Here is a 288,358-nt window from a genome sequence, read left to right as displayed (position 1 = left end):
GTCGGTCCAATGGCCCATGTCACAGATGAGCCCAGAGAACGGGAGGGAAGGTCCCGGGTGGGGGCTTGATCCCTGGGGGAGGAAGGTCTGTTACAGAAGGAAATTGAGCCACTTCCAATGTTAGTGTGTGGGGAAGGGAAGCTCTGTGTTTAATGGGGGTGTCCTGGAGCTTCTCAGGGTCTTTCTGGCCTGGCTCTACCATTAACCAGTTGTGTGCCCTTGGGCAAGCCCCCTTCCCTCTTTCTACAGTTTCCCCGTGTAAGACAGGTGGGGTGGATAGATGATCTTTGAGATCCTTCCAGACTCCTGCATCTCCCGGCAGCCCAGCCCCATCCTCTCACACCTGTTTCCAGGCTCCTGCCCTGGCCCAGGGCTGCCTCATAACCTGCTGAGGTTGCTCCAGTGTTCTCTGGCTTCCGCTGTCTTCTCTGCTGATAAACCACCCACACATTGCCCAGGTAACTCCTGAGGCTTGGGAACCGAACCTTCCATGGCTCCCGCAGCCTCCCCCAGAATGGTCCACCTCAGCACGCGGCATTTAGCACATGTCTGGGCCCTGGGCTCAATTTCCTCATCTGCCACACAGCAGTAACAACCTCTCACGTGGAGGCTCTGTGGTGTGGACACACGGTGGGGCACACTCCATACCCGAGAGGCCTGGGAAAACGCGGATGGCTTGACCAGCATTCCCAGCTTCTCCCTGATGGAAGGAAAGGCTGCCCATCCCACCCTCGCTCCCCTTCATCCAAAGTGGCCAGGTTCCCCAGGGTGTGGTTCCAGTCCTACTCCCTCTTGGAGAGGCCAGTTCCCCTCTGTGGTCCTCCGAGAGGTACCCTGCCCCTCCTGGAGCCCCTGAAGGGGTGGAGTTGTGCCTGTCTGCCACCCTCTGCAGCTCCCACCATCCTGTGGGAACGTGGCGCTGGGGACTCCTGGAGAACCAGCTGGCAGGACACTTGCTGGGGGAATGGCTGGGTCTTGTGGGCTCAGTTCCACAGAGGCTATTCCCCCTTCCTTCTCCCAGGGCTGTTTTTGACATGGGATTATCTTTGACCTTCAAAAACATCCTCACTGCCAACTCTAAAAAAACTCGGAGTTGGGCCTCAGGGCAGACTCTCGGCTGGAGGTCGTAGACCCTGTCCTGCCCAGTTTCAGTGACTGACCAAATGGACTCTCAGATACCTTCCCCAAGGGCCCAGGAAGGAATGGCTGGCAGGAGATACAAGTGATTAGAAGAGACTGCTAAGGGAAAGAAGCCAGAACCTACAAATTTGGAGACTTCCCACCCAGGATTTTGAGCTGCTTCAGTCACCTACTAATTATAGCACCTTTGGGAGTCATCTAATATCTTCCAGCCTCAGTTTCCTCATCAGTAAAATGGGGATGATACCTATTTCATCCTATGATGTGAGAATAAAATGACGTATGCAAGGTGCTTAGCTCAAGGCCTGGCACTTTGTAAATGCACAAAATATGGTAGCTGTAGTTCTTATCAAAGATGGGTCAAGGCCCCCAGCTGAGGTGGGGGTTGAGAAGTACAGAGGCACCAAGGCACAGGGTGCTTAGTCTGAGGGAGCCAAGTGGTCAGGAGCTAGAGTAAAAACACAAAATTCCAAGTATGTGCTCAGCAGTCTACATTTAAATCTCACTTTCTCTCTCTGTCAAAAGTAGAGATTTGCAACAGAAGCTTCCCAAATCCTTTCCAGTTCAGTGAGTGCTTACAGAATGTTTTAAATTTACAAAGTACTTTTCACTTTATGGAGCCAACCTCTGTTTAGTCCTGTGAGTATTCTAATAGTTGCCATTGGCCATACAAGTGGACCTGGAACTGGAACGAGGCAGGATGTCTCTCCCCAGTGGCAGACGGCTCTGAGGTGGGCGGGCAAGACCTGAAGGCCAACCAAGGGGCAAGGGCGGGGCATATCCCTTGTAGGCAACACGTCATGGAAGCTTGACTCTGGCTTCCGGCCAGTATCCGGTTCTATCAGGCTGTGCTGGGGCCCAGAAGCCTGGATCTGGAACTCATCAGCCCCACCTGTCAGCCCTCCCCTGGCCAGCACGGAGGGGCTTTCGGTTATCACTAAGAAAGAGTGTGGTGGAGGGTGAGCCGATTGTGGCCTCAGCGCAGAGGCCCAATATCCCTTCTCGGCTGGGGACCTCGGAGCAGGAAGTTGTGTTCCAGTCAGCCAGGAACCCCCAATATGACTGAGCTCCTTTACGTGACAGGCACCATGAAGTATGCAAAGACCTCATTTATCCATTTATTCATTTATTCATTCAATAAATATTTATCGAACACCTACAGTGTGCCTGGCCCTGAGCTGTCTCCAGGGAATCAGACAAAAATTCCTTCCGCATTCTAGTAGAAGAAGCTGTAAAGAAAAGCAGAAACGTGATGGGAAAGAAAAGGGAGAGTGATTCACTTTAAATAGAATAGTCAGAGAAGGCCTCTTTGAGCTGAAGGAGGAAGTACAGCTAAAAAGAACATTCTAGACAAAGGAAAGAGCTCATGCAAAGGCCCGGAGACAGGAAAAGTTGGAGTGTTTGGAGAGTTGCACCAGTGTAAGGAGGGTACATAGCAAGCTCTCCCTCAAGCCAGCTGAACAAATTAACAAAAGATCATAAGGATTTCTGCTTCCAGCCAAGATGACTTATGTTCCTACCTAAAACAACTAAAACACCCCCCAAAATATATGAAACAATAGTTCTCAAGACACTGAAGCCCAGACAACGAAAAACAGTCATCTCTGAGTCATCTCAGTAATCCCTGAGAGTCGGAAAATAAATGAAGTGAACCTTGTAAGTATCCCACCCTACTGCCTAAAGAAAGCTTCCAGACTGGAGCACAGGGAGAAGGAAACCAGTTGGAGTCCAGCAGTCTTCCTGACTCAAAAGGTGAAGGCGGAGGCCAGGCATGGTGGCTCATGCCTATAATCCTAGCACTTTGGGAGGCCGAGGCAGGAGGATTGCTTGAAGCCAGGAGTCTGAGACCAGCCTGGGCAACATAGCAAGACCCCTAAAAAAATAATAAGAAGAAAAAGGTAGCTGGGTTCAGTGGTACATGCCTCTAGTCCCAGCTACTTGGGAGGCTGAGGAGGGAAGATCAATTGAGCTGAGGAGTTCAAGGTTGCAGTGAGCTACAATGATGCCACTGCACTCTAGCCCGGGCAATGGAGCGAGACCCTTTCTCAAAAAAAAAAAAGGTGGAGCTGGGAAACTAGGAAAGAAATGTCTAGAGTTCTCAAGGCACAGAACCAGAAAGGAGAGAGCTACACAGAGAACTCTGGAGCTCTACAGATGGTACCTCTTCAGTAGTGATTCTGCTCAGCGCACACATGTGATGAAACTACCAGAAAGCAGGGTAAGAACCACTGAAAAGGATTAGAGAGAACAATCCTTGGAGCTCACATAAGGCTGGGAATAGTGGTGATTCCTACCACCAGAATGGAAACCTCACAATTAATGGGGCACTGAGTAAAGCACTCAAGAGTTTTTGGCTCAGCAGTGGGTAAAAACTAAACACTGTTCTGGCCCCATCTAACAAAAGCCAAATCTAAAGGGATGGAACTGTTTCCAAGTAACTTTTGTACTCCAGAACAAAGCTCAAGAATATAAGAATAAAAAAATCCAGCACCCAACAAAGTAAATAAAATGCACAATGTCTGGCATCCAATAGAAATTAGCATGTATACAAAGAAACAGGAAAATATGACCCAAAAATAAAAACAAATCAATTTTAATCTACCCAGAAAGTATACAGATGATAGAACTAGAGACACAGATGTTAAAATAATTATTATAACTATATTCCAAATGTGCAGGAAGATAGAGGAGAGGCTGACCCATGTTAAGTAAAGATGTAGAAGATATATCTTTTAAAAGACCCAGGCAGGGCGCGGTGGCTCACGCCTGTAATCCTAGCACTCTGGGAGGCCGAGGCAGGTGGATCGCTCGAGGTCAGGAGTTCAAGACCAGCCTGAGCAAGAGCGAGACCCTGTCTTTACTAAAAATAGAAAGAAATTATATGGACAGCTAAAAATACATATATAGAAAAATTAGCCGGGCATAGTGGTGCATGCCTGTAGTCCCAGCTACTTGGGAGGCTGAGGCAGGAGGATTGCTTGACCCCAGGAGTTTGAGGTTGCTGTGAGCTAGGCTGACCCCATGGCATTCTAGCCCGGGCAACAGAGTGAGGCTCTGTCTCAAAAAAAAAAAAAACAAAGACCCAAATTAGCTATCTTCTACTCTTCTGCCATTGTGAGGACACAGAATTCCTCTCTCTCATCCTTCTGCCTTTCGCCATGTGAGGACGCAGTAAGAAGACCTATACCCAATGCCAGTGCCTTGATCTTGGACTTCCCAGCTTTTAGAACTGTGAGAGAGTATGGGCCGGGTGCGGTGGCTCATACCTGTAATCCTAGCACTCTGGGAGGCTGAGGTGGGAACATTGCTTCAGTTTAGGATTTTGAGATCAGCCTGAGCAAGAGTGAGACCCCGTCTCTACTAAAAATAGAAAAAAACTTAGCTGGGTGTCATGGCACACGCCTGTAGTCCCAGTTACTCAGGAGGCTGAGGCAGGAGGATCGCTTGAGCCCAGGAATTTGAGGTTGCTGTGAGCTAGGCTGATGCCACAGCACTATAACCCGGGCAATACAGCAAAACTCTGTCTCAGAAAAAAAAAGGAACTGTGAGAGAATAAATTTTTGTTCTTTATAAATTAAAGAAAAGAGCCATATTAAATTTCTAGAGATGAAAACTATTATGTCTGAGATGAAAAATATACTAGATGGATTAACGAAACATTAGACAGGGCTGAATATTAGTGAACATGAACATATAGTAATAGAAAGTATCCAAAATGAAACACAAAGAGAAAAAAAGCTAAAAAAAAAATAATATGGCATCAGTGAACTGTGAGACAACTTCAAGTGGCCTAATATATATGTGTAATTGCAGACCCCAAAGGAGGGAAAGAGACTGGAAAAAGTATTTGAAGAAAAAAAAAAAACAGGAAAATTTCCAAATTTGGTGAAAACTATAAACCCACATACCAAAGATACTCAATGTACCCCAAGCACAATAAGCGTAAAGAAAACTCTACCAAGTTATATCATAAATCAAATTGGTTTTAAAAAATGATAAAGAGAAATACCTAAAAAGAAGTCAGAGGACAGACACATAACAGACAAACAAAAATAAGATGACAGCAGATTTTTTGTCGGAAACAATGCAAGTGAGAAGACAGTGGAATCATGTCTTTAAAATGCAAAAAACCTCACAAAAAACAAAAAACAAATTCTCAGCCTGGCCCAGTAGCTCAAGCCTGTAATCCTAGCACTTTGGGAGGCCTAGGCAGGAAGATCACTAGGGCAACTGGGAAAGAAATAGAAATAAAAAGTATCGGTATTGGAAATGAAGAAGTAAAACTATCTCTATTTGCAGATGACATGATCTTATATATAGAAAGTCCTTGGGAATCCAAAAACAAAAAATGCTATTAGAACTAATAAAGGAGTTCAGCAGGGTTATGTAATACAAGATCAATATGCAAAAATCAATTTTATTTCTGTATCCAAATGAACAATCTGAAAATAAAATTAGGAAAACAATTTCATTTATAATAGCACCAAAAAGAATTAAATACTTAGGAATAAATGTAACAAAGGAAGATGGAATAATAATGTACTAGAAATGATATACTTTCAAAAAGTCTGGCAATTCTTCAGAGTGTTAAAGACAGCATTATCATATGACCCAGCAATTTCATTCTTAGGTATATACTCAAGAGAACTGAAAACAAATGTCCACATAAAACCCTGTAAAACTATCCCTCTGGGAGGATTGTTTGAGCTCAGGAGTTTGAGACCAGTCTGAGTAAGAGCAAGACCCCATCTTAAAAAACAAAAAGGTTTCCTTCTGTCCAACTCTTTCCTTACCCTCACTGCAGGCAAACACTGAATTGCTTTCAGTCACTAGGTTAGTTTGCATTTTCTAAAATTTTATATAAATGAAATTATAATATGTACTCTTTTTTTGTCTTCTTTCAGTCAACATAATCACTTTGAGATTCATCCATGTTGCTGTATATCTTAATAGAGTATTCCTTTTTTTGTTGCTCAGTAGTAATCAATTACATGATGTGCTACAATTTGTTTACCATTCACCTGTTGATGAACATTTGGGTTGTTTCCAGGTTTTGGCTATTACAAATAGGCTGCTATGAACATTCATGTATAAATTTCTATGTGGACATATGCTTTTATTTCTCTTGGATAAATTCCTAAGAGTAGCATGGTTGGGTTGTATGGTACATATATGCTACGCTTAACTTCTTAAAAAACTGCCAAGCTGTTTTCCAAAGTGGTTATACTGTTTTATATTCCTACCAGCAGTGTATGTAAGTTCTAGCTGCTTACCATTCATACCAGACCTCACTTAATTTGGTGTCAGTCTTTTTAATTTCAGAAATTCTAATAAATGTCCATAGTTTTACAGTTTCACATTTAGGTCTATCATCTATTTTTTATTTTCATTTTTTTATAGACAGGGTCTTACCCTATCGCCTAGGCTGGAGCGCAGTGGTATGATCATAGCTCACTCCAGCCTCGAACCCCTGGGCTTAAGTGATCCTCCTGCCTCAGCCTCTCAAGTAGCTGAGACTACAGGTGCATGCCACCACACCCGCTCTTTTTTCTTTTTTTTGTAGAGACGTTGCCCAGGCTGGTCTTGAACTCCTGGCCTCAAGAGATCCTCCCACCTTGGCAGGGCAAGATGTGAACTCAAGTGTTTTGACTCCAGAGCCCTGACTTATTCCCTATCCAAGGCTAAAGCTAAGAGGGGAAGGTCGGTTGGTGGGTGTCCAGCAGGGATGGGGAAGGGAGAGAAGGCACTGAGGTGGATCTCTGAGCTTCTCTGCACACTGCAGCCTCCAGCGGAAGTCTGCCCTCAACCCTGGCTCCACATGCCCAGAGACCACTTCAGAGCAGTGCCACAGACCTCTCTCCTGACCTCTAGGCCTGCAGCTCCAACAGCTTGTGGGATCTCAGAGTCAAAACGTGAACTCACCAGAGTCCTGCAGAATGTCAAAGAAACCTCAGGACTCATGTTGACCACCTGAAGATAACAACACTAATAAAAAGCATGTGTACGGCTGCTACTATATACAGTACGGCACCGAGGCCCTGAGCTGAGCGTGGACCACACGGTACTGCGCTCCATCCTCACACACACTGTGAGGTAGATACTATTAACATCCTCACCTTATGATTTTGGGAAACTGGGGCTCAGATGTTCGTTTATGGCCCAAAGGCACATAGCTGATAAGCACAGACCCATGTCTACCTGATGACAAATGAACCATAACCATTTTGAAAAATTATTTCCTTCTCTCAACCTGCCTGTTTCTACCAGGGGCACCACCAGGCCCCCAGGCCTGGGACCCTGCCATTTCCCGACTTCATTGTGTCGGGACAAACAGCAGCCCTGAGAGGGCTGGAGGGCAGCTGGCAGGGCAGTGCACACTGAGGTGGCAGGAGGAAAAGGGAACTTGCCTGCTTCTCCTGCCAACCAAGAATTTAATGTTGCCAAATCCTCAATTTTAATCCTGACTTTTTAGAGTCAAACTCAATTGCCAGGTCCTATGCCATGGAGGTTAAGAACAAGAAGCTGAGGTCAGAGACACTCAGGTTCCAGGCCTGGCCTCCCTACTTTCTCGCTCTGTGATCCTGGAGCAACTTCTGAACCTCTGTGAACCACAGATTCCTCATGGGGAAAACAGAGATGATAATGCCAACCTGTGAGTCTTCAGAGTCTTCCCCGAGGCCCACAGGGACTTAACAGGACTAACTGAAGCAGCCTCCTTGGAGCAAAGTTTGTGCCTAAGTAAGATGGGGAACAGCGTGTGGAAGAGAGCTAAACAGGCCTCTTTCTCCCAGGTTCTTTCTGAGCCTTTCACATGCTAATTGTGAACTTCCCGGAGTACAGGGTGGGGGAGGAGAGAAGGAATGCAGCCTCCGAAATTTATTTCCTGTAGAACCTACTGCATCTCCCCTCTGAGAAGAGTCACTGTCTGCCATTCACTTGAGCGGCCTCTCTGCCCTAATCTCTCCCCAGCTCCAGCTCCCATTTCCATCTGCCTGAGACTTCCTACCACATCTGGTCACCTGGCAAGTCCAAATGACCACATCTACTTTCTGCCCAGCCCTGCCCCCAGTGCCCTCTGTCCAGGCCCCTCCCACTGCCCCCTCCATAGCTCTGCCAGGCCATCTGCGACAGGAAGAGTCTAATGCAACTCCCTCATTTCACAGTGGAGGCACAGAGGTGAAGGGGTGTGCCTGATCCACCACCACCAGCCAGGAGACAGGGTCTAGGCTTTTCTGCCATTCACTTTGGGAAGGAAGTCCTCCAGGGGGAAGAGAGGTCGGGTGGTGGCCTCCTGTCAGCCAGCCCTTTGGCCTTTGTCCCAGAGCAACCAACTATTCTGGGAAGTCCCTGATTCCCACTCTATCTCTCAGAGCCTTCCTGCCAGCCATCCCACAATTCCTAGCACCTCCACCACCTGGTCACTCTCTGAGGGATTATCCAACCAGGGAGTTCACAAAGTCCTCAGTTTTTAAACCCCACCCCCAAGATGTGCTCATAAGTCTTACAGATGTGTCCCTGTGTGTGCAGATTTCTGGAGCCAGCAATGGAGAGACACACCCTAAGTCTCAATGGGGGTCCAAGACCTAAAGGAGATAAAGAACAACTTATCTGTCCAGCCCTTCATTATAAAGGTGTTAATACATATAAGGCTCTTACATCTGTAACTGGCACATTTTAAGTGCATTGTAAGGCATGGGTTGGTCCACAACCTGGTTTTGTAATAAAATTTTATTGGAACGCTGCCACGCCCACTTGTTTTTGTATTGTCTGTGGCTGCTTTCCTACCACAGCTACAGGGGCAGTGTTGAACAGTTGCAACACAGATTCAACTGTGGGGCTCACAAACTCCTTGCAGGGCTGGCTGCCATTATGATGATCATACAGATTGCTCAAGGATTTTGGAACTCTTCTCTGCCTCTCTTCTTCGCTCACCCTTAACACACAGTGTTCATTCATTGGTTCAACAAGGGCACAGGGAGCCCACTGCATCCTCTAGGCTGGAACTACTTGGGAGAAAGAGAGGCTGACTTTATGGCTTTGCAGCAAGATCTCACCCTGCCTTCAGGACCCTAAGTGATCTGTGCACTTTTGTAACCTCATCTCCCTCATCCGCTCCAGTCACACTGACCTTCTTTGTTTGTCAAATACAAATTTTCTTCCAACCTCAGGACCTTTGCATATGCTGGGTTTCGCTGGCTCTTTCCAAGTCATTCAGATCCCAGCTCAGATATTGACCCATTAAGACTACTGAGCCCTGGCTGGGCGTGATGGCTCACGCCTGTAACCCTAGCCCTCTGGGGGCCGAGGTGGGTGGATCGCTCGAGGTCAGGAGTTCGAGACCAGCCTGACTAAGAGCGAGACCCTATCTCTACTAAAAATAGAAATAAATTATCTGGACAACTAAAAATATATATAGAAAAAAATTAGCCGGGCATGGTGGTGCATGCCTGTAGTCCCAGCTACTCGGGAGGCTGAGGCAGTAGGATGGGTTAAGCCCAGGAGTTTGAGGTTGCTGTGAGCTAGGCTGACGCCACGGCACTCACTCTAGCCCGGGCAACAAAGTGGGACTCTGTCTCAAAAAAAAAAAACTACTGAGCCTAACTCACCCCTGGGCCCAAGTGCTTTACATGGCACTTACCAACACATGAAACATTTTATTTCTTCACTTGTTTTTTGCTGGTCTCCCTCAATACAATGTGGGACAGGAGCTTCTGTCTCATTCATTGCTGGAGACCAGTGCCTAGAAGAGTGTCTAGTGTAGTGGGCATTCATGGCCCCCAATAACCAAATATCAAATAAATGAAATGACCCCTGGACAGAGTGTCAGGCGATATGTCTTCTCCTTCTGGCCCTGCTAGCCCACTCACTCAGCCACACTTCCCTTCTCTGGGCCTCATTTGCCGCCAAGCCTCATTCGCCGCCCATGTAAAATGGAGTGTGAGTTAGATGAGACGCCCCCAACCTTTTGGTTTGAACACTCTGTTTGGAAAGCACTTGCTGGGGCCTGCCACTGCTAGGTCTGGTGCTAACTGTTTATATTCGACTGTGAGCCTCAGTCCCAGCCCAGGCCCTGGGCACAGATGGGAAGAGGAATGAGGGAAGGAATGGGTGGAGAAGCAGGGGGAGGGGAGACCCGGAATCCTCCTCAGTGCTGGGCAGGAAAGGCACTGGAGATGTGAGAGCTGCAGGCCTGCACAGGAGGGAGGAAACACCCCTCTGAGGAGTGGGATTGGGGTGGTGGGGAGGGCTCTTTCACTTTTAGCCTGTGAGCTTCAGAGTTGTTTGAAATTTATATAAGAAGGATATATTTTTGCAACTGGAAAAATTAAAATGCATACATATACCCTTTAACCCAGCAATTACACTTCTAGGAATTTTCCCACAGATAGACGCATGTGTAAAATGACCCAGGTACAGGGCTATTCAGGGCAGGCTTGTTTAAAATAGCAAAAAGACTGAAAGCACTCTAAGCGTCCATCAGCAGGGGCAGGCTGGATGAAGCAAGACACATGCACAAAACACAACAGCACGAGATGTTAGAAGAACGTAGCAAGTCTGTAAATGCAGGTGTAGAACAATCTCCAAGATCTTTGCTAAGTAAAAGAAACAATGTATATGGGATGCTACCATTTCTATGAAAAACTATACCCACAAATGTTTATAATGCTTAGAATATCTCTGGAACTTGTACCAGTTGCTGGGGGACAGTGTCGGGAGGTGAGGGAGACCTAACGGTCAATATTCTTTTTTTTTTTAATTGTAAAATTCACATAACATGAAATTATTCATTTTAAAGTGTACAATTCAGTAATTCACAGTGTTGCTCAATCACCACCTCTATCTAGTTCCAGAACATTGTCATCTCCCCAAAAAGAAATGTCTGTACCTATTAGCAGTCACTCCCCATCCCCTGTCCCCCCATCCCCTAGCCAGCACTAAACTGCTTTGTCTCTATGGATTTGCCTATTCTGGACATTTCATAGAAACGGAATCATACAACATGCGACTTTTGTTTTCCGGCTTTTTTCGGTTAGCATGCTTTTGAGTTTCATCCATGTTGATCCTCTTTATGGCTTGCTATACATGTCATTGCATAGCTATACAACACCTCATTTATCTATTTATCAGCTGATGGACAGTTGTTGTGTTTCTACCTTCTGGCTATTGTGACTAGTGCTACTATGACATTCGGGTTTTTGTTTGAATACCTGTTTTCAATACTTTTGGGGAGGTACCTAGGAATAAATTGTTGGGTCATACAGTAATTCTATGCTTAACTCTTTAAGGAACTGCAAATTGTTTCCAATATTCTTTTGTACTTCATGAATTTTATACCATAAGCAAATATTAACTCCTCTCAAAAAAAGAAAATCAGGCCAGGTATGGTGGCTCACACCTATAATCCCAACACTTTGGGAGGCTGAGGTCTGAGGTCAGGAGTTTGAGACTAGCCTGGGCAACATAGCAAGACCCTGTCTCTACAAAAAATGAAAAAGTTAGCTGGGTGTGGTGGCTCATGCCTATAATTCCGGCAGTCTGGGAGGCTGAGGCAGGAGTATGGCTTGAGCCCAGGAGTTTGAGTGTTACAGCAGGCTATGATGATGCCACTGCACTCTAGACCAGGTGACACAGCAAGACCTTGTCTCAAAAAAAAAAAAAGAAAGAAAGAAAGAAATTAGCAAATATTTACCTAGATGATTCCTGGAAGAAAATTGCATTTTGGACTTTAAACCTCAATTCAGATCCAACTCCTTTGTTACACTCTAGTTCCAGGAGTCGGGTATGTGGAGTCCTGGGTTCAAATCTCAGTCCTGTCAGTTACAGCTGTGCATCATCATGCAGGTTACTTAACCTCTCTATGCCCCAAATGTAAAATAAGAAAAAAATCATCTCATGGATTAGCTGTAAGAGTTAAATAAGCTCAGGGATGAGATACACCTAGCTCTGTGCCCAGCACAAACTGCTTTACATTAGCAGGGTACAGGAGACATCCTCTTCTCTCTTGGGATCACTGGTTTTCACAGCCTTTCCACATACACCACTCTGCCTCCCTGTGTGCTCAAGGTGCTCCCAGAGGCCTGGCCTGCTGGGCAGATCCACCTCCCAAAATATTTCACCATTCCCAGTACAAACATCCCAGAAGAGGGGTCAGCTAGGATCTGAGGTGATAAGAACCAGGGTCAGGTGCCAGGAAAGGGTCTACTGCTAGCTAAGGGCTGCCCAAAGACAGGGAACACGGGTTTGCTCTATGGAGCTGTGGAGCTTAGGGCTGTTATGTATGGAGGAGTTGTGTGGAAGCACAGGGAGGAAGATTTGGGTTTAACTGAAGGAACAACTTATATTTTTAATTGAGAATGCCAGGCACTGTGTCAAACACTTCCTACACATCATCTCACTTGACTACACACAAACTCTATGAGAGAGAGAGAGAGAGAGAGAGAGAGAGAGAGAGAGACAGGTACTATGCCCATTTTACAGATGAGGAAACCGAGGTTCAGAGTCCTTAGTCACTTGCCCAAAGTTACAGAAACAAATACAAAATGTACCAGGGTTTGAATCCAGGCCTGTTTCAGTCCAGAACTTGGAAGCTTAACCACTGTGCTAAGAGGTCAATGGCCAAGTACTGGGTAAATGTTACTGATCACTAATCAAGATCTGATAACAATACCAGTGTAATTAGAGCTGGAGGTGTGGCAGTGGTATGAGCAATATGAGGTGGGGTATGAGTAGCATATCCTTGAGTTCAGGCAGAGGCTGGATTAGCTTTTGGTGGAGATTCAAGTGTTTGGTGCAGACAGTTAGATTCGGGCCCTAGGGTTCTAGTTGCAGGGGTACAAGGAGATTTCCAAGGCCTGCCCCCAGAGATTTGGATGTCGCTGTTCTCAGATGGGCCCCAGGAATCTGTCTTTTTAAAAAGGCAATTCTGATCTGCAGCTAAGTGTGGGATCTACTGGCTTGGATGACCTCTAGGGCATAGTTTCTATAATCTGAAGTGCTCTAACAACCACAACTGGGGAAGCTTTCTTTTGGGACAGGAATTGTTCTCTCCCCTACTGCTTCCTTAAATCCCTAAGGCCTTGGAAAGAATGAGTGCACCCTCCCTTCACGGGCACTTCCCCACTGCTCCCTTCCTCTCATGGGCAACAGGCTCTTTTGGAAGGCAAAAAAGGTAGTAAACAAGGAGGCACAGGATTGCACTGCTACCTTCAGCCTGAGGGTAGAGCCAGCTCACCTTCCTTCCTTGCCCCACCTCACCTCACTCCATGCAGAGCCTCAGTCCCCAAAGACTGTCACTTGCCCCACTGCACCCTAGTCAAGTGTAACCATTCCTATTTTAAGTCCCTTGGTCTTTCTTGGAAAGAGCCTGGTGGAGCACTTTCTTGGAAAGTCCCCACCCCCAGCATGCTGGGCAACTCTGCAGAATTTGTCTGGCCTAGGGACTCCCTCCTAGGCTCTGAGAGGCCAAGGGCTCAGGCACAAGAAGTAGGCCAGAGAGGCATTCTCAGTGACCTTTGGTTCCCTGGGAAGGACTCAAAACCAGTAAAAGTTTAGCAAGTGCCACTGAATTGTTGCCAGAACTTAAAATCAATTTTTTTTTCAAGAGACAAGGTCTCACTCTGTTGCCCAGGCTGGAATTCCTGGGCTCATGCCATCCTCCTGCATCAGCCTCCTGAGTAGCTAGGACTACAGGGGCATACCACCATACCTGGCTAAGTTTTCTATCTTTTTTTTTTTTTTTTTTTTTTGTAGAAACTGGGTCTTGCTTTGTTGCCCAGGCTGGTCTCGAACTCCTGGGCTCAAGTGATCTTTCTACCTTGGCCTCTAAAAGTGTTAGGATTACAGGCATGAGCCACCCCACCTGGCCCTTAAAACCTATTTAAAACACACACTACACACTACACACTACACACACACACACACACACACACACACACACACACACACACACAGACTTTCTGGAGGATAAACGATCACTTGAAGGCTCCATGTGAAAAGATTTTGATTTGTTTTGTTTTCTCTCAGAAAAAAATTTCCAAGCCACCTGTTTTCGAAATTAAACAGAGACTATGAACTCAGTGTGTTGCTGTATGACCTTAGGCGAGTGGATTTCAGCTGCTGAACCTCAGCTTCCCCATCTGCAAAGGCCACTGGCACCGTGGCTGCCTAGGAACTGGTTGGTGGAACAGGGCAGAGGCCCTGAGGCATGAGTAGGTAGCTCAAAGTCTGGGCCAGAAACCTTTGGCCTGCCCATACACCCCTTTGGGGCTTCTCTTTGGTGTTTTTTAATCTTCTGTACCCTTCCCATTTAGGTTCCTGGTATCCCACTCTCTCCCGTCTTGGGAGATGGAAAAAGTAGTCATTGACATGTTAGTGTAAAATACTTCTCGCAGGGATCTTTCCTTGGTAACCCCAGCCTTTCAATCATTCAATAGTCATTATTAAACCCCCTCTGCTAGGACCTGGGGTGGGCATCAAGGATTCAAAGATGAAAAAAGACACCATTCCTATTCTCAGGGGGTCTCCCACTAATTTTCAGCTATGTGGTGGGATCAGAAGAAATAACATCTTTCAGGGGAGGGGTACAGGGAGAAGACACTGCCTTTCAGGAAGGCTGAGCATGAAGTTCCCATTCTATTCCTTTTTTTTGAGACAGAGTCTTGCTCTGTTGCCTGGGCTAGAGTGAGTGCCGTGGCATCAGCCTAGCTCACAGCAACCTCAAAATCCTGGGCTCAAGCAATCCTCCTGCCTCAGCCTCCCAAGTAGATGGGATTACAGGTGCGCACCACCACGCCTGACTGATTTTTTCTCTTTTTAGTAGAGACGGGATCTCACTCTTGTTCAGGCTGGTCTCAAACTCCTGACCTGAAGGGATCCTCTTGCCTCAGCCTCCTAGAGTGCTAGGATTACAGGCATGAGCCACTGCACCTACCCACCCCCTTTTTTTAAAATAAAAAGATAGGTTTCACAAACTCCTGGGCTCAAGTGATCCTCCTGCCTCAGCTCCTGAGTAGCTGGAACAAAGGCATGTGTCACTGTGTCCTGCTCCCCATTTTATTACTTTGCTGACTTTATAATCACCCTTCCTGTTGACCTGGAGCTTTGAGGCCATCAAAGAACTTTCAGAGTCACAGTCTCATTTAATACTTATGGAAGCCTGGGTAACATTCATGAGAGCCTAAAGGTGTCTCTAGTTTTACCTTGAGAAAACAAAGACTTGGAGAGATTAAAGTACTTGCCTATGGTCACACAGGTTGCCATGGTCACCTGGATGCAAAGTCAGGTCTTCTGACACAGCTACTTTGGAAATACTGTTTGTTTTGGATTTGAACTTGAGATCCAGGTTCACAATGTGGCCCAGAGTAATGTAGCCCAGAGCAGGAGAGAGCTCAGGGACTTTGCATTGAAATGACCCAGTTTCTGACCTTGACCTGCAAATTAGCAGTAGGACCAAGGACGATAATCATAATCACCATGAGTTCTTACTTATCTTACTTAATACATCCTTGCAATTGTATGCTTATAGCCCCATTTTACAGATGAACTGATTGATACTAGCTGGCAATTTGTCCAAGGTTACAGAATCAGAATCCTATCGCAGAGCTTTCTCATGCTTTTCCAGCACTCATGCCATCCACCAGTGGCCAGTCAAGTTCCCCTAATACTGCTAGGCTGGTTTCCTAACCTATAACTAGAGACAGCAGGAGCAATGGAAGGATTATGTGAGATAGCATATTAACTATTTGGGTCAGTGACCTGCCCCCTTTCCCTTCTGAGACCTCTTGCACCCAAGTAGAGCTCAAACCTGTAAGCACCAAGAAAATATACCTTAGATACATCCCATCCTTTGAGCCTCCAGGGCAACTTTCTATCCGCCTTCTGATTGCCCAGCTTTCCTTGTGGTGGGGGAGCTGGGTCAGAATGGGGGCCGGTCCTGAAGTAGCCAGGCCACACTGTCAGGATGCCTGGCCCAGGGCAGCATTTCTTCAGTGAGGTCACCTGACTCTTTTCCCTATCCTGTGAATGAAATACCAAAGGATGATGTATGCACAGTAAGTCAAAGAGAAAGGGCTAAGGGTACCAGGTAACTCAGAAGCCCCAGGAACAGCTCAGTATCATTTCAACAAAGGTTTATTGAACACCTACGACCAGGAATGTCCACCCTCATCAAGCTCTTTGCTAGAGGCCAGGGGGCTGCAGACATTTAGGGGCTCTACTTATTCAGTAAGGTTTACAGACACTCCCTGGAATCGGAAAGCTTTCCATGTGGCAGGTGAGACTTCATAACAAGGTATCTCCAGCCTCAAAAGAACATAGAGAAGGCACTCTGAGAGCATAGAGGAAAGAGAGTGGGTGCTGGGGAAGGTCACGAATAGGGAGTGGGGGTAGGGAGTGGGATTTCAGACAAACGGAACAGCAATGTGAGAAGCTCAGCGATGACATGGAGGGACTGGGGAGGGAGGAGAGGGGCACTGAAGAGGCTGGGCTACTAGATCACAGTTGGGGGAAGCAGAGATAAAAGTTCCCACCTTCCAGGTGTCTGCCAGAGTTATACACCCCAAGATCCCCTCTCCAGCTTCCTTTGCATCAACCCTGGGTCAGCACCAATGGGTACTCACATAGGTGTGGACCAGAGCTTTGCATTTATATGATCTCCAAATCCCTTTGGAGTTGGAGATTCTGCCACTCCTGGGGCTGTGAGGGTCACAGGGAGGGATATGATAGCTGTTTCCTCCAAAGTACTTAAGGGCTGGTCACACATACAGGAAGCTTTCTAAGGCATTAAGAATCCCCATATGAAGTATTGTTTTTATGAAGGCAAAAAGAAAAAACAAGCTGGAAATAATGCAATGTCTAACAAGAGATAGGTTAAATAAATAATGGCAATCTAACAGAGGTTAAGTAATCATTAAAAATTATGACAGAAGAATTCACAAAGAAATGCTCATAAGTTTAAGCTTTGGAGACAAGAGTCTCTCTCTGTTGCCCAGGCTGGAGTGCAGTGGCACAATCGTGATCATAGCTCCCTGCAGCCTCGAACTCCTGGGCTCAAGTGATTCTCCTGCCTCAGGCTCTTGAGTAGTTGTTACTACGGGCACATGCCACCAGGATCAGCTGTTTCCTAAACTATTTTATAGTTTCCAGTATTCAACAATGAGCATGTATTGCTATTATCATCAGAAAAGTAATAAACATTATTTTTAAAAGAATCATCAGCTTCCTCTCATGAAAAATACAGCCATGGGTGTCAGTTGTGGCCTCTGGGTCATTTGTCACCTCTTTGGGGTTCAGCTTCCCGGTCTATAAAATAGAAACCAGGCCGGGTGCGGTGGCTCACGCCTGTAATCCTAGCTCTGGGAGGCCGAGGCGGGTGGATCGCTCGAGGTCAGGAGTTCGAGACCAGCCTGAGCAAGAGTGAGACCCCGTCTCTACTAAAAATAGAAAGAAATTATCTGGCCAACTAAAAATATATATACAAAAAAAATTAGCCGGGCATGGTGGCTCATGCCTGTAGTCCCAGCTACTCGGGAGGCTGAGGCAGTAGGATCGCTTAAGCCCAGGAGTTTGAGGTTGCTGTGAGCTAGGCTGATGCCACGGCACTCACTCTAGCCCGGGTAACAAAGTGAGACTCTGTCTCAAAAAAAAAAAAAAAAAAAATAGAAACCAGAATTGCAAGATGAATGCCCCTTCCCCTTTGAAAAATTCAAACTAACCATTTGGGGTTACCTGAGTTTAGAAAACTGGCCAGGCTCCTCTTCCTGAAAAAAAGCAGGGTTGAAGCAGGATCTTGAGAGAAGGAAAGATTTGGATTGATATGGGGGACGGGGAAGGGAAGAAAGGAGAGGAGGAAAAATATTTCTGCAGAAGGTGGAGACAAACCACATGGGAAGATCTATCCTGGTGTGGACTGAGTCCTGTGAAGGACGGTGGGGGTACCTGAGGATTCACAAGGATGGTTCTGGAGGTGCCAGAAGTACCAGAGGCTGGAAACACCTTGGACACTCTGGGTAAAGGCCTGATTCCTATAGGACACAGTCCCCTCATCCTAGAGCATGAGCCAAGTGCTGGTAACGGGGGTCGTAGGGAAACCAGGGTGCTCCTTGTCTTGCCAGCAGCAGAAAGTGGTTCCCCCGTCCACAGTAGGTGCTCAAATATTATTTACTAAAGGAATGACTGTGTTCTGGAGAAGATATTGCCCATCTCTAGGCCTCAATTTACTTACTGAGATGGCAGGTTAGGATGGATATTATAATTTATTGGGAGACTAAGCCCCAGCACAGCGCTCCGGTATGCTAGTGCCAGCCCTATTATTTAGCAGGTTGGCACGCTGAGGTTCTGAGCCATTAGTCCGCGGTCTGGGATCCTAACTGGTGGGTGATTGCAAATCCAGCTTTTCCGAGTTCACTGACGCTGCGCGTCGCTTCCAGCCTGAAACCCAGGTGGCTAAGTCAGGACAGAAACCAGGCGCCAGGCGGCACATCACACTCGGTGACGCCTGACCCGGGCCCGGGCCCCCGCAGTACTTTTCTCACCTCTCGGCAGTGGTTTCCCAAGGCCAGACGGCACCTCTGGCCAGGATCCCCCGTTTGCAGCACGAATTTGGTGCGGGGGCTCCCGGGCGGGACCCAATCTTCTGGCGGCTCTGCAGGTTTGCGGCGCTTCCAGCGTAACCCGAGGTGGGTGCGGGTTTTTGCAAAGTGGCGGCGGGGGCCAGCCCAGGTCCGCGCGGGTTTTCAAACACAAGAGGAAAACCCACTCGGCGGCCGAGCCCTAAAGGCCGGCCAGGCGGAGTCCAGACGACCCCGCCCGAGCCTGCTCCCCCTTCCTCGGCCCTCGGGCTCGGAACAGGGGGGTGGGAAAAGGGGTGAGGGGAGCTTAGGTGACGGGAGGGGTGAGAAGACCCAAAGCCGCGGTGTGCGCAGGGCAATGGGGCTTTCTCGGTCACTCGAAGGACTCCCTCGCGGGGTAACAGCCATTAGGGTCCCGCCCTGAGCCCTACTCTATGACGGGGAGCGGGAAGGGAGTTTGAGATCCTAAGTCCCACCCTCTGGGCCGGGAGTCTGAGGCCAGAGAGGGGAAGTGATTTCGTCAAGGTCACTCAGCACAGCAGCGCCGAGTCTGCCCAACCTCCCGCCGCCGGGCCCCCAGCACCTCTGCGTGGGGGAGGCGGAGAGAGCGGACCCGGACGGGGCGACTGAATTTGGGGGTGAAAAGAATGCGCCGGGCACCCCAAAGCCCCAGACCAGGATCCAAGGGGAAGCGACAAGCCGGGAGCCCTGCTGGGAGCACCCCGCGCGCGGGACGCCAGGGCGGGGATGCCGAGGGACCGCGGGCGCGGGGTGCCCGCACCGGCTCCACCCCCGGCGGGGGGGCTGGGACGGCGCGCGGCGCGCGGCCCCTTTAAGAAAGTTCGCTGGGCGGGTTTATCGGAGTTTAAAAACTTGTCGTGGAGAAGAGAGTGGGGGAAAGAGAGGGAGAGAGCTGCCCAAAGGCAGAGGGGAAAGGCCCAGGCGGAGGCCGGCGCGGCGCGGCCGGCCGGGGCGAGCCCGCAGTGGGCGGCGGGGATTGGCTGCGCGTTCCCCCGGAGACCGCGAGGGGGGCGGGCGAGGGGGCTGGCCGGGCCCCAGCTGAGGCCGGTTCCGGCGCCCGCCCCCTCCCCCGGCGCCCGCCCCCCGCCGCTGCCGCCGCCGCCGCCGCCGCCGCGGGCGCACTAGCCGGTCGCAGTGAAAAGGCGGAGGTGGCGGCCGCTCCGGCTCGGCTCCGGTTCCCAGTGCCTCCCCCGCCGCACCCCCTCCCCACCTCCTGCACCCGCCAAACTTGATGTGACCCCAGCCCGACGCGGCGGCTGCCCCTCTCACCGTCCCGCGGGCCCCCACCGCCACCCGCCCAGCACCCCCGGAGCGCACCACCGCTCACCGCGCCCCTTCCCACCTCCTCGCCCTCCGCGTTCCCTTCCCCTGCCACCCCCTCCCCCGCACCATGAGCAACCTGAAGCCGGACGGCGAGCACAGCACCAGCACGGGCACGGGCACCGGCACCGGCACCGGCACGGGCTCCGGCGGCGCCCTGGAGGAGGAGGTGGGTTTGTGGCCCCCGGGCTTGCCGGGTGAAGTGCACGCGGAGGTGGGCGTGGGACAAGCGAGCGAGGCCTCCCGCGCCGCTTGGGTCAGTCCGGCCATCGCTCCCGGCGCCTTCCCGCCGCTGCCCGTCGCCCGGGCAGGAGTCGCCCGTGTCCGGCCGGCTGGGGGCGTGCGGCCTGGACTGCCCCGCCGGGCGGGCATTGTCTCCCCGCCCTCCAGGGCGCGGGGCGCGCCGGCCGCCGTCCGGGCGTCCCCGCAGTGGGCGAGCGACGCCGCATCCGTCCCATGCCTGCGGCCAGCGCGTCCCTGGCTCCCCACCCGGGACCCGCCTCGCTGCCCTCCTCCGAGGCGCACCTCCCGCGTGGCCGGGACCCCGCCTCGGCTGGACGGAGCTGAGCGGGATTAGCACGGCCTGCGGGCGGCACCCTCACTCCCTTACCCTTTCCACCCTGACCCCTCCCGGTGACCTTGGAGGCCTGGGCCGGCCGCCCGACACCTTAGTTCACTCCAGCTGTAGTCGAGGGGGGTGGGCGGGCCTTCTCCACAGTCCCAGAACCTGGGCTTTGGCAGAGGTGAGCCGGCAGTTTAATTAGACTTGGGAAAAAGATGACTAAAGACACTCAGTTCCTCCTCCTCCTCTGGGTTTGCCCTGGCAGTCAAGCCAGGACCCCAGAGCTGGCCGGGGTGGGATCCTGCAAGGAAAGGCGGATCATAAGCTAAAGGGAGGGAGTGTGAGGCGGCTTCGTGGAATCACCAGCAGCTGGGCGGTTAATGGGACAGTGAGGAGGATGCGTGTGTGGGATGGGGTAGTGAATAAAAGCCCTGAAGCTCTCAGCGAATAAAGACTCGGAGATAGGCTGGCAGAGACCACAACTGGTGTGAAAAGGGACAGCTTCGCAGGGCCTCTGGCCTCTGCTGTGTCACTCCAGGGCTGAGAGACCCTTCCTGTGCAGTCCTGTTATGCTTTTGCCCAGGAAACCAAAGGCCAGTTATCCACCATGAGCGTCCTTCCCCTTGGTCTGGGGGAGAAACCGCAGAGCCCCTGGTGGGGGCTGGTGTTGCTCCCCTCCCTTGTGCTGTGGGGTTGATCCGGAATGATGGTGATGGCCCTCCGCTGGGCAGGGCTCAGCACTGCCAGCTCCCACTGTTGGCAGTGCAGAGACCTGCCGCGGCCACAGTGGTACACCGATGGCATGACATCTTGAGAATCTAGGTCTGGATCCCTGCTTTTAGGGGGAAGGGAAGAATATACAACACTGAAGTGTTGCAAGGGAGGGCCCGACATCTGTCCTCTTGTCGCTGGAGGGTGGTGGGGTTGTTTTGGCCCCTGAAAGCCTTGTCCTTTTTGGACCTTGATGCCCACAGGCCCTTGGCTTTGGGGACCTCAGCCCCATCTTGGCTCTACCTGGTTGTTCAGAACCTCCCCTGTCAGTTATGGGAGAGTGACAGGGTTGCTGTTATGTGGAGTATCTGTGGGACCCTCTGTGGGCTGAAATTGGGGGAGGGCACTGTCTCCTGTGACACTGTGTGAGGACCCAGAACCCCACTTCTACTAAAGGGTTGACTTCACGCTGCCTGAGAGTCTGGAGCTGGGCTGACCCTCAGACCCACTGCTGTCAGCTGGGGAAGGTGAGCCCTGTGGCCAGGCTAGTCTTGAAAAAAGCATTTAAGGTTTTGGCCACCCTAAGTACCTTTTCTGGGAGAGAGGACAGTATCTTCAAAGAGTGGGATCCCTGCTATTCTTTCTTGGGGGTTGAGATGGGCTGCAGTCCTGTGGTGGTTCAGAGTCAATGTGACTGGTACTTGCACAGGGGCATGGGCTCACTTTTAGCTGAGGTCCAAACCTAAGGGCCCTGGGGATCTCCTGGAGCTCAGTGTCTGTCTGCTCTGGTCTGGTAAAGGCAAGCATGGCTGCCGCTGCCACCAGCACCAGCCTTCTGAATGGTGGGCTAAGAGCTCCTCTGCTGGGGGCTCTGTTGTGAATTGGTGGTTTGAGCTGGAATTGGACTCCTTCCCTTTAGTTACAATGCCCCCTAGGCAGTCAGTTCTGCAACCCCTGAGAGCCACCATCTGGAACATCTGCATGGCTGGTGGTTTACTTCCATTGCTAACCCAGGTTGGCGCTTCCCAATGGACCCTTGGAGATTAGCTAGAGCAAGCCTACGAGGAACCCTACTGTCCACCATAAGACCTCAATTTCTAAAGGTGCTAGTTTGCTAGAGAGGAAGTGTATTTTCATGGTGCTGGGAGTTATCAGTGAGGTTGCTTGTCTTAAACTGTTTTGTATAGCCTTGACTCTCCCTGCTTGCCCACCTTACCCATAGGTTTTATCCATATATGCATTAGGTTCCTTTTCTGGACAGGGGTGGTATAGGGTAGGGATGCAGGTGAAAAGGTCTCAGCCCAGAAGGTGAGAAGAACTTGCCAGGAAGTGGTGGTATGTTAAATGCAATGGTAGATAAAATAAGGGAATATCAGCACGTGGTACTATGATGCCACTGAGAGGTTACCGGTCAGCCTTCTCTGAGATGTGGGTGAGTAGGAGGTAGTTAGACCTCAGGGGGTAGACAAGGCATTCCAAGAAGAGGGAATAGCATGTAGAAAAGTGTCTTTGGGGGTGGTTTGTAGAACCACATGGCTTGTTTGGGCAACTACCAGGCATTCACCATGTTGTAGCGATATTGGGGGCCACACGACAAACAGCCTAAGATCACATGGGGTTTGGGAGAAAATGGCGTTTTTCTGCCACTTGGGGAGATATGTTCAAAGTTTTGATACCCTTTGAAAGCTAAGGAAGGCAGCAGGAAATAAAAGGGATGAGCTGAGTGTGCCTTTCAATCTGGAGACTCTACTGTCCCCCAGGTGAGTCTTGGCTAGAGCTAGAGCAACCAGGTGAGGTAATACAGCACAACACAAGGACCTGCTGTGGCAGGCTTGAGCTGTTGAACCCCAGCCCCAAGCATGTCCTGTCTGAGTGATTATGGAGGGATGCCTAGTTACAGTGTCTCTGGGGAGGGGTAAATGTGGTTTTTTTATTTTGAAAATGGAGGCCTTATTTTTATAATGCAGTAGGTCCTCCATATCCGTGGGTTCTGCATTAATAGATTCAACCAACCGTGGATCAAATATATTGTAAAATAAAAATAAATAATATAAATTTAAAAATAGTGTAACAACTATTTACATAGTATTTACATTGTATTTGGTATTATAGGTAATCTAGAGATGATTTAAACTATGTGGGAGGATGTTTGTAGGTTATATGCAAATACTGTGCCATTTTATATCAGGGACTTGAGCATCCCTGGATTTTGATATTGGGGGATCCTGGAACCAGTCCCCATTGGATACCAAGGAATGACTGTATGAGGTAATAATACTAAATTACAGTAATTTTTTTAAATCACTTTTTTGAGGTATGATTGACGTGCATAAAGCTATACATATTTGATATGTACAATTTGATAATTTTGGGCATTAAGTTATAGTAACCTTTTTTTTTTTTGGAGACAGAGTCTTGCTTTGTAGCCCAAGCTGGAGTACAGCAGCTCAGTCATAGCTCACCGTAGCCTCAAATTCCTGGGCTCAAGCAAGCCTCCAGAGTAGCTGCGACTACAGGTGCGCACCACTATGCCTGGCTAATTTTTCTGTTTTTTGTAAAGACAGAGTCTTGCTATGTTGCTCAGGTTGATCTCAAACTCCTGACCTCAAGTGATCCTCCTGCCTTGGCCTCCCAGAGTGCTGGAATTATAGGCGTGAGCCACCATGCCCAGCCTGAGCCACTGCACCCAGCCTAAGTTTTTTAATTGGGGGATAGCCCTGGGAGGGGAAGCATAGATTATTGATTTGGGGCCATAAGTTTCTAAGAGTTAAGTTTTTGCCAGTCTAATGGTAAGCTATAGAAAGGCAGGAGTTAATGGCAGCTAAGGGGGCTACAGTTTGACCTAAAAGGCTTGGCCCCTCGCTGCCCTCCACCCCACCCCAGTGGGCTAGGACAAGGCAGTTCCTTGCAGGCCTCGTCCCTAGGGTTCATCGTGTGTCCTCAGAGGGATGTCAGGAAACAACCAGGTCCTTGGTACCACTGAGAGGTTAGCGGTCAGCTCTCCCTGAGATGTGGGGATGGAAGGTTAGGCCAGGTTAGGCACTCTAGATGAGTATAAAGGAATTCTGGGATCCAGTGTGTGACCTAGGCACTTCTCTTTTTCTTTTATTTGACATCAAAAGCATTTGAAAGAATCTAGACATCTTAATGCTCTGTCTGCAGGCTTTGAGTATGAGGGAAGGGAGGCTTCTGTGCTTCCGGGGTCTTACCTAGAAGCAGGGCCCAGACAGGTAGATCCAGGCAGATTCTGGAAGGAGGTCAGGTTCCCCTCCTCCCTAGGGGTTGTTGAAGATGTGTTTCCTCTGCTTAAATAATCTAGTGGAGAGGCTGTACTAATAATAGTAAACTGTATGTAGTATTTGTACCAGGCATTGTTCTAAGCACTTTACCATTTTAACTTTTTTTTTTTTTGAGACAGAGTCTTGCTCTGTCTTCCCACCTGGAGTGCAGTGACATCATCATAGCCCACTGCACCCTCAAGCTACAGGGCTGGAGCGATCTTCCTGCCCCAGCCTCCCAAGTACCTGGGACTACAGGCATGCACCACGATACCTGTAGAGATGGGGGTCTTGCTCTTGCTCAGGTGGCAGTCCTCCTGCCTCAGCCTCCCACAGTGCTGAGATTACAGGCATGAGCTCCCGGCCCATTTTAACTCTTAATTTAACCTTCACAATAGCACTATGAAGTACTTCTGTTAATTATCACCATTTTACAAATGAGGAAACTGAGGCACAAAGATGCTAAGTAACTTTCATGTAGCTATTAAGTGGGGAGGTTGGGATTTGAACCCTGCGTTTGCTCTTCAGCAGATAGTATTGCGGTTTTGTATTGGGGTTTTTGGTGAGACTTGGGGGTGGGGGCAGAAAAGGTGTCTGTAATCAGTTTTTGAGGGCTGAGCTTTGAGTGATGCCAGGGTCCCAAGTAGAAGCCCAGAAACTGAATCCAGCCTACTTTCCCTTGGGTTAGAGACATCCCAAGTCTAGATGATGGGAGCTGTCAGCCTTTACCAGGAGGAGCATTTTATCACAGATTCTACCTAGAATTGCCATCACATGGGGATAATTAAAACCAGACGGAGCTAGTTTTATTTTAAATGCTCTACAAACGGCATACCCCCTTATTGTCTGTCCCTGGGGCTGACCGCTTTCACATCCCTCTCACTGCGCACTGCTCTGGGCATCTCAACTAAAGAAATGGCACTTGCTCTAAAGTCGTGCCTGTCATTCTGGGGCACCGTTCCCTTGGGTCTCCTTGTCCCCTTCTTCCCCGATATGGGCAGCCCAGCTACTTCGCCCCGGAGAGAACCAGCTTCTAAATCCCACTCAGCGTTTGGACGTGCTGGCTTCCTCTCGTCCCCATTTCCTGGGTGGGGCTGGCAGCGCTGTAAGGACAGGAAGCCGTGAACTGCAGACGCTGGGCCTTTGCTTTGCTCTCCCGCTCCCAACCTGTTTATCCCAATGGGCCTCGACACAGTCCTGAGAGGTAGAGGAGGAGTTGGCCCCACCTGCCCTGAGTGCTGAGCTCCTGGTCCAAGGTTACCCATAGCTGAACCACAGCCAGCATGGCTCAGTGGCCATTAGCCTCTACTCTGGCATTGATTATGGGCAGCAGTGACATCTGGTGCTGTGTCAGTTACTCAGTCACCCCCTACCCATGGCTGCCCCAGAGGGGTCCTCATGCCCCTAGCAAAGCCATGGGGCAGTGAGGCAGAGCCTGTTGCCTGCACTTCAGAAACCATACTGCTATGCGGTAGGAGCTGTGGACAGCTCACAAGGCTTCATATGCCAGGACCCCATCCACTGCCTGTACAGGGACCATCATGGTCTTCTTGCTTTCTGCTTCTTCCCACTTTCCACCCTTGGATGGAAAGAATACAGTTACCTCTGAGATATGCCAAGGCTAGACAGGTGGCAGGATTGTGGAGCCCTCCCTTCCTGAAGAGTCCACTGGTGACTCCATCAGTGCTGGAAGCTTCTGGAATGCAGCAGGTGCTGGGTGTGGTAAGAGGGTTTGCCCACGTCCATCCGGCTTGGCCATTGGTCACTCATGGCTGATTGGGCAGAGGTTCTTGGCTGTCACAAGCCTTCAAGGCTGCATAGGACCCCCAGGGAGAAGGGGCAAGACCTGACCTGGACCAGGCCATGGTATAGGTCTGGAGTCCTTAGTCCCTCTTTGTGATTAGCCAACCTCCCTTTCCACAAATGGGTCTTGTGCTTTTACTGGGGGTGGGGAGAGGATACTGGAATAGGACCTGAGACCATTTCTGAGAATCTCTGTTGCTATGAAGGCTCTATGTGCCCTCCAGCTTTTGCCTAGACTTGTCCCTGTTATTGATGTGTAGTTGTGGCCATGTCCAGGCGCAGCTTGGGATGGAAGGATCCTACTGTGTTTGGGACAGGGGAGCTCCAAACCAGAATACAGGTCTCAGAAGCAGCTTCCACCCCTGAACAGAAACCCTCTTCCCACAGGAGCATTACATTAGGAAACATCTCTCTAGTCACTCATCATCTGCCCTCATCAAGTGATGAGACAGGGTTGGTGGGCTCCATGCTGCATGTTGGCATGGCCTCACATGGTTTAAAGGTTGCAGATGTTGATTTAGGAGCTAGGAAGAGGGGTGTAGGGATCCCCTAGCCCAGTGCCTTGGATCTAGTCCCTTCTGTGGGGTGTTTTGTGGCAGTGGTGGCAACTGCAACCCTTGCTGTGCACTCAGGCAGGCAATAGATCTGTGTTAGCTGTTAGCTGACTTCATAGCACCAGAAGGGATGGGGGAGGAGGGTGGACCTGGGAGGCCTCCATACTGCGGGGCCCAGTGAGCCTTGCCTCTGAAGGCCAAGTCCTGGCTCCTGGCTCTGTCTGGAGCCAGGTGGAAAGCAGGCCCTGCCCCCATCTCAGCCAGCCTGCATAGCAGGCTCATGCTCTGTTTGGTCTGGTTCCCTGGATGAGGTGTAGGTCAGTGCACACTGCAGGCTTTGACCAAGTGTATTCCCAAGGCATTGAGCCTTCTGTTTCTGGGGCTTAGAAGTAGCTTGGAGAATGAGGTCTGAAGCTTTCTTATTTACCACTTTATATATGCTCAGCCCTGCCCCTCCTTTAGGGAACCTTTTATTACCCCAGCTTGGTTCCCCCTACTCCTACACATAGTTGGGACTCCAGGACACATTGTAGTCTATGGCAAGAGCCCCAAACTTTCCAGGCAACTTGGACTTGACACTCAGCTTTGCCATTAGCCAGCCAGGCACCTGATACCTGAGCTGGTTTCTTCATCTGTAAAATGGGGCCCCATTCCTGTTCTACCTGTTACATCAAAGGACTGTCAGCCTCACATGTCAATGGTTTGTGTAAAGGAATGAAACTTCAAATTGCAGCCAAGCCCTGATAACGTGTGATTTGGGGCTGGAGTTAGCAGGGGTAGGCAAAGCACTAGAACCCACCCTGAGTCTCGGACTTCTCCACACTGGGTCAAGCTTTGACGCTGGTAAGCTCTGGGGTCAGGCATCGGCTAGGTGGGAGCTGCCTGGAAGGGAATGTGGGCTGTGTCCTAGCCTGGGTAGCTGAGCAGCCCCTGAGCTCCTTGCCGGAAGCATGGGAAGCGTGTCCTGAGAGCACATGGGGCTCTGGGAGCGTGTGTCTAGGTTCACATCCCCTGTCTGGCTGCGTGCTGCTTGCTCTCTTTCCCCATGTCCTTGTTCAGTGCCTTATAAGTCCCGGGTCTGCAGGCCATGTCGCTACATTCCATCCACCTCGCGTCAAGTGGCCCCACTCAGAGGGCCTACTCTTCCCCAGGAGGGGTGAGTAACCGGCCGGTGCCAAGCCCAAGCACAGGACCCAGGCAGGAACACCCCCCGTCCCACACATACACAGACACACACACAACAAGGAGAAAAACCCGGCAAGCAAGACCACGCCGAGGGGTGACTGCCCTGAGGTTTCTGCTCGGCCACCCCGGCACTGGCCCGGCAGAGACCCCCTCAAATTCCCAGGCCCAGCTAGGCCTGGGGCCCCAGGAGCTGGCTTCTGACCTCCTGTTCTCCCCTCTCTTCTCTGTCCCCTTCTTCACCATTTCCTCTGCCTTCTTGTGGGCAGAAGGAAGCATGGAAGCTCTGAGCAGATGGAGGATGGTGCCCAAGTCTTATCCTTAGAGTCTGTCATGTGAGAATATTGGAGTGTGAGGGACCCTGAGACTAGTCCTCCGGCCTCTTTATGGCTGAGGCTGAGGAGGGAAGGCCAGGAAGCCACCTGCCATGGCCGGTGACAGGGCTGGGACTTCAACCCAGGCTTCCTGACCATTGTTCGAGGCTCTTTTGCTTGTGTGTCCAAGTCTGGTCAGCAGGTGTTTTCTGGTTCTCAGTGGGGTCTCTTTCCCTTGGGGGAGCCAGATCAGATCCGGGTATGAAGATGACCGACACAAATTAAAAAAAAAAAAAACACATTCAGTGTCTTTATAATAATAAAGCCATAAACTTTATATAATGTAGACTGCAGCTCATAAACCCCCGAGGTCTGGGCTGGTGGGGGTGGCCCGGGCCCTGCTCCAGCTGCCCCACGTCCCCACAGTCAGCGGGCACAGGCTGCTCAGCTGCTGGGCGTTGGCAGTCTGGTGGGCTTTCCTTTGACCTCTCTGACTAACTGTGCAGGACTCATCACAGCATCATCCAGTGAGACATCCCCCGTGCCCACCCCAGCCTTGTGCAAGGTTCTGTGTCTGCCATTTCTGCCCAACAGCTGAAGGCCGCTTGTTCCTGGGCACCTCAGGCTGGCCACACTGGGTCTGAGTGAGTCCGTGTGAGATCAAGGTCTGCAAAAGCCCATTTACTCATGAGCCCGGGGCACTGGGGCTGCTTCTGACCTGCTTGGTGACTGCAAGCAACTCACTAGACCCTGGGTCCTGGTTTCCTCATCTAAAAATAAGGTTCTTCCAGCTCAAATATTCTGTATTTGGGTTGCTGCTGAGGGCTGGGAGTTGGGGAAGGATGTGGGAGGGGCTTATAAGAGGCTTGTTTTTCCCTTTTTGGATTTCCCTCCGCTCCCCACCCCTTTCCCAAAGTTGTGTTTTCCATCCAGATGACACCGGGAGCTCTCGCGGTAAGCAGCGAGTAGGCGGGGTCCCAAGCAAGTGCATTACTTGAACGTTTTGATGGAGTGGACGCTTGAAACAGTTCCTCCTTTCCAGATTGAATCCTAACTTTTAGAGATGCCAGAGGATTGCTGCAAATGATCGGTTTTCAAAAATCATTTTCTGTCTTGTGTAGGATATTTCTATTGCCTGGAGTAAATTTTCCTGGGTGTGGAAATTCTCAACCTTTGTGAGGCAGGGATTTACCGAGGCCCAGAGTCTGCCTTGAGGGGAGATTTGCCTGGTGGGTCGCCTGGGGGTGGGGAAGAGTAGGGAGTGGCCCTGACAATTTCCGGCCTCAGCATCCCTGTTGGAGAAGGGTTTGTCCTCTGGCTGGCGGTCCCTGGAGTCCATCCTGTCTTGGTGATTCCAGGGCAGGGGTTTGACAAAGGCTGTAATTGCCCTCCAGGGTCAAAGGGTGAGGATTTATGTCCCTGGGCATGGCACTGGTTTTGAAAGCAGTGTTCACCTTTTCCATCTCTAATAGCAGCCAGCACTTATGGGGCCTGCCCTCTTAGCCATGTTTGAGAAATTGAGTGTTAATACCTGGTACAAAGGAGGTCTTTTGTGTCAGCAAGGTTGGGAGGAGTTGGAGCCCTCAACATTGGGTCTGTCCCTCCCCTCCCTCACCTGGTGAGTTTCCAGGCCCCAGCCACGTCTCTGAGCGAGTATGGGGTCCTTTTCGATGGGAGGGAGGGCCCCATGGCCATGGCTCATGGCTGACCCCGTGTCCCAGTCCCCTTCCTCATGAGGGCCTTGCTCAGTGGCGGCTTCCCTTTGTGTAGAGCACCCCCATGTTCCCCGCCACCCCCATCCCCTGTTCCCGCAGGACCCCCGTGTGAGGTGGGCCCTGTGTGTGCCCCTGGGAGGAGGGATACCTGACCAGCCGCTGTCCAGGGCAGTGGCCTTCCTTGGGGGCAGCTAAATGACAGGTCTGTCCACGGGGGTGTCCAGGGCCAACAGAGGTATCTGCCTTGGCTGACAGAAGGTGGCTGAGTCCTGCCTGCAAGGAAGCCTTTTCCACACAAGCCTGAATTTGTGCCGTTAGGCTGATGTCTTGGGTATCACTGTCACCTTGCTTCTGGAGGCTTGTTTAGTTTAATCTTTTCTGAAAATCTTTAAAAAAATGTCAATTTGTCTGAAGGAAGAATATCACTGACTCGCAGATGTGAATGGGTTTATCAGACCCCCTTCTTCCTACTTCTCTTATGTCTAAAAAAGGACCCCTTACCTCTGGGCTGGAGAGAGCTGTGGAGGAAGAAGGAAAACCGGATGTTGGCTTGTAGCTGACACTCTCTTGAAGGAGAGGGCTGGGTGACCTCGGGAACCAGGTCCTCTGCCATGGTGGGATTCAACATTGTAACCTGCCTTTACCCAGAGGGGGACTCCCCTCCCTGCACCCCCAGTGCTAAGTTATGACCCTGGCACTGGGAGTGAGACTGAGGGGAGACAGAGAAGGTAAAGGGGTCAAGAGGTGGTTGGGAGCCCCCAGGCACTCTAGGTCCAGCACTGGCAGGAGGGAAAGAGCCCAAGAACACACAGCCTTCTCTCTGAGGGAGTCAGGCTTACAAACAATTGGCCACCAAGACCTAACAAGTCCAGGAAGCCTGCCAGCACGTGATACCTGTGGGGTGGACTTGACAGAAGGGGGCTGGACCCCTCTGTCACCTCCCCCCGCCAGTGACTCTAGAGGGAAGATAGGCAGCAGGACTCGCCTAAGAAGAGAGAGCCCCCAGAGCCTTGCTGGGCAGGGACGCAGCTGTGCCAAGAGCTGGTCAGTTCCCCTAGGCAGGCGTGGCACTGGCCGAGACCCCTCGCAAGGCTGGGTCTGCTCCTGACCTTTGTAAGGGCCACACAGCCATGTCTGATGTTCTGTATGGGGTCACAACCGTGGCCAAGTTCCTTGTCCATGTTGAACTTGGTGCGTCCAGCTGGTTCCAGCAGCAGAGTAGTTCTCAACGTGCATCTTCTTTGAGTTCTGAGGATCCTCCATCCATTCCCCACGTCTCCCCCAACTACCTGCTCCACCAACTACAAGCTTCTTCCAACTGTGCAGAGGACATGACCGTGGTCCTAGCACCGTCTGCTGTTACTTGTCATGAAGATGCTCTTCACATTTTAGGACGGGAGGGAGATAATCCCCTGGGGTGTGTGGACACTTCTGCAGCAGGCGTGAGAGTGTGGAAGGAGAGGGGCCCAAGTAAACGAGTTTGGTGCCTCCTGACAGCCTGGGGATTGTGTGAATCACCCCTTAGGCTTTCTTCAAATGCTTTAAAACATTTTTTTGTGTTGAATTCTTGTAATAAACTTGTGGGACAGGCAGGACACGGGTTCTTTGGTTGATCTTCCCTTCTTGGCATCAGCCAGCTGTTGGTACCTGAATCCTTGTCTGCATCCAGCCTCTTTCCTGAGTGACAGGTCCTGTTACCCTGAGTCTGGCACCAGAAAGTGGCATTGGAGGAGTGGTCCCCAAGGCCCACCCGAGACACGAGACTAGTTGGCCAGGCCTTGAAGAAGTAACTGCATGTGGCACTGTCCCCACCATCCGTCAGGGATCCAGGCTGTGCCATCAGCTTGCTTTGCCACCCTGATCTGAGCCTCAGTTTCCTCATCTATAAAATAAAGGGGTTGAACTGGCTGATCTCCGCGGTGCCTTCTACCCCTGACGTTACCCTCCCTGGGGAAGAGGAAAACTAAAGAATCCGGTGACCGCCTAAGGACACCTCACCACCTTCCCAGCTCCAGTCTGACCTGGACCCCACCCAGCCTCACTGCACAACCTTAATAAATAAACAGCTCGTGGTACCTGAGGGGTGAGGTCCTCGTACAGGTAAATGAAACTGAGATTCAGAAAGATGAAGCGAGTTCGTCAGGACAAGCCTAAAGCAGGGAAGCAAACGCCAGTGTCACTAACTAAAGCCTGTTGTCTTTGCCATTTATGGTGTCATTCTGCCATGCGGGGCCACATCTGGTCCCCGCCTGTGAGTTTCTTCCATGGAAGGACTGAGGTGTGTAGAGGCAGGGGAGGTCCCAAATCCTGAGGGCTGACTCCAGGCACTTTGGAAGATAGAAACGTTCCGTCTCTAAAGTTTTACACGGCCAAGGTGAGGGGCTGAGCTCAGACTGGAGGGAACAGTGTGAGGTGTGGTGGGGGGGTCCTCGGGGCCGGGAGGACTTCAGAGGGCTGAAAGAGGAGTAAGGAAACAGAGGGTCCTGAAGGGTGGGGGCCCTCTAGCTAAGGAGTGGGGGGGTGTAGGCCAGCGGGCTGCGTGGGCAGCTTGTGGGCACTTGCCAGGGACCTGGAGTGGACGGGCTGGGGTGGGCCTGCCGAAGCGGGAGGGTATGCAGGCTCTGGAACCTCTTGTCCCAAGTGTGCTGACCAGCGTGTTGAGCTCATGCACACACCCCCACCCCTGGTTTGCCAGTTTCCCCTTTTTCTGCCCTCATCACTGAGTAGATGCATGGCAGCCCTTAACCCGCCCACAGGGCTAACGCAGCTGCCCGGGTGCCACTCTCTCCGTCCTCATAGGCAGAGTCGGGTGTCTGGGTCTCACCTGACTTTCTTCCCCAGTGAGCTAAGCTGTATGCCCTTGGCAAGTTACTGAGCCTTTTTGGGCCTCAGTTTCCCTGTCTACCCAAGGACATAGGCAGGAGGGGCATCATCCACTAGAGGTAAGAACCATGGAGAATATTCAGGTCAGACTTGCTGTGACTTAGCCTCCCAGACTCCCCGCAGACAGGGACCCACCACCTAGTCCATAACTGCCTTGACACTTCCACTTGTTTCCTGAGAGGTAACCAGGGACAGGGCGGGAGCCAGAGTATACCCTTTGGACACTTCAGAACCTCAAAGATGGAAACCCAAGGAAAAGTGTCATCAGGTGGGGCTTGGGGAGGCTGGAAGCAAAAATCTGAGCTGGGGCTAAGGAATGATCCCCTCTCCTCATCCCCGTCCCCACCCCAGCAGGAAACTGTGCTGAGAACTTGCTGTGGAAGGGACCTCTGGGGAGGTCTGGGCAGAAAGGAGCCATTTGAGGAAGGGTTTAAAATTAGCCCTGGTACAATATGTGGCCCCTGGGGAGAACTGAAGCAGAGGTTTCTGTGGGGCTGCTCTGGCACTGGGTCTTTGACCCAAACCAGGTCCTGCCATCAGGGGAGGAGGGAGAAGGGAGGAGGAGCTGATCTAGGCCCCTCCCAGCAGGGCCCTGGCAGCTCGTGCTCTTCCAGCCCATCCTCTGGGGGTGTGGTGTGGGGTAGACCCTGAGCCACCCTGTGCTCAGGTCCTGCCGTGCTTTCCTGGCAGGTGTCTCCTCTGCCAGGCTGGATTGTAGGAGGGAGGCCTGGGTTTTGAGTCCCAGGTCTAGTGCCTTTAAAGAACAAGCGTGTGACCTTGGGCAAGTCACTTCTGTTTGGGGACCTACATGTACAGTTCAAGGCCCTTACATCAAAGGGCAGAAGGGCCTGTTGGGGGTTGTGGCTGTTGTGTTCTAGAGTCCAGGAGGTCGGTTTAGCCCACGCTGGAGCCTCGGCTGTCTGGTTCTCCCAGGTGCTGCCAGGAGCAGGGCACGACTTGTGTAGACAGGGGCACAGGGCTGCCGAGGGCTGTGAAATGTGAACAGCCTTCACGCCAGGCCTGGGAGCAGACGCTGGTAACTGTTGTCTGGTGAGGGGAAAGGCTGGACCAAAGCAGGGAGATGTGTCCCGAGTGGCCAGAGGTTCTGCTGGGTGTGCCTGGCAAAAACTACACGAGGGAAGAGGGAGTTGTTCTTGTGTGGGTGGGGGTGGTGACACCGGTAACCCGCAGCTATCTTGGCTGGTTTCCTTTGACAAATTCTTGGCTCTGTTGAGATCTCCGTGTGTTGCGTGTAACTTTGCCTGACACCACCCCAGATTCCTGGTACAAGCCATCGTCTCAAAAAGGCTGTTGCCTGGGTTTAACAGGCCACCACTAGAATGTGGAGCAGGTTCTCTGATAGCGCTGGAGAAGGATGGGACCCGCTGTGGGCAACTAAATGCTTTCGGGAGTGGCCGTGTGATGGAGTGAGGCTCGTGAACCTTTTCTTAAATCTGCAGTGGTGAGTTGAGACCGGTCCTTGGCTTAGCAGTATGAGTCGTGGCTGCAAACAGGAGTCTAGTGTGTAGGGAAGCTCTACTCGTTCAGATTTTTCATTATTCAGGAAGCCATGGTTTCAAGACATGTTTCTAATGGATATAAACTATGGAAAAATCTCCCCTCCCCATCACAATTATTGGCTGATCTAGGCTGGCATGGGGTGTCAGCAGCATGTAAATAGCAGCAATAAATTAGGTAAGTGGTTCTGCCGGCCCCCTCTCCTGGACCTCACCTGCAGTTCAGGAGGTCAGGTTTGGCGGGAGTCGCAGGATAGACAGCCGGTGTTTAGACCCGGCTTTGCCACCACCTTGTGACCGTGGTGAGGGCAAGGCTCATAACTCACAGCATCATCTGCCTCACGTGAAGCTGGCAAGATCTTACTTGTTCTTCAAAACCGAGCAGAAGTGTTCCATTCCTGACTCGTTACCCATTCCCTGTTCAGTAAATGGTTAGTACCGTCACCGTGCTAGGAGCTGTGCATACAGGCAAGAATATAGCACGCTCTCTGCCATCGAAGGGCCTATGTGTAGTGTAGGCGGAGGTGGAGGAGAAAGTGCTGGGCCCTCTGTTAAAATCCTGCCAGGGCATGGTGTGGCACAGCACTCGGGTTTCCTTTATGTCCTTGCTTGTCCCCAAGACCAGACAGACCCTCTCAACCAGGCATCCGTGGGCTTCATCTGAAAAAAATGTACATTTTTACACGTGCATTTTTTTTTTTTTAGGGAAAGGCACTGTAGCTTTCTTCAGATTCTCCGAGGGGTCCTTCATCTGAAGGAGCATCATGCTTGACCTGTACACTCTTGCCTCTGTTTGCCTGCGTCTGTGCGGGAGACAGCCAGCGTGATGCTTGCTGAGTGACACCTCCAGGGTGAACCTAGAGGGAGGCAGGCACACGGAGGGCTTTGGAAAGTTCAGTGCTGTGAAACTGTTGCCCATTTGCCTTGGTGTCCAAAGGAGGCCCAGGAAATACTGAATTCCTCCCTAAGCTCTAGGAGGATTCCAGTTGCCTGCCTGAAAGAAGAGCCATGAACCCTGTCCTTCCTGTCCAGCCTGGCCCTGACCACTGTGGTCTCTGTCCCCAGGTTCGGACGCTGTTCGTCAGCGGCCTCCCTGTGGACATTAAACCCAGAGAACTCTACCTGCTCTTCCGGCCATTCAAGGTGAGTCAGGACCTGGCTTCCCATGGGGCAGAGCCTAGGGCTGGAGAGAAGCAACAGGAGTGAATCTCTGACCCAGACGGGGCAGCGGAAGATGCAGGAAAGTGAACCAGAAACCACACGCATGGGCCTGGCTCTCTGTCCTGGTTGTGCTGATTCACATGCTGCCTCTGCCACCCGCTTAGCCCTCCTGGGCCTGTTTCCTCGTCTGTAAAGACAATAAAGACTCTTTAAATAGACGTGGCCATATAAGGAATCTTTGAGATTCAGTGTAGCCTTTTCAGTTTGCAGATGAGAAAACATGTAAGGTCTATGCTCCGGGATTACGACTGAGTGGAGCAAACGGGAGTTTATGCATGAAATGATGAGTGCTGCCGCGTGACGCCCAGCCAGCGTGCTGGGCCATGTGGCTGAGAACATGGGGCGCTGGAGGTCAGGGTGGGTTGACCCTGGGGGGAGGAGGGTGAGAGTAATTCAGGGGAGCACTGAGGAAAGGTAGGGCCTACGGGGGCAGTGCTGGGTTAACACAGCAAAGGCGTCTGACCATCCCATAACAGCCACCTCTCTCCACAGGGATATGAAGGGTCCCTGATCAAGCTCACCGCAAGACAGGTAATTGCTTTCCCTGGTTGTTCTGCCTCCCAGCCCGGACTGACTGCTGAGCTTGGAACTGCGGTCTGTTAACCCTTCCCTAATCGTGAGGCATCTGGCAGCAGAGACTGGCTCCCTGCTGTCCTGGGCTGAGGAACGGCCCCCACGGGACCCACTGCCTGTTTATTAGCTGCCCAAGCCCAAGTCAGCCCCTGGTCCTCCCTGTCTGGCTCGTAGGAATCTGAGAGCCACTGCCTGGCCCTGTGGCTGAGAACGGTAGAGCTGGTAGCTGAGCTCTGACTCCTGACGGAAGGAGGCCAGGGCTCACAGCCTCCGGGGCCCTTCGGGGTCTAGACGATCCTTGGCAAAATGAAGTTGGAGAAGTTTTCAACCTGCTGCTGTTTGATTGAACCCAGAGCCTTCCCGTGCCCTTGATACATGCATGTCCCTTTTCCTTTCTTGCCAGGGAAAACACTGGAACTTAATTATCTACATGCATTTAAAAAGACTTTTACTGAAAGGGCGATGTTTAATTCAGTGGATGAAAGCTCTGTTGGCATCACTTCCCACAATGTGTTACCAAGGAGGGAGACTCGACTTGGTGCATGTTAACCTGCTGCTCCAGCTGAACTAGGGAGGGTGCGGGCAAGGGTTTTTGTTGTTGTTTTTCTTTTTCCTTCTCTGTTCTCGTCAGCAGAACAAATACTACTTGCACTTCAGTGATGCTTCTTGTGTTTTGTTTTGGAGGGAAAGAGGGAATCTGGGAGAGATGCAAGGGTGTTCTCTCTTTTTCCTACTAGCCTGTTGGTTTTGTGATCTTTGACAGCCGGGCAGGAGCAGAAGTGGCCAAGAATGCGTTGAATGTGAGTAGGCGGAGAACGGTCTCCCTCTGACCCATAGACCTTAGGCAATGGGCGTCCAGATGGACCTTATTCCCTAGCCGTCCCCGGGCAGAGTCCTCGGCTGCACCGTCTGTGCCAAATGCCGTTACTCACGCGGCCCCGAGCAGCATTTCCACTGCTGGGGCAGGTCTTTTGGGCAAGCTTGTTTCTGGGGCCCTTCTATACCCACTGCAGTCTGAGTCCTACAGAGTAAGTCTTTCTCTTTCTTTCCTTCCTGTGTAGGGTATTCGCTTTGATCCTGAGAACCCGCAGACCCTGAGGCTAGAGTTTGCCAAAGCCAACACCAAGATGGCCAAGAGCAAGCTAATGGCAACACCAAATCCCAGCAACGTGCACCCCGCCCTAGGAGCACACTTCATCGCACGGGACCCCTGTGAGTGGCACTCTGAGCCGCCTTCTGCCCTTTGACTTGGCCCAGGCTGGCCGGCCCTAGTGGAGTTTCACACCAAGCAGACAGGTTCTTCTTGAGGGGCTCGGTCCTGCATATCTGCCCCTTTTCTTGCTGCTGCATCCGCAGCTGCCCATCTCAGACTTCAGGGTTCCTTCCTCCCCTGCAGCCACTTCTGAGCTCCTGAGCTGTCAGGCTGCTCAGCCTTCCTGAAGGCTTCTCTGATTTCTCTTGGTGAGATGGGCTGATGCCCACCTGAGAGCTTCTTGAAGCAGACGGGATGCTCACTGCGCCAGGCCAAGTTCACGCCATGCTTCCTTCCCTGGTTTTAGGGTCTTGGGGTGGGCGTGGAGGGGTCTTGCTTCAGTGTGAGCTGATGGCTCAACCGTAGTGCTGGGCTGCCTTCTGTGTTTGGAAGGCGAGACCAGTGTTCTGACGACAGAGGCCATTGTCTCCCCCTGCAGATGACCTGATGGGGGCTGCTCTGATCCCTGCGTCCCCGGAGGCCTGGGCCCCCTACCCTCTGTACACCACAGAGCTGACCCCAGCCATCTCCCACGCTGCATTCACCTACCCAGCCGCCACTGCCGCCACCGCCGCCCTCCACGCTCAGGTGAGCCCCTGTGGCGGGGAAGAGCGAGGGCTCCAAGCCAGCCAGACTTTCACCTGCCGGCAGGTGGGCCACTGCTGTCCCAGAGCTGCAGCAGAACTGTTGTCTTTCTGATGGTTTGGAAGCCTAGGTCCCAGGGACCTGACAGGGGAGAGGGAGCAGAAGAGCCGCAGGCCCCTTGGAGGCTGAATGCCGCGAGTGCAGGGACAGACCAGCTGTGGTTCAGCCACCCCTGAGCGCACAGCCAGGCACTGGACTGTGTTCTGTGGTGACAGAACCGTGATTCGTGTCCCAACCTGGGTATGGTCTCCAGAGCCAGACCACCTGCCTCTCTGCCTCTTTCTGTCTTCATGACTTCAAGCTTTTTAAGATTTCTGTGTCTTGATTCTTACTCATATGGAAAATGGGAAGAATAATATAATCTGCCCTAGGGTTGTGGTGAGAATTAGATGTTAAGACCTGTGAAGTGTTGTGCGAGTGCTGGAACTGTACCTGGAACATACGAAGAGCTCCTTGAGTATCTGCTCTTGTTTCTGTGAAGGCTGGACACTGCCCACCGTGAGCCTGTTCTGGGGCAGGAAGAGGGAGGGTTAGAGCGGGGCCAGGAGGGCTCCGGGCCCAGGGCCAGGCCAGGTGCTTGAGGGGCAGGCAGGTCAGAGCCCGACCCCTGGCCACACCGGTGTTTCCTCTGATCTGACTCTGCCAGAAACACAGGCCCAGGTGCTCACTGCTGAGAGCAGAGTACCCTCGTCCCACTGTGGGTGGGGGGTGGGGAGGTGCCTCACAATGGCGATGACAGGACAGTGCCCAGCATGTGGACAGGACGCCGCCAGGCAGCCACAGGAGCAGGGCTGAGGGGCAGCCTTGAGCCCTCCTCAGCCTCTGATCAGCCAAGAGGCTGAGAGCTGAGCCTGGGGAAGAGCAGCCCAGCTGGGGAGTGCTGTGCTGTTGAGAGGGAGGGAATTGAGGTTGTTGTGACCTTGCCTGGCCTGACCAATAGGAGGGGCCTGGGAGGCAAGGGAGCATTCACAGGATGCAGAAGCTAGAGATGGGAGGAGTCTCGCAGCCTGCCAAGAGTGCAGTGCACATCCATGTTCAGGCCCTGTGAGGGACTTAGTGACATCTGGGTTCACCAGTTCCGAGGTGGGACATTCAAACCCAGGGCCAACTCCCCTAGCAAAGCATTTTCCCCAGTAGGGGAATTCTCCCTGGCCACAGCAACTTCCAGTTGTACCGAGGTGCTTTGCCCCACCGGAAGACTGACAGGTGGCAAAGATCTTCCCCTGGCAGGTACTTACTGCAGAGTTCTGTGGCTGGAACAGAGCAGGGAGCAGGAAACCCCTCCGTCCTGGACCTGAGCAGTTACTCTGGGCCAAGTGGGGTGGGTCTAACTGCAGGGAAATCACAGGTTCCCGTCTCCTGTCCTCACATGTGATCCCAGTTTTGCCACAATCAGCTACATGATCTTCCCCTCTGGGCCTGGCTCTGACCTCCATCCTGCAGGGCTGGGCCCTCCTGACATCTTCCTTCCCAGTTGTCTCCCACCGTACCCAGCTCTGCAGCTATCCAAGTCCTGGTTCTGTGTTGCAACACCTGTATGACCTTGGGCAAGTTACTTAATCTCTCTGTGTCTTTGTAAAATGGTGATAATAGTACCTACCCCCAGGGCCCGATGTTAGCCTGGTAGTGCAGAGGAAGTGCCATAGAAGTGCAGATGATCGTGATTGTTATTTAATACCATTATTGTCTGGGTCCCCCTTGAGTCTTCTCTGAGGCTGCTGTTCTCCTAGTGCCTTGTTCCTACCTTGGGGCCTTCCTGGGACTGAACTGGAGTGGAGGCCACTCCAAAGGACAGTGGGCGTGTTTTGGGGGGTGGGGGTGGGGAGGCAGATTAATGGCAAGAGATTAGAACTGGCAGTCATCAGTTCTGTACTGGCTGCTCAAACTCTCTGGACATCGGTTTTCTGAACAAGTGAAATGAGCTGTTAGGGCCAAATGCAGTAATATGCATGAAAGCATTTTCCAAGGAATAACACTTTCTCTTTTCTCTCCAAGAGTCCCCTCCTTGCTCCCAACAGCGCTATCCCAGAGATGGAGGCTAAAAGCATCTAAATAAAGGAAGTGGACATTGTTGATCCTAAGTGGATTGTTCTGAACCCAAAGGACCAATAGAAAGACTTGAGTTTTTCCTGTGCCTGGGGGCAAGGGGTGAGGGGCTGAGAACCAAGACCTCCTTTGTCTACCCCAACACGTGCACCTACACTGCAGGCAGCCTCCATGGCCGTGTGGCTGCAGGGACCAAACCTGTAGGAAGGGACTTGGAGGTCGTTTGGTCCCACTCTGTCTTGGCACGAGGCCATCCTGCTCGGCCTTCCAATCCTTTTGATAGAATCTTCCCCTTTCAGAGGGTGAGGCATGAAAGCAGGAGTGGATGGCAGGGGCACAGGGGGCGTAACCCACAAGGATGGTGCCCACAAGCAAGGATTCTGTCTCTTCTTGCATCCCAGGGTCCTCCCAGACTGGATTTCATTTTCCATTTCATCCTGAGGAAATGGGCGTCTTTCCTGGCTCTTTTTCCCCTAAGCTTGTTTAGCCCCTTGCTGGTGACCTGAAGCTTACATAAACTCCCTTGCCTCTCTTTTCTTATCTGCACAGTGGAGGTGAGAATAGCATCCACTTCATACAGTTTTTGTGAGGATCCGATGAACTTGGTCTATGAAAACTACTTAGACCCGCATCTGGCATGTGGTAAGAGCTTCATAAGCATTAGCTGTTGTGGGTCTGCATTGATGGAAAAAAAGACAGGCAGGGTTTTTTCTTCCTCCTTTTGGCTTATCATCCTACTCCCCGGAAGACCACTACTTTTTATGCTCATTTGTGCTTCAGGGAAAAAAATTTAAAAAGTACTTTTAGTCCTTAGCTTTAGTAGGTAGTTCAGAGGTGTGTGAATAAATCCATAGGTATGAATCTTTTACAAAAATTGCTGTATCTATTTAATCTTTTTAAAACTTGAATATTAGGACATTTTTTCATGTCAGCGAGTATAGGCCTGCATGCTGCATGCCTGGCCAGTCCACCACTGTCCAGCTGTGGCCAGCTGCCTGTAGATGGTCAGTCAGCGGTGTCTATTATGCAACTTTTTGCTACTGATAGGCTATACCGCAGTGGATGTCCTCGTCTTTACTTCTCTGGGCACTTCTCCTGTTTTGTTTTCCTTATGATAAATTCCTAGAACTATTAAAAGGTCAAAGTATAGTCTTGCCAGTCTGAGTTAAGCAGTGTTTTAATTGGCTTTCTGAGGAGTGAGGCTCTCCTATTTGTTGTTGTTCATATCTCTTCTCGTGTAGATTCAGTCCTTTGCCTGCTTCTTAGTATACTTTCTCAATTAGTCCCCAGATCTGAGAGAGGGCTAAGTTTGTGTCCTGCCCTCTTCGTTTTGGAGCAGCCCTCTTGGAGCCTGGTCGTTGTAGCCTGTGGGATGGCCTCTCAGGAGCCCCTGCTACCCACCGGGGACAGCTGGAGGCCCTGGAAGGACACTGGCAGCTGCCCACCTGGGCCTGGAAGTCTCCTCTTCAGAGCTGGGGCAGGAAGAAGAAATCCAGGAAGAGACATGCTCCTTCTAGAGCAGCGGTCCCCAGCCTTTTGGGCACCAGGGACCAGTTTCATGGAGGACAGTTTTTCCACGAGGGTGTGTGGTGGGGGGCAGAGCTCTGTGGCCCAGACCCTAACAGGCCATGGGCGGTACCAGGCCACAGACTAGGGATTGGGGACCACAGTTCTAGAGGACTCAGGCCATGGGCCTGTGCCAGGCATCCGAGGGAAATGGAAAAGCAGCCTGTCTAAGCGCATCCTTCTGCATCAGTGGTGTAGCTATCCTGAGCCCGTAAGTGGGAGCTTGCCTCTACTCTCTCCCCAAGGAGTCATCTGACTCATCTCAGGCTGGAGGGGAAGTTGCTGCTTTGGAGGCAGCAGCCACCACAGCACCTTGTGGAGAGAGGTGGGACAGGATCTAGCAGATGCGCTGAGGTAGGCCTTAAGCAGTCTCCCAAGGCCTCGGCTTCCCTATTAGTAAAAGAGGGTAAGTTGGAGGCTTCCTGAGTCCCTCCCACTCTGTCATCCGAAGTTCTCCCCTTGTCCGGCCCTGCAGGACACACAGCCAGTCAGCTCTTCCTTGCTGTGGGGCTGCCCCGCTGGAGGCTGGGCGAAGGGCGGTGGTCAGGGCTCCCTGAGCTGGACCAAGCCGCAGGCTTCTCTGGTGGCAGGGTTGCAGGTTTCCTCGTGCATCCCTCTCATGGAATGAGTTCTAGCGTCCAGCCAAGCTTCTAGCTGAGAGGGCATCCCATGACTGGCAAAGGGCAAGAGAAGTTTCCTCCCACACAGCTGTCAGTCAGGAAGGGAAGGAACCGCTTGCAGATGTTTAGGAGGCAGGACAGGAAATACGGCCCCTGAGTTTGGACAGCTCAAAGGCCGGAGGAGGCTCCCGGCTCTTTCTCTGTGGTGTGGGGCTCAATTCAGGTGGTTCTTGGGGTCAACAGTGTCCTGATGACAGCACTGCTACATCCTTGGAGCCCAGGGAAGATGCTAGTGTTGGCTGGGTGGCCTAGGACTGGTCCTGCCAGGTACCCAATATGCTGGCATCTTAGGGTAGCCAGCCCTAACTTCCTGCCCGACTCCTGAGAGCATGTGGTAGCTGGAATTCTGCGCTGTGCAAAACGCCTAGAATTTGGAGGGGCACAGGAGCAAGTTCTTCAGAAGCCTCAATCAGCCCCTAGATGGCCTGGCATTGTTTGATATCTTCTCTGTTTACCCAGGAGGCAGAAATTCCAGGCAGCCAAGTGGGTAACTGGGTCTGCCTGCCCCGGCCTCAAGGGAGCTGTCCGCATGCCCAGCTTCTGCTCGCTTTCCACAGCGCTCTCGAGGGCTGCCCCCGCTTCCTAAGGAGACTGAGGGCCCCCCTCTCTGGCTGCTCCCTCCCCGTGTCCTGTGATGCCCTGCCAGGTGGCCGTGGGTCAGGCCAGGGCAGACGTGCTCCACTGCGTGCAATGGGCCGGCGGCCGGCCCTGCGGTCTTGGCAGCCAGTGTGGCTTGCCTTGCTGGCGACCTGCCCACGGCAGGGAGGGTGCACGTCGTTTTCTTGGCCAGTCTCTGGGAATCCAGCTTTGGAGCCACTGCTCTGTGGGGCCTTCTGGCAAGTGCCAGGGTCTTGGTAGCTGCCAGGCACTGGTGACAGTGATCCGAAGCTCTAGAGGGCTGCACCTGAGGGCTCAGCTGGTAGGTTCCAAACCTCGAGACCTACGAGGCTTGTGATGGGGGAATGGGAGGGATGGAAAGGTCCACGTGGGGAAGCATCTGGCTGGGTCTCCTCTGTGGCTTCTCTGAAGAATCCTACAGGGACCCAGGACCCCGGTCTGGGATACCACCCTGACTTGGTTTTTCAGTGTCTTTCCATCCTGTTTCTCTGCTGCTCACAACCCCCCGTGTCTTAATCATCTACCTGACACTGAGACACAGAGAAGTCGAGCAAAAGTTTGTTAGGTTCATTTTCCTACTGATGTTGGGAATTCCGTGCTCTCCCAGTGAAGGGCAGGTTGCCAGCATCAGCGCCCCCAGCTGCAAGGCCCCCCTGGCCTAGCGTGGCCCACCTGGATTGGGCTTAGTGGAGAAGAACACGTCCTCATAGCCTCTCCCTTGCACCCCTGTCCTCGCAGGAGGCAGATCAGGTGGTGCTTTCCCGTTTTCAGGATGAAGACACTGGTGCTTAGAGGTGAGTAACTGGCCCAATGTCTGCCAGCCAGTCGGTGACAGAACCAGGACTCGAGCAGGGACACTGCAGGCCATGTTACCAGGCTCCCCGTTGAGGGAAGGGACGGCACAGCTGGCTGCTGACATTGGCTTCTCTTGCAGGTGCGCTGGTACCCTTCCTCTGATACCACCCAGCAAGGATGGAAGTATCGTCAGTTCTGTTAGTTCTTCAGTAAGTGTTGGCCCTGGGGGCCCAGCTGGAAAACTGCCCTAGACTCTGACTTCCTGCAGGGCTGTGGTTCCTCCCTCGGCCCGAGTCCTGGGCACTTGCTACTGCGAGGCCGAGCCCAGAGCTCGTTCCCTGGTGCGTCCGGCTGGCGTTTTCCCTCCTCTTCCTGCCCTGTGACCACCTGCCACCCACTTGTGCAGCCTCTCCCCCAGGGAAGGCCTGCGGTCAGTCCAGTCCTACACCTCTGCTCATGGCCACCTCTCTCCCCTCCGTCCAGGTCTTGTCACCGGGGAGTTGGTTCTGGAATCTGTATGGTGGTGCCTAAGTAGGCGCCCTGAGCTTCCACTGCCCCCAGGCGGCCTGTGCAGAGCTGCTGCTGTCCTCCAGAGACTGTGAATCTGAAGCCTGACTCAGTGGACTGCTTCCTATTTCCCTTCCCTCCTCTTCCTCAGCCCGGTTCTGCGCCCCAACACCTTTCCCCCAGGCTTCCCAGGAGGATTTGGGGACCTTCCTGCTGGGGCACCCAGATCCAGCTTGGGGGCCTCACCGGGACCCAGCAAGGCCTGACCTCCCGCCCAAACTTGCTTCTGTAGCTCCACCTCAAGGAAACAAGGCGTTTAATTTTGCATGTTTTCTGGCATGAATTAAGACACTTAAACTTGTGTATATGTAAGTGTACAGTTTGTTCTCCCACTGTGTCACCATAGCAACAGGTCCTGGCCATCAGTGGTTCATCATGCCTGGTCCCTCTCCACCCACCCCTGCACCCACCCAGCCCTGTGGCTGGTCCTGCCCCGAGGGCCTGGCGCCCCCGCCACCCCCACACACTTCCAGGCTCCACCACCGCCCAGCAAACGTTTGCTTTCTCGTTGCAAATTAGGGTCCTCTGCTTCCTCCTCAGATGGGCCAATGATCCTGAGAAAACCCTTTCTCTGCCCACCTTGCTTCCCTCTCTGTCGAGTACCCCACCCGCCGTCACTCCTCGTTCTTTCTAAACCTCGAAACCAACCAAAACCGTGAAAAGTATTTTTGTACCCTGTGTAACAAAATATTTATGCATCATAAAGGATTTTTCATGTGTGTACCATTAATTATTAAAGAGACCTTGTTCGCCCTGTCAGATGAGTTTAATGTTTAGTTTGAGGCGTGAAGAAGAAAAGGGTTTCCATTCTTCAGCAAAAGGCTTTGTGTCAGGCATTCGGTTAAGAGAAATGAAATGAAGGAAAAATTGTGCAATTTTGTTTTGTTTTGTGAGCATATCAGTGCTTTACCTTTAGCTGCAGCTGTGACCGTCTTGCCATTTCAGACTTGGGAGACTAGGTGGCTGTTGTAATTGCTGATCCTGTTAGAATGTGAAACTGGATAATATATGAAATGCAAAATAAAAAAAAAGTCAAAATGACTGCGCTCAGGCCTTTGCTTCCACCTTCCACGGGACGCAGACTGCCACTCCCCGGGCAGACCAGAGACGGTGAGAGCTGTGGGGAAGGAAGCGAGGTGGGCCCAGCCCGGTGTGTCTGGGGAGGGCACATTGGCACTCAGCCTCTTCCTCCTCCCCCTCTGTGTAGTTTAAAAGAAAAAGTCCTAGAGGGGAAGTGACTTGCCCAAGGGTCCTACAGCTGTCAGCCCACTCTGCTTAATCCCTTCACTTCCTCATTTCAGCAATTCTGAGGGTGGGGACTGAGATTCCCTCTCTCATTGGCTTAACCCTTCACAGCCTGTGGTCTCTTCAAGCCCTCTAGTAGCAAAGGACTCAGGTTTGGAATGTTGAGCTCCTCGGGCGGTGTCTGGCCTTGGCGTTCATCTTGTGAGGCTGTGCTTGGCGGGAAGGACCCAGGGCTCTTGCCCGGAAAGAGTTAACCTGCTCCAGCCTGCAGGCTCTGCACCACAACTGACACTGCAGCTGATTGCTGGGGGCAGGAGCAGAGGGGTGTGAAGGTCAGAGAAGCTGCTCAGTGCCAGGAGCAGAGGCTGGCCTGGGCCAGGTGTCAGGGTTCCTGCAGCAGCCCTGATTCTTCCCTTCTGTGACTGGGGCCTCAGTTTCCCTCCTGTGAAGGGGTGGCTGAAATCCTTTCCAGTTCTTACTGGAGGGCTGGCCTGCTGACCTGGTGGTTTCACTGTTGGCGTTTTCCACACAGTCCTGGGATAGCTGCCCTGTGCCCCGCCGCCAGCCCATGCCCAAAGCCCTGCCTAGAGAGGGAGGGCAGCAGAGGCCCCAGCTCCTGCCCCGCCCCCCCAGGTTTCCTTCCAGCCCTGCCTGGAGCAAAGCTGAAGTGGCTACCTCTGGTCACGTCCTCACCTGCACCTTGGGTGACCACTCCCTGCTTCACCCCTTCTCCTGAATCCCAGCCCTGCACTGGGCGACCTGAGCCTGCGGTGGTCACTGTTGATGAGTGTGGCGGCTGTCAGAGGCTCAGGTGACACGTGCAACCCAGGTGCTATGAGGGCGGAGGAGGAGCCTCGCCAGGCATAGGCCCTGTAGGTAACTGGGTGGCAGCGGGGTGGGTTACCTGGGCCTCAGTAGAGGCTCTGGGAGCAGGGGTGTTGGTGGCTGTGTTGTGCCGGGAAGAGAAGGGGGGCTGACGCCTTTCCTGCTTGTACCCCTCCCCTCTCTGCAGTATTTGGACCAGCTGCCACTTGCCAAGCGAGCAAGGCTTGCCCAGCCTGCCGCCCCCACCCAGGACCGAGCACATGCCTGACCTACTTCAGGAACCACTGGGTCTTCCCAAGGTGGTGAATTATTTAGCTGGGGCGCCTGGGCCGCTCTTAGAGGGGCTAAGAAAAGCTGCTCCATAATTTAAAGGCCCCTGTGCCTGTGGCTTCCCTGGGGGGCCTCCTTCACGCTTGCTTTGGTGAGCAGGGCCCACGCCTGGGCCTGGGAGGAGGAGCTGCGGGGCGGGGCGTGGGGGGGGCCGCACTGGGGACTCTTCTCAGGGTGGGGCCTCTGCAGAAAGGCCTTAGTGGACGGTCACGTTTGGACCGACGTTTGGACCGAACTTGAGTTGATGGTAGTTAAAGGGCTTCCTTGCAGGGGCACACAATGGCTGGGGTCAGGAGCGGCCATGTCCTGACTCCCTGTCCCAGAAAGCACCTTACTCCTTCCCAGAGGTGTTTAGTCCTGGTCTCTGATTGCAGGTGGAAGGCGTCTTTCCTTTCTGAAAGGGATTTAGGCATCTGGGAATAGCCAGGGTTCTTTTGTTCGGGGGTCTCTTTCTTGCAGAACTAGAAAGGCTATCTTTACACGTTCTCCCTCCCCACACCGGTGAGACCTGCGCTCAACGGATGCTGGGAGGCACTGGGGGCCCCGCTGCCCCGTGCCCTGGCCAGGAGCCGACACTCCTTCTTGCAACAGAGAGGGTGCTTGCACCCGACCAGGCTATTCCTGGGCGCTGCTGCCTGGCCAGCATATTTCAGGGATGTGACTTATCTTGGGGCCTTCACAGGAGAGTAGGCTCCCAGGTTCCAGGCTGTGTGGCCTGGCATGAAGCGTCCCTGGGAATCAGCAAGGTAAAGGTGCAGGCTGCGTAGGACCCAGGGGTCTCAGGAGGGACCAGGACTCACTCATGCCCACCTCTCCCCGCTGTCCTGCCCGTCCTGCACCTGCCCTGCAGAGCTCCATTTCCTGAGGTCTTGAACAAGGCCTTTTTAATCGTGAGTTCTCTGTCAGAGTGCTAATATCCCTGAGAAACTGGCCTAAGCCCCTCCAGTAGGGTTAAGGAAAGTGCCAGAAGGGGACCATGAAAGGGAAAGGTGGAAAATTCAGAAGTCTTGGCTGGATGTGGTGGCTCACACCTGGAATCCTAGCACTCTGGGAGGCTGAGGCCGGAGGAACACTTGAGGTCAGGAGTTTGAGACCAGCCAGAGCAAGAGCAAGACCCCATCTCTACTAAAAATAGAAAATTTAGCTGAGTGTAGTGTGAACGCCTATAGTCCCAGCTACTTGGGAGGCTGAGGCAGGAGGATGGCTTGAACCCAGGAGTTTGAGGTTGCAATGAGCTATGATGACGCCATTGCACTCTAGCCTGGGCAATAGAGTGAGACCCTGTCTCAGAAAATAAATAAAATAAAGACAGACTTTCCTGCAAAGGTGTCAGGAGAAAGGAGCAAATCCCACTCTATCCTGCCACGGGCCTGCCCTGCCTCCGCGGCCCTCCAGGTGAGGCATTCCCCGACCTGTGCTCCTAGGCACAGAGGAGGAGCTATAGAAACTGAAGACCACCCTGGTGAGGGGAGAGACAGGCTGGGCAGATCACTGCCCTGGCAACGTTCCAGGGCTGACCAGAAAGGGGTGTGAGCTCCTGATGCATTTCCCCTGGCCTGCTTAACCATCACCCAGCCTTCCCACACCCTCCGGGCAGTGCAGACAACATCGATGGGCTCCCTCGCCCTTTGGCTGGGACCAGTGAGTGGGAGCCCTGCAGGAGTTTGCAGGGAGGACAGTGATTGAGGACAGGTGCCCTTGGCCATTGTCTTCGTCACTTTTGAGCAAACCCCTCAGCCTGTTTTTCTAAACAGCCCTTCAGATGACCTGAGAAAACAAGACTCAAATGTTAGTTCTGAGAGTATGTAGTGTACTCCCTGCTCCCATTTTACGGATGAGGAAGTTGAAGCACAGAGAGGGTAAGTGGTTTGCTCTAAAGCGAGCACTTCATTGTCTTGGAGACAGTGGCCAATGCATGCTGGACTCTCCTGTCTCCCAATCCAGGGCTCCAACCCCCGCCCCACAGGGCCATTTCAGACCCACACACACAGGGAGGCAACAGACGTTGGATGCCACAGGCTTGGAAGACTCTCCCTACAGTTCCAGAAGCTGGGAGCAGAGCTCAGGTCTGCTGACTGCAGTCCTCCTCCCGGAGTGCCACGCACACCGCTTTCTGCCCTGGGTATCTTGGTCTGAATGTGACCTGATCTTTCCCTGGGAAAATAAGTCCTGCTCCCTGATTAAGGGACAAAGAGATGCTCTCTGTGACCCACCTAGTTTCAGCCCAGCCCTGTGCAGTCTCTCTGGCCTTTTTACCCAGCAGTTAGGGTCAATGGGCCTTTAGGACCCATCTGGCCCTCAGCTTATGCAAGGACCAAGACAGTGTATCTCTATTTCTGCCTGTAGTAGAGAAAATGCAACACAGTCTAGTAGGAGGAGTTTAAAAGATAAGGCGTGGCTGGCTATCTGAGATAGGGAAGGGCTATCTCGTTCTGTGCAAGCCTATTGTTTTCCCTCTGAGTATATATTTCTTTGTGACTCTGTGCCCTTCCCTCACAAGGTTATTATGAGGGTTAATGATAACACGAGAACATGCCTACCACATAAGTAGGTACTCACTAAATGTTTTCTATGGTTATCTTAAAAAGGACACATTTTCATATTTCTCTTATCCTTAACAAGAAATGCAATTGAGTTGATTCCAGTTTTTGTACTCCTTGACTGTTTTTTTCATTGGATCAATAGTCATCGAAAGATTTTTAATCCCACATTCTACCTAGAGGAGAGGTGGAAGGAGGACAGGGTGGGGCCCAGGAATCTTAGAGAACATTGACAAGTCTCCAGAGCTAGCTTTGGCACCAGACCTAAGTAGCCTTTCAATCAAACCATTTAGGATTTCAGGGTTCTGACAGAAGCGTAGTAAGTAGTACTATACTGCCTTAGAGTTTATAAAACACATTCACATAGGCTATCAATGATGACCATCAAAGACTGATTTGAGATAAGCAAGAAAGGCGTAATTATCTACTTTTTACAGCTGGGGGGGAAATGTTTAAAAGATCCTACAGAAACCAGAAGGCTCAATCCCCAGGTTTTCTGGTTCACCATCCAATGTTAAATGGTCCTCTGTGATTCTTGGCCCCAGGATCCTACAAAGACCAGGGTTCCTCTAACTCTGGGAAAAACTCATGGGGACCAGAGAAGCCCAGTATGGGAAAGAGGAAGAGCCAGCGTACCCAGATCTCTAGTAGCCTGGCTAAGAAATAGGCTAAAAAGGCCAGCGCGGTGGCTCACACCTATAATCTCAGCACCCTGGGAGGCTTGAGGCCAGGAGTTTGAGGCTGCAGCAGTGAGCTATGATTGCATCCCTGCACTCCAGCTTGAGCTACAGAGTGAGACCTTGTCCCCACCCCCCCAAAAAATCTCTCTATTTAGCCTTGCTTCCTAATTTGGCCAAAAGTGGATTATACACGTGCCAGTATCAACTTCCTAATCTGTTTATCACTTTAGAGTTTGCGAGCAACTACATCTTCACAATGCTGCCTGAATGAGTACCTTTTTCTAATCAAGATGAATTACTTCAGTTTATTGTTTTCAATCACTTTAAATTATGGAACAGGATAAGAAAGAAGGAAAGAGCTAAAGCCACAGGCTGTTGCCGCAAAGCCCTCCTACCTCCGATCTTCAGGGTTGCCCTGGGAAGGTTGTCTGGGAATGATCATCTCCACTCCGTGGACAGGAAGTTCAGGTTTGCAAAGGTGCCATCACCTGTGATGAGCTGAGCCACACCTTGGGGGGAAGAGACCATACCAACTTACCCACTCATTCTCGCCCATTCGGTCTTTTCAGCAAACATTTGTTGAGTACTGGCTCTCTACTGGAGCTGTTTGTGTTGAGGTGGAGAGTAAAGCGTAGTTTCTGTTCTCAGGGGATGCACAGCCTGTGGTTTGAGGGTCTGGGATGTGGAGCTAATCAAGTTGGGGCAGTTAGGGTTTAATGGTATCAAATGCCTCAGTTTCCCTTCTTCCCCCTGGATGCTGCTCTACTGCCTTCCCTCAAAAGTCCAGTGCCCCCATGGCACTGTGTTTCTGTGCTTGGCTTCTCAGAGCAGCTACATGGGTGGTGTAAGAGGTGGGCACCTCAAGGTGACTCCTCGGCTTCCAGAGCAGGACACCCTCAGGTTGTGTCCCCTGGTGAAGGTGGTCTGCTTCTCTCTCCAGACCCAGCTTCCCAGCCCTGGAACCAGGACTGTGTGTCCTGGAAACTAGCTTGTGTCTCAGGGAAGACCTGGAGGGAGAAATAAGGGCGGATGCAAAGCCCCCTCCTTTTGGAGAAATGGTCTCGGTTGGGATTTCCCCAAAGACCGGACTCCCAGTGATTTATTTGCATATATGTTGCTTAGACTTATGTATTTAAATCTCTCCTGTCTACAGCTGCCAGATGACTCATGCCAAAGTACCACTTTCACAGTTTCAAAGAACTTCCTTCCATGGTTCTCTAGAGCATATGGTCTAATGACCAAAGTCAGGCATCCCAATTTGGCTTCTGGCCCCTCCTCCCCTGTGCATTCAAGTCAAGATATTTGCTGACCACTGTGCAGGCTCTGATGTCCTTGCAGAGAGAAGTTTTTCTGCATTAGATTGAGCACTGCCTTCATCCTCCAGTTAACGGGAAACCTCAGTGTGACCCCACCTCAGTTCTCCTTTCCTGATGTACCTGTAGGCATGCTCCGTGGCTCCAGAGTCCCTTTTATCTCTTTAGCCCCCTCCCTGTCCTATGCCCACCTTTGTTTACATCTCAGGCCCCCTGTCTTGGCCCAGTGGTGACCAAGGTGAGGTTCTGCTCCGCTGAGGCAGCACTGCGCAGGTGCCTCTGACATGGGTCCTTCCTCCCGGCGCTGGCAGGCGAGTGAGGCTGGGGCGCCCTCTCGTGGTTGAAAATACTCACAAGCCTCTCACGTATTTTCCCCTTTTGCTCTTCCAGGACTAACCTCTACCTGGGGCTACTGGAGGGTCCATTTCTTCTGGGCTGTCTGGGCACCTCTGTTTTGAGTAATGCTCTCAGCGGCAGAGGTAGGCAGTCAATCACAAACATTTATTTAGCACCTACTGATTAGGCCCCCTCAGCTCACAGATAGAGAAGCTCAGCCTTACAAAGCAGAGAAATGTACCCAAGTTAATTTGAATATGCAGAAAGGACGTAAAACTCAGGTGTCCCGACTCTGTCATCGAAGATCAAGTTAGTTTCTGATTATAACTCCTACATGTCCATAATGACCAAGCTTAGTAACCACAGTTGATATTTTCAGAACTCACGTTCCTAATTTCTTATATCTGGGAGGACTTTTACCCACAGGAATGGCAGGGATAGACCTCCTTGGGAACTCAGATTTGGGCTGTTCCCTTGCAGTGAGCTATTTCCAGGTGTCACTCTGTCAGTCAGCACTGCCGGGCGTGGATCTCATGTCTGTAAACCCTGCTGGTTCCTGCCCAGACAGGAAGTTCCTTCAGGGCATAGGTGATGCCATTGTCACCCACCAGCACAGTCCGGGGGCACTGAGTACCCAACTACATGCCTGCTAATTGGCTACTTCACTTCTGAGACATACTGCAGGCAAGTCCCTTCCCATGTCTGCACACGTGTCTTTGTGGGAACCCAGCCCCAGTGCAAGTTCCCACCCAGCAAAAGCAGTCAGAGCTGTGGGAAGGCGCAATGAGCTGCAGCTTAATTAATAGACAATGACTTTCTTGTCCCTGAAGGTCTTCAAGCATGTGCTGGATGTTGTATTGACAACTAACCAAAAACATGGAGCCGTTGCATGGGCTAAACTATGGCCCATGTGCTTGTCACTTTGCAACTTCAGGTCAAAGATTCCTTCTAGGTTTTGCTTTGTGCGGTAAGTCTAGGGACAAAAACTGCCCCCAAGTGCTCAGTTACCCCAAACCCATATGTATGGCCCCCTCCTTTCCCTCCTTTATTCTCTTCTTTTTCTACAGCCAGCAAAGAGCCAGGCACAGAGGCTAAGTTATCCGAGCATCTTCCCCTCACCCCCACTCAATCCCAATCTCCCCTTAGAAGAAACAGGGCGGGGCTTCCTTGTAACGCTGTATCTGCAGTGCCGCCAACCGCCACCAGGGGGCAGGGTCGGCATGTCGGCATTTCAAACGATTGGTTTTGGCTGGTGGAGGAGTGGGGGTTGTGATCTGTCTTGCGTCCGGGTTTGGGGGTTCAGGAAGGCAGCTGGGGTTGCTGTCTGAGGGTGCAGTGGGGCTCGCCATTCCAGGACACACCCTCCAGTGTGTGCCCGTCGCCTCACCTCTGGATCATAGGAGCAGCTTTCTGTCTGGACTTGCTGCCGTCAGCTGTCCCCTCCCCCCGCCACCATCTCCCACGCCCCCTCCACCCAGCAGTCACCGATGTCACGTTGATCTGCCCCAAACCCACTTGCCACAGACCGTTTCAAGAGCCCTCAGTGGCTCCTCGTTACAAGCAGCGTGGCCATGCCATTTTTCAGAAGCGAAGCGTCCAGACGTTGATTGATCCTCTTACGTGAAGGAGACAGAAGCTTTGACTTCTTTCATCCCGTAACTTCAGGGCAAGCCGAGATGATTGAAGCACCCAGAGAAAAGTGACCAGGGAGCTAAACGATGGGCACACACGGGCACAGAGAGATAGAAAGGGCTTTGGAAACCCAGAAGGGGGAGGGTGGGAGGGGAGGTGTGGATAAAAACTTACCTGTTGGGTACATGAACACTATTCTCGTATCAGACACACCAAATCCCCTGACTTCCATGTAACAAAAACATTTGTACCCCCTTAATATTTTGAAAAATTTTTAAGAAGTGACCAATTCACTCATCAAACAGAGCTCAAATATTTTCTGAATGTCCATGCTAGACAGTGGGGGGGGGGGTATAAAATACTTGGAGATATGGTTCCCATCCTCAAAGAGACTACAGCTTGCTAGGAAAATGTGACACACATATATAAAAAGGTAACTAACTCCTGATAGTTTTCAAGTGGATAGTACAGGCAGTAACAACAGCAAAGCCGTCAGAGACAGGTCCCTGAATCCAAGGGGTCATGGCGGCTTCAGGGAGGATGTAGTGGTTTTCAAACTGAGGCATGTGCGCCCCTAGAGGTACAAAAAGAATTTTCTAAGGGTAGGTGGGCAGGGTTATGGTTAAGAGAATCAATTTCCAGAAAGTCATCTTTATTCTTTTTTTTTTTGAGACAGGGTCTCTCTCTATTGCCCAGGCTAGAGTGCCATGGCGTCAGCCTAGCTCACAGCAACCTCAACTCCTGGGCTCAAGTGATTCTCCTGCCTCAGCCTCCCAAGTAGCTGAGACTACAGGCACACACCACAATGCCCGACTAATTTTTTCTATTTTTAGTAGAGACGGGGTCTCACTCTTGCTCAGGCTGGTCTCCAACTCCTGAGCTCAAGCGATCTTCCCACCTCGGCCTCCCAGAGTGCTAGGATTACAGGCCACCGCACCCGGCCTCCTGAGTACTAATTTATGTGAACAATATTTCTCTACATTACCATATATGAAATTGAAATGTGGAAATAAAATTGATGCTGATTACTGTCTCATTCTTACATGAATACATCTATCTCAGTATAAGTTGTATTTCCTATAAAATTTTACTTCTTATGTTCAATAATTATCAACATTTACAATACATTTGTGTTGTTTTGATAAACAGTGCAGTAATAATGATTATAATGATAAGTCAGTCCAGAAGAAAAATTTAAACTCTAGAGCCTTATGGTCACAAAAGATAAAAGAATACAATTTTAATTTATATATTTTTAATGGCAGAGAAGTATGATTTTGTCAATAAAAGACTTTCAGGCATAAACTATTTATTACATTAGGATAGCATTATGTGAGCAAAGTGGAAAGAATACAAGTTCAAGGAGATAAAGCAAAGATGTAAAATTTCCTATTTTAAAAAGAGCTTGCTTATATATTTTGCAAATTGTTAATGGTAAATATCAAATCACTGTGCTATTTAGATTCCACCGGATACATTTAATATGTCTTGTTTTATTTATTTTATCATCCTTTCTCCTTTTTTTTTTTGAGAAGGGATCTCACTGTATTTCCCAGGCTGGTCTCAAACCACTGGGCTCAAGCGATTCTCCTGCCTCAGCCTCCTGAGCAGCTGGGACTAAAGGCATGAGCCACCACATCTGGCTTGTCTTATTTTAAAATGTTAATATTTCTAATACACCAGAAATCACATTCTTTGCAACTATTTAAACCTGGTTAAAAAAAATAATCAAGTTTTAAAATTCCGAGGGAATACATCACTTTTATAAACAAGCTTTGTTGAGGGATACATAATTTTTAAAAATGTTTAGGGTATGCGTGAACTAAATTATTGAAAGACGACAGTCTTGAGGGATGGGCTGGAGGTGGCTTGGCACGGGGGAGGAGAAAGGTATTCTAGGTAGGAGGAAGAGAGAAATCAGGTATGGAGGCAGAAATAGGGCGTGTTCAGCGGGTTGTGCGTGGACCGGTTCACACAGGGAAGTAATCTGAGGTAGGCTGGAAAGGTAAGCTAGGGTCAGACTAAGAGGCACTAGGCTGAGGCATTTCTGCTCATTATCAATCTGAATTATGCAAATTATGCATGATTTCAATCTCCTTATAAAAAAATTTAAAGCTTTATGGGTAGGCCTGAGACCATCAACTTCATTTCTGGTCCTCCCTGGAGGTGACCTTGGATTTCAGTTGGTGTAAGGTCCTTTGGATGTGTTTCCGTGTGTGCACACGCACGTGCGGCAGGTCATTGCGTGAGAGAAACCTCAGCTAAGGAGTGTCAGCTTCACTGCAGGGTCAGCAGCTGTAGTCTCTTTGACCCTTCACTGCAGGGTCAGCAGCTCCCCTGGGGTGGGGATGAGCTGAGGGTTTTTTACCAGACTTATTAGTATTCCTTTATGCCCTGCAACTGGGGTTTGCTCACTGAGAAAATGAAAGTTGTGATTTGGGGTGAGGGGAGGAGTGGGGGTAATTTTGGCACAGGGCCTGTGCCATTGTATTGTCAGCAGTAAGCAGTGTGCCACCGGAAGGTGGTGGGGAGGGTGCAGGAAGGGTGGTGGGAGTACACCAAATCCCACCTTCATTTGCTCACAGACATGCCCAGCTGGGTAGAAATGCTCTATAGAAACACGTGGCCCAATTAGTTTCTTTTGTGCCCCCCACTTTTGATCGAGACAAGGGCGCAAAGAACCATGTAATGATCATGCACGTGTGAAGAGTGACAGCAACTGGTAGCCTCCACGTTGAGGACAGTGGGGGGTGGTGTGGACCGTGGCACAGCGGACAGCTCAAGCTCTTTCTAAACAGAGCAACTGTTATTCAGCCCAGTCAACTGCCGTCCTGTGGCACCATGCATCAGTGTTAGCCATGTCTTCTGACTTTTCAGAGACTGTAGAAATTGGGATTTTTGTGTGAAATTTCTCAATATTGGCTCAAAAATTTCTTTAATGCCATGTTGGCCAAGCAAGACATACATCTTGTTTGGTGCATTTGGCCTGTGAGCTGCTAGTTTGTGTTCTCTATTTTAGAGCTTCTTGCCTGAAGGCAGAGCCGTGTAATCTCGTGGCCTGCTGCTCGGCTCTGCAACCTATGTGGTCGTGAAGGATTTGGGGCTTCTTAGGTAGATGCTGTGGGAATGGCTGACTTCCCTCCCTGTGTCCAGTTTGCATTCACTTTCCAATATCCAGCTAGTAACAGAGCTTTGCCAGGAAGCCAGGAGCTTAACAGAAGGTTCCAGAAGCATCCCCATAAATCCAGGGAAGTCAGCCAATCTTGTTTCACTAGAAGCCGAGACCCCTCCAGGGAATTGGCCCTAAGGCCTCCAGAGTCCTTCTCTCAGGCATTGGGGCAGGTTCTTGTGCCTCTCCCAGGACAAAGCCCAGTGGGAACATAGACTGATGACTGTCTCTCAAAGGGCTTTGTCCTGTGACTGAAGCCAAGCAAGGCAGGCAGACACATGAAAACACCCGCATGTGCGCGCACCAACACACACACACACACACACACACACACACACACACACACACACAGCACTTCCAAGACCTTTTCCCACGCAGTCCCAGGGCAGCCGGTCATGGGAACCAGCCGACAGGCCTCCTCCCCAAGTGGAAGCTCCACCCTGCTACATTTACTCCTGGCCATGCAATCCCCAGGCCCCTCCACCGCCTTACTACCAGAGAAGGAAATAGCTGAACAATGTGGCAGATCAAAGAATGGGCACAGAGCCCAGGGCCCAGCACTGGCCCTCGCAGGCCGTGGGCTCTGACCCCTGGCTGCCCTACAGCCTCTCAGGCGGCTTCCCTGAAAGTAGCCCTCCTTGGACCTTCTCTCGGTCCCGGTGGAACTTCACACAGCTGACCACTTTCTCTCCCCTTTCCAGAAATTTCCTCTCCCCCGCTGTGTGGTGGCTGGTGTGTGCCCCACTTCCCTCTGTCCTTCCTCATCCACGCTCCTCACTCTTGTAGGTAGAGTGGGGCTGAAGCCAGGCTTGAGATAGAGATTGTGGCCAGTGGGGGCAGGTGGGCGGAGAGGGTGATTTTTTTCTTTTCTCTAGAGGTCAGGGAAAGCAAGTCCTGGGAATGGAGACAGTGTTGGAACGAGGGCACCACAGCCCTGAGGTCACATTCTCTCTTCTGGACAGAGCCATCTCTGTGGGGCCATTCTCAGAGAAACAGAAAGCAATCCCTAGTCATTTCCAGCTTCCTGGAGCTGGGAAGGTGGTGGGAACCACTACTTTTGTTTTTCCTGTTGGCCTAAAATAATGTTCTGCCTGGGACCGGAACCCTACCCCAGGCGGGACTACCCCTCACTCCCAGTTCTAGCGCCTTGGATGGCCTCACCCTCCGCCAGCACTTCCTGCCCCGGAAGCCAAGGGGCAGGGCTCCATGCTAGCCTCCGCCAGCTCTAGAAGCCAGCCACCTCCCCAGAGATCCTGACTCAGGGGTTGGTAGTAGAACCAGGCTACACTCTGTGCGGGGCTCACTGGATAGGTGATGACAGGCCAGTCCTCATACCCTCCTCCTGCCATACCCAGCGGGTTCCAGGATGTGGGGAGATGGGTCCTGAATCTCCCTCTCCCACCCCCCTGACTTTCATCCTTTCAATGATTTTTGCCCCTACAGTACACAAGTGACCACTGGAAACGTAAAATGTCTTTATAGTGGGAAGGAGCCCTTGAGCGTCTACTCCCAACCTCGAATTTTAGATGAGAAACTGAGGCACAAAGAGCACATGTGCTTTGCCTGAGATCAACTGCCAGTAAAATGGAGGGAATTGGGGCTGGGCATGGTGGTGCCTGTAGTCCCAGTACTCTGGGAGGCCAAGGCAGGAGGATCAACTAAGCCCGGAAGTTCCAGGTTATAGTGACCCATGATCAGGCCACTGCACTCCAGCCTGGGTGACAGAGCAAGGAAAAAAGGGGTTTGGGAGGGAATCGGGACTCTCAGGTCTTCTGACTCTCAGGCAATGTCTTTTTGTAACTTTGTACAGTGTTCAAAGGCAGCTTTGGCATAACCCTGTGACAAAACAGAAGAAAAATGCCAGGCTCTTGGCATCCTGATCTCCTCTCTTTTTTTGGTGCTGTGGGCTCTATTTCCATCTTGAAAAAGTAGCATTTGAATTGTCTTTGTTCTTAGCAGAGAGCTGATGCTAATTCTAAACCCCTCCTGCACCCGGCTGAGCAACCTGCTTCTGCACTAATTACGCCATCTTCATTCGCTTCCTGGTTGTTTCATACATGTACGTTATTATCTCTCCAGATGTACTGGAAGCTTTCATGTTCAAAATTATTCATTGAATTTTACCACAATAAAAAACAATATTCATTGAGGGCCTACCGTGGCTGGGGCTCTTTGCTTCTCGCCCTCCTGGAGCTTTTGGTCTAGTGGTCATGTGAGTACAGTGAACAAGGCGACAATTGGGCAGGCGCAGTGGCTCACGCCTGTACTCCCAGCTACTCGGTAGGCTGAGACAGGAGGATCACTTGAGCCCAGGAGTTCAAGGTTATGGTGAGCTATGATCGGGCCATGGCACTCTAGCTCGGGTGACAGAGTGAGACTCTGTCTCAAAAAAAATAAAAAAGAATAAAGGAAAGAAAGAAAAAAACCCCAAGGGGACAACTAGCTAATTACAGATGCCATAGTTGCTGTGAGGAAATACGCAGGGGAGAGTGACACTCCTGAAGGCTCTCTGGGGGAGGGTGGCACAGGCCACGGGAATAGTAAGAATAAATGATGCCCTGAGGCAAAACATAGCTTGTCCTGTTTGAGACCCCGCAAAGAAGCCAGAACATCTCTGGGCACAGGATGCATTCGGAGGGTAGGAGGGTCTTGTGTACAACACAGGTGGGGAATGTGGATTTTATTAAAAGTGAGATGGGAAGCCATCGGAGGGTTTAAAGTAGAATAATGACAGGATCTGTATTTTTAAAATATGACCCTGGCTTTTTAGAGGGGGATGGATTGGAAGAGGGCGAGAGAGGAGGCAAGGAGACCATCAGGAGGCTGCGGTAATCTGAGCACGAGGAGGTGTGCATGGGACCAGGGTGGAGGAGATGGAGACGACATGGACCCATTTTGGAGACAGAAATGGCAGGACTTATTATGATGGGTTGGATGGGGAGGAAGGAGAGGGGAAGGAAAGAAAATAATTAGCACAAACCCCAGGTGCCTTCCTGAGCAACTGGAAGGGATGGGGCTATTTGTGGAGATGGAGAGGATGGGAGAGCCTGGGGAGGGCCAGGTGTGAGGGGCAGGTGGAATCAAAGGTTCAAGAATGTGAGGTCAGAGGCTTTCCACAGAGACATCAGACTGGCCTTGGGATGCAGGTCTACAGCTTCAAGGAGTCATCTAGGCTGCAGACTCAAACTTGGGAGCCATCAGACTACGGATGATGTTTAAACCATGGGCATGAATGAGATCAATCAGCTAGGGATACGGAGACGAGGCTCAGATTGGGTCCTGGGAAACTCTGACATGTAGAGTTCAGGTAGAGCTGGAGACCCCGGGAAAGGACACTGAGAAGAGGAGGCCAGAAAACCACTCAGCAGAGCAGAGTCCTGGGAAAGGAGGGAGGAGAGTGTCCCCGGAGGGGAGGAGTGGTCACCTCTGTTAGACATTCCTGAAACCAAGCAGCAGGACAAAAGCCAACTCTGGATTTAGCTGCTTAGAGACCAGAGCTGACCTAGACACGAGTCAGGAGAGTGGATTGAGATTTGTTGTTGTTGTTGTTTTGTTTTTTAAATTTTTATTATGGAAAATGGCAAAAGCATGACTCAACAATCATCAACTCATAGCTACTGGTTTCATCCATACCCTCTGCCCACTTTGATTGTTTGAAAGTAACCTCAGGCATATCAATTCACCCATAAACATCTCAGTGTGTATCACTAGAAGATAAGGATTCTTTAAAAACTAATACCATTATCAGACCTAAAAATACTAATGATTATTTCTCTCTTTTTTTATTATTTCTTAATATCATTATGTCAGTGTTCGGATTTCCCGGATTGTCTCATAATTTTTTTTTTTTTTTTAACAGTTGGGTTCTTTGAATCAGCCTCCAAAAGGAGGCGCCACATGTTCCACCTTTGGTGGATGGACGTATTCAGTCTATTTAATCCTCAGATTTACCCTTCCCCGCTTTTTTGGTAAAGAAACAGATTTTTGTCCTTTAGACAATTCCTGCATTTGGGATTTTGCTGATTGCATTCCTGTGGTGACACTGAACAATTCCTTTGTCTTCTTTTATTTTCTGTAAAGGGTAGTTAGACATAAAGCTTTGCTCTGATTCAGGTTCAAGGTTTTGGCAAGAATGCTTCATACGTGGTGATGTGTCCTTTCATCAGGAGGTACACAACCTTCATGTGTCTCTCTCTCTTTGTGACATGGACAGCTACTGATGATCATTGCCTAGTTCTTTATCTCAGTAAGAGTTTGCAAAATGGTGACATTCTATTATTCCTTCTTCGTTTATTACCTAATTCATTGCCTTGAAGCACATTTGTAAAGAAAATCAGGTTGAATGGTTGTTTCTTCCTCTTTCCTGGTTTTCAGAATAGTTACCTCACATCAACTATTTTGGTACCTTAAGTACAGTTCATGTAAGGTGGTCAATAATGTTTCTTTTTTCCTGTCATGTCTTCTTTCTTCCTTCTTTTTCCTTTCTTTTTTGTGCATCAGTAAGCACACATGAATTTTATCATTATAAATTAGCTTTTATCAGATCTTTTCCACAGAGCATGTTTTTATAGAGAGACGTGGGACTGAATTTACGTTTAGGGAACATCTTCTGGACACTGGACGAGGTACTTTCACATATACTATTTCATTTGATACCCCGATATCCCCCATTTTTCACCGAGGACAAGACAGGCCCTCAGGAGCCACATGACTAGTCTGAAGTCATACAGCCAGCCAGTGGCCAAGCTCAGGTTTGTCCCCACCCCCATGTTTAACCAGATGGCTTTTTCTTTATTTATTTGAGATAGAGTCTCGCTTTGTTGCCCAGGCTAGAGTGAGTGCCGTGGCGTCAGCCTAGCTCACAGCAACCTCAAACTCCTGGGCTTCAGCGATCCTACTGCCTCAGCCTCCCCAGTAGCTGGGACCACAGGCATGTGCCACCATGCCCGGCTAATTTTTTTCTATATATATTTTAGTTGGCCAGATAATTTCTTTCTATTTTTTTAGTAGAGACAGGGTCTCGCTCTTGCTCAGGCTGGTCTCGAACTCCTGACCTCGAGCGATCCACCCGCCTCGGCCTCCCAGAGTGCTAGGATTACAGGCGTGAGCCACCACGCCCGGCCCAGATGGCTTTTTAAAATGAAATGGTACAGACACTGATTCCCTAAAGAGGGTCCATTTACCACTTACCATATAATCTCCTCATGTTTAACTGTTTTTGTTCCCTTGAAAATGTCACTCTCATACTTGCAAAAGCAGTTCCTAGGGACTAGAATACCCTGCTATCCTGTAACCTAACTCATGGTCTTTTTTGTTGTTGAATACATTTTTCTTATATTTACATATATACTTTTATCTAAATGCAAAGTTAGCACATTTGTAAAGATGAGGTCTCCTTATATTGCCCAGGCTGGTCTCAAACTCCTGGCCTCAAGTGATCCTCCCACCTCAGCCTCCCAAAGAGCTGGGATTACAGGTGTGAGCCACCGCACCTGGCCAATTTTTACTGAACGTTTTATTGAAGTAATTGTAGATCCCCAGGCAGGAAGAAATAATACAGAAAGATCCCTTATACACATTACCCAGTTTCCTCTAGTGGTAACACTCTGCAAAACTATAGCACAGTATCATAACCGGGATATCGATATTGATAAAATCCACTGATCTTATTCAGGTTTCCCCATTTTTATTTGTAATCGTGTGTGTGTGTGTGTGTGTGTGTGTGTGTGTGTGTGTGTGTGTTAGTTCCATACAGTTTTATCACATGTGGAGGCTCATGTATCCTCCACTACAGTCAAGATGCTGAGGACATTGATCCAATACCACAAGGATCCCTTGGTGCTGTCTTTTTGTAACCACACCCATCCCCTTCCCCCACCTCCCCACCCCAGGCCTCCATCCCAAACCCCTGGCAACTGCTAATTTATCCTCTGTTTCTAAAATTTTGTCATTTAAAAAATGTTATATAAATAGAATCATATGGTATAGAACTTTTTTCCAATCAGCATAATTCCTTGGAGAGGAATCCAAGCTGTTGCGTGGATTAATAGCTTTTTCCTTTTTATTGCTGAGCAGTATTTCAGGGTATGGACAGACCAGTGTGTTTGAGCCTTCACCTGTCGAAGGACATCTCAGCTAATTCCAGTTTGGGAGTGTTATGGATAAAACTGGCATGAACATATGTGTACAGGCTTTTGTGTGAATATGACTCTTCATTTCTCTGGGATAAATGCCCAGGAGTGCAATTTCGGGGTCATATGGTAGCTGTCTGTTTAGTTTTCTAAGAAACTGCCACACTGTTTTCCACAGTGACTATGTTATTATTTTTTAAGGATTAGAGAGGGGAAGACACAGATTTTAGGAGCTACATTCTTGAAAGGGGGAAGGAGTTTGGCTCTCTAGGTCCTGCGGAGGGGCTGGGTCATCTTTTGTAAGTAGGCGTCCACTTCTCGAGTAGCAGGAGGGGAGGGAAACAGGTGGGTGCAGACGCAGATGGGTTTGCAGGTGGTGGCAGGACTGAGAGGGCATTTCCTGTTGCTTCTATTTCCGCAGCAATGTAAGAGGCTGGGTCATCAGCTAAGATGAGAGGAGTAGAGGTTTTGCAGAGAGAGACTAGGGGTAAAAGTCCTAGAGGTTGGGGAAGCAAACCATGGAGAATGCATTAGGAATTGCCAGACAGTGTTGAGAGCCCGCTTGAGGTTCGGTCCTAACCATTAGGATCATGAACGTGGAGTGAGGATAACCTGTCTTGGTACTGCGCGATTTTGCTGTAGCAAAACTACTGAGAAGGCAGATGGTTGAATGTAACCAGAATAGGGGTTTTCCTAGGCAAGCACAAAAAGAGGAGACAGGGCAAGTGAATGGTTATAGTGGTGAATGATGGAAAAAAGCTAGAAAAGAAGGGACATGAGCACTGGGGCTACTATTATCAAAAAGACAAAAGACAACAAGTGTTGGCCAGGAAGTGGAGAAAAAGGAACTCTTGCACACGGTTGGTGGGAAGGTGAATTAGTACAGCCTTTATGGAGAATGGTATGGAGGTTCCTCAAAACATTAAAAATAGAACTACCATATGATCCCGCAATCCCACTACTGGGCATATATCCAAAGGAAATGAAATCAGTATGTCGAAGAGAGCTGTCTGCACTCCCATGTTTATTGCAGCACTACTCACAACAGCTGAGATATGGAAACGACTGAAGCGTCCATTAATGAATGAATGGATAAAGAAAATGTAGTATATATACACAATGGAATACTATTCAGCCTTAAAAAGAAGGAAATCCTATCATTTGCAACAACATGGGTGAACCTGGAGGACATTATGTTAAGTGAAACAAGCCAGGCACAGAAAGACAAATATTGCATTTTCTCACTTATATGTGCAGTGTAAAAAAGTCAAACGCATGGAAATAGAGAGTAAAATGGTGGTCACTGGAGGCCGAAGGGTGGGGGGACTGGTAAGGTGTTGGTTAAAGGACACAAAATTTCAGTTAGACAGGAGGATTAAGTTCAAGAGATCTATTGTACATTATGGTGACTACAGTTAATAACAATATATTACATATTTGCAAATTGTTAGAGAGAGTAGATTTTAAGTGTTCTCACCACAAAAAAAAGTATGTGAGGCAGTGCATATGTTAAATGGCTTGATTTAATCACCGATTAACCATTTCACAGTATATACAAGTGTCAACACATGTCGTATACTATAAATATATGCAATTTTTACTTGTCAATTAAAATACATTTTTAAAATATGCATAAAGAAATAGTGATTTTGGGGAAAACCTTTTAAAATAATTTTACAATTATGGTGCACAACTATTTTTTTTAAATAACCATTTTGAAGTAATACAACTATTTTTATAATAAATGCCATCTCTATTTGCAAAAAGAAATGGAGAAAAAAAATGGTATCATCAGCTGACAGTCAACTCAAATAGCAGAGTTTCAATTATTCCAAATTTCAATGGCTTATCATATAATTTAGTCCTATGTAAAAATCTGTGGCCACTAACAATTACTGAATTTGGACCCAAGTACTCGCACTAAAGCTTTGATACTTTAAACAGGTTCGTTTTCTGTCTATGTTGTGCCTAAGTGAAAAAAAACAAAACAAAACAGGTTACTTTATTTATTTATTTGGAGACAGGATCTAGCTCTGTCACCCAAGCTGGTGACAGCTCACGCAGCTCACTGCAGCCTCCAATTCCTATGCTCAAGCCATCCTCCTGCCTTGGCCTCCCAAAGCACTTGGTATTACAGGCATGAGGCATAGACAACTTACCTTCTAATCTTTCTTAACCAGTTTCTTCCTTCTTTGAAAAAAAAAAAAAAAAAAAACCAAACAAACCAGGGCTGGGCGCAGTGGCTCACACCTGTAATCCTAGCACTCTGGGAGGCCGAGGCGGGTGGATTGCTTGAGGTCAGGAGTTCGAGACCAGCTTCTGCAAGAGCGAGACCCCGTCTCTACTAAAAGTAGAAAGAAATTATCTGGCCAACTAAAAAATATATATAGAAAAATTTAGCCGGGCATGGTGGCACATGCCTGTAGTCCCAGCTACTGGGGAGGCTGAGGCAGTAGGATCACTTAAGCCCAGGAGTCTGAGGTTACTGTGAGCTAGGCTGATGCCACGGCACTCACTCTAGCCTGGGCAACACAGCGAGACTCTGTCTAAAAAAAAAAAAAAACTGGGGCTAATGAATAGTGAGAAATTAGTGAGGTGAAGAGATTGGAGCTCGGCCGGGTGCGGTGGCTCACGCCTGTAATCCTAGCACTCTGGGAGGCCGAGGCAGGTGGATTGCTTGAGGTCAAGAGTTCGAGACCAGCCTGAGTAAGAGCGAGACCCTGTCTCTACTAAAAATAGAAAGAAATTAGCTGGACAACTAAAAATATATAGAAAAAATTAACCGGGCATGGTGGCACATGCCTGTAGTCCCAGAAGGATTGCTTAAACCCAGGAGTTTGAGGTTGCTGTGAGCTAGGCTGATGCCACGGCACTCTAGCCTGGGCAACAGAGTGAGACTCTGTCTCCCAAAAAAAGAAAAAAAAAAAGAGATTGGAGCTTATGATAACGGTAGGACTTGTTGAGACGGGCTTAATTAAGGCAAAAGTTATGGTTGGAGAGCCTATGTTTTGGATGTGGTATGATTTTTGTTGAAAACAAAGTTGAGGGTGTGACTACAAGAGTAGGCAGCTGCTGTGGAGTGCAGAAAATATCACTGGTGAAGAGGAGGTCAGGGAAGTGAGAGGAGGGTGTTGAAGAGGCCACCATGTGGACCTTGAGCTCACCAAATATGTCAAAATTTGGGGTGGAGAAAGAGGCAGCAATCCAGCAGCTAAATGCTGGGCATCTGCCAGGAGGTTGATGGATGATATATTGAGAGGGTGGAGCCTGAATGCCCCAGGGGTTTTGTAGGAGGGAGGGGAAACTCTAGTTTAGAAATGACATTGGGTTTGGAGAGGAGTATACATACTTCCTGACTCTGAGGGACATGAGAATGAGAGAAAAATAGAATTTACCTAAGAAAGTAGCAGAGAAGCAGTGTCCTTGGGGGACAGCCAGGTTTTAGGTAAGGCAAGGAGGTGACAGCAGCAGCTTGAGAAAAAGCTGAGTTTGCTGATCTTCCAGGTTCAGGGGTTACAGGTTGCAGAGGGCATAGTGGAAAGGTCTGGTTGAGGGCAGGGACTTGGGAGCAGGGTTGGGCAGATTGCCAGCGTGAGGACAAGGATGCAGGTGACAATGGATGAGAGGGAGCTCGAACTTGTGGTTGTGATTGAGGTAAACAGGGATAGGGGAATGATGAATATGGTGCTGTCCAGCAGAAGTTTCTGTAATGGTGGAAGTATTCTATATCTGTATTCTGAGGCCGGGCATGGTGGCTCACGCCTAATCCTGGCACTTTGGGAGGCTGAGGCGGGAGGATAGCTTGATGCCAGGAGTTTGAAGTTGCAGTGAGCTATGAGGCCACTCCACTCCAGCCTAGGTGACAGAGCTAGACCCCATCTCAAAAAAAAAAAAAAAAAACAATCTGTACTCTGCAATACGGTAGCCACTATTAAGCACATGGAATGTGGCCAGTAGGAATGAAGAATTGAATTTTTAACTTTATTTCATTTTAATTAATTTAGATTCAAATACCCAATGTGGCTAGCGGCTATCCTATTGGATAGTACAGTTTAGAGGAAGGGGGCTCCCCATTTTTGTGAATTTTTCACTTGCTATCCAGGCAGCTGTCAGGGTGGCCACTTCTTCACACAGCAAGCTGCGGCAGAGTGCTTCTGACTCTTCTACCATGAGAATTCAGACAAAGCAAGGAGCGGGCAACCCTGGGTCCAGATTGTAACTCCACCACTTAATAGCTTTGAATTAAAGCAAGCAAATTAACTTACCTGGTATTAGATAGGCCTCAATAAATATTAGCTGACAGAATAAACCTCCCTGAGGTTGAATTCTCTTCATCTGTAAAATGGGGGTGGGGAGCTGTTGATTGCTTTAGCATGATGCTCAATAAATGACTGCTATTATTGACATAGTGAGTTTTCTAAATATTTGCTGACCAATTGGTCAGAAACTGTCCTTCAGGACAAAGGGTTACTTGTCCAGGGATGGGCCGGCAGAAATTAGCCATCCCAGCTCTTTTTGAGGGCCAGGAGGATTGCCCAGGTCTCTGGGACTATGAGATGAGGTGGATCAGGGCAGGGTTAATTGTCCAGTTCTGCTAGGTACTAATGTAAGGACATACACGGCTTGAATTTGGAAGGGTAGGTAGGAATAGCTGAGGGGACAAAGTAGAGGAGACAAGGTGAGCCAGAGCATGGGACCAGCCTTGCACAAATATCTGGTAATAATCTGGGCAGTTCTGGTATCATTTACCACTTTACTTTTTGCTAAAAAAGCCTTTGCTTGGCAACTGCAACCTTTCTTCTGTCTCTACATCCCCATCATCCAAAAAGCAAAAGCATGTTGTTCGTGAAGTAGAATAATTGTGGCTCTGATGTGGGACTTTGTGATCTGGGGCTATTATGAACTGAAAGTCAGAGACCTCTGATCTGGAGTATCATCCTTTCTCGGAATTATCATCCTTTCTGGGAAGCCGTCCCTAATCCCCTGGTTACTTTCTCTGTGGCGCCCCTCAGATTGAACACTTACTTTGTATTGTGATGGCCTCTGTGTCTCTCCCTCTGACCAGATTGTGACATCCAAGGCAGGAACCTTGTCTAGTTGATCATTGAGTATTCTTGGACTCTAACACATGCCTGAAGCACATAGTAAGTAGCTGCTCTGTAATTATTTGTTGACTAATGAAGGGATGTAATTTGAGGTGATAGCGACCCACTGTGATCTGAGATTATGTGATCTCTCTTGATTGCAATCTGGGTTGACTGTGAACAGAGAGTTGGGGGCTTTGATGATTGTATTAAAGTGCCTGTGACTGTGACCTGCAATGACTGTGCTCTGAGGGGTCTGTGCACCAGTGACTATTAGTGACTGTTAGTGCCTTCTGGCACTAGCCTGTGATGAGGACCAGGAGGGATAGACGGTGAGTGGAGGTCAGTGAACTAGTAACTTTGCATGATTGCTTGAAGTTACCCGCACTGATTGTGATCTAAAGTGACTGTGAACAAGTTGGTGATGATGCCTTCCACCTGACTGCTGTGATGGACCGTGTGTGACCACCATCTACAGAAATCTGGCTTCAATGACCATGAATGAGCTAGTGATTAGAGCCCTGACCACGGACAACACATTGAGATGTGTCTTCGGGATGCTGAGATTGTTGATCTCCGCTGACAGCTGAGGTTATTGATTTGCATTATGAGCTGAGGTAATTGAGATCTGTGGGCCTGGACTCAGACTAGGAATGGTGTTAATATGTGTATAATACTCTTGGATTTCCGATGTTTTGTTTAATAAATATCCTCCAGGGCCTATAAATGGCATAGGCCTACTCGGCCCCACGCAAACAAGTAGAGATGAGGAAAACATTGGGTCAATCCTCGGAGAAAACTCTATGCCAACAACAGCGCATCCTTGGGGCCGCGCCGCCGCAGCTGCGGCCTTGGCCACGGCCCACTCTAAAGGCTGCCCTCCACTCGGCCCCCATCCCCCACTCCGGCTACTGCCCCTGCTGCGCCTGCGCGGAGGCGGGGCGATTCTTTGCCCTTTGTTGTGGGCCCCAGTTTCCCAGGACACCGCGCGGTGCTGGGGTGGGGCTATGCAGATGAGGCACTCGGGGGCGGGGCGGTTGCGGCGGCGTCGGCGGCGGCCGGGGAGGGTCAGTTGGAGGCAGGCGCTCGCTGAGGCTGGAGGAGGGCTCTCGGCCCGCGGCCTGACAGGGACTTAGCCCGCAGAGATCGGCCCCGCGCGCGCTACCCCACACCCACCCACTCATCCACCTACCCACTCCCTGCGCCGCCTCCTCCCACCCTGAGCAGAGCCGCCGAGGATGATAAACACCCAGGACAGGTAACGGCCCGGCCCAGGCTCCCCGCCCCCATCCTCCCCTCGTCTGCTCCAGCCGGCCCCCGCCCCCTCAGCAGGGCCCCATCCGCCCCTCTCCGGGTCCCTGCCCCACTTCGGCCACCCCACGCTGAGCCCCGGCCCCTCAACTGGGCCTCCTTCCGTCCTTTAGCCACCCCCTCCTCCAGCCCGGCCCATCCCCCTCATCCGGGCCTCCTCCTCCTCTAAAGCCCCCACCAAGTGGGACCCAACCTTCCAGTCAGGTCCCGTGTTTCCCTCAGCTCTGCCGAACGGTGCCCCATTGCCCAGATTGGGCTCTCTGCCGCATCCAGATGCCCCAAACTGTTTCCCATCTTCTCCAAATCTTTCTTACTACCCCTATAAGTCACTTAACCCTTCCCTTTGAATCTCCTCCCTAATGAAAACTGCACTCCCCGCCCAGACTCCTCTCTTACCAGTGCCTCCCCCCAAGTCAGGCTCCAACCCTCGGCTCTCAGCTGGACCCATACCCCCACTCATCTCCCTCCCCCGTTCTCCTCAGGCCTAGTAGTCTACACGGATGCCCAGCCCTCCCTTGGGCCCCCACTCGAGCTTCATCTTCCCTCTGCCTTCCTCCTTCCACACCCCTCTCCCAGTTAGGCCCCATTTTCCCAGCTTCCCAACGTCATTCCTTTTATTTCTCAAATACTTTGGACTTGATTCCTGTACTCCATCCTGGTCCCCTAATGGTGTTCCCCCAACACTTTTCTAAAAGCACTTCCTCTCAACTGGAACTCATCTTTACTCTTACCCTTCCCATTTTAACTGAACCCTGTCTTTAGATGATTAGATCACAGAACTCAGGCCCCCCCACTTCCAGTGAACCCCATTCCCTGTATTTCCCGTGCCTTCAAATCAGGCTCTGTATTCTGGACACTGGGCCTTCGCAGTTTCTCCCCTCAAAACCTGACCCCTGTCTTCCCCCATTAATTAGAGAGAAAGGCTGCACATCTTTCTAAAACTGAGCACCAGTGGTTTTCTAAACTTGCATCGTATATCCTTCCCCCTGCCCAAACTAGGCAGAATTAGTTGCTCAGTTTTCCTTTCTCTACGAAACTCTTTTTCTCCAAGGCAGCTCTTTTCACCCATCTCTCCCTCAAAGATAGCCCGTATTTCTGCCCCAAACACTCTTCTCTGACGGTTCCATAATTTCCTGATTCCCCACAATTTTTAACCCCAGTTGCTCTTTATACATGAGAATGGCTTCCGTTTACAGTTTAAACCTAATTCTCTTCATTTTTCCCCTAAACTTGTTACTGTCCCCTCCAAAACATGTCTGAAGCTCATTACTTCCCCACACCAGGCCTTTTCCCCCCAGATTTAGCCCTATGGCCTCTGTCCCTCACTTGGACCTCATTATTTTACAGACCCTTTCCTTGTAAATCTTCTTTAAATTGTGTCATGGTCTGTCCAGAACTAGACTTTAGTTCCTCTTACAAACATAGCCTTCCTTATTGCTTTTCTTTACATAGGGCTGTAACTGCCACACGAGGTTCTCAAACTTGGGCTCCCTTCTCACTAAAATGATCTCTTAACTTTCCCCCTTGTTTAGCAGCACCATCCTTAAATATTCACCTTTTCTTGTATCTCAGTGTTTCTTAATCCTGGCTCCACACTTGAAAAATCAATTACCTGGGCCCCACCTTCAAAGATTGGTTTAATTGCTCTAGGTGGCCTGGTTGTTAACATATATTTTTAAAGCTCCCCAGGTAATTCTTTATAATGTTCATCCAGGCTTGAAAAACACTGCCTCCTTTCCCCAAGAAGGCCTCAGTCTTTCCCATCATATTCCGTTAGTGGGTGTCAGCTCTTTCTTCACTGACAAGGGCCTAATCATCTTCAGGGATTTCTTAGTCTTTCTCTCTCAGGTACTATCCAGAAGTTCCCAAGATCCCTACAACAGCCTCTGAAATTCTCCAGGTACTCAGTTCACAGCTATTAGCCATTTTCTTCCCTCAAGTCTCAGACTCTTGTCTAGTCTCCCATGCCCGTTTCTTCCCTGCATGCAGAAAGAAAACTCACCCCCCATTTTCTGGTTTGTTATGGTCTTACTTGACCCATTATCCCTGCCTCCCAAGCCCTCTTTATCTACAGTCCCATTCCACTGTTCGATTTTCCTTTTCTGAGACTCCATGTCTATCCCCCTTTGCATTACCTCCTTTATTCCATCTTCTCTAACTCAGCCCCTCTGGAGCTGAGGAAGTGGAGGTGGATTTGTGCTTGGATAGTGCTGGCTGCAAAAGGTGTTACTGTGGTGAAGAAGGCTGTGTGTGCTGAGGATTGGTGGCAGGCATGAGAGGGCAGGATGAAGTGCAGGGGTGGGGGAAGAAGAGGAATCTGCAACAAAACCCACTCAAGGGGTATGTGAGGTGGATTTCTGTTCTTAAGTTTGTGTCTCTGCAGTGGCTGTTGGAAGGTGGGATAGTCTCAGCATTTCTTCTCTGGAGACCTCTGGACTGAGCTGGTCTAAATGCCAAGTCTTTTTCAGGCTGAGCCCTGAGAGTTGAGCACGTGGGTTGAACATGTAAGGGTCTTCACTGTGAGATGGAAAGACCCGATTCTAGTTCTGGCTTAGCCTGTGTGCTTACATGTAAATAGAGGGGGTTGGGTTGGCTTAACTTGAAGATTCCTTCCAGCTTCCTAAGTGGCAAAACAGGCTTGCTTGTTTCCAGTGCCCTGGCTTATTGTGTTGGTAATTTGAGGGGCTCGACTGTATGAAAGGCAGGTGGAGAGAGGAGCCAACTGGCTGCCAGGGCCTGGGCAACAGCTAGGTCTTGGATCAGGCTCCTCCACTTTGGCCTGGGGGTGGGGTGGTGTGTGCAGGGTGTCTGGTTTCTTTGAGTTATGGCAATCCTGTTTCCATAGCATGTTTCCCAGCTTCCTCTGGCCTGTCCCTGACTTTCTAAAAGGAATCCTGGTAGAGCCCTAACCAAGGATTCGATAAGAGCCGGATGTTCTTCCCAGTCAGAGTTCTTGGTGTTTTGTATCCGGAGTGGGGGGGGTGGTGAGGCTGGCTGAGAGTTTAGCTCCCATTGGGTGGGGGATGGGATTTTCAGCTTCCCTGGCTCCAGTGAAAAACTCAGGAGGTGGAGGCTTGGTTTCCTGGAAGAAATAGTTGCAGAGGAGCTGGCAGTATGTTTTGAAAACAAGGCCTTTCCTTTCCAGTTTTGTTCTGATTGGTACCTCCAAAATGTCAAAATTCCTGATGGTGGGGGAGAGAAGACAACACAAGTACAAGCACCTTTATTATGTTTTTTGAACATAAGGTTTAAATCCAAGGAAAGCAAGCTTCATGGTCTTTTTCTGCCTGTGTTTGCGGGGGTAGGGAGACAGTATCTGTCTAGGGCTTGCTTCATAGCTAATAACGGTACAGTATGTAGCGAAGAGCTAGCCCAGGCTTGGTAGTCACAATCAATGTATGTGTTCATGGGTTTTAAGGAGACACATTTGGTTCCACAGGTGGGGTGTTTTTTTGGTGGGAGTGGGGGCGGGGGCAGGGCATAAGAGCAAATCAGAGCTACCCTGAGCATCTTAACCAAGTGGTTTCTTGGGTAATAGAATTTCTGTCTCTTCCTAAAGAGTTTGGTTTTGGTTATTCCTATTTATTGGAAATATGGCTTGTTGGGTGTAGGGTGGTAAGGAGAGTCAGTTTTCCTATGATGTGCCTTCAAGGTCATCCTACAGAGAGAGAAAGGGAGAGAAAGACTCCTAGTATAGTCAGGAATCCCCCCAAATTGGAGGTATGCTTCAGAAAGCAGTGTGGACTAATAATAGCAATTCCTCACTCTGCCAAGAAATCCAAATTTAGCCTCAGAGATGCTCAGAAATACAAAAAGGGGACTGAGGAGTGGGGTAGAGGGATGTTACAAATGTGCATTTCTAGAAAAAAAAAAGAGTAATTCATCCCTTTTTGAAACAGTATGCAGTGTTGATTCAAGTTGGTGTCATGATTCAGAAGGCTGTGAAGCCTAATTGAAAGCTATAGACCAGAAATGGCCTAGTAGGTGAGCAAGAATTTTGTTACTCGAAGTGAACAAAACAGGGAGTATCCTGTTAGTAGTAGTAGCTGTCGCAGCAGCAAAAAATGCTTTGTGTAAGACAAGCCTTAAGAAAATTTCCTAAGCCTTTAATACTATATAAACAATGATGTAATTCTGTCTTGGGAAGGGAGGCTGGACCTGTGTGATGAGCTTACTATACAAACTAGATTAAGGTACTCAATATGTAAAAGTGAAATCTTATTTTAAAGCTTAATTACCTAGCTATCCAGTCACCTCTGGTGGCATATGTGGTTGTGCTTACCTTTGGCAGAAGTGGTACCAGTATCAGCTGACTGATAGATAAGCAAACCTCAGAGGCACAGATATTCCAGCTACCAGCTTAAGTGTGTTTCTGTGAAAAATCAACCAAAACCCAATTTTGCTTTCAGCCTGTGATTCAGAGTGGTGATGTCATTTTCTTTATAATCGTGCTCAGCAAGAAGACACCCTTTGGAATGCCGAGCAGCCCTAGTGAAATGATTTATGCCTGGCTTCTGCCCAGGACCCTTTTCTCAGATGGAAGGGGAATTGGCAGCCGGAAATCAGCCTCTGGTCACACTAGACTGGAGGTGGCCATAACCTCCCACCTTTCTTCCTATTTCTTTTTTGCTAAGTGTGATTGTGATGGCAGCCCTGGATTGGTCTCCCTTTGTGTAGGGATTAGTCATCTGAGACATTCCTAGTCTAGAGTAAAAGCAGACCGTGTGGGGGAAGTGAGGGCACCCTGGGTGTTCTATGAGGTATGGCCTGAGACCTGAATGGGTCAGAAGAGGTTCAAAGAGGGAAATGAATGTAGAATACTGAGAATGTGGTTTTTGTGTCTTCATTTGATACCAAAAGGTAGGTAATACCGAAGCCATCTGACTGCCTCTGGCAGGTAGTAGAAACCAGAGAGAAAGGGCGCAGACTTGAATGAGCTAAGGAGGCCACTGATTCAAGTGAAACATGATCAAAAGTATATCAAGGATTCAGCAGGAAAGTAGGAGAGTAAGTGAATAGGAAAAAAAAAAAAGTATATCAAGGAGAATTTGAATTCAAGTATTTGTTAGATGTAGCTAAATGGAAGTTAGCCATACAATTACTTTTATATTAAATCTCTTCTCTGTGTAACAGAGAGCAAACTCAGTACAGTCATCCCTTGGTATCTATGGGGGATTGGTTTCAGGACTCCCCCTTACCAATATCCAAGGATGCTCAAGTCTGTTATATAAAATTGTGTAGTATGTGCACGTAACCTATGCATATCCTCCCATATACTATTTATTTATTTATTTATTTGAGACAGAGTCTCACTCTGTTGCCCTGGCTAGAGTGCCATGGCATCAGCCTTGTTCACAGCAACCTCAAACTCCTGGGCTCAAGCAATCCTACTGCCTCAGCCTCCTGAGTAGCTGGGACTACAGGCAAGCGCCACCATGCCCGGCTAATTTTCTATTTTTTTAGTAGAGATGGGGTCTCTCTCTTGCTTAGGCTGGTGCCGAACTCCTGAGCTCAAACAATCTGCCCGCCTCAGCCTCCCAGAGTGCTAGGATTATAGGCCTGAGCCACTGTCCTCGGCCCCTCCCATATACTTTAAATCATCCCTAAATTACCTGTAATACCTAATACAATGTAAATGCTATGTAAATAGTTGTTATACTATATTTTTCATTTGTTTTATTTTTTTTGTGAATATTTTTGATCCATGGTTGGTTGAATTCATGGATACGGAACCAGTGGATATGGAGGGCCAAGTATATGTAAATCAAAATTGACATAAAGTCAGTTGGAAGTGATTCTTTAACAGAAGATCCTTTACTTTATCAAGAGATTTAAGGTTAATTCTTTCAAATAATAAGTACCCTAAAGATTTAAAAATAAGATTTGAATTACAAAAATTTGATTTATGGTCAACATTTCCCAGGAATACATCTGCATATGCTGCCTGTCTGTATGTAGCCAGTGTATGAAATTATAACCTGCTAAGGGCATTTCAGACAACAGTTTCACAGACACTTTAAATTAGAGGCAGCAGGATGTGATATTCATATGTATCCTGAGGGGTGTTTCCAAGGGCATGTCCTATAACAACTGAGAAAATAAAAGACACTAACAGATCAGCTCTAATCTGCCATCTCTCTTCCGAATTGCCTTGTATGCTGGATACCTGACACCCTCATTTCCAGCATGGTATGTTTTTTTCTTCTCCAAAAGCAGGACCGGCCCAGCTGGATGTTTGGGTTCAATCTGAAACATTTGATTCTCTTTAATCAGCCTGATCTTTTCAGCCTTTGGACTGAGCTGCTTAAATCATCCTTTTAATGGTAGAGATTAAACCATGCCTGCTCCCCAGTGGAATCACCAGGATGTGGCATCAGAGCTGGTTAGAAACAAGACTAAACTGAATGTGAAACCTAACCCAGTTTGGATCTTGTATTAATAACAGGAAGACTTGTGTTTAGATGCCATTTTCTCTTGTGCTTAAATTCTTCCAGGATTCACTGTTCCTAATAAAGTTGGTGGCATATCTTGCCACAATACCATTTGAACACTAAAGCCATCATTAGAAGAGAAGGCCATGGCTGGGCAATTTCATGTCTCTTAATTTCTTTAACTACCACATATGTATCCATTCCACTTCTCTTTTCACTTCAGAAATGACAATCAGATTTTTTTAGAAGACAAGCAATTGGCCATTCACAGCAAGTAACTAATAGCAGATGCTTTATGTAAATGATGAAGATAATTATTGTGATTTGCTGTCATCTAAGCTTATCCCAGACCCTAGCTGTTTCTCGGGACCTGAAACACTCCCCCCCCCCAACGTTTCTTGAGACAGGGTTTCACTCTGTCACCCAGGGTACAGTGCAGTGGCATCATCATAGTTCACTGCAACCTGGAACTCTGGGCTCAAGCGATTGTCCTGCTTCAGCCTCCTAAGTAGCTGGGACTATAGGCATGCACTACCATGCCCAGCTACTTTTTGTATTTTTTGTAGAGATGGGTCTATTCTTGCTCAGGCTGGTCTCTAACTCTTGGCCTCAAGCAATCCTCCCGCCTCAGCCTCCCAAAGTGCTAGGATTATGGGTGTGAGCCACTGTGTCCGGGCACACACTTGCTTTCTTGTGCAGAATTTATGGGGGAGTAGCTAAGAGTCTCCAGGATCCTTGTGTGTGAGAGGGGGGAAGTAAATGATTTGTTACCATGGTGTATACTTGGATTTATTTGAAGAGGAGAGAGATCAGGAAACCAGAAATATCATAAGCCCCATTGCTAAATTTGACTTGCTTAAAGAAAGAAGTAAAAATCACTAAATAAAATATCACTAAACTCATAGATTAGTGGTGGACAAAGGGCAGGCTCCAAGGATTATTTCTAGGAAGACAAAGGGAATTCAGGTCTAACCCCGCCCCCCCCCACACTTTATTCTCATCTTTTCAGTGCCCCATTGCTTCTGCCATTTGCAAGTAAAAATAAGCTAAGAATCAAGATGGTGGTTGGAATGCAGGGCAGAGGTTGAATGTAGCTCACTCATTGAAAAGTCATTTGAGGAATAATTCTTTTGGAGTAGGATTCTGGCACCAGAAATGCAAGGGCCCTGGTGATCTGGTTATTTTGTGAACCCAGTTAGTTCTTGTATACAAGGTGACATCTCATTTGTTTATCCCAGAGGGGGTTTGCTCAATTCTTGGATAGCTCCATTGGCCAACAGAAGTAAGCCAACTTCTGCACCAGAGGTCCAGCCTGCCTGGTGCCCCTGCAGGAACCTCAACACAGGCCAGAAGTGGTCAATGGGGAATGAGAAGGGAATCATACCATGTGGGGTGTGTGTGCCTTTGCTTGGGGAAACCCTCCCACCTTTGTTTTTTCTAGTCTGGATACTATTATTTTGCCCCTTTACACATTGGAAGAGTGAATCATAATAGCTCATTGTCCGTAGCAGAAAATAACTCCTGACCTTGGAGACATTCGGTAGCATGGTCCTCTGTCATGACCTCTCTGTTAGCAGTTGTTGGTGAGGCCAAGAGTGGAGGAGATGAGGATGCCCTAAGGTTTTCCAGAGGAGGTAGGACTTGGGACTTGGGACATGTCGTTATCACTCGTAGATGTTGATGCTGCTCCTGGCCCACAGACACTTCCCTGGGGACTCCATTTCTCAGTGAAATTTCCAAGTATACTTGTAGGCCCCCAGTTGAAATCTTTGAGAGAACAGAACCTAGGAGCTGAGCAGTGATGGGTTTGGACTTGATGTCTCAGTTGGAATGCTAATACAAGTCAGCTAATAGTGAGGGTCTTTGGTTATTGTGCCATTGCCATGTTAGGTGTGAATTCAGTTCTGTTCCTTTTCACTTAGAAGAGCCCAAAATTGTCATACCATGCTATATAAAGCAAAAGACAGTGTGAAGAATAATTACCTCCTACCATTTTACAACTGGTTTTCAAGAAAAAACAAAAAACCCCAAAGCCTGATTTAAGGCATTTGCTGATTTCTGTAGTGTAAATACTCCCCACTTGGGGCTGATTCAAGCTACCAATATGACATCCTTAAACACATAGTTGGGGAGAGATGTGCACAGTGGTGTGAGCTGACTCCAGCACCCCACTGCCACCCCCTCCCTCCCCCAAGTATGTATCCACTGCATTCCAGCTGCCCTGAGGCTGGTGTGTTGTGGCTACGGGACAGGCCTCTTGCTGAGTCATGGTGTACATGCACAGACAATTTACCTCTTTCCCTGCTTCACTTGTCCTTGGCCCAGGGAATGAGCTACATTTCAGCCTAAGGAGCCACTAAATAGGATTCAAAGAAGGCAGTGGAGCATATCTGGAGCCCTGTTGGGTCCATCTGAAAATTGTGGTGGCTAGTCAGAGCACACACCTGGAGGTGACAGGTACTCTTTTAGGAGCCTTTCGCCCTCTGTAATCCATCTGATTTTTGACTGCCTTACTCGGGTCACAGCTCCCAGCCCTCCATCTGAGTGTCTGCTCCGACCACATCAGTATTACCTGAACTACCATGCTCAGGTCATGAAGGGAACAGCAAATAAGGGCGAGGAGGCCTAGTGTTTGCTGGCACACCAGGGACAAAATCAGAAACCATAATAGTCTGTGTACTATAGTGCACCTCTGCTCTGGGAGTCCAATCCTTGGATTTAGTTTCCTTCTTAACCCTAGAGGGATTTGGGTAGGTGAGTTCCAGTTCCTTTGCTTAGAAGGGGCACGGGGCCCTCATTGGGGAAGTAGCTTTAGGAATTCCTCAGGGACACCGTACCTGGTCCACATGACTTCCTGAGGCCCACATGCCTCTCCTCTGCAGCCTGACATGACTGTGTAGGCTTTGTGACTGCCACGTAGGTTGCTGAGGCACTGATGGGGTAAGGAAACAGACTGGAGGGGAGCACAGGGCTCGAGGCCTAGTGGGCAAGCCAGGTTCTGGTTCCTTCCTAGGACTGCCAGTGCCACAGAGATTTGTTTCAAGATGTTTGGTAGGTGCTACTCTGGTCACACATACCCAGCTGGACTCCCTTGGCCCTCTGGGACTCCCTATGCCTCTATAGGATGGAGGGTTTCCTTCGAGAGAGCAGTAGTTCTAGAAGCTAAAGCCTAAAGGACTGAGGCAGTGGTATAGACATAGAACACTTGTTTAGGGAGAAGCAGGGCAGGGTTTGGAGTGGGGCTGAGTTAAATCTTCAGGTCTTGGTGTTAACTGTCTCACCTTCTCTGTCTCTTGCAGTAGTATTTTGCCTTTGAGTAACTGTCCCCAGCTCCAGTGCTGCAGGCACATTGTTCCGGGGCCTCTGTGGTGCTCCTGATGCCCCTCACCCACTGTCGAAGATCCCCGGTGGGCGAGGGGGCGGCAGGGATCCTTCTCTCTCAGCTCTAATATATAAGGTAAGGAGGACACTGGAATGGAAGGCTTGGGACAGAGCCTTCTCAGACTCCACTGAGCTCCTGCTCAAGGGTAATAATCACTTTCTTTAGTCTTCTGACTCTTGGGCCAGGCCAGTAAGGGGGACTGGGAAGGACTCTTGCAACTGAGGCTGTTGTGTGGCTTTTTGGCAATATTAGAGGGAGGATATCAGCAGCATTTGCTGCCTTTTAATTGCTGTGATTGAAGCCCAGACATTGGTTTAGCTCCTCCCTAAGACTGAGATGGAAGAGTTAGCCCGGCAGCTGAGTTCTGGTCTCTTGAGATTGTGCCCAGGGGAGATAACATGGCACCTACAGTCCACCTGGAAGCAGGCTTTGATTGATCAGGGCCCCAGACAAACCCTTACACATACCCTTTTGTGAGTTGTTTTGTTGTTTTTTTGCTCTGTCACCCAGGCTGGAGTGCAGTGGTGCAATCATAGCTCGCTGCAGCCTCGAACTCCTGAGCTCAAGTGATCCCCTGCCTCAGCCTCCCAAAATGCTAGGATTACAGGCATGAGCCACTGCACCCAGCTTTCATTTGTTTTTGATGTTTCCCTTTAAGAGAGGGAAGGAAAAGAACATGGTGTTGGGGGAAAAGCATGGGTTTTTGAATCAGGGAGAGCTGGGTTTGAATCTCAGCTCTGCCATTTACTACCTTTGGAGCCTTGGGTCACTTGCTCAATTGTTCTGGGCCTTAGATCTCAGATTTAAAATGGAGATATTAATGCCCATCTCAAGTGCTTGTCATGATGATTGACAGTACCTGGCATAGTGCTTGGCACCTAGTGGACACTTGGTAAATATTTCCCTTCACATCATACTGGGTTTTCCACGATCAGCTGGTCTTAGTGCCCAGTGAGTGAGGGCTCTGTTTAACCAGCATCTTCAGCCTGCCCTCTATCCCGTGCTACCCTGAGATTGACCCAACAGGACTCCCAGGACAACCTAGATTAGAAGCCAGTGATATGGTCAGAAAAGTAGTGACCTGGTCCTCTGCCTTGCTTTCCTTCCCAGGACGAGAAGCTCACTGTGACCCAGGACCTCCCTGTGAATGATGGAAAACCTCACATTGTCCACTTCCAGTATGAGGTCACCGAGGTGAAGGTCTCTTCCTGGGATGCAGTCCTGTCCAGCCAGAGCCTGTTTGTAGAAATCCCAGATGGATTATTAGCTGATGGGAGCAAAGAAGGGTAAGGAGCCCAGGCTGGGAAAGGAAAGGAACAAATGGGGAAGGAGGTCCCATTCCAAGAGAAGAGTATACGTTTATCGGGAATAACAGAATTGCAGGAGAGTCTGTGCTTTCTCTCCTAGCTCTAGACTTCCCAAGCAGATACCGTTTTGTAACAGGTTATTTTTAGCCAGTAAAACAGGCTTGCTCTGGGTTATAATTAAAGCAGATCATTATCACATTAACCACATGCCTGCCAGTTAATCCGCCCCATGGTTCATTTTCCAGCAGATACTAAATCCCTCTTGAGCCACCGTACAATGGTGCAGTTCAAAAGGCCAGAAGCTCAGAGATAGAGGGGGATTTCATTGGATTGGGCAAGACCCTCCAAGCAGCCAGGTATATAAGAAGTCCTGAGGACAGAGTTCTCTTGAGTGGCCCCAACCTCTTGAGGAAATCCTTTCAGGCAGTGTTAGAGCCCAGAGTGTTCCTCCCAGTGGCCGGTGATCTTATCAGACTTGGCAGTCTGGGGGCCCCTGAAGAACTAAGTTCTCTTTCTCGGCCCTAAACTCTTATCTGTGAACAGCATTAGTTAAGATGGGTATTGTTACTTTCAGATGAAGAACTTCTGTTATAGGAAGAGCTAATTCACTCACATTTTTCCCAGGGGCTGTAGCTTTTTTTCCCCCTGACCCCAGGAACCTTCTCCCTGGAGCTTCTGTATTTGTACTGCTGGCTGTAAGCCTCAGAAAAGCTTCTTGGGGGGTTGGGGGAGGGGGGCTAGATGGGAGGTAGATACAGCGAGGGTGGTGATGGGCCTGAGTAGTTTCTTTGCTTCTTGCAGATTGTTAGCACTGCTAGAGTTTGCCGAAGAGAAGATGAAAGTGAACTATGTCTTCATCTGCTTCAGGAAGGGCCGGGAAGACAGAGGTGAGGGGTCAGAGCAGCCTGTGACCTTACAGCCCAGACAATGGGGGACTGGGGAGGAGAAAAGGGAGCTCCTATATGATGAGGAAGGACTCCTGAGTTTGCCTCACAAACCCTGGAAAGTCATGGGGGAGGCTGAGTGCCCAAAGGGTGAGAAAAGGACCACTGCGTGTTTGTTCCACCTTTGGGATTTTCCCTTGATTGGAGCCTACCCTTGTGTTTCTCATCACAATCTTTTTTACACTTTATCTTCTGCAGCTCCACTCCTGAAGACCTTCAGCTTCTTGGGCTTCGAGATTGTACGTCCAGGCCATCCCTGTGTCCCCTCTCGGCCAGATGTGATGTTCATGGTTTACCCCCTGGACCAGAACTTGTCCGATGAGGACTAATGGTCGTAGAGGATGCTTTGCCCAAGAGCCACAGTGGGGGAAGAGGGGGAGTTAGGCAGCCCTGGGACAGAGGAGAGGGCCCCTTGCTGTCTAGGGAAGGACGCTGAGGGGCTCAGGGTGAGGGTTGCCTATTGTGTTCTCGGAGTTGACTCGTTGAAATTGTTTTCCATAAAGAACAGTATAAACATATTATTCACATGTAATCACCAATAGTAAATGAAGATGTTTATGAACTGGCATTAGAAGCTTTTTAAACTGCGCTGTGTGATGTGCTCTATCTAGCCTAGGGGAGGACATTGCCTAGAGGGGGAGGGACTGTCTGGGTCCAGGGGCACGGCCTGGAGGGCTGGTGGGCAGCATTGTCAGGCTCAAGCTCCCCTGCTGTTGGGCTTTCTGTTTTGGTTATTAAGACTTGTGTATTTTCTTTCTTTGCTTCCTGTCACCCCAGGGGCTCCTGAGTGTAGGCTTCTCAGTCCCTGGGCAGTGTCCTTGAGTTGTTTTCTGACATTCTACCTGGGCTTCTCTGTGTGCATTTGTCTGGCCTGGAGTAAGCAGGTCTGACCCCTCCTTCTTTACAGCTTAGTGTTTGTTATTCTGGCATTTGGTTAAGCTGGCTTAATCTGTTTAATGTTGTCAGTGCATTTTAAATAGGGGCATTGAAGTTTACTCCCACCACCAGGGCTTTTTATGGGGGTGCCTGGGCCTTAAAAAACACTAGCCAAACTCTTAACTCGCAAGTCACCACCAGGAGTTCTTGGCTCCTGACTGCAGGCCCAGGCCCCAAGGTCTCCTTCCTAGGGTCGCAAAGAGGAAGAGGAGTAGCAACTCAGGGCCTGGGAACTGTGGGGGAATCTGTTCTTGGGGACTGGATGCCTCCGGCTGGCTGAGTATAGCGCTTACTGCCTCCCCTAACAGGTTCTAAGTAGTGTCTGAGACCCTGCTCCGCAGGCCTAGGGGTGGGACTACTGTCACTGAACAGCTTGTTCTAAGGGGGAGAGGAAGGGGAAGAGAGCTAGACTGGGTGAGGGGATGGGGGATATCAGGGAGGCAAGTGTGTTGTGTTACTGTGTCAATAAACTGATTTAAAGTTGTGGTTGGTCTGTTCTTTATTCCTGTATGAGGACCAACCTCCTACCACTACTGTTGTGAGTCAAGAGCCTAACCAAATAGGGCTGTGGTATATGCTGCTTAGGAAAAAAGCTGCAGCGTAGCAGGGCACATAAACTGGCCAAAGTCTCTGGGGCCGCATTACACTGTGAAATGTAGGGTTGCTAGGCGTCTCAAACACACTGCCAGAACCCCCTGGAGAGACAGGTTTGTACACATCAGCTTCATCTAGAAGACAGGCCGAACCCAGGATCCAAGCTGTTCCTGGCTCTTATATGGAAGGCTGGGTCCTGAAACTCTCTTCTGGCTTTTGCATGGAGCTGCTTGACATTTCCATTCCTGAGGGCTTTGCAGGCAGCGTACACCTTCCCTCCTTTTCTCCTTTTGGAGCCCAGTGGCCTAAGATGTGGCTTCCAGGCCCCTGCACCTGATGAATAGGCTGTCAGTGGCACCACAGGGGGCTAGAATCCTCTTTATCTCGGTTTTCTTTTTTAATTTCTCCAGGGCTTACTAGCATTTTTTTCCCCTTTTGCTTCTGTTTTTCCAATTGCAGGGCATGTTCTACTTGGTACAGCTTCACAACTGTCTACTGCTGAGCTGTGGCAGTCTAGTTTTGCTACAGGTCTTTGGCCCATTTTCACATTGTTCTTCATGGAGCTTACCTGTGTTTTTACTCTTGAGTCAAGTCATTAACCTTGGACTCCACCTGGTATTCATTAAAAGACGTGCGCCCCATACCCCCACCCCCCACAAGTGTTATTACAGCAAGTTTGGAACTAGAGACATTCAGCTGAAATCAGCAGGCCTTGACCATGTCTCCCACTGAGCAGATAACTCCTAGAGGCAGCCTAAAGGCCGTAGACAGTTTAGGATTCAGACATGAAACTCAAACCCAAGGCATCTGCAAGAGAGGGATAAAGAACCCAGGCAAAACTTAGTCCTTTACTTTCCCCCAGGCTAGCAGAGTGGGTGGGGGGGGAAACATGCCTGAGTTCTGCTGCCATCTATCGGTGGTTCCTCCTCAATACAGTCAGAGTTAGAAGGGCTGAATTGGAAACCCAGGCACCCAGTCAAGATTTCCTTTTCAAAAAAACTTTTGCTATTGAAGGCCACAGATGGGAAAGAAATAAGGTACCCGAAGACTGCACTCCAGTTAAAAAAGCAATTTAGAAAGTAGAATATGGGGGGATAGTGGAGATAGATGTGAAAGGCGAACTAAGTCTAAATTTAAGAACAGGGACATTAAAAACTTTATTCAATAAATACAACAAATAATTTAAAAATATATTTCAATTCCAAAGCCAATTAAGAAGAAGAAGTAGAGAGAAAGGGAAAAAAAGGAGGAGAAAAGGAGAAAGAGGCCAAACAATGGTTTGGTTGGGCTATTTCAGAATGTACCACCCTTTGAAATTCTGATCAAATGCTCCTGACCCATAAACCCTTAGCCCTGGTTCTGATGGGGCAGCCACAGGAGTCCAACCAGGAAGGATCCTCTGGGCTCTGGGTCGGAGCCCTCTGCAGGCTGGCATGTGGGGGCAATATTGGGGGAAGTTTCCCACTCATTCCTCAAACCATCCGTCCTAACTCCCAGGCAGGTTTAAATAGTGCAAACTCTTAGGCAGAGAGCTCCCAGCTGCATAGTTTCACAGGTGAGTGTACAGAGCACCCAAGGGTCCAAAGCCACTTCGGTGAACAGGATCTAAGGGTGAAGAGAGGAGAGGCCAGGGCGCAGGACAAAGCTCCTGGGCTAAGCCAGCGGCCAAGCCGGTAAACAGTGCTGGGCAGAAAAGGGCTACAGGGCAGGTAGTCTGGACACGGGATTCGACAGCTTGCCGCCAGCCGGGGAAGTTTGTGAAGCTGAGGATGCGTACGGAGCAGGCCTGGGAGGATCAGGAAAGCTGGGGGAGAACAGAAAAGTTGGGAAGGAGGAGGAGGCAGCTCAGCAGCAAACTCCAGGAGAAATAACCAGCAGCCCTCACAGATTTGTGATTGTCTCTTAAAAAGATTTATTTTCTCTTCTTGCCTGAATGTACAAAGGCAAAAAGAGTACAGTTTGTATATATATATATATTTATATATATATATAAAAAAACAAGGAACTTGGTAATGTACACTTTACAGAAGGGAAGAATCAGGAAGACTGAAATTAAATCCAACAGAGCAACGCCAAAGGAACAAAAGCTATGAACAGCAACACTGCCCCTCCAGCCCGGGCCTCCAGCTCGCCCCAACCTGCTCCCAATGCGGGGGGCTGAGCACCAAGGCAAGCGGGTGGGCTGGGGCAGGAGGGGCTGGGGACAGGGCCTGGGAGGGGCTTGATCCCAGGAGGGGCCTATGGTAGGGGATCACTGGAAAGCTTCCTGGGATGCCCTAGTAATAAAACAAACAACAAAGGCCCAGAATTATGGGGCCAACTAGCTGCCCAGTTGAGTCTCGGGGGCATCAGAGTAGACAACGGGATGGCGATAGGGTTTATGGGATAGTAAGTGCCATGAGTGGCCTCAAAGCCTGTATACAGTATTATTCTCTAGCCCTTCTGCAGTCTTAGATCCCAACTTCCTAAGCTAAATCCTCCCACAGCCCCTTGGAACTTGGAGAGAAGAGATTCAAGAAATCATTTCATTTTATAGGGTGCCCTCTTACCCTTCTGCGTGTGGTTCTTTGACCTTGAGATGTGTGGAAAGAGTGGGGAAAGAGAAGAAAATTTCATACATGTACACATACATGTACAAGGCAGGAAAAGGGGATAAAGGGGACTGGCACACCTTAAAATAAGGAAAAAGGAGACATGAATCCTAAAGAGAGCTCTCCATGCCCTGGCTGTCCTACCTGGGGATGAGGCTCTTCTTCCCCTTAGCCTCTGTGGGGCGCCCAGTGAGTGAGGCAGGAGCCTCAGAGACGGCTTGGTCTGGTCGTCTGGGCCCTGAGCAGCAAACGCCTCCAGCCTTTGCCTGTGGGGTGGCGAGCCTTGCTGAGGGTCTCATCCCCCCAACCAGGTTATGGGTCCCACAGGTAGTGCCCACCTATGTTTCTCCTTCCATGCAGAGGGGCTGGAGGTGGAGAGCAAATGGTTCTCAGCACTTGTCAAGGGGCTCCACTGCTGCTGCTTCATGTTATTTCAGGGAAGGAAGACTGGACCCAGCAAGGAGCGGGGACCAGGAGAAGGCAGTGCCACTCTGCCATTGCTGTGTTTGCCTGCTCTTCTGGGCAGCTCCTACTCTTCAAGGGAGATATGGATATAAGAACCAAAGAGCCAAGTGCTTTTTTGAGGAAAAAAAGAAAAAAAAAAAACGAAAAGAAAAAGCTGCACCCTCCTGCAGAACCCAGGGCTGCCCGGCTAAGACAGAAGTTCCTCCTCTCTGTTACAGAACCAAGTGCAAGGGGCAGGAATGCAGGCCGCGCCTGCCCAGTGAGAAAGAAAATTACTCCAATGGTTTCTTTACAATATGTACAGAGTACGCTGTAGGCAGCGCCACAGATACAAAACACACAACAGTATTTCAAAACAAACAGGAACAGAGGTGGGCCCTTGGCTCTACCCGACAGGAGCCCAGGAGGGCATAATCAGGCTGAAATTCAGTCACCCTCTCGGTAAGGGTGACCCAGGTTAGGTGGGGTGAAATTCACACCAGCTACTTCCATGGATGACAGGGAAGTCACTGCTCAGAGCACTGCCCATGGGGGCAGCAGGAGGCAGAGGGAAGGATGGGTATGAGGGAGGCTGCTTGCAGGGCTGCCAAGGGTCTAAAACAATGGGTTTTTAGGGAGGCCTCAAAACTCAACTTGAACAAAAACAAGGACATGGAAACTTAGGGGAAAGGTCTGTAGGTCAGAGGGGCTCCTTGTGGGCATATGACCCTAAGCCTACTTATTTGTAGGGCTCTAGGGTTCTTGGAAACCAACCTCTACTGGGCATTGTGCTTACTGTCCCTTACCTCCCATATTCCAAATTGAGTCAGAGCCAAATTCCTGCTCTTAAATTGTCACTTTTGGCACTCTGGTCACAAACACCATTCTCCATTCTAGGCTGGTATCTGTCAGTCTTTATCTCTCTCAATTCAGAGGGTCAAAGAAAGATGGGCGGGAGGAGAACAAAGAGATGATACCTCAAAAATAAAGTAAGAGCTAAAGCTCCCCACACCTTGGGGAAGAAATGACTCCAATAAAGCTACCAAATCATCATCACTTTCCCAGTGCAAAAAGCATAAAGCTTCAATTGAGAGACTGCCTGTCGAAGGAGAGCAGAGAAATGTCTGCTGCCTCAAAGCACAGCTCCCTTGAGTACACTCTCTGCTCTGACGAGTAACGGCTTGGATGTGTTAACCCAGGGTCTGAAGAACAAATAACTTCCCATGGCCAGGCGCCCCCAAAACAAAAGTGTGTTACAAAGAAACACAGCTTATATTGGCACACACAGAGGATATAGATGGAGCTATACAAAATCATGTACTTAGAGGAATTGGACTGTATATATTTATGGCCCTAAATGAGGAAGATACTCAGATGGCTGAATGGACAGGACATCTCCAAGAACTGCTGGGTGCTCCTGGGGCCTGCCTTCTGGGCCTTGCCCTAAGGTGACCTGGCAGACTCCTGGCAGGCTCCCCATGCTCGGGGAATATTATTTTATCTGCCCGAGTCTTAAGAGCCAAGCAGTGAAAAAGAGGTGAGACCAGTGTGGGGAACCCCCTGGGAAAGGCACCAAGGGGTCAGGAGGGAAGAGAAAAGGGCAAGGAGTTGGGGGGTAAGAAGCAGCAGGACTTAGTGGGATGCAGGTTCTACTTCACAGACTCCATTCATGCTCCAGCGCCAGCTGCCTCCCAGGGGCCCTGGGAGCCCCGTGCTGGTGCTGGAGCCCCTGCCCTCTGCCTGACAGGCAGCACAAGGCCACGGTGGGGCAAATGCCTTGGTCTTCCCTTTCAGGCTAGGCTCTGAGCGTTCATATGTGCTCATGTAAAAGGGGAGAAGTCTCCACGTTTGAAGACCTTGTTTTCACAATTACGTAGAAAACAGCCCCCAATTTCTTTCCTGAGATTCTAATTCCTCACGTGCTGCCAGTCCCCAGGGTGCAAACCACTGGGGAGACGCAGAGTCTGGTGACGGTGTGATGATGGTGAGAGGGGTACGGCTGCTGTGCTGTCTTCAGACCTTACCCAGTGGGGGCGCCCTCCCTGTCGGGGTGGGTTGGTACTGCTCCGGCAGCGGGCCAGGGGCTTGGGGAACAGAGCAGTGACTTCTCTGGGCTGAGGCCATGTTCCCCTAGTTTCCCCCCGTGCCTTCATCTCCACAGAAGCCACAACAGTCATGGCTGTGGCCAAGAGAATAAATATTTTTGCTAAGTGCCAGCTCTCCAGCTCCTGCGGAAGAAGGAGGGTCAGGGAGTCCAGAGGTCTGGTGGAGGCGCGACAGCTGAGGGTCTGCCTTCAGTTGTGGTGGGGACGGCAAACAGGATGATCAACACCATTTAACTGATGTCTAAATGGCACCTCCAGCACCTCCTTGGGTGAGCCAGTCTGGGCCCGTGAAGCTGACTTTGTCCGGGCACTTGGTGTTCTGCAAGGGAAACACGGACAGATAACCAGGCACTCAGCCTGCTGGTCACACAACCACAAGGTGGCGCTCCAAGAACATGAACTGCTGGGGAGGCTAGTCCTGGTCCCTAAGGGGACATTTGTGTTCCACAGGTCCTCTCAGATGCACATGGCTTCACAGGAGACTCGTACAAGAGGCTCGGCCAGGGTTCCACCATTTCCAGACCACTAACCCCACATAACTATTCCGCACCCAGGCTCCACAGGGATTCTGTGACCCCGGTAGCAACTCTCCCTACTCTGTGTGTGGCCCCAGATTAACGAAAGTTACTTACCATTCTCACCTCCTGGGGGGTGGGTAGAGGGAAGGAGTTGCGCCTTGCTGGCTGGCAACAATGGCTGTGGAAGAAAGCCCTGAGCGAGCAGGAGAGCGGTTAGTGTGGCACTCACATGCACTTCCCTTACCAGCTGGCTGGGGACAGGGGGGCGTTTCCCCTTAAATTCCTAGTTTCACTGAGTTTTGAGGTGCTGACAGAAAACAATCTGATATTCAGCCAGATTTACTGCCTGCGGATGGGTAGTAAGGCTGTATTTTTCAGCTGCTTGTTTCTCTTTGGCTGTGGGGACACCTGTTCCTTATTCTTCTGAATATCAAAGCCAATATTCTGGAAGAGTTTGAGAGTCCCTAAGCTCCAAGGGAAGAAATAAATGTCATGCTTTAATGACTGTCTGCAGGAGGCTAGGACTCTGAACAGATTACACGATCAAAAAAAAAAAAAGGATTCTCTGGGGCAAGGAGGGAGGCCCTCGCTGTGGGCATTACCACTGGGGTGGAGACAAAAGGAACGGGTGGTGTAGGAGACAGGCTTACCTGCTGCGTAGGGTAAGTTGTACTGTGCCGGGAGCAATGAGTACCCCAAGTGGTGGTGGTGGTGGTGTGTAGACATCAGGCGCTGGGAAGGGGAGGTGCGGGGCCGGTCGACACTCCGTTCACCCCCTCCTGCTCCCCCAACGCTGCTACAGCTGCCACCACCCCCAACCACCCCACAGCCTCCCCGATCTCTCTCCTGAGAAGTTTTATCACTTATCTGGAAAGGAAAGCAGACACACAAAAGCACTATAGTGAGACACACACACACACACACACACACACACACACACACACACACACACACACACACACGAGAGTGAAATGCTCAAGGCCCCACGTTATGACTCCCTAAAAATGCAGGATACCTAAGAATCAAGATGCCCTGGTGAGGCCAATGTCAAATCAGCCAAACTGTACTGCGGTCCAGACCTGACCTTGCCCGCCTTCTCCCAGACCCTGGATCTGGCCTTATTGGCCTTTGGATAACATCACTGAACTTCCCTTACCGTGGGAGACTTGCTCTTGTAGTGACTGGCATGCTGCTGCAGGATGTCCAAGGCTTTGGACTCTGAGCTGGATTTACAACTGACACTGGGGCTGGCTCGTGCCTTGTCAGCATCCTCACCACCCGAGACCTTGCTGCCATATGGGGAGAAAGAGTAGCTGGAAGGCAAGTAGGAACCTGGGGAAGGAGAAATCAAGCGCTCAGACGGGAGGGGTAGAAAAAGCTCTGCTGCAGTGAGCTTGGCATCAGCTTTCCTAGGCACAGGCTGAGATATTTTCCATCACGGTGTCTTTGGGCTGAGACTGTTGGCTTGTACTTTCTTTACTGAGCTCTACAGGAAAAATTAGCTAAGGGATATTAGGAATATGCCCCTGTTTCCTGTAGTCAATTTTCCAGATCCGCTGTGGTTTTTTGAACTAGTCTCAGAGATTCATCTTGGAGAGGTGACATGATAAAGTGGCAAGATCATGGGATTTGGAGTCAGACAGCCTTGGGCTCAAACGCCACCTCTCAGACTTACTAGCTGAGTAACCTTGAGGAAATCAACAACCTTTTTGAGCTTCAGTTTCTTCATCATCAAATGAAGATACCAATACTTATTTCATAGGATGATGGGGAAGATTAAAAAAGGTAATGTGCATAAATCACACAGGACAGTGCCTGGCCCAGAGCACTCAACAAATGGAACTATGATTTTTATATATATGGGTGTGGGTGACAGTGAGAAAGGAACACCCCAAGGGCAAGATAATTTCCTATCTCTGTTTGAAAAGCTTACTTGTCCTATTTAGAGACTAGTTCCCTCCATATAATAATGTCACCAGAATGTCAAGACTATTTAGGCTGCTATAGGAAGTTGGGAGTTCTAAGGAATGAGTTAAAGATTGCCCCTCCACTCCAGAAGCATCCCACGTGGCTCTTCGGACAACAGAAATCAGTGAGTAGAGTTGAATAAGAGCATTTTACTCTAACAAGTTTAAAAATATTTAAACTCCTACTTTGTGCCTCCCCTCCACAAATAACTCGACGGCAGTATAAAGAGCTTAAATTCCCAAGCTGAACCTAGCTAGACTTCCCCCCAATCTGAATTCAAATTGCTCTTCCCACTGATAGCCGAGCATGATCTTGCAACTGAACATATGCACTGTTCTGGTTTGACTTTATTTGTTCCACGTGTCTCCCTTGTTATAATTAAGTTGTAAGCTCCTTGAGTAGAGGGAACTAGCCTTCTCTACTTTTTTTTTTTTTCTATTAAGTTATTTTTTAAAATTTACTTATTTGTTTTTGAGACAGAGTCTCACTCTCTCACTCAGGCCGGAGTGCAGTGGCGTAATCATAGCTCACTGCAGCCTTGAACTGGGTTCAAATGATCCTCCCACCTTTGCCTCCCAGAGTGCTGGGATTACAGGTGTGAGCCACCATACATAGTTAATTTTTTATAAATTTTTTGTAGAGACAGGGTCTCACTGTGTTGCCCAAGGTGGTCTCAAACTCCTGGCCCCAAGTGATCCTCCCAAGTAGGTGGGATTACAGGTGTGAGCCGCCATGCCCACCTCTTCACTTTTTTAGTACTCTCCACAGTGCCTAGCACACTGCAAAATGTAGCATTTATGTTTTAAAAAGCTCAGCTGAGGGAAGATGGCAGTGGCAGAGAGGGAGTTTTGCCTTTAGTTATCAATGAAAACTGACTACAGAGGTAAACCTCTAGCTAGAGCAAGGGAGAGAGAAGTGATCCAACAGACTATAATTAGGGGTCATTTAAGGGGCTATGGGTTACAGTGGTCACTTCACAGAATAACACCTTTTAAAAAAGGGCTGTCATATAAGCGAGCCTCACTAAGCCTTGGGGCTGAGCGTGAAAACTCGGGATGCGCAGTCTGAGCTTCATCTCCCTTCCCAGTGAATCAGCAGCGGCTGGCGCTAGGGTGCCATACCTGGGTAGTTTTGCATCATCACAGCAGGCATGCCGCGGTAGCTGGGGTGGTTGGGGTCATAGGACTGGCTGTAGGAGTAGCCGTGCATGTAGGGGATGTAGGACTGGTGCTGGGTGAGGGGAGAGGACACAGGCACATGTACGCTTGGTCGGGGCTCCTTGCTCCCAAGACGGGACTCCTCAGATGTGGGCAGCTTGCAGTCACTACTTGTGCTTTCCTTCCCGTCTTCCTTGGGGACAGAGTCCTTACTCCGACTCCTTTCCTCCTTCAATTTGCGGTCCCGCTCCTCTTTCCACCGCTCATCCTCTGACTTGATGTCTGAGTACTTGGCAGGATAAACATACGTCCACATCCGGGGTTCTGCCTCCTACAACAGGCACAGGACAAGGACTGAGTGTTGTAGAGACGAGACAGAGATATAATTCAAGCCCAAGGTCCCAGTAGAACCACTAAAGCAGGAGTTACACTGGGCACTCTGGGCAGAGTAGGATGTTGGCCTCTATTGATCTTGTTTATAATCCAACTCTGGTCCCTTTGGCTTAAAAAGTACCCTCCCACCCCATGTCCCCCAGGGAACAAGATGTGGGGAAAGAAAAGGAAAATCCATCAGTCTATCAGTGGATGTTCTATAGGCGAGAACAAGCATTCTGGGAAAATCACTGCTAGAATAGAAGAGGCCCCCTTCCAAGATGTTTAGGTTGTTTCACTTCTTTAGAGCAACCTCAGGGGGTGGAACACACTGTAAATGCCACCCAGGTCAAAGAAGGGAGGTATAACTCTGGCACCAAGAGAGAAGGAAAGATACTCCTAAATCTCATGAGCACAAGATGTGACAATCCAAGTTCTTGGTCCTAACTCTGCCTATAAAGTTTAAGGAAACTCAGCAACTGAGTAGTGTACTTTTAACCTACTTTAAAAACTGGAGATAATACCATTAACTCATTCCATAGGAACTAAGCAGTGCAAGAAACACTGGACTAGGATCAAGATACTTGGGTTCAGGTCTCAGCTCTGCTAGTGAAGTCTCAAGCAACCCTAGACAAATTTGGCTAACTTATGTGGGCCTTTCTTTCTTTTTTTTGAGATAGGACCTCACTCTGTTGCCTGGGCTAGAGTGCTGTGATGTCATCATAGCTCCCTGCAACCTCTAACTCCCGGGCTCAACCAATCCTCCTGCCTCAGCCTCCTGAGTAGCTGGGACTACAGGCGTAAGCCACCATGCCTGGCTAATTTTTTCTATTTTTAGTAGAGACGGGGTCACACCCTTGCTTAGGCTGGTCTCTAACTCCTAACCTCAAGTGATCTTCCTGCCTCGGCCTTCCAGAGTGCTAGGATTACAGGCGTGAACCACTGCGCCCAGCCGAGGGCCTCTCTTGTCAAATGGGAAAAACACTTCTTATGGATGTAAAAATGCTTTTTAAAAAACATTAAAATAGTTTACAAAGGTAAAGAATCCCTAAAACTATACATCTCTTCTGTTAATGTCAATTCTGTTGAAACCTTACATAAGGACAGCCCTGATTTGTGAGGAAGACAAAGTTTATCAAATGGTATTTCCACTTCCTCCCAGGGCAGCAGTTACCTGGCGGTACCAGAGTATTGGATCCACCTCTGCCTGTCGGCCACACTCGGGGCCCGTCTTGGCCTCAGAGGCCTCCTTGCCTAGGTGGCTGGCCTCGCTCAGCTTCACTTTAAGGCCTTCAGGGGCCTGGCTGGGGAGTTTTGAAGAGTCATCTAACTTGGGAATGATGACTGATTTGGCAGCGTCAGCCCCTGGCTCCTTGGCTTTGCCGGGCCCTGACTTCACGAGGTCTGTCAGGCTGGGGGCTTTGGTGAGAGTTGGGGGAATTGACGGTTTTTGCTTCCATTCCTCCTTAAGTGCTGCCTCCCGCTCCTTCAGGCCCAGCTCTGCCTTCTTGTCCAGTCCCCGCGGCTGCTGCTCTAAGCTCTGCCGCTTCTGCTGCTCTTCGTACTGCTGCCGGTATGCTGTGTTGGTGCTCAGGAGGTGGGTGTGGTAACTCTGGTCGCTGTAGCCGTAGGGGGGCACGTAGGCGTACTGGTTATAGTACAGGGACTGCATGTACATGTTGGGACGCTGCTGGATGACAGAAGGCTGCTGGCTGGAACTGCTCAGCTCGGCTTTCTTCTCCTCACAGACGTCGTTCTTCGCTTTCCCCTCTATGCTCTCCAGCTCCTCATCCTTTTTTGTCTTCAGGGCCTGGCTCTCCACCCCTGCCTGGCCGCTGGGGTTCAGAGCCCCTGGGCTGGACTGTGCGTAACTTGGAGAGTAGTAACTCTCAAAGCCTTGGTAGTACGGTGAGTCTTTGCTCTGCGGCTGAGGGGGGAAAACAGTTTTCTTAGCCCCTTCCTTAACCAGCTGTTCAGGGTCCTTTGATTTGACACTGTCCACCTTGCCCTCCCCGTCCTCCCCGGCATCAGAGATGTCCGAGTATGCAGGGCTGTTGGTTTTGACTGAGCTGGCTTCAGCTCCATTCTGGGTCACTACATGTAAGGGAGTCAGGGGTTGGGTTGGGGTAGTGCTATCTAGGCGGCTACCGCCTCCAATGGAAGGGCTTGGGGCATTGTCTGTGAAGCTGTAGATCTTGTCAGCTTCAGCCTTGATGCTAGCCAGTCGGCTTTGGTGGGGGTCTGACGAGCCATTTAAGAGCCCCTCCATTTTCATCCCATCTCCTGATGATTCCCTGAATGGGCTTTTGCCTTCTTCTGCTCGACACACCTTCCCAGGGGTCAGAGGACTTTCAAGTTCCTTGGAGGATTCCTTCTTTTTTTTGTCTTTCTTTTTCTTGTCCTTGGCTGGAGTCAAGGCAGGGTTGACTGTGAAAGGTTCTCCCATAACAGTGGGCTTTGGCTGAATGGGCTTGAGCTGGGGACTGTTGGGCATGGCTTGGACCACTGTGGTGGTCAGGCCTGAGGAGGAGCCTGGGCTTGCTGCCGTGAAGGTGGCTGTCTGGAAGGTGTAGATTTGCTGTGGGGGGATGGCAGGGGCAATGGGCCGGGCTGACTTTAAGCTCTTGGAAGGAATCTTTTCAGGTTTCAAACTAGAGGGTTTTTTACATTTTTCTTTTTCCATACATTTCCTTTCCAAAGAATCAAAGGCATCATTGCTTGTTTCATCCATTACTGAGGGTCCATCATCAGAGCCATCATTGGATAAGGCCCCGAGATCTGTGTCCCCTTCCCCACTCAACTTTTTCTTACAGAGGCCTTTTGTGCTGAATTTGCTTGAAGGAGAAGGGCTATGGGGCTCTACAAGGCGAACTTTGGGGGTAGCTGAGCGGGCAGGGGACAAGGAACCTTTTTGTGCGACAGATGCACCGTTGCAGCTCCCGAGGTCTGCATGGAGGGTGGGCTCCTCTCCATACTCACTGTCTCCATCTGCTTCTGGCTTGCTGTCATCATCTGTGTGGGCATGAGCTTGGTGGTACTTAAGTCCATTGATGTGCTTGTACTTCTTGTTGCAGTTTGGGTGGGGACAGTCAATCAGGACTGGGGAGGGACAATTTCTGTCCAGAACAGTGGGTTCCACCTTGGTCCCAGGAAGGGGGCCAGTGGCTGAGCCCATAGAATTCGTACGGACACGTTTGCTCCCTTTGGAGTCCTCCGAGCTAGAATTCAGCTCCATGTCTGAAAGGGGTTTGTTTTTCCGCTTGTTAGCTGAGGAAGGGCTGGCCTTGACATCCTCAGAAGTGCTGCTGGCAGGTGGGCGATGCTCTGAAGAATTCTGGCTGCCCCGACGGCCTTTGCTATTGGCCCCTGCCCGGGTTTTGCTGCTGCTGCTGGTTCCTTTGCTGTCGGAGGCTGTGGATGTCTCGTTGACAGGTGTGTTACTGTTGGGACGCATGCGTTTGCCTCTACCCCGACCGTTACGCATTTCCAAGTCACTTGTAGGGGAGTCACAGAACCTTGGCAAAGGACAAACACAACAGGATATTATTAAGAAGAAAAAACATCTTCAAACCAGTTTAGCTGTAGTGTCCAGATGGCGACTATCATTTTTAATGAATATGATTTGTTAAAAGAACTTCTGATTGTGTGGAAACTGCACTAAGTGGTAAGCTCCTAGGATGCTATCTGCATGCTAGCTGTAAATTATTTCCCAACTTTTACCTCTAAAGCCATGCAGAGTGTGTTCCATGAGACAAAGAACAATCATGTTTGCATTTCCTATATGCAGTAATAGCCACAGTTTCAGAAAAGACTTTAGAAATCATCCAGGAAATTAAAGCCAGGCATGCTAAGTGCCCAGGGTCACAACATTGATTAATGGCAACTTATGACCAGAATCTAGCTCTACTTTTAGCCCAATGCTTTTTTCCTACACATCACACATAGACACAAAGCACTCATCCATTTAAGAGGTCTTTAACCATCAGAGATAGCCAAGAGTACATGAGTTCTTTGAATGTCTGAAGATTTGTACCTACAAGTCATTTCTGACTGGCCCTAAAGTAGCTTTTCATGGAGTTCAACACACTGTCTAGAATTAAACCCTTAGCTAAGGTTGGCTCCCTTATAGATCTAAAGACGGTTTTGACTCCCTTCCAGGTGGCAGCTGGAGCAGGTTGTTTCTAAGACAGTAGGAGCCATAGATATCACAGAAAAAAAAAGCAAATTTTGTCAAATATCTCCTTTGGGTCCTCAGAACAATCCTACTATGAAGCTACTTACTATTTCCATTATCACCTACCCACTCAGCTCCTGTGTCTCTGATTCTTACGTGCCCAAAGTAGAAATAAGTCCTTCTAAAAGTTTCTCAGAAATACAAAGGGAGGATATAAGGAACTTTACAAACTGGTTTTCGCTCATCTGCTTCTGGTTCTTATCAGGGCATCTTCTGTAATAGTGTGAGGACAGTCTTATAATACACTAAGCCTCTAGAAACCTGGTCCAGCATCTCTGAAAACTAGGAGGCATAAATAACTACATATCCCTAGGTAAAGCATAACAACACTTGAGAAAAAGAAAGCAGTATGGAATCAAGAACTTTAAAATATTTTTCCTTGCTCCTCGTTGGTATACTGGTGAAAAAAAATAGAGTATAAAAAACAAAACAAAACAAAACAAAACAAAACAACTTCTCCTTGGGACATTCCTGCTCATCTTTGTCTCATGGAAACAATGGGCAGGTGAAGGTTTAAGATAATTTTTCTAAAAGAACTGTCCAGACGATAACTACCATTTTCAATGAATATGATTTGCTAAAGGAACTTGTGAATGCATGGGAACTGGATTAAGTGGTGAACTCCTAGGATGCTATTTGCGCACTAGTTGTAAATTACTTCCAACATTTGGGTTCCCCAAGCCCTGGCAAACTGAGTACTAGTATTAGGAACAAGCTGTAAGGTGCCATTGACTGTAATGTCCATGTTAAGGTCAAATTGCAACTTGAAAAGGTCCTTGCAAAACCCATATGGTCTAGCAGAGTTTATACAACTGAAAATGTTCTTGACTTTAAATTTCTAAGAAATAGCTACCATCAAAAACCAATCAATGAATGTTTGTTCACCCACAATTAGACTTTATGGACTATAGGAAGAAGCCAGGATTTAATAATTCCAGACAAAGACTAATGTAGGATTTCCTCTCCATTCCCCCAACTCACCCACCACCACCACTTCAACACATAATTCACTTAGTCTTCTTGAAGGTCAGATGAATACAGTGCTTTCCCTTGTCTCTACACCATAATGTCCTTTAAAAGCTGGGTGTACAACTCTAGCAGGATAAAGGTATGAGGGTTCACTGATCAGAGTGGTTCAGATTAATATAAACCAAACAAATAGAAGTGCTTACCTTGGGGGTGCCCAGTCATGCCGTGTGCAGTCAAGAAGTGTACCTACATATGTCTTGTTCCTCCATGTTACATTTACCACTAACATTCCTGGAAAATAAGAACACACAGATATAGACAAGACAAACTCTGTTGGCCACTAAGAAGAGTATTCTTCATTTGAGCAGCACTCTGACTTCTACAGGAAGGTTGAGGGGATGCACTGGTTACCAATGAGAAGGATAGAATTGGGCCAGAATAGTTCCATGGGAATTGCCTACAATGTTACTAGGATAGGGAATAGTTGCAAAAACTTCATGGTGTGGTAAAGGCACATTTTCTTAATTAAAAAAAGATTAGGCAATATTTGAAACATAGTAAAAAAGTACAAAGAATAATCTAACAAAAACCTCAATGGATTTGTAAGATTTTGTGCTGTACTTGTATCAGATTTCTTTTTTAAAGAATAAAGCATCAGAGTTGAAAAGCATTGCTTACTGTATTTCCAAACTATGTATTGATGGGATCGTCATAGGGATATAACTTACCTTTCTCACTTAATATAAATTTGAAATTTATCCATGGGGACATGAAAAGCTTAATCCATTCAATTTAGTTGAGCTCAAGTATTTCATTGTATGATTTGACCACAATTTATATATTCTGTTGATGGACATTTAGGTTTTTTGTGCCTTTTTACTCTTAAGTGACCTCACAATGAATATTGTTGACATGTTCATTTTGTTTAAAAATGCTTTTGAATAGGTAATACTCCAAAATTCAAAAGTAGCAAAAAATACCAAACAAAACCTAATATAAAATGAAGTGTCCCTCCTGTCACTGTTCTTCAGATTTCCAGTTCCCCCACTCTGAAACATCTAAAAGTCTTCACAGATATTTTATACATATATAAGCAAATATGTTTATACATTCTTCCTTAAATAGTAGCAATATACACACAATGTTCTGCACATTGCTTTTTTCACATGCTCAAATACTTTGTATCATTCCATATATGTAGACAAAGAACCATACCATTCTTTCCAATGGTTGCATTTGAGTGGACACTTCGGTTACTCCATTCTTCTGCTATTACAAATAAACTGCAAAAATAACCTTGTACAAATGTTTTATCTTACCTATATGTCCATAAGATAAATTCCTCTAAGTAAAACTGCTAATCACAAGAGCATTTGTATTTGGAGTTTTGATAAATACTACCAAATTTCTTCCAAGAAGACATGCTAATTTATATATTCATCTACTAGTAGTCAATGAGACACCTCTTGCCTTTCCCTTTGGCAACATAGTGTTCTCAAACTTTGTGATCTTTGCCAATCAGACAGAAGAAAAATGATGTTATTTTATATAGTTTTAATGTTTCTTATGAGTTTGTGTATCAAGTCATTAAAATACATTGTTATAAGATGTTTGGGCCGGGCACGGTGGCTCACCCCTATAATCCTAGCATTCTGGGAGGCCGAGGTGGGCGGATTGTTTGAGCTCAGGAGTTAGAGACCAGCCTGAGCAAGAGTGAGACCCCGTCTGTACTAAAAAAATAGAAAGAAATTAGCTGGACAACTAAAAAACATTTAAAAATATATATAAATATATATATAAATAAATATAAAAATTAGCCGGGCATGGTGGCGCATGCCTGTAGTCCCAGCTACTCGGGAGGCTGAGGCAGGAGGATTGATTGAGCCCAGGACTTTGAGGTTGCTAGGAGCTAGGCTGACGCCACGGCACTCTAGCCTGGGCAATACAGTGAGACTCTGTCTCAAAAAAAAAAAAAAAAAGTTTGTATTTCCTTTCTAATGAACTGTCTGTTCCTATCCTTTGTTCCTCTTCTACTGAATTATTAGCCTTTTTCTTATTTGTGACTCTTAATACACTGGAGTAAAGGTTTTATCTGTAATATGAATCAGATATTTCCCCCTTATTTGTCATTTGCTAATGGTAGTTAATGCTATGCAGACATTATTTACTTTTATGTTGTATGGTTATGAATTTTTTAGGGCTTCTGAGTTTTTTTAGTCCTACTTCAAAAGGCTTTCCCCATTCTGTCATGTTATTACAGCTTTCTTCATGGTTTCTTCTACTACGTTTATGATTTGATTATTTATATTTAAATCTTTGATCCATCTGGATTATTTGTTCATATTTATTCATTCATTCATTCATACATACATACAGAGTCTCATTCTGTTGCCCAGGCTACAGTGCCGTGGCATCAGCCTCGCTCACAGCAACCTCAAACTCCTGGGCTCAAGCAATCCTCCTGCCTCGGCCTCCCAAGTAGCTGGAACTACAGGCATGCGCCACCATGCCCGGCTAATTTTTTCTATATATATTTTTAGTTGTGCAGCTAATTTCTTTCTATTTTTTTTTTTTTTTAGTAGAGACAGGGTCTCGCTCTTGCTCAGGCTGGTCTCTAACTCCTGGGCTCAAGCAATCCACCCACCTCGGCCTCCCAGAGTGCTAGGATTAGAGGTGTGAGCCACCGCGCCCAGCCTCATTCATTTACTTTTAAAAATAGGAGTGTCACTACGTTGCCCAGGCTGGCCTCGAACTCTTGGGCGGAAGTGACTCTCCCCTCAGCCTCCCTAGTAGCCAGGACTACAAGCATGTGCCACCACACCTGGCTTCCATCTGGGATTTAACCTGGTATAAAATGAGTGATATGGACTCAACTTTTTAATCTTTGATTTTTGTGGCTTGCCTTTTAAAGTACTTTTTGGTGAATTTGGTTGATAAGTAGTTCTACATTTTAATTAAATCAAATATATTAAGCTTTTTCTTTATAGTTTGTACTTTATCTTATCACAAGGTCATAAAACACATTGTACTATGACATCCTGGAGTTTTTTTTTTTTTTTTTTTGAGACAGAGTCTTGCTCTGTCACCCTGGGTAGAGTGCAGTGGCATCAATATAGGTCACTGCAAACTCCAACTCCTGCGCTCAAGGCCAGGCACAGAGGCTCACGCCTGTAATTCTAGCACTCTGGGAGGCCAAAGCAGGAGGATCGTTTGAGCTCAGAAGTTTGAGATCAGCCTGACCAAGAGCAAGAAGCTATCTCTACTAAAAATAGAAAAATTAGCCAGGCGTCGTGGTGCATGCCTATAGTCCCAGCTACTTGGGAAGCTGAGGCAGGAGAATCGCTTGAGTCCAGGAGTTTGAGGTTGCTGTGAGCTAGGCTGATGCCACGGCACTCTACTCAGGGCAACAGAGCAAGACTCTGTCTCTAAAACAAACAAACAAACAAACAGACAAAAAAAAAAAGAAAAAAAGCTCCTGGACTCAAGTGATCCTCCTTGGATTTGTGGGGAGGGGGAATTAAAAAAAAAAAGTGATCCTCCTGCCTCAGCCTCCCAAGCAGCTGGAACTACAGGCGCACGTTACCATGCCCAGGTGTTTTTTTTATTTTTAGTAGAGAGGGGATCTCGCTCTTGCTTAGGCTGGTCTCAAACTCCTGACTTCAAGTGATCCTCCCGCCTCGGCCTCCCAGAGTGTTGGGATTACAGGCATGAGCCACCATGCCTGTCCTCTTCTAGTTTTTATTTTCTAAAAATTTTATAATTTTATGTTTCTGTTTAAGTTCTTGATCCATTTTGAGTCAATTTTGTATGAGATACTTTCCCTCCCATAATGTCCATCTGTCTCGAAGGCTATCTTTCACCTAAAGAATTGCCTTTGCACATTTGCCAAAAATCAGTTGGGCACATTTGTATGAGTCTACTTTTGGGTTTTCTGTTCTGTTCCACTAATCTATGTATCTGTCCCTCCACAAGTACCACACAGTCTTGATTACTGTGGCTATATAATAAGTCTTGAAATTGGCTAGTCTGATTCCTCCCACTTTATTATTCTTGTTCAAAACTGTTTTAGCTATTCTAGTTCCTCTGAGTTTCCAAACAAATTGTAGAATAATCTTGTCTATATCTATAAAATATTTTGCTGGAAATTTTTTTTTTTTTTTTTGAGACAGAGTGTCACTCTGTTGCCTGGGCTAGAGTGCCATGGCGTCAGCCTAGCTCACAGCAACCTCAAACTCCTGGGCTCAAGCAATCCTCCTGCCTCTGCCTCCCGAGTAGCTGGGACTACAGGCATGTGCCACCATGCCCGGCTAATTTTTTCTATATATATTTTTAGCTGTCCATGTAATTTCTTTCTATTTTTAGTACAGACGGGGTCTTGCTCTTGCTCAGGCTGGTCTCGAACTCCTGAGCTCAAACAATCCGCCTGCCTCGGCTTCCCAGAGTGCTAGGATTACAGGTGTGAGCCACCGCGCCCGGCCTTTGCTGGAATTTTGATAGAAATTCCATTAAGCCTGTAAATCAATTTGGGGAAAACAGACATCTTTGCTATGTTCAGTATTCCACTTTGTGACCACAGCATATCTAGATCTTCTTTGATTTTTTTCCTTAGTACTGCGTAGTTTTCAGCATACAAACTCTTACAGCTGTTTTGTTAGATTTACATCCAACTATTTCATTTTGGGGGGTGGACTAATATAAATGATGCTTTTTTTTTTTAGAAAAAGGGTTGTGTTGGTTTATTGGTTTATTACCACCATGTAGCTGGTCTCACCCTTGTTTTCATGTATCAGCTGATGGAGATTTAAAGATTCACTAGAGAATTTCCTTTGCATGACTTTGAGACAGGATTCATGGTTGAAAATCTGAGGGAGCTTTCAAAACAGATTTTTCAGGCTATGACCCATCCCTGCTGGATAGCTTGTTTACAGTAAATCAAAATAACTAGACATCAATTTACTTTTAAACCATCTATTTTCTTCTTATTGGTTTTCTTGTGTGCTCATAATGAATCATTCCTTTCTGTTTCCCCTCCTTTCTCTCTTCTGTGCACGCACGCACACACACACACACACACACACACACACACACACACAAACACACACAGGTACATATTCTCCTTAACTGAATCTCGGAGGCCTGCAAATGTTTTGTTGGGTAGATGGAAGCACTGAATCAGAATATTAAAGCTTTTATGATTTATATAATTTAAAAAATATTTAAGTACTTTGGAGATACTTTTACACAATTGCATTGTGTACACAATTAAACCCAGGCTCTGGGTTTTACACACCAATTGGAGTCAGGAGAGGTCTAATGAAATGTGCAAGCTCACACAGCCAAGAAAGGACAAAGCTGGACTAAAGGACAGGTCTCCCCTCAGATACTATATTTTTAATTTCAATGTCCTTATGTTCATAGCTAGTGCACAGCAGACATACAATGATTTGTATAAATTTATTTTATATTCTGTGATTTAGTTGAACTCATTTATTAGTTCTAAGAGTTTTTTGTAGATTCATTGGGATTTTCTCTTTTTTTTTTTTTCTTTCTTTTCTTTTTTGCTTTTTTTGGAGACAGGGTCTCGCTCTGTCATCCAGGCTGGAAAGCAGTGGGCACCATCACAGCTCATTGTAGCCTTAAACTCCTGGGCTCAAGAGATGCTCCTACCTCAGCTTCCTGAGTCATTGGGACTGTAAGTGCCTGCTACCATGCCTGGCTGTTTTTTTATTTTTATTTTTTAGAGACAAGGCCTTGCTATGTTACCCAGGCTGGTCTTGAACTCCTAGTCTAAAGTGATCCTCCTGCCTCGACCTCCCAAAGTGCTGGAATTACAGGTGTGAGCCACTGTACTCAACTTCATTAGACAATCATGTAATCTGAAAATAGGAACAGTTTCATTTCTTCCTTTCGGATCTGTATGCCTTTTATTTCTTCTCACCTACCACATTGGCTAAAACTTCCAGCACTACATTAGATAACAGTAGTGAGAGCAAATATCCTTGCCTTGTCCCCCATCTTAGTGAGCGAGCATTCAGTCTTTTAATCATTAAATATAATGTGCAGTTTCATGTCCATGTCTGGGATACAGGAGTCAAAAAGAAAACCCAGGGAACTAATCACCATGTTGTTGTTGCTCCTCAGGTCCTAAGGTGCCTAGCTGGTCTGATTTCTTTTTCCCACCCTTCACAGTCTTGTTATATTTGTTTTATATACAGTGTCCAGGGTTTTTAGTTGTATTTAGTGGGAGGAATAGGGAAAAATCTGTCTACTCCATCTTCCCTGAAGTGGAAGTCCTGGTTCATTTTTATTGGTTGTCTATCTTAGCATTAGATTTCTGTTACATAAAATTTTGGCTTGCAGGCTCTTTTTGAATGGGATGTTTTATTATTAATTTCCCCCCTTTCTCTGTGTGATCATTTTGCAATTTCTTCTTTCTGGTTCCTTAAGGACTCAGTCCAACAGGTTTCCACATGGCCTGTGCCACAGGGAAATTTAGGATCTCATAGTTCTATTCTAATCACTGACGCGTCCTTCCCAACTCCTTAAAGCTTCTTTCCTTCTCCACTCAATTAACTATTTTAAGCCTCCTTTCATGAAGCTGGTTAGGGGTTAGCATCTCACTCTCCTGGTCTCACGTTCTCAATCTCTTTACTGGGTATTTTTAGTATCTATTCACCTAACCTCTCAGATCTGGAGGTCAGCAAGTCCACACCTTCAGACTCACTTGGTGACTTGTCTCTTTTGTTTTTGGTTCACAGAGATGGTCATTTTGGGTTTTAGCTCAAATATGTCCTTTGATTTTTGTCTATTTTACTTCTTGCTATGTGTTTGGAACAGAGGGGGATGTATCAAAAGTTTGAACCCAACAAGTCCTCTTGATTGGAAGTTCCAAGGCACATTTTCTATGGAATGTATCAAGAGAATAAGTCTGGGGAATCTAGAATTAGCCTTTTGTTTGTCTTTAGTCACACATTAATAAAATACTATTTGATTCAGCACTCCCAGGGCCAATCTGTAGTAACTCACTTATATCCACCTTCTTCTTCTTCTTATTATTATTATTATTTATTTATTTTTTTAGAGATAGGGTCTTACTTTGTCACCCAGGCTGATCATAGCTCCCTGCAACCTTGACTTCCTTGGGCTCAAATGATCCTCCTGCTTCAGCCTCACGAGTAGCTAGGACTACAGGTGCATACCACCATGCCTGGTTAGTTTTATTTTTTTATTTATAGAGATAGGGGTGGTGGGGTGGTGGAGTAGGGTATCATTATTTTGTCCAGGCTGGTCTCAAACTTCTAGCCTCAAGTGATTCTCCTGCCTCAGTCTCCCAAAAGTGCTGGGATTACAGGTGTGAGGCATCGTATTTGGCCTCTTGTTCTTTGACATAGAATGCTGTCTAAAGATCACTGAACTTGGAACTAGAAAACCTTACCCAAAGCTTGCTCTGTTACAGTGTAACTTTGAACAAGTCACTTAAGCCTCTATGATCTCAGATTTTTAATCAATAATATAGGATTAAAACAGAAATAAATTAGACAACTGGTCCATAGTAGGCTTTCAATAAATCAACACAAAGAGAGTGTTTAGACACAACTATGGAGTATCAGGACTTAAATCATGAACTCTTACTCATGGTTTTAAATAAGATCTTGTTTAGCCCTTGTTTTCTATGGAATCAGAATTTAGGATGCTCTAAGATAAAACCAGATCAGACAAGAAAGATGGGGGCAGAGAGGGAAGGATTACACTACCAGAAAGTCTCATTCTAATGAAATTAGGGCAGGAAAGAACTTTGGTTTAGTCAGTTAGATTCTGATGCAAACATTTATTGAACATCTATTATATGCTAGGTATTTTCATATTACCTTATTGAATATTTACAGCCTTAAATCAACTTTTAAACAAGACAGGCCATAAAGAGACAGAGAGCACAATCCTCCCAACAATCCTGCCATAGAAGGATTGTTAAAGCTACTTTGCAAATGAGGAAAGGAAAGCCTAGAAAAGACAAGTAATTTACTGAAGGTCTCAGTATTAGTGGACAGATTCAGACTAAGGCATGACACAGCCATCTCTTAGGATTCTGATCCTCTTCATGTAATTTCCTTAGAATGTCCCTTTATCTTTACCTTAGAAAAAAGACACAGTCAGGATTGCAGGGCAGGAGGATACAGAGGGGGAAAGGGACAAGATTTCTATCCCTTTCTAGTACCCTGGCACCTTAAGGGAAATGGCATTTATCTCCTAAGAAAGTAATTAGGCTAAACTCTCTGGCTATTAGCAAAGTGAATTCAAGTGAATGTCTCTCTCCAAAGATGGACTGTTCTGATTATTGCCTAACCAATTTAACAGGAACAGAGTTCATTTATTTCTAGGCAAGGTAAGACTTAGAGATAGGCACCCCATTTATAAGAGTAGGTGAGCACAGCTGCATATAGAGAACAGGCATATAATTGAAAGATGAATGTTATTCTGTTCTTGAAACAGCTGGGTGGGAACATATATTTATAAATCTAGCTTCTTCCTCTGGTATAATTTGCAAACTTTAGCAATAATGAATGATCTAAAGAGAAGACAGGTCAGACAGAGTGCTGGAAACGGGGGAGGGGAAGAGGAAAATTCTAAGATGGAAAGACAAAAGGGAGGCTTGTTTAAATGTCACAGGAAACAATTTGTTGAAGTGTAACACTCTTCCTACAAGGTTTTGAGTTGAGACAGCTGGGAGAATAAGACAGGAAGGAAAGGCAGCAAATAACACTTAACGGTTCTAGTTTCTCTATTAGGGGCTAGCTTTAGGGCAGCAAGTACGCTGAAGAGAAAGAGAAAAATTGATTTTCATCTTAGAAAGTTTCCTATTTATCGTAAGTATTCACAAAATAAGGAAAGGTTTGGCATGTTTGAAGATGGTAATACTGCGAAAAATAGTAGTAATAACTAGTGCGCTGTATTTCTCTAGGTGGTTATTTTCAGATTTACCTGCAGTCTTATGGACGTAATCTCATTAACCACTGTTTAGTTTAAGAGTGCTGACTATTCTCCCTTCTTAAAGGGAATCAATATTGGAGCAGGGTAAAGGGGAAGTGACTTCTGTATGAGGCAGTAGTCAGGTTCCCCAAGTTCTCAGGAGGAGTGTAATGCTGAGACAAACCCAATCCCAAAGCAGCACTGCTTGTTTCAGAGGACAATTTAAAACCCCAAAATGTCTATGTAGTCAAGACTAACCCAAGTATAATAGTAGAAAGAGTAAATTTGACCTCCAGGCCCCTCATTTTTACTATCTCCATCAGCAAACACTTTCTTGCAGATATCTAGTATCTTCATGCTCAGCTGCTTCATGCTCAGGATCATTCTTCTTTTTTAAATTAATTAATTATTATTTTTTAGAGCCAGGACCTAAAGTGCAGTGGTGTGATCATAGCTCAGTATAACTTTGAACCCTTGGGCTCAAGCGATCCTCCTGCCTCAGCCTCCAGACTAGTGCTGGGATTATAGGCATGAGCCACTGTGCAGGGCCTCATTCTTCCTCCTATTTCTCTGGTCACTCCTCAGCCTCTTTTGCTCTACTTCCAGTGCAGGTGAGGACTCAAACTTCTACCTTCGGCCCAAACCTTTCCCCCAAACTCCAGATTCATATATCTAATTGCAAACTTGACATTTCCACTTGATATCAGAGATCTAAAACTTAACATGACCCAAACTAAGCTCCTGATATCCATCCTCTCCTTGACACCCCCATGCCCGACAGTCACAACAAAAATAACTTGCTCTGAGTTGCCTCTGTCTCAGCTAACGGCATCTCTATCCTTCCAGTTGTTTAGGCCAGAAAACCTTGGAGTTTTACACTTGACTTCTCTCCTACTCTTATGTCGCACATCTGATAGCCAGCAAATCTTCTTGGCTCAACCTTCAAAATATATCCAGATTTTGAACATATTTCACTATCTCCACTTCTACCACTCCAAGCACTCCTTAAATTATTGCAGTAGCCTCCGTCCTTATCCCTTTCTAACCTGTTCTCAATACGGAGCCAGAGAGATCATGTTAAAACCCAACTCTTATCTCCTATCATTTCTCTGCACAAAACCTTTTCAATTTTGCATCATGTGTATGTATTACCTATTCAAAAAAAATGTAAGAATAGTTATTAGTTTTTATTTATTTATTTTTGAGACAGAATCTTGCTCTGTTACCTGGGCTAGAGTGCTGTGGCGTCAGCCCAGCTCACAGCAACCTCAAAATCCTGGGCTCAAGTGACTCTCTTGCCTGTGCCTCCCGAGTAGCTAGGACTACAGGCACTCGCCACCACCCCAGCTAAGTTTTTCCATCTGTAGTAGAGACGGGGTCTTGCTTTTGCTCAGGCTGGTCTCAAACTCCTGAGCTCAAGTGATCCTCCAGCCTTGGCCTCCCAGCGTGCTAGGATTACAGGCACGAGCCACCGCACCTGGCTTAGTTATTAGTTTTAATAGGAATATTTCAATGTCTTAGAAATGGTTTCTTTTAGGAAAGAGTAGTTTTAATAGGAATATCAAATTCTTATTAATTAGTTTTAATAGGAATATTTCAATGTTTTAGAAATGTTTCTTTTACGAAAGAGTACAGGTAATACTGGATTCAGAAAGGGCGTGCAAGTGGCAGGATGAGCACCATCTCTGAAACCCTGCCTCACTTCCTCTAATGGGCTACTTCTCTTTATTCAATTCAGAGTATCAGTGTGACCAGCGTAGTTTTAAATATGTCCACAAATTCTTTGATACGCCTCCTTTCAGAAAAGTGAGGCCTAATTCCTATCTCTTTGAGTGTCATCTGCCCTTAGCCACTTGTTCTAACAAACAGAACATGACAGAATGATGGTGCATGACTTCTGAGACTAGATGATAAAAGGTATTATTGTGGGTTCCTCCTTGCTTTCTCTCCTGGTTTCTTATCTAGGGGAAGCCAGCTGCCATGTTGTGAGGACACTCATGCAGCCCCCCGAAAAGGTACATGTGGCCAGAAACTGAGGTCTCCTGCCAATAGCCATGTGGGTGAGCCAACGTGGAAAGGATCCTCCAGGCCCAGACACACTTGTGGATGATGGCAGCCCTAGCTGACAGGTAACTACAACATCATGAAAGACCCTGAGACAGACCACCCACCTGAGCCACTGCTGAATTCTTGACCTGCAGAAACTGTGTGAGGTAATATTTATTTAGATGACTATGTTTTAGGGTAAGTTGTGACATAACAACAGAAAGCCTGGAATAGTATCTATCCTGTGTAGACAAAGAATTCATTTAATAATTTATTTATTCCTTCCTGGTGCAAATATTTACTGAGCCTCTGTTATTTGCCGGGCATTGTGCTAAGTGTTGAAGTTATAAAACACAGTTAAGAAGATGTTGAGATCTACTCCTTGGCTGGGAGCAAATATTTATTAAGAGCTGACTTTGTGGAATGTGCTAGACTAGGTACTAGAGAACAAGCATAAATAAGACCAGGTGCTTGCCCTCAACATAAGGGAATAAATGACAAAGGGGAAGGGGAAGAGGTCAAGTGTACCTGAATAGTCCAGTAGTTTTGAGTTTTCAATGGAAATATCAATATTTGCCTATATGCTGCTTTCAAATCCTATTTTAATCCTCATTTTAATTCTGATTGATGATGACAACTACACCCTAGATGACAACTACATGCTTTCATTCATTCATTAATTTATTCAACACATGAACACCTACTTTGGGTCAGACACTGTTCTAAAGTGCTGGGATATGGCAATGCACAAAACCATCCAAGTCCCTGCTCTCACATTTAAGTGTGGGGAGACAGACAACAAATAAATGAACAAATAAATATATGTCAGAGAGTGATAAGGCCTATGGAGAAAAATCAAGCAGAAGAGGAATAGAGAATGTGAGGGATGGGGATACTGCTATTTTATGAAGGGCAGTTTTAAAAAGCCTTCTTGAGAAAATGACATTCAAGCAGAGAAACCTGTGAGAGGTGAGAGAGTGAGCCACGTGGAAATTAGAAGGAAGATCATTTTAGGTGGAGGAAAATGCAGGCACAAAGGCCCTGTGGTGGCAATGTGCTTGACATGTTCAGAGGCACAGCAAAGAGGACACTGTGGTTGTAGTGGAGTAAGTGAGGGGAAGAGTGAGAAGACATGAGGTCAGAGAGACAGCATATTAGAGTGACAAAGGTGGACCAAATCTTGTAGACCAGGGGTTGGCAGACTTTTATATAAGGGATAGATATTAACAGTAAATATTTTAGGCTTTGCAAGCCAGTCTCTGTCATAACTTCTCAACTCTTATAGTAGGAAAAAAAAAAGCCCCAGATAATATGTACATGAATGGGCATAACTGTATTGCAATAAAGCTTTATTAAAAAAACAGGCAGTGGTATTGGATTTGGTAGCTGGGCCCTAGTTTGCTGATGCCCTGATATAGACCATCTGCACCTTGCAGGGCAATTGATGGAGGCCAGAGGAGAACGGTATTTATGTCCAGGCTTTGGCCTCAGAATGTACTCTCACTGAAACAAAACTATAAATGAGAGCCAGATATAAAAGAAATACTTTTATTAGGCACTCAAAGGTTGTTTATTGAACTGATAAAATGAAAAGGCAGTTTGTCTGAGACCCAAAGTAATTATTTCATGATTTCTATAGAAAAATGTTTGAGTTACAAAATTAATTTTTGAACACAGGCCATTCATAAGTTGGTGACTTCCCACATACAGATGATATTTTAATCTTTTCTTGATTACTCAGGGACATGATTCTAGATATGATTATCCTACAATGTAGTGAAGAGATGTCCCTCTAAAGATGCCTGAGGTTTTAAGAGTTAATGGCCCTTTATTAATTGAGACCAAACTACTCTGTTGAGTTTCTGTGTTTTGCTTTTTAGGCTCTTCTTTGGCTGTCAGCAGTTACTTTTTCTTGTCATTAATACGTCTACCTTTGGCAGCAGTCTTTCCCTCATCACCACCTGCTCTATCACACCCAACTGCCTTCTTCTAATCTACTCTAAGTGAGGAAACCAGAGAGTCAGTACTAACATAGCTCTATCATCCACTGTTACTCGCAACTCAAAGTCCATGGGTTAAAAACTCTATAGTCAGCAGCCAAAGGAGTTAGTCAGACAAAACTATTTTTGTTAACTCCCTACAACTATAGTTTGTAAGCTTTGAATGGAGAGAGAGAGAGAGAGAGAGAGAGAGAGAGAGAGAGAGAGAGAGAGAGAGAGAGAAGTGTGTGTGTGTTGGGGGGGGGATGTCCAATAAACAACTTTTTAAAAATTAAAGACTTGCTTTTATTCCTCTATTGAACACGTTATTTTTAAAAATGGGTAATGAGGATCTCAGTTCAGGTGCCAAGAATGCCCAGAAATGCTACAAATAAAACCTAGATCTTTAAGGCTCTCTTAGAGAAACTAAAAAACATTCCTTAAGGCAGTGGTTTTCAAAGTGTGGTTCAGGGACCCTTAGAAGTCCCAGAGGACTTTCAAGGAATCTGAAAAGTCAAAACTATTTTCATAATATTAAGACAAATCTTAATTAAGTCTTATAAGTCTTTTCAATCTCATTCTCTCATGAGTGTATATATAAAAGTTTTCCAGAAACTACATGATATTTCAACAAATTAATGTAGAAGCATATACAAGAAACCAGCTTGTTATCTATTAAGCAAGACATTAAATATATTTGTAAAAAGGTAAAACTGCCACTTTTTAATTTTAGAAAATATATTTTTCATAAAAATGTTACTTATATTAACATGTAATGGTTTCTTATTACTCATAACAAATACATATTTTGAAATTCTGAGTTTTTTTTTTTCTTTTTTGAGACAAGGTCTTGCTCTGTCACCCAGACTAGAGTACAGTGGCATCATTATAGGTCACTGCAATCTCAAACTCCTGGGCTCAAGCAATCCTCCTGCCTCAGCCTCCAGAGTAGCTGGGAGCACAGGGATATACCACCACACACCTTAATGATTTTTCTATTTTTGTTGTTGTTTTTGTAGAGACAGAGTCTTGCTCTTGCTCAGGCTGGTCTCGAACTCCCAGCCTCAAGCAATCCTTCTGCCTTGGTCTCCCAAAGTGTTAGGATAATAGGCGTGAGCCACCAGGCCTGGCCTGAATTTCTCAGTTTTAATTCTTAATGTGGTAAATACCAAAAGATATAATCTATTAAATAAATAGATAACAAAAGTTCTTTGAGGTCCTCAGTAATTTCTTTCTTTCTTTTTTTTTTTTTTAGACAGAGTCTCACTTTGTTGCCCAGGCTAGAGTGTCGTGGTGTCAGCCTAGCTCTCAGCAACCTCAAACTCCTGGGTTCAAGCGATCCTCCTGCCTCAGCCTCCCGAGTAGCTGGACTACAGGTGCCCGCAACCATGCCTGGCTAATCTTCTCTATTTTTAGTAGAGACAGGGTCTCACTCTTGCTCAGGCTGGTCTCGAACTCAAGCTCAAGTGATCCTCCCGCCTTGGCCTCTCAGACTGCTAGGATTACAGGCGTGAGCCACTGTGCCTGGCCCTCAATAATTTTTAAGGTAAGTTTAAATGGATCCAGAGACCAGAAAGTTTGAGAACTCCTAACTTAAGGCATAAAACCCAAGCATTGTTTTGCTTCTGCCACTTTACAGAGAAGTTAACTAAGCTGCTGCTATCTGCATGCTGGGAGACAGAAAGCTGGGGACCAGCCAGTTCCACCACTGCTGTCAGTTTTGACTTTTAGGGATCTGTTTGCCCAGTTGCAAATCTCCAAAGTTATAAGAATTCTGGATCCTGAAGAGGCAACTGATGATCTACAAAGGAAGCAGGAAACTTTGGGCATAACCAAGAGGGATCATAAACTGAAAAAAGGAGGAAATAGAGCTGACTTTCTGTGGCATTTGGATAAGAGCCAGCTGCCATGGCCTGTCTAGTCTGCCTTTGAAATCTCTCTGAATAAAGTCTTCCTCTTCATCCACACCACAACCACTAGAGTCTAAGCCCTCATTAACTCACCTGTGGACTATGCCAACAGCCTTTGAATTGTGCTCCCTAACTCCACTCTTTAATTCTGTCATTCAGCCAGTAAGCCATTGTCAGATTAATCTATTTCAAACACTGTTTTTATGCAATTAGTCAGCAAATATATATTATTTATTATATTCCATTATTATGCCAAGTGCTACTGTAGATTCAAATTAGAATAGATACATGGTTACTGAATGGAAAGTTTTGTTCTAATTTGTGGGGGTGGGGAAAAATATGCTACAAATTGTGGTATGGTCCTGGAATGTGACAGATTAGAGAAACAATAGAGAAGATTTTGTAAATCCTAAAGGGATTTGGGTAAATATGACACACATGAGGAAGAGTAATACCACAAGATGAAAAGCTGAGGCCATGTGTTAGAGAGCAGAAATGAGACCTTGAAGAAGCTAGTTTAATACTTGATGCTAAATAAATACTTGTTAATTGTTATTGACTGGTGGGCTAATGCATTAAAATAAGTTATAGAAAATTAGATAAAAACTTTTGATTGGTGTGCTGGACTTGCTGGGCTGCTTAATTCACCCTTTTCCAACAGCTGATGCTCAGCTGATGTTTTCTAAATTTGGTAAGAATGAAGGTTGTTTTCAGCTTCCCCCCCTTTTTTTGTCTGTTTGTTTGTTTGTTTGCTTCTGAGGCAGAGTCACACTCTGTGACCCAGGCTGGAGTACAGTGGCATCACCATAGCTCACTGTAACCTTAAACTCCTGGGCTGAAGTGATCCTCCTGTCTCAGCCTCTCAAGTAGCTGGGATTACAGGCACGAGGCCCTGTGCCCAGCCCCAATCTATTCTCATGCCTTTTACATTCCAGTTGCGACAGATAAACACACACACAACAAATAACATGCTTACTATAAGATGGTAGATAAGGACAGAGTAAAGTTTGGTTGATGACATATTTAGTAAGAAAGAATAGGAAGGATGTGATGTATGGATTTAAATGAAGTGATGTGATAAAGTTGTAAAATAGCATTTGAAACATCTATAGGGCTCTCCTCCTCTAGATCAGGGGTGGGGAACCATTTCATGTTGGAAGGCTGCATTAATTTAGCTGTAATCAAATAAGGCCGCATTCGAGAAACTTCAATTAGACACACTTAAGAATGTACCTTGTTTTGTAAAAATCTAACTACTATGTACTTTATTAAAAAAATAAAAACTATTTGTTAATTTTAAAGTTAAATAATCTTTTAATGACTTTGTTGTGTCTGCCTGTTGTTGGAAAGCATTTGAATATTTGGTTGCAGCATGGAGGTCCGCAGTTTCAGCTGATCCTTTAGATGGGTATCAGTCGTTTGTGACCTTCAGGGCCTCTTGATTTCCATTAGGTAGGAGAATGGAGATTTGCAGCAATAAGTGGTTGAAAAGCAAGAGAGCATTTTTTGGGCATGTTGGCAGAAGCGTGGGTGTTCTACTGCATTTTTCCATATTTCAATTGGATTTTTCTTAGCATAAAAACAATGACTTTAAAATGTCATCTACTGAGAGCTCAATCAATTCCACCTGTAGTTCTCTAGGGGCCTTGGTGATATCAACTAGGTGATGCTGAAATGCTAATTTGAGTGTGAGGTCATGATTCTCAAAGTCAGTGAGCCTTTCATTATGTTCTCCAATTAATAGGTCTGTAACAGCTTGAATCTTCAAATGATTTGCATATATCATCCTGCTCATCAGTGACCTTTGCTAACTGGGGAAAATGTTCATCTGAAATTTCCTTTTGAAGAAAGCATTTTTAAAAAAGATAGTTTTTTAAATAGCTGGATTTTTTTTTGCCACATATCATATATAGACTCAGTTTTACCTTGCAAAGAAATATTCAAGTCATTTTGATTTGACACGGTATCACACAGAAATGCTGCATTCCTACAGAAATCTTCTTTCAATAATTCACATTGCTGATTCTGTTCTTCATAAAATTTAACTATCTGTTCTCACAGAGATAAAATTTTAGCTAAAACCTGTTGCTGACACTTTAGAGTGATAAGATAAATCCACACTGAATACCTCATCGTTCCAACTTCAGCATGTTATGAAACTGACGATGCTGTGTTTTATTTGCAGGAATATAGGTAACAATACTTGTAACTGTAGCAAAGTGTCACTTAAAATAGTAGCTTTAATATAGAGATTCTGCTGATGCAAGATACACTGAAAAGGAATGAGAACATTTGGATCTGTGAATACTGTTTTTATCTGTGCAATAAACCCTTCATGTTTTCCTGCCATGGCAGGTACACTGTCTGTACATACACTCACTAAATTTACCAAATGTAGTCCAACTTCACAACATTTATCTTGAAAGTTATTGAAGATATCTATTCCCTATGTTCTGTTTGCAAGAGTGCCCAAAGAAAATAACTCTTCATAGCAAAGAAAATCTTCTATTATTACCAAATGAAGGCCGGGCATGGTGGCTCACGCCTGTAATCCTAGCACTCTGGAGGCCAAGGCGGGTGGATCATTTGAGCTCAGGAGTTCGAGACCAGCCTGAGCAAGAGTGAGACCCCCGTCTCTACTAAAAAAATAGAAAGAAATTAGCTGGACAACTAAAAGTATATACATACAAAATCAGCCAGGCATAGTGGCACATGCCTGTAGGCCCAGCTACTCGGGAGGCTGAGGCAGAAGGATTGCTTGAGCCCAGGAGTTTGAGGTTGCCGTGAGCTAGGCTGATGCCACGGCACTCTAGCCTGGGGAACAGAGTGAGACTCTGTCTCAAAAAAAAAAAAAAAAAATACTGTTGAGCTGTGCAACTATTCACAAACTCCACCTTAAACAGAAACACAGTGCACTGTTGTCAAAGCTAGTAACAGACTGGTGATCAAAAATTACCTCTTACTCTTGAATGTAAAAGACGATATGGTTGCTCCAGCACTGTCTAGAAGAGGGGTGGGGAACCTGTGGCCTTCTAGGTCCTTAAGTGCAACCTTCTGACCGAATCAAAATTTTACAGAACAAATTCTTTTATTTTTATTAATACATTTTTGTTTGCCTTTTATATTTTTATTTTATTTTTAAAATGAATGTATTTAAAATACCAAAGAATAAAATAAATTTCAAACAAATAATCCTCCCAGATTTGCCGGCACAATTGGAATATTAGTAAGCCATAAGGGCTAAATTGACAGCTGCTACACTCGTGATTTAGTTCTAACTTCCCCCGCCTGACTGGCGCCACTGCTGCACGAGGCTGGCGGGTTAAAGTTTATGGTTTATGACTCATTAACAACTTGATGGCTCTGCTACCAATTTTTATAGCTCTTTGGCTCCCAATCTAGCAGAGTATATTATCTTGTACATTGCTAAGAAATTAAAATCATAGATAACTCAAACCCTAGTAGCTTCTTTTTTTTTTTTTTTTTTTGAGACAGAGTGTCACTTTGTTGCCCAGGCTAGAGTGAGTGCCATGGCGTCTGCCTAGCTCACAGCAACCTCAAACTCCTGGGCTTAATGATCCTAGTGCCTCAGCCTCCCTAGTAGCTGGGACTACAGGCATGCGCCACCATGCCCGGCTAATTTTTTTTTTCTATATATATTTTTAGTTGTCCAGATAATTTCTTTCTATTTTTAGTAGAGACGGGGGTCTCGCTCAAGCTGGTCTCGAACTCCTGACCTCGAGCGATCCACCCGCCTCAGCCTCCCAGAGGGCTGGGATTACAGGCGTGAGCCACCGCGCCCGGCTGCTAGTAGCTTCTTATTCAATCTACAAAAAGTTACTAATGCAAAGCTATAATCTATATGTATGTATTTGGGGGTGGGGGAGTAGGGTTGACTAAATTTGTCTCTGCTTCCAGGAAGTTTATAATCTAGAATGAAGTAAAGAGGACAAAACTCTAATACAAAGCAGAAGACATTATCACTTGCAGTGTTTACCACTCACTACTGCTAATCCAAAAGATCACAAGGATGCATTGGGTAGGTTATGAATATTCTAACCTAGACATAATTTAGAATAACTACCCTTGGCTCTATTATATCAAGCATCTGGAGCCAGATGGAAGCCCTAGTTTCCAAATAGGGCACAGAGCTGGATGCCCTGCCTAGGAGAAGCCACAGTACATATTCTGTACAGACTTGCAGTATCTTAGGTAATATGGCATAATGATAGAAAAATGTAAACTGGGCTCTAAGATTTCATGTTATGAGGGTTTTTAAAAGATTTCTCAATAAGAACTTTTGGTACACAGAAGTTGGGGATGGTGATGACAACAGTGGTTAATGAGAGAGTAAGGTAAGAGAAATAATATATAACATGTGATTAGAAACAAAATAGCTTCTACTTCCTTTCCCAAAGGACAGCAATCTGCACAAAACTACAGTGTTGGAATCTGGAGAACACCTGTGAGAAACCTATAGCCAGGCCTTCTCCATCAGCTCACACTGACAGAGCAGCTTCCAAAGCTTTATGTCATCTTAGGTCTTTGCTGTGTCAAGAATGCTTTCTTCTTGCATAGCCCTCTTGACAGCTCCTGTCAGTCTTGCCCCTCCAATACTAGTGATGGACGGGTGGGAAACCCCCACACTGAACAATAGCTGAGTGATGATGGCTCACTGCTCTTGTCTAATCCTTCACAGCAGCAGGCACTTGGTTTCCCAGGTAAAAATAACCAGGCTGAAGAAAAGCTGCTGTGGTCTGCTCAGCTGCCTTTCACCTAGAGTCACCTTTTCAGGAGAAGCTGAAAATGAACTGAGCTCTGTGATTTACCCAAAAGTAATCTCAATTGTATGTCACCTGCTGATTGTACCATTAATAGGGCTCTTATGACATGCCATTTGGTGGTATTATTTGCATATATTTATTTGAAGATACCTTGGTTATAAAATTTTCTGAAAATGAGCTTCCATATACAAAGCATATATAAAAAACTACCCCCAAATCTTAGGAAGCAAAGTTGCATATTTGGCATTATGTGGCAAAAATGCAGCAGGGTACGATTTCTTTTCATTCCAGGCCATTTCAAAGTAAACAGGACTAGGCTTAGGCAAAGTTAACATGTTCTTTGACCTACTAAAGGTTTACAGTTCTATTGTAACCACATCCATCAACTTTTTTCTTTGTAATTTCTTCTATTACTTTTATGCTTATATAGGTTTTTCTCATCTATAAATTAGAATATTTATTTATACATTATTTTAATTGAGTGGCCTTTAAAAAACAAGCATGTATCTCTTTAAATCTTGAATTCATATGCATATATTTATATTTATATACATATTCATAGATAATTTGAGAATGGTCTTTAAATAAACATTTTTTACCTCACAGAGGGTTTTCCCAATACCACTACTAAAAATATCCTTCCCATTTCCACTGCTTTGCTTATAGATTAGGACCAGTTTCTGGACTGCCAAATTAGTTTACTGGGCTAGTACCAAACCGTATTTTTATACTAGTTTTAAATAAATGACAAATAATTCTCCCCTTACCTCCTAACACACATATTATACACTAACTAAATATTCCATTTCACCATCATATTAGCTAGTCTCAGTCTTAGGTGAAGATGTAAAGTTATCTCTGCAAGGTTTTTCTCAAAGTTCTATGTCCTCCTTTTCCTTCCTTTCTTTTTTTTTTTGGCGGGGGGGGGGGGTGGGGGGGGGTGGGGGGTGGGCTAGCTCTGTTGCCTGGGTTACAGTGCAGTGGCATCATCGTAGCTCACTGCAACCTCAAACTCCTGGGCTCAAGGGATGCTCCTGTCTCAGCCTCCGAAGTAGCTGGGACTACAGACACATGCCGCCATGTCTGGCTGATTTTTTTCTATTTCTTGGTAGAGATGGGGTCTTGTGCTCCTGACCTCAAGCATTTCTCCCTCCTTGTGTTCCAGTGTTTTGGTTTTTTTTTTGAGACAGAGTATCACTCTGTTGCCTGGGCTAGAGTGCTGTGGCATCAGCCTAGCTCACAGCAACCTCAAACTCCTGGGCTTAAGCAATCCTTCTGCCTCAGCCTCCCATGTAGCTGGGACTACAGGCATGTGCCACCATGCCCGACTAATTTTTTTCTATATATATTTTTAGCTGTCCAGCTAATTTATTTCTATTTTTAGTAAAGACGGGGTCTCGCTCTTGCTCAGGCTGGTCTTGAACTCCTGACCTCGAGCGATCCTCCCGCCTCGGCCTCCCAGAGTGCTAGGATTATAGGAGTGAGCCACCGCACCCAGCCGTGTTCCAATGTTATATAGCTAAATACGGTGCAAAGTCAGGATCTGAATTCAAATCAGTCTGACCCTAAACTAAAGCCTGTATGTATTTTTAACTATGCTGCCTCACAAAATAAGAATACATTTTTTTTTGTTCTCAGAAGCTCATATTTCCAGGTGTAAAACACTAAATGGTCTATGTATTGCACTTGAGAATAAAACTGTGGACTAGAGTGAAAGACATCAACACCTGTAGGTTTATTTTGGGCTTACATTGATTTTATGTTTGACCTGTCTGTACCAGAAAAGAAACACAAGGAGCAATAAAGCTGCACACTGGTGGCAAAAGGAAAGACACATAGAGTAGAGGGGGCAAGAAGCAAAAAGGAAATGCCAAAGTGAGCACAAGGCAGCAAGAGGATAGAAAGAGGAAAAGGAGTAGGGCATAGAAACTCAAAGGTCCAAAGCAAAGCTGTTATTATGAAACGTGTTTCCTTTGTATGCGAGGTATTTTATTAATGATATAAGAAACAAAGCTCAGTTCTCAAAGAGCTGGAAAACTTAAGAAGCATCTTAATTTTCTTAAGCATTGAAAAAAAAGGATGTAATGACTAAATCATGATACACCCTTAACATGGAATATTATGTGGTAAATATTTAAAATGTTACAGGATACCATTTAACATTATAAGAAAATGTTCATGGTATATGCCTCTAAACAAGGAAGATTACAGAATACACAGAGAAGGGTCTCAGTTTGTTAAAACAACAAAAACATCTGTATGATATAAAAATTATAACAGTGGTTTATCCCTGGGTGATTTATGATTTCTTCTTTTTCTTTGTTTCCTAAATTTTCAACAACAAAAAGCCATTACTTTTTCTTTTGAAACATCGCCACTATTTCCAAAACTTTTTCATTACCTTAAATAGAACTCTGTAACCATTAAGCAATAACTCCCCATTCCCTCTGCTCTCTTATCCCCTAATATTCTACTTTCTATCTATATAAATTTACCCATTCTAGATACCACATATAAGTGGAATCATACAATATTTGTCTTTTTGTGGCTGGCTTATTTCACTTAACATGTTTTCAAGGTTCATCCAGATCATAGCATGTATCAGAATTTCATTCTGTTTTTATTGTTGAATAATATTCCATTGTATGGATATACCATATTTTGTTTAATCATTCATCTGCTGATGGACAGTTGGGTTATTTCCACCTTCTGGCTATTGTTAATAATGCTGCTACTTATTCATGTACAAATTTTTGTTTGAATATGTTCTCAATTCTTTTGGGTATATACCCAGGAGCAGAATTGCTGGATCATATGTTAAACTTTCTGAGGAACTGTTTTCCACAATGGCTGCACCATTTTATGTTCCAACCAGCAATTTACAAGGGTTCCAATTTCTCCACATCCTCTCCAACACATTTTCCATTTTTTGATAATAGGCATCCTAGTAGGTATGAAGTGGTATCTCACTGTGGGTTTCATTTTTATTTCCCTTATGATTAATGATGCTGAGTACCTTTTCGTGTGCTTATTGGTCATTTATATATTTTCTTTGGCAAAATGTCTACAAGTCCTTTGCCCATTTTTGAATTGGGTTGTTTGGGTTTTTTGGTTGTTGATTTATAGGAGTTTTTAATATATTCTGGATATTAATCCCTTATCAGATACATGATTTGCAAACATTTTCTCCCATTCTGTGTATTGTCTTTTCACTCTCTTGATAGTGTCCTTTGATGAAGAAAAGTTATTAATTTTGATGAAATACAATTAATCTATTTATTTTGTTGCCTGTATTTTTGTTGTCATATCCAAGAAATCAGGCATTACTTTATAAATCATAAAAAAACACCAGAGGAAAAAATATTAATAGTTGCTCATTGGGGGACAGAAGATATAGGAAGACATATATGGTTCACTGTCTCTCATTTTGAAGTCAAAGCACAGCATAACTCAGTGGCTAACAAAGTCTGTTTTAAGCATCCACTTTCCTCCTCTTACTGGAATTCAACTTAGTAGAGGATTTCCTGGTCCAAAGATATGTATAATGAAAACAAAGCTACCCACTGGATCCAGAGCTCATCTATCACTTTTGCCCACCATCTACATATGGCATTGCAGGTCATTTGCACAGTATCCACTTTGGACTTAAAAGACATAGCAACAGTCCTTTGGTATCAAAGTATTTCATACATTTTATGCAATTTACAACTAACCCCTAAGAATCACATTTCAAGGCAGAAGCTCTGGTAAAGGAATTTATTCCGGGGTGTGTAAACACCAATTCCATCATCTGTTATTTCTAAAAGACCCCTGTTTCTTTTTCTTTCTAAGCCTAGTGTCCAGTGCTAATGGGAGTGGCTAGCAATAAACATTAATGGTTGTTGCAGACACATTTTACACTGGTGCCAAATTGTTGTTCAGTTTGGTCCTGTTCTCTAGAGGTTGAGTATGCCTTCAGCTGTGTTCCCCTCTTTGTTTTCCTAGTCAAGTCCTCTTTACTCTCTCCAGATCTCTTATGAGGGCCACAGGTCCTTTTAGTCACCACTAAATGATCAAAAACCTGTTAACGGTGTCTGGGTACTTCCAATTTATTTCTAAAGGAGAATGACAGAGGTGTTCGTCTACTGATTTCAGGAGTGAGGATGAGGAGGAGGAGGATGTAACTGTAACAAATACCTCAACTCCCAGCCAATACCAGTAGTTTCCGGTTTTCTAGCTCTCTTTAGAGGTAGAAGTGGAGAAAGAGATCATATGAAAGTAAGTCATAGTTTTCGGAAACCTATAAGCATAACTGCATCTTGGCCTGCAGCAAGGAATGTTGCAGGAAATTGGAAGACAGAGGGGGGGGGGAGAGTTGCAAGAAGATCCCTGTGAGAAAGGCTGGTTTGGAACTCTAGGTGCTACTACCACTGCAAAAGCCCCAACTGGGGGAATATGGGTATTATTTACTTTCCACAGCTGATCTCTGGTATGTTACTGTCTAATACTTAACCTTCACATGTGATTAGAGATTATGCAAATTTCTGAGTACTATTTCTTCCAGGACAAAAGCTTAAACCATAGATGTAGGGAGAGGGTGAATATAGTCAGAAATTCACAAGAGTAAGTAGCCTTCAGAAATGAAGAGACTAGGGAAAATTAGGGCCATCAGTGGTTCACGTACTAGCTAAGATTTTCTTTTTAAATTGGGCTCTTAGTTGTTACCTAAAAATGATTCTTTTTTTTTACGGGTTTGCCATGGGGTAATATCAGGAACTTCAGTTAAAAATTGCCATACTTAAGGGAAAACTCTAGTTCCAAGCTTGTCACAGTAATAACCATGATTAGAATGCTTTTGCCATGCTATAAATTCTTATGCCCTACCAAACCTCATGCAGGCAGAATCTCAAATCAGATTAACAGCAACATTTCCAGGTTTTTATCCTACTTATCCTGGCAATCTATTCAATCTCAAGTCATGAATCTGACTACAGAGAAGGATCGAATTATGTATGAGTCTTCTAAAACCAGAAACCTAAAGGCAGAAATGTGGTTATTATTCCTTTGGAGAGGACAGTTCCAAAGAGAATCTACACTGTTCAGGAGTTCTTTATTAACATTCTAAGTATAAATCTCTGAGGTGATCCGATAAGCAATTTGGGATAGTCTTGTGCAAAAATATTTGAAGCCTATGGAGCTATGATTTTGTTGCACAATGGAAGCACCTGAAGATCCTTAAAAAATACTGACACCTGGCTCCCCCCAGTAGACATTCTGATTTAACTGGGTGAGACCTGGCCATTTTTAAAAATCTGCACCTCCACATTCTAATGTACAGCAAAATTTGGGAACTACTGCTATAGAAAATGGTGTAGTCAAATTTTTCTGCCTTCAAGTCTGGGATTGACAGGAAACAAAAACCCTAAGCCTTTAGTTCTGAGATTTTCTGGGGCTGAATGAAGCGAAGAAAGCACAAAGATGACAAACACTCATCATCCTGGGACCATTTTCACATGACCATGGTATTTTCTCTGCACTGAATTTCAGGCAAAAGTATAATAGAGCCAGTTGAAACCATTATCAAGCAAACATCAATTTGGGAAGTGGTTAGGTAGATGTCAGATGTCGTACTGCTAAAACTGTAAGTAGGAAAAGAACTAGTACAGGGTGGAGAAGTAAGGCCAAAGTGAAACACCCACTAAATGTGAACCACTCTACCCTCAGGCTGTGGGAATGGGAAGGCCCATAGGAACCCTGTAAGATCTGATACAGTTCCTCCTCCCATCTACAGGTTCTTGCACCTTAGAAACTATGCATAAGTGCAACAAAGACTGGTTCACCACACCCTTAAATTGCACAGCCTCCTTTCCCTCTTGCTGTACTGTAGCCATGGTTGGAGGAGGCTGGCTCAGCAGAGGTCATCATGCCGTCGGCTGTCCAGCTGGAGTCACTATCTGAAAACCACTAGCAATAAGAAAGATGGTATCATCTCAATGGGACAGCTTTGAAAAAATACTTGCCTGCAATTGAGAAGGAATCACACTATCCACAGCTTTACTGCTTTATGACCTAGCACGAAAAACGAGGGTAAGAACATGGCTAGGGCTGGCTTACATGAGGCACTTATCTTTTCAGCCTTCTTCAGACAGAGGCTAGAGATGCTGTCGACTGGCTGAAACCTATTTTTCTTTCTAATAACCCCTCCACTTGGCAGTTCCAGGGTTTGTTAACAGAGTAGAACTAAACCACCCTTTGGCTCTCAGTGCCAAGGAAGAGGAAACAGTATTGAAGGAAGAGGGACTCAGTAACAGTTGGGAGTCAGAGGGTTGATGCTCTTCTCCCAGACTGGCTTTGGGAAGCAATGCCTCTCACTGTTCCAGATAATCTTCCTCTCCCCAACTTGTGACAACAATTATTCTGAAATTTTCCCTGGCCCCTGTTATGAGTTGAATTGTGTCCTCCCAAAGATGTGCTGAAGTCCTAACCCTCAGTACCTTAGAATGTGACCTTCTTTGGAAATAGGGTCTTTACAGAGGCAATCAAGATAAGGTCATTAGGATCCAACTTAATCTAATATGACTGGGATCCTTATTAAAAAAAAAAAGTCTAGGTCAGTGGCTCTCAAATAGGATGGGTGGACAACAGTGGTGATGGCTGCAAACCATAATTTCTTAGGGAACTTTTTCACAATAAACACGCCCAAGCTGTATCCTGAACCTGCTGATTCAGAATATGAGTGAGGAATAGCTAACATATATTATAAACAAGCTCCCCAAGTGACCTTAGTGACTTGCTATGATCCCCACCCCCTCCAACTCTCCCTCAGTAACTGAGTAACACTAACTTAAGTAAAAGGATAAAACTTTGGGTCTTCTCCAAATTGATCTATAGATTCAATGTAATCCCAATCAGAATCTCAGCAGGTTGTTTTTCATAAAAATTCACAAGCTAATCCTAAAATTTATACATAAATGAAAAAGGCCAAAAACAGCCAAGGCAATCTTGAAGAAGTACAACAAAGCTGGAAGACTTACACTACAAGATATCAGGATTTATAAAGCTATAGTTATTAAGACAATGTAGTATTTACACAAGAATAGACAAATTTATGAGTGGAACAGAAGAAAGCCCAGAAATAAATCCACACGTTAACTGATTTATGACAAATGTGACACTGCTGTGCAGTGGGGGAAGGATAGTCTTTTAAATAAGGTGCTGGGCCAATTATATATCCATAGGAAAAAAACAGGAATCTTGACTCCCTACTCACACCCTAAATAAAAATCAATTCTAGATAGAAAGTAGATCTAAATATGAAAGGAAAAACAATAAGGCTCTTAGAAAAAAATGTAGGAGAATATCCCCTTCTCATCTTGGGATAGGAAAAACTTTGTTAAACAGGACACAAAAAGCACTAACAATAAAAGAAAAAAAAAAAAAGATAAACTGGACTATATAAAAATGAAGACACCATTAACAGAAAAGGCAAGAAATAGAGTAGAAGGTATTTATAATACATAAATCTAACAAAGGACTCATAACCAGAATATACAAAGAATTCCTACAAACCAATAAGAAAAAGACATACAACCCAATCCAAAAATGGACAAAAGACTTGAACACTTTATAAAAGAGAATTTCCAAATGGCCAAGGAACACATGAAAAGATGTTCAATTTCATTACTCACCAGGAAAATGCAAATTAATACCACAATGAGATACCACTACACACCAACCACAATGGCTAAAATAAAAAAAAGACAAATAAGGTTAAATGTTGGCTAGAATGTAGAGCAACCAGGATTCTAATACATTGGGACTAGGAGTGTAAATTGGTTCAGACATTTTAGGACACTGGCAACAACTATTAAAGTTGATCATATGCATACCTTATGACCTAGGAATTCCAATCCTAAGTATATATGGATAGCAATGTATACATATATTTCCCAAAAGACATGTATTAATACAAGAATTTTCACTGCAGCATTTTTTTATAACAGCGTTGAACTGTAAAACAAACCAAATGCCCATCAACAGCTGAATAAATAAGTAGCAGTATAGTCACATAATGGAATACTATAAAATAATTAGAATAAACAGAGTTCAACTAGATGTAACAACATGGCTGAAATCTCATTGGCATAATGTTGAGCAGCTCAACATTTAAAAAAAAGCACACACTAGCCGGGCGTGGTGGCTGGCACCTGTAATCCTAGCACTTTGGGAGGCCAAGGCGGGCAGATCATTTGAGCTCAGGAGTTGGAGACCAGCCTGAGCAAGAGTGAGACCCCGTCTCTACTAAAAATAGAAAGAAATTAGCTGGACAACTAAAAATATATAGAAAAAATTAGCCGGGCATGGTGGCGCATGCCTGTAGTCCCAGCTACCCGGGAGGCTGAGGCAGGAGGATCGCTTAAGCCCAGGAGTTTGAGGTTGCTGTGAGCTAGGCTGACGCCACGGCACTCTAGCCTGGGCAACAGAGTGAAACTCTGTCGCCAAAAAAAAAAAAAAAAAAAGCACATACTATAATGATCTATTTATATAAAGTTCTAAATGTATAAGAGTCAGAATTGATTGGTGGGGACACTAGCATGAAAGGGGGCTTCTGGGATTTTGGAAATATTGTGTTTCTTCATGTAGGTGTTGGTACCACGTGGTGTGTTCACTTTGGAAATTCAGACATGCACACTTATGATTCATGAACATATTTATATTATTGTTCAGTAAGACCTATTCACATAAAACAAAAACAAAACCTCTGGGTCTGTGACTCCTGTAGATAAATGGCAGGGAGGATAACAAAGTAGGCCGTGCCAGGATCAGCTGAGATGCAGGCTAGTTCTACAGTTCAGTCTGCCCGCCCAACCTCCAGGGCATCACAACAGTCTAGTATCTAATGCAACAGCACCTGAGAGAAAGGGGAGGGTTCCACTTTCTTCATCCATTCTTTCTCCATATTGATACTTGATTCCAGGAGATTTTAAAAACTATTCTAAGGAGTAAGCTAAAAGCTGAAAAGCAGAGAGAAGCTTGGTAAATGGGAAGATGCACAGTATTTCAAATATATTAAATGACTGGGAAATTTTTCAAAAGGTGGGGATAATCACAGTAAAATAAAAGGAATGCAGGTTGTTTACTGAATTAGTTCAGGGTTAAAAATGTCATTTGATTATGAGTTCAATGGGGGTTGAAAATTATTTGATACCAGCCTTTTAGGCTTTTTTAACACACCCTAGAGAGAAAATAGAGTACAACTTGGGGGAGGGGAGACTGCTCAATTTCTCACCATAGCCTTTTTGTCATATAGCTTGTTGCTATGGAGAAGGCCGTGAAGGCAGCAACTAAGGAAAATAAAGGATCTGGCAGGAGTAAGCACAGGGACAGTGGATTAAACAAAAATTCCTTGAGCAATTAGCAAATGGCAGGGCCTATAAATGACACACTTTCCATGTTTTTCCTAACCCCTACATGGACCTGGTTTGCCACTATAATTTAACTCAAATACAGAGATGCCTGAATGGCCTAACAAAGCCTAAGCCTGGCAAACTAAATACAAGGCCATTTAGCAATGCTGCCTCATGCCAGGAGGAATCAGCTACCTACCCACCCTATCCTGGGGAAATTATCTCCAGCTGCCTAAATTATAAAGTTGATGCCTGTGATTTCTTTGTTCTGTAAAGCCTGAGGGAGATGGGATAATGAGGTACCAGAAGAGGTGGAGAACAGCCCTGTGTTTCATAGACTAGAGAGAGGGAGAGTGAGGAAGAGAGAGAGAGAGAAACAGAAAGAGAGAGAGAGAGGGAGAGAGAAACAGAGTTAGTTCGCACTGAAATCATTAAGAGGCTGCAGCGGACTTGGTAGCAACAGCTTGGGAGCAAAGCTCTGCCTGAACTGGTCTGAAACTACTGCCGTGGGAGAAAAGGCTGGTTGCCAAGTTTGTTAATAGCTTCTGCCTGTCATTGTTACAGCACCTTTATCAACAAGGGCAGGGCCAGGACCTGTTTTTAGCAGTGTAAGCCCTGAGACCTGAGGGTTCAACATCTTCCAGCAGATCTCATCACAACCAATGACTAACAAAGACAATTCCCTCTCCTGTCCCGCACAAATGATTACAGAATTGTAAATATCAGAGCTAGAAGGACCACAGAGATCATGTAGTCCAGCCTCCTTTTACAAATGAGGAAACTAAGACTCAAACCAGTTAAATGACCTTATGAGCAGTGCAAGAAAGCACCAATGCTCTCAAATGGGGCCTTTTCCCCTTGGAATCATACATCAAAGCTAAAAAGAGCTAGGGCTAGTGATTAATCCCAGCTTATATACCAGAATTATATTTATTGCCTAGGTATCACTCACTTGAGTTCATAAGTATCAGGAACTAAATTACTTGTTAAAGGCTTTGCTAACAAATAAGTCTGTGTTTGAGACCATCTGAGAGGGTCTTGTTACTGAAATATCAAAAGGATCTCATTTTGAAACAACAACTTTACCTATCTGGCAAGCCCACAGCCTGGCCACCTATAAACTGCCTGACTGTGCTTTGCTATGGAGAGGGAGGAGGTGGGTAAAAGTGCATAACAGGAGGACATCTCTCTCCCTTGGATATTAGTCTATTTTGCAATTTGCAAAATGACACTCAAAAAAGCTTGTGACTGAAATTTTTCCTTAGGGCTTTGGGATTTAAATATCTGACAGTGGGCAGATAACATAATCCACAAGGGTATATAAACACTTACTGCCCTAAAACATCCCCTGGGAGTAAGCTGCTAGGTGGGAAGAATGTGTTGGCTATTGTTTTTGGTGGGGGAGGGGTGGGAGAAAGTAGGTATTGATTTCCCTAATGTTTCCTTTGTGTGGCTGCTGTTGCCATGTGGTGGTCTGTTGCTATGAAGATTTGTGGTGCCAGACAATGGCTGCTAGGCTCTTTATGACTGTGCTATTGGTAGAGCTATTTCTGCAGGAGTCAGGCTAGTTGCAACTGGCTAAGCAGTGGAGAAAGCTTGGTCACTGTGCACCATCTCTCCCCAGGGCAGTGTTGCTTGGGGCAAGACGGAAGGTGAAGGGGCATTAATTATAGCCTATGAGACAAAAAAAATCTGTAGCTGAGTACCACCTTACTTTTTCAGTACAAATACCTAAAATTAGATATTTCATGGTTCACACACATACTTTCCCCTATGTCAGAATCATGCAGAATAAACCAAGGGTAACTACCAAGGTTACCATTTTCATGAAAAGGAAGATTAATGGAGAGCCCTTTCCCTTTAGGGAGAAGGATAAAGACCCACAGGCGGGATCTACAATCAGATGAGGATGAAGAATTGCTGGGACAGGTTCTCGGCAGAGCAACCACAGGCAAACTAACTTCCTGCTAAGCAAAACCACTGCCTATTGCTCTGATAATGAGAAAACTGCAGTCCACAGACCAAAGCACAGGGCTCAACCACAGAGTTTGAAGCAGAGCTGAATGTTCACCTGGGTAACAGGGACCAGAGTACACAGAAGCCACCGTGGGTCTGTTTAGATGTCAGCTACTTACCCTCCCTCTTCATCCTCCCATACAATTACACTTCTTTAGATCTTAGAGTATACACCCGTGTGTGTGTGTGTGTGTGTGTGTGTGTGTGTGTGTGTGTACTTTAAAGATCATCTAGCTCCTGTGCTGCCTACTACTGTAAGCCACTAGTTACACATGGCTATTTAAATTTAAATTAAATAAAATTAAAGATTCAGTCCCTCAGTTCTACTTGCCACACTTCAGTTGTTTAATATCACAGGTGACAAAGCCTACCATTTTGGACAGAACATTTCCATCACAAAAAGTCCTAATAGACAGTGCAGATCTAGCCCAAGTCCCTTTTATAAATTAGAAATCCAAGGACAGGAGAAATTAAAAGACTTACCCAAGATAACACAGCTAACTAAAGGTACAACATGTTCTAGAACCCAACTCTTCTAACTCTAGTTCAGAGATATTTGTACTGTATTACTATGTCTTTATGGCACTATTATTCTTTAAAACAGTTCTTCTCAAATAGTTCCAGACACTCCTAGCTGTTGGAATCAATACACACTGTATACCCCAAGGTAGAGATAGGGATGCACAACCTTCCTATGTTTCCTTGTACGTGTTTATGACAGAACCTTTAACAGGTGTAAAAATTGAAAACTTCCTTTTCCCCACCAAATCATTAAGTCAGAATTCTGTTTTAGAAGACAGGCCAAGCTTATTGCATAGATTTTCATACCGACTGACACATAAGGGAGTCACACACACTTCAGCTTCAGAAGTATGGTTTAAGGCATCACAATTTTCTTTCTGACATTCTTGTAAAAGACCAGTGATATTATAAGAGGAATTATAATTTTAGAGATGTTTATTAATAAGAAGCATTTCCACATGAGGTGGGGGGGGGTTAACCTAGATAAATGAATAGGTTAACTCTCTCACTTTATAAGTAGTCATAATAGAACTCTTTTAAAGCACCTGAATCCTTTTAAAATAAAATTTTACAAAGGGATCTAATGTAAGGCATCCAAAAGTAGAACTGCGGCCTGCCAAGTCAGTACCCTGAACTCTGTTATGACTGCCTCTGAGGTTCCTCCATGCTCAAATTTCTCAGAGTATAACTTTGAACTATTAACTCTGAAAATACCTCAAGGTTCTATCTCTGACTTTAAAAAAAAAAAAAAAAGATAGGGTCTCACTCTGTTGCCCAGGCTGCAGTGCAGTGGCACAATCATAGCTCACTGCCGCATTGAACTCCTGGCCTCAAGCAATCCTCCCACCTCAGCCTCCAGAGTAGCTGGGATTATAGGCATGAACCACCGTACTTGGCTATTTCTCACTTTCATAATTTCAAGAGATTGGTAATGAAAGCTACTATTGATTTAAAAACAAAAAAAGCCAAGCACAGTGGCATACGTTTGTAGTCCTGGCTACTTGGGAGGCTGAGGAGAGAGGCACTATTGAGCCCAGGAGTTTGAGATTAGCCTGGGCAACACAGTGAGACCCTGACTCTAAAACAAAAAACAAACAAAAAACTTAAAAAAAGGGCAAGTATAATATAAAATCTCTCATTACTTATAGTCAATACATAGCAAATGAACCAAAGAGATGTTATTTAAAAATTACCGTTTTTACCTCCAAGGCATAGTCAATTTTATTAATCAAATATTTACTGATTATTTTTTGTGTAAAGAGTGAAAGTCCTGGGAAAATAAAACGATGTATAAAACGCTATTCCTCAGCCATCTTATAGTCGAATAAAGTAGAAAAGACACATAGGAAGGAATCCTAGGTGGAAGCTAGTAAGAATTGGCATCATATTTATGACATTGCAGTCCTAGAAGTGGAGGATAAGGGAGGTGGTACAGAAAAAAATCATATGAATAAGTAATGGCTGAAGACATTCAAAATTTGAAAAAGGACATAAATTTACAGATTCAAGAAACTAAGTGACCCCAAACAAAATAAACCCAAAGAAATATATACTAGACATATGACATATCATAATCAAACTGCTGAAAATGACAAAGAAAGCCTTTAAAAGCTTGACTAACTCAAATGATTATATATTTCTTATCAGAAACCATGGAGGCTAAAAGGTTTTAAAGTGCTGAAAGAAAAGAAGTATAAGCCCAGAATTCTATATCCTTTAGGTGAAATAAATGAAGACATTCTCAGAGTATTCACAGCAACAGATCTGCTGTAAAAGAAATACTAAAAGTTCATCAAATAGAGGGAAACAATAGAGGAACTCTTGGAACATTAGGAATGAGGGAAGAGCAATAGTAATGTTAAATATCTAGGTAAATACAATAAATTATTCTCTTGAGTTCTTTATAGTAAATGATGGTTAAAAGGGAACACATTTTAAAGTTGTTTGATGGGGTTTTCGATGTATAATATTAGATATGATACAAAGGTCAGGGGTTGGCAAACGTTTTCTGTAAAAGGCCAGATAATAAATATTTTTAGCTGGTCTCTTTTACAACTACTCAGTTCTGTCACTGTAGGGCAAAAGCGGCTAAAAATACATAAAATGAATGTGGCTGTGTTCCAATAAAACTTTATTTATGGACATTGAAATTTGAATTCCATATAATTTTCATGACTCACAAATATTCTTGTTTTGATTTTTTCTTGTTTTAATTTTTCTTGATTCTTTTTATCAAGAAAAGATCTTTTTATCATTTATTTTTATCTCCTAAACCATATTAAAATAGGCAATGAACTGTAGTAAGATAACTACAACATAAAGGAGGGAGAGTAAAGGGACTTACATGGTGATAAAATTTCTATATTCCACCTGAGATGGTAAAAATACCAATTTTAAGTAGATTGTGAAACGTTAAACAGAGATCTTATAATCCCTAGAACAATCACTAAAAACTATACAAAGAGATGAAGAGTGAAGAATCAGAGATAAGGTTGGAGGTTGGAGCCTAGAAAATAGGTAGGATGATAATGATGATATAATGATGAAGGTAGGTGTAATGAAGAGAAATAAAGAAGGAAAAAGAAGCAAATTTTTGGAAAAAGATGATTACTCTTTTTTAGACATTTTGAATTTAAGAAATCAACTTCTGATGATGTGCAGGTTCAGCAGTTTGAATGATACTGGGCAAAAGGTCAAGTGTACAGATCAGTTTTGGGTATTGTTCATACCAGGGAGACAGCTGAAGCCACGAATACACAGGAGAGCACTTGCAATAAGAAGGCTGCTGCAGTGACAGCTTTTGGGAGCTGTGACATATGAAACCTATGCAGAACAGGAGAGTGGCAGAGTCTGCTAATTGCTTCCCCCTTTCCTTAATAAGAGCCCCTGTTTTGTGCGGGGGAAGCAATGTATCCAGCAAAAAAGCTACATTTCTTTGCCTTCCTTGCTTACAGGGTAGCCAATAAGATGTAAGCAGAAGTCTTAGGGTATGACTTCTGGGCAAAGTCTTGAAAGAGAACACATTCAAATGGAAGGCAAATGTTTTTTCTTTTCCTTCTTTTTCAAGTCTGGAAAGTAAATGTGATGGCTGGAGCTATAGTAGCAATTTTGCAATAATGAAGTAATTTTAAGGCTCCCAGAACATTGATTACATTGTGAAGTCACCACACCAGCCCTAGACTAACTACCTAGGTCCAGATTCTCTTATATTAAATTATTATTATAATTTCATTTTCTGTCCCTAGCAGCCAAATGCCATTCCTAACTCAACTTTCCTCAACTTTCGCCTATAGTTACACATAGTAAATGGAAAAATATATCGTGGATAAGGCTGCTTTCCTGTAGGGAAGAGATCAGGGCACGAGCTGTTATAGGCCCTATCTAGAGGCCAGTAGGACTGACCTGACCAATATTTCAGCATCCTAAAACCCACCAGAAATTTCTGATCAAATGAATATAAGGAGGAAGAGGAATTGCCACAAAATAAAAGGAATAACCAGTTAGAAAGAAATTAGATTTAGGGAAGTACAGTATGACAAAGGCAAGAGAGGAGACTTAAGAATAAAGAAATAATAAAGCTTCTAAAAGCCTAGGAAGGGCTGGGCACAGTGGTTCACGCCTGTAATCCTAGCACTCTGGGAGACCAAGGCAGGAGGATTGCTTGAGCTGAGGAGTTAGAGACCAGCCTGAGCAAGAGCAAGACCCTGTCTAAACTAAAAATAGAAAAAATTAGCCAGGCATGGTAGCACATGCCTGTAGTTCCAGCTACTTGGGAGGCTGAGGCAGTAGGATCGCTTGAACCTAGGAGTTTGAGGTTGCTGTGAGCTAGGCTGACGCCACGCACCTTTACTCAGGGCAACAGGGTGAGACTCTGTCAATAAATGAATGAATGAATGAATGAAATAAAAGCCTAGGAAGGACTGAGAGAAGACCTTCAGAAAATAATAATTGGTATGGGAAATGTTTTAGTCAAACGGTGGTAGAAGAAATCTGATGACAGGATGTTATACAATAGTGGGTGGGTAAAGAGATTGGAAACAGCAATAGAAGGTAGTGAAGAGAAGGGAGAGGTTGGTAGTTCAAAGGGGTAGCAAGGAAAATATTGTCATTGTATGAAGTGTTGCAGAGAGAAAGAGTTTAAATAGAAGGGGAAGGAAAAAGCAGATAAAATTGATGGTATAAGGTTTCAAAGAATCTTCTGAGTAAGGAGAGAAAAATTATATGATAGGGTAAGAAAATGCATATTAAGGAAGAGATGAGGGCAGCTGGGGAGATTTAAGGTGGGTGGTTTTGATCTTAGTTGTTTAAGAGCATAAAGAGAGAATGAAATAAGTGTGTTGGGGAATGGGAATACAATAGGGAGATGAAGGGACTACTAAGCAGTATTGCAGGCTCAGTTTGTGTAAGCTAACATAACTTCCATCAAAAACAGCTCAGTTGGGGAATTCTTCACTTGTCAGTGTAGGATCAGGAGTTGAAAAATGCGGGGCAGAGATTTCCTGAATTTGAGATTGGTATGGTGTCATGGTTTAAATGTATGCCCCAAAGTTTATGTGTTGGAAACTTAAGTCTCAGTGCAAGAGTGTTGAGAGGTGGGACCTTTAAGAGGAGATTAGGTCATGAGGGCTCTGCCATAACGAATGGATTAATGCTGCTATCATGGGAGTAGGTTCCTGATAAAAGGATGAGTTCCACTCTCTTCCCTCCCCCCTCTCTCACAGGTCCTCTCACCATGTAATGCCTTCTGTCATGTTGTGACACAGCAGGAAGGCCCTCACCACATGCAGTCTATTGATCTTGGACTTCTAGAACTGTGAGTCAAACAAACATCTATTGTTTATAAATTACCCAGTCTGTGGTATTCTGTTACAGCAGCACAAAATGGACTAAGACACAAGGTGAGTACTTTCATTTTAAGATGAAACAAATCTATACAACTATATAATGAAATTTCATCACTGGTATTAATATTTCTCAGTTTCAGTTGATACACGAAACTGTTCATTTTTAAGATGCCATAGTCATCTAGAACTGGATCCATGCTGATTCCATGTGGCAGAGACACAGAAGTCTCTTGATTTCATTCTAGTACTCCTTCCACTGTGCCTCAAATCTTCCATAAAGTACATTTGCCAAAGTAAACTACATCACTAGTGTTTGTCTTCACCTTAGTGCTGCTGTCCAAAAAAGAAAAACTTACAGTATCTCTTAGAATCTTATCTAAAGTCAACCTTGCTTTTCTTTAAAACACCATAGAAGCCAGTAAGCAATTTTGCCTCAGCAAAAGTATGTGGTTTCTTATACACTGTCTCTAGGACTCTGGGTTAAGGTTAAACCTTGTGAACCTGGAATAGACCTGGTACCTGCTATTTTGATTTGAGATGAGGCGGGACAAAGTAAAATCAGATGGAATTAGACCCTTGCATAGTGCTAAGAATAAGTGTCAAAAAAACAAGGAAAACATTCCAGGTGGGTTACACTTGGGTCTTAACAGTCCCAAGGTTGAATGTAGTCATGAAGGACCCCTTGGCCAGGTGTGGAGGCTCATGCCTATAATCCTAGCACTCCGGGAGGCTAAGGCAGGAGGATTGCTTGAGGTCAGGAGTTCAAGATCAGCCGGAGCAAAAGCAAGACCCCGTCTCAACTAAAAATAGAAAATATTAGCCCCGCACGGTGGCTCACACCTATCGTCCCAGGCACTCAGGAAGCTGAGGCAGGAGGATCCCTTGAGCCCAGGAGTTTGAGGTTGCTGTGGGCTAGGCGGACGCCACGGCACTCTAGTCTCACAAAAAAAAAAAAAAAAAAAGGACCTCTTCAGTGCTGACTGAATTATGAATAGCCTAAAAAGAGATGCAATCTGCAGGAATTTCAAAATGCCTCCAAGGCAAGGTTTAAAGTGAGCAACAGGGAGAAAGGGAGAAAGAAAGAAGCAACACTGTAGGACAAGGAGGCAAAGAAACCAGGAATAATTGAGGCCATGACCCCTACAACTGTTCTCAGCAAGGTGGCTCAGTTCTACAGGGACCTCAGTGTCCTCCCTTCCCCTCAGAAACCAATCAATCACAGCTTCTCTCTAAGCTGTAAGGACTTTTCTATTTGAAGATAGTAGTTTGCTGGGCAAAGAGACAGAAGTACAAAAAGTCAAAAAATCTAGAAAGCTGGAAGATGTTTTCTTTTAAAAGTATCTGTATATAGTTCTTATGATTAACTTGAGGACTGATTCAGTACATTAGATCTTATAGATCTCTAGAGAATGATCTTTACAGGAAATCTGTTACCTGAAGATGAAAAGGAATGTGAACCAACTCTGATCCCAATTCAGACCTTCGCCAACTGACAGTTCAGGTGAAGGCCCTCTGGGGTGGCCAGAAAGCAAAGAAAAGTTGAGTATACCACTGCAGAACAATTCTCTTTCCCTTGAGATGAAAGAAAAAAAGAAAGAAGAGAGGTACTAAGCCTTGAAACACAATACAGTAAATGGGAGAAAACCTGGTATTCAAAAGTAGAACTAAACATCTTGCAGATTTTAGATAAATGAGAGTGATCTCAAACTCGGTGAAAGCAGTATTTATTCTGAGTTTCAGAGAAAGTGTAGAATTTTGGAAAGTATTCTGACACAATTCCTAAGTTCAAGCAATACTGTAATATCTGTTAGATATACATTAACACAGGTCCGCAAATGACAATGACGTGGATGTATGCATTCATCCTAATATTTTTGAGAGCCTACTATAGGTGCCAGCTATTAAGTACTGTGGATAAAATGGTGAACAAATCAGAGTCCCTAATCTCACAGAATTTCTAAAACAGTGGAAGAGACAGCCATTAATAGAAAAATCACACAATTATAAACCGAGTTGCAAACTGTGATGTGTGCTGTGAAATAAAATATATGGTACCCTAAGAGTGCATAACAGGGGAACCTGGTAATAGGCTGCCTGTGAAACCTGACAAGAGAGCCTTGCATAGCAAATGATTTATGACGACAACAACAACAACAAAATCTGTGTTAACATCCCCCTGGCAGGGAGGGACAAAAGGTATTTTTAGATAAAAAGGTATTCATTGTCCTCAGGAGAGTGAAAGGGTTAGCTTCACTCTCTCAAAAAGTTTTTGTTAGGTTCACATGTACAAAAAATATCTTGCCCTTGGAGAAAAGTCAACATCATAAAGATGGGTAGAACAAATAGGCAGGAAATCGATGTCTTCTAGCTTCAATATATTGAGACAAGAGGCTCTGAAGGTTGCTTGGTGGCACAGAAATGTGGTCTGGATATGTTCATCATTTTAACAGACTATGTGGCTATTCAGACATTTGGCCATAAGCAGATGACATTTTAAAAATCAGATAGCCACTTTGTGATTTCCAGATTGTAAATTGTATGCACATATCCAGAGTCAACCTCTCTGCTCTATCTTCTCTGGATCAGTTTCCACCACCCTGGCACATAATAAAACCTCATTAGCAATGTTATTCTGAAAGCTGAAGATTTTACTATATCCCTAATGCTGAGAAAGCCAAGAACATAGAGTTTTTAACCTGTAACACATCAGCACCTACTGCATGGTGAACTTTAAATAAATGCTGAATGACAAAATATTCAGGGGAACAGACCAGAATGAAATGCCTGATTTTCTATGGGCAGACTGACAAGATAGCTCTGTGATAATCAGAGATAATTAGCTGTGCTCCTCTGAGCCTCTAAACTCCTCAGAGTGAGGACATTTTGAAAGTCTGGTTACTGATGCAGAGACATGATGGGACTCTGAGGCCCAGCCTCTCTAACTACACATACTTTGACAAGGACTTGGATTCTTTATAAAAAGAATGTGCTGAAACCAAATTGCCACCAGATGTTACCAAAAGATCTGAAATACCTGGTTAAGTCCCTTTGCTCTTTTTCAGGTTTATGAACTTCCAAAGCAGAAGAGATTTTGTTCTCAGGGGTAAAAGGAACATATAAGAAGTCTGGATGGTAGCCTTGGGCAGCAGTAACCTACCGTGAACCAACTGCTTAGTGGATGCCTGAAAATAAGACCATGTAAACATTTCCCTGTTGCCCTGGCCTGTAAACTGTACTAAGTGACAGACATGAAACGGAGAGGTGGCTGGGCAATAAAGCAACCAGTGGGAAGAAGGAGCTGGCTGCACCTCTAGGTGTTAAAAAAAAAAAGGCAAGAGCTGCATATTCAATAAGTCAACATTAAGTCAATTTGAGAGTGACTGTTCTCCATTCCCTTGACTCCCTCAGCTGCCCTTTTACACTTTTTCTCTTCAAGCCTGACCCAAAATTTCATTAATAATCTAAATCTCCCATATAAAATGATAGAAGGGGTAAAGAGAGCATAGAAACAGTTTGAATTACCTGGCCAGCATCTATCAGAAGACTGTTAAGTACCAGGGCCAACACTGTTGAATAGCTATGAAGGGGAGATAATTAATCTAAAAAACTGGCATTAGCAATCTTTAGAAGCTGGGAGATTTTGCTAAGAAGTTTGTTAAACCTAAATCCTCTGTGTGGGTTATTGCCAGCAGGCTGTGGACACTTGAGACTCCTAATAAACACTTGGCAGCATTTACAACAACAAGCCCCTATTGGCTCCTCTGCCGAAGCAGGATGAGAAGGGATGGAAAAGCTACACATCACACTTACCATCTTCTGTTTCCTGCCACACAATGCCTTCGAGGTTGACGCTGGTTCCAGGTTCACAGGGGCCCAGGCACTCAGGCTCTGTGGCTAGAGCCACATCACATGTGTTGACCCCGACTGATCGGGTACGAACCATGATCTGCTCACAGGGAGATGAGATGTCATTATTGACCACTGGCACCAAAAGGTGCAGTGGCAGCACTGCTGGCGTGGAGACAGGGGACTCCATCTGTGGGGAAAGAGAAAGTAGTAGCTGAGTTGCAGGGAGAACATTTGGAGGAAACACCTTTTCTATATTTAATCTAGTCCTACATCCTTTCCTGTCGGAGTGCAGAGGGCTCTAAATATAAGACTTTGGTCCTTCCTTTCAAGTTCTAGCTCATGATACCACTACAAATCTAGTGGTTTAGATGAGAGCATTCTGTGCTAGGAGAAGCTCTATCTCTTATTAATGATCTTCCTGATAAACTGTGCCCAGCTAAAAGTAATTTTTTTAAAAAAAGAGTTCTATTTTTTTCTCATCTCATTTAAAAATCTCTAGTGAAAAAGAATCAGGGCCAGATTTCAATATTATCAGAGCACATAGACTGATGAGAAAGAAAAGGCCCAGCTTCTGAGGCATGTTCTATTGCGCACCACTATGCTTCCTACCAATCTATTAATAGCATCCAATAAATAGTATAATAGTTAGGTATAAAATCCATGAATATGGATGGGGATAAAGAGAGGAAGCAATGTCCAGATCCTAGGAATGCCATGATTCTTAATGATCCTAGGTGCTTTAATAAATCTTTAGCTAGAAGGAAATTTACTTAAAAGTTATAGGAGGGCTGGAAGCAACACTGTCAGGGTTTCTAACCCTCAGAGACTATTGCAGTGATTAGTTAATAAGAATGGTATCTCAGAGTATGACTCTAACATCAAATTTATCTGTAAGAAACAGGAGGTGCTGTTGCTATCTAGAAGCCAATCCATAGCAATCCATAGCAGTCCGAAGATTCAGCTGATTATGCACACACAGACAGTCAAACACCAGCAATCTACCTCCAAAACTAGAACCTCTCACTAGAGTGTAATTGTTCCAAGAAGAATGCAACACATCCAGAGACAAAATAAAAGTTGTAATGAAGCTGGTGATGATCCCTTAACTCTTTGAGCCTAAAGTGCCCAAATCCTAAATGAGCATAATGTTTTGCACACACAAGTGCTCCCCTGGAGGCCAGGAGGAAGCTATGCTACTTACAAGGCACTCAATACACACACTGGCTGATTTCCTCTGAAGATTAAGTATGATACCAATCAGCAGACCTAGAAAATGAGAGTCAAGGATTGGAACCCTCTTCTTTTTGTGAAAGATTTTTCAGTCCCGGTTAAATGTAGTCCTTGAATAGAGACATTCAGAGAAAACCACACATACATCCATAATCTAAGCTGCTGAACAGCTCTGCAATAGAACTCCAGTTCGGGGATAATTTACTGCATGACTGCCACTCTACCTATAATCCATCTCCCTTCCCCCAACACAAACACATACATACACCTTTCTAACCTTGAAAACTAGTCTAGAAGCTGAGTTCTGGGTACTGCATCCATTCTCTACAGCTGGCTCTGACTTCTTGGCTTAGAAAGCCATCATTATTTGCAGATCATCACTGTCAGAGTCCAGAGAATGCTCATACTCTGATTCTGATTAATTCGGGTCCACGAAGAGCTGCCGAAACATCCTTATCGGCTTATTGACTCACACTCTCACACACACCCTTATACTTTCCTAACTCTACCTTTTTCATAAAATGGAATGGAAGCAGAAGCCTATATAATGAATGTTCTACATTTATGATAAATGCCAAAAGGCATTTTTCCTCTTTTGAAAATCAGGCACTCACAATTTAATTTGGCAACATTGGGATGTGACAGATCCAGGAAAGACCATTTAAAATTTCTGCGTATTGATTTGAAGGTAAAAACAACATAGAAAAAGTAAACTGGAACCTCCCCTACTATTCCTCTGTAGGGCTGGAATCTGGCTCTAATCCTTAAGCTCTTTCAGGAATGCTGTAAGAAACCTTTGAGAGTCATTAGAAAGAGGAAATTAGAGACAGAGTAAAATATCATCTCTACTCTTGGCCTTACCTCTGTTTCTTTGTTCTTTCTCTTAGAGAAGAACTGAGACAGAAGCAATTTCACAGTCAGTATGTACATTTCCTTTACTTAGTGTTTAGTCCCTTTCTATACTTTCTTCTAATAGCAAAAGAAATTCTTTCAAGGTCCTCTTTCTTGGACACAGACATTGGACTGAACCTTCTAGGTCACTCCCATGAACTTTCTGATTGCCTTGCTTGTGCATGTCCTATTGCCAATTTGTTTCACAGCTGAGGAAGCAATTCCAGGCAGAGAAGGAGATAAGTCCCCAGTGGGACACCTACACACTCAGTCATCAAGGAAAGCTCTTTTCTGGAAGTGGTTTTATTTCCTGCTAGGTTATTCAGTGCTCCTGGGAGGCCAGGAGGAAAGATACGCTACTATATTCTATATAAAGCCAAGCCCCCCCAGTTCTGCACTGAGAAATCCAGAAAACAACACCTAAGATGTAAATTGGAAACACTGCTCTTGCAGTTAAACAGTTTGCCAGATTAAATCCTGCTACAGAACAAATGAAGAGAAAACACTTCAGCTGGACTGATTACTAAGAATAACAGAACTGACTCATACACTCGAGGAGCTGATTAATATGTATGCACCAAATTACCCTTACTGATCAGTTACTAGGTAGAGTTCAGGATCTCTGTATGAGGATGACTTTATTTAATTATTTAATTAATTAAAAGCAATGTTTAGGGGTGGGAAAAAGTGAAGAAATCCATCTATGGCTTTGAAACTATTCAGTTTCCTTCTACTTTGCAACAGAAATCTGAGGAGAGATCACAGAGCAGCACAATAGTGTTTAATTACAGCTCCAGCTCTGCTAATTACTATTTGGTCACATCTATAACCTACATTAAGCCATACTGCATAATAAGCAGCTCTGTGATATTCATCTAATAACCTAGGTGGCTTTACAGGATTTCTTATTCTACTATTCATTGCAACAAACATAGCTTCATTTATCACTCTCCAGGAGAAGATAAAAATCAGAAAAGGACTCATTTTACCATCTTTTTCATATGCTCAGGATACAAGAGCAAGGATTGTCAGAAGATTGGTCCCATCAGGGAAAATAAGGAATAGGAATATAAAAACGTTCAGGTCATTAAATGCCTTAATAACCACAACAACAACTAAAATTAGGCCAATGCTCAGTCTCTAATATACTAAAAAGTTCCACCATGGCTCTTGGGGCTCAGTTTACTAGAGAAGTAAACAATAGAACAAACACAAAAGTTAAAAGAGAGTCACCTTCAGATATTAGTTTAATAGCACCTATTAAGGATCTGACTGCTGATAGGCAGGTGACACAGAAATGGGGATTGCAGAGAAGAATAAAGAAAGGCCAGAGTCATTAATCTCCCCACAAGAAGTAATTATACACTGACTTCAACTGTCTCCCACACCTGAGAGGCATGGATGGAGAAAAATCTTCAAGGCTGCAACATAATTTTAGGAGAGAAGATACACTAAAGAAATATTTGAGGCCAGGCGTGGTGGCTCACGCCTGTAATCCTAGCACTCTGGGAGGCCGAGGCGGGTGGATCGCTCGAGGTCAGGAGTTCGAGACCAGCCTGAGCGAGACCCGTCTCCACTAAAAATAGAAATAAATTATCTGGCCAACTAAAATATATATAGAAAAAAATTAGCCAGGCATGGTGGCGCATGCCTGTAGTCCCAGCTACTCGGGAGGCTGAGGCAGAAGGATCACTTAAGCCCAGGAGTTTGAGGTTGCTGTGAGCTAGGCTGACGACACGGCACTCTAGCCCAGGCAACAAAGTGAGACTCTGTCTCAAAAAAAAGAAATATTTAGGACAGACTTTTGCCTTAGTTTCATAATCTGAGTCTCATATCTTCACCTTCACAGTTGAAAGGCAGAAAGGAAGTTAGTTCTACTGATAACTGCAATAGTTCTAAGAAACTCCCTTTCCCTCAAGAATGAAAAGATAATTGGGGATAATGGTTAGATAAATATTCAGATTTATTTGGAATAATCAGATAAGACTGTATAGAAAGTAGAATGTCATTAAATACACTAAATACTATATTAATAAGGTGTTATCTTTCTCAATAATCTCAAATGTCCTTTGAGATTTTACAGTGACTCAGCATCAGCAATTCTAATAGTAACATAGGTGCACAGGGCAGAGGGATTAAAAAGACTTACTTATTGATACATGGACAAACACATAAATACCCCCCTCCCCTGCCAAGGTATATAAAACTTGATTTGCTCACCAAGTGTTTACTGTGGCTTATTAAAAATAGCAGGTAATTTAAAAATCCCATTTATCTATTATTTATTATGTTTTTTGTCACTCAAACTAAAATACAGAGAAAAAAATTCCACAATTTTTTTTTTTTTTTTACAAGACGGGGTCTCGCTCTTGCTCAGGCTGATCTTGAACTCCTGAACTGACCTCGATCGATCCTCCCGTCTCGGCCTCCCTGAGTGCTAGGATTACAGGTGTGAGGCACTGCGCCCGGCCAAAAATTCCTCAATTATTTGAACCAGTTTCTGATGACTGGAATTTTGAGACAAAGTAAGTTTACATCATTGTTTTCCAATTAATTAAGGGTTATTTTTGCTTATTCTGAAAAATCAGCAATTCCTTGTCATGAGAAACTGATAGTTAGAAATCATGGAAAATTGAGGATGGAGGGAGAAATCTGAATGCCTCCTTTCCACAAATTCTTATCAGAATGCAACAGAATATCCTGAGTAAATCCCCAATCATAAGATTTAACTATTAGTGGAGAAAATCCAGCACCTTTCCAAACACTAAGCACATACACTTGTACCTTGCTTCCCCCACCTCCTTTTTTTTTTTTTTTTTTAAAAAGTCTCCTGGTCTGCTGAGCTTCCAGATTTCACTTAGGCTGCTTTGAAAAAGAATTTGACTGTAACTCTATTTCCAAAACATCTTGTAGCAGAAGGTAACAAGGAAAAAGAAAGATACAGCAGGTGGCAACACAACCAGTCTTCAAATAGTTCTTAGAAGCTACATATTCTATTATTCACAGAAGACTTACTTTAGCACTTAATTTTAACCAGTCAGCACCTGGTCAAGGTCAGCAGTGAAAGCTGTTCCAGTGTGCACCAGAAAATGCAAGTGCAGTGAACCTATAATTTGAAGACTGCAGTCTGTAGTGTGTTCTCCTGTAGTGATCCCTATATGGGCTCAGGCTCAGACCCTAAAGTCCTTTTCTGGTAAAGAGAAAAAAAATAGCAGATCAAGTCTGTTTAAATTCCCTGCATGTGTGAATGGATAAATTATGCATGAAATTTAACAATGAGAAAAAAATCTCATATGCAAAATCAGTGCACAACACAAATTACATGGCAGTGTCCATTACTGTGGCAAAGCATTTTTTTAAAAAAATCTATTTATTTATTTTTTTTTCAGAGATGGGAGTCTTGCCATGTTGCTAAGGCTGGTCTCAAACTTCTGGCCTCAAGCAATCCTCCCGCCTCAAATTCCCAGAGTTCTGGGATTACAGATGTAAATCACTGAGCCCAACCATGGCAAAGGCTATTACTGAATGAAGCATCTCCACTGCTCCTTCCTAAGTCTTTTCACCCTACAATCTCCTTCCTGCTTGAAATTCACATTTTCCTTCAGCAAAGCTATTAACTTTGCAGCTGATGAGTGATGATAGAGACCTAAGTACTCCCTCTGAAGCTGACTATTTTTGTCACAGAAGGTTGATGATCCCTCCCATTCCTGTATCATTCCAAGGGAAGCACTACAATTTGTTTACCCAAAACAAGGAACTTCTGCAACTATTTCCTTTCCTGAACATCCCTCTTTTATTTACTTTCACAAATGCATTTTGTAAAAAGTCAAGTCTTGAGTATGTCACATCTCCATTCTTTTATTCCTCAGGATATAAAAACAAACCAGCAAACAAAATAAATAAAAAATAACCCGCAATCCCAACAAAGTTAACAGAAAGCTTAAAGCCTTTTCCCGAATCATTCAGAATCACAGATGTCAGAAGAAGTCTTAAAACAGTGATTCCTAGGCCAGCTCGCACAAGCCTATTAACCTATAATACGGCTGGACCAAACTGTACTACAAAACTAATGAATCTCATTCATGTTGATAATCCTATGAGACAACATGAGAATTCTAAATTGAGACATCACAAACCACATCTTGCACTGCTGTAGCTTAGGAAAAAGAAATGGGATGATTCTCTCGGCTCTAAGCCAGCTGTTCTCAAACTTTTGGGTCATGGAAATCCTTAAAAATTGAGAGCCTTAAAGAGTTTTTGTTTATGTAGGCTGTTTCTATTGATATTTAATATATTAGAAATTAAAACTAAAAGATAAAATTAATAATTTTGAAATAGCAAAATTAGAGACAGAGAACTGATTAGTAGTTGCCAGGGATTAGGGCTGGGGACAGGGGAAGTGGAAGAGTCAGTTGAATGTGGTTATATAAGGGCAACACAGAGAGCCTCATGGTGATGCAGCTGTTCTGTATCTTGACTGGGTGGTGAACACACAAACCTACACATCACAAAATTGCATGGAACTAAAATGCGCATGTGTGCGCGCACACCCACACCCATACCCACACCCCCACCCCCACCCACCCACACACACACACCCCTCGGTACCAGTAAAATGGGGAAAATCTGAACAAGATGGGTGATTGCATCAATGTCAACATTCTGGTTTGATACTGTACTATAGTTTTGCAAGATATTACCATTGAGGAAAACTAGGTAAAGGGTACATGAAATCTCTCTGTAGTATTTATTACAATTACAATTATCTCAAATAAAAAGATTAATAAAAAAATTGAGGACCCCCAAAGAACTTTTATTTATGTGAGAGATATATACTCATATGTACCACTAGAATTAAAACAGAAAAATTTAGTGTATTAACTTATTTAAAATAACATTAAAAACCTATTACATATTAACATATGTAACAGTTTAAATAAAAAAGATCATTTTCCAAAAGAAAGAAAAAAAGAGAAGAGTGCTTTCTGAAAACATTTTTACAAATCTCCATAATGGCTGGTTTAATATTAATAGAAGACAGCTGGATTCTCATGTCTGTTTCTGCATTCAATCTGCTGGTGAAATGTTTTGGTTGAAGTATATAAAGAAAATTGGCATCACACAGAATATATATGGTACAGACATATATATATATAAAATATATATCATATAATATGTGTGTGTGCATTTTTTATGTTTTTTACGGACAAAATAATATACAGAATGTTTGTACTCAATAATCTTTTCAGATAATTGGATATTTTTCTTTGATATGATACCAAAACTCAGCAAGTGATAGTTCTTAAAGGTTACAAAGGTTAGTGGCAATGTGGAATCTGAAACTGTATCAATCAACTTCCTGTACGTTGTTATAATACAGTAAAATCCATTGGTCCATCTTGTACTTTGAATGTTTCTTTTATCCATGAGTGATTTTTTAACATATATTGGTCAATAGGAAAATATTGCTTCACTGAGTTATACAACTCTTTCAAATATTGAAATACTTCATTAATATCAAAAAGTTATATTCATAATATTGTCTCTGATCTCATCAGCAAAGACTTTAGGCACTGGTAAACTGTCAGCTCACAGAGGGACAGATACAAGTTTTCCAACTTGTAATTTTTGCTTGAAAGCTCAAGTTTTATCATTAAGAAATATTATCAGTTGTTTTCCTTGAAGTAACAGGCTCATTTCATTCATCTTCAGGAAAATGTCTGCCAAACAACCAAGTCTGAGTAATTATAATTTGTCAGTTATTCTAAATAAAAATGGCATTCCATGAAAAAACTGGCTAGTTCGGCTCACAATTCAATTGCACAAGTGCTTTTCCTAGAGACAAACATTGTTCTTTGGCATGTAGCGGAAGTGCCTTATGTATACTTCCCATTTTGTCACAAAGAATGTAAAATGACATGTATCCAAAGGTTGTGATTTAATAAAATAATTTTTACTACATTTTTAAGCACATTTAAAAACGAAACTGTCTTTTAATTTTTTAAATCTTTCACTTCGAGCATAAAGTGGTAAAGAATGTCCTGTAATCCCAGCAACTTGAGAGGCTGATGCAGGAGGGATCACTTGAGGCCAGGAGCTTGGAGGAGCCTGGGCAACAGAGTGAGACCCCTCCCCCATCTCTATAATCAATCAATAAGAAAAAAATAGCTGGGCATGGTGGTGAATACCTGTAGTCTTAGCTACTTGGTAAACTAGGGCAGGAGAAGCACTTGAGCCCCGGAGTTCAAGGTGGCAGTGTGCAATGATCATGTCACTGTGCTCCAGCCTGGCCGACAGAGTGAGACTTTTGTCTCTTTAAAGATGGCTACTAATACAATTTGGTGTCACTGCCTTGATTCTGTGCCAAGATGCCAGCCATCTACCCACCATTGCTTTTGCACCAGTAGTGCAAACGTCAACAGAGTGAAAAAGGCAAATTAGTATTATCAAGAAAATAGTTTTGACCTTATAGAACCCCTAAAAAGTCTTAGGAATACCTAAGGGTGTGAGGGTTACATTTTGAGAACCAATCAAATTTGTGATCTGGGATTGGAGAAGAGATCAACTTCCCCAGAAGCATATGCCCACCTGATTCCTAAATAAAACCTGGATTCTGGTAGGAAGGAAGCAGAGGGAGATTGCCTATTCAGTAGGCAAACAATAGTTTTTGCCACAACATGGCAATTTGAAAGGAAGGGTGAAGGAAAAAAGACAAGGAAGCAGAGAAAATTGTTAATAAGAGTAGGGTAGGAAAGAGTGCTCCTAAGATTTATAGACTAAGGACTAAGTTAGGGATGCTTACAAGTTAGATGTTAATAAATTTCAGCAACTGAGTGATAAGCAGATATTCAAAAAAACTGGGAGAATGAGAAATGTCCATCAATTACTGATAAAATTGACCCTTACCCATGGCAGGGGGAGGGAGACTCATTCTTTCCAGGGCCTATTTGTTTTGGAATTGCCAAGGATAAATAAGACTTCTCTGAAATTATAATTTAGTAATTCAGAAATTAAACATGCTATTATCTAAAAGAAATTTTAAAACAGTTCTTAATGAACCAGGAGCTATCACTTCCTACAAAAGCCTTCCTTGTCCTTGCCATTTAAGCTAAAGGTATAGAGGTAAAATTTCAAAATGGTATGATGGGTGTTGTACAGTATGGGTTAACTCCTGATTATGGACACCTTAGCAACCATAGCACTGCTGAACCAAGTAGGAAATGGGCATGTGTTTAGATAGGATCCCATGCCCAAGTGTTTTCTAGGTAATTTTGTGTTGGAGAAGGTCCCAGAATATTCATTGATTTGTGTAACTTCCATATAAGACTTATGGATTTGACAGGAAATAATAGGTGATTCTGATGAAAGGTCAGTCTACCTAAAGAATGCACCTTAAACAGCAAAGCAGACTGGTGTTCCTAGAGAGCACGTTTATATATTTTATATCATGTATATGTTCTTAAAAGAATACGCATAAACAAAATCACAGCACCACAGTATGGAAGAAACTGAAAGACCATCTAACTAACCTCTCAAGGAAGAATATTTTCTATAATAGATAGTCATATAACTTCTATTAGAACTCTACCTCCACCTGCCCAGGTGGGTGGAGAAAACAACCCTTATTTTATTAGTGTGACTGAAAAGATTACGTGCTATAACATATATCAAGTGCCTAGCCATGTGCTTACAGTGTTCTGGCAATCTCACATGATAGCCATTATTATCTCTGCTAAGAGTCAAGTCATTCTTGAAAGCTCATATTGAGTTTCACATCCATTAAAGTCCCCCAGATCTTTTTCTACTCAAATTTTAACCAACCAGATTTCCTAAATGTCTGTACTTTTATACCTGATTATTTTTGACTTAAAAATATATACCACAGACAAAGGATATAGAGTGAAAAGATTCTCTCCCATCCCTGACACTCAGTTTCTTTTCCCAGAAGCAACCAGTGTGATGTACCTTCCCTTTATCCTTTTTATACAAATGATAGTGTACTATATACATTGTTCTGCACCTTGTTTGTTCATGTAACAAAAATGTAAGTAACTGTTTTAAACTTTAAATGCTAATATTCCTAAAGGACAGACTGGTTGAAATCTCAGTTCCATGTAACCATAGAGCCTGGTCAAGACAAAAAAAAAAAAGAAAGAAAGAAAGAAAGAAATTTCAGCTCTATTACTTAATAGCTGGGTGACTACTAATACATTATGCAACCTTTCAGAGCCTCAATTTCCTCTTCTGTAAAATAAAACAATCAAAGATACCTACCTACATTTCATAAGGTCATCGTAGTGATTAACTAATTGTAAAGTGCTTAGTATACAGTACTTAGCTATACACAGTAAAAGTTCATTAAATATTAGCCAATAATAATAGCAATAATATCTTATTAATTTAATTTCATCTTTCCAGTGTCTTGTGACATTGCTAATCTGTATTTAGGCATTTAGTGCTTGAGCTATCCATCTGTTGTGTTTCATGGTAGTACAGTTTTGATTTTTCATCATGATTTCCCTCCCCTCTTCTGGTAAAGGACATCTTTTTCCTGTGGGAAATCCATTCCTCTGACCTCACTCCACTACAAGGAGCCTAGATTTATCAAGACTATATGAAATAGGCTCTCCACAAGCTATACAGAATCTTCCTTTCTTTGATACCTTACACTAGAAGGACTCATTAAATCTGGAGTTGTCAGAGGCCATTTTGCCTGACATATGAAGAAGGCTTGCTTAAGAGCCCCTACCTAAAACTAATAACCTCCATTCCTGAGAACCTACACACTCCTTGTTTGTTTAAACTAGCTTGCACCAGATTTCTATCACAACTGAAATAGCCCTGACCACTGTATCACCCCCCAATTTATTTACTCACAAATTTATACACATACATTTTATTTAGTCACTGAAATTATAAGAGAAATGTTGAACACTACTGGACCAAAGGCAGAGTTTTGTACACCACCTCTATCCTGGCTGACAAACATGTAGTAATCTCTACTCTTTAAATACAGCTCTTCAGTCAACTATAAAATCACTCAACTGTATCATCATCCAGTACACATTTCATCGACGTGTCCCAAGAATATCATAAAAGGCTTTTTCAAATACCTTGAAGAAATCAAGACACTCTAATCTACCCACCTAACAACTCTATCGGGGATAAAAGAGAGAGAGAGAGGCTGGGTGCAGTGGCTCATGCCTGTAATCCTAGCACTTTGGGAGACCAAGGCGGGAGGATGGCTTGAGGCCAGAAGTTGGAGACCAGCCTGAGAAACATAGCTCTACAAATAGTCTACAAAAAATAAAAAATTTAGCCAGGTGTGGTGGCACGTGCCAGTGACTTGGGAGGCTGAGGCAGAGGATAACTTGCACCCAGGAGTCTGAGGCTATAGTAAGCTATCATGATGCCACTGTACTCTAGCTTGGGCAACAGAACAAGACTTTGTCTCAAAAAAAAAAAAAAAAAAAAAAAAAAAAAAAAGGGAGGGAGAGAGAGAGAAAGTAGTTTAGCATGTCTTGTTTTAGAACTTAACTTGGTTCCTAACAAGCATTCTTTTTCTGGATTCCTTTCTTCATTCAGCAACATTAAATACCTACTGTGGTTTAAGCATTATACTATGCTAAGTGGTGAATATAATATGATTCCTGTCTCTAGCTTGGGTACGGTAAACAAATGTGAACAAGTAATTAAAGCAATGTCATATAGGATGCAAAAGAGGTAAGTACAAAGGGAGCAGAATCACTGTGTCTACCTGGGAGAGAGGCAGGTGACATTTCAGCTGAATTTTAAGGAGTAAATTCAAGAGAAAGATAAGGAAAATTAGGTTATTTTAGTCAGATGCAACTCCAAATGTATGTCCTGAGAGGGAGCCACAATAGTTTGGCACTGAGGGGTTGGAAGGAATGGCAGATTATATGTCAGGGTAAAGAAAGCCACTATAGAGTTATAAGTGGGAAAGTGACATGATCCAATATGCTTTTAAAATTTTTACTTTGGCTTTGAGGGAGATTAATCAGAAGGCAAGGACACCAGTTAAAAGCCCACTGTAACAGTCCAAGTGAGATATAACAATGGCTTGAAACGAGGCAGAAATAGTTTAATGGAAAGAAAGAATGGGTTAGAGGTGGAATCAATAGGATTCAGTGACTGATTCAGTCAAGGAGGTAAGAAAAATCTGGGCTGACTTCAAGGTTTCTGGTGTCATTATCTCAGATAGGAGATAAAAGAAAACAACAGCAGCAGCAGCAACAACAGCAACAAGGACAAATTGTTGGTGGGACTGAATCAGAAAACACGAGTGTTAAGTAGGTAAGCTGGATGTAAAGGACTGGAATTCAGGAGAGAAGTCAGGGCAGTAGTTAATGAAAGTCATAAGCTTGCTTCGGTGAGATAGCCTAAGGAGACTGGATAGAAAGAAAAAAGGGAAGAAAGCTGAGGAGAGAACCTAGGGAACACAGACATTTAAAGGAGCAAATCCAGAAAGAAAAGACCACAAAGAAGTCTGAAAATGATGATATAATCATGATGATAAAAGCAAACTTTAATTTATTGCTTACTGTGTATGTGCCATGCACTTTTCAAAGCATTTTATGTGTATTTTACTTATTTATTAAAAAAACCTCTCTGGGGTAATTACTATTAGTATATGCTTCTAAAGATGACTATATTAAATGTAGAGGGGCTGGGTAACTTGGCCAAGGTTACTACCAAGTGATTAGGTTGGGATTCAAACTCAGGCAATTTGGCTCCAGAACCCATGAGGTAATAAAGAAGTGAGAACCAAAACTGAATGAATAGTGTCACAAGAAGTCAAGGAGAAATGGAGTTTAAAGAAGTAAATGGGCTAATGTTAAATAAACTTAGCAGGAAGTTCTAGTTGCAGAAAAGGGTAGGGCACAAAAGCAAAACTGCAATGGGTAAAGGAAAGCATGATGAGGCAAAAGGAAGATAATTAGAATCTGTTGTATGCCTACTGTGTGCAAGAAGTTCTACATATGTTCTTATTAAATCTCATAACACCCCTTTGAAGTAGATGATAGTTTTGTTTGATAGAAAATAAACAGAGCCACAGGAAGGTTAATTGACTTGCTTGTAATTAATTACCCAGTTATTAAGTGGCAGGGCCAGTATTTGAACCAAGGTATGTCTGATTTTGAAGCATGTGCTCTTCTTCACTATACCATAATACTCCAAAGAAGCTTAAGAAGCCCAGAAAGTAGTGCAAGTAGTTCACAAACTATCTGTTTATATTCTGTTCTAAGATTTTGCTGAAGATCATTGTAAGCTCTATAGTCTATAATTTTGAAAATTTGGACCTTTGCCTATCTGCAATCTTCTGGTACTCTTCCATTAGAAGGATAAGCTAGATAACAGGAGCACTGAATACATGTGCAAATTCTTTCAATATTCTCCAATATGTTAATTTGGACTTAGACACTTGAACTCAATCAAAACTTGAGGTGCTTTCTCAAACAAGAAAGAGGGTACTTGCTATTTAGTAGTCCTTTGCTGAAGCAAATTCATCTTCTGTAAACAGGACAATCAAAGGTTGTTCAATGATTTTTACCTTTTTTTTTTGAGACAGAGTCTCACTCTGTTGCCCGGGCTAGAGTGCCGTGGCGTCAGCCGAGCTCACAGCAACCTCAAACTCTTGGGCTCAAGCAATCCTACTGCCTCAGCCTCCCAAGTAGCTGGGACTACAGGCATGCGCCACCATGCCCGGCTAATTTTTTCTATGTATTTTTAGTTGTCCAGCTAATTTCTTTCTATTTTTAGTAGAGATGGGGTCTCACTCTTGCTCAGGCTGGTCTCGAACTCCTGAGCTCAAACGATCCACCCACCTCAGCCTTCCAGAGTGCTAGGATTACAGGCGTGAGCTACTGCAACCAGACTGATTGTTACCTATTTTTAAATGTGAATTTGCACATTAATTTTGGTAAATCCTTAGTGTGAGCTCTGGCTCTCCTCTCACTACCTTTAAGACCTTCCTCAGCTGCTTTAAACTTTTTACATGAATACATCCTCATCTGTAAGATGGGGATTTAACTATTTCATACAGCTGTTGAAAATGGAAGAGAAGAGGCCTATAGACCTAACTGTCCAGCTCAGTTCCTGCTCAATAAATGCTATGACGATTTATCTGCTTCCCCAACCTCATTGTCCATTACTACTCTCCTCCCAATTTATGCTCTGAGTTTCATGGGAAGAAAGGACTTTGTTGTCAAACAATATGTTTAAAAACCATTGGTTTACAGAGCTTTTAAAGGATGGGAAAAAATAAAAAAAAATTAAAACCATTGGTTTACTTAAAAAATAATGGGAATGTTTAACTAGGGTGGTGGAATAAGCGGGCCAAATCACAGGACCTGGCAAGCTGCTGGGTAAGGAAGAGGCATAATGTGGAGGACACCATGGTAAAGAGTGAGGTGAACAAATGGGAGGACATGATGGCTGAACTACATGCTGAGCAGGACTTGCCAGACCAAAGGGGTGGTGAGAAAGTGTGGCATGGGAAGGGCACACAAAAATATTGATTTTTCCTTAAAGTTGTGTCATAAGGTGGTTCTGATTTTTCAGTAAAAATATCCTCCAAAGTGGAACTGAAACACCTGTCATATTTCACTTTTCAACTATATTGCTAAACTCTATTTCAATTTTCAATAACTACTCCTTAGCTCACTTCTAAAACAAACCAATAAAAAAAAAATACCAAATAACAAGACTATATAAAATTTAGAATTTTGTAGAACATATTTAACATTTAAAGCCTACAAAATCCAATAGAAATTATGAGAGGCAATTCATTTTTCAAGGGACAGAAAACTTAAGTTTCTTGAATACTGTAACTTGGAAAGACATCAGAGCATTCTGACATTGGAAAGTACTCTGTCCTTAACTCTTTTTAGCTAAGGTTGAGCATTTGGCAAACAAACAATGTAAGAGTCACTATATTCTAGTTGACAGATTTTTACTGCTTTTACTACTAACCATGGTCCTTATTCTAATATTCACCAGTATATTCAACAGAGCAATAAAATAGAGAATCATATAACTCTGTAAGTCTCAGAAAAACAGACAACCTGTATTTGTAGAGTCAATACAAATTTCACATCATTTTTAGATTAGAGATGAATTAGCAAACAAATAATCACAGAAGTGAACATAGGACTGCAAATATCATGCCCAGGGAATAACTCCCAGAGGAAATGGGGAAGATTTCATACTGGGATGGACTTAAAGGAGCAATTTCCCAAGAAAAAAAGAAAAGAGCATATTCCAAGCAGAAGGAACAGCCTGTTCCAAGGTGCAGAGGCACGAACAGTTACATTCAAAGAACAAACAACATGTTGTTTAGTTTTGGCTAAAGAGCACAGCGAGAGTGAATTTGGACTTAACTTTGCAGGTATTAAGAAGCCACTGAAGAATTTTAAAGCAAGGGGGTGATTTATCAGATTTGTATATTTAAAGGTAAAATTAATGGAAGGAGAAGAGTAAACTAAAGAGATTGAAAAGGAGGGGTCCCAGGAATAAACACAGTAAGTAATAAAGGTCAGAAGTTGGGGGACAACAGGAAAGGACTCAAGAGACATTCAGGACTTACAAGCAATTTGACTTTGCCAGGCATCAGGCATGCAGGTAATCAGTAAAGGAGTCAGGTATGATTACAATTTCTAATTCAGATACCTGGGAGATGATTCTTTCCACAAATATTTACCAAGTACCTAATACATGTCAGGCACTACTCTAGGCACTGAGGATACAGCTATGAACAAAACACACAAAAACCCAGACTTTGGAGCTTGAATTACAGTGGATGGTATTCTATTACCATCCACTCCAAGAAAAAGAACAAAAAGAAACAGGTTTTAGTTTTGGTTTGGATGAAGGTTGCAGAAAGAGTGTGATCAGGTGTTTTTAAAATTTTTTTACTTTGCTCAGTTGCCAGTGGTATAAGAAACAGACGCCTGGAAATGCATTATGGGTAAAGAAGTAGATAGGTCTTTGGTGTACAGTCTGAAAGGGTCATGGAAGTATTTTTAAGAACTCAAGAACAATATATATAAATACAAATTAAAACACAATATAGCCAGGCATGGTAGCTCATGCCTGTAATCCCAGCACTTTTGGAGGCTGAGGCAGGAGGATCGCTTGAGCGTAGGAGTTCAAGGCTACAGTGGGCTGTGATCGCACCAGTGCATGGGTGACAGAGTGAGATCCTGTATCTACAAACAAAAAACAATGTCCTCCAACGCAAAATATCATTTTCTACCTATTTGACGGGCAAAGATGAAAGAGTTGAACATACCCAAATTGGCAAGAGTATGTAAAAAAACAGGCACTCTTAGGCGCAGTAGTAGTTGGTACCTTCTCGAGGGGGCAGTTTGGCAATATGTATAAAAATGTAAAATAAAATGCACATGTTCTTTTGTCCCCAAATTCCATTTCTAGAATTTCTTTCTTTTTTTTTTTTTTTTTTTTGAGTCAGAGTCTCACTTTGTTGCCCGGGCTAGAGTGAGTGCCGTGGCGTCAGCCTAGCTCACAGCAACCTCAAACTCCTGGGCTTAAGTGATCCTACTGCCTCAGCCTCCCGAGTAGCTGGGACTACAGGCATGTGCCACCATGCCCGGCTAATTTTTTTTTTCTATATATATTTTTAGTTGGCCAGATAATTTCTTTCTATTTTTAGTAGAGACGGGGTCTCGCTCAGGCTGGTCTCGAACTCCTGACCTTGAGCAATCCACCCGCCTCGGCCTCCCAGAGTGCTAGGATTACAGGCGTGAGCCACCGCGCCCGGCCTAGAATTTCTTTCAAGAAGCTAACAAGAGAGGTACACAAAGATGTATGATGTACAGTTTGCTTCAATGTTGTTTTTAATAGCCAAACGAAAACAAAACAAAATAATCAGAAACAATCTATCTGCCCACCATAGCATAGATCTCTATCTACTATCAAGGACAGATATCCACAACATATTTTTTAGTGAATAAAAGGAAAAAAAGGTTACAATGCAGCATGTATTAGCCCATTAATGTTAAAATGATCTCTATATATAAGTGTATATGACTCTTACACAATGTGTAGATCAGCAATAGAATTAGAGGTTCAGATCTGGAAAGATGTCCCAGCAGTCATCTCCAGGTGTGAAGATTCTAGATGATTTTTAATTTCTCTCATATTTTTTGGCATTTGATTTTTCATTACATTGAAAATTTATTATTCTAGTTTAAAATGTACTTTTTATTTTGAAGGAAAAGGGAAGAATGTTTATGTATGTGAAGATTTATTATAAGAGACCTAGGTTAGTAGGAAATGGGCAGGTAGGGGAAGAGAGTGAGAATAGGGTGGCATGTAAGTAGAACAGGGAGGCAGAAGGGTAAGGACATTAGGTTAGAACATCCATTGCACAAATCACTGGGAGCAGGACTGGCCCAGAACAGCTGGGTGGTCCTAAGAGTTGGGAACTGGGCAGTATTTCTGTGACCTTCCTAAGGCAGATATTAATAACCTAAAGACAGCTTGTATTCATTTGATTCTAATTGTCTAGAACCAAGCAGCAGCATCTACACATATGCAAATATGAAAAATCTTTGTTGAGAAAAAAACAACAATACCAACTCCCCCCACCCCGTGGCAGCCAGAATCCTATCTGGAACAGAGCCAGAAAAAGCCATGTTTCCAGCACTTCTGAGAAAACTGTGGCTGCTGCTTATCAAATTAAAATGCAAAGCAGCTCACTCCAGTGTCACTGGGAACTGTCAGAAAGGGATTATGCTTCCCACCCCAAGGATGCAGGTCAGCTAAACAATACCCATCTTCCTGTACTGAGAAGGAGGGAGAAGGAGGAGAAAGATTAGGCCTGTTTCCAAATAGCAGGCCCGCCTGCTTGTTACCGTGGTAACCTCCTTTCCCTGAGCTGCTCTCATTTGTCTCTCTCTGCCTGACCTTCATGTTGTCTGACAGTAACTGAGGAGGAAAAGGTGCCCGCCTGCCAGCTAAGCACTCAAGCTGAGGGCACTGAGCAAGAAAAAGAGGCACTCAAAGTCCCTCTCATTCTAGACTCTAAACTGTGACCTTAGAGCGATTAGAGTCCTGAAAGAGATTTCTGGTGGCCCTTGTCATTCCATCCTTCCTCCTTTGTGCTCAGGGCCACCTCACTTCTCTGATACACCCTTTTAGTGTGAGGAATCTGAGTCAGAGTCAAGTGGGTAGGTGAGAAGTCACAGGGAAGAGAAAAAACAAGGCATGACAAGCTGAAGAATAGAGATAATAAAATATTAATTCAAAACTGCCTGAGACAACCATCAGCATGGTGGTTAAGTACAGTTTTTAGTTTCCTTTCTCTTCAGGATTTGTGCCATATGTTCAGTCAATGAAGATGTGAGGACAATTAAGGTACTTGAGACAGGGGTGAGGAAACGGCTCAAACAGTGTTTTTTAATGTTTTTCAAGCCCTAGATACACAGAACTCAATCATTTAAAAAATAATTATTGAGTACCCCTTATGTGTGGCTCCTGTGCTATGCACTGGGTATGGGATGGTAAATGAAAGAAACAGGTAAATACATATAAATTAGAAACTGCTATTAAGAAACAAATATGGGCTGGGTGCAGTGGCTCCCGCCTATAATCCTAGCACTTTGGGAGGCCAAAGTGGGAGGAGGGCTTGAGACCAAGAGTTCGAGACCAGCGTGGGCAACAACAAGACCCCATCTCTACAAAAAATAGGAAAATTAGCAGGGCATGATAGCTTGCACCTATAGTCCCAGCTACTTGGGAGGCTGAGGCAGGGGGACTGCTTGAGCCCAGAAGCTTAATGCTGCAGTGAGCTATGATGATGCCACTGCACTCTATCCTGGGCAACAGAGCTAGACTCTGTCTCAGGTGGGGGAAAAAAAGCTAGTCAAATGTTATCTACTGAGTTCACAAATGATTGTTAAGCCATTAGTTGTGAAGCTACTATGGGCTGTGGTATCTTAGAAAAATAAGACATTCATCGAATGTCTTAGAAAAATAAGAGCTACAGTAGTGGGGTACCGTCTTCTGCCATTAGCAGTCATTGTCATCCCAAAAGACACTCTGTATGAGAGTAGGGCTGACTTCCATTAGTTTATCTTAAATGATATCCTTAAATCCATCACAGACTTTACCCCAAACCTACTAAAACTGACTTATGTTGGAGTAATGAGCTTATAAAGGAGGTGACAAGGCCAGGTTTTAGTTCCAGGTTTCTACCATTTATCTGTATAACCTTAGGCAAGTCACTTTATTTCTCCAAACTTCAACTTTAAGAAATGAAGTAAGTAGAGTCTGGGTGCGGTGGCTCATGCCTGTAATCCTAACACTCTGGGAGGCTGAGGCAGGAGCATCGCTTGAGCTCAGGAGTTTGAGATCAGCCTGAACAAGAGCAAGTTCATAAATTTAATGTGGGCCATGTGCAGCATGTGTTTTTTCTGTCCTTCTCCAAGTTCTCTTGACAGATCAACCCAAATTCAGCTCTTTAACTTTCTAGCAAACTTAAATAATGTTTTAGCTTTAATCACAACCAGTATGATCAAACCATATCACATCTAACTTTTTACTAGCATCTGTTAGTCTCAATTTTCAATGTAGCTTATCTGTGAATACCATCAAGAGCTTTTTAAAAGGGTAGAGTGTTTTCTGTCAAATCTCTATAGTGGACAAATCTCTTAAGTGTCTGGGCCTGTTTATAGTATGTACAAATTTCTAACCATTTATTTTAACCTAGTAGAAAGGAAAATTTCACATAAAAGAACATCTACAAAAGTCTCCATAGATGTGGACTATTGTGGGAAGAAGTAGAGGAGGGCTTTGGTTTCAGAATGGATGAGATAAAAGAAGAAAGACTTCTTCAAATAGAAGTAAAAGGTGAAGATAAAGAGACAAGCCTGAGTGAGACCCCGTCTCTACTAAAAACAGAAAAAATTAGCCGGGCATGGTGGCACATGCATGTAGTTCCAGCTACTCAGGAGGCTGAGGCAGGAGGATTGCTTGAGCCCAGGAGTTTGAGGTTGCTGAGAGCTAGGCTGATGCCACGGCACTCTAGCCTGGGCAACAGAGCAAGACTCTGTCTCAAAAAAAAAAAAAAAAAAAAAAGTGAAGATAAGTAGGAGGATATAATGATTAAGAGAAATGGACTTTGAAGATAGCCAACTTAGGTTCAAATAGACTCTCCACTATTGGCTGTGCAACTTTAAGCAAGTCATTTAACTTCTTTAAGCCACAATTTTTCCATTAGTAAAATGAAAATTATAGTATGTATCTCACACAGCTATTACAAGAATTAAATGAAATATCATATAAAAAGCATTTAGTATTGTTGCCTGGAACACAGTCTGATAAATACTGCTGTTGCTGCAGTTTCTGTTGTTATTAAATGTGCCCTAGGGACCCTTCAAAGGGGTTTCATCCACTGGCCTTTATCTCTGAATACAGATTAGCCTGATATCAGTAGCTCTTTTCAGGCTAAGAAAACATCAAAAGTTAGCTATTAGATTATCAATTAAAAAACTCAAATGGTCTTTCTCTCTTTTTTTTGGCTTTTCAAGATCATTCTTATTTTAGGTTGGAAATAAGGCAGGAACACCTTCCACAATTTTTGTATTATTCTACTCTGGGCTTCATCAGAAGAGCGAAAATGGAACTTGCTAGTGTTCATCTGAGCAAGCCAGAAACAAATCCAGGAAATAAAATCACAAAATAACATTCTGATGTATCATTAACTTGGGTAGTTGAAACATTATCTTTGTTGCACTCTTAAGACTAAGAGGTTGCTGTAATCTCCAGTAGTCTCTACAACCTTCCCCTTACACAGTCACCCCAAGAAGATAAAACTGGTTAGCAGGTGACAAGTTGGTAATAATCCCATAATTCTCTAAGGAGTTGGAGAGAAAGCACTTAATCTCCACTTTAATGAGGGATTTGGCTAATCACTTGTCTGAGAAGGAACCTTTGGAAAAACAAATAAAGGGACAGCTTCTAACAGGGGAAAACTGCCTACAGCACAATACTTTAGCTGTCTTTAAAAAGATCTGGGAGGTCTCTCTCAATTCCCCCCTCACTTTCCCTCTGTAACAAGCTGAACTTAATTCTGCCAAGGAAGTTTTCCTGGCTTCTATTACACAGTTTCTATTACACCCTTGAGATTTCAAGACATTATCTGTGGTCACTTAAGCTCTGTTGGCCTAGTTTCCTTATGAGATTAATAAAATTTTAGGATTGTATTTTCTCTTCTAAATTCTAATCTTGTCTAAATCCAAACTGGCATGACTATCAGGGTACAGCTATCCTTAACAGTACTACTATTAACTTGAGCTTTATTACAAAGTGTATCCATCACAATGAGAACCTCTACATTCATACAAGCCTTTTCACTGCTGCCCAGGAACCTCTTCAAAATGATATGAATGAGATAAAGGGAGCACTTAAACCCAATGACTCTAGACTGACATCAGGCTTAGGGTCCAAACATAACTGATGTTAGAAGAATCACAATTTTTGTTTTGTTTTGTTTTTTGGAGACAGAGTCTTTCTCTGTCGCCCGGGCTAGAGAGCCATGGCGTCATCCTAGATCCTAGCAACCTTAAACTCCTGGGCTCAAGTAATCCTCCTGACTCAGCCTCCAAGTAGCTGGGAGGTACACGCCACCATACCCAGCTAATTTTTCTATTTTTATGTAGAGATGGGGTCTCACTCTTGCTCAGGCTAGTCTTGAACTCCTAACCTCAAGTGATCCTACTGCCTCAGCCTTCCAGAGTTCTAGGATTACAGGTGTGAGCCACCGTGCCGGCCTGAATCACAATTTTTGAGCTCCATAGAAATATGTGTATAATAAATGGTGAAATAGTTCAGATGCATTTGTCCCTCAGATCTATCTTCTTTCAATCTATGAAATATTAAAATGGCCTATTTTGGCATGATTTTCATATCTCCAGTGTCCCAGAGCCTAGTTCTAAGGATTTCCCCCCACTTCATAGATTTTGTTCAGGTTACTAGAAAAGATTCTGTGGATTTCTAGCCACAAAGCTGGATAGGTCTGAGTGGATGAAAGATTAGAGTGAGAAAGCAAGCAAGAACTAGCAAGAAACTAAATAAACCAAGTCGCTACTGCTACAAGAATGGAAGGGGAGACCAGTACTTAAGAGAAATATTTTTGCATTTCTAACAAGTACATGTGACAGAAACACATGCTTTTAAACTTCACTGTTTTAAACGACATCAGTCTAAAGAGAAACTCATAGTAATATTTCACCATAGTAATGGACCCCATGGAGAAATAATCAGTTTTCCCTCAAACTAAGATTTTGCCTAACTGTAAATCAAAGAAAGAATTTTTTTCCTAATCTCCTATAGAAAAGGGGGGGGGGGGATGAAGTCATATTCCAAGAAGTTCTCATATCACTCTATAGAGGGTGCCCAACTTAATAATGGTTTGACTTACAATTTTTTAACTTTACAATGGTGCAAAAAATGATACTGTACTTCTCTTGTGATGCTGGACAGCAGATGTGAGCCACAGCTCCGAATGAGCCAGGCATTTCTGACTTACAATATTTTCAATTTACAATAGGTTTATCAGGATGTAACCCCATTGTAAGCCGAGGAGCATCCATTTATCTACTGCATTGCAAGTCATGTAGCAAAGTACAGTCAGGCACCACATAACGATGTGTGACCAGTGACAAACCAAATATGTGACAGTGGTCCCATAAGATTATAATGGAGCTGAAAAATTCCTATTGCCTCGTGATGTTGTAGCTGTTATGAGGTCATTGTGAAATGTATTACTCATGTGTTTGTGATGATGCTGGTGTAAACAAATCTACTGTGCTACCGGTCACATAAAAGTATAGCACATACAATAATAATTGATAATGATAATAAATGACTGTTACTGGTTTATGTATTTACTATACTATACTTTTAATTGTTTTATAGAGTATACTCCTTCTACTTATTAAAAAAAAAGTTAACTGTAAAATAGGCTTAGGCAGGTCTTTCAGGAGGTATTCCAGAAGAAGGCATCCTTATCATAGGAGATGACAGCCCCATGCCTGTTACTGCCACCGAAGACCCCATGAGACAAGATGTGGAGGTGGAAGGCAGTAATATTGATGATCCTGATCCTGGGTAGGCCTAGGCTAATGTGTATGTTTATGTCCTAGTTTTTAACAAAAATATTTAACAAGTTAAAAATTTTTTTAATAGAAAAAAGCTTAAAGAATATAAAGAAAATGTTTTATACAACTGTACAATGTATTTGTGTTTTAAGTTTTATTACAAAAAAAATCAAAGGTTTTAAAAAAATCAAAAAGTTTATAAAGTAAAAAGGTTACAGCAACAAGCTAAGCCTGGCACAGTGGCATGTTCTTATAGTCCCAGCTACTTAGGAGGCTGAAACAGGAGGCTCGCTTGAGCCCAGGAGTTCGAGTCTAGCCTAGGCAACATAGTAAGACCACACAGCTTAAAAACTTAAAAAAAAAAAAAAAAAAAGTAACAGTAAGCTAAAGTTAATTTATTCTTGAAGAAAGAAAAATATTTTTAAATAAATTTAGTGTAGCGTAAGTCTACAGTGTTTATAGAGTATACAGTAATGTATGGTAATGTCCTAGGCCTTCACATTCACTTACCACTCACTCACTGAGTCACTCAAAGCAAACTTCCAGTCCTGCAAGCTCCATTCATGCTAAGTCCCCTATACAGACATGTGATTTTTAAATTCCTTTATACTATATTTTTACTGTATCTGTTTAGATATGTTTATATATACAAATATTTACCATTGTGTAACAATTGCCTATAGTGTACAATACAGTAACATGATATACATGTTTGTATCTTAGGTGCAATAGGCTATATCACCTAGGTTTGTGTAAGTACACCCTATGCTGTTCCCGTGACAACAAAATCGTCTAATGACACATTTCTCAGAATATATTCCCATCACTAAGGGACATGACTGTACCAAGTTATTTTATAACCATCCTAAGAAGACCAGACTTTCCATTCAGAAGAAAAGTCTATATTTACATATATTTAGAGAGATGTTCTCATAGTACTTTGTCCTTTATTCACAGAAATCAGAAAATTTAGGGTAAGGCCTGAGAACTTTTATACTCTCATACCCATATATTTCTTTCAGGATTTTTTTCTTTTTTTTTTTTTTAAAGGATGGGAGTAACAGAAAGAAAAACCAGACTTCGGTATACAATATACAATAGGTGCTCACATTATTCATAATCATATTGCTGGCCATATTGAAGACAATATTATACACCCACCATACTTGAAAGGATGGGCTTGCCAATAAATTATCTAACAGAAAAATGAACTACCTAACAAGAAAAAAAAAAAAGAGAAAATTCGCAGCACATAATTGCCCCTTTGAAGGGAAAGATTACAGCACAACTTCCTCTTTGTTTGATTAAACACCTCTGGCTTAAATTGTTTTATTTGAGAGTTTGTTTTAATAGCCTTGAAGAGCCCTGAGCAGACAGTAGGGGTAAGAGCTCTAGGAATCTGATAAGCCAGCCTCACAGAGAAGGAAAAAAAAAGAGGAGAAACAGATGCAACCATTTCACAGCCATTTTCTGCTATCAATTAGCAGCAATCACTTTTTTCCCCCCAGCTCCTCATAAAAACTCTGAACCCCTTATCCTCCCTGCCAGTATTTCTCCTTCCTTCCTTCCTTCCTTCCTTCCTTCCATCCTTCCTGTCTCTGTCTCTCTCTCTCTCTCTCTTTCTTTCTTTCTTTCTTTCTTTCTTTCTTTCTTTCTTTCTTTCTTTCTTTCTTTCTTTCTTTCTTTCTTTCTTTCTTTCTTGCTGCACCCTTCCTTTGGGAAGTAAAATAAACTTTCTTTCTTTAAAACTCTTCTAATCTTTGTGTTGAGAATTCTTTCTCATCCTGTGTTACAAGCTCCCACCCTAACAATACTGGCAAAATTTTAAAAGTTGACAATACTAAGTGCTAATGAAGCAAAGCTGGTAGAGGCATAAACTGGTACAATCATTTTCATAAACTGGTTTCACCTAGTAAGGAAAACATGTTCACACTCTACCACCTAGTAACTACACTCCTAGATTTGTATCCTAGAGAGACACTTATACATGTGTACCAGAAGAAATAAATAACAACGTTCATAGAAGCAATGTTTGCAATATCAAAAATGCTGGGAAGAATCTAAATGCCCATCAATAGATTGAACAATACATATATTCATACAGTGGAACACTAGTGTTGCTAATCCTTTACTTCTTAAGGTGGGTGATGGGTACAGTGTGCTTTTATTTTTATTGTTATTCTTTAAACTTTACAACATATGTTTCACAGTTTAAAACTAAGAGACACAAATTACACCTAGTGGCAAAATATTCTTTATTATCTAGTGCCTATACATGGCTATAATGAGGAAACATGTCAAGCTTTCCTGATAACTTTAGAGATTCTACTATCCACATTAGTTTCCAGAAAAATTAAGCCAAAGAGACCACATCCATAGGATCTCAAAGGCATAATCTTCCTTTTTAGCACTTACCTCATGCAAAATAGCTATTTTTGTAATGTTTTTCTCCCACAATAAACTGGAAGGTTCATGAAGGAGGGTATTTCCTCTTTCATGTCTCCTAAATGTCTCCTTCAACACTGCATATACCAGGGTCTAGCCCAGTGCCTTATCATGGGAAGTTTCAAATGTTTTTGAATAAATATAATAATTGAATGCCTTTGAAAATCTAATTAAGTTAGGATAACTTTTACTAGTCTCTCCACAAATTCAAGAAGTACACCACAATTTTCCAGAAACACTGTTTCATCCCTGTTATTAGGCCCCTTGGGCCAGGCACAGCGGCTCACACCTGTAATCCTAGCACTCTAGGAGGACGAGGTGGGAGGATCACTCAAGGTTCGAGACCAACCTGAGCAAGAGCAAGACCCCATCTCTACTAAAAATAGAAAGAAATTAGCTGGACAACTAAAAAAATATATATAGAAAAAATTAGCCGGGCATGGTGGCGCATGCCTGTAGTCTCAGCTACTCGAGAGGCTGAGGCAGAAGGATTGCTTGAGCCCAGGAGTTTGAGGTTGCTGTAAGCCAGGTTGACGCCATGGCACTCTAGCCCAGGCAACAGACTCTGTCTCAAAAAAAAAAAAAGAAATAGGCCCGTCGAACCACTGTTCTAGAATTTAGTAGTTATTTTAGCATTTATCCAAAAAAATTTCACTAATGCCCTACTATCAGTAGGCACTATGCTAGGTGCTGAAAATATGGCACTGACAGGGTACACATAGTCTTATTTATCTGTATAATAGCCACTCCACATATAAAGGAAGATGTGGTAAGATAGGATTTTTCCTTTTGAGCTCTTTAGACACCAAGATGTACAAAGACAAGGCTGAGATTTCAACAACTGGTGGGTGGCAAGATCCATTTTAGAGAACAATGGATTGCTATTTCCTTTAGCTGCTCTAAATGGATGAAATAATTATTTTAGTCTTTGCCATCCTTTTATTAAATTATTTTTTTTCTTGTGAGTTAAATTATATCATTCTATGTTCTGCAGGGTAGCCTCTCCTAAAATACTGAATAAACAGCAAAGCATTTTCCTTCTGAAATGTCTTCTAGAAAGCAACAGGCAGAGATAACAACTCATAGGAAGAAAAGCTATAAAGGAAAGAAATTATTATCTTGAAGACAAACATCACTATTCTGGAGATAAAAGAGCAGAGCCACAGGTTGCCACATTACAGCTGCCTCTCTGCCTGCAATATGTGGAGAAGGTTAAAATTAGACAGAACTAGTGAAAAAGCATAAATGGTGGGTCTAATAAACTTGAGAACTATTTCATTTGACTAAGCTCAAGATATTTGCTGTTTTTAGTTCTGTTCCAACACTGTAATAGTCATCATTCTACCCAGTATTCCTTTTAAAGGCCATAGTAGAAAATGTTGCTGATACCTATTATCAACTCAGGGTATTCTTTATTGCCCTTCTCTTCCTTCTTATGTCTTCTTTAAGCCAAACCTAACAGTTAAGAAATCAAAGATGAGTAGTAGAATTAGGTAGGACATGAAGAGGATCCAGCTCCCTTGAACATGAACTTTGTATCTATTGTTTTCTTAGGGAACTAATTTTAACTTCTCCATGAAAATTTAACAAGGTCATTGGTGATTTGACTTCACAAGGCATTTCCTTTTGTACCTTGCCTCAATTTAAAATATGTATTTCAGAATCCCTCAGATTCAGTCTCTTCGGTGAGCCATCGTCTATGGCTGTGGTCTCTAACCCTGTTAGGAATGGGGCCTCACAGCAGCAGATGAGCGGCAGGTCAGGGTGAGAGAAGAGAGAGAGAGAGAGAGAGAGAGAGAGAGAGAGAGAGAGAAGCTTCATCTGTATTTACAGCCATTCCCCATATCGCTCACATTACCACCTGAGCTCCACCTCCTGCCAGATCAGTGGTGGCATTATATTCTGCATTATGGTGAGATGTATAATTATTTCATTATATATTACAATATAATAATAATAGAAATAAAGTGCATAATAAATGTAATGCATTTGAATCATCCCCAGACCATCTCCTCTCCTCCCAGCCTGGGTCCGTGGAAAAACTGTTTCTCATGAACCAGTCTCTGGTGCCAAAAAGGTTGGGGACCACTGGTCTATGGGACAAGAATTTAGCACTCAGAATGCTGAAATAATAAAGTTATGCCTGAATCTACTGAGTATGGTTGGCACAGGGTTCAATGAGGCCAAAAATAAGTGTGCATTAATTAAGGTTACTGAGCACTGAATTAGGTGCTAGGTAGCGACACTGGGAACTAGTCGAGAAACTTTGAAATAAAATTAATATATTAATATTACTATATTCAAAGGGAATACATAGGGATATTTATTCCCAAAATGAATACCTCAACCCAGTAAAAACCATTAATAATTTGCTACAGAATTTCAAACAGTAAACAGAACTATACATCAGATTTAAGTTATAACAGGAAGTTGAGAAAATCTCCTAGAAAAAAGACTCAAAATGGGGAAAAAGCAAGAAATTAGAAGAGCAGTGTAGCAGGAGTGACCCGCAACTAATAAAGTTGCACAAAGAAAAAATAAAGAAAAAAGAGAACAAGGAAATGTGTTTTTTAAAAAAGAAAAAAAAAATAAAACAAAATGTCCAGACAGAAATTTCTAGATTAAAAGGACCATCTAGGACTTAGCTACTAATAATGTAGATGAAAAGAAACCTACATCAAGGCATATCACAATAAAATTTCAGAATATTAACAATAAAAAGAAGATAATACTAATTGGAAGACAGACGAGAAAGTAACAACAAAATCCCTTCATGATTCTGAGGCACAATTATTAGGTCAAATGTATAAAACAGCCATTTTTGTAGATATCAAATTGGGTTTGTTCACTATCAAAAATTTCTTATGGTGTAATCTAATATTTCGAATGTTGAACTTAATATCCAGACAAACTTTTCAGACTTGTAAGGTCTCAAAAAATTTACCTCCTATACTCCCTTTCTCAGAAAGCCAGTACTAGAGGATGTGCTGCAGCATCAGAGGAAGAGAAAGCTTTAGGATACAGAAAGGACAGGATCCAACACACAAGGAAATTCTAATGATAAATCCTAGGACAAAAGCTGCGCAGCTAGCCTACAAAGCCACCAGTCCACATTTAGAGTCAAAGCGCTCAGGGAATGATCCCTAAGAAAAGGTAAAAAAATATCAAATATAGAACATACCAAGAAGAGATTACCAGTCCAATTTTTTTTTCCTGTTTTTCCCTCCTCAAATTCCTTTTTACCAGAGATTTTCACTTCTACTGGAGAGTTTGGAGATGAAATATAGCAAACAAACAAATAAAATCCAGGGAGAATTAAAGGCTGTACTAGAAAAGAAGCACAGGAGAGGTGATGTGTGTGGGACAGGGTAGGGAGAGGTAAGAGAGCTAAATCTCATCTTTCATGGTAGTAGATTAATAGATAATTTTTAAAATTTGAAATATTTTTTCAAGTAGCAGAATAAGCATGTTTTTGAACTATAGAAGTAAACACTAGGGGCCGGGCATGGTGACTCACGCCTGTAATCCTAGCACTATGGGAGGCAGAGGCAGGAGGATTGCTTGAGGCCAGGTGTTCAAGACCAGCCTGAGTAAGAACGAGATCCCACCTCTACAAAAAATAGAAAAATTAACCAGGTATAGTGGTACATGCCTATAGTCTTAGCTACTTGGGAGGCTGAGGCAGGAGGATTGCTTGAGCCCAGGAGTTTGAGGTTGCAGTGAGCTATGACCATGATACTGCACTCCAGCCTGGGTGACACAGCAAGTCCCTAGCTCAAAAAAAAAAAAAAAAAAAAAAAGTAAAGACCAAAAGAAACAACTAAAAGATTTGAAAGTAGTTGCTCTGGAAAGCAAGAATCTAGAATCTAGAGCAAGGAGGCATAGGCCATGAGACTGTTCTACTATAAATCAATTTGGACTCTTTTTTTTTTTTTGAGACAAAGTGTCACTTTGTTGCCTTGGCTAGAGTGAGTGCTGTGGCGTATTTGGACTCTTTTTTTTTTTTGAGACAAAGTGTCACTTTGTTGCCTTGGCTAGAGTGAGTGCTGTGGCGTCAGCCTAGCTCACAGCAACCTCACACTCCTGGGCTTAAGCTATCCTACTGCCTCAGCCTCCCGAGTAGCTGGGACTACAGGCATGCGCCACCATGCCTGGCTAATTTTTTTTTTCTATATATATTTTAGTTGGCCAGATAATTTCTTTCTATTTTTAGTAGAGACGGGGTCTCGCTCTTGCTCAGGCTGGTCTCGAAGTCTTGAACTCTGAGCGATCCACCCGCCTCGGCCTCCCAGAGTGCTAAGATTACAGGCGTGAGCCACCACGCCCGGCCCAATTTGGACTTTTAAGTTTTAAAACTATATATACAGATACTACTTTATGACAAACTAAATACAATCTCATTAAATAACCTGCATGTAAAGTCCTTAGTCTTAATAAGCTAAACCTTTTGAAAAGCCATTTAAATTAATCACTTCAAAATCATACATCAAGAGATCCCAAATAAAACACCAATCAGATTAATCTGAGTGACCTATATAAATATACCTATGGGTTTAGATGTTTAAAACTTGATTAATGGGTCCCCCCTCACCCCCTGAGATGAAATCCATATGACTACCTGATGAGGCCATGATAAAATGGATATTGCTGAGCTGATTTCTGGAACTGTGCTATTCTGTTCTTAATTCTGTTTTCTTAGGGGAAAAAAACAGCATCCAAATCAGAAAGAAGTTAAACTGTCTCTTTGCAGATGACATGATCTTATATATAGATACCCCTAAAGACTCCACCAAAAACTGTTAGAACTTAATAAATGAATTCAGCAAAATTTCAGGATACAAAATCAATATACAAAAATCAGTAGTGTTTCTATACACTAATAATGAACTTGCAAAAAAGAAATCCACAAAACAATCCCATTTATAATGGCATCAAAAATTCTTAGGAATAAATTTAACCAATGGTAAAAGATTGTACACCAAAAACTACAAAACATTGATGAAAGAAATTGAAGAATACACAGATAAATGGAAAGATATCCTATTGTTCATGGATTAGAAGATTTAATATTGTTAAAATGTCTATATTGCCCTTACTTGCCCACAGTGATGTACAGACTCAATGCAATCACTACCAGAATTCCAACATCATTTTTCACAGAAATAGAATAAACAATCCTAAAATTCATTTGGAATAAAAGACCCCAAATATTCTCTAAAAGACCTTTTTTTTTTTTTTTTTTTTAAAGAGATGGGTCTCACTTTGTCACCCAGAGTGCAGTGAGTGGCATGATCGTAGCTCACTGTAACCTTGAACTCCTGGGCTCAAGCATCCTCCTGCCTCAGCCTCCCCAGGAGCTAGGACTACAGGTATACACCACCACACTGGCTAATTTTAATTTTGTGTGTATGTGTGCTGATAGAGACAGGGTCTCACTATGTTGCTGAAGCTGGTCTCTTTTTTTTCTCTTTTTGGAGGCCCAGCAAGATGCCCAGTCTAGTCTCAAACTCCTGGCCTCAAGTGGTCCTCCTGCCTTGGCTATTTCATATTTTTAATGCTGTTGTAAATGGTATTTTTAAAATTTCAATTTGAATATCAGTATATAGAAATACAATTAATTGTCATACATTAAACTTCTATACTGCAATGTTGCTAAACTCACATATTAGTGCTAATAACTTTTTTGTAGATTCCATAGCATTTTCTTTCTTTTTTTTTTTGAGACAGTGTCTCACTCTGTTGCCCAGGCTGGAGTGCAGTGGCGTCATCATAGTCCACTGCAACCTCAAATTCCTGGGCTCAAGTGACCCTCCTGCTTCCGCCTTCAAGTAGCTGGGAGGCACATGCCATCATGCCCAGCTAATTTTTCCATTTTTTTGTAAAGATGGACGTTTTTTGTCTCGAACTCCTGATATCAAGCAATCCTCCTGCCTTGGCCTCCCAAAGTTCTAGGATTACAGGAGCGAGCCACTGCACATGGCCCCATAGCATTTTCTACGTAGATGATTATATCATCTATAAATAGTTTTGTTTCTTCCTTTCTAATCTAAATGCCTCTTATTTCTTTTTGTTGCCTTATCAGACTAGCTAAGACATCCAGTGCAATGAATAGACATGGTTAAGTGAGGGGAAAAAAACAAAAGAAGTAGGAAGAGAGGATATATCCTTACCTAGGGACTGAAGGCACAAGCATTCAGTTTTTTACCATTAAGTACAATGTTTATGGCAGATAAATCTTTATGTGGAAGAATATCTCTTCTATTCCTAGTTTTCTGAGTAGGCTGAGGCAAATGAGACAGGTGAGACACTCACCTGGGTGAAAAATTTAAGGGGGCACCAAAATCAGGAATCAAGATAAATAAATCATAATGCAATTATTTTAAAATAAAAAATCAATGCAAAAATCCAAAATAACCAAGATATCAAAATTTAAATAAAGACTGGGTCAATATTATTGATTTTTCCTTTGGCTTCTGGTTCCAATACGGCTCTGCATCGCACTGTTATTGAAACCATAGAATAACTAAAGGGTGGGCATTTCAGGTAGAAGGAACTGCATGTATAAAGCCTATAAGGTAGGAATGTTTTGAGTGTTTGAGGAATATTAAGGAAGCCAATGAGACAGAAAAAGAGTGAGAGAAGTAGAGGAGAGAGTAAATGAGGTCAGAATGGAAATAAGGGCTAAGTGATATAAGGACTTTGGGTTTTTTCTGAATAACACAGGAAGTCACTATAGGGTTTTAAATAGAGGAGTGAAATAATCTGACATGCTTTAAAAGGTTTACTCTGGCTCCTATGTTGAGAAAATGCTATATATAGGGCACTTAAGACAAGGAAACTAGTTAGGGGTTATTACAATAATCCAGGAGAGGTTAAAGAGTGGTTTTGGACCAGGCTGGCAGCAGTGGAGGTAGTGAGAAGAAGTTACATTCAAAATATATTAAACATAGAGCCAGTAGAATTTGTTGGTGAATTCAATGTGGCGAGGTGAAGAATGAGGATTCAAGGATGACTCCATGGCCCAAGCAATTAGAAAAATGGATAGAGGGAAGGAAGATCAGGTTTTGGAGAAAAAAATCAGGGTTCTTGTTTTAGACATATTATGTTTGAAATGCCTATCAGGTATCTACGTGGAAATGTCAACTAGGTAGATGAATATATAAGACTTACAGTAAATTTGAAGTTGTCAGCATATAAATGAAAGCAGAGGAGATAATAGAGAGTGAGTATGACAGAGAATAAGTAGTCTGAGAACTGAGCCCTGGGGCACTTCAATGTTTAGAGGTTGGAGAGATTAAAAATAAGCAGCAAAGGAGACTGAGTTGAAGAATATAGTAAGGTGAGGAAAAAAAATCAGAAGACTGTGGTATTCTGGAAGTTAAGCGAAGAAAATATATAAAGGGGAGAGTAATCAAATCTGCTGAAAGGTCAAGTAAGATAAAGATTGAGAACTGAAGACCATCAAGAGAGTGAAAAAACAACCAGAGAATGGGAGAAAGTATTTACAAATCACTTCTCTGATAAAGAACTTGTATCCAGAATATACAAGAAAACTTGCAACTCAGGAAGGAAAAGGACAAAAAGCCAATTAAAAATGGGCAAAGGATCTCAACAGGTATTTTTGCAAAGAAGATATAATACATACATGAAAAAATGCTCAGAATCATTAGTCATTAGGGAAATGTAAATCAAACCACAATGAGATGCCACTTCAAACTCAGTGGGATGGTTATTATTTAAAATATGGACAATAACTATGTTGTTAAGGATGTAGAGGAACTGGAATCCTTGTACATTGCTGGTGGGAATATAAAATGGCATAGCTGCTTTAGGCAATAGTTTGGCACCTCCTCAAAAAGTTAAACACAGAGTTACCATATGACCCAGCAATTCTACTCCTAGGTATATGCCCAAAGAATTGAAGACATATGTCTATGCAACAACTTGTACATGAATGTTCACAGCAGCATTATTTATAATAGCCAAAAGTGGAAACAATTTAAATGTCTATCAACTGATGAACAGATAAACAAAATGTGATATATCCATACAATAGAATATTACTTGGCTGTAAAATGGAAGAAAGTACTGATACACGTTATACTGTGAATGAACCTTAACAATATTATGCTAAGTGAAAGAAGCCAGACACAAAGGTAACATATTATATACTTCCATTTATATAAAATGTCCGGAATAGGCAAATCCATAAAGTCACAAAGTAGTGTAATGGCTTCCAAGGGCCAAAGCAAGGGAAGAATAGGGAGTGACTGCTAAATGGCACAGAGTTTCTTTTTGGGGTGATGAAAATGCTCTAAAATTAGACAGTGATGTCCCCTCTGACTCTCCTGCCTTCTTTCCCTTATAAGGACCCTTGTGATTACATTGGGCCCACTTGGATAATCCAAGCTAATCTTCCCACTTCAAGATCTTTAACATAATCACATCTGTAAAATCCCTTTTGCCATGTAAGGTAACATGTTCACAGGTTCCTGGGATTAAGACATGGATTTTGGGGGGAGACATTATCTATTGCCTACCATAGTAGATAAAAAAAGACTGTATAATGTATAAATGTATATTTTTGTTTGTTAACTCTTTGTTTTTCTTATCTAATTTAAAAGATAACAACATAAAGCAATAATTATAATCTGTGTTCATGGGCACATAATGTTTAAAGATATCATTTGTATGCACAAAGGAGAGAGGAGGGAACAGAACTATATGGGAATAAAGATTATGAATACTATCAAAATTAATTTGGTATTAATCTAAACTAGATTATTATAAATTAAGATATTAATTATAATCCCTGGGGCAACTACTAAGAAAATAACTCAAAAAATTATAGTAAAAGAAGCAACAAGGGAATTAAAATGGTACGCTAGAACTGTGGTCCCCAATCCCTGGGCCACAGCCCTGACAGGTCCGTGGCCCTATACTGGTCCGTTGTCTGTTAGGAACTGGCTGCATAGCAGGAGGTGAGTGAAGTTTCACCTCTATTTACAGCCATGCCTCATAACTTGCCATTCCTCACACACATCCCTGCCCCCATCCGTGGAAAAACTGTCTTCCATGAAACCAGCCCCTGGTGCCAAAAAGGTTGGGGACCGCTGGTGCTAGAATGTATCTGTTTAAAAGAGGGCTGTGATGGAGGAAAAGAGGAACAAAGAAGACATACAAAAATAAACAGCAAAACGCAGATATAGATCTTATTAGTACTATAACATTAAATGTAACTTCATCATTCCAATTAAAGAATGAGCGGGAATAACCCCAGAATCTATAAGATGACTAAAACAGACTAATGGCAAGACTTATAAAACTAGGCGGTTTTAGGGAAAAAGCAGACACAATAATCTGCAAGTGGCAAGAGAGAAAAAGAGAGGACATCTAGCCCACTTTTAAGCCCAGTGGCTTAAAAGGATCATGGGAGGGAGCACAGATATACTTGAGAGGAATGCAGTGAAGCAAGATCCTTTAGGGATGTTCACGATCTTTTTTCATAAAAAGAAATGTTAAACTTTTTTTCTTTTTGTAGAGACTTCTTATTCTGTCGCTAAGGCACTAGCTCAATGACAGTTCACGGCAGTCTTGAACTCCTGGGCTCAAGCGATCCTCCTGCCTTAGCCTCCTGAGGACTACAGTTGAATGCCACCATGCCTGGCTAGTTTTCATTTTTTGTGGAGACGGGATCTCGCTATGTTACCCAAACTGGTCTAGAATTCTTGGTCTCAAGTAATCCTCCTGCCTTAGCCTCCAGAGTTGCAGGGATTACAGGATGAGCCACTGCACCCAGCTCAAATTTTTATTTAGTAAAAATGTATCAATCTTTTCCTTTATGTTTTTTCCCTTTGCATTCATACTTACAATGTCATTCATACCTTAAGAGCAGATAAAAATATTCATGTATGTTTTCTTTTTATATAGTATATAAGATTCTCATATTAGGCCCTCAGTTCATTCTTAACCTTACTATAGACTCCGTGTATAAAACTCTCGCTTATTTTTCTTACTTTCTGATTCTTTTCATAGATTCTATGAAAAGAATCAGAAAGCAAGGAAAGGAAAGAAGGAGGCAATGATGAAAGAGCACTAAATTAAAAGGCAGCAGTATTGACATTTGACCCAAGTCCTGCTACCAAGTCACTGGATGGCAGCTTGACATCTAATCTGCCTCCTCTCTTCCCTCACTGCCACAGTTTGGTTCCACATCCTCTCTGGTCTACAGCTGTAAGTTATTGCAATTTTTCCCAATTGGCTAAGTTGACAATAGTCTTCATTCCAGTCATCTACCATAAAGACCAGAATTATAGTGCTAAAAAAAAAACCTTCTATCTGTAGTTTGTATAAATTGTTCCTACATGAAAAACAATCAGCTCAATAGAAAAATGAGTAAAGGTTATGAACAAGCAACACACAGAAATACAAATGACTAATACATTATATTTTTAAAATAACATTCAACCACACTAATAATTAGGAAGGCACAAATTAAAATGACAAGGCATCCCTCCCATGGAATTAGCATAATTATATAGAATGATAAATACCCACTTTTGGTAAGAATATGGAGAAATAGATTGCCTATTAAAATCTTACTTACCTTTGGCCTCCAAAATGAAATGCAAACTCCTTGATATGATTTAAGGCCTTTCAGAATCTAGCCTTGACTTATCTTTCCTTTCTCTTCTTTACACATCCTGAGCTTTACCATACATAACAAAGAAAAAGCCTGGAAAATGTCAGGTTTTTTTTTTAATCAAAGGGATATGCTGTTTCTACTGTCTGAAACGGTCATTTCCCTTTATCTCCTCAAGGCAAACGCTTTATTTCCTTTCAAGATATAACTCAAATACCCATGCATGATGTCCCTAAACTTAGTTGTCCCTCTCTTTTGTGTTCTCATAGCACTTGTTTAAAACTCAAGAGCCCTTAGCACTCTTCCCCTAGAAGTTACCTGTTAAATAATTGTCTTCCTGAAAGCTTGGCAGGGAAGCCCTTGAGTCTCTAGTCTTATTTATTTTTGTAGCACTGAACACATAGTTGGGTGCTTCATAAAAACTGAGTGAGGGCTGGGCGCGGTGGCTCACACCTGTAATCCTAGCCCTCTGGGAGGCCGAGGCGGGTGGCTCACTCAAGGTCAGGAGTTTGAGACCAGCCTGAGCAAGAGCGAGATCCCGTCTCTACTAAAAATAGAAAGAAATTATCTGGCCAACTAAAATATATACAGAAAAAATTAGCCGGGCATGGTGGCGCATGCCTGTAGTCCCAGCTACTCGGGAGGCCGAGGCAGTAGGATCGCTTAAGCCCAGGAGTTTGAGGTTGCTGTGAGCTAGGCAGACGCCACGGCACTCACTCTAGACCGGGCAACAGAGTGAGACTCTGTCTCAAAAAAAAAAAAAAAAAAAACTGAGTGAGTAACCTTTCATCTAGCACTGAAAGCTAATAGCAAGGCTGTTTTCAAAGACCAGTATTTAATATTACCTTAAAGTTACATTTTCTCTAACACATCACCATCCAAAAAACCAAAACTGAACAAACATAAAAACCTTACATTTGTAATCTGGGTTTTATTACTGATCATTTATAAGGCTGAGAAAAGCTCAATGTTGCTTTTATCAATATATGGCCTGAGTAGGCTAATTATAAATAAAACAATGCTGTTAGAAACAGATATATATACAAGGCAGTTGAGGCCAAGTTGGTAAGAGTGAAATTGGCCACGGTAAGATTATTTATACCATGGAAACTGGTAAATTCAAGGAAGTCCTGTCCCTTCTTTCAAGCCAGTTAAAGATTTACCAGCACACTACTGGACAAAAGTGTATTTATTTCAATAGGACAGCACTGACACTAGCTGATGAGCACATAGTAGTTCAAGTCTTCTTTCTTTACTTCTTCAAGAAGCTTCCTGGTCTAGTCTAAACTTCATGTATTTTTCTCTACTTTACAACTCTTTAAAACATTTATATGTCAAAAAGTTTTACTTACATTTACCTAATTTATTAAATATTTGTTGAGTATCTATACAATATGTGGCACTGTATACACTGATGGACAATATTTCATTCACCTATTTTCTTTTTTCCTCTAACTCAACAGCAAAACTTCTTGCAAGCAAGAGTAATTCTCAATAAAGATTTAAGAGGTAATGACTGAGGTAGCAGAGACTATAGTTGACTCCTAACATTGCACTTGAGATGATCAGTCTAAGACAATTACTGAAAATCCATTCCCCTTGTCGGTGACTGTTTAAAAAAGGAAATATAGAAGAAAAGGAAAAAAACAAAAGAAAAATTGAAAAAAAAAAAAGAGCTTATGACCCAGTTATGATCAATGAGATTTAAAAGTGAATGAGACTACATGTCTGCTGGAAGCTTCTAAGGAAGGCTTCCTTGCTCCTAAGAAAGAGAAACAGATTTCCCTCCTTAACTTCATGTTGTGGTATTTGGATAAAATGCTCACAATGCTGTAGTCATAGCATTATCCAAAACAAACAAACAAACAAACAATCCAAAACCCTGACCTACCTCTGAACTTCCTGTTACATGACACAAGAAATTTTCTTATTAAGCCACTTTATAAAACAGGATTTCTGTTACTTGTAGCCAAAAGCGTATTAACTGATAAATGAGAAATGTGGATAAAGATCTATGTAATGAATAAGGATTCTCATCACAATATAATTTACTGTTTAAGAGAGTAACTGATTTGTGTTTTTGTTTGTTTTGAGAGGCGGATCACCTGTGTTGCCCAGGCTGGACTGGAACTCCTGGGCTCAAGAGATCCTACGGCCTTATCCTCCCCCAAGTAGCTGGCACTACAGGTGATTGTTGGGTTTTTAAATTTTTTTTATGTCAATAGATTTAGGGGGTACAAGTGGTTTTTTTGTTACATGGATGAATTATATATTGGGAATTGTGTTTTAAATTGTTTTTTTCTTTAATATTTTCCTCTTAGGCCCTCAACTATTTTTTAAAGATAAAAGTTAAACATGCACATAGTTAAAAGAGTTATACAAAGCTTGTTAAGACAAACAGTTGCTGCCCCATTTCTACTCCCCAGTGGCACATCACTGGCCCATCTTTTAACAGATTACTTTGGAATTGATCTCCATGTTTTTAAATGATATGCTTGTGTTACTACCTCTTGATTTTTCAGTTCTGGGAATTATCTATTGATTTTCTGCTTTGGAAGATGATGATTTAGATCTCTTTTCTCCTTTTGTTTCCGCCATATACATGAATCCTTTCTGTCTCCCCAATCAGGCTTTTTAAGAACATTGCAATTTTGAATAGTTCATATTCAGTGTACATTATAATGACTATGTAAGTCTATTCACACTTGAGCCATATAGTAAACTATGATTCCTTTTCCTCTTCTGCACAAATTTTTGCTTTTCCTATAAATATTTTTTATACATTTGCTTAGATTTCTACATATTTATCAATAATTGACCCCAGAAAAATCTGTCTTTGTCTCAATTTCCTCTTAAGATATTCAGAGCCATAAAGTATTCTATTTCATCTTCCTAAAGAAAGTCTCTATCCTGGAGACTCCGGACCTTCTTCAATCTGGACTAGCTGCCCTCTCAGTGCTGGTAAATAGTTGTGTCCCTGAAATCTCCATTCACTGTTTTGAGGATTTCCTTAGCCTTTCTTGTTTATTGAATTTCCTGTTTCCTCTATCACTTCTCCTCTTTCCTGGTTTATACCCTCATTTTGTAGAAAACATCTTCCAGTAGCTTTCTAAAATGGTGCTTGGGAGGTAAATTTTTTGAGATATTGCAAATTTATTCTAACCCCCTTTCTTTTGTATAATTTCTAGCATTGATGTATGTTAACTTTCTTTTCAACTTGTAGAATAAAAATATCACAATGAATTCCAAATTGATAAAGTAACTGAGAAGCACATGACTAGAGAAATTTATATCAGAATTTATAATATATTTAAGCTGGCCTAAAATCAGTGTTAATGTTTACAGAAAGGCTCATGAAATTGGCACCAAGTAGGCACTCAATAAATGTTATTATAATATTAATAACAAAAATCATATTTACACTTGCAAGTTCTAATATGTTAATAAATGAAGTAGATAAATCTGACCTAAAAGAAGCCAAACCAGAGGTTTTGGTTTCTCAAGGTGCCTAATCTTGATTAGTCCCCATTTTTATTAATTTCTCAAGTATATCAAGTAATTCTTTTTACATTTATTTGTATTTACATTATATTTTCTTAGTTGGTAAAACCAGTTTGCTGGTTTGCAATGTAAAGCTCCAAATCTTGGTAAAGTTCAAATGACTATGTCCTTAAGTTCACCTTCCGATTTTTTTTAAGACAGGTTCTCACTTTGTCACCATGCAGGTTGGAGTGCAGTGGTGAAATCATAGCTCACAGCAGCCTCAAACTCCTGGGCTCAAACAATCCTCCCACCTCAGCCTCCCAAATAGCTGGGACTATAAGGCAAAGCCATGATGCTTGGCTTTATAACCTTCTTTTTGTAAACACACAGTCCTACATACTATGCTGCCCACAATCCCATTAATTTATACAATTACTACCATATAAAAACCCTGAATAAGAAAAGAGAATTCAGTATCAAGAGAAAATAAAGATGTCGACCTTCCTCAGAAAACAAAAGTTCCTCAATGGTTGTTATTCCCATTCTGTGTCCAAAAGATTCTTGTTGCCAGAAATTCTTTTTTTTTTTTTTTTTTGAGACAGAGTCTTGGCTCTATTGCCAGGGCTAGAGTGACATGGCATCAGCCTAGCTCACAGCAACCTCAAACTCCTGGGCTCAGGTGATCCTCCTGCCTGATCCTCCTGCCTCAGCCTCTAGAAGAGCTGGGACTACAGGCGCTTGCCACTACGCCCGGCTAATTTTTTCTATTTTTAGTAGAGACAGGGTCTCACTCTCGCTCACGCTGGCCTTGAACTCCTGAGCTCAAGTGATCCTCTCACCTCAGCCACCCAGAGTGCTAGGATTACAGGCGTGAGCCACTGCGCCTGGCCAGAAATTCTGTAAGTGTAAAAAAATGCTATTGATTATAGGAACCTCTGTTTCTCCCTTCTTCTTTCTTCCACGCCCCACACCCAACCTCTAGGTGTCAATGCTCAAAACACTGGTGTTCAAAGGAAAATCTCTCTTAATGAGACATGTGTAAATAGGGGACATTCTAACTCTCCTTTTTGGCTCCCTCAGGTCTTGTCACTCATCAATGCCTACGATAAATCCAGCAATCTCAAACAGAATAGTCAGGGCTTAGTAGAAGGAAAAGAAACTAAAAGAGAGATTTACACTAGGGCAAGGAGAAATTTGTATTTACTTCATATAACTACAGGATATCTAAAATATTAATAAGCATTTGCAGGATCAATATAGACTATATACAATGTACCCCCAACCACTGTAAGAACTATATTTATTTAACATCAACAACAAATCTGTTCACTAATACTATTAAAAATATAAAACAATGGAAATAATATATTTAATAAACAATGACCCCACCCCAGTAGCAAGGAGCATGCCCAGTACTCAGATCTTATTTTCTAATACTATTCTCAAATAAAAGGAACCAGGGCACCTTGGAGAAATGACTGATTGTAAGACTAGAGCAGGAAACATACCAGATTATTCTAGAGCATCTTTTAGTGCCAGAAAGTATGGAAGTGCTCAAAAAAAACAACAACATACACACCCCTCCATGAGAATACGTCAAAGAAACGCAGAAAAAGGAAACTAAGTTAATGTAAATAAGGCATGGATTTTATTTTTATTTTTGAGACAGTCTTGCTGTGTCACCTGGGCTAGAGTGCAGTGTCATCATCATAGCTTACTGCAACCTCCAACTCCTGGACTCAAGCAATTCTCCTGCCTCAGCCTCCGTAGTAGCTGGGACTACGGCCCACACCACCGTGCCAGGCTAGCTTTTTTTCTATTTTTAGCAGAGGGGGGATCTCACTCTTGCTCATACTGCTCTCCAACTCCTGGCCTCAAGCAATCCTCCCGTCTCAGCCTCCCAGAGTGCTAGGATTACGGGCATGAGCCACCATGCCCGGCCTAGATTCTAGTCAATAATAATACACCAGGCCGGGTGTGGTGGCTCATGCCTGTAATCCTAGCACTCTGGGAGGCTGAGGCGGGTGGATTGCTCGAGGTCAGGAGTTCGAGACCAGCCTGAGCGAGACCCCGTCTCTACTAAAAATAGAAAAAAATTGTCTGGCCAACTAAAGTATGTATATATAGAAAAAATTAGCCGGGCATGGTGGCACATGCCTGTAGTCCCAGCTACTTGGGAGGCTGAGGCAGAAGGATTGCTTGTGCCCAGGAGTTTGAGGTTGTTGTGAGCTAGGCTGACGCCACGGCACTCACTCCAACCCAGGCAACAGAGCAAGACTCTGTCTCAATAAATAAATAAATAAATAATAATACACCAATATTGGTTCATTGATTATAACAATTGTATTATACCAATAATGAGAGATGTTAATAATAGGAAAAACTGAGTACAGAGTATATGGGAACTCTCTATCTTCTCAATTTTTCTATAACTCTAAAAAAAATTGTCTTTTAAAAAATAGTAATGATTCCCATCCCCAGGTCAGATGGGATTTAACCAAATCAGGGTGGGCAAGAGAATTTAATAAAATAAATTAGAGTTCACAAAGAAAAACATGTCATGCACACTTCCGCTACCTTCGGTAAAATCTGGAACCTCTCATCCAGGCACATAACTAACAGTAGATCAGTTGTCTAATCATAAATACAAAGATACTTAAGTTTCAAAGTAACTATACCTTTGCATATCAGAATCAAGCACCTTAACTGATATATACCTAGCAACAAACATGAATGATCTGATAAGAAAATTGTGGGAGAGGGTGGCTTAAAATAAAAGCTCAGATAATTTCAATAGCCCGGCTTTGTTTAAAAGTTAAAGCTGATAAAAATCTTTGGAATCCATCACATCCTAAGAGAGAACTAACTACCAGAAAAATCAAATCAACAAATATTGAGTCTTAGCTAAGCATAAGGCATTATCCCTAGGCCAGAATTATTCAAAATGTGGTCCCCAGATTGGCAGCATCAGCACTTCCTGAGGGCTTGTGAAGTGTTGCAATCTAGCCCTTTTAATATCTCCAGATTTTTGTTTTCCACAGAAATTCCTGGATTTGGTTTTGACTCTTCTGCACTTTGAGACTGTTTCCTTCTTGTTCTCTCCTAGTTAAAAATGAAAAGCACTTTCTATATCACCAAGAAAAGCAATTCAGCAGGATTCATTTCTATATACTGTGCTGCCAAATATAAGCGCCATTAATGAACAGCACAAGGGACTAGGGCTTGGCTTGGTAAAATGATTAGAGTGTCAGGAGAAATCCAACTCTGCAAGCTGCTGCTTTTAGAAAAACGCATTTAACTGCAGCCACAGGTACCTCCCTCCTCTTGCTTCAATATCAGATGTTCACCCATCCCTGGCAGCAAGATGAAGACCTTAGAGAGAGGGCCCTGACAGCAAACCACAGAGGCTGCAGACACATCTCGTTTTAATTGCATCAGCAACTGCTAAGCAATTAATGAAAGAGAAAAGGGAGGGAGCATCAGGGCAAAGAGAAAAGGGACTTGAGCAACCATGTGGAAATACTTCATCCTCACCCCAATGAGAGCAGGTTATTTATGGCAGCTGCACAAAGCATCAAATTCTTGCATTTGAACTCCCAGGCCATTTTCCAGGCAGCAATAAAGCTACATAGTCTAGATTTCCTCTTGCTTACAGTTTTATATCTCCCATATTCTTTCCTGTAGCCACCAACAAAGGTGAGGGAGGGAGAAAGCTACAGATCAAGTGGATGATTTAGCTATTAAGTCCCTTGGGCAGATTCTGTGCTTTCTACAATATGGAATATGAGGATCAGGAAATACTAAATACTAATAGCAGTGATTCATCAGAAGCATGTACGTACTAGGCCTAGGGCATGGTGGGACAGGAACTCCATCAATAAACCCCTGCAGGTTCCTTCTTTTTCAAGCCGTATCCTTAACCTATCATAGAAGAGAAAGGCAATAAGATAAAAACTACCAACAAAAACTTCTCAGAAAGAAAATGAATTCTCAAATGTGGCCTTGAGTGCCAAAAAAATCAGTATGAAAAAGAACAAAAGCTCAAACAGTAATTTAATGCCAAGATTTCAGTTGTCATTCCCTCAGTGAACAGGGAACCCTAAATCACAATATTAGTGAAGGCTGGTGTTTTGGGGGGAGAATGAGATTAGGAGTTGAGAGGAGGCTGAAAAATATGATGGTCTTGACTAATTAATATAGGAAGTTTCTAAACAGAGTAAGTGTTCAGGTGACCTCATTTACCTCCTTGCTCGTCATTCAATCACAAGGACCAGAGGTCCTGGGTTTCCTACAATAACCCTGATTAAAAATTCTATCCTACTTCATGTTGACATGGGGTTTCAAGAAAAAGTGATCATTTTATATACAGTTCATCCCAAAGCCCCTAGCATACAGCTTGATAGAACACGGTAAACCCATATATGCAGGCAAAATGAAATGCCAAGTAGGCAAGGATGATACCTGAAGTCAAGGTTCACAACTATTGAAGAAAGCTGGACAACTTGTCCTATGACTTATTCTACTACAGAATTACTTGCACCACTTATTGAAAATATAGAAGATTATGATTCAATGAAAAGTACTTCATGAGACTTCCAAGCTGACTGCTGCTATTTTAAAAAAAGGTCAAACTCCTGAGAAGTCCTTATCAGATCTGGTTTCTGTCTACCTTCTCATCTCATAATTACTCTTCCCTCTTACTCTAAGCTATGCTGCCATTCTACAAATATTGATTCATGCCTGCTACATGCTGGCACTGCTCTAAGTACTATGGATGCACCCAGGACTGCCATGTAATGGTTGTTCAATTATGTCTTGCATAATTGGCAGAGGAGGCAAGAGGAGGCTGAAATTCAAGTCCTTGCTTTGCTACTCAGACTGCATGCCCTGGTGTGGAGCCGCAACCTTTTGGCAAGGAGACTTTTTTCTTTCTAATTTGTTGGAAAAAAGCCCCATGGCCTACAAGAGGCCCTAACTACAGCAATGAGCAAATCAGACCAAAATCCCTGTCCTTGTGGAGTTTACATCCTATTGTGGGAGAGAGAAATGAAATAAAAATAAATTATATAGTACATTAGGCAGTGATAAATTATGGAGAAAATAAAACAGAAGAAGGAATAGAAAGTTTGTGTAGGTATGCATTATAATTTTAAAGAGTATTCAGGGAAGGACTCAATGAAGTGACATTTCTGTGTTTAGAACCATGACAATCCCATTTCCCCTCAAACCTTAGCACTTGCTGTACTCTGCCTAAAACTGCTCTCTCCCTTCCTAAATTTTTACAAGGCTAGCTTTTTACCTTTCAGTCTCAGCCCTAAGGCAACTTCCCAGCTACTCTAACCACAACAGCTACCTAAATCCCAGCTACCTATATCCCTAGGTACTCCTAATCAAAGGAAGACTCAATTACATACAATTAAACATTTGAATCCTGTTCTACTATTTCCTTGCTTAATCTCTGGCATTCAGCTTCCTCATCTGTAAATGGATAAACGTACCTAACTCATAAAAGGTTGTTGTGAAATTAATTACAACCAACCCAATAACATAATGAAAATGGTAATAGCAGCTATTTTTCATTAGGGTATTAAGTATGAAATATCTGATTTTCTTAAGTTTGACAGTTGATATCTCTGACATTTCACTTTGACACATCTTGTTTTACTTTATTGTGAAGGTACATCGTCATTCTTTCAAACCCATGGTTTGGCTTGTGATTATCTTTCAAAAAAAATTTTAGAGCAATTTTTGTGAAACCATGGATAAATAAAAAATTCATCTTATTTTTTAATATGAGTTCTATCGTGGAACCAATGCTGCGCAGACAGCTTGAAATACCAACAAAGTGTTTGGGAAGGATGTGGCTAATGAATGCACCATACGTCGGTGGTTTGAGAATTTCGATTCTGGTGATTTTAATCTTGAAAATGAGCCACATCGGCAACCTGAGACCAAGGTGGATAATGACGAGCTAAAAGTTGTAGTGGAAGCAAACCCATCACCAATGCATGAATTAGCAGCAAGGTTTGACATTACTACTCCAACAATATCGGCCCATTTGAAACAAATCAGCAAGGTAAAGTAGCTGGACAGATGCGTTCCACATGAATTAAACAAGTGTCAAAAGAGAAATCGTCTCATAACTTGCCTTTCTTGGCTGTCACGACATAATGGTGAACCATTTCTATACCATGTTGTTACATGTGATGAAAAATGGGTTCTTTTTGACAATCACAAATGTTTGGCACAAAGGTTGGATAAAGATGAAGTGCGGAAACGTAGTCCAAAACCAAGTATTTATCAAAAACAGCTAATAGTGTCTGTTTGGTGGTCCACCACTGGTATTACCCACTACAGCTTCATGATACCTGGTCAATCCATTACAGCGGATGTCTACTGCAACTAATTGGATGACATGATGAGGATGTTTGCTTTTAAGCAGCTGAGATTGGGCAATAGAGACAGGCTGATCCTCTTGCGAGACAACGCTCGACCATGTGTTACACCAACAACGTTGCTCAAACTATAGAGGTTGGACTTGTAAACTCTCTGTCAACTACTGTATTCACCAGACCTTGCACCAACTGACTACCACTTCTTCCAAGCTTTGCAAGGAAAAATATTGAGTTCTCAACAAACTGTAGAAAATGCCTTTTGCGATTTCATCACCACTCACTCTCCAGACTTCTTCCCTGCTGGCAATAAACAAGCTACCATTAAGATGGCAAAACTGCATCAACAGTTTAGATGCATACTTTGATTAATTGTACTGCTTCTTGTTTGAGATATAATAAACTAAACTTCTGATTCAAAATCAGACATTTCATATTTAATGACCTAATATATAGTTCTCACCATGTAGCAGGCATTATTCTATGTGTTCTACGTTTATTAATCCATTCATTTAATACATTTAAAGTGCTCAGCACTGTATGTAGCATAGTAAATAAATGTTTGCTGTTATTCTCATTATCACCACCATCAGTGAAAGCATTATTAACTATTCTTATGAGATGCCAAAGCCCTCTGCCTTTCTGCTCCCACGACGGATCTATACTCAAAAGTTCTTTATTTTCTCCTCTAGGATGAACACTCTACAGAAGGAATTTATGTGTCAACCTTACCACTCACTCCATGCAGAGTCATCTTTCATTCCCAGCATTAGCACAGACTTTAAAAAAAGAAAAAGTCATGACTGCCCTTATGGATCATATGCTTTAAAAATCACTGAAAGGCAGGTAAGTTAGTAAGGGTATGTGGAACTGGAAGTCAAAATCCCTGGGTTCAGTGATTCACAGCATGTTAGAGGTTAATCAGGTTAATCTCTCATTTCACATCTGAAGAAAATGAAGCTCAGAGAAAGGAAGTTAGGTGCCAACTTGCCTAGTTACTTATATAGGTTGAATATTCCTAATCCAAAAATCCAAAATATGAAATGCTCCAAAATCTGAAACTTTTTGAGTGCCAACATGACATTCAAAGGATTTTCAGATTAAGAATGCTTAATCTGTATAATGCAAATATTCAAAAACCCGAAAAAAATCTAAAACCTGAAACACTTCTGGTCCCAAGCATTTCAGAGAAAGGATACTCAACTTTTAGTTAGTTCATTAAAGATGGACAAGAATCTAGAACTCCTCTCTCCCAATCCAGGGTTTTTCTCCTTAACTTCATAGACCACCAGTTCTGAGTGGTCATTTGAAAAAATAAGGAAACTGAATTTGCTCATCATAGAGGTCCCTCCTCAATCTGTTCTAATACTATAATTTAATAGGGATGAAACCAGAAAAGAGATACAGTCCAAAACAAACTTTTAACTTTTGGAAGGCTTAGGCTTTTAACATTAGAACCAAGCTTGGAAAGCAACAGTGTTGAATCCAGAGGAGTTAAATATTTGTATAGGTGTGATATTCAAAACCTGTACAGAAATACCTTACCCTTTTTGGGGAAACATCCATCAGTGCAAAATTCTAAGTGTTGAATATAAATTCTAGGCTGTGTTATAGTAAACTTGATTTGCCCATAGTGGAAAGAAGGATAAAGTAGTATAGAATTGTAGTTTTGCCATTATTTTTATGACATTAGGCAAATCACTTTTCGTCTTTAGAACTCAGTTCCTGTACATGGAAAATGGGAGGGTTAGGCTAATTATTTCTAAGGTCCTTCTCAACAGAACAGAATGATATATCCTAAATATGTATCGTTTTAGGATTAGCAACATGATTTTCATTCTAAACAAGCTCTAGCAAGATCAGTTTGCTGTTAGTTTCAAATAAGAGAGAAAAAAGAGGGGAGGGAACAGCTTGAAATGTTAACTAGTAAGGCTTAATATTAATGGTTTACAATAAATAAGTACAACAATTAACTTAGTGGGTGTCTTTTTCAGTAGCTATTTAAGCACGATACAAAACATGGCACAGTGCTTAACACATAGCAAGTTTGCAAAAATTAACTGAATGAATGAATACATCAATGAAGGAATGAATTAACCAATTAGATAAAAGTTTTTAATCTGCCAAAAGAACTTTTGTCAGGATGTAAGCGAACCTCTTGGAGTTTGGCCCTATAAAGAATAAATCGGTCAGATACAGTGTACACAAAAGTGCTAACTAATCTAGAAGGTGGATGTATTAGTTTCCTGTGGCTGCTGTAACAAATTACCACAGATTTGGTGGCTTAAAACAATGGAAATTTATTCTCACAGCTATGGAGGCCAGAGTGCAATTTCAGTTTCACTGGGCTAAAATCAAGTGTGTCAGCAGGGCTAGCTCCCTTTGGAGGTTCTAGGAGAGAATCTATTCCTTGATTCTTTCAGCTTCTGGTGGCTGCCAACATTCTTTGGCTTGTGGCCACATCACTCTAATCTTCAAAGCCAGCATCTTCAAATCTTTCTCTGCTCCATCTTCTCATCACCTTTTCTTCTGTGTGTATTCAAATCTCCTTCTGCCTCCCTTTTTAAAGGATACATGTGATTACATTTAGAGCCCAGCTGAATAAATGAGGATAATCTCCTCATTTCAAGATCCTTCATTTTTTTTCCACATAAGGTAGCATTCACAGGTTCTAGGGATTAGGACATGGATATCTCTAGGGGATTTCAGCCTACCACAGAACATAAAAAATAGAGACAGTGGTAGACAGAATCCAAAGAGACTTATGTCTTAAAGTAGAGTTTGGGAGGGAAAAAGTGTGGTTTGACAGAAAGGAAGGAGAGAGGTGATGAGGAAGAAGAGTATGAGGCAAAAAGAATGGCATATACCAGAGACAGACAAAGGAGAGTTGTACATAAATACTTATTTGTTTTGGGGGACTGGGCTAGGAAGTTTCAGTGGGGCATAGGGTACATAAAATTAATTACATAGGGGCTATTTTCTTTTCTTCTTAAGGCTGTGGTTACCAATTGTGCACTGAGGTGCCCTTGGGCAGCAAACTCAGAAGGGCACTGCTGGTTGAATATTTTCAATTCTTTTTTTTAAATTTAATTTAATTTTTTTTTTTTTAAAGGGAGCCCTGGGGTCTGTTCCGTCCAAACACTGTTGAAGCAAGAGACAGAGGCATGGGACCGCCCAACACACTGCAGAATATTTTCAATTCTTGAGGGAAATGCAATAATGCTCAATATCTGCCAGACACCACACAAACTCTTAGCTCAAGGTAAGTCACAGTTTCAACATTAGATCACTCTAATAATTTTGATGATGTCATATCTTTGTAAAACTGGGTTTTCCACAGCTGTTGTGATAAAACAAACAAACAAACAAAACCCCCCCCAACAAACTACTGTGTGAAAATCAATGTGGGATGGCGGGGCCAGGCACAGTGGTTCACACCTGTTACGCCCAGCACTTTGGGAGGCTGAGGCAGGAGGCTCACTTGAGGCCAGGAGTTCAAGATCAGTCTGGGCAACACAGTAAGACCCAGTCTCCTAAATAAATAAATAAATAATCAATGTAAGATGGGAAACGAGGGTGGCAGTATCCAATCCGATTCCAAAAGCTAAGAAGTTGTGTAGTTCACAACAGGTACAGACATCTCATTGGAAAGTTATTGTGGTTATTTAAGAATGAAATAAAATTATTTTTCTTTCAATTTATCAGAACTATTTTGACAAATGATTACTATGGAGAACATAAATAATTAAGTTGTTTGGACCTAATACTTAATAATTGGGACCTATGTCTTTTGACCTAGGAATGCTATGAAAAAAATTAGTGAGACATGAAGGACATTAAGTACTAAGTGATACCCAACCACAATAAGACTACCAAGAAAGTTTGAGAACCTCTGACGTAGGGCCCTACAATTAGATCTGAGCTGCTGGAGTATAGTGAGACATGCAGTACACAGGATAGTAACGGGCACTAACAAATGTTTGTGGAAATTAAGTGATAAGTGACCTTAACATCCAGGATCAGGAAATTTAATTCGAAGGTGAACTAGACATCAGCATAACGATCATTTCTTCTTAAATTTCACCTTTTCCAATAAGCAGGAATCTTTTAGTTAAACTATCCTTTTCAAAACCATACATACCTATTTTCTCTTGAATGCAACTACATTTTAAAAAGAGATACTATACTGTTTACTTGAAATTTCATAAGAGAGTAGATTGTAAGTATCCTCACCTCCCTACTCCCCCACACAAGGTAACCATGGGTGATGATGGATATGTTAATTAGATTGTGGTAATCATTATGCAGTATACACGTACATCAAACCATCACATACACCTTGAATATATACAATTTTTATTTGTCAAAATAAAAATGAGTGATACCAGTGCAGACCACACACGTGTCATAGGATCACATATGGTAAGCAGTCATCTTCAGGGACTATCACACACTACACTTTCCTCATGTTATATTTAAACCAACCATAGTAACAAAGTTTGATGATTTTATACAAATCTGAGCTAACTTTACTAGTCCGGTAAAATGTAACATGCAAATAATCAGAATTAACTTATTTTGATAATATTAGTGTCTCAAAAGCTTTTAGGATTAAATATAATGCTCCTTCTGGATCTTTCACTATAGGCATCAAAAAATAGCTAGAAGGCTTAAAGAAACATGAAAGTCCAGACCCTGGTTCCACTTTCTACACGTATCCACTAACACACATCAACAAATGATGATGCCACTATTTTTAAAGATTTTGATTGATTACAAGAACATGGCTTCTGAGCAAGGCCACCAGAAACTGTTTTCCTGGTGTCCATTGCTTTGAGACATAAATTGACACTGAACCACCTCAAATGCCTTTCATAGAAATATTTAACTGATAAAGATGAGGAAAGAAAAGGATGTAATAAGAGTTAACATGGTTATAACTATGGAACATAAAAGTCAAATCATCTGGATTTTAATTCTGGCTCCACTAATCAACTAGGGCAAGTCTTTCAACGTCCTAAGATTCACTATGGTCATGTATAAAGTGGGCATAAGAAATAGTTCCTTTCTCATACAGATTTTGTGAGATGTGATCTAGGCATTCAGTGCCTGGTACTCTGTACAAGATCAACGAAATAAAGCTTAAAAAATACTGCAAAAATGGTCGGGCGCGGTGGCTCACGTCTGTAATCCTAGCCATCTGGGAGGCTGAGGCGGGTGGATCGCTCGAGGTCAGGAGTTCAAGACCAGCCTAAGCGAGACCCTGTCTCTACTAAAAATAGAAATAAAAATTATCTGGACAACTAAAAATATATATAGAAAAAATTAGCCGGGCATGGTGGCGCATGCCTGTAGTCCCAGCTACTCGGGAGGCTGAGGCAGTAGGATCGCTTAAGCCCAGGAGTTTGAGGTTGCTGTGAGCTAGGCTGACGCCACCACACTCACTGTAGCCCGGGCAACAAAGTGAGACTCTGTCTCAAAACAAACAAACAAACAAACAAAAAAAAAAACAGCAAAAAGAAAAGTCAAGAACATTCTGTATTTATTTATTTATTTATTATTTTTTTGAAGACAGGGTCTCGCTCTGTTGCCTGAGCTAGAGTGCAGTGGCATCATCATAGCTAACTGCAATCTCAAACTCCTGGGCTCAAGCAATCCTCCCGCCTCAGCCTCCTGAGCAGTTGGTACTACAGGCATGCACCACCATGCCTGGCTAATTTTTTAAATTTTTTGTAGAGATGGGATCTCACCATGTTGCTCAGGCTGGTCTCAAACTCCTGGCCTCAAGTGATCCTCCCACCTCAACCTCCCAAAGTGCTGGAATTACAGATGTGAACCATGGCACCTAGCTTCTGGGTATATTCACTCTATTTGCTTTTTAGCTCAGAAAGACAAAGCAGAAGGAAACTTAACTGGATGGCTAATGCTCCCTCCTTTTTGGCTCTCTGTGATACACAAAAAAGAATGGCTTATCAATACATTCTTTTTCTCTAGCATTACCCAAAGGTTAAATAACAAATTCCTGTTCAGAGAAAGAAGTACTAGGATAGCATGATAACTATCGATTCCTTTTCACAAGAAGAATCACTGTAAGAGCAAAATGGAACCCTATAACCTCAGTCTGGAGAGGAAGGTATTGAACTGAAAGAGTTAACACACTTTTTACATATTCAGCAGAAGTAACCTCTATCTGCTTGGATTTTCTAAGCACACACCATGGCTTTGGCTTTTAGCATTTATAAGAAAGGATGCTCCTTGGGGAGAGAGCATGTGGGCAATTGACAGGAAATTGTCTCCAGTTGCTTTTCATAAACTATCTCAAACATAAGGTAGAATTACTTTTACCACTTTACTTATTCATTAATTCAACAAATATTTATTAGGCAACCTCAGTGTGTCAGGCATTTTTCTATAGTTACTGGGAATATGGGAAACAAAACCAATGAGGTCCTAGCTCTCACGGTGCTGTTTTATTGTAGAGGAGTAAGGGAGACCATAATACACCAGAAAATACCAAGAACGGATAAGTGCCAAAATGAAAATCAAACACAATGATATCATATGGACTATCTGGGAGGTTACTTTACATTAGATGGTTGGGGGAAGCCTCAATGCGAAAACGGTATTTTACCTAAAACCTGAACGACTAACAAGCGCCAGTCTTGTTAGTGTTTCAGGGAGGTGGGGGAAGAAACTAGAAAAAAGGTCCTAGAGTAAGAAAAAGCCTTGTATGTTTGAGAAACAGAAAGAAAACCAATGTGAATAGAGTACAGAGGTAGTAAGAGTGGTTAAGATAACGAATTATGGCTAAGCCAGGTCATGTTAAAGCCTCAGAGAGGTTTGGGACTTAGTTAAAATCACACAACTTGTTGGCCAGGCACAGTGGCTCATGCCTGTAATCCTATCATGCCTGTAACCCTGTCACTCTGGGAGGCCAAGGTGGGAGGATCGCTTGAACTCAGGAGTTCAAGACCAGCCGAGCAAGAGTGAGACCCCGTCTCTACTTAAAACAGAAAAATTAGCCAGGTGTGGTGGCGAGCGCCTCTAGTCCCAGCTACTCTGGAAGCTGAGGCAGAAGGATTGCTTGACCCCAGGAGTTTGAGGTTGCTGTGAGCTAGACTGATGCCACGGCACTCTAGCCCTGGCAACAGAGCAAGACTCTATCTAAAAAAATAAAAAATAAAAAAAAAATCACATAACTTGTTATAGGCGAATCTAGAATTTAATTTCACAGAAGTCTAACCCTTAAAGTCCACGGTCTTTCCAGAATATCACAGTTAACATATCTTATTTATCATTATGAATGGAACCTAAGCTCAGTGCTTTCAATATTGTAGATGTTCAGTAAATGTTTTTTTAGTAAGTATTTACTGAAAGAAAAGGAAAAAGCTTAAACACCTGTCCTAGACCTACCACTCTTCATCTCTGTTCTGGTCAGAAAAACATCAGCTGCCTACTCAAACAATGAATACTCTCTCACTGAAGATTACTTGGATCTACTGTGTGATTGTCAATCACGGATGCACACTGGAATCACTTGGAAAACTTGAAAAAATTGATGACTGGGTCCCCCTCACACAGAAATTCTGATTTATGTGGTCTGAGATATATATAGGGAGATTGGGATTTTAAAAAGCTCCTCAAGTTATTCTAATGTGTAGCTCAATTTGAAAACCATTGCTCTAGAGGTTCCCAAATTTAAAACCACATGAACATTCAAGCAACCTTATCAATTGCTGTTGGGCATCAGGTCATCAGGGTGGTAAGGAACAATAAGGCCCTGGGGAGAGTAGAGTTATTCAAGTGAGGAGAAACAAATTTATTTTATTATTTTTTTAATTCAGTTTTTTTTTTTCAGTGTAACTAGTACTTTTGCTTGTTTTTATTTTTAAGGTAAATTTTAAATTCTATCTGAAATCAGTAAGATACCTGGAGAAAAACTGCAATGAGGGGATGTGAACATTCTTTTTCCAGAGGAATTTATATCTCTGGCTAAATATGTGTCCTCTTGTTATAATTTGTAAGTCATATCAATGGAGAATAACCCAAACTCTGTAAAATAGCTTAAAGAGGTTTATTTTGAGCAAAGTTTGAGGACCATGACCTGGAGCCACATCCAAGAAGCCTTGAGCAAGTAGACTTGCTGTGGTTTAGTTACAGTTTGGCTTTATACATTTCAGGAGAAACAAATTTAAATAAGCGACTAAAGAAAATATTTTGCTACACATGGATAATAGATGATATTAAGGAATTATTTATTCTGTAGTATAATAATGATATTATGGTTATATGATATGTTCATTTTTTGGAGATTCATGGTAAAGTATTTAGGATAGAAATGTCATAATGTCTCAAACTTCCAAATTGTTCAGCAAAACAAATAAAATACACATATATAGATAAAGCAAATATGGCAAAACTTCAATAATTATTGAATTTAGGTGGTAGGTGATCATTTTGCTTCTTTTAACTTTTCTGTATGTTTGACATTATTCATAATAAAATGTTGGGAGAGGGAAAATATCTTGCCATAATATACAGGTAATTAGTCTATCATGTTTGGAAAGCTATCTTCTTGATTTTTTTTTTAGGTAGAACACAGACTATTTAAAGGAGGTGCCAGTTCACACGATCCCCACTGAAAGAGTAAAAAATAAAAGTTTTAAAAATAGTTTTTAAACTATTTGAAGTCTGTTTATAAATATTTTCTCTCAACACTACTTAGCCAGTTCCTTTTTAGCCCTTTATTTCCTTTTAACTGCATAATAGTGAAACTCAAACACTGGGTTTCTGATGTTTCACTCTTTCTGGGAGTCACATTTCCCAAAGCTTACCACAAAGGCCTCTGTCCTGTCAGCAGCTTAAGGCTGCCTGTCATGAAATAGTTCTCACCTCTGGATGACACTAAGAGATACCACCCATGACCTGGAAGAGGAGGGTGGCCTCCAGCAGAACCGAGTAACATACTCCTAGGATGTAATACAATCTCTCCTCCACAAGCTCTCAAAAGCAGCTCAGAGTGGTAACTAGGGTCATCCAAGGTAAACCGGGGAAGCAGGTAACATTCTCTTTACCCCACTGGCAGCTGAGGACCCTCCAACTCTAAACATTTCCCCATCTCTTCTGTATCTGTTTTCTTTACTCATACTTAATTTTAAGCTGTGAATCAATTAAATAAATTAATCCTAATTAAATGTGTTTAGCTAACTGGCCTTTCAAGAAATGGCTAGAATTTCTGGCTGTTGGCAGCTTCTTCAAATCACATCATGGTCAACTACACTGATATATATTACATTTATTCATATTTTGAAGTACCCACTTATAGAGTCTTGTTTAAATTTCCCATAAAATCAAGTCCATTTTTCTTACAGTTTAAATATTAGTCACTGACTGGTTATGCTTATTTATTTCTCCATGGTTAGTCAATAGGTCCATTTAAAATATCTCAATTGAAGGATGCCTTTGAATATGAATGTCAGTGTCAACTAAGCAGTGACTGTCCTCCTCACTTTAACCAAAACTCATGGTGAATTTTAAGGGATACAAAAATGAATCATAGCTCATTATTAGTGATGCTTATTCTAATAATCTTCCTATCTTGATTCTTTAAAAATAGTGGTCCCCAACCTTTTTGGCACCAGGGACCGGTTTCACGGAAGACAACTTTTCCATGAGTGGGGAGTGGGGGCGGTGGGGTGGATGGGGAGGCAGACCTCAGGTGGTAATATGCAGCCCAGGGTCTAACAGCCCAGGTTGGGACCACAGTCTTAAAAAATGATCAGAATCACCACAGTGATGACTTCAAATGCCTTTGCCAAACCTGATTTTGGCGGTGTTCCATTCTGCTCTCAATGTTTCTAAAATTAAGGGCAGTAAATTCATCTACTAAAATGCTTATGTAACTTGCTGGGCATTCCTAGTAGCCTAAGTAGATGTGAAGGGTAAATATGGAGCAGTTTTGCAAATTATCAATAAAGTACTTACTTTATCCTAGTAATGGGGCAAGCACTTGAAGACAAGCAAAACAAAATTAAGAACTCATTAGTGGATTAAAGATAGTAGTGAGCAATGTGCATACCAATGGATCAGTGACATTACTGTCATTCACTGTAATCTAAGTGGATGAATAGAGGTGGCTGAGTTTATATATCCAGTTTAATTAAACCCAGATCATACAGATTGGAGCCACAATGAAATGGGTTATACTTCTCTTCACCTGCTCTTCAAGAGAAGCATACAGACTCTCGTTTCCCTTGTGAATATGACCAAAAAATATGGAGAATCAATTCTAACTAAGGGATGGATATTGTTATGCTTGAAAACAAAACAAATTGCTTTTTACTTCAAGTGTTGTAGTAAAATCAAAATAAACCCTCACGGTTTGTTCTCAACTTCTAAATGTTAACCTCTCTCCCTTATAACTGTCCCCACCTTAAATAAGACCAAAGAAGCAGTGATACAGTAATACCCAGTATACTTAGAGCTCTTATGATTATTGTTTGCTGAAGTGCCTTACATAACAAGCAGCTTGCCTGACCACAATATATCTCCCTTCTCTGAGCCACTGGGGCAATTACAGTAGTCCCCGCATCACTTAAATCTTGGGGATACCTTCCAAGACCCCCAGTGGGCACCTGAAACCAGAGAGAGTACTAAACCTTATATATACTACATTTTTTCAACCTGACAACTGACACAACTACTAAGTGACTAACTTATAGCAGATAGTGTATACAGTGTGGATATACTGGACAAAGGGACGATTCATATCCTGGGTGGTACAGGTTGGGATGGTTCAAGATTTCATCACATACCCTACTCAGAATGGGGCATAATTTAAAACTTGTGAATTGTTTATTTCTGAAACTTTTCATTTAATATTTTCAGACTGAAACTGTAGAAAACAAAACCACAGAAAATGAAACTGTGGGTAAGGGGGGACTACTGTATTGTGAGTATCATTCGTATACTGTTTTGTATAGTTAGTTATCTTCTTAATCTTTTTTATACAAACAGGTTACTAACCATCCCCCTACATTAGACCTTACTTCTCACGTTATATTCTCTCTCTTCAGAAGCTGCTGCTAATATTAAAATTTTTGCTGGCTTCTGCTTCTGATTTTTAAACTCAGGTTATAGTTTATGACAATCATAAAATTACTGCAAATAAACTAAAACTGTAAAACCCTCTTCCTATTTGTCTGCTATCATTAGTTAAACCTGAGAAGTTTAATATAATTATGTAGACTGATCTCAGCCAGGAACTCCAAGCATGTGTGTACCTGTGATATAGAGGCATTATTAGTAACATATGAGCTCAATGTGGGCGTCATATTAGTGCCTCCATCACATTAAATGATATAAGAAGCCAGGCATGGCGGTTAGATGACCAGTTTTGAAGTCACCCATACCTAGGTGATAAATAAACTTCTGCTCCTTGCTAGCTGTGTGATCTTGGGGACATAAATGTTTCTAAGCCAAAATTTCTTTAAATGTAAAATGAAAATAGTTACCACCTACCTGTCAAGGTTGTTGTGAGATTATGAAGATAAATTGTTGCCTAGCATAGTCCACTTTGAAGGCACTCAAAATAAATGATAGCTATTATTACTAATTATAATGACTTCAAGTGAATCGAATTTTGACATTTATTTGGGGGCCAAGATTCATCAATATTCTTGGTACTATGCCAAACTAAGACATTGGCTTGTACTTAAGAGAATGAAAAGTGGACCTTAGAGAATGAAAGACTGAACTGAAGTTATTAGGTTTTATGCTAGAATCTGCTAGTTCTGAAGTTTGGAGATTTACAAAACTCAAAAAGATGATTTGCAGTCAGGCCGTACATTATTATGTCAGGCAAAACATAATACTAAAATTTTCACAGGCATCAGGTCTACTCTTACCTCACTGAAACGTGAACACAAATTCCAGTTCTCAAGGTAGCGTAACAAAATGGCATGCACTAAGCTTGCTCTGAAAAATAATTGAATGGCTTCCATCCTCACAATACTCAAATACCACAGTGTTCAGATCCTGGTTTTCAGACGAGAGGAAACATAATAATAGTAACAATTGATTGTTGCCTTAGGATAGATTTTTGGCAATAATGATTTGGTAAGCACATGTTTCTTTCTAGAGGTCAGCTCTGTAGAAGAGTTAGGGATGAAAAGTATTATAAGAGAATCCATTGTGCATTAAAAAAGGAGTTAGAATATAGAAACCTTAGGTTTTAAACAATCAAATCTTAAGCAACATTACTTTTTTTAAGTTAAGATCCAATTTTAGGTTGCTATATTAAAAATGATAATTGGCTCATGCCTGTAATCCTACCACTCAGGGATGCTGAGGCAGGAGGACTGCTTGAGCTCAGGAGTTTAAGACCAGCCTGAGCAAGAGTGAGACCCTGTCTCAAAAAAACAAAAACAAAAACAAAAACAAAATCCATTTGATAACAAGAAGGCTGGGCAATGGGACTTGAGCAATCAGTAAAGAGACAAGAACCCATCCTCACAAAGAGACAAACAAGATGACAAAACAACTTCAGAAAGCAGTAAGTGCTGTTATAGAACAAAGTAATGGGTTAGATTACAAATCACTGAAGGTACCATTTTAGATAAAGGAGTCTGGAAGAGCTGATGGCTGAATAAGCCAGGAACTAGGGAGTAACAAGCTGGTTGAGGGACCAGCAAGTGTAAAAACCGTGAGGTAAGACCAGATATAAGGCCTGTGTGGATGGAACATGAACGGGAACAGTGATAAGATCAGTTAAATAGGCAGTCATGGTCGGATGCTTTGGCCTTTTTTTGCCTTTTTGGCCTTGGTAGAAGAATTCAGATTTTATCCTAATTTGGTAAGTCATTAGAGGATTTTTAAGCAGAAGCATTAGTGACATTGAGACTATGTTCAAAATCTAAAGATGCTGTTTTCCCATTTAAGTTCACAGGTTCATATAAAGCCAGCAAATCTTTCAAAGTTCATGAAAAATGTACGGAGGAAGTTTAGAACTTACATTAAAATACATATTCTATGGATTTCAGCTATCTTTGACCTATTTCTCTATCCTTGTTCCTCTAAACCACTCACTTAAGCAGTCCTGCCAATTTCTCCTTCATAATCATCTATTTATTCCTCTTGCCAAGCATCCCACTTTAAAATTTTTTCCATCTCTGTTCTTTTCCTCCCCTCCTCCAAATACATGCTCATGTGCACGAATGCACGCAGGTGGGCAGAAAATTTAAGAGATAATCCTATTGGAAAAAGAAGTCTGAGTTTTCTGTTAGAATCTAAATAATGAGTATAAAAGAGTATTCCATTTTCAGGAACAGAAATAAGGAATTCCCTAGTTAAGAGATGAATATGAACAAGAAATAAACTCAGTGTAGATGGAATAACATCTGATGTATTATACAAAGCCAAAGGATCCCTCTGTTGGAAAAAAATAAAAATAAAAAAACTAGGGAGACAAGAGAAAAGGTGAAAAAAATTATATGGTTACGCTAGATCCTGGACAGAGGTATAGCAATTCATCTGGGTAAGATGTGGCTACAAAGCACAATTCACAATTGCAAAGATATGGAAACAACCTAAGTGCCCATCAATACATGAGTGGGTTAACAAAACGTGGTATATGTATACCATGGAGTACTACTCAGCTATAAGAAATAATGGTGATATAGCACCTCTTGTATTTTCCTGGATACAGCTGGAACCCATTCTACTAAGGGAAATATCCCAAGAATGGAAAAATAAGCACCACATGTACTCACCATCAAATTGGTTTCACTGATCATCACCTAAGAGCACATTTAGGAATAACATTAATCGGGTGTCGGGCAGATGTTGGGGGGGATGGGTGTATACATATATAATGAGTGCGATGTGCACTGTCTAGGGGATGGACACACTTGAAGCTCTGATTGGGGGGGGCAAGGCCAATATACGTAACCTAAACTTTTGTACCCCCATAATATGCTGAAATAAAAAAAAAAGATGTGGCTACAAAAGCTCCTATTTTCCTCTACTCTGTTTATCATCTGAACTTCTATTTAATTCAATTTATTCTGTCTTATATTATTTTTCCTATGGATATTATTATTCATCTTGCTTACATCACACAAAGGGGGTGAATAGGTAAGGAAGGTGGAATATTAAACAAGATATCTGTGAAGGCGCATAGTAAACTGGAAAAGTTAAACTCTTTTATTCAATAAATATTTACTGAACAACTACTCTGTGCAGAAACAACAGACATGGTCTATGTTCTCATGGAGTTTATATCAGTGCAGGTGGTGGGGTATCTTAGCAGTTATTAATATAATTATTCATTATACATCCATCTTTCCTGTCAGATACTGAACTTCTCTAGGAGGCCTTGTTACTTTTTTATTACCCTACACAGCAGATGACAAATAAATGTCAGAGGCTGGATGCAGTGACTCACACCTATAATCCTAGCACTTTGAGAGGCTAAGGCAGGAGGACTGCTTGAGGCCAGGAGTTTAAGATCAGCCTGGGCAACACAGCGAGACCTTGTCTCCATAAAAAAATAAAAGATTAGCCAAGTGTGGTGATGCAAACCTGTAGTCTGAGCTACTTGGGCGACTGAGGCAGGAAGATCACATGAGCCCAGGAGATTGAGGCAGCAGTGAGCTATGATCGTGCCACTGCACTCCAGCCAAGGTAACAGAGCAAGACCCTGTCTCGAATGAATGAATGAATGAATGAATGAATGAGTGAGTGAATGAATGGCAGTGAATGAATGCTTCACACATGGCTTTTCTAGTGCTCAACTGCAGGGCCCCTTCTCAGGTTCTAATGTGGCTACCAATGGTTTCCTTCTTGCCACAGACTTCAGGGTCTCAGTCAATCTTCCTTTCCTCTTGGTTGCTGCCATCAGCTACCTATAACCTTTGAGGTTTTCCCCTACCCCCATCCCTGGCTGACTAACCAATAAGGTCTGCTTTTGGCCCTGCACTTTAGGAAAAAAAAAATTTTTTTTAGAGATGAGTGTTTTGCTATGTTGCCCAGACTGGTCACAAATTCTTGAGCTCCAGTGATCCTCTCACTTCAGCCTCCCAAGTAGCTGGGACCATAGGCATGTACCACAGAGCTTAGCTTTGGCCCTCCACTTTTTAAAATCTCCAGGACTTAAGTCTCACTACCATCAGCTTTTGCTTCTATCTTAAAGCTAAGAGATTTTTTCTTTCTAAACAGAAGTTGCAATTAGGGCAGAACAACAAGCTCCTCCTGAGTCGAAGATGAAAAACTTACATCTTTGAGGCTCCTCATTAAAATGGTTCACAAGGTTAGAATCCAGCCTGGGAATTATCTATTCTCTTTGGGATTCACATTCCAGCCAAAGTTAAAGGAGTGAATTTAACTACAAATCATGATGTTCCTCAGACACTAAAATGGTCACTTAGTGTAATAGTTTGATTTCAGACTGGGGAATAGAAATAGAGAAACAGTCAGGAAAATCTTAACTTCTTGGGTCAAGGTCCAGATGAAAGACTCGCTGTCTAAAAGGAAATGGTGACTGGAAAAAAACCAGAAATAGTTTTAGAGTTTCAAAGCCGTATAAAGGAATCTGTAAAATAAACCTCAATCTTTAGTTCAAATAAAGATTGAGGTTCAAGATTTCCTCCTACTGTAGTCAATTTTAGTTTTTTTTTGAGACAGAGTCTCACTCTGTTGCCCAGGCTAGAGTGCCATGGCGTCAGCCTAGCTCACAGCAACCTCAAACTCCTGGGCTCAAGCGATCCTCCTGCCTCAGCCTCCCAAGTAGCTGGGACTACAGCCATGTGCCACCATGCCCGGCTAATTTTTTCTATATATATTTTTAGTTGTTCATATAATTTCTTTCTATTTTTTTAGTAGAGATGGGGTCTCGCTCTTGCTCAGGCTGGAATTTTAGTTTTCTATTTGAACTGTATGTGTGTGCTAGACAACAAATATTTATTCAGTAGGCACTATGTGCCAGTTAAGAAGGATGTGATGATGTGATAGCAGCAAAGAAAGAACTTGCAGTAGTCAACCAGACAATGATAATACAACATGGCAAGGAAGGTACAGGAATTTATGGGAACAGAAAGAAGGAATATTTAACTCAGCTTTGGGTAAGAAAGATTTTCCAGAAGGTGGAAGTAAACTCTAAACTGATATCAGAAAAATAACGAGCTAGACAACAATAACAATATTTATATACTGCTTATTAAGTGTTTTAAAGAGTATTTCATACAATTACCCACTAATTCTCCCAAACACCTTATGAAGCATGAACTATTATTATTATCAACATTATATAGATGAGGAAATTGAGCCTTTGAGAAATTAATGACCGAAGTCATACACCTAAGAAGGGGCAGAATCAGGATTGGAACCCAGGCACTCTAGAGGCCTCTCTAGATCAAGGTAGGAGGTGACAGGGAGGGGTGGAAGGAGATGGCAAGGGAAGGGAAAGTGAAGAGTGACAGGCTGAGAAAGGTATGCACTGAAACTTGGAGAACAGAAAAGCTATAGAAACAATTAAAGGATGTTCAGTATGGTAGGCTCTTGGAAAAGGTTAAGATTAGACATTTAAGAGAAACCAGATTAAGTTCGGGCTCTTTACACCTTAAAGCATATCAAACTGTGATATCAAACGGTGGTGGCTCACGCTTGTAATCCTAGCACTTTAGGAGGCAGAGAGGGGAGATCAAGGGGAGGATCGCTTGAGGTCAGGAGTTTGAGTGAGACCAGCCTGCTGAGCAACACAGCAACATCCCTAACTCTTTAAAAAGAAAAAAAAAATAGCCAGGCATGGTGGCACGCTCCTGTAGTCCCAGCTACTCTGGAGGCTGAGGCCAGAGGATCACCTGAGCCCAGGAGTTTGAGGTTGCAGTGAGCTATGATGATGCCACTGCACCCCAGCCTGGGCAACAGAGTGACACCCTGTCTCCAAGAAAAAAAAAAAAAGAATCAATAGTGCATGGATTATATACACAGCAATGGGCTATGAAGTGATTTCCTGGTGTCGCTTCCTTTAAGACAATCTTTCTATATACCACTACCAGAATCCAGCTTCCTAAAACACCATTTTCATGATGGCACTAACCTGATCAAAAAGTCTTTAATAGCTCTTCACTGACTATAAGACTCATGCAAAATTTATAAGCCTTCATAAAATGGGTTTTATATCTCTTCTCAATCTTTGCTTCCACCAATCCCCACTACAGATTTCAGCTCTAGACAAAATTATTTTTTGCCCTTGGAACAAGTACTCATTGTTGAATAAAAATTTGGAAGAAATATTTCAATTTCACACTCTGTGTCATATTTCAACCTACAAACAATATATTTATCACATTTGCAGTGTCACAATTTTGAGGGGGTGTGCAGAGGAGAGAGAAAAAGAGTGAATTTGTGCAAAAAGAACCAGTTCCTTAACATTTGTCAGTGCTTCTTAAAACCATTTCATGTATAAAAATTTTTGACCACCTACTACTGGAAGGTATGTATAGAACTATATTTCAGCTTTGTTCAATGGTAGATATTTTATTAGCATTCAGAATAATATCTAACATACCAAACCCCATAACTCCAAGTCAATAATCTGGGCTATCTACAAAATCTAGAATCTCATTCTTACCAATATGTCAGGAAGAACTAAATTAATATTAAATTGTTATTACTAAATAAGCCTAGGTTTGGGGTATAATTATCCTGTTTCCTCATGAAGGTTTTTAATCTTTAATGTTTAGAAGTCCTCCTGCATGTCTCACTTATTATGAATCTCATCAAATCCTTTTAAAAAGCATATAGAAAGGTAGGTAAACACTGTGTATAACAACTGAGAACTAATCAACATGGTGTTAAGAGAGATTAGAATCAAAATAAATACACTAGCATTATGCCAAAGACTAGTAAAGCAGTGTTAAGTACTAGTGGCCAGGAGAGAAGGACAAAGATTTCTGTTGAATTTTTAGGTTTGGGAAATGGATTACTTATTTAACCTTCCATTTGTTTTTTCATCTATAAAATGGAAATAAATAATATGTGGTTGTCATGAGGATTAAATAAGTTAATACACATGAAACATTCAGAACATTGCTCAGCATTTAAAATAAGTGCTATTATTATTATCGACAGATTAGTAAATTTAATAAAGGACTCATAAAAGTAATTAAAACAAAACAGAGATCCACAAAGTCCCAAATAGAAAATGAAAACAAAACAAAACAATTTAAAAAAAGAGAATTTACAAAAGAAGAAATATAACACATTTGAAAAATTATCCAACCCAGTTATTCTACTTCTAAAAATCTCCCCCAAGAAAGAAAATAAATGCAAACCAAGATGTATGCATAATAATGTACACTGTAACATTACTTATATCTAAGAATCTAAGGTGTAAATGAAATGCAGATTAAAACATATTAAAAGCACCTGAAAATTTTTATTTATACATAAAAAGCTAAAAACAAACTTTAAAGTGTAGCATTATAGAATAAAGAAAATGGCTCGGTAATTTATGATAAAGTACATCCTAACTCTGGAATATTTAGCGATAACTAAAAATGTTTATGGAGAATTTTATGTGAAATAAAGAAAAAGATAAGTTAAAAAAGCAGTAAGAGCTCAATAGTACAAAGAAAAATGCATATAGTAAGGGAAAGGAACCTAATGTTAAAAGTAGTTATTGCTACGTGTTGGATTATGGGTAACTTTTGCTCTTTATAATTCACTGTATCTTCTAAGTTTTCTACATGAGCACAAATCAGTTTAATAATAAAAAATAAATGAACATTTTTAGGGGGAAAACAGAATCTTGGGGTTCTACTATGCAGACAATTAGAGAAACAATTACAATTCTTACTAAAACTATTACTACAAAGTTACATGGTACAATATCTTTAATTAAAAAAAAAGTTGTCCTCCTACCAAAATCAACTATATCCTACAACTTTATGGTTATCAGTAAGCTGAAGTGACAATATTTACCTGTTTTCCAAACCACGTGCAGCACTTCCAATAAAAACATTTTTTAAGGAAGAACAAGCAGTAGCAGGGATGGGATGACAACAGAGAGAAAAGAAAATATAATACTTTATCCCGGCTCACGCCTCTAATTCTAGCACTCTCGAAGGTGGAGGCGGGCAGATTGTTTGAGCTCAGGAGTTCGAGACCAGCCTGAGCAAGAGCGAGACCCCCGTCTCTACTAAAAAAATAGAAAGAAATTATATGGACAACTAAAAATATATAGAAAAATTAGCCAGGCATGGTGGCACATGCCCGGTGTCCCAGAAGGATTGCTTGAGCCCAGGAGTTTGAGGTTGCTGTGAGCTAGGCTGACGCCACAGCACTCTAGCCCTGGCAACACAGCGAGACTCTGTGTCAAAAGAAAAAAAAAAAAAACCACTTTATCCTGAATTTAATTTGTATCCAAAGAATGAACATGTTAAGTAAAGATCTGGAAGATACAAAAGAAGACCTAAATAAAACTTACAATGACGAAAACTGTAACATCTGAGACTAAACACACACTAGAAGAGATTAATGGCAGATTAGACACTGCAGAAGAAAGACTGCTGAACTTGAAAACACAGCAGTAGAAACTATCTAAACTGAAGCACACAGAGGAAAAAAAGACTTAAAAAGGGGGAAGAAAAAATTTGAATAATAGCTGAAAATTTTTCAAAGTTGATGAAAACTATAAATTCACAGAAATAAAAATCTCAACTTACCCCAAGCACAAGAAGCATGAAGGCTACAAAGAATTTTTTTGTTAAAACCAGAGTTCTCATTCTGTAGCCCCATGTAGAGTGCAGTGGTGTTATCATAGCTCACTGCAACCTCAAACTTCTGGGCTCAAGCGATGCTCCTGCCTCAGCCTCCTGGGTAGCTGGGACTACAGGTATATGCCACTATGCCCAGCTAATTTTTCTACATATTTTTGGTAGAGACAGGGTTCTCACTCTTGCTCAGGCTGGTCTTGAACTCCTGAGCTCAAGCAATCCTCCTGCTTGGACCTCCCAAAGTGCTACCATTACAGGCTGAGCCACTACACCCGGCAGAAAAGAAAAATTTAAAAGCAACTAAACTTAAAAAATGTTAATTGCTAAATTCACTCAAAATTATATTAAAATTTAAAAGCAGACTTGTTACGTATAGAGGAACAGACATAAGAGTGACCACAGATTTGTCAAAACAATACAAACCTTGAAAGACACAAACTACCAAAGTTCACTCAAGAAGAAAGAGATAACCTGGATAGCCCTCTATTGAAAAAACTGAAGTTGTAGTTAAAAGCAACTTTACCCCCATCTCCCTACTATCCCCCCACCACAAACACTCCAGACCCAGATGTCTTCTCTGGTAAATTCTTTTTTTTTAAATTATTTTTTATTTTTTATTCTTATTTCAGCATATTGTGGGGGTACAAAAGTTTAGGTTACGTATATTGCCCTTGCCCCCCACTCCCAGTCAGAGCTTCAAACGTATCCAACCCCTAGACGGTGCGCATCGCACTCATTATGTATGTATACACCTATCCTGTCCCCCCCCACATCTGCCCGACACCTGATTAATGTTATTCCTAAATGTGCTCTTAGGTGATGATCAGTGAAACCAATTTGATGGTGAGTACATGTGGTGCTTATTTTTCCATTCTTGGGATGCTTCACTTAGCAGAATGGGTTCCAACTCTTTCCAGGAAAATACAAGAGGTGCTATATTACCATTGTTTCTTATAGCTGAGTAGTACTCCATGGTATACATATACCACATTTTATTAATCCCCTCATGTTCTGGTAAATTCTTAACATTAAAGAAAGAAATAATACCAATTCTGTACAAACTCTTCCAGAAAACTGAAGAGAAGAGAATACTTTCTGACATATTCTAAGAGGACAGAATTATTCTGGTACCCAAACCAAAAACATTACACAAGAACTTTAGATAAATATACTTGATGACTATACATATAAAAATTCTTTAAAAATTAGCAAATCAAATTCAAGAATATATAAAAAGGTTAATACATCATGATCAAGTGAGGTTTATCCTAGGAATATAAAGTTGTATGAACATCTGAAATTCGATCAACATAATTCACCAGAGTAAGAGACTAAAAATTTTTAAAGTATATAATTATCTCAATAGATACAGAAAGAACATTTGGCAAAATCTAATATCCATTCCTGATAAAACACACACCAAGCCAGGAATAGAAGAGGCCTTTCTGAATCTCATAAAGGGTTTCTATGAAACACCTACAGCTAACACCATTTGTAATAATGGCAAAACTGAATTCTTTCCCCCTAAAATCAGGAATAAGGTAAGGATGCCTACTCTCACCCCTGCTACTGAGCAGCATACTAAAGGTTCTGTTTGGTTCAACAAAAATAAATAAATCTAAAATGGAAAGGAAGAAGTGAAACTCTCTTCATTTGAAAATGACATGATTGTCTAGTTGGCAATTTCTATGGAATCTTTTAAAAAGCTATTAAGGACTGATATATCAATTTAGCAAGATTTATATTATAAAAATAAATTTTATTTCTATTATTTATCAACACCCAGAAATTAAATTTGTAAAATACCAATTACAATAGCCTCAAAATAAGAAATACCAAAATATAAAATACTAGGAAAAAAAACAGACAAAAAAGGTATAAAATATGTACATCCAAAACAAAACACTGCTAAGAGAAATTAAGAAGACCTAAAATAAAGATGTTCATGGATTAGAACACAATATTGTTAAGATGGCAATTCTCTCCAAATTTATTGACAGATTCAATATAATCCCAATTAAAATCCCAGCAGGCTTCTTTTTTTTTCAAAGACTTGGACAAGTTGATTCTAAAATTTATATGAAAATCAAAAGATCTACACCAGCCAAACAACTTTGAAAGAGAAGAGCAAAGCTGAAGAATTTATACCACCTGAAAAATTTATTATGAAGTTATAGTAATCAAGACAGTGTAATAGTGGCATTAAGATAGACAAATTAAATCAAAATAGAGAGTTCATAAAGTTTGCTTACTAATATATCCCAAGCACCCAGAACTGTGTGGTACATAGTAGGCACTCAATAAACAGGATGATTTACTTTTAAGTACACATTCAAACACACACACAACTGAAAACAACCTTATTAAATGTATTGAATTCCTTTCTTAAAAAATACTGGTTGCGCCGGGCGCGGTGGCTCACGCCTGTAATCCTAGCCCTCTGGGAGGCCGAGGCGGGTGGATCGCTCGAGGTCAGGAGTTCAAGACCAGCCTGAGCAAGAGTGAGACCCCGTCTCTACTAAAAATAGAAATAAATTATCTGGCCAACTAAAAATATACATAGAAAAAATTAGCCGGGCATGGTGGCGCATGCCTGTAGTCCCAGCTACTCGGGAGGCTGGGGCAGTAGGATTGCTTAAGCCCAGGAGTTTGAGGTTGCTATGTGCTGGGCTGACGCCACGGCACTCACTCTAGCCCGGGCAACAGAGCGAGACTCTGTCTCAAAAAAAAAAAAAAATACTGGTTGCAACCAAATTAAATTGATTTCATAACCCACTAATGAGTCAAAATCTGCAATTCACAAGGAGGTTGCGGACTTATATAGAGTAAATGCTATGTCAGTCATACTGAGCCATGTGCAGAGTATGCTAGTAAAGAAACAGGAGCAAAGAAGAAAATAAATACAGATGAAATCTATTGAAGTGTCTAGCTGTACTTTTATTGTCTTTGGCCACCCTTATGATTGTCTCTTGAAGCCTTTGAAATAATTCTTCCACTGACTTATGTTAGAGTGATTTCTCTTCCTTGTAACCCAATTATTCCTCACATAACCTTAATCCAATCCCTATGATTCAATTTTATGCTTTTATTTTATTTTCATTCCTTTATTTTTCTCCTGGGCTACAGTACAATGCTAGGTAAAGCCACATAACTATGGTGTCTTGCCCAACAAATTCCTAAACAAAATGTGGCACAATGATATACCACAGGTAACCCTTTAAATGCTATTCAGCATGCAACTTCTTTGTTTCCATATGACTCCCTACTCTGAAACTGTCAAACTTGTCCAACAAACCTGGAACTCCCAAACCCATTCCTGATACCCCACACTTCATCTTCAGCAAATGACTTTGCTACTAAAATGAGACTAAGATTTATCTGCCCTAGGCTCCCTTAAATTTCTATTCAACTCAAAATTCCCTCCTAGAAAAATTTCACCCATTTTCTCTACCCCTTCTATCATCTTAAAGAAAGATGTAATCTTCTCCATGATATGCCTAAACTTTCTAAGCTTTATTCTTTTACGTTCTATTTGAATTTTAGATTATTTTTATTATAAAATATTTCAAGCAGGTAAGAATTACCCGTGTACCCACAAACCAGCTTTACTGAATCTTAATATTATGTCATATTATTTCAAACATCCCTACTATTTTTAAAAATTAAACATTACAAATTGAAGCCTCCTATGTACCCTTCTCTCATGTTGTTCCCATCTTTGTACCCCCACCCCTTAATCTAATCCCTGATTCAATTTTATACTTTTATTTTGGTTTTATTCCTTTATTTTTCTCCTGGGCTACAGTGCAATGCTAGGTAAAGCCAAGGGAAACCACTATTATAAATTCAGAGTTTATCACTGTCATGTGTAGGTTCTAATAATTTACTATATATTTATGTACCCATACATATTACGTATTACTGTTTTCCAAGTTGTCTGCTCTTTTTATTTATACTTTCTTAACTTTCCCAATTTTTTCAATGACCAAATTATTTTTTTAAAAATCCCTACTTTAAAAACAGTAATCTTTTTCTTTTCTTCTCCCTTCTAAATACTGAAATTTGTAAATGCTAAATACTGAAAATGCTACTGCCATTTTCTTACCATCCACTTTTCCTAAATCCTTTACACCAACTCTTCAAATTGAGGTATAAATACCCTTGGAGGTAAAAAATACTGGGCTAGATTAAAGGACAGGACAAAAGGACAGGACAAAAGTTGGACCTTTACCTTACACCATAACAAAAATTAATCTAAAATGGATTAGCTGGGCATGGTAGTGCACACTTGTAGTCTCAGCTACTTGGAAGGCAGAGGCAGGAGGATTCCTTGAGCAGAGGAGTTTGAGGCCAGCCTGGGCAACAAAGGCAACCTTCTCCCATCTCAAAAGGAAAATAAAAAAAGCCCAAAGACCTAAATGTAGGAGCTAAAACTATAAAACTTTTAGAAGAAAACATAGGTGAAAGCTTCATGACACTGGATTTGGCAATGATTTCTTGACTATGACACCAAAAATATAGGTAATAAAAGATAAAATAAATTGAATTTCATCCAAATTAAAAACTTTTGTGCACAAGAAGAATGAAAAGACAACTTACAAAATGGAAGAAAATATCTTCTGCAAATCATATATCTAATTAGGGATTAATATCTAGAATATGTTTTTAAAACTCCTATAATTCAACAAAAATCAAACAACCCAATTCAAAAATGGGCAAAAGACTTGAACATATACTTAGAATAAAGAATAATCCTAGCACTAGCACTCTGGGAGGCTGAGGCAGCTGAATGGCTTGAGGTCAGGAGTTTGAGACCAGCCTGAGCAACAGTGAGACCCCATCTCTACTAAAAACAGAAAAAATTAGCCGGGTATGGTGGTACACACTAGTAGTCCCAGCTACTCAGGAGGCTGAAGCAGGAAGACACCACTGCACTCTATCTGGGGTGACAGGGAGACTCTGTCTCAAAAAAAAAAAAAAGAGAGAGAACATGTATGAATGGTCAATAAGCATATGAAAAGCTGCTCAACATTACTAGTCATTAGTGAAATGCAATTGAAAACCACAATGAGATACCACTTCATACCCATTATGATAGCTATTATCAAAAAGCAGAGAAACTGGAACCCTTGTACACTGTTGGTGGGAATGTAAAATCATGTAGCCACTATGGAAAAGAGTATGGCAGTTCCTCAAAAAATTAAACACAGAATTAACCATATGATCCAGTAATTCTACTGCTGGGTATATACTCAAAAGAATTGAAAGCAAAGACCCAAACAGTTACCTGCACACATATGATCACAGTTGCATTATTCTCAATAGCTAAGAGGTAGAAGCAACTGAAGTGTCTTATCAACCGATGAATGAATAAACAAAATCTGGCACAAACAATGAAATATTCAGCCTTCAAGAGGAAGGAAACTCTGATACATGCTATAATATGGATAAATCTTGAGGACATTATGTTAAGTGAACTAAGCCAGTCACAAAAAGACAAACACTGTATGATTCCACTTAGATGAGGTACCTACGGTAGTTAAATTCATAGAGACAGAAAGTAGAATGGTGGTTGCCAGGGACTGGCAGAAGGGAATGAGGAATTGTTTAATGGGTACAGAGTTTCCGTTTGCAAGATGATGGTAGATCTGGAGATTGGTTGTACAACATTGTGAACGTACTAAACACTACTGATCTGTACATTTAAAAAGTGGTTAAGATGATAAGTTTTATGTTACATGTGTTTTACTACAATTTAAAAAAAGGAGAGTGTAGACTCTGGAGCCAGACTACCTGGCTTTGCATTTTGGCTTTGCCACTTTCTAGCTATGTAACCTTGGACAAATAACCTAACTGCTCTGTGCCTCAGTTTCCTCAGCTATAGATGGGGATGATAGTAATATACTTACATCATTAACTTGTGTGGATTAAATTAGTAAATATATTTGTTATATACTTATTATTATTAGAGTCACCATTTTGAAAATATAATAAAAATCTCAGAGTTTTCAGGTGAACTCTTTTTTTTGAGACAGAGTCTAGCTGTTGCCCGGGCTAGAGTGAGCGTCGTGGCGTCAGCCTAGCTCACAACAACCTCAAACTCCTGGGCTCAAGCGATCCTACTGTCTCAGCCTCCCCAGTAGCTGGGACTACAGGCAGGCGCCACCATGCCCAGCTAATTTTTTTCTGTATACATATTTTAGTTGGCCAGATAATTTCTCTCTATTTTTTAGTAGAGACGGGGTCTTGCTCTTGCTGAGGCTGGTCTCAAACTCCTGACCTCGAGCAATCCACCCGCCTCTGCCTCCCAGAGTGTTAGGATTACAGGCGTGAGCCACCGCGCCCGGCCTTCAGGTGAACTCTTAACATAACATAAAGCCCTTCCATCTGTACCCCTGTCTTTGCAGCAGCACTACCACCATACAAACTGAGGAAAGATTTTCACATTATCTTATTTTTTCAAAGATTTCATTTATAATTTTGAACATTTCCTCTCAAGTAGATTATTTTGCCAGACAGAACAAATAGATAATGTTCTAAGAATTTCTCTTCAAGGATTCTAAGTAGTACTACTGAGCACATTTACTATGTTTATTGATTCATCAATCTGTAATGAAAAGCATCTGATTTAATAGCCATCTGGTGTAGTGTTGCTTCTTTGGCATCTGATTTGTTTTATTAAAGTGTCCACAGTAGAATTACTCGAAAGTGGCACCTATTTCCTTTGCTTCACTGATCTCAAACATAATATTGACCATTTCTAAATGTGATGGTAAAGTGAACAGTTCTGCAATTGTGTAAAGCTATGACTTCTGATTCCTATTTTGTGTTTGTAGATGTTGAAAAAATTAAAATCTTTTTCTGTGAAAATGGGATGTTTTGTGGTGAGGAATCAGTGTAATTTGCTTGGAACCATTTCTTCTGAAAATACTTCCTTGCACATAAGACAATTATACTGGGGAAGAGAATCATTGGGGAATACATACTTACACTTGAGATAATCCTCATCAGGGGGTTATCATTGACTAAATAATTATGAATTAACTTTTTCCCCCTGCTAGTTGGTTTGTGGGGAAAATCTGATGACTTTTCAGCTTTAATCAAAAAGTAGTCAAAAAAAAAAAAAAGTAGTCTACAAGAGTGTTAAAAACAGCATACTCTCTCTATACCTCCATTTTCCTCCTTTGCTCATTTTTCTCCAGAGCACTTCTCACCCTTAAATAACTAAATAGTATTTCATGCTTAATACTTACTATGTATTTCCCCCACTAGAATATAATCAAAACAGGGATTTTTAACTGTTTTGTTCACTTGTGTAGGCCAAGCACCAAAAGAGTGCCTGGTACCTGGTAGGCATTCACTCCTTAAATATTTGTCCAATAAATGAACTGGTAAATGGCTTTACAAATGGATAGAGGTAATGCTATTATCTTCCTGAGTAACCTGGTTTTAGGAAGAACTTCCTTTGAGTCAGAGCCAAATTTTATTATTTTTTAGAGCACAGGGCCTACTTTCTAAATTTTCAAAAGTCCAGAGAGCAAAGCAGTCTTCTTTACCATCTTCCATGCCAATTCTACATATAATTATTATTGCACTTCATATTCATGATTTACTCTTTGATTATGTCATTCTAACATGCATGTAGAGGCCTAGGAAGATCAGGCTTTCAAATATCCAGAAAACAAAAAAAGCCAAAAATCCAGATTATGCAGATCCTACCCTCACTCTCTAATGTTGAATAAGGAGTCAGGCGTGGTGGCCCGTGCTTGTAGTGACATACTTGGAAGGCTGAGGCAGGAGGATCGGTTGGGCCCAGGAGTTTGAGGCTGCAATGAGCTATCATTGTGCCAGTGCACTCCAGCCCAGGTGACAAAGGGAGACCCTGTCTCCATAAAACAAAACAAAACAAGCTGGTGCAGTGGCTCACACCTGTAATCCTAGCATTCTGGGAGGCCAAGGCGGGAGGATCACTTGAGATCAGGAGTTCAAGACCAGCCTGAGCAAGAGCAAGACCCTTTCTAGATTAAAAATAGAAAAAATTAGCCAGGCATGGTGGGGCACACCTGTAGTCCCAGCTACTCTGGAGACTGAGGCAGGAGGATTGCTTGAACCTGGGATTTTGAGGTTGCTGTGAGCTAGGCTGACGCCACAGCACTCTACTCAGGGCAACAGAACAAGGCTCTGTCTCAAAACAACAACAACAACAACACCACAAAATAGAGTTGAATAAGATAAGTGCAGTATCAACACCATGACTATGTAGAAAACCCTAGGAAATCTAAAACTACTAGAAATAAGAACTAATTGATGTTGATATATGATCATATACAAAAATCCACTGTTTTTCTCTATATTAGCAGCAAATAAATGGAAAATGAGATTTAAAAAAATACCATTTACAATGGCATCAAAAACCATGAAAAATTATAATCACAATGAGATATGTTCTACAGCACACTGACTAGGATGTATAGCCACTTGAAATGAAAAAGACAGTATCAGTGCTGGCAAGAATTTACAGCAACTAGAACTCTCTCTCATACATTGGTGCTAAGAGTGTAAAATGGTGTGACCACTTAGCAAAACATTTTGCCAGTTTTTTATAAAGTTAAATATACATTTATCATATGACCCAGTAATTCTACTCGTATTTATCCAAGAAAAATGAAGCCCTACGTCCATAAAAAGCCTTGTATACATGGATGTTCACAGCTTTATTCACAGAAGCCCCAAACTAGAAATGATCCAACTTTCCTTCAACTGGTGAGTAAACAAATGTGATATATCTATATAATGAAATAGTACTGAGCAATAAAAAGAAACAAACTGCTAACACATGCAACAACATAGAGAATTTTCAAGTATGTTATACTGAGTGATGAAAGAAGCTGGACACAAAAGAGTACTCACTGTATGATCCTTTTATATATTATCTAGAAGAGGAAAAACTAATCTACAGTGCTAGAAATCAGATTAGTGGTTGACTGCAATGAAGTGGGGGGAGGAGACTAACTGCAAAGAGACACAAATGAACTTTCTGTGGAAATTAAAATGTTCTACATCTTAGTTTGGGTGGTAGTTACACAGGTACATCCATCTTCAAAAGGTTATCAACCTGTACACTTGAAATCAGTGATTTTCATTATATGGATATTACACTGCAATAAAAGGATTAAAAATCCTATATATCTGGATCATCTTCTCATCATACCAACCTCATTGCACACATTTTATCAAGCAGATTGGGTTGCAAAAGAAAGGGCTGAAAATACAGACAGGAGAGACACAAAGGCTTCAAGAAAGAAGTGGGTCTCTACTCTTAATCTTACTAAGTAGCCAATCTTTATCTCTTACACCTGCTAAACAGAATGGCAGAAACCACTGGTACCCAGTTCTCTCACAACACTGAAACCACTGTTTTCTGTAATTGTCCAACATCTATGGGCCACCTTGAAACATGCAGCACAACACCTAACACTTGATGGTCTGACAGCAGAGGAGAAAGCACTGGCTTGCAATCCAGAGACTGAAAACCAAATGCTCTTTAACAACCAACGTACCTGTCCTATATTCCTAGCTCATGGCTTTCACGCTAGATTGGTAAGAAGGGGGTTGTTTGCTGACAGTTTAGAGGATTTAAGAGAAGGGATTAGTCCTGATTTTACTGTTAAGAGAACTCTGGACAAAGTCTAACAGTAACCCCTGACCTTGGAAAGGTCAGATGAGGCTCTAGGAGAAACCAGGACTTCTTCATGAGCTAAAAAGAACACTGCCTGCTGTTTCAACACAAAGGAAGGAAACCCAGCCTAACAACAAACCTCAGCATCATTTGTCTGGTTGACACTGTGAGCCAAAAAATTACCTTAATCACATTCTGCCCGAATCTGGTTACCAAAGACTGGCAAACGTATAAAGCACATCAAATTATATTACAACAGGCCCTGAAGTCCTTTCAAATTCTTTGGTTTTGCCAGATGTTTGTTTTAATGAATATTACTTGGAATAAATGAGTCCAGTGCTCAAGTTGAAAATCTTTCTGCTCCATGGCAAGTTTTTCTTTTTAACATGAATGAGAGTCAGTCAATGAGCATTTATGAAAACAATTGCTAGGTACCAGATGCTATATTAAGTAATGTGGAGCCTAAGACAAAGATGACACAATATTTGTCCTCAGAAAGATCTCACAATCTAAAGTAGAAAAGAATTAGATCACATAGTATGGTGTGATAAATACTATAATACAAACATATATAAGATCTTGGGAAACAAGAACCTCCCAGTGTAATAAAACTCCAATTGATTCTCAAAGTAGAACTAGAAGTTATTTGATCAAAAAAGGCAGGGAAGGGTGTTATAAGAGAAAAAAATATATACAAAGGCACAATGATAGGAAACAATGAAAAGTATGAAATCCCAGGGCATGTCTAGGGAACTGCCATACTTTGATATGGTTAAAATAAAGGAGGAATGGTAGAAGATGACGTTAGAAAACAAAAAAAAAGATTGGGATGGAATTCTGAAGGGCGTGTGTCTTATAATTAAGGAACTGGAATTTAGTCCAGAAGGTTATATGCAAAATAGTTAAGATTTTAAGCAGGAGTGTGATATCATGCTGTCATTTCAGAAAGATAATCTGGCAGCAAAGTAGAGAATGGACTGGAGAGATGCTAGACCAGAAACCAGGAGAACAAGTGGGAAGCAACTGGAATGATGCAGGTCAAAAGTGATAAGGTCGGCTGGGCATGATGGCTCACGCCTGTAATCCTAGCACTCTGGGAGGCTGAGGTGGGAGGATCCCTTCAGGCCAGGAGTTTGAGACCAGCCTGAGCAAGAGCAAGACCCCATCTCTACAAAAAACCAGAAAAATTATCCAAGCCTGATGGCACATGCATATAGTCCCAGATACTTGGGCGGCTGAGGCAGGAGGATCACTTGAACCCAGGAGTGCAAGATTACAGCAAGCTGTGATAAGGCACCCGCACTCCAGCCTGGGTGAAAGAGTGGGACTCTGTCTCAAAAAAAAAAAGAAAAGAAAAGAAAAGAGAGAAAGAAAGAAAAAAAAGAAAAAGGAAAAATGTGATGTGGTCCAACTGAGGCAGAGGAAGTGTGGATGGAGAGAAGAAAGGTTATTTTTTAGAGGAATCATCCACAGGACATATGACTTCTAGATAAGTGAAAAGGAGAGAATCTAAGATAATTCTCTGTTTCAGCCTAAGCAATTGAGTGGTTAGTGCATTAAGCATCACCAAGATATGGAATATCAAAAACCAATCAGGTTTAGGTAGAAAGATAAAAAATGTTTTAGATGTGCTGATTAAAATTTCCTGACTACTGTACTGTAGTGCACAGAAGTTTGAAAGGTGACAATATTTAAATGCTATTTCAGTATTACAGAGCTAAAGTTCCATTTGATGAAGGAGAAAATAACACAGAGAAATCTTAAGTCAGGAAGAAAGTTCCAGAACAAAGAGGCCTAAATCTCATAGTTGAACCTGGAAGAGGTTATCATTTGTCTCCCTCACTCACATTAACTACTTGAAAAATAATCCAAGTAAAGTCAGGCAAAATTATGGTTTTAGTTTTGCCCAAGAGGCCCAAATTATTGTACGCAAAGTTTAAAGTATGAGAAGAAATGGTTTTAGATCATTGGCTTAGCTTCCCTAGTCTCAGACAGCATAGAAAATACATACTGGGGAGCATGTCCTGGGTTTACCTTTCTCAGAAAGATCTACTTCTTAAAGGGAAGAAAAGGACCCACTGAAGAGAAAAAAACTTCAGTTAAGTAAAGAGTAGGCAAGAGCGATGGCAAGTACAAAAGAAGGGATTCCACCTGGATAACAATCCCTTTCTACAAAATCAGTTATAGTCCCAGTGCAATTCATTTGCAAGTGTTCCATTCTGCCAATTATTCTCCTTTCAGGGAGATCCAACTCTTTTCTGCTTTTCCATATATCCTATTTGGTGGAGAAGAGGAAAGGAACTAAAATGGATTTTGTTTTGCTGTTAGACTCATACATTTTCAACTACATGTTAAAAAACTATCTGTTTCATAAGATTAATGGCCTATTCTGGATTACTAAACACAAAGTCATCAGCAACTAACAAAAAGAAAAGAGGTAATTATAATAATATTAGTGTTCCATTGCTTTAAACTGGAGCCTCCTCTTTTGTCCAGCCTCCCTCTACCCAACCCCCTTCATCACCAACTCCTGCCTGCTCCTTTCTCTTTAAGAACACATGCTCTAGGGAAGAAGATAAGATGAGGATGAGAGAAAAGAATCTTCTCCCTAACATATTATAAAGTACAGGAGATATGCAAGGAGCTAGCATTATAAACCAGCTAGTAATAAAAATCTTCACTTTACAGATAAAATTTTAAAAACTCTTTGGCCTCTGCCTACGGCCAAATTTACTAATATACTCTATGACGAGCCATTATTTACAAATAAACCAGTCTATGAACTAAAGCAAAAGTCTCAAACATTTTGGTAAAGAACAATTATTTTTCATTTCCAAAAAGCTTATGATATCAAGATGGTAATAGCTTGTGCTGACAATCAAGTCTCTTAACAACTGACTTAACGATCTAGCAATAGATCCCAATACACTGTTTGAACATCTCACCTCTAGAAATATTTCTAAGGGAAATCTAACCCATCTGAAAAAATTTTTCACCTCCTAATGCAACAAAGGAAAGAGATTAGAGTTGTGGTCCCCAACCCTGCCAGCTGCGGCTAAGGATCTGTAACCGACTGTGGCCTGTTAGGAACAGGGTGGCGAGTGAGAGAGTGAGCGAAGTTTCATCTGTATTTACAACTGCTCCCCATGAGGGTGCCATGCCCGGCCACCGTCATCCGTGGAAAATTTGTCTTCCATAAAACTGGTCCCTGGTGCCAAAAAGGTTGAGGACTGCTATTCTAGTGGGCTATATCAGGGTTATTCAAATGGTTATCTCCCTCCCCAGCAAGGCTAGGATGTGCTCAAGGCTTCCTGAAGCTCAAGCAGAGAACTGACACAACTTTTTCTCCATTGCCTTTTACTAGCCAAAGCCAAGTCACATGGTCAGCACAGACTGGAGAGATAAGTAGAATTCCATGTCTTGGAGAGAGAATTCCAAGCGTGTGAATTCCAGAAGAGGTAGAATTTGTGACACGTTTTTGCGGGGAGAGGGAGGCAATCTACCACACCTATATTTTGTACTTGCTTTTAGGAAAATAAATCTCATTGATCCAGCTTGCCTGGTATCTCTTCTTTTGTGTTTGATATGCACTTACATAAGCTTTTATTTTCACCTCTGTTTTAAAACAGAGTGTTTGGAGTGATAAATGGAACTAGGACCATCTTGTATTGAGGTGCTATTTTATTTATTCTTCCTCTTCCCCTTGCTTTTTTTGTTTACTAGCTAGTCATATTATCATTCAAGATGCTTAAAAAAACCTCATCAAAAAAATCCTTTTCTTCAATACTCGATATATTCCATAGTTTAAAAAAAAAATCCTTTCCTAACTGTGTGTCATTCCACCATGGCATCCCACCCCACCTCACCCTGGCATTTTTCCTCTGAATCCCCTGTGGCAGCATTTAGTATCCATAACGGTTTATTACATTCAGTTGTTTTCATGTTTGTGTTTTCTATAATTAGACTCTGAGCTTCTCTATGTATCCCCACTGTCTGACATACAAATCTTTTAAAATGATGGATAGAACTGTGAGAGGGCTATTAGAGTTTTTTCTTTACCAAATCTTTTTCATTTTAGTACAGAATTGTTTATCCCTATGTTTCTATTTGTATATAACTGCTGTTACTTTGACTAGATGGTAGTTAGTATTTACACTTAAGTTACTGAAAAAAGGTCAGCACCATTCTTCTATGTGAATAACTGCTATAACTTCTTTGGACCTACTTGTTACTTGATTAAACAGAATTTTTGTTTTGTCCTAGGATACTGTACTTTTATTTGGAAGGCAGTATTTTCCACTGAAGTGCCTTTAATACTTTGGAAGGTGGAATAACTCAATACATATAATAAACATTTGTCTTTTTTTTTCTTTCTGCCAATTACCTGAGCTTCTGCCCTTCAGGGGAGGAGTTCTATACAAGTCCAATGTTTACTATAAAATCTGAAAATACCAGATGCTTCCTTTCTCAGCTTTCTTAGCAACAGGAGTTTGGGACCTTGACCTAAGATTCACCTATCAGATATATCATCTCTGATATTTTCAATTAATTCCTGATGCCAAGGGACAGTGGGAAATTGTTCACAGTAATGGTGGTGACCAGCAGTCCCCAACCTTTTTGGCACCAGGAACCAGTTTCATGGAAGACAATTTTTCCATAGACTGGGGGTAGGGATGGGAATAGGGCCTGGTCCCTAACAGGCCACAGACCGGTACTGGTCTATAGCCCAGGGGTTGGGGACCACAGTGCTTGAAGATAAGAGACCACAGGAGGCCGGGCGAGGTGCCTCACGCCTGTAATCCTAGCCCTCTGGGAGGCCGAGGAGGGTGGATAGCTCGAGGTCAGGAGTTCGAGACCAGCCTGAGCGAAACCGCGTCTCTACTAAAAATAGAAATAAAAATTATCTGGACAACTAAAAATATATATAGAAAAAAATTAGCCGGGCATGGTGGTGCATGCCTGTAGTCCCAGCTACTCGGGAGGCTGAGGCAGTGGGATCGCTTAGGCCCAGGAGTATGAGGTTGCTGTGAGCTAGGCTGACGCCACGGCACTCACTGTAGCCTGGGCAACAAAGTGAGACTCTGTCTCAAAAAAAAAAAAAAAAAAAAAGAGACCACAGGAGAAGGTGGCTCAGTTGTCAACCAAGGTAAGCCAAGTTAGGTCTGGATCACCAGAACCCAGTACAGTCATGTGTCGCTTAAAGATATGGGATACATTCTGGGAAATGTATCCATCATAGAGTGTACTTACACAAACCTAGATGGTATAGCCTACTACATACTTAGGCTATATAGTATAGCCTATTGCTCCCAGGCTACAAACCTGTACTGAATACTGTAGGCAACTGCAAAACAGTGGTATGTCTTTGTGTATCTAAACATATCTAAACATAGAAAAGGCAAGGTAAAATATAATATCAAAGATAAAAAATGGCAACCTGTATAGGGCACTTATTGATAAAGCCTGTAGGCCTGGAAGTTGCTCTGGGTGACTCCGTGAGTGGAGAGTGAATGTGAAGGCATAGGACACTACTGTACACTACTACAAACTCTACAAACACTGTATACTTAGGCTACACTGAATTTACAAAAAAATTCCTTTTTCTTTCTTTTTTTTTTTTTTTGGAGACAGAGTCTCGCTTCGTTGCCCAGGCTAGAGTGCTGTGGCATCAGCCTAGCTCACAGCAACCTCAAACTCCTGGGCTTAAGCGATCCTTCTGCCTCAGCCTCCCTAGTAGCTGGGACTACAGGCATGCGCCATCATGCCAGGCTAATTTTTTCCATATATTTTAGTTGGCCAGATAATTTCTTCTATTTTTAGTAGAGACGGGGTCTCACTCTTGCTCAGGCTGGTCTCAAACTCCTGACCTTGAGCAATCCTCCCACGTTGGCCTCCCAGAGTGCTGGGATTACAGGCATGAGCCACCATGCCTGGCCTATTTTTCCTTCAATGGTAAATTAACTTTAGCTTATTATAACTTTTTTACTTTGTAAAATTTAAAATTTTTTAAACTTTTTGATTCTTTTGTAATAATACTTAGCTTAAAACACATTGTATAGCTGTGTAAAAATATTTTCTTTATATCCTTATTCTATAAACTTTTTCTATTTAAAATTTTTTTATTTTACTATTTAAACTTTTTCGTTAAAAACTAAGACACACACGGCCGGGCGATGGCTCATGCCTGTAATCCTAGCACTCTGGGAGGCCGAGGTGGGCGGATCATTGGAGCTCAGGAGTTCGAGACCAGCCTGAGCAAGAGTGAGACCCCATCTCTACTAAAAATAGAAAGAAATTATATGGACAGCTAAAAATATATATAGAAAAAATTAGCCAGGCATGGTGGCGCATGCCGGTAGTCCCAGCTACTCGGGAGGCTGAGGCAGAAGGATCGCTTGAGCCCAGGAGTTTGAGGTTGCTGTGAGCTAGGCTGACACCACGGCACTCATTCTAGCCTGGGCAACAGAGTGAGACTCTGTCTCAAAAAAAAAAAAAACCTAAGACACACACACATTAGCCTAGGCCTATAGGAGGTCAGGATCATCAACATCACAGTCTTCCACCTCCACCATCTTGTCCTACTGGAAGGTCTTCAGGCACAATAACATGCATGGAGCTGTCATCTATGATAACAATGCCTTCTTGTGAAATACCTCCTGAAGGACCTGCCTGAGGCTGTTATAGTTAACTTACTTTTATGTAAGTGGCAGCACAGGTTTGTTTACACCAGCATTACCTACCATAAACATGAGAGTAATGGATTTTGCTATGATCTTATGTCACCAGGTGATAGGAATTTTTCAGCTCTGTTGGTACCACCTTGTTATACGCCCTCTGGTCCATTACTGACTAAAAGGTTATAATGTGGAACTTGACTATAGTTAAATCCAGCCTAAATTGCTGATCTTCAAAATCAAAAGCTAAATAAATGGTGGTTGTTTAAGGTATTAAGTAGAGTACTTTATTATACAGCAAAAATAATTGAGGTAATGGTGACTGTTTAAAAAAATATGCAGATAAGTTTCTATACCAGAGGTGTTATAATCACCATTATGTCATTTCTTTTTATTTTTTCCAGGTCCAAGTATCCCTTTCTTTCTTGCATTCTGCAGTGAGCTAAGAAAGGGGGGAAAAAAACCTCCCCATTTTCCCTTTTGTGAGCACAGCAGTCACAATGCCACCATTATGTAATTTCTAAATCAGAGAACTGATAAATAAGAAATTTTAGATTTCTTCATCAATGTATTTCTGAAAATGTCCATAGCCCTTCCAATATTTTAAAAAGTGGGTGAGAGGCATTCTATAAAGTATAAATGTTCAAAAATTCATTAATGGTAGAACAGTTAAATAAATTATGGTATATTCTTACAATGAACTACTATAGAGCAATGAAAAAGAAAGTGAACATACTACAACTATAGGCAATTATACGTATGACTCTCAGGGTCAAAAGTATATAACGTATAATTCCATTTATATAACAATTAAACACAGGTAAAACTAATGAAGGCAGCATAATGGTTACTCTTAGTAGGTTTCTGACTAGAAGAGGACACAAGGGAAGTTTCCAGGGACTAGTAATGTTTCTAGCCCTGCGAAGTGGTTACAAGAGTGTGTTCAAATTGTGAAAGATTCATTGAGCTGTAAGCTTGTAACTAGTGTACTTTTTGTATGTCTAACAAAACATTCTGAAAAGTATATATTATTCCACATAATTGACAATTATTACTCCCGTATTATTATACCCCCAAAATGTCATTAAAATTTTCAAAAATAGAATATATATTGGTATATTTCGATTAGTATCTCTACTGATCTTTAAACTCAACATTTCTTAGTCAAATTTATAGTCTCCATTCCCCCAATAGAACCCTTCCTAGTACAAACATACCCACTTATGAAACAAAAACAATTGGGGGGGGATCCAGAAATCAGGAACAAACATGGTTTAAGTCCACATGCATATGACATCTCCTGTAGCCTTCACTGGACTCAAAAGAATCTTCCCTCCTACTTGCTGTCTTCCAGAAGCAGTTAACTAATATATGTAGGGTGGGGACTGGGGATTCAGGCAGCTCATTTACGCACAATCAAAACTAGTTTTTCCTTTTAAAATGAATAAACTAAAATACAAAAAAAAAATCTAGCTAGAATTTGCAGGCAGACAGTAAGAAAGACTGAGAAAACAAAAGAGGATAGTGACTGAAAAACAAAGCATACTCTCCTTGAAAAATTAGCATTCTCTCCTAGAGCAGGAATCTCCTGGTAAGCACTGCCTTGTAAAAACCCAACGACAAACTGGGCACAGTGGCATGCACCTATAATCCTAGCTACTCAAGAGGCTGAGGCAGGAGGATCTCTTGAGTCCAGGAGTCTGAAGCTAGCCTGGGCAACATAGCAAGACTTGCATCTTAGGAAAAAAATACAAAAAACTACAATGGCCAAATTCAAAAGAACCAATTGCATTTGCACATTTTATGTGCATATATTCACACTCAGGCAATATTCTGAATTTTATTTTTACCATTCCAAAGCTTATCATTTCTTGACTTTTTCTTCTTTATTTTCTCAAACACTAGTGCACTATAGGGGGAAGAAATGTTAAGACACACCAGGCCGGGCGCGGTGGCTCACGCCTGTAATCCTAGCTCTGGGAGGCCGAGGCGGGTGGATCGCTCGAGGTCAGGAGTTCGAGACCAGCCTGAGCAAGAGTGAGACCCCGTCTCTACTAAAAATAGAAAGAAATTATCTGGCCAACTAAAAATATATATACAAAAAAAATTAGCCGGGCATGGTGGCTCATGCCTGTAGTCCCAGCTACTCGGGAGGCTGAGGCAGTAGGATCGCTTAAGCCCAGGAGTCTGAGGTTGCTGTGAGCTAGGCTGATGCCATGGCACTCACTCTAGCCCGGGCAACAAAGTGAGACTCTGTCTCAAAAAAAAAAAAAAAAAAAAGACACACCAACAAGACCTGCTTAAACCACCAACATAGTACAAAACACCTATCAGCATCTATAGACTATAGCACCATGTTTTTCTATGTTCTTATTCTTGTAGGGAAAAAGCAAGCCAATAATGCCACACTTGTGAAGTTACATGGGTCCCAATTTCTTTTTTTCTTTTTTGAGACAGGGTCTTGCTATGTTGCCTGGGCTAGAGTGTGTGGCATCACAGTTTACTGCAACCTCAAACTTCTGGGCTCAAGCGACCCTCTTGCCTCAGTTTCCTGAGTAGCTAGGATTAGAGGCATGTGCCACCATGCATGGCTAATTTAAAAAAATTGATGTTTTTTTTTTTTTTTTGTAGAGACAGGGTCTGGCTATGTTGCCCAGACTGTTCTTGAACTCCTGACCTCAAGCGATCCTCCCCCCTCAGTGTCCCAAAGTGCTAGGTGGCATAAGACACCATGCCCAGCACAAAACACTTTTACAGCTAGGCTAAACAGAAGAAACATGAAGATGACTATGCTCTATTATAATAGCCTAACTCTTACATGATACTATGTTACAAATAATTTAAAAAGCATTACATATACTAATAAATTTAATCCTCACAATAACCCTAAAATGTATGTAATACTATAATCTTCATATTTTAGATGAGACTGAGGTCAGGAGAATTTAAATAACCTGCACTAAAACAACTAGCAGGTAAATGGTGGAGCTCACATTCAACTAGGCAGTCTGACCCCCAGTCAAGCTCTTAACGATCATCCTATGCCTTCTCCTGGACATTGTAACATCTCATAGGGCCATAACAGATCATTAAAAAGTGTGATATAATGAGGCAACACGTTAACGAACTGACAAGAAAGCCTAGAAACACACCCAGAAACATATAACAATTAAGAATATGGTAAAGATAGTATCTTAAATCAATAACAAAGCATGAATAGTATTTAGTAAATGAGGGCACTCCCTAATTAGGTTTTATAAAAAGAGATGGTTAGATTCCTATAGCAAACCAAAATAAATACCAGATGGTTTAAAGAACTATATTTAAAACCAAAATATTTAAAGAAAAAACCGCAAGTTAATATTTTTATATTCTTCGGGTGAGCAGTCATTTTTTAATTAGCCATGAAATTCAGGAGTCAAAAAAAAAAAAAAAGACTGACAGACTACACTAAATATAGACTACTTTAAGACCAACAATAAATTTAAAAGACAAATGTCAATTCTTCCCAAATTTATATGGGAAGGCTAACACAATCTTGACAAAGAAAAATAAAGTGAGTAGAATCAATCTACTCCGAATTAATGCAAATTAAAATAGCTACAGTAATCAAGACATTGTGATACTGGCAGAGAATAGACATATAGATCAATGGAACAGAGCAGAGAACCCAGAAATATACATATACCAATATACTAAACTTTTTTTTTTTTTTTTTAAGAGACAGGATCTCACTCAGGCTGGAGTAAAGTGGTACAATCACAACTCACTGCAGACTCTAACTCCTGGTCTCAAGCGATCCTCTGGACTCATCTTCCCTAAGTGTTAGGATTACAGGTATGAGCCACTGCACCTGGCTCAACTAATTTTTGACAAAGGTGCAAAAGCAGTTCAATGGAAGAGGAATGGCCTTTACAACAAACGATGCTGAAGCAATTGGATATCCAAAAGAATTGAACTGGACATCCAAAAAGCATCGCAATCTAAGCCTCACATTTTCTATAAAAATATACTCATAATGGATCACAGACTTACGTGTAAAACATAGAACTACAAAACTTTTAGAAAAAGCATAGCAGAGGCTGGGTGAGGTGGCTCATGCCTGTAATCCTAGCACTCTGGGAGGCCAAGGTGGGAGGATTGCTTGAGGCCAAGAGTTCCAGACGAGCCTGAGCAAGAGTGAGACCCTGTCTCTACAAAAAAAGAGAAAAATTACTCAGGTGTGGTGGCATATGCCTGTAGTCCCAACTACGAGGGAGGCTGAGGCAGGAGGATGGCTTGAGCCCAAGAGAGTTTGAGGTTGCAGTGAGCTGTGATGACACCACTGCACTCTAGCCCAGATGACAGAGTGAGACCCTGTCTCAAAAAAAAAAAAAAGAAAGAAAGAAAAGAAAAAAAAAAAGAAAAATCATAAAAAATAGTCAGGATTTAGGGCTAGACAATAAGTTCTTGGACTTGACACTTAAAAACATGATTTATAAAGGGAAAAACTGATACTGGACCTCATTAAAACTAAAAACTTTGCTCTATGAAAGCCCATGTGAAAAGGATGAAAAGATAAGCTATAGGCTGGAGGAAAATATATACAAACCATATATCTAACAACAGATTGGCTCTAGAATAAAGAACTTGCAAAACTCAATAGTAAAAAAACCCACTCAATAAGAAAATGGGCAAAAAACATTCAGAGACATTGCACTGAAGAGAATATGCTAGTGACAATCACATGAAATGATGTTCAATATAATTAATGATTAGGGAAAAACAAATTAAAACCACAATGAGATACCATTACACACCTATCAGAATGGCTAAAATAAAAAATATTGATAACTGTAAATATTGGAAAGTATGCAAAGAAAATAGATCTATCACACATTGTTGGTATTAACATAAAAAATGTTACATCCACTCTGAAAACCAATTTGGTGGTTTCTGAAAAAACTATACACACAATGATCATGTGACCCAGCAATTACGCTCTTGGGTATTTGTCCCAGAGAAATGAAAATTTATGTTTACAAAAAAACTAGTATATAAATGTTTATGGTCATTTTTTTTATAATAGCCAACACTGAAAACAGCCCAGATGTCCTTCAACAACAGGTGAATAATAAAACAAACTGTGGCACATCCATACCAAGGAATACTGCTCAGCACTAATAGGAATGAGGTATTGATACATGCAAAAACCTGGATGAATCTCCAGAGAATTATGCTGACTGAAAAAGCCAATCCCAAAAGGTTTATACTGTATGATTCTATTTCTATAACATTTTGATATGATAAGATTTTAGAAATGGAGAGCAGATTAGTGGTTGCCAGAGATTAGGGATGGGGATGTGGATACATATGTGTACATTCGTGCAGGGAAAGTGGGTACGGTATAAAAGGTTAATATTGGGGATTGTCGTAATGGAACTGTTTAGAACCTTGACAGTCAGTGGTGGTAGATAGATCACCTACACATGTTATAAAATAGGCAAATCTGAATAAGATTGGTGGATTGTATCAATGTCAATATCCTGATTGTTATACTTTTAGAAAATGTTACTATTGTAGTGTTACAGTCTGAGTTTTGCACCGAAAGATCATTAATCTGCCATTCTGCTTCTGTAAACCTGCTTGCTCCTGCTTGCTACCCCCAACACAGAAATTCCTAAGTGACTACAACACCCATGTTCTGCGTAAAATGGTGACAGCCCCCATGTTTTGCGTAAAGCTATTATGACACTCATGTTTTACGTGAACAAGATATGGCCCAGAGCCCAAACTGCCCAGATCCTGTTACACCAAAGATAAGAAAATGATATCATGCTTACTCAAGGTTTTTTGTACACGTGCTTGCTCTGTCTTAGTAATTGTCCACCCACAAACTTACACTATAAAAACTTTCTGTTTCAAAGGCTCACGGCTGCTCTCTGTGCCGCCTTTGGGCGGTGCAGAGGGCAGTCGCTGGCCAGCTAATAAAGACTCCTGATTTGGCTCAATTCGGTCTTCAGGTGGTCATTTCTCGCATCTCAGACCATAACATTTGGAGGTTCCACCGAGATCCTGCCCTAAGATAGGGCAAGTGGCGACCACCGGTGCCTGGAGACCAGGTGCAGAGTGCAGTGTCTTGCCCAGGGGAAGGCCTCTGAGAGACATTCCTCAGCCCCAGGCAGAGGCTTGACAATGCACCGCCCCGGCACCTTCAAAACTGCAAATTCTTCTGGATGAGTCTTCTGATTCTGTTCCCGGGGCAGATGGGAACTGGCTCTAACAGTAGGAAATTGTATAAAGTATACAAGGGATCTCTCTGTATTACTGTTTTAAAGCTGCGTGTGGCTCTACAATTATCTCAATAAAACTGTCAATTAAAAACAAACAGGAGAAAAATGACAGGCAAGAAAATAGCTGCACTAGCTAAAACCACACTTAAACTACAATAAAGGATTTAAAAAGACTTAAGCCTATAAGAAAGGGAAAAACTAAAGAGGAGACAGGAGTGACACTTTGGAACCCGGAAAGTAAATAAAGAAATGGTAACTGACTAAACCAACATAAGAATGCTATATTGAATACTAAGCCTGTAACAGGGAAAACTTCCAATCAACACCACAGAATCTTCCCCCAAAAGCTCAGGAACCAGCAGCACCAGATGACTCAAGATGGGGAACCGGTGATTTAGAATGAATAAGACTGACTGAAAACTGTGTAGGAAGCAGGTATAGCCTTAATATCTTTTCTCACTCAGATACCATCCCCCACTCAGAAGACTAGAGGTTTATTCTCTGAAGAGGCTCAGTTAGAGGATCTCTGGATTAGGGTGCTTTAGGCATAGTGGAGGACAGGAGTACCACACCTAAATAAAGAGATTACATGTGGATTTAAGCACACTGAATGCTGAAGGCTGAGGCCCCAGTCCTGTTTTTCACTTGGCTCAAAGAAAACTTATAGTCATTCTTTACCCTCCAGGAGGTTTGGAAGAGGCCTTTATTTTTTCTTTTTACAGAAATGCAGTAAACCCATGAGGAAAGACCTAAAAATATTGACATCTGGGGTTCCCCAACTTAACAGTCATCTCACTGTGAAGATCACCATAAATATGTCCTGCAGATGCATTCAGAGCTTCGAATAGAACTTTCAGTGCCCCATCCTCAAGATGTTTAAAACATGAGCAGACAACCAAGGACTACAAGATATCTGAGGAAAGTTGCCAACATAAAATTTAGAGATCAAAACCAGCATTTCATAAATGAGTCAACTGGGGCTTATATCCGCTAAATATGAGATTAGTAATCACCACACTGCACAGTTTACTCATATGTTTAATAAATATTTACTGGGCCAGTTACTATTCTAGGTACTCAAGAAACAAAGGTGCACAAAGCAAAATAAAACAAAACAAAAATCTCTGCCCTGGTAGAGCTTACATTCTAGCAGATAGACTCAGATAACAAATAATAAACATGATAAATTCCACATATAGTAGATTAGGAGGAGACTAGTGCTTTGAAAAAAATAATGAAGCAGGATAAAAGGGGGGAGGTGCAGAGGTAGTTACAAACTTAAAATAGGGTGACATTTGAGTAAAGTCTTGAGAGAGATGAGGGAGTTGGCCATACCACTTACTTGTCTGTGAAAAGAAAATTCTAGCAGAAGGTTCTGCCTTCAGTGTGAGAGTCCTAAGGCAAGAGAACTACTGTTCAAAGAACAGCAGAATCCAGTATGGCAGGAGGGCAGAAACAGGAGATAAGGCCACAGTGGCATGGCAGAGAGAAGTGCAGATCATGTAGACACTTATAGGCCACTGGCTTTTTCTGTGAACAAAATGAAGAGCAGATGAAGGGTTGTGAGCAGAGGAGTGACACTGATAGGGAAAGTTCCTTTTTTTTTAAACTTTATTTATTTATTTTTTTTAAGAGATGGGGGCCTCCCTATATCGCCCAGGCTGGTCTTGCACTCACCTCATGCGACCCTTGATTGGGTAAGCTTAAAAGAATCACTATGGCTGCTGTGCGAAGAAGAGACTGACTACATGGAAGCAAGGGACACAGGTTAGAATGAGATAGAAAATGGAATCACTCTGGCCGGGCGCGGTGGCTCACGCCTGTAATCCTAGCACTCTGGGAGGCCGAGGCGGGCGGATCGTTTGAGCTCAGGAGTTCGAGACCAGCCTGAGCAAGAGCGAGACCCCGTCTCTACTAAAAAATAGAAAGAAATTATCTGGCCAACTAAAAATATATATACATAAAAAAAATTAGCCGGGCATGGTGGCGCATGTCTGTAGTCCCAGCTACTCGGGAGGCTGAGGCAGTAGGATCGCTTAAGCCCAGGAGTGTGAGGTTGCTGTGAGCTAGGCTGACGCCACGGCACTCACTCTAGCCCAGGCAATAAAGTGAGACTCTGTCTCAAAAAAAAAAAAAAAAAAAGAAAATGGAATCACTCAAAATTTTAGAGCTGACAAGCGTCTTGGAAATAATTTTTTTCCAAGTCTTTCATTTAAACATAAGGAAATGGAAGTTCAGGGAGTTTTCCAAAGTCACATTGAAGTCTGGAATAATATACATCGCATTTGTGTGACCTTTCAGTGTTTTCAGGTTTATCATTTCATCTTGTGCTCAACAATCCTCTGGGAAGTTCATAGTGTAGCTTTTGTTTACAAAAGGGCTGCAAAAAATTAGGGACCAGGTCTAGAATATTCTGTCAGTACTCAATATAAAGCTATTATGTATCTATATAAGGAGTGAGTCTGCCACTATGCCCATAATATCACAAAGTGCTACATAACCTGAGTGATTCAGACCTTCAAGTAATGGAAATGACTCATTTCTGCTGATCTAATCCTATGGTTCCACTGCAGAGCCAAGACTTCTAAATGTAGCACACGTATGTCAAGCGAAGTGATATACATTACAAATTAGGAAAAAGAATCAGTAATTCTGAGGCAAATGGTGATTTTGCTCCCCACAATACTGTGTGCTCAGGTCCCTGACCCTCTCCTTTCTTTTCTACTCTTGTCTCATCCTGCAAGGTCCTTTCAAATTAGAAAACAGCTGATAAACAACTAATTCCCATAAGATGGTTGTTGAAAATAGCTCAAAGTATTATCTCTCAGGGATATGTGCACTTAAATGGGAAACTCAAAAACTTCAAATCCCAAAGGAATTGTAGTCAAGTTAGCAGGGAATATTATTTTGAAGAAGACCTCCTAGCATTTCCTCAAATCATGCAAAATAAATCCAAACTCAACAACTGTTTATTGATAATCTACCATATTGTCAGTCACAAAGATAAGACATCCTTCTTGCTCTTGAAATGCTAAATCCAGAAGACACCACGCAGAAGATATTAGCTTTGGTTTACTGAATGCCTGCTACACATTAGGCATTGAGTTAACTGCTTTTTATGAGCAATATGTATCAAGTATTATACTTAGTCCAATGCTTAGCAAGTAATATATATGTTCAACATATTGTAGCCATGACTATAATAATTATTACTTTTGTAATTGCATTTAATCTTTACTTCTGCTCTATAAAGTAGTTATTAGCTTTACTTTACAGATAAGAAAACTGAGGCTCAGAGACTGAGTAATATGCTCAAGGTCATAAAGCTATTAATAGCCAGGATTCAAACTCAAGTCTGTATGATTCTACAATTTATGCTATTAACCTCTATACAATATTCAATATTTCTTTCTTTTTTTTTTGAGATGGAGTCTCGTTCTGTTGCCGGGGCTAGAGTGCCGTGGCAGCAGCCTAGCTTACAACAACCTCAAACTCCTGGGCTCAAGCGATCCTTCCGCCTCAGCCTCCCCAGTAGCTGGGACTACAGGTGCATGCCACCACGTCCAGCTAATTTTTTCTATTTTTAGTAGAGACAGGGTTTCTCTCTTGTCCAGGCTGGTCTCAAACTCCTGAGCTCAAGCGATCTTCCCACCTCGGCCCTCCAGAGGGCTAGGATTATAGGCGTGAGTCACCACACCCAGCCACAATATTCAATATTTCTATAACATTAATAGAAAGATGTTTAATTTCACTTGGAAGTCTGAGGAGTAAGCTAACAAGAAAATGCAGTAAAGAGGAAGTGACATTTAAGCTGGATTCTGAATGACAATTCACCAAGTGGGAAATAAAGGGGGTGAGAATAGAGTTTGGTCCAAGTAAAAAATGATGAGGGTCTAAACAAAGGAAGTGGCAATAATTATAGAGGGGAAATAGATATGCAGGAGAGAGTCTCAAAGAGTTTTTGTGGTATACTAGATGTGAGCAGTGAGGAAAAGGAGTCAAGGATGACTCAAGTTTCTAGTTTGGGTGACTAGGAAGAAGAGAGGAATGGAGAGAGGTGGGTTTGGGGACAAATAATGATTTTGTTTTGGACTTTCTGAATTTGAATTATATTTGGGACAACTACGGAAGGAAACCTGTTAGGCAGCTGGAAATCAAAGTCAAATTCAGGAAAGAGGGCCAGTCATGGTGGCTCATTATCCCAGCACTTTGGAAGGCTGAGGCGGAGGACTGCTTAATGCCAGGAGTTCAAGACTAGCCTGGGGAACATAGCAAGACTTCATCTCTACAAAAAAATTTAAAAATTAGCTGGGTGTGGTGGCATGCAACTGTAGTCCCAGTTATGTGGGAGGCTGAGGCAAGAGGATCAGTTTAGCCCAGAAGTTCAAGGTTGCAGTGAGCTATGTTCACATCATTGCACTCCAGCCTGCTGGACAACAGAGTGAGACCTTGTCTCTAAGAAAAACAAAAACAAAAGGAGAAAAAAAATTTAGGAAAGATATCAGGGCAGGAGATAGATACTTGGGAGTCACTGCTATAATTATAGTAGTTTGAAATGATAATCATATAAGAGAATGACACATAGGTAGCAATCATGCCATCTTACATAGAAGGCCAATCGTAACACTGAGACTATACTGAACTCCGAAAATATGCAGGGCTGTAACACATACCCACAAATCAACATATACCTAACACCTCCATCTTCATAGATTAAAAAAAAATTGAAAGTGTTGGAATAGAGTATAAACTGGCATCTGAAGACAAAAATCTCAGTCCTTTAATGCTTATATCCTCAAAATACCTGGCAAACTGTATGTTCAACAAGTATTTCACGAACAGGAAGCATGAATGAAGGAAGGAAGCACAAAAAATTAAATAGAATGTTCAGTGTTTCTCAGTTTAAGTAATAGAATGGACATGAGAATCCAGGTGCTTTCAATCTTGTATGCTTTATCTTCCTTAGGTTTCTCCAAGCCCCGCTCCCCACTTGTCCCTCAAAGATTATCTTATTATGAAAAACATTAAAATACTCTTAAATCTCAAATAAGAATACAAATGTTCCCTTCAAAATTCCATACTGATGAAAGTTAACTATGAAAAAGTCCGCAGTTAATTAACATCATACTTAATAATAAAAGACTGAAAATTTTCCCCCTAAAATAGGGAAAAAGTCAAGATGTATGCTCTGGCCACTTCTATTCAACATTGTACTGGAGGTTATAGCTCGGACAATTAGGCAAGAAAAAAAGACATCCAGATTGGAAAGGAAGAATAAAAACTATCTCTATTTGCAGATGACACGATCTTGTATATAGAAGGTCCTAAGGAATGCACACAAAACTATCAGAGCTAAGAAACAAATCCTGCAATGTTGTAAGATACAAGATCCATATATTCAAAACAATTATATTTTTATACACTAGCAATAAATAATTCAAATATGAAATTGAGAAAACAATTCCTTTATAATAGCATCTTAATTTAACAAAAAAAGTGCAAGACTTGGACAATGAAACTGTAAAACATCATTTAAGGCAGGCTGGGTGAGGTAACTCATGTTTGTAATCCTAGCACTTGATTGCCTGAGGCCAGGAGTTCAAGACCTGGGCAACAAAGCAAGACCCTGCTTTATCAAAAGAAAACAAATAATTAGCTGGGCATGGTGGTATGCACCTATAGTCCCAGCTACTGGAGAGGCTGAGCCAGGAGGATTGCTTGTGCACATGAGTTTGAGGTTGCACTGAGCTATTATCATGCCACTGTACTCTCTCTGCCTGGGTGACAGTACAAGAACCTATCTCTTAAAAAAAAAAACAAAAAAACCCCATCATTGAAGGACATTAAAGAAGTGCTAAATAAATGGAAAGATATCCCATGTTCATGGATTAGAAGACTGTATTATTAACATTAAGATTGTGGTACTCTTCAAACTAAGTGACAGAGTCAACATAATCTCTATCAAAATCCCAGCTGGCTTGGCTTCTTTGTAGAAATTAACAAACTGACCCTAAAATTCATATGGAAATGCAAGGGACTCAGAATAGCCAAAACAATCTTGAAAAGAAGGACAAAGTTGGAAAACTCACAATTTTTAACTTCAGAAAGATAAAGTAATCGGCCAGGCATGGTGGCTCACACCTGTAACAACCCTAACACTCTGGGAGGCTGAGGCGGGAGGATTACTTGAGGTCAGGAGTTTGAGACCAGCCTCAGCAAGAGCGAGACCCCGTTTCTGCTAAAAATAGAAAAAATTAGCCCTGTGGCGGTGCACGCCTGCAGTCCCAGCTACTCGAGAGGCTGAGACAGGAGGATTGCTTGAGCCCAGGAGTTTGAGGTTGCTATGAGCTAGACTGATGCCATGGCACTCTAGCTCAGGGAACAGAGTGAGACTCTGTCTTAAAAAAAAGAAAAAAAGATAAACTAATCGAGACGATAATACTGCCATAGGGATAGATATGTAGGTCAATGGAAAAGAACCAAGAGTCCAAATAAAAACCCATACATTTATGGTCAACTGATTTTCAACAAAAATGTAAAGACAATCCAATGGGGAAAGAACAGTCTTTTCAACAAATGGTGCTGGGGAAATTGCATATCCCACATGTAAAGGAATGAAGCTGCTTCACATCATATACAAAAATTAACTCAAAATGGACCAAAGACCTAAATGTGAGAGCTAAAAACATAAAAATCTTAGAAAACTGGGCACAGTGGCTCACACCTGTGACCCTAGCACTTTGGGAAGCTGAGGTGAGATGGGAGGATCACTTGAGGACAGAAGTTTGAGACCAGCCTCAGCAATATAATGAGAAATAGACTCCACAAGAAATTTACAAAATTAGCTGGCATGGTGGCACATGCCTGTAGTCCCAGCTACTTGGGAGGCTGAGGCAGGACGATCACTTGAGCCCAGGCGTTTGAGGTTGCAGTGAGCTATGATGATGCCACTAGTCTAGCCAGGTGACAGAGCCAGACACTGTCTCAAAAATAAATAAATAAATCTCAGAAGAAAGCATAGGCATAAATCTTCATGACCTTGGATTAGGCAATGGTTTCTTAGAAATGACATCAAAAGCACAAGCAAATAAAGAAAAAATAAATTGGACTTCATGAAAGCATCAAAATTAAAAACTTTTGTGCTTCAAAGAACACTATCAAGAAAGTGAAAAGTGGGCCGGGCACGGTGGCTCACGCCTGTAATCCTAGCACTCTGGGAGGCCGAGGTGGGTGGATGGCTCGAGGTCAGGAGTTCGAGACCCGACTGAGCAAGAGTGAGACCCCCGTCTCTACTAAAAAAGTAGAAAGAAATGATTTGGACAGCTAAAAATATATATAGAAAAAAAAAATTAGCTGGGCATGGTGGCGCATGCCTGTAGTCCCAGCTACTCGGGAGGCTGAGGCAGTAGGATCGCTTAAGCCCAGGAGTTTGAGGTTGCTGTGAGCTAGGCTGACGCCATGGCACTCACTCTAGCCCGGGCAACAGAGCGAGACTCTGTCTCAAAAAAAAAAAGAAAGTGAAAAGACAATCCACAGAAATGGGAGAAGGCATTTGCCAATCACATAGCTGGTAAGAGCCTAGTATCTAGAACATAAAGCTTCTTACAACTCAATGATCAAAAAACCAAATAACCTAATTAAAATACCAACAAAAACAAAAAAAAACTAATTAAAAATCTCAGTTACTCTGGAGGTTGAGGCAGGCAAGAGGATCACTTGAGGCCAAGGCAACCAGCCCGGGCAACTTTGCAAGACAATGTCCCAAATTTTAAAAATTAATAAAAAATTTTTTTATTAAAAAAAATAGCAACAAAGACTCCAACAGATAGATATATCTTCAAAGAAGATAAACAAATGGCCGATAAGCATATGAAAAGACTCAGAATCATTAGTCATTACAGAAATGCAAATCAAAACCACAATGAGATTACCATTTCACACTCACTAGGATGGCTATCATTAAAAAAAAAAAAAAAAAAAAAACCCAAACAGTAACAACGTTGTTGAGAATGTGGAGAAACTGGAATCCTCGTATAATGCTAGTGGGAATGTAAAATGGTGCTGCAGCCATTTACATTCTGGCAAAGTGTCAGCTCCTCAAAAAGTTAAACAAAGAGTTACCACATGACCCAGCAATTCTACTCCTACATATGTAATCAAGGGAATTAAAGACATTATGTCCACACAGAAATTTGTGTGTGAATGTTTGCAGCAGCATTATTCATAATAGCAAAATATGGAAAACAACCCAAATGTCCATCAACTGATGAATGGATAAACAAATGTGGTGTATCCATATAATGGAATATTATTCAGCCATAAAAAGGAATGAACTACGGATACATGCTCCGATATGGATCATGCCAAGTGAAAAGAGTCAGACACAAAAGGCTACATATTATATGATTTCATTTATATGAAATTTCCAGAGAGACAGAAAGAAGACTGCCAGGAGCTAGGGAAAGGGAAGAATGGGAGTGGAGAGGGGTGACTGCTAATGGGTACGGGGTTTCTTCCTCGAATGATGAAAATAGCCTTGAATTACATAATGGTGATGGTTACACAATTTTGTGAATATAGTATAAATCATCAAATTGTATACTTTAAATAAAGCAAATGTAAATTGTATGAGGAAAAAAAACCCCCACATAACCTGTCTAACTAACCACATCCCCCCAAATTTTCCAGCTATCTATCAGTCATTAATGGGTTCTGGAAACAGATTATTTATTTTCTGCTTTCTGATAATAATCAAGGAGGGCAGGACTATTAAAGCCACCTGATAAACATGCATAGAACTGAAATTCTTCCCACAGCTTGATCCACTAGACATCATTTCTCAACCTTCCATTCATATACATAGAAGATTTTCAAAGATCTTCCTGGATTTGCTTAAATTTGTACAGCAGGCTCTTGGTCAAAGCCTACTATTAAGCAGTCAATCCTGATTTGATTTCTTCAAACCAAGTGCTGACAACAGTTCCAAAGAGGAGTCTCAAAGCTGCTAGTGTAATTATTAATATTTTAATTGGAAGCTTCCTCCCCAGTTATACAGACAGAATCCATGTTAAATGAAAAGAAAATCTACAATATAACCCATCACAGTATAGAATGTATACTTTTAGAGAATATAAATTAAAATATACCCAGCTAGCATCTCCCCATTTCTGTTCTGTCAAAAAATCATTAAGGGTATGTTAATGAAGATCTTTTTTAAATATGCCTATACCTGGTATTGTAAATATCACAGTACTTTTATACAACAGGCTAAAAGCATTGTACTCCTGCTTCACTTTAACATTAAAAAGGAACAATAAATAAGTCCCAAATACATTTTCCTACTGGGCCAAAATTTCTATTTTCTTACCACAAGCCCATTAAGGGTTAAAAATAAATCTAAACATCTACATAGATCTCCAATAAGCAAATGCTCTAGACTGGTCAACATAGAAATCCATATAGAAAATTATACACACAAAAAAAGTGGACTTGTTTTTATGCAGCTTCCTTAACTAAAATGTTACTCCTATAAGGGAAAAGAAAAAATTACCTGTGAATGTTTGTCTTAAGATTCTAGGAAAAAACAGCTCTTTTCTTTTTAGACAATAAGAAATCTCCTAAGACTGTTTCTTGACCAAATTCATCAATGAAAGCAAATTATTATGTTAATTGACATCACAGACACTGCTTTTCTAAGAGGGGAAAGCAGGCCAACATTAAGCCTTTAAAAATAACAAAAATTCCCCCTACACACTCACTCCTTACCATCAGTTAAAAAAACAAACACCCAGACTTCTAAAGACAATCACAGATGAAGATAAAAACTCAGTTTGAGACAAGTTATAAAAAGGTAAATACAGAAGATGAGTTTCATACTCCAGGGTGAGATCTCATCAAATGTAATAAAATCTAGCCAAGCAGAGTCAAACCAGGTCAGTTCTCTAATGGGAAAATTAAAGATGCTTAAAGGAACAGAGTTGAGATTCATGAGGTATAGATCATGCCCAAACCAGTCCTGCATCAATAATCTCAGCCACATTAAAGAAATTCTTCTCGTAAGAAAAAGAATATGGCAAAATTAACCATTTTATTTTCTTCCTTAGTTTACAGCATTTTCTAATTCTTCACAATAAAGCACTTAATACTTTCATGGTATTTAAAACTTTTTTTTTTGTAATGAATGTCTGAAACATTTTAGAAAAATAAAGGATACCTTTTAGGGGAACATCATTCATAAAAAAAAATCTGAAAATATCTTTATGATACAGAAACACTTGTGTGTTGAGACACACTAATAATTTCAAGCTCTCATAGGCTGCCATCTCTCTTGCTTAAACTCTGAATGCTATAACAGGAAGTTACCGGAATCTTTTCAGTGTCATTTCTATGAGATTAAAGAGATATACTATTTACGTAAAATAATAATAATAAAACTTTTTTTCAAGCATTAATTAGTAGGTTTCAATGTCTAAATGCTGAGGCTTCATTAGTAGAAAATAATCTCAAAGAAACATAAAACCAAGTGGACAGTAAACTTACAAGGTCAAGGCATACCCACACATCAAGTAGACAGTCTGCCCTGAGGGCATTAGAGATAACAATGCTTGTACTTTGCCCCAATCTTCTCTCTGACAAAATAGGCTTTTGTCTAGATTTACCAGATGCCTCAGCATTAGTTAGCCAAGTGCCAGGGGCCCAGAGCCTAGATAACACAGCTGGAGCTTGGTACTCCTACACGAGGATTAGGAAACAATCTCCAGCCCACAACTCTATTGAGTAAACTTTGGCAGCTGCCAGGACCAGTAAAGAATAATGAGGGGACAGGGGTCCAGAAGCACAGTTGCACCTCTTTCTCACACCAATGCTCTCCATCCCTTTTTCCTCCGATGGCTCACCCTGCTGCCAACTCCAGGTCTTACTGGTCTCCTTAGCCACCACGGCTGTCTGATCTCTTTTAACACATTGACTGCCACACTAGAAAAAAAAACTTTTTCCCTTGGGGCCACAGTGTTGTATTACGAAAATAGAATAAAAACTTCAAAAACAAAATGATCCTTTCTAATTTAATGGAAAAATTGTTATTTTTTATTGTTTTCCGTGCATGAGTTAGATGCAACTTGAAAAAATTCTCAGGGTTCTCAAGGTGAAGAGACATGTGAGTTATGTACGCTTCCTAAACGCTGGGCTCAAAACTAGTGTGAGAAAAATACAACTCACATGGCAGTTAATGTGTTTAAAACCACAGCTGTCTGACCTCTTTTAAAAACCATATTGGCAGCCAGGCACAGTGGCTCACGCCTGTAATCCTAGCACTCTGAGTGGCCGAGGCGGGAGGATTGCTTGAGGTCAGGAGTTCGAGACCAGCCTGAGCAAGAGCGAGACTCCCTCTCTACTAAATATGTAACAGAAAAATTAGCCAGTGCAGTGGCATGTGCCTGTAGTCCCACCTACTTGGGAGGCTGAGGCAGGAGAATTGCTTGAGCCCAGCAGTTTGAGGTTGCAGTGAGCTATGATGATGCCACTGCACTCTAGCCTGGGAGACAGAGCGAGACTCTGTCTCAGAAAAAAAACAAAACAAAAAGACACCACACTGGCAATGTTGGGATTTTAGTAAAACTTAAACACTTCTAAATAAACTGAGGGTTCCTTGCTTACAGTATTTTCATAAAGGTTATGAGCTTTGATCCTACCTAGTTAAATTTCTTCTGGCTGTCTTCTTGGCAGACCAGAATATTAATAGGCTGCCTTAGAAGAGTTATAAAACACTCAATATCCAATCATTTCCTGTACCTTGAAATGTTACTATTAAGGAGGAGGACAGGGAGGAAGAAATAAAACAAGAAAAGGAGAAATAAAAATCTTCGTCTCAGGGCAATGCCCAGACCCCAGAGACCAGGTCCAAGCTCCCTCCCTACTCCATTTCCAGCCAAAGCCAAAAACAATCCTTTCACTTACAGAGGCTTCCACAAACTTCTCTCCTCGCCCAACTCTGAAGCCAGGATGAGAGACTTTGTTGGCACATGCCAGCTCTTGTTTATGAGCTGGTTACTACCTCAAAGGCTGCTTGGCCCAAGGCCTGCCCTCTCTTTACAGGATCTTTCAAACTTCAAAACGGAATCTTTTCTTGGACTTCCCTCAAGACACTGAGGTAGGTTACTTAACCTTTTGCTTCCAGCTTGGGCCCCATCCAAGGACTTCTCTGGGGACTACATTTTCAGGGAGCAGTCAACATCATCTAATATGAAAGGACTTTCTACCCACCTGCACAAAGTAAAAAAAAAACTGGAAGATTTTACATTAAGGGTAAAAGCAAACACTTTCAGAAGTAATTTCAGTGGCCATTGGGAAGAGAGTTATAAGAGCTGAAATGACCAAAATCAGGTGATCCTCTCCTTTGCTGTCACAGTATAGCAGAGAAGGCAAGGAGGAAGGATCTGTTTTGCTGACGATTCAACTCCATTCTGCACCCAGAGCTTATTTCTGAAATCTTGGAATAGAAATTTTCCTAGGTTGAATTCCATACTCTACTGGCTAGGAGTTGAAAAGAGACATTTGGAAGTTAGATTTTCAGACTAATTTTGCTGCCTTTCCATCCTACCATGAAGCCTTTTCTCCCCCTTAATTCCACCTCGACTTTTAGAGTTTAGGAAGAATGAAACTCAGACATACTTAGACATAGTTATCAGTTACAGACCCTGGTTCTCTAACTACCTTTAATTTTCTACTTTCTATGGAAACATAACATTCACAACAGAAAACTGCAAATATCATATATGCACAATTCTGCATTTTCACAAACCAAACACAGCCATGTAAGTAGCATCCACATCCAGAAACAGATTATTTTAGCAAATGGTTCTCAAACAGAGATTTTGTCCTCCAGGGGACATGTGGCAACATCCAAAGATATTTTTGGTCATCTCAACTTGGGGGGAAAGCTACTGGCATCTAGTGGGTAAAGGCATGGATGCTGCAAAATATCCTAACAATAAATAGGACCACCACCACAACAAAGAATTACCCAGCTCCAAATGCCAATAGAGTCACTGCTGAAAAACTCTGGATTACAATAATCCAGAAACCCTCCTGTACTTCTCTCCAGAAAGGACTTTTACCATTAAAATGCAAGACTATTTTCCTCTGACAGAAAAGATGCCATTACATGCTGCCATGAGGAGATGGTATAGAGCATAAGTGATCACAGATGAAACAACTCACCTGCCTAGAAAAACAAGGAGAGGCTGCAAGGAGAGAGTAAAACAGAACAACCATTTGTTACTGGCCTACAACTACCAGACCACCATATACTGTGCATTTATAGGGTACTTTTAGATATTTTAATCCATACAAAATCTAAGGAAAATGAGATACAGAGAGAGACGTAATTTGCAACATGTCCTCCATCTATTAAGTGGCAGTGTTGGGATTCAAACACAGGTCTGATTATAGTATCTATGCTTTCATTTTAATACTATAAGAAGTTGAGAGTGATGAGGCTAGGCAAGGAAAAGCAGGAAAAATATGGGAAGTGATTGAAGTAAAAAACAAAGATCACTCTTTCATTGTTCACAAATTGCACACTAAAGGAACTTTTCCTTAAAACACGCCTCAATCCAGAAAAACCAAATCTAACTACAGAACTAACCAATTTCTATAACCTCTTTCAGTGGATTTTATAATGTTTGTGTAAGCATATGTTTCCAGTTGTGGGTTTTGTATGCTCTCCATTAAACACAAAAGCACATCCTAAACATGTCATATAAGTTAGCTACCTTCTTGGTGTACCTCAGTGATCCATTCTAAGCCCCCTTCATTCAACACAGACACATTCTTCCTGGTTAAGTTCACCTACTTCTATGGCCTCAATTACCATTTATGTGTTCACCTTAAATCTTTAGATTTCCAGTTCTCTCTCACAACATCTAGACCTCAAGGGATGTTTCTGTTTGGTTGTTCATTCACTCAAATCTCTCCTCCAAATTAAGTACGATTCATTCTTTAGATATTTACTCAAACTTCTTTGTGGATATTTTCCCTGACCCCTCCCCCACAGAATGGGTCACTTCTCAGCACCCTATAACTTTTGCTTCTTATAATTTTAGTAGTGTATAATTATTAATATGTATGTATATGGGATTATCTGATCCCAAGTACAAGCAGCACAGACATCTCAAACATGTCCAAAATTAAACTCATTATCTTTCCCAGAAAACTTGTCCAAAACCTGAGCATACTCTTGACTTCTCTTTCTCCTTTAATCAATAATCCAACATGATGCTATCACTTGAACTCCAATTCTCTCAAATCCACCCACTTTGCTCCTTTCCTATTTATACTATTCTAGTCCAGCTGTCCATCAGTCTCAATGGGTCCATGCTAACAGCTTCCTAATTGCCTCCAATCTTGCTCTCCAATCTACTCTGCAGATGGCATCAACAATTATTCTTTAAAAACTCAAAATCAATCATTTTAATCCACTAAAAAGTCTAACAATTGTTTACTGCAGATGTTAGGAGGAAATCCAAACCTTTAACAAGGCTTTTCAGGCCCTCTACTATCTGATCCCCTAGCACTCCAGCCATCTCTTACTATTCCATTACTCGTTCTGCAGTCATAGCAAACTTATTCCAGTTCTTCCCATGCTCTAAGATTAATCTTACTACCAAGCCTTTGATGATGCTATTCTCTCTGCCTGGTACAAGCCTTCTGCCCCCTCTCCCTTCATCTGTCTATCTCCTGCTTATCCCTTTGGGTCTCTGTCTAATCACCGCAGAGTCTAGTTAGAGATCTTTCTAACCTCTTTTGAGGCAAGATCTTCCCTGATCCTACCCTATATTCTTGCCACCTCTGCTATGTACACCCACAATACCCTATGCTATCATAACTTATCAAACTTTATTATAATAAACCATTTATCTGTCTCCCCTATTAGAATATAAATTCCACAGAGCAGGGACCATGACTATCTTATTCAACTTTTTTTTTTTTTAACACAGCAGGATCTTGCTATGTTATCCACGCTTGATTCAAAATCCTAGGCTCATGAGATTCTCCTACCTCAGCCTCTCAAGTAGCTGGGACTCCAGGTGCATACCACCATGCCCACTTCAATTCTTTATCCTAAGTGCCAACACAGTGTGTGGCACATGATAATTAGTTAAAAAGTATTTGCTGGGCTGGGCGCGGTGGCTCACGACTGTAATCCTAGCACTCAGGGAGGCCAAGGCGGGTGGATCGCTCGAGGTCAGGAGTTCGAGACCAGTCTGAGCAAGAGTGAGACCCCATCTCTACTAAAAATAGAAATAAATTATCTGGCCAACTAAAAATATATAGAGGAAAAAAATTAGCTGGGCGTGGTGGCGCATGCCTGTAGTCCCAGCTACTCGGGAGGCTGAGGCAGTAGTATCGCTTAAGCCCAGGAGTTTGAGGTTGCTGTGAGCTAGGCTGATGCCATGGCCCTCGCTCTAGCCCAGGCAACAGAGCGAGACTCTGTCTCAAAAAAAAAAAAAAGTATTTGTTGGATGAAATAAATGAGTATCTACAAATTTGTATAGCTTGGTTAGGATTGCTCTTCAATCTGTAAGTCTAGAAAAACAATAAATTTGTTACAAAGCATCCTAAGTGGGATTTGTTGAATCAGAGGGAATTTTAAAATCAGCTAATACTATTATTAAAGCATGAAACTTAAAACTCCCAATTAAATAAGGTTGAAACAAGTAGAGCCAGAAAAATGTCATTAAGTAAAAGGTTTCTAGAAGTAGGAGGTTAAGGGGAGAAGAAAAATGATAGAGTACACTGCTAGAACTTGGTATGAATTTTTGATCAGGATCTTCCTGATAGCTGATAAGCTAAGAATTTAATTTATTATTCAGTAGCCAAAGATTAATTCTGGAAATGGTTCAGAAAGATATAGAAACACATAAACAGCATAAATATAATTATAAGGAACTATCCCTATGGTAAGATCAACATAAGATTATTTTGAAAAAGACAATTTATTTTTACTGAGTGCCCAATACTGGGTACCACATTAAAATCTAAATTTAATTTAAAGAACATTGTTTCTTAGGAGGTATCATTAGACCAAGGACATCAACTCTTGCTATCAACATCTAAACTACCCTAATCTCAAATTTCTACCTAAAATCATCTCTAGTGGTGATAAACCAGGCATTTGTTATTTTTCTGGCCAACGGCAAGTAAATTGGTGGTAGGGAAAGAATTAAGATTTGTTAGTTGTTAAAAAATAAATAAATAAATCGGCCGAGTGCGGTGGCTTACACCTGTAATCCTAGCACTCTGGGAGGCCGAGGTGGGAGGATCGCTTGAGGTCAGGAGTTTGAAACCAGTCTCAGCAACAGCGAGACCCCATCTCTACTAAAAATAGAAAGAAATTAGCTAGACAACTAAAAATAGAAAACAAAAAACAAAAAACAAAAAAAAACAGTAGCCAGGTGTGGTGGTACATGCCTGGCTACTTGGGAGGCTGAGGCAGGAGGATCACTTGAGCCCAGGAATTGGAGGTTGCTGTGAGGTAGGCTGATACCAAGGCACTCTAGTCCGGGCAACAGAGCGAGACTGTCTCCAAAAAAATAAAATAAAATAAACTATCAACTTTATATTTAAGCACTCAGTCTCTACCATCACAAAACCCAACCTTATACCTCTTCACTATCACTACCTTCCAAATATCTCTCAGGCTGCTTTCAGCTGCAATTCAACAAGCTTTCACCAGTATCAAAATTCTATGCAGGTTAGGGGAATGGAAAAGATTCAAGTGGGATTTGCCTGGCCCTTTTCTCCTGCTTTGGGTTATTAGATATAAAACAGGAAGGAGGGGTTGAGGGCAGTGGTTCATGCCTGTAATCTCAGCAATTTGGGAGGCCAAGGAGGGAGGATCGCTTCATGTCAGGGGCTCAAAACCAGCCTGAGCAAAACTGCAAGATCAATCTCTAAAAAAATTTAATCTTTAAAAAAATTTAAAAAATAAGCCGGGCATGGTGGCGCATGCCTGTAGTCCCAGCAACTCGGGAGGGTGAGGCAAGATCACTTGAGCTCAGGAGTTTGAGGTTGCAGTGAGCTATGATCATGCCAACTGCTGTCATGTCAGGCAAACACACACACACACATACACACACACACACACAGGACCCAGGAAGGAGAGCGAACTATGACTAGGGAATAAAAACAAATGAGAAATCTGAAAATTTTAGCCAAATACGAAAATGTCACTGGGGTATTATTTTTCAACTATCTTCCCAGACTTTTTTTCTGCCCTGAATGCCACTTCAGTCCTACTTCAGATCACTAATCCAGCACAAATTAGAGACAGCCCTACCTAAATTCTAAATTGGCTTCTAAACAACAGTCAATCTTTTTCCTCTGTGACATGAGGTCATCCACCTGCTTAGTTCTAAGGGGGTGATTAGAGGGTTGGGAGGTGACATTATTTTAAGCCCTGTAAGTCTCCTCTATCCTACTTTCCCCCTGCTTTTAAAAAGAAGCTCCATTTCACAAAGGCTGAAGGGCAAACACCAAAAGCTTCCCAAATCAATAAGCTTAGAGTTTCCATTTCTGGGAGCTTTGCCCTAGCCAAACTGCTTCCCAGGGAGAGGCAAAATGTACTTTTCTTTTTCCTCAGTGATGCTATCTTGGCCTACACCCAGAGTCATTTTTACTTAGCTCTTCAACATGAAAACCTCTGTCTCTCAGTTCCTCTGAGGCAACTGCAATGTTTTGTCCAAGAGCTACCACTAATACACAGCTAAAAGTATAGCGCTGGCAACAAGCCTTCAAATAAGGCATCAGCAGTGCCATCTCTAAGCAGTAGCTAACGCAATTTTGCACTATTGGTAAGAAACCTCATTGTCAAAAGTAGTACAGTAGTTTTCTTGATACAGATAATACTGTGCCCGGACTATACTGAATGCCCAAGGTAGAACATGTAAAAATGACTCCTTTTTCCTGGTTAATTATTTTCATTTGAGGAGGAGGGAAAAGCCCTCCCTAAATCTGCATAACTAAATATAATCTCATCTGCTTAAGACCTGACCAACAACAAAGGTAAAAGTGAGTTTCAGAAGTAACAAAAAATAATTAACAATAGGATTTTTAAAAAGCATGGCTTAAGCTGGGCGAAGTGACGCATGCCTCTAGTCCCAGTTACTTGGGAAGCTGAGGCGGGAGGATTGCTTGAGCCCAGGAGTTCCGAGTCCAGCCTGGGCAACACAGCAAGACTCCATATTTAAAAAAAAAAAAGACATGGAGAAACTGACATAGGGGTGGGGAACCTGTGGCCTTCTATTTTAATACAATTCTTTTACCTTTACTGATACACTTTTGTTGGTCTTTCATATTTTTATTTTATTTTTAAAACAAATCTAGGATTTGTTCTGTAAAATTTGGATTCAGTCAAAAGGCCATACTTAAGGACCTAGAAGGCCACATGTGGCCTTAAGGCTGCAGGTTCCCCACCCCTATTAGGTACCTCAAAGGAGCTACCAGAAGTACTGGGCCTAAGAAGGAGAAACTAGGCTCAAGAATATTTATGTTGGTAAGAGGAGAACAGCTCTGTTGTTCAGTTTGCTTACAGGATGGATCTTGTTCAACTCAAGGGTAAGACCTGAGGCTACCACACAGAAACTGTCTTATTTCTTCTGTGACCAAGGGGCCATAAAGAGAATGAATTTGTGGGCATTGGGAGGAACATGAAAGTGAGAACTGAAAAATAAATACTATGAAAGGATAGTCATTAAGCTGTATTCTTTCCATAGACCTTTAAGTTTCTACTACAGAGAAAAATTCCAAAATTTCCTCTACTGTCATAAAATACCTTTGTACGCTAAACAGATAACTGGATATATACATTTAGCATAATCAAATCAACTATATACAGCTGGCAAAAAAAGAAAGCAAGAAAGAGAAAAAGAAAAACAGAAAAAACCAATTTGAATGGTTTCGGGCTTACACCTAGTCTATTCATTGGATGTATGTTCTGGAGGGAGCCAGAGATAAGAGCCTTGAACTGGCTTGTTTACTTAATCTGGTTTCCACTCCCAGGTGCCTCACATAGTATAAGTATTTCACTAGACTTAGGGTAATTCTATAGTTACAAATATATATTTTTCATTAATGCAGTCCTTAAACACAGGCTAGCTTTTACATGGGGACCTCAACTGAAGGCATAATGGTTTATCTCAATGCTGGAGAAAAAATTGGTTGTGTTGCATTTAAGGAGCCAGTATGTCAATCTCCAATATGGCATCATCATAATTCTGAAGGTAATTTCTAACTGAGTGCCTTATACCTTGACTGTAAAACCTGATCTTTGTAAGAGATGGGCAAGGACAGGAGAGATACTAGAGGCAAAAAAAAAAATTAAAGAATTTCTCAGACTCTTTCTGAAATTGTAATAAGCAACCAGTATATTTGATTCCAAACCCCTATAACCTTAATCCAAGCATATATACATAAGCAAAATGAAAAATGCCTTATGGCATATTTTATCTAAAACAGACACTCTGCCACTCTACCAGATGTTTAAGAGTCAGCACAGTGATGGAATTCAGATCTAGTCTAATATGGTGTATATAAACGTGTAGTCACTTTGTATGATGACTTTTTCCCCACATTAGCCAATTTTTTTCCCTCCTACTCAGTGGTATATATTATACATCCGAGACACTCCAAAACCTAAAAAAAGATCCATCTAAAGTACAGATTAATATATATTCTGAGCATAGCTAATACACATACCAGTGCTAAAATATATATTCTGAGCATAGCTAATACACATACCAGTGCTATATTTTAAATTTTATTATATGTGAATTTGAGTTTATATAATTACAATTTTAGCCAAAATATGACATTCCATAATAGTCTCACTCTGTGGCCCCAGCTAGAATGGGTGTCATCATGGCTCACTGCAACCTCAAACTCCTGGCTTCAAGTGATCCTCCTGCCTCAGCCTCCCGAGTAGCTGGGACTACAGGCGCGTGTCACCACATCCAGCTAATTTTTTCTATTTTTAGTAGAGACAGAGTCTTGCTCTTGCTCAGGCTGGCCCCAAATTCCTGAGCTCAAGTGATTCTCCCACCTCAGCCTCCCAGAGTGCTAGGATTATAGGTGTGAGCCACCGTGCCCGGCCCACAATGTTTTATTGTGGGCTTTTTTTTTTTTTTTTTTGAGATGGGGGTCTTGCTATGTTGCCCAGGCTGGTCTTGACCTCCTGGCTCACAAAATGTTTTTAAGTGTGAGTTTGCTGCATATTTGAGAATGTGTTTATCTCTGATAACAATCAGCATTCTCATTACTCCTCCTTAGATATAAAACTTAAAATCTCAGGGGGGAAATACTTTATACTCAAAAACATTTAATTTTCTTTTTGACTTTCAAGAAATTGTATTAAAAAAAAAAAAAGAACTAAGAAACAAGGGACTTCTAGCATTTCTGTGAGATATGATGCTGTCTCTTCCTAAAACAGAATGTTTAATTTTAATGTATCCAGAAGCAGACCCGGGAATAAGTTCTTTTTTGCATAGTTGCACTATTTTATTTTGGAATGTTATGAATTTCCAGAAAATTAGGAATACCTATTGTTCAATGTAAGCACAGAAATACATACACAAACCAATGAGAAAAGAAACTATGGATTAGCAATAAATTTTCATTATCCAAATCTGTCTTCTGCTCCCCTCTAATCTACACAGGAAAAAAAAATCACAAATGGCCTATATATGGCAAATATATCTAGTCATAAGAATTTTGCTCACATTCGCCAAAAAACATTCTGGAACAATCATTTAAAATTGAATTAGTAACACTGATATGGATGTTCTACCTTAAAGGCTTATAACTGCCAGAAATTTAATAATTAATTCTCCTAATTAAGGTGATAATGAGAAGTAAGGTCCATTACATTTGAATCTGACTTCTCATTCCTAAATGAATGACCCCAACATAAGCATCCTACAGATTGAGCAATGGAAAAGAAATGTTGGAGGGGAACCTTGAGTATGCTATAAGACACTTCAGAATCACATGACATCGAAAGTGCAATACATAGCCCCATTTGGAAATGGCAAAAAACAAGGACAACTTCAAGAGTTCACTGGCTAAGAGAGTCATGGGGGTTCCTAGAGGCAGTATAGTAAAGCCAAAGTTCATTCCACACAGAATTGATTTTTGACCAAGAGGAACATTAAGGAGCATATATTCAGGGCAACTTGAATCCTATGTCTCCCATGCAAACAAACAACACTACACTACAACACTCTCTGTACCTTTCACTAAGGTTTGATTCAGTGCAGAGCTAAGTACCTAACTTCTAAAGAAACATATAAACCAGGGATTATCAATTCTGAGCTGGGTGAGTTGGGTACCAGTTTATGAAAATCTTGACAATGAAAAGAACCCATTACTAAACAAAAACAGCCCAAGAAAGGATTTAATGCCTGGGTCTGGCCCATCAAAACGTAATCCAGTATTTGTCACTAGGGCTGTAACCCAGTAGTCTTAAATTTAAACAGCAATTACAGTATTTCTCAGGCACACAAATTATATTCTCCCAATGGACATCAAACATTTCAAGGTGAAAACTGACCACCTCCAAAACTCTAAAAACTGCATTTTTCTTTCCTGCAGCTAGTGACGAATTTACAAAAAAGAAATATAGTAGTCCTCCCTTATCTTCAGGGCATACATTCCAAGACCCTCGGTGGATGCCTGAAACCACAAATAGTACTGAATACTAAACACACACACACACACACACACACACATATTGTTTTTTTCCTGTACATACATACCTGTGATAAAGTCCAATTTATATAATTTATAAATTAGGTGCTGTAAGGCATTAATAACAATAACAAATAATAAAGTAAAACAATTATAATAATATACCACAATCAAAGTTATATTAATGTGGTTCTCTAAGTATCTTATTGTACCGTACTCACCTTCCTTCTTGTGATGATGTAAGATGGTAAAATGCCTACATGATAAGATGAAGTGAAGTGAATGATTTAGTGTTTAAAACTTATAAACTGTTTATTTCTGGAATTTTCCATTTAATATTCTCATATCATGATTGACCATGGATAACTGAAGTCTCAGAAAGCAAAAACAAGGATAAGGGTGAGACTACTGTATCTCAATTCTCATTCTTCTCCTGACTGCTCAGGCTATACCTGTGCTAACAATCTCTTCAAAAGGCTAAACTCTGTACTATAATATACAAGGATTGGCAGAGAGAAATAAAAAACTTTCTAAACTAAAACATATCATGTTATCTTCATTTTAATCCTTAGGAAAATAATTCAGAAAAAGCTGGTTATATACCAAAGAAACTTACTTTAATGGAAAATGTTTTAGCAAGAGCCATGGTTCTTCAACCTGAGATCGGCCCTCTACCAAAGGAGTCCAACAAACACTTTTAAACCAACAAATCAAACAATAAAACTTACATCTCAATGGCTCTAAATGCTCTGAATCAACCTCTCTCTCTCTCTCAAGCCTTTCTGGAAATCAGTAGGAGTGGGAATATAAGCTATCATAAATTCATTATTTTTCAAGGTCTTCAGGAGCTTAACTCTTCAAAGTCTCTAAGGACACCCTTCTCTTTAATTTCATAATGACCTTGCACCTCACAGCTAAGAAAAATAACATCAGCAACAGCTAACATTTATTGAGTATTTAATATATATTGGGCACTATGCCAAGTGCTTAACCTCCTTTATCTCATTTAAGCCTTATAATAACCCTATGAGGTCAGTCTATTATTTACTTCCACATTACAGATAAGAAAAGTGATGCTTCTTTGACTGTCTTTTCTGCTCTTCACTCTCAAAGTCCTAAATCCTTAGATATTCCTTCCAATTTTAGGTTTTTGTCAGTTTGTTCACAAAGAGAAAAAATATTTCTGGATATCATTCAAAGAAAAACAATCATATCTACTGTACAGGGTTATTTTTTACCCCTTAAAGTTTTTGGTAAATTTCATTTTCACTATTGAGAGGGAAGGGTGCTCTACAATAATGGATCTCAAACTTTAGTGTGTTTCACAATCAACAGGACAGCTAATTTTTTTTTTTTTTTTTTTGGAAACAGAGTCTTAATATGTTGCCTGGACTAGAGTGCTGCCTAGCTCACAGCAACCTCAAATTCCTGGGCTCAAATGATCCTCCTGCCTCAGTGTCCCAAGTAGCTGGGACTATAGGCATGTGCCACCACACCCAGCTAAGGGACAGCTAATGTTAAAACGCAAATGGCTGAAAGTCTGAAGCCTAGAATTTCTGACTTTGGGGCCTGGGATGAGGTCTGAGATTCAAATTTTTAACAAGTTCTCAGATACTGCTGATATGGGGCCCACTGCTTTATATGAAGGGAAAATAAGTAATCCTCTCGCACTCTGGCTATCACCTCAAGTGAAAACACTTCTCTAAAGAGTACTTTCAACAAGAAAGACAGTTAGGGTTTAAAAACACCTCCAGGTCTGAAAGCTAAAAGATTTCCTTTTTTTTCCTCCACTTCACAAAGGCTCCAATGGCAACAGTGACAGTAAGGCAGAAAAAGGAAAATAAAAGACAGAATGTTTGTAAACTCTGCTCAAGAACCTCTTACCATTCACATTCTACTTCTTCAGCCTAAAAAGTCTTTCCTTTCGGCCTTCTTGGGCAAGAGAGATGCCAAAGAAAAAAGAAGTTGATTGTTTTGCAATACCAATTCCCAAGACAAAGACAGGCTCTAAAAACATAATAGAATTTTGCACTATAAACAGAAAATATCAAAATGCTCAAAATTCCTCCTGTCTCTCTTCAGTCACACTATCTTTCATCTCAAAGGAGCTATTTCTCTTACCCAAGACTGACCCAAGGTCTACACTTTCTTGGGCAGCTTAAATATTGCTTAAGTCAATGTCATCTAGGATGAGTGACTTTAGGGAATAGGATTTGTTAAAAATGTCTCCTCTGCCAGCCAGGGAAGCTTCTTGTGTGGGTGCTCTCAACCATGACTAAACTGTACCAAGAGAAATATATTTTAAAATATTAATATGGTCTGGCACCTTCCTGATGCTAATGCTCCCAGGCCCATCCCAATGGCACAACTGGGAAATTAAGTGAAGAGAAAGGCAGTCTTCCCTCTGCTCTCTGCTTTCAGATGCTCCTCCCTCACAGCTTTGCCACGCACAGGCTCATTCTATACATATACACAGAGACAGAACATGCTCACACACACAAATAACTCTCTGCAGGAACCAAAAATCAAAGCCTAACCCCATGGTTTTTAAGTGAGCAAGTCCAATTTCCTTCTTTGTAGCTCTTGACACATGCTGGCTGGGAGCCGTCTGGATTTTTTCTGCCTTGTTCCCGCACCAGAAGGCTCTGCACTGCAGGTCAGGGGATGATAAGGAAATGAACAGTGTAATTTCCAAGGCCTCTGAACACGGCCCTGTCAGCAGCTCTGGAGGCGGGTTACTCAAGCATGGCTTGAAGAGCGAAAACCACAGAGAGGAGGGCTCAGCCAGCCAGCAGTGGCAGGATCTCAGCTGTGTATGTTACTGCCACCTCCAGCCTGAAAGCCCAAGCCCTGCTGCCTCTCTGGATGAGCTCTGATGGTATAAGCTGTTATACCCAAATGGCAAAAATACAAGTTCACACTGGGGGAGGAAGATTAAGGACTAGGACTTAGGTTTTCCATGCACTCTTGCGTAGAAACAAAAACATTTACTGCTCTTCCAGCATCTATATGCTGGCAAACCCACAGTTAACATCTATCCACATACCTAACACCACACCAGGAATATGGCCAGAAAGGAAACTCAATTCATATGAAATCTGAAATTCAACAGGCCACTTCAATATTCTCTGAAGTACATTTTTGGTCTTTTTTTTCCCCCTCCAACTATAAATATCAGGGGCTTTAGAACATATCACCAGTATGCAAATTTCCCAACCTAGGTTTGGAACTACTTCTGAGCATAGTGCTGAAAGTCTACACCAACATGTTTATCTATTCATACTGGGCTTCCTGTATAGTGGAATGTTGTTATATTTTAGTCCATTATAGCCTAGGGCAGACATACATATTTCAACTCAAATCACGCTTTTGTTTTTCTAATATTTACTGAATGCTTTCTACATGCGGGGCACTGTTCTGTTTAATATGAACTCATTTAATCTCATAACAACCTTATGTAGGTACTATTGTTTTCCTCATTTTGCAGATTATAAAATTAAGTAAGAGTGATTAAGTAGCTTGGTTAATAAGTGGTAGAGCTGGGATACAAACCCAGGTAGTCAGGCTCTAGTGCTTACACTCTTAACCACTAAATTATACATAACAGTTGATGAGAAATTTAAGTTTAGAAGGCTAGTGTTTTATTTTTATTTTCTTTTTCTGTAGAGACAGGTGCCGTGGCGTGATTATAGCTCACTGCAACCTCTAATTCCTGGGCTCAAATGATCCTCCCACTTCAGCCTCCCAAGTAGCTAGGACTATAGGCATGCACCACTAGGCCTGGCTAATTTTTGTATTTTTTTGTACAGGCAGGGTCTCACTATGTTGTCTCACCTTAGCCTCCCAAAGTGCTGGGATTACAGGCAAGAGCCACCGTGCCCAGCCTTATGGCTGGTGTTTTAAATGTGAAGTGGTTCCCAATGCCTACCTTATAAAGAAAATTTGCAAAGATTCACAAACTTTAATGTACATAGCAATTATCTGGAGAGACTTCTAAAGTGCAGATTTTTGGGACTGTGCCTCCAAAACTTATTTAGCAGACCTGGGTTACAGGCCAAGAACCTCATTTTTGACACTCTAGTGATGTGATGCACATGGTTTTATGGGACACACTTTCAGGAACTCTGCCCTAGATGGTAAACTGTAAGTGCCTGAAAAAGCAGGGACCATTTCTGTTTTATTTACCAGTGTATACCCAGCACCAAGTAGAGTACCTAAAATCTAAAATGCACTCAGTTAATGTACTAAATGAATGAAAAGTGATAACAGTATCCAACAGTTATCTTCTCTTTACAAAACACTTAATATCCACAATATATTTGAAGGTCTGCTACTAGTGATGTGGCCAAGTAAGAAGCACTGAAACAGGGGTTTTTCTTACCTGCCATTGCCAAATAAAGAACAAACTAACAATGCCTCAGTGATTACAGTGAAAATTTGACTGAATGAAATATTCCAAAACACACACATACACACATATACCTTAAGGAGTCAAGCTCAAAGTAGCAGTTTAAAAGTAACTTTCCTTGTTTATATATGACAGGATAGGTTCAGCACCACCCGTAAATGGTTATTCTCTACAAACTCATCACCTTACCTAAGAACTCTAAACTCAAAGATGGTTTGTTTACTGAGTGTGTACAATGTTAAAGTCACTATGAAAAACAAGCGAAAGCAGTCTTGGAGTATCTGGGCATTTATACCCAACTTTTAACGTAGTCTTACACTGGGAAAATGGAGAATCCTTCTTGACAGTTAAGATTTGTTAAAAATTCCGAAGTAAGAACATGCCATAGGCCAGGCGCGGTGGCTCATGCCTGTAATCCTAGCCCTCTGGGAGGCCGAGGCGGGTGGATCGCTCAAGGTCAGGAGTTCGAGACCAGCCTGAGCGAGACCCCGTCTCTACTAAAAATAGAAATAAAAATTATCTGGCCAACTAAAATATATATATGTAGAAAAAATTAGCCGGGCATGGTGGCACATGCCTGTAGTCCCAGCTACTCGGGAGGCTGAGGTAGTAGGATCGCTTAAGCCCAGGAGTTTGAGGTTGCTGTGAGCTAGGCTGACGCCACGGCACTCACTCTAGCCCAGGCAACAAAGTGAGACTCTGTCTCAAAAAAAAAAAAAAAAAAAAGAACATGCCATAAGAATTTGGTATCTAGAAACCTGGCTTCCATGCCTGGCTTTGCCACTAACTGTGAGAGCCTGGGCAAGTCACATGACTTCCCTGGTCTTAGTTTCCTCTATAAAATGAGGAAATTGGACAAGATAATCTTTCTCTGGGCCCTCTATGAATTATAACACCCAGAATGAAAACAGCAGCTGAATGAAAAAATAAATTAAGCTTGTAGTTAGAGAATGCAACTCTGTTCCACATAAATATCAACTTCTTTTTTCTTTTTTCCACGAAGGAAAATGCTTGAGGGCATTTGGCTTCAGGAAGCAAGGATGACTGCTATGTCATCAATAGCCAAGAAAGAATAGCTAGTGAAGGAGGAAGGTGTTTGAGAAAGCTTTGAATTAGAAGGAATAAAAGAGACCTGACCTTGGTTGGGCAATGAAGGATGGCAACACAAGAGAACTGAGCTGGACGGCACAAACTAGGGCAGGAACACAAAACCAAGGGCAAATGAAGATGCTCTTAGAACACAGGATGATAACAAGCATGATCAGAAGGCAAAAGAGCAAAGAGCACACTTGAACATTTTCTTTGTATCCTAAACTCATGGGGAAAGTGGTAAATATATGCAGCATTCTGAAAGCAGCAGAAGCTGATACAAAAGCATGGGGAAAGCAGAGTGCATTGCTCCTATCTTGTAAGAGCAAAAGCAGCAGCTAAAGAGAGGCGAAGGGGAGCTTGTGGTTGCAAATTTCTAAATCCTTTAACGGCTAGAACCTACTGGTTACTTTATACGACTTGGAAAAAAAGGAGCCTCACCTTAAACTTTGAGTCATAAGCCCTGACAGAGTCAGCACAGATAGATCGCTGCCATCTGTGGTTTGTAAATTCCTTTTTTCTTGCCTGTCAGAGTGGCGACACAAGCACTAAGCTCAGGACACTCAGACGGGGGCCCTCCCTCTTCCCTACCTCCTCTTCCATCCCTAACTTAACAACCCATCAATCAAACCAAAGGCAAGGGAACAGGCAGGAGCCGGAAGGCTCCGTCTTGTTTATTCCTCAACATTCCCTCCCCCATCTCTTCAGCTGGCAGGAAGTATGAGGCAGGAGCATTCAATAACAATTCAGGGCAGCAGCAGTTGCTAAGAGCCATCTCTGGTCTCTCCTAGAACTCTGGGAAACAGCACAGGGAGCACTGCCAGAGAGAGGTATGGCAGAGCGGGATCCCATGAAGGGAAATTCACATCCTTGGCTGACAGGAAATTCCCTAGGCCACAGTGAGATATCTACCTTGGTAAGAGAGAAGACCTTGAGGTAGATAATTTGAATATTCAAATATTCCTTATTAGCTAGCAGTCAACATTCGACCCTGCACCACAGACTACATTATCTTCTCTCCTATTTCCAAGGAAAGGGAGACTCCAGTCAAGACATTTTCCAAATTTTACGAGTTTTCCCTCTTCATGACAGTTCCCAGTTTAGAATGTACAATTCCTAGATTATATCCAAACATCTCTTTAACTGTTTTGGTTCTGTAGGTTGTCCCTACATAGAGGGAACATTCCAAACCAGTTAGGCCATAGGCAAGCCCATTTCTCAGAGAGAAAATCTTAAAGAGGTTTTCAAGGACTGCTTATAAACTATAGTACTAATCATCAAACAGTAACTGAACACCCATTATGCCCAAAACCCTGGGGTTCTTGTTTCTCAAAAGCTGCTCCACTGCAAGGTTCCTAACTTTCTTTCCTTTAACTTGTCTCTTCCCCTCCTCCCATTCCAGAAATGTTCTCTCCCTGCACAGTGTTTTCATCTCCTAGCAACTTCCAAACATTTATTTATATAATTATTTATTTCAATGGCCAAAGACAATATGGAAAGGCACCCCCAGAACCTGATTGCCCAAAAGGGTTGAGGAAACAGGGGAAGGAATTGACAAAGCAGGCTTTTGCTTATCATAACATTAAACTGCACAGTAAATTTTCTGCTTCTAAAAGTATTTGCCAGCAATTTTATCTGTCTTCCAAAAACTGAAGCACAGTCTCTCTCTTCTATCTCATTCTATTGCCCCATTCTTAGTCTCCATGGAAGGCAAGGCTTAGAGCAAAGCAACATTATTAAGGGGCAAAATTCCGTGGCACCAGGTGTATTCTTTTTTTTTTCTTTTTTTTTTTTTTTAAGATATTGGGTCTTGCTCTGTTGTCAAGGCCATAGTGCAGTGGTGTCATTATAGCTCAGTATAGCCTCAAACTCCTAGACTCAAGCAATCCTCCTGCCACAGCCTCCTGAGTGGCTTGGATTACAGGTGCACACCACCATGCCTGGCTAATATCTATTTTTTTTTTTCTTTTTTTGAGACAGAGTCTCACTCTGTTGCCCAGGCTAGAGTACCACGGCGTCAGCCTAGCTCACAGCAACCTCAAACTCCTACGCTCAGGCAATCCTCCTGCCTCAGCCTCCTAAGAGGCTGGGACTACAGGCATGCGCCACCATGCCCGGCTAATTTTTTATATATATGTATATATTTTTAGTTGTCCAGCTAATTTCTTTCTATTTTTAGTAGAGAGGGGATCTCACTCTTGTTCAGGCTGGTCTCAAACTCCTGAGCTCAAACGATCCACCCGCCTCAGCCTCCCAGAGTGCTAGGATTACAGGCATGAGCCACCGTGCCCAGCCCCAGGGTTTATTCTTAGCTGAATATATTGCATCTTTTAGCCCAATTGTAACATGAAGGGCAGTCGCTCAACCAGTCTCTACACCTATATGAGAAAAAATGGGTTCCATTTGCTTCTCCATTGAAGACAATCATGGACATTTAGACTTAAATCCAATATGAAGCTAAGCAACATTAATCCTTTCACCCACGGACTACTACTAGGTGCAGAAGACTGTACATAAATCAAGTACCCTTTAAAAAAAAAGACAGGAAAATAAAGGCCACCTTCAGAAATGCTTTTTAGCACAGGAAGAACAATGATTATGAACATGGATATATGACAAGAGTTTCTCAAAGCCAGACGTAGGCAACAGTAGTACTCCTGGTACTCCTAGGCCTCTTTAAAACAGTATTATCCATCTGTACCCCAGAGAAAATGGTAAATCACAGCCAGTACAGGATAAGCCATGCCAGTAACCAGCTGGAATTTGACTCTGCAGAAGTGGACTATAGCATCTGCCACCTAAACACAGGCAGCCTCTCTGGCAGCTGCCACTGGTAAAAGGGAATGAGGCATTGTGTTATATTAGTGGAAGAAACTCACAGCCCTGTTACCAGAGATGCCCAGATGTTCCTAAGAGCTACAGATGTGCCAAAGACAAAGACCAAAATACCTATAGCAAAGAAATTACAAGCTACCACTGGAATACAGGCACTAAGGGTGCACTACCATCCAAACACACACATACAGTCTTTATTTATTAACATTTACATATGGAAATAGGTATTCCCTGCTGCAGCTGATGTAATTACAGAGAAATCAATTTATACTGCATCTGTTGGGATCAGCTGAAAGCACAGGGTGAGAAAGCACAGAGCAGAAACAGCTCATCACCAGGCTAGCCGCTTTGTAGGAAATTCTAAGCTGCTGAAGTTTAAAGCAGCCTGAGCTGACCCTAGACTCACATCTACTCTGCTCCAGGCCTGCAAGCTCCGTTTCCTGAGATACAAACTAAGATCATCTTCCCAGAGAACGGACTCAGTTCTAACTCCTCCTGGGGCTGCAGGCACCTGTCCTTCCAAGTCAAGCAGAAGGCAAGGTATCATTACACTGTTTGACAGCTATTAAATCACTAGGAGGCTTTGATAATCATAATAATTACAATAGTTGCAGGAGACACCTGGCAAAGAGCTATACCTTTAGTAGCCAAAGAATTTCTTTCTAAGCCAAACTTTCATAGCCACAACACTAACTCACAAGGTCTGATTAAGTATCTCATAGTACAGTCAAGACCTCCTGCCCCAAAACTTTGCCCTTTTGCTCTTTGGTAGCCACCAACAGAACACTTGGTAGATACGTCATGAAACTTAATTAAACCTTTGTTGTTTTAGAGACCCAGCAGCACCATTTATCCCAGCAAGAACCATACTATACATATAACCAAAAACTTATTAAGTTTATTATCTATTATGACTCTGATGATGAAATGCCAGTCACGCTGGGGAACCAAATAAAGTTTTGATGCCAGCCTCTTGCGACAAGTATCTGGTGGGACAAGGGCAAGGTGGGAAGGTCTCAACCCAGACTACAGAAAATTCATTCTACCAAGTAGCTGCCCCCAACAACAGATATCCTGTTCCAAAATGTTCACGCCTGCTGGAAATGAGTCTGCAGGGAATCCTCTAATTTGGAACAAAACCACATTATCATTACCAGATGCTCTGACCTTGTAATTGGTCATTACCCACAAACTAATGAGCCTCCCACAGAGTACACATAGAATTTGGCAGTTGGTCCAGGGCAGTTCTGACTGGCAGTGGGCAGCCAGATCTGGCCACCTCTTACCTTTTCGGACTTGACTTTCTTTAGCGGGCGACATTCATTCTCCCCTTCCTCTGGCTCCGGTTTAGCTCCCAAAGGATTGAGCGCTGCCCCAGGCTCAATAGCTATACTCCCAAGTGGCTCCACAGCTCCTGTATCCACCCCTGCACTTCCATCATACTGACCACCCCGTCCTCCCAAGGGGACTGGCTGGAGGACCCCAGGATCCTTTTCTGAACAAGTCCCCACTCCTTCGCTTCTCTCCTTCTTGCTCTTAGATGAGCTGTTCTCCTTTTCCTTTTTGGAGCCGGCTACACTGCGGGATGCCTTGGCCACCTTCTCTGAGCCCTTGGGAGCAATAGCAGCAACCAGGCCTCCTGCACTGGCACCATCTCCTGAGCGTCCCTGCACCTCTTTCTTGCTAGCTGCCCCCTCACTTGGAGTGAACAGGGAAGTCCCTGGAGTGGGTTTGCTAGTGTCTTTGCCACTCTTATTCCTCTTGGATTTTGATTTGCCTTCCTTCCCTTGAGGACCTGGCACTGGGGTCACAAACTTGATGTTGTCTGGTAGTGTGGCCACAGCATTGGGAGCCGGTATCCCCACCTCCTTTGAGCCTGACATTTCCAGTTTCTGCTGGTCCTTTTCCAGATCGGCGTCCAGGTCAATGATGAGATTCCCTACTCCAATGTCCCATTCATCCCCACTGTCGTATGTCTCAACCGGGTTTGCATCCACTCCTTTCCCTCCGGAGGCTCCACTGCTCAAGGACATCTTAGAGTCAACGTCCCACCTCAAGATTCAAGGCTCTTCCTTGCCCCCAGCTTTCCTATTGTCAGCTTCAGCTATGTTCTCAGACCTGCCACATTGGTCAGTACATGCCCAGTGGACAACATCATTGCTGGAAAAAGAAAATTTAAAAAGCTGTTAAAGGAAACAGTACAGGCAAGGAGACAGCCTGAAATAAAATCCCACACAAAACAGACCCTTCCTATGGGGCTATCACATCACAATGGACGAGACAAACAGGTTCAATTGTATTTCTAACCAAGTCACATTTGGACCTAGAGAAAAGTTAATTCCCATTCCATCTCCCCAGGGGAGAGCACAGTATTTCCAATTGCCCAGAGATTCTGTGGTAAGTCTTAACTAGGAGTCCTCGAGAATTAGTTTCCCATTCCTGAAAAACTTATTTGTATTACCACTGCCAGCTGGTAATCCTCCCTCAGTCAGTACAGGCCTTGGCATATCACAGATTCAACTAGCACAACTTTGTTCAAATCCTCTTTCTTCTTCCTGTTTCGTAAATTATCAGAGACTCAGAACATAATCTAGACAAAAGCTTCAAAAGCCCTCTACTAACAAGGCCTGTCCCTACTAAAAATAGTATAGATTCCTTGTCATTCTACTATTGGAGGAAAAAGTCTTATTATGGTTAAAGAGAAAAGCAAGCAGAAGTGAGAAAAATGCAACCTCTCAGAGAGGACTCAACCAATCAGCTTAAGTTCAGAGAAGTTAAATCAACCTTACCACAGTTTGGGTTTCAAATTATGTCTGAAGGGTAGGATTCAATGTGGCCTTTCCCACTAAAATACTTATGAAGACATAGAAAAAGAGAAAAATGTGAATCCTATCAAAAACTAGACACTACTAAAAAACCTAACACCAGGATGTTGGATAACTCTTTACTTTCTCATATAAGATTGATGGCACTATATCAACAAACACCAGAGCCTTACACTTCATGAAAGACAGATGGGCTATAAAGGGAGAGGTGTTATTAAAAGGGCAATTTATATCTCTCCACTGTCTCCTGACTCATGAGACCTGGGATGTATACCACCTAGAACAGCAGTCCCCAACCTTTTTGTTTTTGGCACCAGGAACTGGTTTGATGGAAGACAATTTTTCCACACATGGGTTGGGATGGGTCGGTGGAGCTCATGACCCACACTGGGCCGTGGCCTGGGGGTTGGGGATCACAGATCTAGAAAACTTGGCAGCCAACATATACCATCTAGATATTACTTTATGACAAAGCCAAAAAGTTCTGTTCTTGCTTACTTCTCTGTCTACCATCTTTCTCTATCCATTAAGAAAAAAATAACTTTTATAAGATAACTGAGTAGAAAGGGCAAGCCAGTGGTATCACAATGTATCTTGCAAAGTGGATTTCTAACAGGTAAATGGTACAGATGGGACAGAGACAAGATACATTGTACTTTTTCACCTACTCCCTCAACAGTGTCAAGGAACCAGAGTGCAGGGGCAAGAAAAGATGTCATACTAGGAGAGCAAAGCTGTACCAGTTGAATGCCTGCTAGCAACTGGGATTTAAGAGGTGTGCACATTAATCTGCCATTTAGTTGTAGGTCTGAGAAGAAAATGTATCCCTTACCCAAGTAGAGAGCTTAGTGTTAACAGTAACCAACCACTGTTTATTAGCACACATCAAGTTTAGGTAGATCTTACTTCATAAAAGATGAACAAAAAGGGGAGGGGGAGAATATGATATAGAAACTATGAAAAAAATGTCACCCACAAGGTAAAGGAAATATAATCCCAGAAGAGTCAGAGAAATGATACTGCTGAAAAGATCTAGAATTCTAAAGAAATTTTTAGTAAACTCTTTGTAATTCTCAATGCTACACCAAGAAGACTTGGTCTCCATGAAATTGTAGTGTAGTAGACTTTTGTTCATTCATTAGAAATTTTTTTATTTATTGCCTACTATGTGCCAGGCACTAAACTAGGTGCTGGGAACACCTAATTTAAGACAAATAAAACAGTAAATAAGACAGTGGAACATGGTACTGAAAATAATTTTTCTATTGTGAGGGCAGAGGGCATTTCTAGGAAAGGAAATACCAACTGAATCTCCATGATAGAGAATTATTAGAGCACAGTTCTTTTCAAAATTTAATTTATTACCTCTGCAATCTTTGCCATTGTGGCTAGGCTTAGAGTGTAATCCACATTAATTTAAGGCTTACCCACTACTCCCATTTTGTAATTTAACCATTAAAACAACCCCATGTTGCTGTTGTTTTTTTTTTTTTTTGAGACAGTCTCACTCTGTTGCTCGGGCTAGAGTGCTGTGGCATCAGCCTAGCTCACAGCAACCTCAAACTCCCGGGCTCAAGCAATCCAACTGCCTCAGCCTCCCGGGTAGCTGGGACTACAGGCATGTGCCACCATGCCCAGCTAATTTTTCTATATATATTATTTTTAGCTGTCCATATAATTTCTTTCTATTTTTAGTAAAGACGGGGTCTTGCTCTTGCTCAGGCTGGTCTCTAACTCCTGAGCTCAAATAATCCACCTGCCTCGGCCTCCCAGAGTGCTAGGATTACAGACATGAGCCACCGCACCTGGCCCCCCATGTAGTTTTATTCTTGGAAAACAAAACTTTCCTTAGATTCAAAAGCACTTCCTCTAGAAAATACGATAGTAGTGGAAGACAGACACTGGAGAAGTAAGGAAAGCATTAACACATATAAAAATGTTAGTACTGACAGCTTCTGACAGTTCTCACTCTACTGTACCAGCTGACCCATTGTATGAGGCAGGATAAACAAAGTAAGCCAGTAAGGAAGAGAGAACATTAAGAAGATAACAGGTTAAAATGAAAAGATATAACTTAGTTGAAAAGACAAAAGGATATAACATTAAAAAAAAAAAAGGAAGATGCAAGGAAATGAGAAATGTAGTATCAATTAAAATTCATACAGAAAACAGAAAAGCACAGAACTCAAACTATGGAAAATAAATCAGTGAATTATAAGAAAACTTAAGATATTTTTCCAGGTTGCAAAGGAAAACACAATGAAAAGAAAATAATGACGGAAACTAAGAGGAAGTGTTTAACACCACTGAAGGAAAACTGAAGAAGATACTAGAACAAATGGGAGAAAAGCAACCTATCAAAGATATAATAAATGTCTTGAGCTGAACAAAGATCTTTCACACAGATTGAAAAGGTTTGTTACATTTTCAGTAAAATCAATTTAGTAAGTCAAATTCGCACATATTCTAGAAAAATTTTTTAATTACAAAGGACAAAAATTGGGCCAAATTCAGACTGCTCTGTAATATTAAATGTTAAAAGAAAGGACAATCTACAGAATTTTGAAGAGAAAAGGTTAGTCATGAATCTTAGGCCGGGCGAGGTGGCTCACACCTGTAATCCTAGCACTCTGGGAGGCCAAGGTGGGAGGATAGCTCAAGGTCAGGAGTTCAAGACCCGCCTGATCAAGAGCAAGACCCCATGTCTACTAAAAAATAGAAAGAAATTATCTGGACAACTAAAAATATGTAGAAAAAATTAGCTGGGGATGGTGGCACATGCCTGTAGGCCCAGCTACTTGGGAGGGTGAAGCAGAAGGATTGCTTAAGCCCAGGAGTTTGAGGTTGCTGTGAAAAAGGCTGATGCCACAGCACTCTAGCCTGGGCAACAGAGCGAGACTCTGTCTCCAAAAAAATAAAAAAGAATCTTACACTGAGCCAAGTTGTTTGTCATGTGTAGAAACAATGTATTTTCAGTTATGTAAGAACACACACATATCCATTTGGTTAAAAATTACCTAAAGCACTAAAATCAGTTCCATGTAGCATAAATTTGCTGACACTTACTCAAATTCCTCTTGTTCCAATTCCATATGTCATGGAAAATTGTTTTGTTTTTTGGGTTTTCTTCTAGTAAGCAAGTACTATTGCCATTACGTTTCTTTTAATTGTACTTTTTCTAAAAAGGTAGCAGGAGATGAAAAGAACATTTGATGGTCTGTGCTAATCTCCAGATGCCACATCTTAAGTGAGATAGTCATTAAATGAAAGGATGCCCTAGAAAGCACAGTAAAAGTCTGGGAAAAAAAGTCTCAAAAACTGGGATTCTTTAGTCTCAAAAGGAGAACACTGAAGGGAGACAGATTGGTTAGCTTCAAATATACGATGGTTGCAACGTGGAAGAGATAAGTTATTTATTCTATGATGCTGCAGGTAGAAATAGGATCAGTAAGTAGAAGTTACACTAAGACAGATGTTCAACTCAGGAAAAAAATTAATAACCTGAGATTTCTAACAATGACCATAATGTTTAATGAAATCATGTCTTTATCACTGAAAGTATTTGAGCAGAAAAGCATAATACCTTGTCAAGCAAATACACAAATTTTCCCCTATGTGTTGTAGGGTTAGTCTAGACTTGCTTGGGGCCTTTCTCAAAATATAATTTTATCAATGTACCTATCAAAAAGTGCTTTCTCTACTAGTTTTCTGAAAACTACCCAGAATTTCTGAATGATCAGGATGCAAAGAAAACATATCTTGAGGACTGATCTTCAGTGATCTATACTACTATTTTTGAGAGTGTAAGAGTTTTCATAAGTACTACTTTTCAAGCAGGTGACTTTTCAGAAATCCAGCTTTCCAAACCCAGCAGGCTTTATGGTAACTTTGGTGGTACATTTCCAAAGATACACTGTAAAACTGCCAAGGATCCTTTAATCAGCCTGGCTGCAGCAGCCAAACCACTTTCCATCTGCTCCTTGGCTTTTACACAGCTTATAATCAACTCTCTGACAGGTCACTGCAGAGATGTTTAACCCCAGGAGGTAGAGTAACTAATATGCTAGCTGGAAATGAAAAGCACTGACCTCTTACTTCGATGGCAGAGAAAGTGCAGAATCAGGAGAACCAATATCTTACAGAGACCACAAGGCATTTAACAATTTGCAAGAGGTTTTATGAATATTTTCCTCTTTTTTTCCTTCTGCCTCATTGTACTCTACTTCCTTATTTAGGACTGCGGTTCACTTTGTGCTTGGTTCCTATACCTGATCACCAAGAAACTCCTCTCTGCATGGATATGGCTAAGGGAAAGATAGGTCATGACAATCACTCTCCTCAGCTTGTACCCAACCCAAACCATTCATGCTTAAAAGTAACACATCATAACAGAAGTTCAGATCCTAGTTTCCTGTCTGGAACCCAAATCTATATCTCTGACTCCCAGCCCAGATTTGTACCTTCGTAAATCACACAGTTGAGGTCATTGTTTTTTTAGGGCAGTCATAGATCATACCACTACTCTACCTCAGGAATGAACAGGGCCTCTCTTCAAGAAGGCTAAGAATGAAAAAAAGTTTCAGAGGGCAAAACCAGCAACTGGACCCTACTTATGTCCAAATATAACATGAAAAACTATATTTCTCTTTCCCCTCAGAGAGATCTCTGTATCCATTCTAGAACGCTTCAAAGAGAAAGGAGATTCCTTTAATTGGTAACTACCCACACACAATCCGGTCTAAGCAGTAAATTGTCCAATGCTGTTCTACTGTAAATTTATTTGTCCTTCCCTTTTCTTATGGGTTTTGGATCAATCTTCTTATGTGGTTTGGCCTGAGCAAGTGACAGTTATACATGAGTGTGTATAATCTGCTTGGAACCACACAGGTCACATACCTAAAACATGGATATCAGGCTATTTATCTGGTATTTCCCTCCAAAAGCTGCATGCCAAAGAAAAGACATGCCATACTCAATTCTAGGCAGGTAGAATTGTGTAGTAAAAAGAACACTGAACTTAGAATCAGGAGATGTGATTTATGGATTCAAATTTCCATTGACTAACCAAGTTGCTTCATTAAATTTTAGTTTTCTCATTTTAAGATGGAGGGAGAATTCATCATGTTTTAAGCATACCATTAGGATACAAATCAGAAAAATGTAAGACAACTCAAACATATAAGATGACCCAAATATTCTTTGCTTTTAGGTTTTTTTTGGGGGGGCGGGGGGGGTGTCGTGCTATGTTGCCCCTGCTGGTCTCGAACTCCTGGCCTCAGGCAATTCTCCTGCCTCTACCTCCCAAAGCACTAGGATTACAGGTGTGAGCACCGCGCCTGGCCAACCCAAATACAAGGTTCTTGTGTCTGAACTTAAAGAGGACTGTTTATAGTTATATCTTTATGGGATATCTAAAACACTAAGAAAAATAAAGAAAACCATACTTAAAATTTTTTAATAAATTAAATTATAGGTTGTACTGATACTCATTTGAGTTCTATGAAAGGAAATAGTAATCTTCCTTCTTCATGAACTCAGTGCTCTGGGTTTTCCTTTTAGGCTACTCCTACTTTCAGATGTGGCTCATAAAGCCCTACACTACAGTGACAGACTGATTCCATCTTGCTTTAAAAATCTCTCTGGGCCAAGGTATCAATCTCAAGGCTCACGGTTTTAACATCTGGACTATATATTTTGCCAACTGTTCCAACCCACTAAGTTGCTGACCCCATTGATAGGACAGGCCTTCAAATCTAAATTGTTTGAAGTTCACAGGGTTTGATGCCCCAGGGAACTGTCAATAAACCAGTGGGCTACAACGAAGTTGCTGAGAAGAGAACCATATTATACCATCTTCTCTGAATTCCAGATGTTGCCCTGAAATCACTTCATACTTAGCCAGCCTCAGGTGAGGTTAGTACAACATGTAAACCATCCTCAGTGACTCTCAGCTTACCCAGCTATAAGAACAGGCATCTCCCTCTCCACCTGCCACACTTCATGGGAGCTCACTAATCAACTGAATTTCCACCTAGGGCTCTAACGAGAAACAATCACTTCCCTTTGGGCCTCTCCCTTAATTTATTACATTAATTACTGTAACAAAGAAACTGTGTCATCTCCTCAAGTACCATAGCTCTCAGCCTATGCCTCCAATTGAGATTAGATAAGGAACAGACTAACAGTGCCAATTTGAGAAGACAGATCCAATTCAACAGGGCTCATCTGACCATGTGTCACCTAAGGACAGAAGAGTAAACTGTAGCATCTCTCAGTCCCCGAGTCTTTATATGCTGCAGCTCATGAATAGTTTTATGGTCCTCACAGGCTGCTATTCTCAAACATTATGAGACTTGACCTGTTTCATTTCACATAAGCAACTGACACTTCCATGAGGATACAGCAATTCAACAGGGCTCAGGTTTAGATCCTTAGTGTTGGTCTGTTCTGTGCCAGCATACATCCTACAATAAGCTAAATAGAGTACTGAATACGTAAATAATTCAGTCCCAATCCTACAGCGATTCATTCGGTGAAATTGATCCACACAGAAAACCCTTCCCAAGGCCTTTGTGTAAGTAGGCCAAAAAGCAAAGGCAAAGATTATCTAAAGTAAACAATAAAAAAGCTCTGTCACCCCTCCACCCCCTTGTAATTGGAGGGCTATACAGCCTTTTATAATTTAGTTCTTATCCCCAAAGCTAAATTTTCTTTGCTAAAGAGAAAGTGATGTCAAATGCTTAGGAAAAAAGTAAACAGTGTGGTGGCTCACATCTATAATCCTAGCACTCTGGGAGGCCGAGGCAGGAGGATTCCTTGAACTCAGGAGTTCGAGACCAGCCTGAGCAAGACTTAGACCCCATCTCTATTAAAAACAGAAAAAATTAGCTAGGTGTGGTGGCATGCATTTGTAGTCCCAGCTACTCAGGAGGCTGAGGCAGGAGGATCGCTTGAGCCCTGGAGTTTGAAGTTGCAGTGAGCTATGACACCACTGCACTCTACCCAGGGCAACCAAGTGAGACTCCAAAAAAAAAAAAAAAAGGGAACAGTGGAGATAATTAGCAATAAAGAGATCTAAGAAACCTGCACTGCACACAGATGTGTTGTGTCAAAGCATTAACTTTTCTTTATTTCAATCTTCTCATATCTAAAACATGGCTAAGCTCATAGTTTGAGGGAAAGGAAAAAAACTTAGCATTTTTCAGAAAGTACAGGGAATTATTAATACCTTCACTTTTTTTTTTTTTTTTTTTGAGACAAGGCCTCAGTCCATCGCCCAAGCTGGAATGCAATGGTGTGATCATAGCTCACTGTAATCTCAAACTCCTGTGTGTTCAAGTGATTCTCCCACTCCAGCCTCCCAAGTAGCTAGGACTATAGGTGTGCACCAAGACACTCAGCTAATTTTTTAAAATTATTTTTTGTAGAGATGGGGGTCTTGCTATGTTGCCCAGGCTGGTCTCAAACTCCTGGCCTGAAGTGAGGAGGCTGGGATTACAGGGTGAGCTACTCCACCAGCCACCTTCACTTTTATATTTTAGACTTCATCTCTCTTCCCAAATCTCTTACATAAGAACCACTGAGTAAATCTGAGGGCACAAAGAAAACTTCTCTTATCAAAAGATTGTATTGGCTGGACACATGGGTCATGCCTATAATCCCAGCATTTTGGGAGGCTGAGGTGGGAAGATCGCTTGAGGCCAGGAGTTCAAGACCAGCCTGAGCAAGAGTGAGGCCCCTTCTCCATAAAAAATAGAAAAATTAGCCAGGCATGGTGGCACATGCCTGTAGTCCCAGATACTCGGGAGGCTGAGGCAGGAGGATCACTTGAGGCCAGAAGTTGGAGGCTGCAGTGAGCTATGATGACACCACTGCATTCTAGCCTGGGAGACAGAGTAAGACTCTGTCTTGGGGAAAAAAAGGATAATACCTACACTGCTAGACTAACCATAAAAAAGGGTGGAATCCATAAACATATCCTTAAAAGACATCTAACCCTTGTCTACTTCTCCAGTTTTGTCTCAAGGCCACATCTCCTACCATTTTGCCTTAAGACTTTCACCTGAAAGACATTCCCTCTGCCTGTCCTGTATAGTCCCTCTCACCCTCAATGTGTGTGTGATTTTTTGATTAACATTTGTTTCCTCCACTAGACTACAAGCACCCAGAAGGCAGGGGCTATGTCTCTTTTGCTCACTATTGAAGAATCAGTGTTTGGTTCACAGTCTGTCTTCAATAAATATTTTGGTCAATAAATGAGTGAATGAAATAACACTGGTTTCTCCAACAAGCAAAATCCTAACACTCCTCTCTTCTTAATTCATCTTGATTTGTCACCAGCTATAGATCAGTTTGGGCAACATGTGAGACCCCATCTCTACTTAAAAGTAAATTAAAAAAAAAAAAAAAGAGTCATAAGAGGAAAGTTAGAAAACAAAGCAGCCCAACCGCTCCTGAGTATCCTCTTAGCTTTCAGTCTCATCCATGAAGTTGCTTCCCAAAACAGGGCCAGTGCACAAGCTAGGTATTCTAAATATAACCAACTCCTAGGAGCCCCCATGTATATACTTAAATGTATAATAAATGTAAAAGTTCTATTAGACTTAAACCACCTATTTGTCATACTTTAAACACCTGTGAATCTAAGGTATCAAAAGTGGTCATGAAAAGTGATCATGTCTGAGGAGAGGGATATGGACCAGGAAGAAACACAAGGGAATCTTGCAGGGTGTTGGAAATATTCTATATCTTGAATTATATCGTGGCTATATGGCTGTATACATACGTAAAAACTGAGTTGTACACTTAAGATTTGCGTACTTACTGTACTTTACCATATGCACATTAGTCTTTAAAAAAAAATAAGAGAGTAAATACTTATGAACAATAGAACTGCCTTACTATATCATAGTCCTGGTCCTAAAGTAGCATTTTATATAAAGGGAATCATGTCATCAATCTTCACAGCTTCGGATATTTAGATGGATGACAGGAAGAGGATGAGGAAGGGATGGAGAGAGGGAGAAAGAAAGAAACTAACTTATAGATTACTTGATGTTTGACTATATTGTGAGATTTACAAATCCGTTAGAAAGTTTGAAAGGATTATTTAGTGATAGGGATAGGGATAAAAAACAAACCAAAAAGACGAGGGGAATTAATGATATTAAATCCTGGGGAAAAAATTTACACAAAAAACATAATAGTAATATACTAAATAGCTCAATAATAAATATTTTGCTTAACACAATAAATAATAAATATTGATCTACTCAGAAATTGTGACATAATTATATTATGAGGATTCAGTAAGAAGGGGAGGGCAATAAGAGTATATTATTGATTATGTAGAAATATGGGAGTAAATATAAGAAAACTTGAAAGCAGTTGCCAATGGGGAGTGAGACTTGGTGGGAAGGGGTAAGTAGGAAATTAATGTTTTTCATTAAAAGCTGCAGCACTATTTGACTTTTAATACAAAGCTCATGGGAAAGCAAAAATTATGTATTGCTTTGATAAATAAAACAAATTTTAAATAATTTTATAAAAAGCTAAGAATACTTCCCAAAATATTCCTGGACACCCTTAGTAGGCTACCATAAAATGTATCAATCCAATAATTTAACAAAAATCTTCTTGTGGGAGATGGGAAAAAAGGACAGCAGAAGGGATGTGGGTGTGACTAAAAAAGGATACAAGGGACCTTTGCGGTGATGGAACTGTTCTGTATCTTGACTATGTTAGTGGACATGCTATGAACCTACACATGTGATAAAAGTGCACAGAACTAAATATACACATACACACATAAATGAGTACTAGTAAAACTGGGGAAATCTAAACAAGATAGATGGATTATATCAATGTCAATATTATAATATTGTACTATACTTTAGCAAGATGTTACCACTGCAGGAAACTAGGTAAATAATATAAACAATTCTCCTGAATTATGCATGTACGTATTTATTTATTTATTTTTTAGAGATAGGGTCTCACTCTGTCACCTAGGCTGGAGTGCAATGGTGCTATCATATCTCAACGCAACCTCACTTCTAACTTGAAAAGGATGTTCTTTATCTAATACAGGATCCTAAGAACTGATGATCAACTCTACATGCTCTTTTCATCACTTGACAGGGTGTGATAATATTCCCTTTGTCTTCAAAAGCTAAAGTGGGTTTTTTTTTTTTTTTTGACATATCTTCATCAAAGCTTTCATCTCCTTTAGTCACCAGCTCTGATATGTATTTCTTGGGGGCGCGGGGTCAAGAGACTATAAGGTATCATAAATATAGACAAACCTTGGTTTTACATTGGTGAAAGTTTATTTTTATCTTTTTTTATTTAGTTCTGATTCTCTTCCCAATCATACCCAGCATTTTCTTGGCAGTACACTGAGCTAATTTTTCTAGGAATAGCTTACCAAGCTTTCTAGTTTCCTTTAGAAACTGGGACTGGTGCAGTTGTTAGCTAGAAGTTACTCATTCTAAGAAAGTAGTATAGACTTTCTCTTTTTAAGTGCAATTTCTGTACATACTGAAGCTCCTCTCTTTTTTCTTTTCTTTTTTTCTGGAGACAGGGTCTTGCTCTGTCATCCAGGCTGGAGTGCAGGGGCCTCATCATAGTTCACTGCAACCTGGAACTCCTGGGCTGAAAGTGATCCTCCTGCCTCGGCCTCCTGAGTAGCTGGGACTACGGGTGCGTGCCACCATACCCAGCTAATTTTTCTATTTTTTTAATAGAGATGGGGTCTTGCTCTTGCTCAGAGCTGGTCTCAGACACCTGGTCTCAACTGATTCTCCCACCTTGACCTCCCAAAGTGCTGGGATTACAGGTGTGAGCCACCACACTGGTCCTCATCTACTTTTCGTCTTACTCACTTAGTCAAGATGCTCCTGAAGCATATTCTCAACAAGTTGGGAACCTAACTACTTGGAAGAACTTAATGTCATTCAAAAACCTGAATTTTTCACTTTTGCAAAACATTTATTAAAATGTCAAATAAGATGAATGTCACTGCTTAAATTTTTCCACGTAGAACAACTTATTATCAAGATGGACTTTGGAGATAATGTCATGAGGAAGCAGCACAGTGCAATGGGAAAAAAACAACAAAAAACAAGTGAAGAGGTAGAAAAACTCAGTTCTACTCTTTATCCTCCCTAGATGTGTAACAACCTTGGGCAAGTCACTGCTTCTATTTGAGCCTGTTAGTTCATCTGTAAAAAGCTGAGATAGCCAGGTATAGTGATGTGCCCCTTTAGTCCCAGTTACTCAGGAGGCTGAGATGGGAGGATCACTGGAGACCAGGAGTTTGAGGCCAGCCTGGGCAACACAGCAAGACCCTATCTTTTTTTTTGAAGAAAAGCTGAGATAATAATACCATAAATAAGTGTAGTGTAATGCTCTCAGTAGAAACTGGAACAGCACCTTAAAATCAAACTCATTAATATTCCTACAACAAAATGAATATTTACTTGAAATAGAACAAAAAAGACTACAAATACCTTCTTAGTTGAAGTCAGATTTGTGCCTATCTTACAAAAACTTTCAGTTTTCAGAGACTGTTGACATTTAGAACTAAAGACAAAGGGCCAGGTGCAGTGGTATATGCCTGTAATCCTAGCTCCTCAGAAGGCTGAAGCAGGAGGATCTCTTGAGCCCAGGAGTTTGAGGCCAGCCTGAGTAATATAATGAGACCCCATCTTTAAGGAAAAAAAAAAAACTGAAGAGAAGGGACAGAGGGACTACAGCCCTATGGAAATGTTTACTGTCAGTGTCAGGCCAGGCTCAATGGCTCATGCCTGTAATCCCAGCACTTAGGGAGGCTCAGGCAGAAGGATCATTTGAGTTTGGGACCAGCCTGGGCAATAGTGTAACGCCGTCTCTACAAAAAAAAAAATATTTAGCTGGGCATGGTGGCATGTGCATGTAGTGCCAGCTATTTGGGAGGCTGAGGCAGGAGGATCACCTGACCCCAGGAGCTTGAGGTTGCAGTGAGCTATAACGATGACACCACGCTCTAACCCAAGCAACAGAGCAAGACCCTGTCTTAAAAAAAGAGTCAGTTTGCTAATTCACAAGAAAAGAATTCTCTGCTACTCCATGATTAAAGTTTTTAAATAACCTTTGGTCTGACCTTAATAAAAGTCCTTTCAAACTAAACCATGTACACTGGTAATAGCTCCATCTACATACAATCATTAATGATTTGTCATACATGATTTCTTATGTAAACTAACCCACTGCTTTGACTCCAGTAAGTTATATAAATGATACCAAGTCATCTCAATCTTTAATCTACATTTTATCAACTTTCAAATATGGTATAGTTTTTAGCCCCTCCATCCTGAACCCTTATTATGGACAGAATCACATTTGAAATCTACACCAGTCCTTTAGTATACTGTCCGTACCACTTAAAATTTGAAGTGATATACTTTCACTAAGCATTCCAGTTTATCCCTGAATTCTTCCTAAATTCTTGGGTAGATAAATCTAATCTCACGAAGTTATTTGATTTAATCAAGAAAAGCCTAGGCAGCTAGGAAAAAAAATATGTTGGAAATAATAAATGTTAATATTTCTGGGATAATTCCCGAGACTCCTTTATATTTTTCTGTATTTTCTAAAGGATTTATTCATGTTCTAATCAGAAAATTAAAAAAATAATAGTTAAGCATCTATCATCATTTGTACTAGAAGCTTTAATCTGGCTTGATAAAAAAAAAAAAAAGTAGAAATTCTCTAATGTTTTCATCCTTGAATGGTTTCATACCACAATCATGGTCTTACCAGTTCTCTAGCTGCCTCTCCATTTTAACATGTCTTCTTAAAAAACAAAAACAAACATAAACTCTTACCATTAGTTGTGCAGAGGCTTATCAAATGCATCTTTTTTCTTTCTCCTAATTTCCAGGTTGTGCCCGATCACTTTGTGGGCTTCCTTGGCCTTGATTGAAAATGTTTCAATACTTTTAAAGATGCCTTTCTCTTCGCCATAGCCTCTAAAACTGCGCCAAATTACCACCTGTTTTTTACTGTCCTTTTGATCCCTTGCTTTAACATGGACTTCAAATATGATGATTTTTAAGTCTTTAAACTTCCAGTAGGTTATTTACTTTTTAAAATTATTCTTTTTGCTCTCCCTAATGTATAGAGGTCAATTTCCTAAAACTGAATCCCTATATGATAGTTTTTGTTCTTCCTGTCTCTGAAGAATGCTGAACTTAATCATGGTATGATTATTATTAAATAATGCTTGACCTACAGAAAACTGTATCAATTCTTGTTTGTTGCTCAAGGTAAAATTAAACTTATTTCTCTGCTTTGTAGGCTCTAAAACTGAATTGTAGGGAGTAGTTTATCTTAGTCAAAACTACATTTTTGGACAGACCTAGTGGCTCAAGCCTATAATCTCAGCACTTTGGGAGGCCAAAGCAGGAGGATCACCTGAGGCCAAGAGTTCGAGACTAGCCTGGGCAACAGAGCAAGACCCCATCTCCACAAAAATGTTTTAAAAAATTAGCCAGGTGTGGTGGTCCCAGCTACTCGGGAGGCTGAGGGAGGAGCATCACTTGGGTCCAGGAGTTCGAAGCTGCAATAAGCTATGATCAGGCCCCTACATTCTGGCTTGGCAACAGAGCAAGACCCTGTCCCTAAAAAACAAAAACAAAAAACTACATCTTCACATTTGCTTTCACTGAAGTATTTAATCAATTTATGTACAAAGAAACCCCTCATTACCACCTGGCCTAATTTTGCAACTTCTCAGTCTCCTCTAAACGTTTCCAGCTCACTCATATTATTTTGATTAAGACTGTGACATTTTTATTTTCATTGATCTACTTTTTTGAGATAGGATCTCATTCTGTTGCCCAGGCTAGAGTACAGTGGCATCATTATAGCTCACTGCAGCTTCAAACTCCTGGGCTCCAGTGACCTTCCTACCTCAGCCTCCCAAATAGCTGGGACTATAGGCACACACCACCACACTCGACCTAACATTTTTATTTAAGGATTTCAACCGTCCAAGATTCCATACCCCTTCCTTTGTTATAGGAAAAAATTTAATATTACTAAGGTGTGTTATCCCTTATAAAAAATGTAGTCCCTTGCTACCTTTATCATTCCTATGAAGTAAAGCCTAACAGCACTATATCTTAACAGTCTCCTTCCATCAAGTATCTGTGAATTAAAGCATTGTAATATTATTTTGCCTTTCAAGAAAGGAGGAAAAAGAAAAAAAATTACATAAGGATGGCAGAAATGACACTAATAATGTTTATGCCAGTAATACTTTTAAATAAATCCAATGCTTAAGATCACAGAGTCAAGTATAACATATAGATTTGTTGTTGGAAGAAAATGTCATTTCACCATTATGTTACCTACCCAAATATGACCTTGTTAATACTGAATTTCTTTTTTCTAGAAAAGCTCCATAAGACAAAGAATATTGCCAGACATAGCCCTGCACTTCCCACTCTGTCAGGCAGTGTTATGGTACTCATCTGAACTCCACATTGCCTAGATTTCTAGGATTGGAAGGTCCTACTAATACAAAACACAGAAACATTATTACAAACAAAATAGTAGCAAACTAAGCTACGTTAAACTTCTTTTACTAAAAAAAGCAATACAACTTGGTTAATTAAACTAATATCTTTTCAACCAGTAAAGAAAACAAAACAACATCCATTTGAATCAACAGCTGCTGGCTTTAAAGTTCACTATATTAGTAATATGTTATTGTACCACGTAAGCATACGTAGTGAGAATGTATGACTTCAAGTTTGATATTTAGCAAATCCTTCCAGAGATAGGCAACATGAAATCTGCCTAGAAGACCACCCAACACTATAACCCTATCTTCCTAAAAGTAAGGGCCAGGAGCAGTGGTTCACGCCTATAATCCTAGCACTCTGGGAGGCCGAGATGGGAGGATTCCTTGAGCTTAGGAGTTCTAGACCAGCCTAATCAAGAGCAAGACCTCGTCTTCTAATTTAAAAAAATAAAATAAAATAAATAAAAAAATAAAAGTAACAGATTTTTCTTAGCATGGATCTGAATTCATTAAGAATCTTTATTCTGCTGGGCATGGTGGTATGTGCCTGCAGTCCCAGCTACTGGAGGGAGGGGAGGGCTGAGGCAGGAGGATCACTTGAGCCTAGTCACTCAAGGCTATAGTGTACTATGGTCATGCCTGTAAATAGCCAGTGCATTCCACCCTGGGTAGCATAGCAAGACCCCACCTCCCAAAAGAAGAAGAAGAACCTTTAGGTCCAGTACAGCAGCCTGAGCAACATAGTGACACCTTGTCTCTACCAAAAAAAAGAAAAAGAATTAACTGGTCATGGTGGCACAAGCCTGTATGGTCCCAGCTACTGCAGAGGCTGAGGCAGGAGGATCACTTGAGCCCAGGAGACTAAGGCTTCAGTGAGCTATGAGGACACCACTACACTCTAGCCGAGGCAACAGCATTGAGACCTTGTCTCAAAAAAAAAAAAAAAAAGAACTTTTATTCTACTATTACATCAAAAAGACCACATTTTTACAAAATAGCAAATGGGTCTTCCTGTGTACTGCAACTGCACAAGTTAGTGGTATAACTAAAAACAGAGTAACAGGTCCCAATATACCCTCAGCTACCTCAAATAGCACACAGAATAATAAGCTGAGAACTTGATGTCCATAAGCTGCACCCCACATGACACAAGAACAGAAATAAGACATTCCATCTCTTGTATATTAGGTATGAATTCTGGCACCCAACCAATTACTGAAACAGCAGTTTGGCCTAAGGAACTTCTATTTCCTATCAACTTCAAATCTGGAAAAAAGGGAAGAGGTAACAGGAAAAGTAAAGAAGAAGAAGGGTTAAAAAAAGGTTAGAAAGGAAACTGCACGAAAACTTACAATGCACAATTCAAATAAGAGAGTATCTGGACACAGACATCTTCATCTTCAGGCTGCTGAATTAGGTACTGAGACTTCTAAAATACAGCTAATGTCTTGAGAGAAAGTCAAAGCACCACAAACCTGAAAATTCACCTTTGAAGCTGGGAATGTAGTGCACACTCTTGAATTCTTATTTTTAAAGAGCTACCCCAAATAAAGTTGCTGGAGCCTTGCTAGAAAGAGGGAAGGTCATGATACTGGGCTTTCCCTTTGAGGAAGGAGAAAACTCAGAGGCCTAATTCACCCATTACAGGCAGCCAAGGCCCAGTCAGCAGAAGGGTAAATCCCACCCCTCAGGAAACTGGTTATAAGGCCTCCAGTTCTACCTCTGGTGTCTTCCAGATATGACTGACTGCAATTTTCACCCTGATTAACTTCCAGGAATGCCAACAGAGAAGCAGCCAGGAGAAAAGAACATAACGCCTAGCTATTTCCTCTCAATGTCAGCTGGACTCTGAACAACTGCAGACACTGTTTCTTTCTCTTTGCTGGGCAGAAGAGCACCCACCAACCTCAGGGAAGTGCCTAACAACCCTGGAACACATTAGCATCACATTTCTCAAAGATGCCAACTTTGATCATCTTATTTAAAGCTGTAGCCCTCCTACCTCTCCCACCTAACTGTCCTCCACACTTCCAATCCCCCTTACCCTATTCTATTTTCCCCCATATCATTATCATCCTCCTAATATAATTACTTATTATCTTTATTTCTATCTTCTTCTACTAAAAGATAAAATCCATGAGGTTGGGACTTTTTGATTATTTTGTTCACTGATAGATCTTAAGCAGCTAGAATAGGGCCTTGCATACAGTGGGACATCCAATAAATACTTATAGAATAAAAGAAGTAAATAAGGAACTAAAGAGACCACCCAGAGGTCAACCACCTCCAGAGGGCCCAACAATGCCTATATTCCTCTAACAGAACCAGTGTGGTTCCTGTGACTAACCTACCTGGGTCTCCACCTGCCATGCACCACTCCCATCCCCCTCCTCCAAGTTTTCCATCAGCTAAGATGTATGGAACCACAGTACTGCTACAAGCAGTAAAGAGGACAAATCCTTGTCCTTGAATCTGAAGGATTTCTCAAGGGTTTCATAGTCTGCCTTGTTCCTAGTTTACTCAATTTGGAATAAAATATGTTGAATGTAAGTTAACATAGCATGAGAGGAGGTCTGGGAAAAAAAATCACAAGTTCCTTTTTTCAAGAATCAAATTCTAATTCAATTCAGCAAGCATTAATTAAGCATAAAGTTAAATTCAAAGCACTGGGCTAAGAGTTTTGGGGAACAGAGAAAACACAGGTCTCTTATAGATCTTAAAACGAGGAAGAAAATATATTCACAAATAATTATAATGAAAGACAATATGTGATAAAGTGCTATAATAGACATCCTAAGCAAAAAGTTAAACAGAGGATACAGAGGAAGATGAAATCAATTCTAGAGATAGGTGAGTGGTTAGAAATTGGGTCAGAAAGGCTTCGGTAAGGAAATGAAATTTTTTTGCTAGGCTGAAGGAAAGGGTGAATTTGGGAGTTAAGGCCAGGTCCTGGGGCTCACATCTGTAATCCTAGCACTCTGGGAGGCCAAGGCGGGAGGATCGCTTGAGGTCAGGAGCTCGAGACCAGCCTGAGCAAGAGTGAGACCCTGTCTCTACTAAAAATAGAAAAACTTATCTGGGCAACTAAAAATAGAAAAAATTAGCCAGGTGTGGTGGCATGTGCCTTAGTCCCAGCTTATCGGGAGGCTGAGGCAGGATGAATGGTCAAGCCCAGGAATTTTAGGTTTCTGTGAGCCAGGCTAACGCCACAGCACTCTAGCCTAGGCAACAGAGCAAGACTCTGTCTCAAAAAAAAAAAAAAAAAAAAAAAAAAAAGGAGGCTGAGTTAAGTTGGAGAAATGGGTATAAAGAGATATGGATAAGCCAGGTGCAGTGGGGCCCACCTACAGTCTTGGGAGGTTGAGGTAGCAGGATCACTTGAGCCCAGGAATCCAAGGCTAACCTAGGCAACATAGCAAGACCCTGTTTCCAGGGAAAAAAAAAAGATGGATAAGGTATGGATAGATATGAGAGATATGAAACAAGGCTGAGGAAGGCCAGGTTTGGTCAAGTCATAAAGAATCTTGAATGCTAGCCTATATAGGCAATGGGAACCACTAAAGTTTTTTCAACAAGAATTAAAATGATCAGAATTGTAATTTTAAAAGTCTATGCTGGATTTCTTTGTTACACACTCTTCTAGAACCAAATATTTTTCTTTCAGAGTATTTCAGTTTATAATCATACATTCATTAGTTGATTGACTCCCCACTAGACTACAAGTCCCGACAGGACAGGGATCATGTCTGGCCTTGGCACATAAGTATTCAATGAATATTACCTAAATGAATACATAAAAATTATAATAATATAGCAGCAGTATTTAGTATGGAATATAGAAAGAGGGATTAACCATGAGGTTATTGCAATGATATATAGAAGATGAAGACCTGAACCAGGTCAGATGAAAAAGTGAGACTAAATGGCAAGATATCCAATTTAGTGAATGACTAGATATTTAATTTAGTGAATGATTCGATGAGGTGATGAGGGGAAAAATAAAGGAACGAAATATAAGTCCGAAGTTTTGAGCCACAGCAACTGGAAAAACAGCAATGCTTAGGGGAGAAAAGCACAGGCAGCTTTCAGAAATTACGGACTAGAAGGACATTTAAAAGCAGACACCAAATAAAAAATTTCCCCCTTCCTTATATACCTTTCAGATTCATATACCCATAAGCTTCAAAATTCCATTTCACTTCTTATAGTTCTATTTCTGATAACCATTCTTTTTTTTTTTTTTTTTGAGACAGAGTCTCGCTCTGTTGCCTGGGCTAGAGTGAGTGCCATGGTGTCAGCCTAGCTCACAGCAACCTCAAACTCCTGGGCTCAAGCAATCCTTCTGCCTCAGCCTCCCAAGTAGCTGGGACTGCAGGCATGTGCCACCATGCCCGGCTAATTTTTTCTACATATATTTTTAGTTGGCCAGATAATTTCTTTCTATTTTTTTAGTAGAGACGGGGTCTCGCTCTTGCTCAGGCGGGTCTCGAACTCCTGACCTCGAGCAATCCACCCCGCCTCGGCCTCCCAGAGTGCTAGGATTACAGGCATGAGCCACCGCGCCCGGCCCCTCTGATACAATTCTTTAGGACTCTGCTCTAGAAGCCATCAGTTCCAGAACAAAGATAAATGTTCAGTTTCACACCAAACTTCAGAATTTATAACTGAAGTTTACAAGGTATATCTTGAACTTCCAATTTTGCTCATATAAATGGAAGTTTCATCCCAACCAGGCTCAAAGTCCTCTACCTAGGAATGGTGCTGAGAAAGTTGCTGATAACATACCAAAAGACCACTGGCTTACTTTGTACACAAGATAGAGCAGACACTGCTGTCTTCCTCTACAAATAATGAACTACAGTCTAAGAAATGATAGGTGCCAGCATGCAATGTGGCCTCACTGCCAGGATCTTGATTTCATGCTGTGGTCTGATTTCCAAAGGTTTCGTGGCACTTAAACTTATCTACAAAAACTACTTATATTTATAATATAAGTCCTTCTAAAATCTCACATTCAAGTAGAACACTTCACAATGTAACCTTTAGATTACGTGAAAATTAGTAATGTGCTACAGATGGCTGGGAATAAAGTAAAGCACTCACAGGACTTTTTTGAGTCCAAAACAAACAATAGTTCCACCCACCAAATTTTTCTATTCTAGATCAATAGGTGTTTTAAGTACAAATTTAAAAAGAGTGAATGCTACTTCCAATATTCAAAGGTAAATTAAACGTGATTTTTGCTACATTAACAAAAGACTAAGGACCGTCATCCTCTTAACCAATAAATAGCCGCTACTGAAAGTCCCACATCAAAGAATTAACTGGGAAATGCTGATAAAAATCCTAACTTGGGGAATTAACAACTTGGTTATGCATTGCTGAAAGCAAAGATTTTCTAACACTATTCTCAATTTCAAAGTTCTTTCAGTCACCCCCAGCTTTTAATTTCTCAGTCCTTTTTAGGGGGTTATTTCAGAGGACCCCTCCCTTGTTAATCATACTTCAGCAAATGTCAATTTGCATTTTCAGCATTAAAAATAAAATAATTTTATTTTTCAAACAAAACATAGTTGGCAACTCATATTCAGTCCCAAAAAATTAATTCAAAGCAGGGTTTCCACTGGTTGGCCAAAAATGGAAAAATGCCTCACCAACCTCCACAATCAGTCCAATTTAGCTCCAAGATTTCACATATAAGCGACTATTAGATCCACAAAGTTACTTCTGATTGATACCTAGCAAATCCTTCCAGACACAATTTCCATATCACAAGCTAAGTAAAGTTCCTTTTCTACAGCTTTCTGACTTCCACTCCTATGTCTTAAACACAGCAGAAACATAAATGCGGCAACTTAGTGAGCCTAGAGAATGAGGCTACAAAACCCTCCAAAAAAAAGATGGCCTAATAAAAAGTACAGGTTTCCAAACAAATCAAAAAGGAGTGAGAGTCAAGCTCCAGGGAACTAAGACTGCACTCATTAGCCCTCCTGAATACTGACTGTATTTTTGACCCAGCAATAAAAAACTGCTCATTTATGTCAAACATTTTTGTCCCATTTTTCCATCACAACCTTGGTAATAGGAAATTCTACAGATAAATGAAACCTTAGAGATTATCTTGTGTAATGTGCTCATTTTACAGATGAGGGAAGTGAAAACAGAGGCATGACTTGCACAAGATCACACAACTAGTTAGAGGCATAGGAATGATCAGAACCGGAGTTTTATGACTCCTAACTCTATGGGGGTTTTTTTTCCTCTATGCTTTGCAAAGCCATACTAGTTTAAAAAAAGAAAACTCTTAGATCTGAAAATATCTTAATTATAATTAAGCCACACAAAAATAAAATTGCATCCACAAAGAGAGAACAAAGTATTAGAACAGGAAGTACCCCCAAATCAACACTTGTTAAAACAAGCAACGTTTGTTCACAGAGCATAGGGGGTTCTTAAGGGTGAATCCTGGCACACATTTTCTGAGGTATTAATTACCACCTGCTAGAATGTGTGTCCTATTCTTCCAACAAATGTACCTCCTCAAGAGGAGGCCACAGTGACTTTTGTGGCAAAGGTTAGGAAAGTGATGCTTCTGGCATAGATCACTGATGGTACAAAAAGAACCCATGAATGTGATGCCAACAATCAAGAAAGGTCTGAAGTTGAAGGGGTGAAGACATTACTGGGAGCAAGTAATCCTGAAAATGGAATAAGAATAAAAATCTGAGAGAAGCTGGCCAGACACTAATGACCAGAGAGCACAATAAAAAGAAGGGAGTTATAGAGCTTGCCTGGCATCAAACAGCTCTCACCTGCAAAAGAAAGGGAGGAAAAGATTCTCACAGAGACAAGAGAAAAGCCCTAGGTTTGCCCCTGAGTGATGGACTAGATATGACCTAATAGGTATTTGCCATCTCTTATTTCTGGGACTCTGATCCAAGAACAAACAGCAAGAGAACCATGAAAAATTAGCCCTGTTGGATCTGGAGTTCTGCCTTGACAAGATATAAAGCTCATTCATAGATCTGACTGTGCTCATGAGACTGCAGTTCAACTCCTGCTGCTAGAGCAAGGGGAGGAGGGAAGGAAGATAGAAAGGGGTGAGAGGGAAAGAGATGGAGGATCTGGGTTGTGACTATAATAGCTACAGTAATTAGAGTGTTTCCAAGCTGCTAGAGAAGTCTTCAGAGCAGAGAACTGGGATGAGAGATGGGGGAGGGGGAGAATCAAGAGGAAGCAAACTACTAAGAATGCTAGGAAAGGATATGTGGTTTGTGAAGTTTTAATAAAACAAACAAAACTATGATAGCTTCATACAGGAAAATCAAGAAGATTACATTTTTTTCCCAGAAGTGAATACTGAACAATTAACTGCCATTGTTAGGCTCCCACTTAAAGCTAGGTTACAAACTAGGTTTAAGCAGATCCTTGTAAAGTCCCTGTCTATGTACTGGTCCATGAGCCTTGACCTCAGAGTCAAAGTTTACCTTACTTTCCCGCAAATCTCTCTCTCTGATAAACAGGTCAGAGCCTTCAGTCCACTTGGGTGGGAAAGGGATTTCTGAACTCTAAAACAGTTAATATGACTTATTTCTCTTCAGTTAACTGTTAATTAGTACCCTGTGAATCCCATTAGATCACGTGTGTGTGTGTTTTTCAATAGAAGGAGTACACAGCCTATTGGCCTAATACAGAAAATGAATGGAAGGCAATAAAAAAGGACAGAAAATAAATACCAAGTTACTTACTTATAAATTTTAGCCTCAGTGCCAGGCATAGCGGCTCACACCTGTAATCCCAGCACTTTGGGAGGATGAGGCAAGAAGATCGCTTGAGGCCAGGAGTTCGAGACCAGCCTGGGCAACACAGTGAGGACCCTGTCTCTACAAAAAATTTTAAAATTTGCCAGGTGTGGTGGTATGTGTCTGTAGTCCTAACTATCCAAGAGGCTGAGGTGGGAGGATTGCTTGAATCCAGGAGTTCAAGGTTACAGGGAGCTATGATCATGCCACTGCATGCACTCCAGCCTGGGCAACATAGCAAGATCCTGTCTCTAAAATAAATAAATAAATTTTTAGCCTCTATGGCACTCCCTATGACAATGGCATGTACATGTGAAAGAAAAATAAAATCATATTAACAGAAGATGATAATCTATAAGAATAATCTGGGAATTTTCAGAAAACCTCAAGATAGAAAAACATTTTCCAAGTTATAGGAAATGTTACACTTGTTTTTAAGATAAATACTGATAATACAGCTATTTCCTTAACATCATTTGGCCCTGTGGTGATGATTTGGTTCTAACAAGTGATATTAATTTCAATGTCGGGGGAAGAGTTAGCAAGGTGCCAGGAGAAACTACAAATTGAGTAAAACAACCAACAGAGGAGATGCAAACTTCACATGGAAAATTATATTCACAACATAAAAATGCAAGCAGATTTCTTGAGTAAGGCATGTCAGGTAGACCTAACAAAATGTCAATTACATCCTTTGCATAAAACCTGTTGGGTATCCTCTCTGGGCTAATCTTTTTCATCACATTGAAAGCAAAGAATTTTCTCCTTTCCATCTCCCTCTAATAAACAAGTACTAGAAACACTGAATTACCACTATTTCCTTCCCATTCATAGGGCATAAAGCCAGATCTCCCAGAAATACAATAGGGCCATGTAGGACCATGTCTAGGGCATGCTACTCAGTAATCTAAAAGAAACAGACACAGAATAATCTCTTTTCTCTATTCTATCATCATCTCACTAACAAATCAACAACAAACAGGCATTAAGAAATATGAAACAAAGTACAATTTCACACATATGAACTGAACCTAAACCACGGAAGACCAAGTATTTTCTTGTCACTGTGGCATGTGATTCTTCAACCACCTGCTCAATAATCCCTCTTCAGCTGCACAGCTGCTGCCAATTCCACATGCCCAGCTAGGCAGGTGCTTTGCTGAATTACCTGTTCCCTAGTGAAAAGAGTCCGTCACTGACACTTAGTGGCCCCAGAACCTGCCTATCAGCATCACCTATCTTCATTTTGTCTGTCACAGCCAACTTTTATCAGAGAGATATCATGAAGGCATATTTAGTACACTACGTGATTTTGTATTTTGTAAGGCTTTTTGTTCTTTGTTTTTAAAGAAAACTGATTTTTAAAAATCAAGTAGAAGTGAGAATCAAGCCACTGAAAAGAAAACTTGCCACACGACATAAAGCTGCCTTATCTAAGAGTGGCCCCATCTACCTGGCAGTATTCCCATCCATGGCCAGTTTTCCACAAGGGATTTAACAATTGCTCAGCTACCTTTTCTACTGGCAGTAGAAGTACTAAGGTGCCTGGCAGAGAACTAATTAGAAAAAGGAAACAGAGTGGGAACTTAGGGAGAACACATATCATTGCTGTACTTAGTATCTGTAGCTAAGCTCAGGCAACAGTGTTCTGAGTCAAATAAATAAGGAGTGGCACTTCCACTTGACAGAGCAATCAGTAAACCCCTCAACAAATTATCCTGTTCCAGTCATTTAGTTGCTATATGCTAATTGCAACATAATTGCTACCAGGAGCCAAAATTATGCTTCCATATCCTCACAAAATAAGCACTAATCTGTCCAGCTATCTAGACCTCTCACAAGAAAATATTTTTTTACCAAGAAGCTGGAGGAAAAATCCAAAACACTCTGAAAGATAGTCACAATCAGAAGACTCAGATAAGATTCCTTGTGGCAAGGGCCCAATTCTGAAGCCACTAAATCTAATCAGGGCAAATTTAATCTGAGGCTTCTGCCTTCACCGTCACCTGACAGCATGCAGAAATAAATGCCAACAGCCCAAGAGCAAAAAGCTTTAGATTCAGTTTAGCTGAGGCTTCACTCGAGTTAGAAATAGTCTAAAGCCAGACAACACCCCCAGTAAGGCCTTAAGACAGTTCTGTTACCAAAAAATACAAAGGTCAGAATAACCTGTTCCTTCTCATCAAAAGCCCAACACCTAACTGGCAGGCCATCATTTTTAAAAAGTCACTGAAATAAGGGATAAGAGAGGTACCATAGTCAGACTCACTGCCTCAGAAAGACCTTTACCCAAACCAAAGGCTAAAGTTCCCATTCAACAATACCCTATGGGAAATGGTTGGCTATTGTGTAGTGTATTGTACAGTACACAACACAGTACAATACTTCTCTCACATTAAGTTTTATTTCTAATCTCTCTTTAAAGTTTTCTTTAAAGTCCTAAATGGAAACCTCTTTTCTAGCCCCAAATAATTTTTTACACAATAGGACATAAATATTATTTGGGCACTTCTATCAGATACATACAATAGGATTCCTTCCAGTTTGTTCTCACCCTTCTCTCATTAATAATCCCTAAGACCTAAATGATTTTTTAAAATGTTCATCTCTTTGGCAAAATTTTCCCTAATACAGAGGCAGATATGGACTTTCTGCACAATAAACAAGTCCTTCCATTAGAGTTAAAATAAATATTAAAAGGAAAGTTTTGTTCCCACAGCCCTTGCCCAGATAGGCAAATTCTGTGGCTTTTTTATTGTGCAATTATTGACCAGGAAGTCACCATTAAAAAGGTACTTGGTCCTTGACTCCCTATCTTAACCCTGTACCGGTTTTTAGTGGTATATTACTATACAAACAAACAAAAATCATTGCATGAGGGTCCCATCTATATAAAAAGAATTAAATATGATGGCTCAAGTAAGAGTAGAAACCTCCCCTTGGAGTCTTCTCTCTTAAGCGTCTGACACAAATGTCATGGTTGAGTCTCCCAGACATTATTCTTCCACAACTTAGTACAGGCTAGCCAAAGAGGCAGGCACAACATGGCTGGCATCCCTATTCTTCTGAAAAATGTGTGCCAATGAGCTCTGCATTGTTCCTCACTCAAAAAGAAGAGCCTTTCTGTCTGGCCTCCTCCAATGGCAAGCCCCAGTCTGGAAAAGGAAGAAAATGGCACTGAGGAGCCTGGGAGATGGAGCATATCCAAAGCTCTCAGACAAGACTTGAACCTATGACCTTCACTGTGTACACAATAGACGGGTGAGAGGGACCGGTTTATCTCTGCTGCAGCAGTTCTCAGCCCTGGGGTAGCACTCCTGATAAAATGACATGACTATTGTGTGTGGCAGCAGAACAGTCATCTCTTCACAACAGCCTAAACCAGCACTCCCTCCCCCAAGACAAAGCAGCAGGGGTGAAATTAACTCAAGGCTGCAGAGCAAAGCCTCATACAGAAAAGAGAGGCCTGTGGGGGCTTGGGGACTCTCCTCAACCCCTGGGGCCCTGGACACATGGCTGGAAACACACAGGCTTTCTCCCCCATCTTTCCCACTCTCATTTGGGTAGGAAGCTGTTTCTTAGAGAATTTAATCATCTGTGATTTGTTCAGAAATATTCCCCCTGAAGGGCTCTGATCTCTCCACCCTGTGTGAGCCTAATTCCTAGAAGCTGAAATGACTGTTTGCTGCTGCCTGTTTCACAAACACACATTAATTGGTCAGATGTGTCTCCTCCTCCTCAACCCCGGAGGGAGGAAGGAGAATCTGAGCAAAGCAGAGATGATCCAACCGTAATTACACATAAAGGGAAAAGAGGGCAGCAAGGGTTTTCCAAACAGGACGGGGTCACAAACCCTCCCGGGGGTGCAAGGATAGCAGTTAAGGTCCAGGCCCAGGGATCCCTCCATCTTGAAGGATAGGAGTAAATGTGACCTGAAGACTGTTAGGGGCACACCCCCACAACCTACTTACTGCACGCTCCCAGCCACCTTGCTCCCCCCTCCTGGGCCGCGCACACGTCCTGCTTCCAACCCTTCGCTCTGAACACCCCCCCCCAACTCCCCGACTAGCCCCAGTCGCCCTGGGCCCCTCACCATACCCAGACTCGCCTCAGAAACTCTCTGGCCTGTCCCTACAACCTGGGCAGACCCTAATCCCCTCCTGGGCACCCCTACCCTCAGCCTGAACCGGCCCGGGCCACGCTTTGAACTTCACCCCGCGCCCCTCAACGCCCCCTCCCCCACCCACGCAACGACCCCCCCCCCCAAACACACCTTCCCCTCGCTCCGCCCCAGTCCCCCAACCCCCACTTCCTCCGTCAGGCGCCGCCGCCCCCGGCCCCCATCAGCTCCTCTCAGCCCCATCGGCGCCGCCGCCGCCTCCCTCCTCCCCCAGCCCCGGCTCCACACAAAGCTCCGGACTCACCGCGCGGCCGGTCCCGGGAGCCGCCACCTCCGCCCGCCCGGGGCCCCGGGCCGTAGAGCAGCCGCTGTTACGGGGCCCAGGCCGCCATCCGTTCCCGCGGCCCCTCCCCCCACCCCACCCCGGCTCCGGCTCTGGCTCTCCGCCCCCTCCCCGCGCCGCTCAGCCCCGCCCGGCCGGTGCCGCTGTGTCCGGGGCCGCGGGTCCCACAGCCGCCGCCACCGCCGCCGCCGCCGCCGCCGCCGCGATCCGGGACAACCAGGATCGCCTGGAAGACCCGGACACTGGACTAACAGGCCTTCGGATCCGGATTTCGTGCTGGTGTGGAGTCTGGAGCGGGTGAGCGCACGGGAAACCCGGAACCTGGATGAAGGAGCGAAATCCTGGGTCTTGGAATGCGCGGTCACCCGAGCCCGGATTACAGAGTGGAAGCTGGGAATGCTGGAAAACCCGGCGAGCCGGTTAAAACAGAGATAAACTCGAAGAAACCCGAATTGGAGAGCTCGAGCCTAACGCTCTCTCCTCGTGGACAGGAGAACTCTTGCTGGACCAGACTTCCTCACAGAGAGGTCTCTGGGGAAGTATTGTACCTTAAATACAGAAGACACCCATTCTGTAGATGTCCTTCAACAGTGAGGGGAGGGAAGGACCCTAGGGGATGTGAACATGAACATCCACAAAGAACAGAAGAGTAACCACAGCTCCTCATGGTTTTATCCATTTTACTCCTTAGTTCAGCAAAGTACCCCAGCCTAATTTTTTATCCTTTGTTCTACAGCTTTTTTTAGGATTACCATTTGTTTTTCTCTCCAAAGTACCCATTTCTAATCTTTCTGTATCTTACACTTCACCATCCTATATCACTAAATCTTGTTGGTTTTTATTATCCAGAAGTTTTATTCTGTCCTTCTCCAACCCCACCATCCTATTTCTACTGATTGTAACTTTTATCTTTCTTTATCTGCCATTCATCTCAGATTGCCCAAGCACACTATCTAGTACACAGTAGTCCATGTTTAAGTGAACCCTCCCCACCCACCTCTCAACTGTGAAACATATATTCTTCCTGATGACCTCCTAAGACTTCCACCCCATTCCATACCAAACAAAAATTTACCTCAATTCTCAAGGCTCCCCATGCCTCGCCCCCTATCATGTCCTTCCTGTGTCCTTCACCATTTTATTCAGCTTTGCAGTTATCTTTCCTTTCTTCCCTTATCCTGAGGCATCCTCCAACAGTACTCTTCAGGATACCATGTGACTTGGAGATAAAGTGAGGTCATAAAATCCCTTTACTCATCTCCATTTCCATACCAAAAAAAAAAAAAAGTAGGAGGACAGGAGGGCAGAGAGGGGTCTTGACAGCTAAAGATGAATACTAAACCTGTCTGGTCTAGGAAAAACAATCCCCCTTTGGTCCACCAATATTCTCACTATTCTAGGAGAGTCCAAACACAGAAATGATCCTGTGACAGCAAACTTTTAATGTATACTAGAAGACGTCACAAGTGAGGATTCAGCTAGTTAGTAGGTGGAGAAAGAGAAGGGTTTAGTGTTTAAGACTTAGATGTTATTTAATTAAGGGCTGAACATTCCAGTAGTCATCTCCTACTGAAGGAACATGACTCTACCATTGGAGAGGACTATACTGCAAAAATAGGGAAGAAAAGCAAACATTCCTGCAGTGAACCCCAATTTTTAGTCAGAGAAAGTTCCCAAGCCTGGAAGAACCACTAAAAAATTTTGAAGTGATCAGATGTTCTCCTGTACAGTAATAGAATCTTAAGTTTTGACTTCCTGTTCCTCTAGACCAAGGATTAGCAAACTCCATCCCACAGGTCACATTAGGCTTACTGCCTGTTTCAGAATGTCCCATGGGCTAACAGTGATTTTTGCTTTTTCTTTTTGTAGAGACAGGGTCTCACTATGTTGCCCAGGCTGGTCTCGAACTCCTGGCCTCAAGTGATCCTCCCACCTTGGCCTCCCAAAGTGCTAGGATTACAGACATGAGCCACCACACCAGGCCTGATTTTTAAATTATTTCTTAAATTTTTAAACAATTAAAAATAATCAAAAGGATATTTCATGATGTGAAAATTATATGAAATTCACATTTCAGTGTCCACAAATAGCTTTATAGGCTCTAGCCAAGCTCATTCATTTACATTATCTATGGATACATTTGTACTACAACAGCAGAGTTGAATAGTTTTAAAAGACTGCATGGTTTGTGTAAAAGCTAAAATATTTGCTACCTGGCCCTTTTCAGAAAACGTTTGCCAATCCCTGCTCCAGACAAGCACTATCTGATAGAACTTTTTGCAATGACGGAAATGTTCTATATCTGTGCTGTCCAATTCTGAAGTCACTAGCCATATATAGCTATCTGAGCACCTGAAATATGGTTAACAGTGACTGAAGAACTAAATCCTAATTTAGTTGAAATTTAAATAACCTCATGTGGCTAGTGGCTACCATATTAGTATAGTTCTAGATTCTTCTCAAATTTTGTATATTGACATTTTTTGTTCCTCATGCCAAAATTTCACTCCATTCCTGTGACATACCTCTCTATGGCTTCTCGGGGCGGCACCCCCACCCCAGCCCCATCTACTACATACACATCCATTTTTCTGACTCCAAGCTAGGATACATTTCCTA

The 288,358-nt window shown here is 42.5% G+C and overlaps 3 protein-coding genes across 6 annotated transcripts; 2 read left to right on the top strand and 1 right to left on the bottom strand.

The window, feature by feature from the left end:
- Window positions 1-19,840: 19,840 nt before the first annotated feature.
- Window positions 19,841-45,572, top strand: RBPMS2 (RNA binding protein, mRNA processing factor 2). Its single transcript, XM_045540924.1, has 8 exons — window positions 19,841-20,217; window positions 35,633-35,710; window positions 36,281-36,319; window positions 37,099-37,161; window positions 37,423-37,573; window positions 38,053-38,201; window positions 44,103-44,172; window positions 44,447-45,572. Exons 1-7 carry the CDS (start codon window positions 20,119-20,121, stop codon window positions 44,163-44,165), a joined length of 642 nt encoding a protein of 213 aa, XP_045396880.1. The 5' UTR covers window positions 19,841-20,118; the 3' UTR covers window positions 44,166-44,172; window positions 44,447-45,572.
- A 23,298-nt stretch (window positions 45,573-68,870) lies between these two features.
- OAZ2 (ornithine decarboxylase antizyme 2) lies at window positions 68,871-82,609 on the top strand. The gene is given in 6 exon segments (XM_045540923.1): window positions 68,871-69,073; window positions 78,857-78,932; window positions 78,934-79,014; window positions 80,050-80,225; window positions 81,048-81,133; window positions 81,389-82,609. Coding segments are annotated over 6 exon segments (570 nt in total). The 5' UTR covers window positions 68,871-69,053; the 3' UTR covers window positions 81,520-82,609.
- A 1,249-nt stretch (window positions 82,610-83,858) lies between these two features.
- On the bottom strand, window positions 83,859-285,765 carry ZNF609 (zinc finger protein 609). Of its 4 annotated transcripts, XM_045540920.1 has the most exons (10): window positions 285,701-285,765; window positions 257,367-258,240; window positions 137,343-137,568; window positions 97,282-97,369; window positions 93,050-95,390; window positions 91,468-91,834; window positions 89,535-89,710; window positions 89,029-89,245; window positions 88,493-88,571; window positions 88,087-88,179 (listed from the first exon to the last, which is right to left on the bottom strand). In XM_045540920.1, the coding sequence occupies exons 2-9, from the start codon at window positions 258,111-258,113 to the stop codon at window positions 88,498-88,500; spliced, it is 4,236 nt and encodes a 1,411-aa protein (XP_045396876.1). In that variant the 5' UTR covers window positions 258,114-258,240; window positions 285,701-285,765; the 3' UTR covers window positions 88,087-88,179; window positions 88,493-88,497. The 4 variants fall into 4 exon arrangements, with proteins under 4 accessions (XP_045396878.1, XP_045396876.1, XP_045396875.1 ...); XM_045540922.1 differs by lacking the exons at window positions 88,493-88,571; window positions 89,029-89,245 and having other exon boundaries at window positions 83,859-88,179; XM_045540919.1 differs by lacking the exon at window positions 88,087-88,179 and having other exon boundaries at window positions 88,503-89,245.
- Between the last annotated feature and the right edge of the window lie 2,593 nt (window positions 285,766-288,358).

This window comes from Lemur catta, chromosome 1 (assembly GCF_020740605.2).
Source record: "Lemur catta isolate mLemCat1 chromosome 1, mLemCat1.pri, whole genome shotgun sequence".
Lineage (NCBI taxonomy): Eukaryota > Metazoa > Chordata > Mammalia > Primates > Lemuridae > Lemur > Lemur catta.
The sequence above is the reverse complement of the archived record's forward strand: the minus strand, read 5'-3'. Positions and strand labels throughout refer to the sequence as shown.

Coding starts and splice junctions, on each gene's coding strand:
- ZNF609 (XM_045540919.1), bottom strand. CDS start 258,113: ATGTCCTTGAGCAGTGGAGCCTCCGGAGGGAAAGGAGTGGATGCAAAC. Junction 137,569..257,366: donor AGAAAGTCAAGTCCGAAAAG/GTAAGAGGTGGC, acceptor CTTTCCCCACAG/ATGGAGTCCCCTGTCTCCAC. Junction 97,370..137,342: donor GTGGCAGGAAACAGAAGATG/GTAAGTGTGATG, acceptor CTTATTTTCCAG/GAATGTTAGTGGTAAATGTA.
- RBPMS2 (XM_045540924.1), top strand. CDS start 20,119: ATGAGCAACCTGAAGCCGGACGGCGAGCACAGCACCAGCACGGGCACG. Junction 36,320..37,098: donor TCAAGCTCACCGCAAGACAG/GTAATTGCTTTC, acceptor TTTTCCTACTAG/CCTGTTGGTTTTGTGATCTT. Junction 37,574..38,052: donor CTTCATCGCACGGGACCCCT/GTGAGTGGCACT, acceptor CTCCCCCTGCAG/ATGACCTGATGGGGGCTGCT.